Here is a 274,043-nt window from a genome sequence, read left to right as displayed (position 1 = left end):
AAAAATATTTTATGGCTAAAACAAACAAAATTGTGAGACAGTACCGGAGCATCAGAGCCCGCTCCGCCAGACTGCTCAACAGCTTTTTCCCCCAAGCTGTGAGAGCCCTGAACTTAAATCACCCGCCCTCCTCTGAAACCCCACACAAACCCTCTACCTCCTGAAACATGGGCCATCTCCCCTCCTACAACCCCCAAACACTCCCCAGCCTTACCACATCACAGAAAAACTGTCTGAAACATTCTTTTTTTTGTGCAATTCTCCTCTATGCCCACTAGACACTTTTCGCACACACTGCTGTGTGTACATAATCGCGCAAAAGACTCAAATATGTGTTTACATGCTCATGCACTACAAATCATCTTGCACTGTCCCCCAGCCTGCTGCTTGACTTACGATGTTTCTCTTTGCACATGTACAGTATTATATGAAGCATTCATATAGTCTATATATTTTTCCTTTTCAGTCTATGTATAGGTAAACATTTGTATATAGTATATTCATATTCAAAATCTGTCAGTAGGTTAGTTGTGTATAGGTACAGTGTTTATGTGTAACATTTGTATAGTTTGTATTTTGTTTTTAGTTTATGTATAGGTAGACATTTATATATAGTATTTAAAGTCAAAATCTGTCAGTGGGTTAGTTGAAAGTCGTGACATTTGTCAAGTATGGTAACCCATACTCGAAATTGGTGCTCTGCATTTAACCCATCCAAGTGCACACACACAGCAGTGAGAAGTGAACACACTGTGAACACACACCCGGAGCAGTGGGCAGCTATATATCCAGCGCCCGGGGGTTCAGTGCCTTGCTCAAGGGCACTTCAGCCATGGATATTGAGGGTGGAAGAGAGCGCTGTTCATTCACTCCCTCCCACCTACAACTCCTGCCAGCACCGAGACTCGAACCTGCAACCTTCTGGTTACAAACAAAAAACACTAAACACCATACAACACCCACCCCAATAGTTGTGTATACTGTAGGTTTATACTATGGAAGCAGATTAGTCTCAAATATAATTCACGCAAAAAACACGATTCACACATGCGTAGACAATTTCACATGCATGAAACCTAACTCACGTACACACAAAAAAAATTCACGTGCGTGAAAAAAAAAATATATTCACAAAAAAGAAATTCACATGCACAAAATAAAATTATATATTCATAAAATACATTTCATAAATGCAAAACACAATTCGTAGATATACAACTGTGCACAAAAACCTTTGAATGTTTAAAACGTACGAGTGTCTGAATGTACAAATCGTCATTTACTACGAATCCACTCGGATTTGTGTGTGTGTGTTTTTGAGACTTTCCTGGCAGAGCTCTCTTCCCACGTGGGTCTGTTGACTCTTTAGCCAATCAGATGCGAGCTTACCATTCAACCAATCATATCATAAGCCACTGAGAGTGCATTCAAGGAGCACGATTCTGCCCAGCTTTTGCGCAATATGGATTAATTAGAACAGAAATTAAGCCTTTACATCAGTAATCCCATAGACAGTAAAAGAAATGGACACAGCGACCCAATTGGAACTCAACTGAGACAAGTGAAGCCCATTTTTAGCGATTTTTAGCACTTCCATTTCTGACGCGCAGACTCAAACAAAGGAAGCTTCTGCCATTATTGTGACTTCATCTGAACATGTGCAAAACTACTCTCCTTGAATGCACTCTCAGTGGCTTATGATATGAATTGGTTGAATCGCATCTGATTGGCTAAAGAGTACGACAGACCCACGTGGGAAGAGAGCTCTGCCAGGATAGTCTCAAAAACACACACACACAAATCCGAGTGGATTCGTAGTAAATGACGATTTGTACATTTCAGACACTCGTACATTTTAAACATTCAAAGGTTTTTGTGCACAGTTGTATATCTACGAATTGTGTTTTGCATTTGTGAAATGTATTTTATGAATATATAATTTTATTTTGCGCATGTGAATTGCTTTTTTGTGAATATATATTTTTTCACCACGCACGTGAATTTTTTTTGTGTGTACGTGAGTTAGGTTTCATGCATGTGAAATTGTCTACGCATGTGTGAATCGTGTTTTTTGCGTGAATTATATTTGAGACTAATCTGCTTCCATATTATACTGTTTTACTTTATTGTTGTATGTCTGTATTTATGTAGCACCGTGGTCCTGTGAGGCACGACATTTCATTCCACTGTATGTCCACACATGTAGCGGAATGACGATAAAGCTCAACTTGAACTTGAACTTGAAGAGTCAGGTGGAAAATGCAATTGGGATAAAATAATAGCCAATTGTTTTAGCAAATTTTAATTCAGTTTGATTCCATTCTAATAAAAGCCACTTTGCACAATCTAATTAAATATCAGTGGATAAATACTGTCAACCCCATATTTTCTCATTAAATGTCCTGTTTCTCTCAGAAATACGTCATAATACACATGTAAAATGAGTTGCAAAGAGAATTTCACATTCAGGAAATGGCCTAAAGACCAAAAACAACTCTGTCTTATGTGTTGGTATTTATATTGGAAAGGTGGGCTGCTTTCAGCTTTAGGAACAGCCTGAAGAGTCGAGGATCTTTGCTCTTTACTCCTCTCATTGTGCTTTCCATCGCAATTCTCATCAGACCTCAGCGCTATCATTTTCTGTCGCACCCTGGAGGCCGCTCAACCCTGCCTTTCATTGTGTAGGTATCGGAAAAGGGTGTGCATTGTTCAAAGCCGGCAGCATGGTTGTGTATGTAGTACATCCCTACAGATAACCTCTGGCTGCTATCGGCTAAGTGGGATGAATGATACAATTCGTCAGCTCAACAGCACACCGTAAATCACACCTAAACTAGCCTGGTTAAAAAAAAAACACCAGCCAGGAAGTACATGTGTAGTAATTGCTGTTGAGAGCATATTTATACCTAATAATGAATTTAATAAAAACGACTAAATATCAAAACAATTACAATAAGATTCATATATCACTCTGACAGTAATATGGCCATAGATCACTTACAGTAGTTGCAACAAGTTCTATTTGATGGTGTCGCACGGATGGCCCCTGTCCTCCCTGTGGACAGTCGAGGCTCAAACACTTCCGCCCATTGAGATGCCATCCTACACACACGTAGGAGTGTGCTGCTTCTTACAGATTATCGTCTTCCCTCTTCATGCTTATCAGTGAGGCTAAATATACATTATTCTGTTTTTGGGAGCAAGTGTTCAGCCCAATGAGGGGAAGCCACTGAGAGACACATAGGCTATTTCCATAATAAAGATGCTCACAGGAAGTTATGAACTTTGTGATAAAATTCACACCCAGTCTTAATGATTCACTTACATTGTCACTGATGTCATTTTTGGCGATAAACAGGATTTATACAGTGGTAAAAATATTTTTAACATTTTTTTTTTAAAAAATGTATGAATGTTATTGTAAACCATTCTTATTTTTGTATTATCATTTTATTAATATTTAGAATTAGATTTTTGAAAATGTAGTTTCATTTTTAGTAATTTTGTCATGTCTTTTGTTCTTTCTCTCTCTCTCTCTCTCTCTCTCTCTCTCTCTCTCTCTCTATATATATATATATATATATATATATATATATATATAAGTATAGGTTTATTTTTAATTTCAGTTTTAGTTTTTATTTATTACCAGCTTTTTAGTGCTTCAGCTTAAAGTTAGTTGCAGCATTTATGTTTGCTTTAAGTTTATCATTCAGTTTTAGATTTTATTTTATTTTATTTTAATTAACAAATATGTTTTAATAGTTTTAGTTAACTAAAATTGCTCTGTAAACCAAGTAAAATATTCAAATGCATTAAAGTATGTTAAAGCCTTTCTCAGAGCCAGCATCTCTTTCCGAGTCTTTTTTCCATTTTTTTTTTTTTATCCTTAAGTGCACAGGTGTAGTTCATCACAGTCTGAGTTTGCGCAAAGTATTTATTGTTTTATATTTTAAAACTCCAATCCAATCTAAACATTTTAGTGAAATGTTTAGATTGGAAAGAGCATACTGCCATTACTTTTTATTTCTGCCGTATATTTATATAACAGTAGTATAGTGTGTTTCTCGGAAATTGGAGTTTTTGGATTGAATCAGATTAAGTGAGTGATTAATTGACTCGTAAGACTCATAAAGTCATTTATCACCACCTACTGGTAAATGATGCAAAATGTCACAAAACCCCACTGCACTAAGGCAAACTGACAGTCTCTTTTATATTACATTGATACTGATATAGATGAAAAAAAAAAGAAGACAAATCATGCAAACAGTGAAAAGCCCTAGTACTGCATAACATTATAAAAGTCAAAGTGAAAGCTGTCCTTCGATGTTTTGCTTTGCTAAAATCGTAGAACTGTCAGCCCCAATATCCAAAAGGGTCTGGCTGCAGACTTGCACTTGCACTCTCAGACTTGCACTCTCAGACTTGCACTCTCAGACACTTGCACTTCCGGTAGTGACATTAGGCTACTTGCAGTCTTTATTTTATATTTTGTTCTATTTATTTTTTGTTTGAATCTCTCAACATTTTACAACAGCAGCCAGGTGTTGAAGACAAGAAAAAAGAAACTAAATTACGAAGTCACTTGCAATCACCACTTGCACTCTCAGCTACCTGCGACGTCACTTGCAACCAACACAAATCGTGCATGTTGCCAATGGAGACAAGACGCTGTGGTGATTAAACGATTAAAACTAAATTAGTAACATCACGTACAGGGGTCCTGCCAGAAAAAAAAAAAGACCCGCAAATCCGTGGCCACAAAACAGCAGAATATGAATGCAATGCGCAAAGTCTCTCATTAAGCGTTTTCCTCCCGTAGAAAACATAAACACTTAATATGGCTTATTAATGTATTAAGATGCTATTCAAATATCAAATTCAATATAGTTTATTAATATAACGAATAATGTATAAAACATGGCAAAACAGGCGCAAAACATGGCATAATGTGGCGTAATAATAGACTAAGAAGATAAAGAAGAAACTCAATATGCTCCTCTTCATTATTAAAATATACATAAACAATATGTACAGGCAACCAGGTGAGCCCAGAATAAATGCAACATGCAAAGTTTCGCGTTAAGCATTTTTCCATATAGAATAACTGTCTACAGCTCTTTTATTTCTTTGTCTTTGCCCATTAAAGGGATAGTTCACCCAAAAATCAAAATTATGTCATTAATGACTCACCCTCATGTCGTTCCAAACCCGTGAGACCTCCGTTCATCTTCGGAACACAGTATAAGATATTTTAGATTTAGTCTGAGAGCTTTCTGTCCCTCCATTGAGAATGTATGTACGGTATACTGTCCACGTCCAGAAAGGTTATAAAAACATCTTCAAAGTAGTCCATGTGACATCAGAGGGTCCGTTAGAATTTTTTGAAGCATCGAAAATACATTTTGGTCCAAAAATATCAAAAACTATGACTTTATTCAGCATTGACTTCTCTCCCGGGTCTGTTATGAGCGCGTTCACAGCACATCCGGTTCGCGAACGAATCACTCGATGTAACCGGATCTTCTTGAACCAGTTCACCAATTGAACTGTTTGAAACGGTTCGCGTCAACAATAAGCATTAATCCACAAATGACTTAAGCTGTTAACTTTTTTAACATGGCTGACACTCCCTCTGAGTTCAAATAAACCAATATCCCGGAGTAATTCATTTACTCAAACAGTACACTGACTGAACCGAGCCAGATAACGAACGAAACCATTGACTCGTTCTCGAGTCAAGAACCGGTTGCTTCGGTTTTCGGATCACCGGTAGTGATGGGAAGTTCTGTTCTTCTCCGCGAACCGGTTCTTTCGGACAGTTTGATTCAATAAACCGGTTGCCGAAAACGGTTCACCAGTTCTTTTGCGCTAGACGTAATGACTTCATTGGCAATGATTGCCCTTGATTCAAGCCTTCGGTTTACCCGCGCTCATAACATTAGCACAGAATCGGTTCAGAATCAATCACCAAAAGAACCAGTTCGGTTCAGACGCGCTGTGTGTCAGTCTGCTTCACGCATGCGCAGTATCATCAGCTCCTCGGTTCTCGAACCGGACGAGTCCGACAGAAACGGTTCTTGACTCGAGAACGAGTCAATGTTTCGTTCGTTATCTGGCTCGGCTCAGTCAGTGTACTGTTTGAGTAAATGAATTACTCCGGGATATTGGTTTATTTGAACTCAGAGGGAGTGTCAGCCATGTTAAAAAAGTTAACAGCTTAAGTCATTTGTGGATTAATGCTTATTGTTGACGCGAACAGTTTCAAACGATTCAGTTCGATTTGGTGAACTGGTTCAAGAAGATCCGTTTACATCGAGTGATTCGTTCGCGAACCGGATATCACTAAACTGCAGTGTTGTGAACGCGCTCATAACAGACCCGGGAGAGAAGTCAATGCTGAATAAAGTCGTAGTTTTTGATATTTTTGGACCAAAATGTATTTTCGATGCTTCAAAAAATTCTAACGGACCCTCTAATGTCACATGGTCTACTTTGAAGATGTTTTTATTACCTTTCTGGACGTGGACAGTATACCGTACATACATTCTCAATGGAGGGACAGAAAGCTCTCGGACTAAATCTAAAATATCTTATACTGTGTTCCGAAGATGAACGGAGGTCTCACGGGTTTGGAACGACATGAGGGTGAGTCATTAATGACATAATTTTGATTTTTGGGTGAACTATGCCTTTAAGCTATGCGTTTTATTTATAATGATTTTCTACGGGAGGAAATGAAACGCTTAACGAGAGACTCTGTGCATTGCGTTCATATTCTGCTGTTCTGTGGCCGCGGATTTGCGGGTCTTGTCTTTTTCTTGCAGGACCCTGTACGTTACGGTACTAAATTAGTTTTAATCGTTTAATCACCACAGCGTCTTGTCTCCACTGGCAACACATACGATTTGTGTCGATTGCAAGTGATGTCGCAGGTAGCTGAGAGTGCAAGTGACTTCGTAATTTTTTTTCATTTTTCTTGTCTTCACCACCTGGCTACTGTTGTAAAATGATGAGAGATTCAAACAAAAAGTTATCAATAAATAGAACAAAATAAAAAAGACGGATGTCACTAGCGGAAGCGCAAGTGTCTGAGACTGCAAGTCTGAGAATGCAAGTCTGAGAATGCAAGTCTGAGAATGCAAGTGCAAGTCTGCAGCCAGACCCTTCTCCCAATATCTGGTATAATTAGTTTGAATGGCTATTGAAAATGATTGTCAAAAGTAAAATAAATAAAATAAAATAAATAAAACTGTTATGTAAAATGCATATCTGAGATCTGCAAGTGCCTGTGCCAAAAATGCAAGTTAATTACTGAAGTGGATCATTTACTGTGCTATCCCAATGCCCTTCAGCAGCATCTGCTTTGATTCTTTGATGCCAATCAACCGAAATTTACATCTTTAAACAGTGTGCCTTCAGCTTCACAAATTCGTTTTTTTCACCCTTGAAGCAAACTTGTTCTTCATCCTTGCCTCCAATCAATGAAACTAGTAAACCATCTGAGCTCAGTCAATATAAACTTAAAGAGGTAGTAATTAAATGAAATTGAATTGCACAAAGGCAGTTTCTGTAAAGCTGGTACTCACACCGAGCTACCCTTTAATCCAAAACGGGAATCTGAAGATAAAAGGCGGGATCTTTACCTGTTTGTGGTCAGCTGGGTCAAATCGAAGGCTTTCATCAGTGCCTGGTCACAAGTGTTGTACTTCAAACGCCTTGAAGTTAGGCATCGGTTCCCCTCAGATGACCTTCCAATGCTCCTCAGGTCAGCATTAAAGTATGACTCTTAATTGCTTTGGCTGTTGGCACTGTCATTGACAGGCTGTCTGGCTGCCTAACGTCAGAACAAGGGCATCACTATCCGTTTATGTCCGCTTTCATCAATCAGTCTGCGTGGTAGTGATGACAGAAACATGCAGGATGTTGGAATCCAACAAACAAATATACAAATTCAACAAATACAATTTATTTTGTTGTTGTCTGCTCAGAAAAGCTTCCAGGGGAGACCTGGCCAGAAAATACACCAGAAACATATATACAGTATAAATGGTTTAAACTCTTTAGATGTATCTGAATCTATCAGTGTCCTATATGCATCCATAATTAAATGATTTAAACACATTTTCTCTTTGTTTTGAAGGAAAGTTTACAAATGGCAAGATATCTTAAACTTTTCTTGGAAGTGGATTTTTCTAAATCCACTGAGACAGAATTATAATAATGCTCAGATCATAAAGAGAGAGGGATTTGCTTTAAAGGGCTGTATGTTCATTTAATTACTATCCTGTGGCTGGTGAAGGAATGCTCACTTGCACAACACACTTGCGTAACCTGTTTTAGTGTCAGCCCATCAAATGCTCACATTTTCCATTCCAGCATGAGCAAAAACACAGTGCCTGTATAAAAACATCAGAGAGCACAGAGTTCAAACCTTTGACCCACTATAGGGTGTCAATATCTTCTAGGATCAAAAATTGTAATAAAAACAAAGATATAGAGTCAGCTTTTGGTATAATGACTAGTAATTTTGGCTCTTTTTTCCATCTAGAGAGCTTTGTTATATGGTTTTTATCTATGTTTAACATAGCAACACCAGTAATCCCTATGCGTGAGAATAATCCATTTGTTGGTTGTTTTGTTTTAATTAAACAGGGTTAATCTGTTTATCTTCCTCACAAAGCATTCATTTGTTACAAAATATTTCTTTCGAGCATACCTTTGTGTTTTGCAATAATCCATAATAATTCATCTAAAATACGGCTACAGTAAAGTCATGTTGTGTCAGATACAAACAGTAAGTCAGGGCTCCTATTTGATTTTTATCTCTTTGTAATAGGTATAATTACACCGATTTCAGTGGAGGTAGTGAAATATTATTCTTGGAGAGGGCCATAGTGGAGCCAAAAAAAAAAAAAAAACAACAAATTCCCTTACACATGTCTGTTTTTTTTTTTTTGTTTTTTTTTTTTGGTTAAAGATACAAGATGGTATTCTGAATAGAACAGCCTATTACACAATTAAAACATCTGTTATCAAAAGCATTTGCGACATGCTATATTAAATAAAGAAGAGACTCAATCAAGACACTACATGTACTGTAGAACATCCCAAATGAACAACATTTCATCGACAAGAATGACATTTTATACACTTGGATGTAAGAGATGGCTAGCAAAAAAAAAAAAAAAAAAAGCAAAATAAAAATTTTATTTGTTATTGTTATGAATCATAATTTAATAAACAATATGTATTATTAATTGTTATTTAATATAAAATATATAATAATATAATTAACATATTTGATATGATATCTAAAGTATCTCATAGTATTTCTAAACATTAAAAAAAAAATACTTACCTAATTGTCTTTCCCGCCATGCTTAACAGAAACATGGCGGACACTAAATATTACATTTCTGGTCATTAAAATTTGTTTAATGTTACTTGTGTAGACAAAAAGTGTACAATATTTCACTGTTGTGGTGAGGGTGTGCATGACAGCGTGGTCTGCAGAAGAGCAAGGGGCAATTTGAGAGGAATTTGCTCATGAGGAAACCCATCAATAAATGGAGCTCCTTCATTTGAGTCACTGTGTGTGTGTGTGTGTGTGTGTGTGTGTGTGTGTGTGTGTGTGTGTGTGTGTGTGTGTGTGTGTGTGTGTGTGTGTGTGTGTGTTCGTGCAATTGTCATCTTCTCAGGTGCAGTTCTGGAATCAAATCTCAGGCGTTTCATTTATCCAGTGCGGAAGTACAACCAATCTGAGATTATTTGTAAATTGGAGAAGGATTGAGGCATGGGCAGTGTGAAATTGTTATCGTAATGCCTATATGGGCTGATTTTCCTTATCTGTGCTATCCAGCTGGTGTGGAGGTGTCATGAGTAACACACATTTATGCATCATAGATATTTCGCAACACATCTCTTTACCTGTCATAGTAAATCGAGAAAGATGTTTACAGGCATCCATCCAAGACAGGTGACACATTACAGGACATTTCACATCAGGAATAAAAACTGACAAGAATGACATCATAAATCATTCAAAAAAACAAAAACATTTAAGGCAGCTCCAGCTTATGCACATTCTAGAGTAAATGAAAAGATGATGCCTCTATGAAAAATATGATTGACACTTTTAACTGTAAAGCCAAGCATGCATAAGCTTAGATTCTAAACCGTTCTTTGGATAGTTTTGGATAAATGTCTTCCTGGAGTTCTGAATCCGAGTTATTCCACAAAATCCCTGCTTTAGTTAATAAATCTAGAGGCATCTTGGTGGTCTGCAGCAGTTCTTCACCTGACCGTGATCCCGCAGGTCAATGCATCTGTTCACGGAAATATGGTTCAGAGATGAGGCCTTGGTGTGGCCTAATATAGCTTAACATTATGCTGGTGTACTGAAAGCTTGTCATTTAATCAGGCATTGGGTGGATTTGATTCATCATCTCTGGATCTGTGAAGTCAAACTTTTTTTGTCTTTAATCATTTCATCTTCCAATATATCTTCTGCTGGATAGGTTACTTTGATTCCCATGCACATGCACACTCTTATCCTTTCTATCTTTTTAATTATTTTCTATGAATGATTTAATAACTTTTTAGAATTAAAATAAAGGAAAAATGATAACATCACAATTGTCTCTCTGTAGTTCTAAAATGACACTGGGGAAGGACCTCATATGTTTTATTTAAATGAAATAACATGAGGTAACATGCATGAAATAACTAAATAATAAAAATTAACTGACCTCTGAATTTACCATCAGGTCAGTTAAATAAAGATAATGTTTTGCTATTTTTTTTTTTTTTTTTCCATAAGTAGGCACCAAGAGAGAGGAAAAAAATAACAATAACAGAGAAACATTACTGCTTCCATAGTATTTAATAAATGATAAGAGCTTAATGGAATGCAGTTTTCCGACAGCAAATCATCTCAACAATTTTCCTTTCATATCTAATGTTTTTCTATGCACAAAGACACAAGTGAATAATGATTATCTTTTTCCATGTTTCATGGATCTTCTTTATACCCACATTCCATTCCCGTTCTCTCAACTATTCCATCTTTAATTAAGTGAGAAAAATAGATTTTCACTCGCATCTTAAAGCTGAAATCATCCTTGAGTAAATGCATCACAGCTTATAATTATACCACATAGAAATGTAATTTATTTAGTCTGTATCGTTGGGGTGAAATAATAGGAAATGCGCAGAAACTGCTCTATACATGTCCAATTTAAAAAAAAGAAAATCACAGAGCTTTTAAGACATAAAACAATTGTGTTCCCTCATTAGTGTCACAATACAACCGAATAATAATGATAGAGAGCGCTTCATTGGTTTCAAAGATCTCTTTTTAATGCAAGGCCTAATGTAGTTTTACCACTTTAGGAAATGAGTATCATTTAACTTATACAACAGTAAATACGTCATTAGACAAATAAAAATATCCTTTGTTGGGTTCAATAATTGCAACTTACTCATGCGCAATTCATAATACAGGGCATTGTGCTACTGGCTCAACTTAAAAAGAATGCTCAGGTATTGGAACTGATTTCTTTATCTGAGGTAGACAGTATGGAAAAGACAAACAAAAGGCCTTCAGCTTTTACATTTAATATGTTTGGCTTGATTGCATTCTCTGTGCCCTTAATGTAGTTTTATTAATGAGCTTGTGCTAAGCATAATGCCCAAGAGTAACTAAGAAGGGCTTTTATACTGCAGAAATGATGCAAACAGCTTCAGCATGGCTCCTTTGATCCCTATTCAGTGAAATAATTGTAAGTCTGAAGCATGAACTATAAAGGTTGTTTTGGACATTGTCCAAGCTAAATAAATTCAAGGGCTTATTTATATCATCATAGACTCATCCGTTTGAATCTGTCACACAAATATTAATGTAAACAATGTATCAGCACTCTTCATTCCATAATAGATGGTTTGTGCTTTCAACTAGTGGCATGAAACAAAAAGAATGATAGTGCAGTTTACATTTTTTTTATATTTGTAATGTCAAGAATTGAGGAGAAGTGTCTTATCAACTTTGTTTTAAAATCTTTATTTGCACTCGGACAGCTCTGTAATCGATTTGCTTTGTCTATGAGCATCCCTCACAGTCAAATCCATGAATAACAATCCCTAGTGTTCTATAAAACATGTGACCCCAGGTCCCTACACATGTATCTGTAAGCAGTGCATCCATGCATCAGCATATCTGTATGTGAATCAGGCATTGATTTATGGACAAACACAGCCGTGGCAAAACGAGTAGACAAACAGTGTTTTGTTTGTGTTCTCCATGTTATAATGAAAATGTTTTCAACCATAAAGTGTCAGATTGATTGATGGGTGGGTGTATATACATATGTCATGCCCCCCCCATCCCCCCATCTGCGCGATAAGATGTGTTTGTTAGACTGATGGTTAGAAATGTTTGAGAAGTTGAGAAAGCAGAACCATAGCAAATGGCTGTCACGCTGTCAATGACTGGAATGTTCCAGGTGACTTCATACTGTCCAGTAATCACTCTTTGCTTTGGTTTTCTAAAATAAAAAACAATAAATAATACACAAAATTAAATAAAGCTGGACAATTAACAATACTGTAGACCTATAGTAAACTGATTAAAATGATATTTAATAAAATAAGGATTTTTATAGTAAAACAGTACATTCCAGGATAATGAAGGGATTCATTGTGTCTCCTGCAATTTTATATGCATAGGCCTTTATACGACAGCGCTACTGTACTCTTGGCCACTAGAGGGAGCTCCACCAATATACCAAGAGCACCAAGAAGAGATGCGGCCAAAGCCAAATACATCCTTGTGTGAGCTTCGAACAAGTTCGAGAGATGCAAGATCACTGTATCACCTCAAATAAAAGCAGGTGAGGCCACTCAAATTACGAGTCCATTATGATCAGCATATAATACACTGCAAACTCGTGTAGTCAGATAAGCAGACGAACCTCACTATCAAACAAATGACACCTTCAGTTAGTTTCTACTAGGTTGACGATTGTTCAACCTAATGTTTTTATAACAACTTTTTAAAATTTGTATCTTACAATAATAGTTCATTCAAAGGGTATCTCATATCGGGCCGGTGTGAATGTTTACTCCAACCTTTTTTAACACTAGTAAACAAGGGAAAAGTCTGTAATAAAAGTGCGCAATTATTTCGCGCCTGTGTGTGTTTCTTTATATATAATATACATATATTAATTTGTAATATAATTAATTATAATTAATTTAACTTTATTTATTTTTTTAGTTTAAATATCATTTTAAAAACTCTGAATATACATAATAATAAACATTTTCCCCCTTTTCGTAATTAGGCAAAATTTATAATTAGTAAAGAAAGACAGTTACAAAAATTTACTTTTGATAAAACTTTCTGAGGCAAAATTGTTTATCTTTGTGGAAAATTAATAAAATATTCACACAGTAAATACTGAAATGATTTACATCTGTTTCACACTTTGTTGAACAATGAGAAGAAAATAAGATGATAATTGTTTTAATGAAAAAAACAAAAACAAAAAACAGGGACATACAAGTGTCAAAAGTAGAAGAAACGCTGACTTCTCCTTTTCTTATAAATGCATGAGGAAAGATGTGTGTGTTGCTTGGACTCATCTTTTCAGATCTCTGGGAAAGGTCGGAAGTTGGAGGACGTCCCCTGAGAGCAGTGGTTTTGTTATTTTCCGTAAATTGGGTTGTTCCCAGGAAGCGGTGTTCCAAAGCAGGCCATGGAAAATACACCACCTGTTAGGAGTGGTACCACTGAAAGCACACAGGACGATGTCCAGGCATTGACCTGCCAATGAGATATTTTTGGATGTCAGGGCACAATATATATATATATATATATATATATACACACACACACACACACACACATACACATGGCAAATTCGAGATCACCCCGTGATGGTAATGGAATTTTTCTGTATTCCTACTTTGAGGAATTCTGTAACTTGTACATAAATTTATTAAGCATAACTGAATCACACCATCTAAATGACTGGAGTTGCACTGTTTCAGCTGCGCCGCTGTCTCACCTCAGAAAACACAGGGAATGTGGCTACATGAGACTGTGCTTCTTGCATTTGTTCTTTGCAACTGCCCTTATGTCTTGTGCAATCTCTGGCATTGTGGAGCTGTGCTGCCTCCCTATCGGCCTGATCTGTTCGCTTTGAGGGCTCTGATAAGGGGAAGGGTGATTCTCATCTCGCCCAGTCAATGGCCTGCACTGCCTGAGTACAAACACTTTCATTCATACTCTCTTATCTCCACTTAAAGGCCTGAGATGTTGTGAGACACTGACGACTGTGTTCTTTGTCGGATGTGTGGGACAGTTTGGTTTTGCGTCTTTGAGTTATCATTGTACTTGGTTGTATAGAGCTGATGTAATGTGTTGATGTCATTTGTCAGCACACACTTTATTATGAGGCAAATGTCAGGAGTTAAAATGTCACTGCATAAGAAAGGCAAGACGTGGCCTGCATTAGAACGGGCATTTTAGTTTAGTTGAGAAATTTCCTTGTTGAAATGTACTGAATTGTATTAATTAGCAATGAGTTCTTGATTAACCCCTGTTGTCTTTGTTGTTCCCCAGAGGCTGGAGAAAAATTGCTGTTCCGTGATGTTTAGAGAAGTGTCAACCTGTGGATTAAGATGCGAGCCGACAGAATTCTGGCTTACGCGGTCTGCAAGCTCATTCATCCACCACACCTTAAAAGTTGCTTTTGTCAGGTGAGCAATACCAAAACAAGAAATTCTCTCCTGGGCATTTTTTGAAAAAGATGGCAAAACTTCACTGATGCATTACAGTAGCGAGGCACACATTCATGTTGTGACGTGTACATGAGGTGTGGAGATTGCAAACAATTGACAAGGCAAGTGGGATTTAAAAAAATAAAATGAACATCCAGGTTTTTCATCAAATTTTGTCCTTTTTTTACTAGCTTGAAAAGTTTTAAAGATTACCAAACTGCGCTCTGTGTTTTGACATGCAATGTCAAAAGCATTCCTAACATGCATAGTTGCATCAAAGCATAACATGCATTACATTCTATAGGGCTTTATCTTATGTGTGTACGTGTTTAATTTATGTACTGTATATAGCAATTAACTGGAGCTCGTCCAGAAAGTGGAGCATAAATTTTGCAAGTCACAGAAGAACATGTTTCATCCTGATACTAATTATCTAAAGTTAAAATAAAAACTTCAAACAGACACCACGTTGATCTAAACATGTATGACTGATCTTCTCCTGCAGAATATAAAAGAAAATATTATAAAAGATTACTCCCACACATAATTGACAGAAACACACTGAGTCAGTTTTCAAAATATCTTCTTTTTTGTTCCAAAAGAACAGGTTTGGAACAGCATGAGGGTACATTTTTTATTTTATTTTTAGGGATAAAAACTAACCCTATAATTAACCCTCGATTTTCTTTTCAGGCCAAGGATTGTACGGTCGTAACATCTTGAATTTTCCTTAATGATGATGACTGATGAAAGCGGTTTGGTGCAGTGTCTTTGTCCATCTTTGTGTGAAAACCCCTAAGACGTTTTTATTTTTTTAAATACCCTGATTAGTGTGTCTTCATTTGCAGGTGATACGTTAACGAGAGTTCACCAAACCACTAGGGGAATTTCCATCAGCAAAACCTCACAGATACACTCATCTGTGTTTCACATTTTCAACTCTGTCTGATCCAGCGTCTTGTTTATTGTTCCGCAAAGGTTTTTGCGAAATGCTTGCCCAAGGCATGTTATGTGCTCTGAAGACAAACTTCACCTTTTGTGTTAAAAAACTCTGCACATCTTCCATTAGATAGCGCAGAATGTTTCTCAACCAATTGTATTAATTGTGAGGTTATAACACACAATTATTTGCGAAGTGGATATGGAACAACATGTTGTATAATTAGGAAAATAAGTACAATCATGAAAGATTTAAAAGACTTCAAGTTAATTTTTCATGGCCTTGTCAGTCTTAAAACATCATAGTCCATTTCCCTGCTTACATAAACTAATTCACCAAGAAAGTTTGCGACTACAGAGCAGACAAATGTTCTTTGTAAAGTGAACCTGCCAGACGTTGAGATAAATGTAGAGTGGAAGTTAATGGTTGTGTTACACAATTCCTGTTTTCTCCGAGATTGTTGTTTGGCTAATTTCATATATCTCTTGTTGTGCATGGCTTACTCCGCTCAGCTCTGTATCTCTTCAAAGACAGTGTGGTTATTCAATCATTCAATCAAATCCTTACACGAGTTTATACAACATCACATTCAGGCACATTTACACCCTGCACACAAACCATTGAGGTTGATCATTCAGCTTGTGTGAGCTCAAGTAACACAGCCAATTGCATGTAAATTGTTTAATGAAACCTCAAAGATGTGAATGTATCGCAGAGTTACGCGCTCATTGTGCATGGATCGGAATGTATTTTGAAAGGCTTTCACTCAGGCTAATGGTTCAGATTGGGTTTCTCTCTCTCCAATACAAGCTTGGCCCAGAAACCACTAATGGTAGCAGTTTAAACCTTAGACTACTCAGTTGCTGCCCACTTCGAAATGACTAAGTTGGCTGTGCCTGAAAGACAGCATTGTGTGTTTAAAAACTACCACGGTGACAGACAGTAGGACAGGCCTTCGGTAGACTTGTTTGAGGTAGTTTTGACATAGTTATTGCATATTAGTGTTAATTTTTTATGCAATGTTTATTATTATTATCATTATTTTGTGCTAAATTGTCAGATTATAGCTTTTTTTAATTGAACTGAATGCACTATTAAAACACTATTAAGCAATAATAATATTTAAAGTGTAATTTATTTCTGTGATTTCATCAGCTATTACATCTTTAGTGTCACATGATTTTTCGGAAATCCTTCTTATATACTGATTTGGTGCTCGAGAATCATTATTATTATTTTGTTATTTTTAATATTCAAAATAGTGGCACTGCTATATATTTTTATGGAAATCATGTTACTTTTTTAAGGATACTTGGATGAATGGAAAGTTCAAAAGAACAGCATTTATTTGAAACCGGATTCTTTTGTAACAATATAAATGTCTTTAATGTCACTTTTATTAAGTTTAATGGATCCTTACTGAATAAATGTATTAATTTATTTTAAAACTAGTAACTAACCCCAAGCTTTTGACTGGTAGTGCATATTAATATATTGTTATCTTATATATTAGTGTATATTATTATTATAAAAAAATGTATGCTTGGTTATTTTGTTGTTAAAAAGCTATAATATATATATAAAAAACACTATGACACTACTTTTTTATGACGATATATTATTGGCCTGTTATTTATACACATATAAAGATCTGAGGTATTCTTTCAGTATTCCTCTAAGAAATGCTGAATGTTTTGATTGGGGTCCATCTTGCCTCCCAGGATGTAACTCCTCAGTCTGTTTACTATGCGTGAAGCACTGTACCATCCACGTACTGCACAGCCGGTGTGTTTGAAACCAACATGCGGATCATTGAGCCAGCAGTTTCCATGGTTATTTGTGCTTTTGAACCCCAGCCAAATGTGGGAGATGATTTTCAGCTGGGGTCATCAATCCTCCAGTTTCTCCTCTCCAAAAACAGTGCTTTGTGCAGAGGAAAGTGGTTTCTCTCAGTGCATGCTTCACACTTTGACAAGGAATTCCACCAGTGTTTCATTGTAGTTGCATAGTTATCCAACATTTCTGGGAATCTGTCTTATTTACTAGAAATTATTTTAAATCAACAATGCAGAAAGCTACAGCTTTGTGCAATTTGTCAGATTATAAGTGGCCCAATAGTGCATCTTGACACTTAAGCCACATTTAAAATGTATGAATGTCACTGCATTAGATAACAACACAGATAACATAAGCATGCTTTACAAGCACAAAAAATTAGTTTATTAGGTTTTAAATGATAAAGTAATAGATCTACTTTTCAAAATTTGATATACTGTAAGATATACTATTCAACCAGAACTTTTTGGCTGTCAGACATTAGGCATTTCACACTTAGTTAAAGTGATGAACTGCACTTGTGATTACTCTGCTAAGACATCTCTGTGAACTTGACTTAATAGTTCCACTAAAATGTTTGTTCATAAAACATAAAAACGTTAGTTCTGAGAAAAGCTCATATATTGACCGATGCCTCTTTATTTTCTTTTAATCTAATGCATTCATACAGTTTAAACACCAAAATACTTTTTGGAGCTATTGCATATAGTGACTCTTGTGCATCAAAACCAGACTAAAAAACCTAGCAGTCCAAGTCTAAGTCAAGGTTATTGCGTTAGGGGTCATTGCAGAGTGGAATGATGGGGTGCCATCTGACCAGACAACAAAGCCTGCCAATGCTTCCGTTCCATCAGATGTCTTTCGACACGGCCCTAAGACACTCCGCCTCTCATCCCCTTGAAAAGAAGCTTGAGGATTTTTCCCTCTTTTAACCTGAGTGGCAGGCATCTTCGCTCTTCTGTTTACTAAATAAGCCACAGGAGTTCAAGAATCCATTTCATGTAATAGTCATCATCACATCAGGGGAAGATACTTTTTGTCTGGTGTGAGATGACTCATCTTTCACAGAGGGAAACTGAGAGCTAGTCAGTGCAGGTATAATTAGGGAGGTTTGAATGATGAAGGGATTTAAGGTAGAACTAATAAAGCTTCAGTTTTTTTGTGATGTGACCTTTGATAATGAAATTACAAGTGCTAAATCAAAACATTCCTGGGAGCTGAACCTAACAGATCATAAAACTCTCAGTGAATGAAAGGTCACGGACCTCCCTCAGCTTGCTGGACAGGTAACAAATCTATCTTCAGCATGATTTAAAGACCAAAAAAGTTAGGATGCAATCTTAACGGTGCCTCTATACATATTATCATTGTCCTTCTGGAATGTGGTTGGAAAATATAGTTCTGTGTGTTCACAGCGTCAGTTTTGTTCACCAACAAATGACTACATACTTGACTTTACCATTAGTTACAAGCAGAATATCAGAGACAACTGTTGACCAACTGCTTTGCGCACACTTGCACTATTTACTCTCGAGTTCTTGAGCAGGTGGAAAAGTGAGTTCGTATTTACTTTGGCTCTGAGCTTATCAGCAAAGATGGGAACTGTGTTATGAAAGACATATTTGTGGGTGGCCTTTTGCATGTTTGTGTTTTATGTGCTTGCAGACAACTTAAGCCTTTATGTTCAGCACACTGTGGCCGTGTACAAAGAATAAATGTATTTCAAATGTTTTTCGATGATGTGCGATAACATTTTTTGATTGTCATCACTGTGAATATTCTGCACCAGTGTTGGGAAGTCTGATTCATTTAAGTGAATTGTTCACCCAGATGGTTCTTTCAAATGGCTTCTTGCGTTTATTTCTTCGCAGTTTTACTCTGAAATGAAATCTACTTTAGTTCCTTTAGTTGAAAGATCTGCATGTGCAATCGGACATCACTGTTCTTTACACTAGTGTTCAAAAGTCGGTTTATTAGCTATGTTTCCATCCACCTATTTTTATGCGCATTTTGGAATATCGCATTAAAAACGCTGAATGGAAACGCCAAGATGCGCATAAATTCTAAAAATGCGCATAAAAAACTGAGCAGGATAAACTTTTTATCCGATGAAGAAAAAATTTGCATAAACTACAATGGAAACACATTTTCAGAATAAATTCCACCTTGCGCATCAAAAAAAGTCATGTGACTTTGCACAATGGGACGGGATAACTTGACTCCGAGGCGCAAGTAATTGATCATATGAAGATTATTATATTTAGTGGTTTCTCCTACTTTTCTTAGTGATAAGCCTATATGGTGTCAGTTTATCAGGAAGTGACGGTTTTGTTCTCTTTGAGTTGTTGGATATATTGAATTTGAATCTTTGGATGGAAACATAACTATTGATATATTTAAAGAAAAATAATACTATGGTAATACTATAGTAATATTGATTCAAAAGTGATGGTAAAGATGTATGCACTGTTCTATTTCAAATAAAAGCTGATGTTTTGAACAAGCTATTCATCAAAGAATCCTGAAAAATGAAGCATCTGACACTAAAGACCGGAGTAATGGCTACTGAAAATTCAGCTTTAACATAAAAAAAAGATACATTTTAATATATAGAAAGCAATTATTTTAAATTATACCAATATTGCACAACGTTACTGTATTTCTGATCAAATAAATGCAGAGACTTCTTTCCAAAAAAAAATCTTACCGACCCCAAACTTTTGAACAGTAGTGTAAATATTGTAAAGTTGTCCTGTTCACCGATAGCTGTGACTATATAAAGTATCTGCCATGTGATAGCAAAACTGTATATCAAACTCTGCTGGCTGCCACACTTTACCATCAAAAAGTATATGTCATCATACTGCCCAATGCTAATCTGTTGATGATTCTTTAGACCCCTGTAGAAGCTTAGCATGTTTAGGAAAGTTTAGCGTGTTTCGGAATAAAGAAACTCACATTGAATCTTTCAAAAAATCAATTTCCCTACAGGCTGACTTTGTCTAAAATTTGCTCCCTTCTCAAGGTCAGTTCTATGAGATTGTTTAAGTAAAACAGACTGCTTTGTAATTGATACAAAAATATCCTTTACTTTACAGAGGCTCTATAAAAGGGAATTAATTTGGGGATTAAGGAAATCGGAGAAGGGAAGAGAACTACCTCTGGTGAATGCTCTTTAACCCAGACTTTCAGCACCTGACTGGCTACAACAAAGGGTAATGGTGGTGATGACGGATGCTGCTGCTGTCTCTCTGTGTGGCGCACAGTCTGCGCTGCGCCTGTTTTAGTGTCACGGTTCTCAGAGGCTCAGACTGGCTGCTACATTACCCCCAAATCTCAATCAAAGCCCACTGTCAGACCCCAGGCAAACATAGGAGTGTTTCATGTGTTTGTAGTGGTCTGAAAAATTGGTCGGTCATTCCAGTGGATACATAGAGTTATGATTACAGGTGTCAGACTAATGTTTTTCTGTCACACTTCAAAGTGCAATTTATATTTAAAATTTAGTTTCACACATAAATTCACAAGACAGTAAAATGATAATTATCATAATTCGAGAATGCATTAAACTGAATTGATGGGCACATATTATCAATGTTACAATAGTAAAGAATGTGATTAAAAATGTTCCACACATTCTTCGTAATTGTTTACTAAATATGAATTTACTGAAATAAAAAGATTTTATATTATTTCATTTAAATGCATATTTAATAAAGTAGAAATGTAAAAAAAAATAGAAATAAAAATGTTTATAGAAAATCTAATTTAATTTATAAAATCTAAAGTATAATAAAATATAAATAAAATATATACTATTATATATTTTACATATTTGTACTGTATATTTCATGTTTTTTATTATTACTACGACCATTAATAATAATAATTATAATAATAATAACAATGAATTTATTTGATATATTTTAGAGTTATACTTTATATACTATATTTTATTCACACTCTGATAATTCAAAAGGTAATGTTTTAGAAAAGTGTCTTATGCTCACCAAGTAATAACTTCTTTGAAAAAAAAAACAATAAAAAATATTAAAAATTGTATATAATAAGATTTGTAAATAATTATATTTACAAATAAAAAATAAACAACAGAAAACGTTAATTAAAACAAAAACAAAAAAAAAAAAGATAGCATGAACTTAAAATAGAAAGGTTATTTTGTGATTGCAAGTTTAAATTTCCAAACTATGTAACTTATATACTGAGCCGATTCCAAGCATTTGTTATTGTATGGAATCTTCCTCGTGTTACAGCCTGTGCTGCAACACGTCTCATCGGATAGGCACAACTTGCGGCCAATTACAGGAGGAAGCTGTTTCTTCTGCTGGGTGATTTACGCCATGTGCCCCAACCAGGAAAAATGTAGAATATTGCTCTGTTAAATCAACACTGCAGAGTATTGCGGCCCAGGTGATGAATGTTAAAGCAATTTATTGAGCATTAAGACCAGTTCTTATGCCTGCAGCATGCCATTGATACATCCGTTGATGGTAAAGATGAGACTGCGGTATGTGTTTGCAGGTGTAAACAAAGAGTTTTCCGTGCAGAGAGTAACTGTAAGAAATCAGGCCTGTCTGTGTGGCTGCAGGGCGGAACACAAAGCGCAGTGGTGGTAGCCATCATCAACTGAGCAACACTCTAAGCAGCTGGTGACAGATCTGTCGGGATGCATGACCACTTTACACCATGCACTGTGTGTGTATGCATGTGTGGGTCACACGCACACACACAGTGTTTTTACTGGAGACTTCTGCACAATGCACCTGAGGAATTCCACCAGTGTCCAGTGGTAAAAAGCAGCCTTCAAATGTTCGCTCTAAATAACATGCCCTACTTCATCCATTAACATGAGCTGTGGCACGTTCTCTTCACCCATGTTTGCGATTCATACCTCATTAATAAGCACAACATGTTATTTGATCATATAGAGGTGGCTTGGTATTCCTTTGGACCAGGATGGTCTTCAGGAGTGAGATATCATATAGGAATGCCCATATTTAGAGTTAAGGGTTAGGAATTGCTTTGAGGTGAAATAATTTGTTTTCACATTAGCTCATCTCCAGGCTTCATTCCGATCCTCTGACCAATAAAGTGTGCTCAGGTGCATCTTTCATCTTGTGCAGAGGCAGAGAATGTAAAGGTGTTCAGATATCAAAAACTATTAGCCTTTTCATGCTTCACATCAGGTTGGCTCCCAGGTAATGACGCTTTGTGTGATCATCATTTGGAGATGTCTGACTGGAAACTAATTTGATGTGGCTGATGTGTGTTCACAATGAATGCAAATATCCTTTGATGCGCCTTGCTTTGGCAGAGTGAATAAAAGAAATATGACTTCTCTACCAGTTTGTGGTACATACTGACCTATTTACCCAATTGCTTAGGCCATGTTCCCCAACTGGAATTTCACCTGCCTGCTTAAATACGAATGACTGCTGTTGTTGTTTTGTTAAAGAGGTAGTTCACCAAAAATGAAAATTCTGTTATCATTTACTCACACACGTTACTTAAAACCTTATGACCTTCTTTCTTGTGTGGAATGTAAAAGAAGATATTTTTGAAGAATGTTGGTAGCAAACAGTTTTGGTTCCCATTGACTTACCTTGTATAGACAAGTAATACAGTGAAAGTAAATAGGAAGAGAAACAGTTTGGTTACCACCATAATTCAAAATATTTGTGTGTGTGTGTGTGTTGCACAGAAAGAAGAAGATGCAACACTTTACTTAAAGCCTTTATGTATAATGCATTATAAAAGTAGTTTTAATGCAGTAATTATGCCTTGTATGCTCCTTATAAAGCTTTGTACAATCTCATGAATAATTTTAACCCGCAGTTAACACATTATAACACTTATCAATTCATTGTTACACACTAGGCATTTTAAATTTGGCTATAATTATTTATGACAAGATATAATTTATGACAACGCACGTTATGATTATATCCTTTATTATCTGTTTATAAAGCATTATACATAAAGTCTTTAAGTAAAGCATTACCAAAGAAATGCATACATTTGGAATGACATGAGTGTGTCATAGACAAAAGACAATGATTCTGTTCAGTTATTTATTTAATTATGCATTTTTACATTTTTTTTTTTTTTTTTTTTGTGCTCTGTACTAGCACAGTTTAACACACTTTAATCTATCACAGTTTGGGCTGTAAAATCCATATAGAAATAAAAATCCATAACAATCATTTTAAAATTACAGGTTTAAACAGGTGTGCACATTTTTGAAAGTATGCAGTTATGTTATTAAAAATGTGTAATTTTGCACATCCATATTTAATAGGCTATATGAAGTACCTGAATGTTAGTTTATCACGAGATCATTCTATAAACATAATAAAATATCAAAAGAAAAGGTGATAAAGAGAAAAAGAGGTCAGAATATTTGAATAATAATGTGTTGTCCTTCATGGGGGTTTTCCATTGATTAATCCACATCAAAGATGATTGAGTGAGGCAGAAGTCATGGTTCATCACCCCAAGGCAAATCCAAAGCCTGAGTCAGAGCATGTCTGAGAAATGGCAGCCATCAAGTGAAATAGTTTCATAGTGATAAACGTGATTGGTTGAAGTTTTTGACGTACTACCAAAACTGCATGGAAATATTTCTGGTCTAAAGATTGAGGGGACATTTTTTTCTTCTAAATTCCAGTCTACTGGCATGAAACCGATGAATCCATTCCTGATCGTGATTTACCCATTCAATACCACCGCCGCTCCAGGGATAAGTCTCTTTATATAGCACGTGGGCAGAACAATCTCCCACCTTGATTAAAAGCTTCATGTAAAAACATATTAGGCAGTGGAAGTATGACCGCCTGAGGGTGGAGAGGTAGAATTCACTGTTTGCTTTGTGAAGACAAAGAGAAAAAGAGAAGGAGAGGGAGAGGTAATGGAAAGTTCAGTAGCAGGTGAGACTCACCTGAGAAAGCGAGTGACCTGTAGGCCTGTCTGACTGCAGTTGGGGCTGGTGAAGGGAATCTGTTGACAGACACTCAGATATCCCAGGCACTATGGAAAAGATAAAGGCAACATTGTTGTACGGAAGGGGCTGGTTTTAATCTGGGTGAGCTGAAGATCAGTATCATAGCAAGTGGGAGTATTGGGGTTGGCTGTACAGTGCTGGAGAAAGGAAAATCCCTTTGGTGTGTGAGAGATGGAAACATTTGGCTGTTTTTTTCCCCAGGAATGTTTTTGTAATCATGTGCAATGATGAGGACACTGCTCTTTTATACGTCTTTGTTCACACATCCGGTTTGGTTGCCATATTTGAACTTTAAGAATGACTGTCTTTGTTAATTAGAAAGTTATGATATCTGATCCTTTTGTAGACGATATCAGGTGTATCATCACTGGTTGCTCTAGTAATGATGTAAGTGACAGTATGATGCCAAGAAAAAACAGAAATCTAGAAATTTAGCCTGTGTCCAAAACCGCTAACTCGTTCACTCATTGACTACATAGTGAATGTAACATAGTTTGTAATATAATGAAAGCAGATTTTAAAAATGATGTGTAAAATATGTGAAAGAGTGTATCTAGAGAATATTGTGCACTTAGTAAATTTGTCACTTCTGAAATGAAATTGATATTTATACTTAAATATATACAAAAAAAATCTAAGTTTGATTATGTTTTATACCATATATAGATGTGGTATTGCCTTGTGTTTGTAAATGAGTCTTCAGGTGTTTTATGCTATTTAGACTACAAACGAAAAGGATTTAAGTTGGATTTGATAAAAAAAAAAAAAAAAACACTGCCTGTCTGAACAAGGCGCAAGAGACTGAGACTTACAAGCATTCAATTAATCAGTTAGTTCTGTTTAAGATGTGATGCTGACTAAGCCAACATGCCTGTCTAAAAATGCCTTAAAATTATTGTTTATGCTGCTTTTCCCCAGCATATAATTATATACCTGTAGATGCACACTGATTTTGCACTAAGAGTAATTACTAAATCCAGGATGTAAATGGGTAGATGACCATCTGATAAGAGTGAATGAATGAACGTGGTCTAGCAGTGCATCCCTAAGGCCAGGGCATATAGACATTATCCATCCGTCAGGTGATAGTGATCTCGGTTCAAAGAGACACAGACTGCTCTGTCATTAGGTAAGAGGTTATGATCTATAATTAAGGAAATTAAATCAATTAGAATCTCCCTGAAAAGATGGAAAGTTGATGGTGTAATGTTATGTCGATGTGAGATTCGTCACAAGAAGCTGTGAGATGAAGACATGATAATTGCACACATAATAATAATAATATGCACACACAAACACAGAGCCAGTGTGGACAGCGTGCTGAAAATGAATGACATAAACCAGGTGTTGAACTTCCTGAATATAGATATTAAGCAGGGCTGTCAAACACTGTCATTCCCCCCTCTCATTACACTCAAAAACCTGCCACCCTCACACATTCAAAAACATTTACTATCTCAGTCTTGTTAGACAACATTAAACTACAACTGATATGTGATGTAGTTCTGATATTCAATGGGAAATCATGCACTGTTGGAAGGAACTTGATAGCTTTAGATATTAAATAAGCTCAGTTAACTCCTAATTTGCTGCTTATTAATAGTCAGTAAGGTAGTTGTTAAATTTAGGTATTGAATAGGATTAGGGATGTAGATTATGGTCATACAGAATATGTACTTTATAAATACTAATAAACAGCCAATATGTTAATAATAGGCATGCTAATAAGCAACTAGTTAATAGTGAGAATTGGTCTCTATACTAAAGTGTTACCGCTTTAACTGAAAAATTAACATTGTTATATATTATTATTGTTATAATTATGAAATTTTCATTCAAGTAATGTTTTGTACATGTCCATAGACCTCTGACTGAAACCTTGTTATTAGGTGACGTTTTTGGTCCTGTATCTATTTTGCATAATTTCACCTGCTTCTTTTATGGTGCTCTTATCCTCCATGATCAGAGGCTTTAGAAAGTGACAGTTCTTTCATCACTACCTGCAGGAAATGAGTGCCGTCCTGCTACTAACGGCTGTGTGATGAGCTACTGAGCCAGTGTAGCACTTACCCATGATGGGTTTAGACTGCTCAGTAATTTTCCTGTTGTCTGGCCCCATCGCGCTTGTGAAGGCATAATTAGCCTCACACTGAGATTACCTGCAGTTTCCACTGAGAAAACCACAACCCCTCGGCTCAGTATTTGTAGTTGAGTTACCTGTTTGCTGGACTCACTTGTCTCTTCAAATTCCTGTTGAATTTCCCCAAATTCCCAAGAGAAATTCCATATGAGAAAACAGAGCATGATGTGGCCTGGGCAGATATGGAAATAAAAGGAACCCTGGTGGGGTTTTTCTTCACCAGAAACCATTCTATACTTCATGAGTGCAAAGACTGATAGCCAGATATATTGTCAAGAATGATCTTTGATCACAACCTTTGATATTGGAGGACTGCGTGCAATACGGGCATGTATTTTCTAATATTCATGGGTGGTGCTTCACTGTTCACAGCACTCTTAAATCTGATAAATGGCCTGAAATGTGTGACTTGTGTCAGTGCAAACGCTTGACTTATCTATGATGAGGGTGGAAAATAAAATTACGCGACTATTTATACGCAGCCAACAAAATCCTGGTGGAAAACGGAGAGACTAAATATTTTGCTTCAAGGTGTGTTAAGCTAACATCACAACAACACCTAACCTCCCATTTTCCCCCGTGCCTTTTTTCGAAGGGCGCATCTAGAGATAATTGTTCATTCCATGACTTCACACGTCTTTTTTTGGTAGTGTGTAAATATGTTTTGATTGAGACCTTTGATATTTAAAGAGATCACACGTCTACTGAGAAATTTAGTGTGGTGATTAATCAGCCTTAATATAATGACAAAAAACGTTTGATATATGATATAATGACATATTAAAACTCCATGTTCCAGCAGGTTTGCAACAGCCTTAGGTACCTCGTTAAAAAATACAGCCAGACTGAAAGTGTGAATCATCTAGTCACATGGATAATTCACACTAGATGCAGAAACCGGGCTTTGTCACCGCTCTTATCCCCACCGAACCCAGACACCCAGATCTTTAATGTCTTGCTGCAGTAGTAGATTGAGTGTAGCTCTCAGGTATCCAGTTTTCAGGCTTTTACCTCTGCTGTTGATGGACAAACCATACCTGCTGGGAAGTTCAAGCTAGTGCCATTAGTCTTTCAGCATTTAGGACTATTGCTTCGACGCAGCCTATAGCTGAATGCTGCTCCTGTAGTGCTTCGTGTTGACTGCCATGCTTAATTAAGATGTCCTTGTCTGTTAGCAAACATTCCATTGTCTGAGGAGTCTTCCTCTCACTCTTTACAACACTATCAACATCCATGCACCTCCTTGATGTTATCTACGGCCATAGATCTGGGTGACTAATTACTGCACAGGATGTAAAGAATAGATTTTATTGATGTCTAGTTTCAGGCCTGTAATTCATACTTCTTGGGATTCTTGCTTTCCACATCTAGTTATAACACAAAATGTCAAAACTAACTGAAGAGCAAGCTCAAGTCACATACATGTCCACAAGGCAGAAATATTTTCACTGTCAGCGCAAACATATGTCAGCCATCAGACCAATATAACTGTAGTCTGCTCACAAATGTCTGCTGTATACCTGATAAAGAATTGCCCTCAGGTGAAAGCGTTTTTCCTTGTAAACTTCAGAAGCATTTTGAAGTCTTAAAATCCAAAGAATTGTCCAAGAGATTTTCAGATGTTAAAGTACTTTTTTATTCATTGGAATTAATAAAATTGATAGGGAAAAGAAAAAGAACATTTTATCTAGATTATAGATTTCTAAGTCCCAGGTCCTTTATTAGCGAACATAGAAAAATGAAACAATTTAAAAGACATTTAAAAACATTCATAAACTTGGATATGGTCATTTACGCTGCTGTTGAACTGTACCCTTAACGCTCATAATATAAGTGCTAAATAACCTTTCATGCACTCCAAAGGGATATAATTGCTCCTCTGAGGAGCATAGTCGTGTTGCAGCAATTGGCGGTGTGTGTGTGTGTGTGTGTACAGAGCAACCAGGTGACAGTGGAGTGATGACAGGTGTATACACAGCTGTGACAGGTGAGCGTTGGACACTGTACCAGGCGGAAAGCTTTGATTTGGATTGTAAACAACAACCACAGACCACCAAGTTTAACACTTCAAAGGCTTCAAAGTCTTTGTGTTGTGTTGTAAACTCGAACTGTGACGATGTGACAGGCTGCTTTTTGAAAATATGTGTCAAATGGTTTCATGGTCTATTTTATTTAGCAGATTAACTCAATGTGACCAATGCCAATTTTAAACAAGCCATCACATTTATTCTATAGGAAGTGACTGGGAAGCAGTACAATAGAAACCAGAGAAAGCATAATAAATTTGGAAGTATGTCTGGGTGTCTGCCAAAACCTGTAATTGTATCAGCAGAGTCATGAGATCATTAGTTAATGCACACTTTTGAGTTACAGATGTGAAAGTCCAGTAGTTGAATTAGTCAGTCATGTTCCACATGTATTCTCTGTGGAAAGGAAACACATTGCAGATTTACAGACTTGATCATTATGGAAGGGTTGTAGTGTAACATGTTACATGTGCTTTCAGGTGTTTCATTTTAGCAGATTATTTTGTGATTTATGCCTTTGTATTTGCTAGTGCTTTTTATATCCATTTTAAAAAGTGACAATAGTTGTACGTTAAATGGTGCAAAAAGACCACAACAATCAGTAAAAAATAAAAAAAATAAAAAAATAAAAAAAACCATTTAAGAGTGCCTCAATTCAGGAATAGTGCAAACACCAACTTTACATGACCTTTTATTTTGTTCTGTCAGGTGCGTGCCAAATAATAATTAAGAGTGCATACCCTCTGAAGGACGCTATATCTGTCAGCACCACTGACAGAGGCATGCCATGTACATTAATTATCATGTTTATGCCTCCAAAGATCTTCCTGTATGGTTCGTATTAAACTTTAGCTGATATCTTTTGATGTCCCAACATGTCTTTCAGTTCCTGTCTTGATTGCCTGTCTGACAGCATGCTTCCACCTGTTCAAAACAGCAGCAGTTTAAAATTCTGTTTTTAACACATCAAAAGTTAATTTATCATTTATTTACAACCGTTCAGATCTTTTGAGATTCACACATCAAAATGTTAGTTCATAGTTTATTTATGACTATTCAGATTGAATGAATTTAACAGATTCTTATGAATGTGCATCAAGTTTCAGAAAAAGCCTCATGGTGTCTGGGGAGACACAGCCTGCAGATGGCACTCTTGTTCCTGGACCTTAGATGTTGGTGACATGGGAAAGCAGATCATTAAAATATTAAGACATTTAGAAGCGACAACCTAATTTTCTAGCCGAAGCAGAAAGCTGGGTGCACTAATATTGATCTGTTACACTTGAAATGTTCCTCCGCTCTCCACATCACAGATCATGCCTGACTGACTTCCCCACAATCAAATCATTGGCAGAACTAGCAAATCATTTTCAAAGTAAGTACAGTGGTTTAAGTTTAAACTGATATTGATTGAAATAATTATTTTCTCCCATTTCTACATGTATCTGCCTTAAGATTTGCTCTGGCTTGCTTTTGTTTTATCCAAGTCAGATTAGACCGATGTAAGATTTGGGAACAGGTTCACCAAGTACACCACAAGAGCTTGACTTCAAGACTATATAGCAGTTTATGAAAACACAAATTTTTTTTTTTCGCCTTATAAAAACACCATGAATGGTGGAACATGCCGTCAGCCAATTACTTTCAAGTGCCTTGTTTAAACCAAGATCCAGTTATTTTCCCAAAAACAAGCCTGGAGATAGTTTTAGAGCCAGTCCTTACAATTAGTTTATTCACAAAGTGCAAATGATATTTAAAACATTTAAGCCGTCATGTGAACTGTGAAAAGAAACGAGGGTAAGTGAGTAGGATTGGATCAATAGGATCAACTTCATTATAGATTCTAGACTGACAACGAGGCTTTAGACAGCAGGTCACCATCATTGGCCTCCTGCCATTGGAAACGATGGGAGTCTTGACAAATGCAGCAAGCCTTCGCTGTTTGGCTGCAAGCATGTTTCTTTTCTCTCTCTCTCTCTTTCTTTTTGTCTCTCTGACTCGCTCTCTCTCCCACACCCACATAGACCGACGGACACTTACTCTCACACGCCTCCCCTCACCCATCTCAGTGTCAGGATTCAGGGGGTACTCTGTCGCTTTGACCTAATCCGCTTTTCTGCCCAGCTGTGAGGGAAAGTCACCTTTTGATTTGATCACATTTGAATGCAGAGAAGGCCGGAAAGAGGTGACTGTGTGGCACTCCTGGAGATGCTTGACGCAGGCCTGAATGGGAGCTGTTGTAGTTAGGGACAAAAATGTGACAGGCAGCTTTATCACGCTTAGCAAGACTGACCGTCTGAAAATTAGTGCCTCCTTTACATGCATTTAAAAGGGCCTAACCCAACAGAAGCACACGGATAGACATTGAACAGACACTGCTTTGTTGTTCAGCATTTTGACAGTTTTGGGGCTTGGTTGGACTTCTATGATGTTGCTTTTGGGAAGATGATGAGCTCAAAGTGGCCAGTGACAATTTTAAGCAAGGCTTAAAATTGATTATGTCAGTGTTTTTGGATTGGATCAGTCATCCCATAGGACTACAGACCAATTATTTTGCAGTTATTAAATAATTCAGGAAATTTGTTCATAAACGTGAAATTTTAAATTGCATGTGTAAACATAGTCACAAATTGTTCCATAGACATACATACTGTACAAACAATAAAGGTTAGCTGTATAATAGTTACCAAGGAAAGCATTGCTTAATTTGGAAATATGCTGATGCGACTGCCAAAAGGCGTAATTGTATCAGCAGAGTGATGAGATCATGAGTTCATTTACACTTTGTTGAGTTGCAGATGTGAACATTCAGTAGCTGAATTGGTCAGACAAATAACACCATGTCCCTTTTGGAACACACATTGTGGTCTTGGAGACAGTATCTTCTCTGTTATGAAAGGGGTGCAGTGTACTATATTACATGTACTTCCTTTATTTCCTTCTGAATTCTGGTACTTTCCATTTAAAGCTGGCAGTAACATTTAGTTTTTGTTGTGTTTGTACAGCTCTATTGTGAATATTAAGGTGTCTGGATTCTTTTGACCCTTTGCACCCTTCAGGATTGTTATCCAGACAGTCCCAACGACAATCATCAGTGACAACTGAAGATTCACCTATTGTCAAAAGCTAATGACACTAAATACATTAACATTAACAATTTGAGAACAAAGTATAGCAATAATAATAATTTGCACGCTTTGATGTGATATGAGCTAAGCGATCATTAGATTTAATCACCATTGGTAGCGTAATTTATTGTACTGCTTTTTTTCTCAGTTGGTCAGAACAAAAGTGGCAGACTTGTTACTTACATGTTCAGGTGACATTTTCTTGTGAAAATACTTATTTGGGTCATACTTCTAAGACTTAGAATCTGTGATTCCGAAGTACAGTGAATATCGACACCGGTGCAGGGACTGACAGCCACACAAACTCTTCAAACCATTCAGTTGCACTGAGGAGCCATGCTGATGCACAAGCCACATAAAGATGATAAATCCACAAATAACTGCAATTGCAGGTTTCAAACAGAGATGGCGACAAAGAGGCAAACCAGCTTGAAAGCACAAAATAAACATCAATGAACATCAGAAGGTATTTTATTTCAACCGTGGAAAGACGTCAATACATGCCATTTTTCAAGTTTAACTCCACCGAAGTTAATCTACTCTTCTGTCTGATTTGTTTGTTGACAAAATGGTGGATTTGGCGTTATGATTGGTCAGATTGCCTGTCAATCAAGCTCCCTGTGAAGGGGCAATTTTTCACCAGAAACAGCTAGCCCATGTCAGTCTAGCCATGTTATCCCTTGAACATTTAGAAATTTATAAAATCTCTTTGTACAGTGCAGGTTTGTAAGGTTTTAATTTAAATAAAGGTAATGCATTTGCTAAACCAGTTTTTACCATTTATATTGACTCGTCAAGATGTTTTTAATAAAGAACAAATATGTATACCATAACGGGTTGTCACAGCAAAACATAATTTATCTGACAATAATCACAATAAAAGTCAGTTCTGGTTGCTTGCGGAATAAAAATTATGTTCAAAACCACATCATATTTTAGGGCAATCCTAAAGCCATCACCACCCTTACCATCTCCGGCTGGCTGGGATGATAAATGGCTTTAATAAGTCTGTAGCTTCAGGATACACTACAGGGAAGTGAAAGCAAAACAGTTTATGTGTGTTCATGTTTTGGAGATTTACAAATAGTGTTTTTTTAATCATGTGTAGACTAGTCCCAAAGTCTTAGTGACAGACATACAGAAGAAATGATTTCTTCTCATAAATATTTGTCACCGAAGTCATGTTTATAAAATACAGAATGTGCAATGGGATTTATAAATCCCATCCATGTCATATCTGATATTTATTCTATTAATTGCTTCAATCTGAATGTATTCAGGACATATTCTGTACGTTTGTTACATTTTTGTAGCTGTTTTTTTCCTGCTTGCACTTTTTTCTCCTTTCTCCTGACCCTTAAATTAAACAAGTTGTTCTGTTACTACATTTTTATAAACAATCTCTTTATGGATAAACTTTTGTAAATAATCTTGGTTATTATTATCTAACCTTGTAGCAAGGAAATTATTATTATTATTATTATTATGTTTCTTTTTTATTATCAAAGTTGTTCATGATAAAATTATAAAACATAATATAAAAAATAAACATAAAATACAAAAAATAATAATAATAAATCAGGTGACGTTAAATGCAGGTTGATTTGTTGCTAAAAGTTGCTAAATTACATTGATTTAATTGTACGTTGAAGTAATTACATAACCACAATGCAAAATACTCAAATTCATCAAATCAAATCTCTCGTTTTCTAAGCATGAAAAATTATTTGAAATATGTTCATTTGTTTGTAAAAGTAATGGAAACACAAAACACGTTTAGATATATTATGATCAGATTTTATTATTATTTTTATTTAAATACAACATTGAATTCTTGAACATTTACACATTTTTGAACTATTACATTTCTTATTAACTAGTAAAACTACTGTACACATTCTGAACAATTGTATTTTGTAGTTTTGTACTTTTGAGCAGTGTATTGTGGTTAGTTTATATACTTATGAACAGTTACAGGTAGCACAATGTGTAGCATTAATAATTATTATTGAACAATTGCCACTAACAACTTAATTCACATATGATGAGTTGGCACTTCTCTCCAACTCTCTCCAAGCTGATGTGTTTCTTGGCTGGCTAGCTGTTTAATTGTTTCCTCTTTTTGTGTAATTTACAAAGAAAATGTATGCCTTTTTATTGTTTGAGTCACTTTTAAAAATTTGCCAAATGCATTTTAAAAAAAAAAAAAAAAAAAAAAAAAATTTGCTAAATCTAGCAGCACAATTGCTAAGTTGGCAACACTGTACAAACAGGGTGACTGTGAATAGCTAACAGCTATGTAGCCGTTCCTCCAGTAACTGGAGATCAGTGTTCCTGAGGAGCTGCAAATTATTGTGGGTTTTGATCGCACAAGTATCGGCTGACAGCACCATGCCACATTTTATTTCAAAGAGCTCGCTGTGACAATGGCTTCTGGTAATAATAGTATATGTTTCCCCTCCTGGAGAGGCCGTGAATGCTATCTCCCCACACCATCTCATTCCATCTAAGCCTCACACAAACCACTGACATATCACACAAATACCTCCTTTATTAGCTGCCAGTGATTGTTTGCTGAATGGGAGAGTGGCCCCCAGGACCCCAGCAGACATTCCAGCACAGTGTTACACTTACATGACATAAGATGAAGGTATATTTCTATGGAACAGGTCTGTACTGGCTGCTCCTGAATTCTCTTGCCAGGATGAGATCTGAACAGAGATGCTCAGTAAGGGGCAAACTGGTGAATACCATTTTCATCGCTCAATATGTTTATCGGCAGTGCTGGGTATATTACTTACAAATTGTAGTCCGTTACTGATTACAAACTGATGATGGAAATGATAGTTTGTAAGGTAATCTATTGGATTACACATATTAGGTAATGTATTCTGACTACTTTTTGATTACTTTTAGATTAAATTCTTTGTTATCAACATCATGAAGTATTAAACATGGGGAAACAGGGTTTCCCAAACTGGGATGATGAAAACCTTTCCAAATGTATAGGCCTTATGCGTCAGAGAAACAAGTGCTCAGCCTTCCTTTAAAATTTTGTCTCTGAGCTTCTGTTTTTGCAGTAGCTCTGTAGCATTGCTGTTGATGAGTAGCCTAATTAGCTGGTGAAGTGGATTTACTTATTGTAGAGTTAACGAAAATGATTATTTTATGCATTTTAATGTTAGACGCAGATGTCATAACATGTGTCAGTAGACCAGGATGATTTTAAAACAAGTGGTTAATTCATAAATTCATGCAACCTTACCTTCATGCTGTGGAAATACGGAACGAAAGACAAATGACATCGAGCACAGCGCTAAAAGGGGGTGGTGCTACATATGCTCTATAAAAACAGTAGAAGTGTAGAAATTAAAATTTAAGAGAGGAAAAAAGAATTAGTGTGAATCAAATTATGAATAATTCACTGCCATTGTGTATGTAATCTATTAAAAGTAACTGTAATCTGATTAGGATCTTTTTAAAATGTAATCTATTTACAGAAACATACTTTTTGGAATCTGATTATGTAATCAGGTTCTATCTAGCACTGTTTATTGGATTCTACTTTTCTTTATATTAAGGTTAGCACAACAGTCAATGTAACAAGACAAACTAACATATTTTCAACTTAAGATATATTTTTTTAAACAACTGCATTAGGCTCTTCACTAGAAATGGTGAGTAGAATGTCATCTTCTCCCACCATTTAATTCCACATTAGCCAGCCAGTGCAGGAAGAGTTATTTAATTAACATCTCTCTCCTTGTGTCTCCATCTGACATCAGTACAGGCTGCCCAGCTGTGTTTTTCTGAAGAGAGAAGGACAGTCTCCTCTGACCCAGCGCTGAACTGTGGAGGCAGCCAGTGGAGCTTCATGAAGTTCTGTTAATCAACTAACCTTAGCATGCAAAACTGACAAGGAAAATCATATAGCATTATGGGCCAATCACATGGAACACATTCTTGTGTTCATAAACAGTGAAAGGATCAGAATACAGGAATCTCAGGATACATTTTTAAATGCTTCAAATTTGATGTAGCACCAAAAATGCAGCACTTATGGTGCGAGAGGATGAAAAACAGTAAGAGGTGACGCTGCAACCAACGGCATCCATCACATGCATTTAATTTATTAAAAGTAGGACACTGCACTGCACAAAAAATCCTGTAAGCGGTAACAGTTAAATGCAGCATCTACAAAAACAGTTTATATATTTATTTTATTTTAAAGTTATATTCTAAGCACTTTATTCTATAGATGTTTAATATTTGAAGGCCGTTTCCAAGTGGAGATCTAACTGTTCCAGCAAATGGGGAATCAAAGGTTTCAATCTAAATATCAACTTTCCATTCTTGAAGAAGCTGACCAAGCTGTCCAAACAATGATAGTGGGGGACAGTAACGAGCAACATGAGGCAACCCTGGGAAAGGGGAATGCGCCACTTGGAATAGGGGTAGAGGGAAACAGTTTTATTTTCCTTTGCCTCAGAAATATGAACTTGCTTCCCACATCTGTTTGCTTAAACTTGCTCCATTGCCAGGTGCACAGATATACCAGGCCAGGACCATCATGATGATTCTATTGGTTATTCCTGCTTCCTGCTTGCCTTGCTGCTGTTTTGTGATCGTAGCTCTGTGTAGCTTTGTTTTTCTGTAGAATCTCTATATTACTATCACTCTCTGATGTTTAAAATGATAAAATATAACTTAATTCCCACCATATTTCTGATATTATCTATCAATCTAATCTGATTAATTTGATCGTTCACTTTTATTTTAAATCTGCGAGTGCAGTGCACCTGCATTGCGTTAGCACTCGTTAGTTTGTCATTAGCGTTTTCATTCGCGCCTATCGCTGTTTTCTTTCCTCCTCTTCTCTCTCTCGCTACTCTCTCTCTCCGATTTTTACAAGTTCATCAAACAACTGTGGTAAGAATATTTCATCAAGCACGGTTTGTAATGGCTTCTCCTGCTATTGTTATTTGCACTGCTTGCCACATGTATAGTTTATCTATCTCTGTCGGTGATGAGGGATTCACATGTGATAAATGCAGGGAAATAGTTAGGCTGACAGAGAAGATTTCAGAATTAGAGACACGCATCCAAACTTTAATTGAGGACAGTAAGAATGTGAGGGCTCTAGATACGGCTTTGGATGCGTCTAGCTCAGGGAGTCCTGTACATTGTTTGGTTCCGGTAACAGGGCCTTTGTAGCAGGGCAACTGGGTGACTGTGAGGCGGCATAGTCGTGGGTCTAAACACCACTCTTCTGTTCCGATCAAAATATTACACAGGTTCTCCCCACTCAGTGATGCACCCACTGAGAAACCTGATAAAAGTGCTCTAGTTATTGGCGATTCTATTGTACGGAACGTGAAAATAGAGACACCAGCCACCATAATCCAATGTTTACCAGGAGCCAGAGCGCCTGACATCTTAGCAAATTTAAAAGTGCTGGCTAATGCTAAATGTAAATACAGCAAGATTGTTATTCACGCCGGCGCTAATGATGTTCGAATTCGCCAGTCGGAGATCACTAAAAATAACATTAAAGAGGTGTGTGAACTTGCAAGCATGATGTCAGACATTGTAATATGCTCTGGCCCCCTCCCTGCTTACAGTGGTGATGAGATACATAGCAGATTGTCATCACGCAATGGCTGGATGTCTAAGTGGTGCCTGCAGAATAACATAGGTTTCATAGACAATTGGACGAGCTTTTGGGGCAGACCTGCCCTATTGAAAAGAGATGGTCTTCATCCCTCCTGGGGTGGTGCCGCTCTTCTCTCTAGAAATATGGCACATAGTCTTAGAGTTTCTACTTGACTAACTGGGGCCCAGGTCAGGAAGCAGACAGACTGGCTAAACCGACCGTCTGCTAGCCACCTCACGTCACAGAAGTCAGTTAATTTTCAGCACATAGAGACTCTTTAACCTAGATATCACACTATAGAGACTGTGTATGTTCCCCGGGCTAGAAAATACAAAAAACATCCAAACCAATTTAAGAGCAACAATTTAATTGAGGTTCAACAAATAAAAAAAAGATGCAATACGGATAAACAAATGATAAAGCTTGGCTTATTGAATATCAGGTCCCTATCTACGAAAGCACTTTTGTAAATAATATGATCACTGATCATAATCTAGATGCACTCTGTTTGACAGAAACCTGGCTAAAACCTGATGATTACATTATTTTAAATGAGTCTACACGCCAAGATTACTGTTACAAAGATAAACACGAGCCACGTCCAAAAGGTAAAGGGGGAGGTGTTGCTTCAATTTATAACAATGTTTTCAGGATTTCGCAGAGGGCAGGCTTCAAGTATAACTCGTTTGAAGTATTGGTGCTTAATATAACATTATCCAGAGAATCAAATGTTAATGATAAATCCCCTGTGATGTTTGTGCTGGCTACTGTATACAGGCCACCAGGGCACCATACAGACTTTATTAAAGAGTTTGCTGATTTTACATCCGAGTTAGTGCTGGCTGCAGATAAAGTTTTAATTGTTAGTGATTTTAATATCCATGTTGATAATGAAAAAGATGCATTGGGATCAGCATTTCTAGACATTCTGAACTCTATTGGGTTGAGACAACACGTCTCAGGACCTACTCATTGTCGAAATCATACTCTAGATTTAATACTGTCACATGGAATTGATGTTGATGGTGTTGAAATTATGCAGCCAAGCGATGATATCACAGATCATTATTTAGTATTGTGCAAACTTCATATAGCTAAAACTGTAAATTCTACTTCTTGTTACTAGTATGGTAGAACCATCACTTCTACCACAAAAGACTGCTTTGTAAGTAATCTTCATGATGTATCCCAATTCCTTAGCATATCCAAAACCTCAGAACAACTTGATGATGTAACAGAAACTATGGACTCTCTCTTTTCTAGCATTTTAAATACAGTTGCTCCTTTACGCTTAAGGAAGGTTAAGGAAAACAGTCTGACACTGTGGTATAATGAGCACACTCGCACCCTAAAGAGAGCAGCCCGGAAAATGGAGCGCAGCTGGAGGAAAACAAAACTAGAGGTATTTCGTATTGCTTGGAAGGAAAGTAACCTGTCTTACAGAAAAGCATTAAAAACTGCTAAATCTGATTACTGTTCGTCTCTTTTAGAAGAAAACAAACATAACCCCAGGTATTAATTCAATACAGTGGCTAAATTAACGAAAAATAAAGCATCAACAAGTGTTGACATTTCCCAACATCACAGCAGTAATGACTTTATGAACTACTTTACTTCTAAAGTCGATGCTATTAGAGATAAAATTGTAACCATGCAGCCATCAGCTACAGTATCACATCAGACAGTGCACTATACATCCCCCGAGGAACAGTTACACTCATTCTCTACTATAGGAGAGGAAGAATTGTATAAACTTGTTAAATCTTCTAAACCAACAACATGTATGTTAGAGAAGTCATAGATCCTCTTCTGACTATTATTAATTCCTCATTGTTATTAGGATATGTCCCCAAAACCTTCAAACTGGCTGTTATTAAGCCTCTCATCAAAAAACCACAACTTGACACCAAAGAACTAGTTAATTATAGACCGATCTCAAATTTCCCTTTTCTGTCCAAGATACCAGAAAAGTTAGTATCCTTACAATTATATTCCTTCTTAGAGAAAAATGGTATCTGAGAGGATTTCCAGTCAGGATTTAGACCGTATCATAGTACTAAGACTACTCTCCTTAGAGTTACAAATGACCTGCTCTTATCATCTGATCGTGGTTGTATCTCTCTATTAGTGCTATTGGATCTTAGTGCTGCGTTCGACACTATTGACCACACTATTCTTTTGCATAGACTAGAACGCTTTGTTGGCATTAATGGAAGAGCATTAGCATGGTTTAAATCGTACTTATATGACCGCCATCAATTCGTAGCAGTGAATGAAGAGGTATCATATCGTTCACAAGTGCAGTATGGAGTACCTCAAGGCTCAGTAGTAGGGCTGTTACTCTTCACGCTTTACATGTTACCCTTGGGAAATATCATCAGGAAACACGGTGTTAGCTTTCACTGTTATGCCGATGATACTCAGCTCTATATTTCTTCGAGGCCCGGCGAAACATACCAGTTTGAAAAACTAACGGAATGCATAGTCGATATAAATAACTGGATGACGAGTAATTTCTTACTGCTAAATTCTGAAAAAAAAAGGTGTTAATAATAGGACCAAAAAGCTCTGCTCTGCTGCTCTGTCAATTCTTCGTCATCAGTTAGGAACCTAGGTGTGCTATTTGATAGCAACCTTTCCTTAGAAAGCCACGTTTCTAGCATTTGTAAAACTGCATTTTTCCATCTCAAAAATATATCTAAATTACGGCCTATGCTCTCAATGTCAAATGCAGAAATGTTAATCCATGCGTTTATGACCTCAAGGTTAGACTATTGTAATTCTCTATTGGGTGGTTGTTCTGCACGCTTAGTAAACAAGCTCCAGTTAGTCCAAAATGCAGCAGCTAGAGTTCTTACTAGAACAAGGAAGTATGATCATATTAGCCTGGTCCTGTCAACACTGCACTGGCTTCCTATCAAACATCGTATAGATTTTAAAATCTTGCTTATTACTTATAAAGCCCTGAATGGTTTATCACCTCAGTATTTGAACGAGCTCTTGTTACATTATAGTCCTCCACGTCCACTGCATTCTCAAAACTCTGGCAATTTGATAATACCTAGAATATCAAAGTCAACTGCAGGCGGCAGATCCTTGTCCTATTTAGTGCCCAAACTCTGGAATAACCTACCTAACATTGTTAGGGAGGCAGACACACTCTTGCAGTTTAAATCTAGATTAAAGACCCATCTCTTTAACCTGGCTTACACATAACATACTAATACACTTCTAATATCCAAATCCGTTAAAGGATTTTTAGGCTGCATTAATTAGGTAAACCGGAACCGGGAACACTTCCCATAACACCCGATGTACTTGCTACATCGTTAGAAGAATGGCATCTACACTCATATTAGTCTGTTTCTCTCTTATTCCGAGGTCACCGTAGCCACCAGATCCAGTCTGTATGCAGATCAGAGGGTCACTGCAGTCATCTGGATCCAGTATGTATCCACCCCAGATGGTGGATCAGCACCTAGAGAGGACCTCTACAGCCCTGAAAGACAGCGGAGACCAGGACAACTAGAGCCCCAGAGACAGATCCGCTGTAAAGACCTTGTCTCAGACGACCACTGGGACAAGACCATAGGAAACAGATGATTCTTCTGCACAATCTGACTTTGCTGCAGCCTGGAATTGAACTGCTGGTTTCGGCTGGTCAGAGGAGAACTGGCCCCCCGACTGAGCCTGGTTTCTCCCAAGGTTTTTTTCTCCATTCTGTCACCGATGGAGTTTTGGTTCCTTGCCGCTGTCGCCTCTGGCTTGCTTAGTTGCGGACACTTCATTTACAGCGATATCATTAACTTGATTGCAAATTATTGCACATATACTATTTAAACTGAACTGAGCTGCATGATGACGTCACTGAATTCACTGATGAACTGCCTTTAAGTGTCATTTTGCATTATTGACACACTGTTTTCCTAATTAATGTTGTTCAGTTGCTTTGACGCAATCTTTTTTGTTTAAAGCGCTATATAAATAAAGGTGACTTGACTTGACTTGACTTGATTTCACAAAATATCTTTCTAAGAATTCCATAAAGAGGTTAGTTACTTTTGGGGGGTTTCTTTAGTAACACAATTGTATTTACATTCAGTTAATGCTCACAAATATAAGAAACATACAGTGCACAGCTAAAAAGGTTAAGGTCAGCTACTTGATATTGAGCTAAAATCTGCCCATTCATTGTGTCATAGTATCTCTAGTCTGAGCAATTGTATTATAGGACTTCAAAACTGGGTCCGATCCCTTACACTCTCTTTCTTGCTGTGCCAAAATTGTCAGAACATCAAACAGATACGTTGAAAGGTCATTGCCAAGTGTGTCACCTATGCCAAAAATTCAGCTTGTCAGTATTGTTGTTTCCGCTCATTTACCTGATATCCACCAAACGATGTTGGAGACCTTGTGATATACATTACATGCATATAATCTGTCTGTATTCTTGTCTATGGCTGCAATAGTATGAACGCAAAAGGTTGCCACTCCTTGAAATCATGCAGTTGAGCCAAACTCTTTTCCCTGAAGAATCTGCATCTTGTTGCTTGTTCAAACTTGTTTTCTGGAAGGAGCTTGACAGATCTGTGAGTTCATTGAAACAGTACTCAGCTGGTGTTGCCAGTTGAAATTACTAAGCCACGTAGTCAGAGTCATTATGTTATTCACCTCACTTCTTAGTGTCATAAAGGTGACCTCATATTGAACTGGTAGATGGAAGGCAATGGTTTTTATCACTGATCCAGAATCCATATTTGACAATCAATAAATGATCCAAGTGTCCTACATAATGTGGCAGCTTACTTGGAAAAAATGGGGAAAATAAATCTTCTGCTAATGGAAAGAACATCCAAACAGTTTGAAGAGTCACAGAAGTATTATGCAACGATGGAATTTGTCATGTGTACTTGTTCTTGTTTCTCAGTAGACATGCATGATGAGACACATTTCAAGCCATACTTGATGATGCGTTAAGTTCTCAATAAGCCTCGCTCCGAGGTTTTCTTTGTCTTAGTGAGCAAACACTGCAATCATAAGTCTCTTAAGGGATTAAAGGTAGAGACGTTCTTTTGGAAAACATCATTATTGAATTGTCATCCATAAATTGTATAACCTAGGTTATAAAGTTGTGGAACGCACAGTATTGAGACCCTTTAGTCACCAATGTCTAGTATAACCAGAGTCATTACTGTACTATGAAATATGACAAGTCGGAGTTCAGACATATCGAACAAATAAGCCCCAGAGCCAGGTAGGTCACATAACTCAAAGAGGAAAACATTGCTCATGTTTCCTGAGCGCTCTTAAATCTCTGGGGTGTGGTGGTGGTGTGGGGGGGGCGGGTGTACCAAAAAGAGGGCAGCAAAAGTCCCTTGAAGCCCTCTGGGCCTAGAAAGTCTTGGCTTGCCGTACTTATCATGCAGGACTTGGGTTAGACTGGTGCCTTTGGCATTGAAATCAAACACTTGGCTTTGAACTAGGGGGAATTGTAGTTGATTCTTAAATAGCAATTATTGCTTGAATTTGTTAAGAGGAATAATTAAGCTTTTTGCTTTGGGGCATCTCATCTCAAATTATGCTATAAAGTGATCATCTTTAGCTGTATATTTTGTCATAATGCTTTTATTGGAGATGCACTAAATCTGAATACTCATTGGAAAAAGCTAAATCTTGGAATAAGCCAAGAAATGTTACTCTGGAATTTGTATTTTTTGAAAGCAATGTACAGTAACCCTACAAGCATAAAACACCTGAAGTACCGTAGTATAGCTATTGATGTGAATAATGAAGTGATTTCTCTTGCATTTGTCATTGAATACCTTTTACGGCTGACTCAATTGTTAGAAGTGATGCAGAGTTCATCTGTCATCAAACGGTTCAAAATACATGCTTGCAATGGTTTGTGCTGTCACTACAGTCCTAATGTTTTTATTTCTTCTTTCAAGGAGACCATCAAAGATGATTAACTACATTCCTTTCACTAACTGTGCTCTTGTAGAGGTGATGAAAAAGAGTGAATTAATAATTCAAATTTGACCAGTAACGCAAAGTTGACACCTTACCATTTTTCATGCTTCACCCTTGCAACATGGTTTGTATATTTTACACTTATTTCCCCCTCCCACATTCTTATTCTGACACTTTCAATATTATTTTAATGCCTATTTAGACTTATTAAGGTTTATGACACTACTATCTCAAATCTCATTTCCAAATATTAAGAAAGGAAACATTGCAACCGCCCATTTATCTATTCATTTCATATACCACAACCAGCAATCAAACACCTTTAGATCATACAAACATGTACATGAAAGTGATTCACACAAACCCCAATAAAAGCAACCAACATCCTCCTCTGTGAAGAACTTGAGGCACGGAAAGAGCAAATGTTCACTTATCCCTGTGCTTTAGGCCACGGACATGGCTCCTTTACCACCATAATCCTGCTATTATTTCTGTTCCTTTCTCTGAAAATTACAGTTTTCACCGCATTAAGTTGGAACTGCTCCCGTGCTGATGTATTCACAGCCTTCTTAGTCGTTTGGCCTCCAGTGCTCAGGTCGTCTTTGACTGGAGTCATTAACACATTCTTTACACATCTAAAGGGATGAAGTGAAGAAGTGCACTTCAGCCTTTTAATGTACAAACACCTACCTCCACCTGGGCTGTGCGCTTTAAATATCCCACCAATATTGTTGCTCTATATTCCACAAATTGGGTTGAGTTACAAGCTGGCACAGGTCTGGGAACACATTATACATGGAGTGTAATTTTAGACACATGCCACACATGATGAGGAGAGGCCAGCAGGGAGGGAGATCTGTAATTAAGAGCAGTTTGATGGTATTTCCTATAGCAACATGAGCGATCAGCTTCTTTGTAAACCCTCGCGGGACCTCCTGTGTTGTACGCCTCATTCAAAACTCAACACAACCATTGGAATGTGTCTTAAGTGAAAGTCCAAATCCCCTCCACCACCCAAACCTCCAAATAAACATACACAAACACACACACACACTCACACACACAAAATAAAGAGATTATTTTGTATTGAGGACTAGTAATTTCAATACTGGAATATTGTTAACCATATTTACAGGTTTTGGTAAGGCAATTCCTTGACACAATTTCTCTTCAATTTTAGTACACTTCTGATTCACAAAATTAAATGTTTCCTACAGTATGTTAAACGGAATAGTTAGCAATAAAAAAATAAAGTGTTTCCCAAAACCATGGTTTGTCACAAGCTCAGTCATTACCAACATAGTTCAAAGATTCTATTAGGCTTTTCACACTGCACTTAACCCCCGGGTTATCGTCGTTCCCACCGCTTTTTACCCAGGGTTATGAAACCCTGCTCCGGAGCAAGGTTAGCACCGCATTTGCAGTGTTAACCCCGCATTGCGGTGCTAAGTTTGTTCAGTGTGAAAACAAGCGGTGTTTGCTTGTTGCTGCTGGATGCTTGGCAACAGAAAGCCAATCAGAAATTGAGCAGCAAGGTTCATGTCACATCAGTAACAGGAAATGCATGTCACGTAAATAGTAGCCGGTGAGAGAAAAGTAAGAAATGTCAAAAGATGGAAAGCATGTGAAATGGAGTGATGAGGAGATGGTATTATTCTTACAGTTCTTACAAATATGTAAATAAAATTTCTCCATTGATGCATTGTATTATTATACATAAACAGCAAAGTATGTTGTTGCCAGGATTAACAGTTAACCCCAGGTATAGTATGAGCAACGTGATTACAGATAACCCAGGATTCTGTTTATCCGGGGTTTAGGATGACCCAGAGTTAATTTCAAGTGTGAAAAGCCCTTATGTTTCCCAGAACAATAGTTCCAACAATTATTTACAAACAGCATTTTTATGAAGTCAACACTCCACCACTTGTGTGAAGTCAACAGTTCTAATCAACATTTAAACAATGGATGCACAAGCAAGTTCCTATGTTTTTGCGAAAAATTTGTGACTTGCTATTTCTCCATTGATGCATTGTATTATTATACATAAACAGCAAAGTATGTTGTTGCACAGGAAATGCACCTTAGGTTTGGAACAACATGAGGGTGAGCAAATTATATATAAAAAAATAAAGCTGCAAGCAGCACTGAAAGGGCCTTTAAACCTGGGCTCACCACCACCCAGTGGCATTAGGAAGACAGCGAACAGTGAGCAATATGCATTTAAAGTGGTGAATATAGGAGGAATATGTCAGAAGTCATTTACTTGTGCCAAACTTCCTGCTGCCAGCTGGTGGCGCTGTGCCTATAACTGAATATTGGCATATAGATGTCCTCCGGCCAGGACTTATCAAACATGAAGTTTGGTGCAGATTGAACATGCTATGTTTGAGTTAGTGTAAAGCATAACATATCTTGTTGCCAACCAGTGACGCTATGATTATAACTGAATATTGGCCTTTAGATGTCTTCAGGCCAGGACTCTTACCAAACATGTGAAGTTTGGTGCAGATTGGACCATGTTTGTTAAAGTTAGTGCAAAACAAGCCATTTCCTGTTGCCAGCAGGTGGTGCTATGATTATTATGGAATATTGGCCTTTAGATGTGTTCAGGCCAGGACTCTTATCGAACGTGTGAAGTTTGGAGCAGATTGGACATTGTATGTCTGACTTACAACATTCTCTTTTTCCATGGCAAAACATCAAACTTTGTCATGCCGCTACGAATGAAAACTTAAGATCGTCGCAATTTAACATCTCAAAGGCCTTTAGATTAGACTGACCAGTTATAATGTTGATGTAATTAATTCTCTAGGAGGAGTATGTTACAGCGTAAAACATGTCACTTCCTGTTGCCAGCAGATGGCACTTTGTCTATAACTAAATATGTGCATGGGCATGTGTTCAGGACAGGACTCTTATCAAACGTGAAGTTTGGGGAGGATCGGCCATTGTCTACCTGATTTATAACCACTTCCTATTTCATGGCAAAAATCAATGTTTGTCAGGCTGCCACGGACACGCCCTTTTAACGAAAACTCAAGATCTTATAAATACAAAATATGGTAAAAAAGGGGGAAATATTGAAAGAATTGGACTCTCACAAATTTAAAAACCAAATTTGGTACATGTATGTGAAACATAGCTTGAGTGGCACTTTGTTGAATTTTATAGCATTCTCAACACATACACTTTGCCACACCAAATTTTAAAAAGTTTTTCAGATATCACATTTTTACCCTTTCTGGCATGTGTGCAAGGTTTAATGATTTTTCGAGCATGTTTAGGCCCTCAAAAATGTGATTAATTTTGGAGAAGAAGAAGAAGAAACAGCAATTCCAATAGGGTCCATGCACCACCGGTGCTCAGGCTCTAAAAACTATTTTTGTGAGCTATTGATTTATGGAAGAAAAAAAACCCTAAATAATAGTTCTTCACCACTTTGAACTCATGGAAACAATTTCTTAATGACAGATCCTGCTCTAATTTGCATATACAAGCGAGTCCTGTTGCATAATACTTTTTTCTCTCTTATCCATGATCACAGGCTCAACTTTAATCTTCTGTTATTATACCAAACATATAATGTTGTGGTTCCATAGAGGTGAGATATATAGATTGTAACCATCTTTGTCTCATGTGACATGTAAAAAAAAGTCATACAAAGGACTGTGATACTCCGGCACACATACGTAAAATAAAAGTCGTATTATGTTTGAGGAGCAATCTCGAGTCTACACATATATGTTTGCAGTTCTCTTCACAAAGGAAGTCAACAGTAAGACCACTAATCCTTTGTAAAAATACCATGAGTTGCCTTTGTCCCTCAGGCTCCGATACGAAACATAATTTGAGTAGACTTTTCTGTATGTCCTTTTGTCAAGTTCTTCTTGAAATGAAAGGCTATATGACACCCTAATACAGTTTTTTTTCCCCTAATTACTATAGAAATGTATGGATGTGCACCTGTTGAGCAACCGTAGATTGTTTTCTACACTCAATTTTGTGCTGTGCACAAAGAAAAGAATCAAAGAATCCTAATGCACAGTGTCAGATCTGTAATAACCACATCAACAGGATTAGAGTCACTGAAGGATTAGTTGTATGGTCAAGCATTATATACCAGAAGGCTATCTGTAAGACATTAATTATAGCTGATCAAGAAGTAAATAGAAATTAACTGCTTCTGAGAATTCAAATTCTGACAAGCATCACGCAATAACTTTTTATTCACGCATTTGTACGTTTTATGGACCACCTTTATGATACTTTAATGGCGCTTTTGTATATTTAGAATCTCAAAAGATTCATTAATCATAAATTCCAATATCAGAAAGACTAGAAAAACCATCAAATTCTTCAAATGTTTATTATTTTGGATGAACTATTCTATCTGTAATTTCATGCAAGTTTTTGTGCTGCGCTATATAAATGGTTGCTCCACTGGCACTCACACAAACATAAATGAATGGATGCCACTGGCAAATTATAAGTGCGCCAGTGGAACATTTGGAGTGTTGCTCTGTGCCCTGATTTATGTTTGATATCTAAAGAGTAGAATTGGAGTCACCAGTACTTTGAAAGTTTATTCTCAATAATACCGGCTGTGCTGCGTGTATGATTGTGTTGTAACATAATTTTAATGAAAAGTTATTGCTCTATGCATGACTTATGTATTGGGTAAGGGGAGTAATGGCAGTTTTCAGACTTGTTCCATCTTGTGAAAAGTGGGCAGGCATTTATTTAGGCCCAATAAAAGAATGACACACAGCTACTTAGTAACCTACACTGAATTAACAGCTCATCTTAACCAAAATGAAGTCATCTCTTACCTTAAGCTAATCTCACCTCAATGAAGTCACCAGTGTTTCTCACTGATCCTAAAGTGATTTAACCTATTAAAGCATGATATATAATTAAATAAACGGAAATGGAACAGTTTATTAAACCTTTAAACAAAAAAGTTTGCATATGTGTTTTTTGAGTATCATACTTGATACATCAGGCTTTGATGACTTAACATAGGAAAATATGGAGCTAATACTCAAGGAGGAAGAAAACAACTCTCTTATTTAGAAGCCCAAAACAGAGCAAAAATATGCAATTTGATGCAATTGCTTATATTTATGGTCAGAAAGTAAGATGATATTCTAATATTTTGAATTGTAAATCTCTGAGATTTTTTATAATGGTATTGCAGAATGCTTAGATAAATACACATAAATATCAGTTGTCACTCCAAATTATCAGTTGTACCTCCAAATAATATTTCTTAGTAAGATGATATTTAAATGCTTAGTTTTCAGATTAAAGCTCTGTAGTTTTTACTGTGGGGCAAAACATATAATGCAATGGAATACAATGATTGAGATATAAAATAAATATTCTTCAAAAGCCTGATGTGTCATATTTTATATATTTTAACATGATTTTTCTAAAACATGATGCAGGGATAATCAAGTAAACATAAGTTGCTTCAGTCCAGTAAATGTTCATCTTGAAACATTACTAACAATATAAAATGTATTCTTATATACTTTTTAAGAAATCAGTAGAGATTTCACAGCAAAAAGAAATGTGTACCACTACAATTTAAACTTATTTTTGTTGATATACTTCAAGGCTTTTTAACTGCTAAAAACTATAAACTTTTAAACAGATGCAGAAAGCATGTAGCAGAATGTATACAACAGGTTTTTCAGCAAAGTTTTGATTATGTTGATAATTAAGAGGCCTTATACATTTTCATATTATATACAGGATGCTTCAAAGATGAGGTGGCACAGTGGCCATCATGACATCTGAAGTTGACGTAGTTGCTAGGCCAGGAAATTTCTTGTGGACATTACCAGTCTTCTGTGGCCCGTTCCCTGCATCGCTCCAGCAGTAGCTTCAAGTAGACGAGCAGGCAGCTATAAATCAAAGGCTTCTGTTGAATTCCAGGTGTGCACAGGTGCGCCTAAAGTGGCCCATAAAAGTGCATGTTAGCTGGGGAAGTCTCAGTTCACAACCATCACCCTGCTAGACAGGCGTTTGGCAGGGAAACAGCACAGTTTATAGGAAAACATTGCGGGAATCTTAATTAGCCTTTCAATGATAGCCTCTTGGCATGAAGACAGCATGATATTAAACCCAAGTGCAGTCAGATTGAGGGTAAGGTACATAGTCAACGTTCTGCCATCATGCTGAACACCTGGCTTACAGTTTCTCGCAATGCACCCTAACAGGTGGCTAACACGCTCAACTGCACCACGTACGCATTGCGTAAAAGTGGATATTTTGATCCCTGCACATCTGAAATTAAGCAGGCATGATAACATAATGGGGGGCGAAACATTGGCGCGACGACAAGAAAACTCAACTCTGAGACTAAAGTTTTCACAGAGAGTTTCTGTTAATTAAATGGCTTCATTGTGAAGGGAAAGGGAAGGCGTAACGAACGGAGGCAACTAGATGTGGAATTTGTCTCCCCTTAATTGTTCTTCTAACATTTCTTGTCTCCTCCATCTACAAGTGTTAAGCTCTCCGACGTCATTCCATTCAGAATGTGGTAAAGAAGCAGGAGTCTGAGCCAAAGCGAGTAACATCCAAAAGGTTTTTTTCAAAACCACACAATATTGTGATTCAGCTCATGGTGACTGGGTGTCGATGTTACTTTAACCAAGGCTGTTTGGCCAGCTGCCTTTTCACGCTGCTGCCTATTGATGAGTTTTCATCCGATTCTCAAAGGAGCGTTTTGTGGCGATTATTCAAGGGTGATGCTAAGATCTTTTCTAACTTTTGGATTGAAATTCCTCTTGACATCATTCTTCACAATGGCAAAGCCTCTCTTTTTTGCCATCCCTATCGCCTTTAGGGGGGGACAAAATAAATAGCATCCAAGAGTTAGCTGGATTTTGCATAGTTAACATTTCGCTAATGGGCAGGCCTGCTTCTCAGGGAGACTGGACAGCATTTTTGGGGGCCACAGAGGCGTTGTTGTGGTGACGGCACTGGGAAGTGAATGAAGCAGATGTCAGAGTAATCCATCAGCCCTCTTACCCCCCTTTTGCTGGCCCATTGCTGTGACACCCTCCTCGCTGCTACTCATCAATTAAAGCTCTACACCAGCCCTACCATTAACATGCAAGTACTTTCGTTAGCTTCCTCCCTGCCCTGCGGTCATCCATGTAGTAAAAAATGTCAGAACCAGTAGTCGACCATAAGTGCAATGTATGTTTTGACACTTGCTACTGCTTTTTTGGTAATTTGAGTGACTGTCAAGCTAGTGATGACTCTGTTTGGTTGTAAGATGTTAGCCTGAGATATGGTATGGGGATTGTGATGATTCTGACTAACAGGTCATTTAACATATCACATATTTTATTTCACTAACTATATTAAAAACTATAAAATAAATAAAAAAAGTAAACAAAAAAAGTATGCCTTGGAAACTGTTGCGTCCCCCTTAAAAAAATAAAAAATGGTAGAAGCCAAGGAAATATTTATTAACACTGTTGGAAACATAATGCATAACATCTTTTTTTATAATTTTTGATGACACAATAATGAAGTACAATCAATTTGGCAAAACATCTGTTGAAATCACAGATTCTTGAAAAATAATTATTACATCAAGGCCATCCTGCTCTTAAGTTTTTGACAAAGAGCCGAACACAATTTCAGATGTTCTTTGGTAAAAACCCTCAGTCGTTAATTTTTCTCAGTACCAGAGAGTTTTGTCCCAGGATTATTTAACTACAGTTTCCCTTACTGATCCCACATCCAGGACCTTTGTAATGAAAATGCTACGTTTGAAAGTTTTCATGTTCGAATGCCAGTATGATAATGCCGTACTGTAATATGCAATCTTTTTTTCATTATTATGTACTTGGCAACTACATCACCATGAGTGATACTTCATTGAGATGTAGATTACAATAAACTGCTCAAGCTGGTACCGTGACACAATCACACTGTTTCTAGCTTATCTCTCTAATTTCTGTCCAAGACATCGGTAGTGGGTTTTTCCTTTACACAAAATAAATAAATTATAAAAATAATCTCTTACAAAATATATGTCAACACAGGGACAATCTGTCTGGACAACCACATTTGGTCACAACACACAAAATACTACTAGTACTAACTACAGTTGCAGAAAAGAACAAAACTAGCAGCAAAAAGTGTTATATTACCTATCATATATAACATTAATAGAACTGGTTATCTGATCTCAACATTCCACATCAGTAGCAGGTGGGGCATCTGTATTGAGGCTATTCCATTCGAAAAGTGATTTAATTACTGATTCTCTTTCGCTGCCAACAGAGCAAATATTAGCCAAAAGCGAGGGAAGCTTGTGGCCTCTTTAACATAAAGCTTTGTGTCAAATGAGGTCTCAAAGTTTAAGTGGGTAGAATTTAGTTCCCATTCACTTATTTTAATTGGACTATTCCAATTTAAAGACCAATGTTCTTGTGGACCAATGTTAAAAACAGAGTTATTCACTTTGGAAGGAATGAGCCTTCAAACACAATGCCCAATCCCAGTGTGTAATTGTACATAGGAATATATGTGCAAGGGTTGACACTTAAGGAGATGGGAAAATGGAAGCAAAAAGCCTTACAATGATACATTAAAGACAGTAGAGTCTCCTCTTTCAGAGACTTGTAATTACACCTCGAGTACAGTGCACTTGTTTTTGTATTGTGCATTATCGTTGGTTCATCCCTAAGCTAAAGCACATGATGTACAGTGTAAAAGTTAGTCAGTTTATTTCTATACAAAACACAATATTAAACAGGAGAAGAGCTAAATCTAAGCTAGTAAACACAATGAGAAAAATCAGTAGTTTCCTTATTAAATAAATTAACATTAGCCATTTTCTCTAAATAAAAAGTTAAATATCACTGTTGTGTCCATTTACAGTTTTTTATGTTGTAAGATTTGTTATATCAATCACTCAGGCCAACAAAGTTCCTCAGAAAAACCTTCTGTGCTGTCTACGGAGCAGAACACCCTCAATAATCACACCCTGCATCTTTCTCACGGTCTACAGATCAAGCCTTTGCAGGCTACTTCGCTCTGTTGCTCAGTACTGGAACAGAAAGGTGTCTACTGGTACCAACACCGAAGCCCTCAGCAGAACTCTGGAGCAAAGCTGCATGCATTGCACACAATTACTCCGTCTAGACTCCACCAGACCCACAATTTTCCAGTGCAAATGGCTCTTTCCTCTCAATACCTGGAACCCATAACAGTGGCCATCTGGTTGCGTCACCTGTAGACCCTCTACCACATTAGTCACAGGTGTGTATCAATTCCCCAGCAATAAATATTTCATTTGCACGTGTACACTTCTGTCCGTTCACTACAGGTGTTGCACTTGACATAGCAACACCAAAGAAACTTGCAGTTGCACTGCCACACGCGTGAGTACTGGTGCGTGTTATATCCTCGGCCGCAGCACATGAGGTCGCAGCCATTGGCCTGCTGTGCAGTCTTGTTGCAGATCCTGCCCTGGGTTCCCATGCTACCTGTCACGGGATCTGCCTCGCAATAGTTGGGCGACTTCTCGATGTACACCAAATCCGTGTCCATGGGCTTCCGGTATGAGTAAGGCTTTTTAACCTTCAGAAAGGTAGGTCTCTTGTTCCGACTGGCTCGGACCGGTTCCACATGTACAGCGTGGTTATACTTCTCCTTGAGGATGTAACCCAACTGCCGGAACTTTGGGAGAGTGGTCCAGCAAGTCTTGGTGGTGCAGGATCCAGATACACCGTGACATTTACACTCTAAACGCACGTTCTTCTCCAAGACCTGAAGTGGGAGGAAAAATCAACAAGTCAATACCTTTGGGATTGTTTAGGCACCTATGTTCCTTTTAGGAATCTTAGCCTAAGGTAATTATGGAAGTAGACTGTTTGATGACTCATTGTTGATTTAGTTAGTCCAACTGGTGACAAATTTGAAGTGTGCAATCATCCGTTACAAAAGATAGAATTACTGATGCTAAGCGGGGAATGTATGAGGAAGGAAAAGATCTTATTTACGAGAAGGTATGTGGTAGTTTTGGTCGAAAACCCTGTTTAAACATCTTGCATATATTCACATCATCTACAAGGCATATTCCAGCAAACCAAGATCTGGATAGACTAACAATACAGTGGGGATAAGTGAAATCACCCTCGGTGGCATACAGTTACATTTCTGGGAATGGTTTAACAGGTTGAGACAAAGGTTTTTTTAACATTCCAATTTGAAGAATGCAAGGATTGTTAAACTTGCAGTGCTAGACTACCTCATTCCTCTCGCTGAGTAGAGAGCAGGTCTGCAAAACACAGCTTGTGTTCACAGGCTCTCTGAATACTTGTAGGAAACCATTTCATTTGTGTACACAACACACGTCACAAATTGTTGCAAGGGGCAAACTATCAGAGGTTGTCTGTAGGAGTCTCTTGTCTTGTATAAGCAATAAAGCGGAATCTGCACAGGATATGATATAAACACTGACTGAACGATGATCGCAGAGTTCCTACAACAATCAGCCTGTGTGTAGTGTACACAGATAAAGCTCAGGAGTCAGGTTTCAGGTGCCTGTGTGCCTCCCCTTGTTATACCTACGCATGTAAAACCTCACAGGTAAAAACAAAACATTTTGAGCTGTAGTGTAACTGAGGGATTGCTGTATCATTTCTTGTCCTGTGGTTAATTTTCTTGCAAACTAATGTTAAAAGTTAATGCATTTCACATACCTTAGCTGTAGGCTTAGAAATGCACCAGAAATGCACAGAAAAAGCATAGGTTAGCTCAGAATAGATGAATGAATGGGCAAATGTAAGCAGAACTCAGTGAAGCAGAGTGCCTGTTTAGATATGGAAGATATCCGAGGGGTCTGATTGGCATCAGTGGATTGCCTGTTCAGGGCGGTGTAATCTTTGGTGTGGTTGGTTAATGTGTCTTTTCTCTCCCTCTCTTTCTCTTCCTTTCACTCTTTTTCACTTTTGCTATGGGTGGGAGAGGCTTTACCTTGCGTTTTAATTATTTTTTCCTCCCTCTCAGACTTTCAGGAGTCTTTTTGGCAATTGTCTGCAATCTAGGATGCATATCGGGCTTAGTATGTTCATGCTGCTGATTCCTGATAAACCGTAAGCCTCAGGAAAAGTTCACAAAGGAAAGATCCATGCGTCTTAAGTGAGGCCACACCCCTTGCATTTTCCCATTAACCAATCGCAGTCATGTGTTTGGCATGTTGATGCCATTTCCTTAGTTTCATTGAGAACTGCTCAATGAAAAGTGCAAAATTGCATGAATTTGTGAATTGTCAGGACTGATTATACTTGCTATAAAGAGAGGATTGGTGTATGTGAGGCACCAGACACCAGAAGAGTTTTATGAAAAATTTATAAAAGGTTACTGGTCAGGATTATGGTTTTAAAGTCCCAAAAAAATCTCTGTCCAGAGTGCTGAAACATCACACTCTCCAGATTGGCACTGAATGATGAATAGCTTATGAAGGTCAGTCAACTTGCCTGGGCATTCGGTATGCATTTTAATATTATTTTTACAAATACACAAGAAATCTTTTTTTGTTTCCTTTGACTATAAAATCCAGTAGTATCTTTATTGTCTTACCAATTGATCCCAAGTCCACTAGTGAATCACTGTCGCTTTTAAATAGTATCACAATTATTAAAATGAGTTTTGCCATAATCACAAATAGCTGGTCAAGTGCATGCCAAAACTAAATGCATTGCATTGCTACACCTTGTTTTTGTTAATCTTCTACCCACTCCAAAGCAGAGAAAATCCATTTAACAGGGGTTCTCAACCTTGGCCCTTGAGGTCCTCTTTCCTGCAAAAGTTTAGCCCCAACCTTGATCAAACCTGCCTGCCTGTAACTAGTGATCCCGAAGACCTCGATTAGCTTGTTCCTGTGTGTTTGATTAGGGTTGTAGCTAAAATCTTCAAGAAAACTGACCTCAAGTGCCAATTTGAGAACCCCTGCTGTAGGCCTTACAAGAGACACCTGCCAATCCTGCTCCTGAAGGGCGATGTTCCAGCAGTTTAGCTCTAGCCCCAATCAAACACCCTGGACCAGCTAACCAATGTCTTGAGGATCAGTAAAAACCTTCCAGGCAGGTGTGATGGAGCTAAACCCTGCAGGAAAGTTGCCTTCCAGAAGCAGGATTGGACAACCCTGGCAAAATTATGTTTTTATGCATGACATGGTACTTCTTAAAAACAAAAACATGCAAACTGTGCCACATACCTTGCGTCCCACTTCATTGTTATGAAGGTTCATGAGTGTCCTGGCATTCTGCCTGATCTCCCGTGCATCTATAAACACCTTTGAGAAGCTCAGACCATAGCGAATATCAGCTGAACATCCTCCCCACTTCCAGCCCTCCTCTTGGTTGTAGAAGCCCTGCTTCTCCTTGTCACAACCACAGCCGCTCAGCGTACCCTGAGTGCAGGCCGCCGTGATGGCATGGGCGACCCCGGCAGCGATAATGGCGTAGGTGAAGGCTGCTTCCTTACTTCCTGGATTCAAAGGAACATTCTCCGTCAGTACCGCTGACAACAAGATCCAGCAGAGGCAGTTTTAAACCACCCTGCATACCTGACATATCTTGACACTCATAGCAACAGTGAAATGTGTTAGTTGAGTCAAGTGTAGTTCATTTATCATGCACACTTCACACTGATTAACAGTATGCAGTCTCTGGTAGATGGTGTGGTGGCTTACTGAGAAAAACATGATATAAAAATGATCTAGGACCTGACATAGGCAAAACAAACACAGATCAAATACCTGTGATTACTCAAAACACAAATAATTGTCCTTCAGTTGTCATAGAGAGAAAAACAGAAAGACAAATAACTGTTTGCACACAGATGAACAAAGGAAGGAACGGTCCATCTCTTTAATAAGCACAAAGGACAAGGGTTTATTTCAGAGACAATAGAATGCTAGAGATAGAGGGTATGTGTTTAGACTCTAGCCTGGCCACTGTCCCAGCTTCCGTCAGAACGAGGGATCCACCCTGTGAAGATGAACTCCTCAGGCATGCAGTGCCTCCCTGGCCAGAGGACTGCTCTAATTGATTGCCACTGTTAAACAGGGCACTTCCAGGTTAATGGTCTATTTCATTTATAAGGACAAAGATAGGTCTGAAATCCTGCAAAGAGTTATTTCGGGGACTTTTTTGTATGGTGACATCAAGCAACAAATAACTTTCCGAGAGTTCCAAGTTTCCAATTTTCACACGATGTAGGTTGCCTTGGATAAAAGCATTCGCTAAATATAAAAGCTAAAAAAAAAAAGAGACCTATGAGACTGCATGGAAAATCCCTTAAAAATATGATGCATTCATTATTGCTCAGTTATGTTAACATTCCCAGAAATGTACATATCCTTTTCTGGATTAATGAGTCATCATGTATTGACTGTCCTAAGAATCATTTACACACCTGAACCGAAGAAACACTTTAAAAAGTTAACCTTTATAGGCCTCATAAAGACTGATGTCATGAGTTATTACAATTAATATATTTTCTATCTTTTGATCATTTCATGGCAAGAAGTGAAAAACACACACATATGTCAGAGTGTTAACAGACCGGCTCAGCAATTCAGGAATTTTCACCTTCAAGCGATCAAGAGCGGCAGCAACAGTCTTCAGTGGTTTCCTGAAACTAACATTGGTATGTGTTGACCTGCTGATGATAAACATCTTGGAACTCTGCCCATGCAATTTAACAAAGGCCAGTTTGGGGCATCAATTATGTGGAGATTTTTATGAGTTGTTTGGGCTTGTCGCCAAAGGAGTAGGGATGTATCCTGAAGAAAGGAAAATGAAGACTGTATTGACGCAAAATCTTAAAAATTCTCATCAATACTAGAGTAGAATGCTCCTTGTCTTTGTATATCACTTGAGCTATGTTTAGTTAAACCAAGATATTCTGAACACAAACACAGCAGATAAGACTTCCATAAAACATGTGTGTTTTGACATGGGTGTCATTTATTTTCAAGAGAAATCTGAATCAGTGGCATTGCATGATTCTGTGTGAGATGTCTCTTGCCAAAACTGTAAATGCAAGAGGTTAATTTATAAACCTCATACAATGTACTTGTCTGGACTTGAGGCATTAATACTGCTGAAGGAAAACTATTTTTGAGCATACCAGAGGGTGGTTAAGGCAGAGAAGATTTAGGAGGGTTGCACTCAAGCAACATAAAGTAACACAAGCACAAAGATGTTACGCCTTTCGCATATCTGTCCAACTGCTGATTTCCAGCAAGCTATATTTCAATCGGAACTTCATTCACATATACGTTAAAAAGGTGAACGGGTCCATGGGTAGTGGAGACGGCAAAATGTGCAAAAGTGCACCTATAAGTGGAATCCATTGCCGTGTGTGCCAAATGCCGACCTTGGTACCAGGCCCTGAAAATTACTGCACATTACTCAACTTTTTTTTTTTTTGTTTGAGTACGCAAGCCCCTCCCCACAGGATTACCTACCTCTTTTCATCTTCTAACTTCTGCTACTATGAGCATGACTGGTCATATACACCCACTGAAACCAATCCTGTTTGAACGGTTGTCCACTTTATTTAATCCTCCCTATACTGACCATAGACAAAAAGTGTCTGGGTAAATAAAGCAGTTGTGCCGCTTCAGAAATGGAGACCACGGTCTGTCACTCTAGGTCAGCGTCAGCTCTGAGGCGCTTAGATGAGAGCGCACACAACACGAGACCCATAGCAGCTGTCCAAGCAGACAGTATTAAATAATATAATCAGCACCCACAACAGATCCAGGCTGCCATTCAAGTGTAAACGGCTAAGTATGTGCAGCTCCAGAATGAGATGGAAAGAGACGAAAACCTGTGCTTTTTTTTCAGGTGGCGCTTGTCTTTGATGCAGAGGGATAAAATACAGCTTCACCTTCAGCGATAGATACAAGTCTCTACAGATCTAAGCTTCTCCCCTGGGCCTCAACCACACCATCGCAACACTGACTGGATCCTAAAAGTGTACGGCTAAAGGAAAGAGAAGAAATTTCAGATAATATTGTCTTGGAGTTTATTTCCAGCAGAGTTTGGAGATTTGAGCTAGAAATTCCCTGCAGCCACAGGAAAAACCACACAATAATGCCACCTCCTATTTGCTAGTAGGGTCTGAAACTAAAGCAAAGTCCTTCACACCACCATTCATCAATGTGTCGCAGGCTCAATAGCACTGAAGGACTCCTTAACAGGCCTAAGTTTGCCTTAGGAAAATGGATAACATTACCCCGAGTGAAAAACTCACTTAATTACCTATGCTTTGTCTCTCTAAGGTGACATATTGTTACATTTCTTCACAATACTGTACTTTCTTTTAGTCTACTATTCAACCACTGTAACTTATACCCGTGGTAAAGTGAAAACCCTGACTGCCAAATCATTAAAATCTACAGATAAGACAGGATGACTAGAAAAAAAGAATTCTTTTGAGAGGGTGGACTGTTGAGAGAGCTATAAATCCAGCCGCATTGGCACTTGCTCCATGAATGCATGCTGCTGAAACTTACATAACATTGTTACTGTGGCGTGTGAGACTCTAAACATTTGGCTGACATCAAATTTCAAATCATTTCAAATGAGATGTCAGGAACATGACACAATTTAGTGTGATTCCAAAACACATAAGTCTATGCAAAGTTTGTGAAAAAAAATCTTATATTTGCATGAAAGAAGTATTAAAGTAAGAGTGTTCTAGCAGGTGTTTAAAAGTGACCTCCGATTTCAGTGTTAAATAGCACTGTTATGTTCGATGTTAAGATCGTCAGTCAGTCTCTTACAAAAAAAAAAAAAAAAAAAAAAGATATCTAAACATCTCATTTACAAGTGGTGTAAAAACAGCTTTATTGGGGCTATTTCACACCCTCCAGGCCTCGAAAGAAAGTAATTTAGTCAATAGTCATTTATGAATACTGTAACAGTATAAATATAATAATTTGGTAACATACCCACTTTCAACTCTTTTCCAAAGACAGTTCTTTCCCCAAGGGCCGAGCAGTTCCACCTTCCATTTTTGAATTGAAACTGACACTCATTGATTCCCATTTGCGCTCCTTCTCCAATGACAATGATAGCGTCAGGCCGGCTTTGACAGATAGTCCTTTGACGAGGGGCCAAACCAGGAATTTTGTTACAGATAACACTTGCTCCCAATGCAACCACAGAGGAAAAGCCCCTGTAAAGTTTAAAATGAAATGGAATGTTTATGCAAGAAAATAATGAATATTTAAAATACAGTTTTAGAGCAATGGGCCTTGACTAAAATATAATTCATCGTATACATGGATGGTAACAAAACTGAGCACTAAAGCACTTTGGGAGACAAACCAATATACGAATGTCTTATGTGGCTATTATAACTCATAGCATATTTAAACACTGTTCTTAGGGACTTGTCTTTAATAAACAACAAAAAAAGAAGAAAAAATAGATAATCTAGTACTTCAAAGATGGTCAATGACAATACAGAATGTACAAGATGATATAAAGGAGTAATGTTTTTTTTTTTTATCTTGTGCAAAGTTCTAAGAAATGTTTAATGTTGGTTTTTTTTCTACAAAAATCTATTTTAACCATCAATTAAAAAGGACTAAATAACTTTCTTTTGTTTCTTAAACATACATACATATATATATATATATTTATATATATATATATGTGTGTGTGTGTGTGTGTGTGTGTGTGTGTTTGTCTGTAGCCTATTTTTCCCTCCATTTAAGCACCTCAAAAAAGTCTAGAATTAAATACAAAAATTGAAGACGTTCATAATCCATAATATTATTTTTGCATGAATTGCATTATTTCTTTTTAAACAATTGAATAAATCAGGACAAATACAATGACTCATAAACGTGAAGCATTATCATATTTTAGACACAAAAAATAACTACTGGTCTTGTAGATCAGAACTGTGCATTTCACGTAGAGTTTGATATATATTCACAGTATTTTACTAAATGTTATCAAAGTGTCATAATGGCGGTAAAACTGTTCCCGCAATGATTAAATGCTAATTAATATAGACCTGTTTACAACTAAACTGTCTTTTTCATAAATGCAGCAGTGAGTACTTTACAAGTCAAAACAGATAAACACATTTCATTTTACTCTACTTACCCAATCTTCAGATAGATCATCCCCAAACAGAGGAAAATGTGAAAAATCCAGCGCCGTGTTTTCCTGCTCATGTTCAGCCTGTACTTTCTTAATAGACAGTGAAATGATAGTAGTCTCCTGATGGGTAGCCTGACCGGTGGACGTGAGGTTTTATCACAAGCAAAGCAAGTCCTTGGACGGATGCAAAACTCCGTGAAAACTTGACGTGAACACCTGAGCTGATATCCTGTGGGACGTGCGGAGATGAATGTTATACTGCATATGTACAACTTCTGTATCACTTTTACGCGTCTCGATTTACTGGAACTGACTACAACTACCCGCTTTTACATTCACCAGCACACTTTCCAGCAGGTCCTTTATCTGTTAAATCTATCAAGGTGTGTTCTGGAGGAAATTAAACTTTCCGATATTCCTGTATACGTCTGTGCGCTCCTGAAGCCGAGTAGCAGGTTGATAACGCGACTAATGACTTCAAAACACACCGCGAGCACGCGTTCAACCAAACACACATGCATAGAAGTAGCCTACGGTATGTAAGGAGGTAAAATCTGATTTGAGATACGACAGCCGAGTTATAAGCGACAGATCTATACTCTATAGCTATAATACCATGATAAATCTAAGTTAGCTATATTCTCTGTGCGCTCCTTGGCGAAGATCATATCGCAATAACTCCAGGCTCCAGCTTCTTAAACAGAGCTTTTATCTATTTTCCTGCACCCGTTTGCTCCTCCCATGAGAAAACTTGTTCGACTTTAGATTCCCCCCTCACCCACCTCAAGTCCTTAATTGCGAGGCGAGAGATGTGTTCATCTACCCACCTTCCAAAACAAAGATGTCCAAGAACCATGTGTTCTCCGGGACCGAGAACGGGACAATAAATATTAAAACAGAAAAATGAAACACAAACTTTTAAACTCTGTAAGGTTTATAAATATGAATACATGAAATTGAAAGTTAAATGAAAAGTATGACCTTAACAGTAGCTCATATTATCATTCCACATCAACAAATCATGCTACCATCATAATTTATCTTTAAAATAAAGAACAAGTCCTTAAATTAGAAAATGATAATTAAAAGACTTAATTAATTCTTTAGTGTTTTTTTTTATTATAATTACATTTTTACTTTACCTTTGCCAGACACAATATGAAAATGTCAACTATTTTACTATGATTTATGAAAATCGTGAAACCTGGATATTTGAAGATATAAGGTTAGTGGTCAAATGAACCCAGTCATCTCTACTATTAAAGGCATATAGTTGTATTCCAATTTTATATATATATATATATATATATATATACACACACACATATTTAAGTTTAGCTTGAGAAGGCCCAAGACAATTTATTAACTTAATAATATGAATACTAAATATTTATAATTTGTCTGACAGAAATGAAAATGGTTCCTGTTTAGTGAAATGACCCCTTTGTCTATAATACTGCAATTTAACTTTGACATACCAGTTCATATTTTTGTCCATTAGATTTATAAGATCAATGGAGCACTGACAGTCTTAGGTTTTAAGACTGATAAAAATTAATCATGTAAAATCAGTAAATATATTTGAATTGTGCAACCTTTTAAGTATGAAACATCAGACCCACTTAGACTGTGAGGTCAGGTTTTTAAACATTTCACCTAAATGGTCAACTCAGATGAAATGCAAGTATATCTCAACCAAGATAGTGAGGCTGACGATTTAAATATTGCAAATTTAACTTCTAGTTGCTAAGCAACAATCCATCCCAAAAAGACCCACACAGCAATTACATACAGATCCTTCATGCATGCAAAGTTTGGTAAGGTGACACTATAGGGATATAAAAGTATAGTGGACTAATTAGCAACCGAAATATGAGAAATCCAGCATATGCTTAATACAAAATTAAAGCCACTCTCTTATCCTTACTTGGTGGCTGATCATTCATACAGGGGACATGCAGCTGTTATCCTGTCAAGTTCAGCCATGTGTTCAATATATAGAAAATACAAGAGCGCCATCTCCAGGATGAATGCATGATGCTGAGGTGATAAGAACCTCTTTTCACTTGAGCACCATACAATGTTTCTATTAATCAATAGGCATTAAACCAGGAAGCCCTTAATACCAATCATAACTATTATTTCAATCAAAGAAAGCCACAGATAAATTTGCAAATACTTTTATTGTATTTGTGAAAAATTTACTTTAGACAAAAGCAAAAATTAAACCTTGATTTAAAAAAAAAAAAAAAAACAGGAGAAATCACATTATCTAAGATAAATCGGTGTTCATTTGGTGTGTATTTCTGCCCCTCAGGGAAGGCAATAGATTGTATAGTTATCTTCTACACAGGATAAAATCACTACCCTACAACTATACAATCTACTACCTCACACTGCACAAGCACTGCCATCTCTTTTAACAATCAAAAACATTTCAGCTTGCCAGCACATACCGTGACAATGCTATCACTGATATTAAACATCAGGAAATGTAGGAAGATACTCCGTAGCTCCGTTTTCACTTTGAGAAAGACAGTAGGCTGTATAGTTATCTCCCAGTGTGGGTGTGACCCTAAAACTATACAACCTACTACCTCATCCCACAGTGCACATGTTGCCTTCTTTCCACCTTGAAATGAAGTAATGTAACTGGATAGTGACAGAAGTGACCAAACTGTTGTTTTCCGAAGTCCTTTCTGTCCGCCATGTTAGGATTCTCGCCTCGGCATCTACCATATTTCCAAATGAACAGTCACTCTGTGGACAAGAAAAGGTTATTGAATTAAGTTTAGAGATTAAAAAACAAACCGATTGTTCAAAATGCTAAATATTTGCTGCTCCCGTCGCTCATCATCATTAGAAGTTACTGTGAAAGAACGGATTACGGAAAAAGAGACTCTAACAGACGGCTATGGGACTACAAAATGCTCCCTCCAACTGAATCAGACAGCACGGGTAATGCAGCAAAATGGAGGGGCTGGCCAAGTTGCTGGCACCCTCTCAGGCACCAGGAAGCCATGTTGACATTGTGTGTGACTTGGCTACATACTAATATCTCAGTCAAGATTAAATGCCGCCACATTCGGACTTGGGCCCAGTTTGGCTCTGGGATAGATGTCGTCAGTAACAGCAGGCATGCAGGACAAAACCAAAGCACTTAAAGCCCTGTGTTCAGCCATCTTGCTGGTAGCTTGTAGATGCATATCATTCTAAATGTAATTTCGTGTTTCGTAAATTAAAGGAATAGTTCACCCGAAAATTTTTATTTGCTTAATGTACTCACCCTCAGGCTATCCAAGATGGGTTTCTTCACTACAACAGATTTGGAGAAATTTAGCATTACATCACTTGCTCAACAATGGACCCTCTGCAGTGAATGGGTGCCATTGGATTAAGAGGCCAAACAGCTGATAAAAACATCACAATAATCCTCCACTAATGAAAGTAATCCACAAACTGTATGTTTGTAATACATCCCTCAAGACAGCTATAACTTCAAACCATTGCTCATGGCTAAGATATGAATTATCTATCCATAATATATTACATTCTCCAGTGAAAAGGTTGAAAATATGCATGCCTCTGCATATGTGATCACTGTTAATAAGTGAAACCAGTCCAAAACAAATATGTTGGTGCGTTTTGAAGTGAGAGGACAACAGGGGGTGGACCTTTTCACTGGAGGAAGTGTTATTATGCATTATGGCCTGATATTTTTAGCCAGAAGCAACAGTTTAATGTTAAAATGCCTTGATGGATTTGTTTCTTACAAACAGGCATCTTTCTGCTTCACTAGAAATTAATTGATGGACTAGAGTCGTGTGGATTACTGATTAACTGTTTGAACTCTCATTCTGACGGCACCCATTTACTACAGAGGATCCATTGGTAATCAAGTAATGTAACGCTACATTTATCCAAATGTGTTCTGATAATGAAACAAACTCAATTACATCTCCTATAAATTGGGTGAACTATTCCGTTCTTTTTTTAATGTTATGGTTTTACAAAATGCATTCTGATCATTTTTCATGAAGCAATGCATTTGAGTTAATAAAATGTGTTATGATATACATGCATTCAAAATACAAACTTAAGTGTTGGGCCATAGTACATATTTGCAGTTATAAATACACGGTAGTTAAAAAATAATAATAATAAAGTGTTCCCTTCATGATGTTGGTTTGGCACTGACCACCAACATTTTAATAAAGGTTTTTTACCCAGTTGAGTGATTTGTTAACAAACTGGAAAGCATATTGCATTGTACAAATATTTTTGCATGCTGTCAGCAACAATAACGAAATAAGAAGTTTGAATATTATTGTCAACATAATATTGTATATTTTGTGCCATGGGCTGCAGATTCAGCTGCGGTGCAGTACATCCCTTTAGTGCAGGAAACACTGACAACTGAGCTGGTTATTGTAATGAGAGAAAATAGATTCAGGAAACAAGTGGTTAAAGATCCATTCCAAAGATCTGGTAGTGAAACCATTAAATTTGCTTACTTGGTATTTGGCAACACACAAGCCTAATTTACATTTTGGCAGTTCTGCAAGTTCTCCAATCATGCTGCATACTCATCTTTGACAGGGAACGTTTCTGAGGACACCAGTGAATGTGATACTAGCTCCTCAATCTGCATCTGACTATCAGTTAATTGCACTAAATAATAATAAAAATAATAATAGGTGCTGTATTAGTTGAGCTTACTATCAGTTTTTCAATATGGGAACCTTACTTACCTTGCATTCCTTCTCTTAAACCTCATGACACGATACAGAAAAGCAGCAGACACAATTGTACATCTCTATAACTATATATAGTTGAATACAGTTTGCATTTGCAGCTGAAATGTCACTGCTGAGTGTCAAACTGACTTACTTAAGAAATCACACCTCCAGACATTGACCAAAGTCTGTAAATAACTGACACATCCTGGCTGGTGTAAGGTAGTACTAAGCAACTCAAGATATCCTGAAATAATCTAGGTAGATTTATGTAATCTAGCTCACAGTTTACAGTAAGATTCCTCATCCACATGTATTACGATTCCAAAACGTTTACACAAAGAAAAATTAAAGACAGTCCGTCATATCAACTGTTTTCAATCATAATGATAGACTCTTTAGTCTCTTAGTGTGTCCTCTCAAACTCTTTGTATGTTGCTCAAATTTCCCTCGCTTGATTCATAAAAAAATGGCGGTCTCCACTGGCTAGCCTGCTAATACATTTATCGCCCGAATATAACGTTCGTCGGAACAAATACAAACTGCACAATTTTTTTTGACATACACGGCACTATTAAAATCTTCAGAGGACAGCATGTGATCTATTTCGACTCTATTCAGATAGCATGCTAGGATAAGTGTCCCTGACAGACTAGCCAGCAAGCTAGTTTACATATCGCTCTTAAATAATGCAGTTAGCAATGGAAACTTCTTGTAAAGTTTATCGGACGTAAGGAAATATACAAAAATGCACTAGAAAACCGAATCGGTATCCTTGGCAATAAGAAGGGACGGTTTTGAAACACAAACGCTCTATCATACCTTCACTATGTCCTCAATGGAAGCTGAAGGCTAGTTGGCTAATAGCTAATAGCGACGAACACCCGCGGTCTGTGCTGAGACTCCAGGACCCGGATAAACGCGTACAGAGCTGACGATGACGAGGACCTCCCTCTCAGCTTGAGATACAGTATATATACATACTATTGCTCAGCTTCGGTATGTGAGGGAGTCGGTACATTAAATTACATTACATAAAATAAAATATGTAATAACTAACTAAATTAATGCATAAATAAATAAATATGTATTCTGAAAATAAATGTGCAAATTATTTGAAGAAATTATATATTATTTCAATTATTATATAAATTATCATTACATTTTAATTTAATCGTCAAAACAATTAGTGCTTTGTACGGTGTAGAATAGTCTATATGGATATTTATGCAATATTTCATATTAACTGACTGACTGACTGATTGATTGTGCATTTAGCCTCAAAGGCAACAATAGCAGCCTATGGAAATTGTGAGAAAATTTAGCACAAAATTACATCTTGAGGAAGAGAGCAGTACCTATTTACGTTTTCTGTAACTCATTTACTAATTGTTTAATACATAGTTTAGTAAAATATAATGTTGACTATAATTAGAAATGTATATGTGATATACTTTATTTAAATATAATTAGTTGTGATCGATAGTTATTAGAAAAGTGAAGTTGCTGTGTATTCACCAACCAACAGATGGAGCTGTTGATTTGGCTATAAAAAGTCTTGCTCGAAGTTAAAAGCTGCTTATGATGAAAGTATAGACAAGATTTAATATTTTTTTTTTTTTCAAACACTAATATCTAGACTAGGGGCTACTCATCTGGATTAAAAACAGTCGCCGATTTAACCAATCACCAAACACTGAATTTCGCTGAGCAGAGTCATGAACAAAACTGGAATAAAATAGTATGTTAAACTATAAGTGCAAACAGCCCTGAAAGCTGAAAAGTGTACAGTCTGCCATGTGTCAATGTAGCTATATAACCATTCATATATATATATATATATATATATATATATATATATATATATATATATATATATATATATAAAAGGAGATGCAATAAAATAAAATCATCCACTCATGGATCTACAACTTATAAACCCAAGACTTTTTAGCCAGTAGCTTACTGTTATTAAGTGATCAGTATGTGAAAATTAATCAGACTGCCAGTGTATATAGTATGTATAGGGGCAAGAGGATCTTAAAGTAGTAAATATATATTTACCTCTGTTTTCCACCTGACATGTCTATCACCAGTAAAAATAAAAATACTTGATATTCACCCCACAGATAGGCTACTACAAGGCATAAATCATCTCTGAAGACAAGCTGTACGAATATTTTTAGTAAAAGCATAAAGAGAGGGCCATCCTAAAACAAAATAAGCCAGAGATGAACCAGCGATGAACTTCTTCATAGACACAGCAGCATTCTAAAAATAAAGTGTTCTGAAATGATACAAAATAGCACATACCTAAAATCATCTTCATATCTGGCATAACTTTCATTTAGAATATAAAACACCATTTATCATACTATTGTGGATTTATGCACGGAAAAATACTTTCTGACCTAGTAGGACACGAGGCATGGAAAAGGGCACCCTTTTACGCAACTTCAGTTTGTTTGATGCACTTCTGGTAATAATTATGGCTGCAAGGCAGCTCCAGAACAGGCCAAATGAAAAGATCCAGACACACAAGACAAGACAGAGTCTTATAAAGACCGTTCTGCTTTGCAAACATGCTACGCACTTTTAAAACTTTGTTATCTTAACACTTTGGCTACTAAAACTACAGCAGGAAACAGAATGATCAGAATTATTATTTGCAGTGCTTGCTGAATCAGATGACCTCCATCGAATTGATGTTTTCTTTCATGAAATTATGATCCACACACATAAATAAACATGATTTATTAGTTTAATAAAGACACTTGCTTAATGAAGGCAAAGTTGAAGTAGGATGTTAATAAGAAAGTGTGACAAAGGTAACATTCATAATGTTCATTTTATAGACTTGAATGAAAATGTAACAAATAAAAAATATGCAGTGCTTTGGAAAATCCACAAAAAGTCTTTAGGAATCTGACAAGAAAACATTTTGCAGTTCTTCTATAAACATGAATGAATAAACCTATTCTGCTGGCTACATGATACTTACTTAAAAAGACAATGATAACATTTTAGTTGACAAATGAGGTCAGTTTTAACACAGTGTTATCTAGTACTAAAACACCACATGACAAACATATTTGTACATATTCCTTCATATTTGTTCTTTTTAAGTTAAAGAAGCAGCTTAGTTATAAATAATGCCAATAAAAGGCAAAAAGCATCCTGCAAAAGCCTGACTACAGAGCATTATTTTGCTTCATTTTAGCAGGAATTGTATTGATACATTCTCAGATTATGCTGAGGCCATGCTGAGCTATTCCTAATGTAAACTGCATTGCGTTATGAATGAAAGCATTCAGTTGTCCTCTATCGTACCTTAAATACAAACCTTTTACAAATACAAATTGCAAAGGCAATAATCAGCAAATCTGTCAGTTTGCTTCATTCAGTAAAAACGTTAAAGATGAGATGCTGCACAGTGATATTATTTGGTTTAGTAAATAATGAAGTACATCTAATATTATACTATTCACACAGTATTATATGACAAAACATATTTTCATGAGAATCCTCAGTTCGTTAGAGCCAAACAAAAGCATCAAAATAAATACATGACTTACTTATTAATAAATAGTTTCCTAAGTTAGCTAATAAATATTGTGTATCAAAAATAAACTATTAAGAAAAACAAAATAGAAAAATAGCCTAACAAAACCTTGTGGCACATACACGTATGGCAGTAATTATTGTTATCTCAAAAGACAATAAAATACACTTTTTGAATGAGTGGTCAAAAAACAAACAAACAAACAAAAAAAACAAAAAAACAATAGTAAATCTGTTAGCTTGTGTATTTGTGTTTGTTTCTTTTTCAACTATAAAATTACAGTAGACTCCAGATTTCAGTTTCCCACCATCTTGATCAGGGTACATGGGAACAGTGGCAGGTCAGCTCAAGCTCCTCCATTGCTTTTGTTCTCAAATCATGAATGACAGGGATCATGACGTCTTTCAGAGTCTTACAGATAAACTGTCCATTCTCTGAATCTAAGGGAATCTGGATTAGACGAAGATTAGAATCACATAATTAGGATAAATTATCTAAAAAGTACTACAATACCTTACTAGAAGAAGAAAATAAAAAATCTTTTCACCAGTAGTCTGTTGCAAAAATGTTTTGTGGCCATGACTTACCCAAGTGAATGCTTTGATTGTGCGTTCAAAAAAGGCATTCTCAACTTCTTCTGGTATTTTAAGCAAATGAGCAACACAGTCAAGAATACACAGAAGGGTTTGTTTTTGTCCCTAAACAATATAAAAAGACACACAGATGTTTTAGCGTACACATTATCCATTTAGATGGTGAAAAAAGTCACATTTGCAATAAAATATACTCCAAAGCAGTGGTTCTCAACCAGGGGGCTGGGGCCCACGGGGCATCTGCAAACTTCCAGAGGAGGCCCAATAAGTCTTCTTATTAATTATTAGAACTAGGTGATAATACAGTTTGCATTTTGCAATGATACAAGCAATCAAATAGTTGAGATTTAAATAGTTAAAAGTATATATAGCTAGTATATACTATGCTGTATGGAGAAAGGATAAAGTTACAGATAAAGTCTGGCATACCAACTTTAAATAAAGAGGTGTACGATAAAATTTACATTTTGCAACAACAAAATCATGCAGTTGAAATTTGCTTTATGTGGGTGTACTGTATGGAAGCAAAAAAGTTGGATGTTATATATATATATATATATATATATATATATATATATATATATATATATTATATATATAATATATATATATATATATATATATATATATATATTCAACTTCATATATTGAGCTAACATAACATTTCATGCCAATTTGAATTAAAATGCAAAAAGAAGTACAACGGATGTACAAATTAGCTTACATAGGAGGGCTTTCGAATATTGTCTTGAACAAAGAGGAAGGCCTTTGATTCAAAAAGGTGGAGAACCACTGCTATGAAGATATTTTCTCATGTGGTTTGATACCTTGTCCAGTGAATTTAGAGCATGCTGGGGATTGAATCTGTTTCCAGCCAAAGTCTCCACATCCTCTTTTGTGATGACTGGCTCCTTGAGTTGTTCTAGCCAAGACCACATGAGCGTGGAGAGCACCACAGGGTCTCTCTCGGTGCACAACCTCTCCCATGCACCCTCACGGGAGTTCAACTCTGTCTGAGAGGCAGAAACAACTGAAAGTGAATACCCGAGGTTGGAATTGAAGTTCTGAGACTCAATACGTCCAAAAATCTTATAGTATTGCTCCTACCTGCCACATTGAGACTGTGTTCCTGAGGTCATCTCCATCGATGTCCATCGTCAGAACTTTGGCCACAAACAGTCGACGAGTCTCAGGTGGGAGTTCACTTTGAAGAGTCAGAGTAGGAACGTCTGTCAGTTGTTGTGTGACTTCAGAGCTTGTGTTTTCATTAGGGCTGGGGTGACTTTTACCACCTTGACACATGGAAAACATGCTGTCACTGGTCCTCCCTAAAAACCCATAGGACATGCTGCGCTTCGCCTCCTTCAGAGGTACCCGTTTTATGGAGACAGGAGAGCAGGATGCTTGGCCTCCGACTTTTTTGGATTGCACCAGAGAGCTACAGGAACCAGTTAAAGAGCCATGTTTGGGACTGTTGTTGATTTCAGATGTCAACGGGGATGGCAGAAGGTCAGGGGTTTGTGTAGCTAATCTGCTCTGCGACACATAAACCTCTGTAAAGTTTAACCCAGATTTGCTGCCGAGAGCTACCTGCACCCTGGAATCCAGTTTGTGCAAGGCGGAGTCGCTATAGCTAAAACATTTCCTCAAGATGAGCTGAGACTTGTAGGTATTGTCTACCGTTGGCCATCTCCACAGCACATCAAATTCCTGGTCGCTACAGAGTGGACGGTCATGAGGTGGATCACACTGGCTGGGTTGGTCGGGAGAGCGAGGTGAGGATATGGGAATCCCTTTGCCCCTCATCTCCTTCCCTAACTGCTGAAGCGCTTGCAGCGAGACAGTCTTCTCCACTTCCTCTGTGAGGTCCGGGATGTCCAACACCTCCTCTTCCACCGTTTGCCGGTTCTCTGCTATGTCCAGTAGCAACCTGCAGACCAGGTGTACGATCTTTGGCACGTTCTTCATGAGACGTGCTTCATAGCCGTGCAGCAGGTGCCGCTGACGAGTCAGGTACTGCGACAATGTGACCGTGTGAGCTTTGGGCTCGGCACACGAGAATACACTCCGCCCGTGGCACAGGAACTGGGCAAACTCTCGCACACACAACAGTTGGCCACGAGTCTGGATGGAATTTGGACGTTTAGCTCTAACAAACAAAATGGCCTGATCTGCACTCATCCGGGATGTGAATACTAAGAAGCATGCTATTAAGACACCTAAGAGAAGACAAATGTGCATTAAGGGTAGGTAATAATCAGATAGATGTATAAGGATTGAAGCAAATCTATTGCAGTCAAATTATCACAGCAAAAATGTCAAGACAATCAAGATACTGACCTGTTCTGCCAAGTCCGGCATGGCAGTGGACAGACATTTTTCCCTCTTGCATGGCAAATGACATCACCTTCACCATGTCAAGGATAGTAGTCAAGGATGCCACGCCATAGTCCTTCCATCCGAAGTTGTAAAAATAAACTGGAAAAAGTCAAATGTATGTCTCTTAAGATGAAACAAAAAAGCCACTAAAAAGTGCAATTCAAAAAATTCAGTTCAAACAACATACATTTGTTTTGATAGCTATTTTCTTTTGGCACATTTAAGTCCCAAAAGTTGTAAACTGATGTTAAGATTTTTTTTCTCCATCGTGTTTTGGCCTCAAATTGCTTTATTTAGTGATTTTTTGTCTTACCCTTGTCCAAAACCCAGATTTTCAATGTTAAACTACTGTATTAATATTAATCATAAACATGTCTTATTACATGTTTAAAACAATGATAATCAAAGAGTGAAATTAACCATTTCAATATTTGTGTGAAAATTATAGAAATTATATATGTTATTATTACTACACTGGACAATTTTGAAAATGTTTTTTTCTTCTTTTAAAGTTAGTGCACTTGCTTTTTTCAAAAAGACAACTAAGTTATCACTTGTAAACAAAATTTTTATTTTGTGACATGTCCAATCACACTATGTTTCCATCCAAAGTTATGAATTAAACTTGTGCGCAAAATTGCAAGATCGTATAAAGCACCGTTTCCATCCAGCGAGTTAAAGAGAACAAAATTGTCACTTCCTGATTACCTTGCACTAAATATCATGGAGAAAAACTAAATTTGCTGCAGGAGAGAAGATCAGTTATCCTGAGATTGGTATATAATATTTTTTGTATACAACTGTATAGTATTAATGATTGTAATATTAACAATATTATTAATATTACAAGCTTCACGCAGACGAAACGCGTTCATGTTATCTTATTTTTGGAGCCTGCTGTTTAAGAACGCAGTTCTGCGAGTTATAATGAAGCAATTTGGCGAGACTTTGCTCAATCATTTTAGAATTAGCATTAGACCTAGCATTTCAGATGCTGTGAATGAGATTGGTCTGTTGGTTGGTCTAGCTTTATGTTGTCCCATCGCAAATTTACATGTCTTTTTTGATGCACATTAAGGAATTACGCTGTGGCGGCCAATAACTGAAGAAACACTAATATATGTTTATGTGAAACCATACTCTGTCCTTTCTGGATAACTGGTAATATGAATTATATAACACAGAGGATCTCTCATCAGTGCTGACTCTTCCTTAATTTGAGAGACGTTTCATGCATGTTTCGACATGCTGTGCTCTTTGGAAATTGTGCCTTGCATAGTTTCTCAGAAGGTGCTGTCTATATAAGCACAGCACCACTCTCAGGAGATCTTGTTAAGAGCTGCCAATCCCCCTAAGCCTCAAAACCTGAGGAAGCTGGAAGCTGAACAACACCTGCAAGCACAACCACTTCATGTATAGAAAGCAAATCATGTATAAAAGGTTTTTTAGCTTGTCCAACACACTGACAATTTAATGTGATAACGCTAAGGATTTAGTAAGGATTTATCCCAGCCTGATTCCCCTGACTACTGAGAGAGGAAGAGGTGTATGTTTGTGTGTGTGCGTGTGTGATCTACTCACTCCCCGCCTCCATGAAAACCTCTGGGCGATAGGTGAAACCACTCTCTGGCTCCAGAGTGCTGCCGCAGCTGGCATGTTCCCCTGGACGCTGCAGGTTGATTATTGTCTTTAAACCACACCTAGAAGGAAGTAAGATTAAGCATCAGCAAACCCTTCCATGGTGCATCTTGGGAATCAGTTATTGGTAGCTGGCCACTGCATACAACTTACACATGAAACTGTTCGATGACGTTGAATTTTTCAATGATTTCAGTTGAAGGTCTTGCCATGGCTAACAGATTATCAGTTATCCTGTGAACAGAGTATGAATTAGATATCAACAAAATATCTCACTCAATAACATTAATACAAATATTACAAAATAAGACAAAAAGGAAAACAAATGGTTAATATGCACACGAGCAATTGTATATATTTATTGGAGTATCAGTATCAGGCAATATTCATGGAAATAAAAATAAAAAAGTCAAATTAAATAAAATAAAATAATAAACTGATATAATTAATTAATTAATTAAATGTTATGGACTGGCCATGGAAGGACAAGCAGTTTGGAGAATGGATATATATATATATATATATATATATATATAAACAAACAAATATATATTTTTTTTTTTTTTTTTTTTTTTTTTTTTTTTTTTTTTTTTTCAGTATTAAAGGCAATATTCATTGAAAATATGTCCATCTATCCAGGATGGACAAGCGGTTTGGAGAACAGATGAATAATAATTTTTGTTTGTTTGCCATATTAGTATCAAAGGCTATTTTCATGAAAAATAAAGTTAAAATAAAATGTGTTGGACCCGTCATACATCCAGGACAGACTAGCATTTTTTTTATTATTAAATTTAATTAATAGTCTTTTTAAAAATGTCTTGCTCTTAACTAACAATATATCTGAGTTTTGAATTGTTTAGGACTAGTACAATGAATCAATGCTGACTCTGCTAAATATTTGACATGTTCTTTTCAAACAATGCCCACTGTTTGAGAAGAGAGCAAGAAGACAGCTTACCAGGAGGAGTACAGTCCTTTGATGGCTTGTTCTTTGTCGCTCCAGCGAGAGGGGTTTTCATATTTGCACGCTCGACCACCACATGCCATGGAGCACTGCATATGTCCTGGGATGACATGCCTCAAAGTCTCGCCCACCTTGGTGTACTTTGCAGTGGGTACTCTGACATTCACTATAGAGACAGATGAAGAAAAATAAGGATTCAGAATTCAGTCCTCAGTCTAAATAGCTCCAACTTAATCATGACACATTACATCCACAATCTGTGATGTCAGTCTGTGCCTCGGACATGCAAAGTGCCACAATGATCCTTTGCGAAGAAGAATTCAAGACTTCCACAGCTGAGCTGTGCCTCCTCCTCAGGATCTTCAGCAAGGTCTCTGAAGCCGAGTGCCTGTTCATCTTTCGAAAACCCATGAAGATCTCGTCTACAGGGAAGAGCAAGCCCATCTCCCGTCTAATGTACAGATGACACTACATTTAGCACAGCCTGAACAAACCAAGCGCTGACCCCAGAGCAGTGAATCATCACTACACAATCACCGCGCTGCACAAAAGAGGCATGAGAGACCGATACAATCCAACTGGTTCATCAGTTGCACTTGAAGGGGGTCTCCATGGTGACCAAGTCCGAAATCAGTGGGAGGCTGTGCAGAAGCTTGTGTGTGTTCTCGCAGGTGGAAGAGAAACAGGATGATGTGTCTTATGGAAATGAAAAATACAGCTCTGGTTGCGTAACCCTGCATGCATTTCAACATAATAAGACTTGAAAAACACCTTTTCAACTAATGTATTCCATCTGCTATGCTGAATACAAAGATTTTATGTAACTCGGAGCACAAAAACTGAATGCTACATAAAAGAAAAGTGGTTTCCTCATACGTCAGTCGACTCAACATCTGAAGAGGCTTAAGAAAGTTTTTGTTTCCCTGGCTATTAGTGTGTCCTTTCTCACCTAACCTACTTGAATTCAGAGGAAATTAAAAGGAGATACATTATCTCTGTACTTAATGGGGCTAATTGATATGGAATTAATCATTTTAAACAGATTTGGAAAAAGATTACAAAAGATTTTGAAACGTCTGCACAAGTCTAGATAAGTTAATGTAGTCATATTATTACCCATAATAGAAAGATGATAGGTTGTAAACAAAAAGAAGAAAAAAGAGGAAGAATATATATATCAAATTTAACTTGTATAACTAATAACTAGGGCTCCAATAAACACACCTGTTGTTAACTATTTCTCCTCATTCGGTCCTTGTATATCAGAATTTCACCCTAATTATTTTCAATTATTGACTGTGCATTAACCATTAAAAATATTCCCCAGCCACAGGTACAGAAATAGCAGTTTATTACCTGGCTCCATGTCAGTGCTGGACTCTCTGCTGTTAGCTGAACTGCCGGTGGAGTAGGGCAGGTCACTCAACAAACTGACGCCTGCTGCCATGGCCAACACTGAAAGAAGGGAGCAAACATGGTGTCAAAGACTCAGACACAAAACAATGGCAGGGTAAACATAAATGAGGTAGTTGTAAGGCTGGTTGCCAGGGAGTTGTCCCTCCTGGGAGGAAAATGTACAAAGTGTGGTGCAGTGTCACACAGCCAATCTAGTGTCACTGCAAGTGCCGAATAAATATAATGAGCAAGCTCTAGATAAGAACGTATAAATGAACTTTATGCATTTAAAAGAGATCTTGACTATAGCGGATACTAACAATCAAATAACAGATAAATCCTTATGCTGAAAAATAACAAATAAACCATTATGATTTTGTTTTTGCTGCAGAAAAAACTCACATCATCAGGATTTTTACAGGAATTAACCTTAAAAATGAATGAGAGAACTACAGATTTCCGGTTTTAGGAAAAGAGGGATTTTTAAGCGATGGAATTTTTTGTAACCTACTCTATACTTAGTATGTATAAAGAAGCTATGGAAACTTCGATGTGTCGGTTAACCCTACACTCCACTACATATCAAGTGTCAACAGTTGACTACTCACATTACCATTGTGACTGTAATAGCCATTACTTTAATCACAGGTCAGAGTGACAATAACTGTAACCGCCCTGCTCTAAAACAGAGCTATTACTTCTGGATATTCATATTGCTACTTGTCAATATTTTGCTAATTATTTGGGTCTGACAAAGGTAGAATACTACTGTACAAAATTGGGATTTTATTCCTAATCACACTTTCTAAATGTAGTACGAAACCAATAAAAAAATTCCGACTGAATAAGCTTTTTTGCACTACAATCATTATATCTGCACCGTTTACGTCACTGGTTTGCACTCTATCTGCCATGTGCCTTGTGCTGCTTTACTTATCATTATTTTTACACGACCTATTTGTATAGTTGACTTATTCATATACTGTGTCTAACTTGCAATAAATTTCTATAATCCTCAACTGAAAATTCCTCCTACAGCTCTCAATGCTACACTGGAAAAAAAATGAGTGTAAAACAGGTTACTATTTTAGTATTTTTATTCATAATTTTTTTTATATTGAGATATTTTTAAATATCTGATATTCTGAATTAATTGTTATTTTTTATATTTTCCCTTTCTTTTTCATTTTAATTTTATAGTAATTTTGCATGTTTTTTTTTTTTATACATATGTCTACACAGTCTTCATTCATGTTAATTTTATTTTTTTAGTATCAAGATAAACTAAATGAAAATGAGACATGTTGTCTTGGCAGCTAGCTGAAACAAAATAAGTTTAGGTATTTTAAAACTTATTTTATTTCACTTAAAGTTTATTTAATATGCACAAGTGTAGTTGTAACAAAATGATAACAAAAAAACTTTATGATTTTAGTTTTAGCTAACTATAATAAATCTGGTGTAGAAATAAATATTTTTATAGCCCAACAAAACTTGAACAGACCAACAGCCTTCTTCAATCTTTGCTATATCCTTTTTTTTTTGTAACAGTTATATATCTATAAAAATACACTGATTTCAAAACAAGATTGTGTCTTGTTTGACATTTCTTTAAAGTAATTTTTTTATCTTTAACAATAATCAAAGGGGATCAGAACAGTGCTGCTTTAAGTAATGACTATTTGCGTTGGGATTCTGTAGCGATCTTTGGCACATTCAGGATGATGTTAGCAGTCATTTGATACACCATGATTAATTCACACTGTAAAGTGAGAAGACGCATGACAGTGGAGTGGCATTATGAAACTCATTTGCATTGTAACGTACACTTCTCTTTACACACTGATCCAACAGAGACAAAGCAAATCCCCCTCGAGCCATCCAAAAACTCAACCTGACACTAGTCAATCAGTGTGTGCTATTCATCTGATTAGGAATGGATTTTTCCTAATCCTGATCTACCCTTCAATATAAAGAGACAACTTATCTAAGGTGCTTGAGTCTTGTATTGTAAGGTCATTTTTGTTCCTCCGGCCTTAAATCCCATGTGGGATGAAGAAGATTAAGTTAAGTTTGTTCCTTAATCCATTCCTATTTTAGTCCTGCAGTTCAGGTGTTTAAAATCACTGTATTTTAATAAATTAGCATTATGAACATGCTTGCAAACAATATTCCAGCTGTCATCCTTACAAAGGCCGTCAGAGTCCGAGCTTGGGTGAATCCTTGAATGCTGCCCACTGGATTTAATCAAAGGGCGGCGATCACTTTCATCTAAACTTTGAACTGATTTTTCAAAGCCTTTTCAAAACCAACAGAGTTATAAAAAGGACTGTATACTTTATATCAGATTAGTGCTATTGCTAAATTTGCACACTGATTATTATGCATTCATTTTTAACCAGACTACTGACTGGTTTCCATTACCACTATAGCTACTATTCTGATGACTGTGTTGATAAAATGACAACTGTTTATGTAATAAAGCATGAAATTATCATTTAGAGTTAAAGGCTTTAGTTTATTCAGCATGTCTCTTGTTAAGCCACAACCTCTCAGCATACTGTAAATGACAGATTAAATGACTTAATGAATGTGTTTAGTTAGGCTTACATGGCCTTTCAGATACACTGTTACCTCAGCCAATCATAGCACTCGCTGAAGCATTTAGCGAAATCTTGCTGTTGTTGCTGGCTCAGTGTCTGACCCTTCACATGCCCTCTTCCTTAGAAACCACCAAGTACACATGATATTTCTGCAGCTATACTGATCTATGCAGATATCTATCATGGGAAACATTTGACTTGGAGTTTATTTACGTCAATATAAGACATCCAGACTAAACTGCATCATGAATTCCAGCCCAAGGTCAAAGGAGAAATTTGGTTTTGTAATGTATGCTTCCCTGATTACGGAGTGAAGTACATTTTATATGCAACATACAAAAATAAATTCAGATATTATTATCACTATTATTAGTATTATTATTATCATCACAATTGTTGTTTGATGTGTATGACAATGCAATTTTGCTTTGCTTTGTTTTGTTTTTTAAATAAATAACTTTTTTTTTTTACTAATTAAATAAAATAAAAATAAAAAAAATCAATGTTACGACCCTGATCCTTCCCTTTACTTGCTTGACCAGGATGTAAAAATTTGTCCACTTCTTTCTCATCCACTCTTTTATTGCATTTCTAATATAATATAGCTTAAAGATGTTGTTGTAGCTATTATATATATATATATATATATATATATATATATACACACACACACACACACACACACACACACACACACACATATATATATAGTTTTTTTTTTTCACTTTAACAAGTGAGCTTGGACAAACACAATAACAAGAAAATGTACACACACACACACACACAGTATAATATTCTGCACACTATAGGATAAAAGCATCCCATACATACAAATATAACATTGTTATTATGAGGGCACTGACTCTGTAACAGCATGCTTTCAAAAGACTTACCATAAGATAATGTAATACATATTTTCAGTATTTCATCTGTGTTAACTTTTTGCTTTGATCCCAGAAATGAATGTCTAACATTCATTAATTTGCAGTAACATCCATTACAGCTCACGAGAAGGACAATGCAGCTTGTTTTCCCTTTGGCTCTGTAGATTAAGCTTTTGCCCTTATGCGCTTCGTTTCAAAACAAAATCGAGACGCGAAAACACAATAAAGGAGTTTAAAGAGCAAATCACTAGATTAACTAATAGACTGCAAGGTTAATCTCTTGCGGTGCATCTCTCAGCTTTGCTAACCATTAATGCTACTGTGCTAAACGCAAAGGCTAACATTAGGGCTCATGTGTCCGATTGTTACATACCTTGGTCCCTGTATCCGGTATTTGTTAGCTAAAGACCACTGTTTCATTTGGGGTCATGGTGAAATGCAAAAGCGTGGATCAACAACAGACAGTTGTCGAGTGCATTTGTATCAGTTTCGCTGCTCAAGGGGATGTTACATTGTAACAGGTTGGGAGAAACAGAAAATGCCTGTCATTGGCCGATCCATGGTCATGTGATCAAATGAGGGAAATAAAGCACGGATGAAGCGCGGTCACGGTGAGCACATGAGGAAATGGGGCTAAACACTTGAGGAGCAGCACATTTAGACCCTGCTAAGTGTTAATGACACATCTTAATAGTGTACTTGATCTACGTAAACTAAAGAACTGTAGTACTTACAAACACATATCACTGCCATTATAAATAATGAAATCGGTAACACTTTATTTTTAGGTGTCCTAGTTACATGTACTTGCTATTATGATAACAATAAATTATGCATAATAACATGGAAACGTATATACCTCTAACCACATGGTAAGTAGGCCTACATGTTAAGAAATATTACTTAGTACTTAAATGTATAATTACACTGTAACAAGGACACCTTAAAATAAAGGGTAACCATGAAATCATATTTCATCACGAATTACCATTAGCTTATGTATAATAAAGACGGCTAATAAAATAGTGCCCACATATGAACATGCTTCTATTTTTTCTAATTTTATTTTTTTATTAGCTATAAATTGCGATAATAACAATTTAAGGACAAAGCTGAAATTGTTGGACAAAGTTTCAAAATGTTTTAGTATTTGCTATCATATGATTTAATGTCAGAGCTGTGTAAACTCCACATCTGTGTAAAACCTAATGAGCATATTATCCCACATGGTTTGTCAATGCTCCAAATAGCAATTTATTCATCAATGGAAGCAAGAACATCTGACCTTCAGTAAAAGACATTAGTCAGGGCAGCGCAACATTTCATTTTTGACAAGAATGTAAACTAGGCTTTAAGTGATAAAAGTAGCTACAGTGAATTCAATGGACTGTTTTTATACATACTGAGTGTTCAGATGTCAAAGCGTCTACCCGAATAAAAACTTTTAATAGACAAAATTTCAGTAGACAAAAATATTGCATAAAAATGCTTACACAATGCGCGCCTTTGTAAAGACCGCGTTAAATTCATATGGCGTCTAATCTAGTTAAGCTTTATGCCACAAATTTTCTTATGAATTGGTGGCCTGCTTTAAACATTTCAAAATTCTATAATGCTCAGTTATTTTTTTCGCCAAGTTAAATTACATTTGGAATCCCAGATTGTTGTGAACTCCACTGTAAGCATATAATAAGGCATGCCTGATCAGATTAGATGGATGTTTATGATGCTCTGGACTGACCAGGGGGAAGCTGGTGGTGCACATGGTTAAGTACATAGTAGATTAACACACTAAGCCTTTTGCTAAAGTGGTCCCACTTCCCATACTGCACGGTTATGGTTATAGCCCCACTGTTTGATTATGAAGTTTAATACTAGGCTATTTTTTTCTGAACAGTGCAGTGCACACATGCAGCTAGTAAAAGACCACACACATATATATATATATATATATATATATATATATATATATATATATATATATATATATATATATATATATATATATACATAAAGGTTCCAACACAAATAAATACAAAACTCAGAAAATTACATCTGCTTATTGATATACACTGATGCATTGCAATGCAGTATTCACATGATGTCGCCTAGTGGTTGAAATACAGAAGCGTTCCCACCAGAGGCCACTATCTTTAGGTGAATATTAGGAGAAGGGGTTGGATGTTTATAATGACTTCTTTCTTTCTAAGAAAATGTTTTTACAGAAATGTGTCAATATCTTTATTTCTGTGATTGCAAATATGTAAATTCAGTATTTAAGATATAATAATACACAACTAAAAGTAACAATAATAATAAGCCTATAATAGTGAATATCCAGATAATACGCACTTTATGAAAGTAAAATAACATAATTTCGCATGAAGAGACAAAGAAAAATCGAGTGTGATAAAAAAGAAAGAAGAAAAAGACTGGAAAGAAAAAGAAAACATGCATGCTGCTGCATAATTCTGGCGTTAATGTTAATGTCGACGGCGATAGTATTACTAAACAGTTTAAAACAAAGAAAGAAATAACATTTCTGTCAAAAGACTGTAACATGACACAATTCAGTGGTCTATCATATGTCTAAAGGAGAGACTTTACCACCAGAAGTGTCTCACTTTACGATTAAAGATGTTTGGCATTAGCCTATTTATGAACTTTTCAATATGAATTGGAATGCTATGCATAAAATAAACAAAACTTTGCGTAAAAATATTATCTTATATTGAAAGATTACAAACAGTATTTTGATTATGACACTTGAATTGCCATGTTAAATGGATTCACTGTATTTTCAAGAAAAAAAAGTAAACTAAAATTCAAACCAATTTCCTGACGATGGTGAATAACCTATAAATGATTCACCACTGTTTTATCATCGAATTATAACATGGCAAAATAACACGTAAAGAAACTTTTCTATTTTTCAATTACAACATAAGTAATTAAAAAAAAAAAAAAGTGGAAACTGTGTGCAAAGTGCTATGCAATTAAAAGGCCAGTTATTTTATTTTATTTATTTATTTTTTTTAACTACATACTTTATATGTAGCCATCAACGCTAATTATTTACGATATTTTTACGTTCCTCCTATTCTTGCAGGACATTTTTGCGGACGTTTTTTAAGGGCCCCAGTTTCTTAAGTTTACATCTGAAATAAAACTATATCTGTTAATAACCATGATAAATACCTTATTGATGAAGGTGATGTGCCATTCTGTGACAAACTCCTATCTTTAGTTCGGACGTATTCAGATTTATTTTGGCAAGACTTTCGTTTATTTTTTGCAAGTTTAAATTTGATAAAATGTCTCTAATGTAATTTAATTAGAACCTATTTCTTTGTTAAGCTGATAAGCTGTAGACAAGGACGTCGGTGAAACATAGCCTATGCGGTTAATGGGTCAGTACAAATGAAGTTCGAGACTATAAAAAAAAAAATCTTGCAGAAATCAAATGCAAAAAAAAAAAAAAAAAAAAAAAAAAACAGACCTATATGTACAAGACCTACAAAACATTTTAATTTAGAAATGCAAACATCATTAGCCTATAGAAGAAGTGTATCTATTCAAATAATTTTAGTATGAATGGCTTTTTTAAATGTATTTTAGAATAATAATAATATATCCGACCAAACAGCATCTCTGACCAGTTTTAAAACTAAACTTATGCAAATGATCGAAGACGTTTGAAAACTAGTCGCACCTCAAGTGAAATGTTTTGACTGTGTTTTCCCTGTATTTACAGAGGGTGCCCAAGCATGCTGAGGAGGAGGTGTGGCGTTGTGCTAGACCTCCTTAAACTCAGATGTCTATGTTCCTGATTCAGAGCTCAGTCGGTGCGGTAAGAACAGAAACAGGCTGCCCTTACTGGGCGGATCAGACTTCTCACTCCAGCTGCGTGGACGGGACCACACATTTCGGAACTCGCCAACAGAAAAGAAAGCAATTTCACTCGTGTTTGGAACGTTTTAAGATCGAGCATCAATCAGAGACTTCTTTGCGTATTTCAAAGGTTCTCCAAAACCGTGAGGTTGTTTTTTATTTAAATGATCGTATCTAAAAATCTGAATGGACGCCTCGGTGCTTTACAAGGACATCTGAATCCTCAATGTGACCTAAAGGTTTCTACAGGCTTCCAGGAGGTTCGGAGAACATCTGCTACATTTAAACTATAATAATGCAACACCCTTTGGAGATTGGGGCGCACTACTACCCCCCGGATGCCCATCAAGACCAAAGATCTCACAGGTACAGGAGTTTCATGATTGAAGAGATTCTTACAGACCATCCGAATCACAAGGTATCAAGTCCCACTGGAGACCTTCTAAAATTTGGAGTACATGCCCTTTTGTCCGCCAGACCATACCATAACCACTTAGGTAAGTACCGTGACCTTTCAGTCAGACGATACTTTGAGATCCGGCATGGCCAATACCTTAACCTTCTCTTAATACAGGGACATTCAAATTGCACAACCTCTCGATTTGCCTACTCACAGGGAAAAGATTCCACATTGTCTCTGCGGACCAATACAAAACAAATCAGATATCTCAGATCGAAATATATTCAATGCACTGGACCGAGCAAGCTTGTACAAATTGCAAATGCACATTCATTTCAGGCCATACTGCATGCATTTCATGCTTTTTTATTTACACTTTGGGAAAGAGAGTTCTTACCAGCCCGTGCATGAAAAATAATAATAAAAAAAATCACAAAAATAAAAACGTTTTATTTGCCGCCTTAAACTGTAAAATAAAATAATAGTAGTGCAAACGTAACAAACTGATTTGATAAATTTACTGCACTTTCCAACATCTCTGAATGTAAGATGGAGAAAAATTCAGATGAAACTGCAAAAATCGAGCCAAAAAGACTGAAATTATTGTGCCAACGTTGAACGTTTAGAAAAATAAAGATGTTGTAATGGAAACATTTTTACAATGAGGATAAATAATGCAGCTTTTAGTTGACGCTGAAATATTCCAGTATGAAAAATAAGACTGTCCATTTTTAAATGACACTACCCGTTATGGATGTAAAGATGTAAGCATAAAAAAATCCAAGACATGTAATTTAAATAATCATTAGTTTGTTTTGTTATTCGAGATTTTTAGTATATTTCGTAAAACTCCTTATGGATTCAAAAGCATATAATTCAATTGTAGCTAATAGCTACGATGAACCATTATGGATCCATCCAAAGTCTTTTTTTTAACGGACATTAAAATGCCACTTATCAGCAAGTTCAAGTTCCGACTAAATTGTCATGACTAACGCACACACATACAATTGTTTTACTTCCAGTCCTGAAAGCAGACCAGACCAGTATCCTGAAGTTTCCAGTGTCTCCTCTGTCCTGCTCGCTCGGGGCGCCGTTGGGCTCTGCGCTTCTGTCCAGCGCCGCGGGTCTGCAGGTGGGCTCTTCATCCCATCATCTCCCGCTGGACCTCCATCTTCGGGGAAAACTCGACCCTGGAGCTGATGCAGTGAGCAAGACTAAGAAAGGAAGGAGGAGTAGAACTGTGTTCACCGAACTACAGCTGATGGGCTTGGAAAAACGATTTGAGAAACAGAAGTATCTCTCAACTCCTGACAGGTAAACATGCTTTTTAATTTCAGTTAGGCTTTTTTACGTAGCCTATTTAAAACAATGTAAATGTTTGACTTTCCCCCTAATTGTATTATTTTGTTATGAGCGTAATTATGAAGCCACAGCTTACATGCAAAGAACATATTGATGTTGTCTAAGAAATGGCTTAGTCGACATCTTTCTCTTTTAACAGAATAGACCTAGCAGAGTCTCTAGGCCTGAGTCAGCTTCAAGTCAAAACATGGTATCAAAACAGAAGAATGAAATGGAAAAAAATCGTAAGTTATAATTGGCATAAAATTATGATTCAACTGTCATAGGCCTACCTGTGAAAATCTAAACTGATGTGTATCGTTGTTGCTTCGAAGGTGTTGCAAGGAGGAGGACTAGAGTCTCCGACCAAACCCAAGGGCCGTCCAAAAAAGAACTCCATCCCCACCAGCGAGCAGCTGTCGGAGCAGGAGAGGACACGAGAAGCGGACCGCTTATCCGACGGCGGTGCTTCTTCACTTTCTGATGCAAACCAAGAGGAATAAACGAGAACATCCGTGCGAATATGTTTGTCTCCGGGACGCGAACGGGCCTATAATCGGCCTCTTTGGATCAATGTGCACCGATGCCTTTATGTTGGCACTTACAGACCTAACCACTTGGCCTGATTTTATACTACCTATGTTTTGTCTGTCTGTTTGATTACGCCAACTTTTGCGGGCCTTGAAAAGTCATAGTGAACTTTTTCCAGGGACCAGAGCGCTGGTTAGTAGTGAATGGTCTTTTTCTCAGCATTGAAGGCCGTGGTATGAACCTTTTATCGGCATATATTGTGCTTTTTTACGCTTATCATTGGTATTTCAAAAAATATTCCAAAGAAAAAAAAAAATTAAAATGTCAATTTTTCGAAGACAGTTTTACGTTGTGGCAATGTGACCTTTATTTCTAAAATATGGCACCACAAGACACAAATGACAGCAGGAAAGTCACCCATAATAGGTTAATAATAATAATAATAATAATAGGCTAATAATAATAATGATGATAACCACAAATAATGTGAAATCCCTCGTTGCTGGTTTTCGTTTCATATTCATGCTCCATATCTCTGAGGCTCATCGAACGTGAGCTGTGTAATTTTATGCGGAATTGTTTATGGCCTAACTGAGCGTCATCACACCGCGCATTAAACTTATGTTGGCGTGTTTACGCAGTAAAAGTAAATATGTGGTAACACAATATTTTCGAAGAGAGGTTATTTATTTTCACAGAAAGATCCTTTTAATCAAAGACACTGGTTATGGTGCCAAGAAGAAGTGTCTGAAGTAAGCGATTTGCAGTTTGATGATTATAGGCCTGTTCAATTTGCACCACAGTATATGCAAAATGCTAAAATGATCTTTTTTCTGCTGATCACTTTGGAATTGGGCTATTTAGAAAATACGTCTCTTTTCTAGATTTTCTTTAGCCTAGCGTATATTTAACGCCCAGGACCCTTGCCTCATTACTGAAAATAGGCATACTAGATTTTGACACAAACAGTAGGCTAACATTTTATAAATAGCCTAATTGAAAAGTAAGAAAATTAACGAATAGTATTTTGGACTTACATAAGGTTGTTAATGCATATAATTAAATTGTAGGCCTACATTCAAATCGGCCTAATCTTTGATTCATATATTTTCATACGGACTACATTTTTAAATACCGGTGAGGCAGCCGCTACTTTGCTTTGCATTTACAAGATGTAAACAGTTTGTTAATGATGTGGCCTAGTAGTTACTGTAGCTATAAAGTAATAATGCACTCCAGTAAAACAAAGTCCCGTATTTTGCACCTTCTGGACAAAATTATTGATATCACCCATCAGTATCATCCTCCAATAGCTTATAACAATATAATCCGGTTAAATTGAATTATCTGTCATAAACAATGGGTATACATCAGAAATATACATGTTTAAGTGTTGCTTCCAGTGATCTTGTTATGTCATTGGGTCACTGTCTGTAGTCTAAAATGTAAACCCTTACGGACTTAGACTCTCGTGCCATACTACAAACATGTCGCTCTTCTAGAGGACACATATTTTAATAGAATTTTATTGTAACGGAATCACGACCAAGTCATATATTTTTTTTATTTTTCTAAAATACATTTTATCATTTTCATTCTATATTTGACCTACAACAAAATATTGAGCTGGGACATTTTCATTAAGTCCGTGTTCAATTTAATCCAAAAAATAAGAATACAAATAACGTATAGCTGTCAAAGAGCTCATCAGACAATCCTCGAACAGTGAAGGAAATAATTATGAGACATTTTTAATACCAAGTCTCTTTTATGTATAGGCCTGATAGTTTAGTCTGGGTGGACGAAATGATACCCTGCCTGGAATAAAGACAATGCATTAGTACCTTGTGATTTGGTAAAATTAATTTCACATTTTCTTGGTTTCGTTTTACCAATGTGAACTCCAGACAAGGCTATTAATCAAAATCATACATTAATGAAGGAATAACGGTGCGCTGCAGTGCTCAACTATCTTGGTAAATTTGATCCTAATATAGGTTTTCTTGGTCCTGTATAAATTCTGGAGGCTGGAGTTATAATGCCAGGACAGGATCATCATTCAAAAACACACATAAAACAACGGCACTCATCAATAGCCCATATGTGGTTGCGTACAATAACAGTAAAAACATTAATTAGGCTGTATTTAGCCGCGTGGCAAAGCACCATTCTTCTTCTTTTTTTTTCTTTTTTTTTTTCTGAAAATAAGCCACAAACCAGCCCAGAGTCTCCATCCGCCTTTTCCGAAAACTCCTATATTCAAATGACTTATAGGCTATTTTGTCAAAATCTAACAGTCGCCACAACACAGATATTTTTCTTAAACATTGAAATTGAGCTTGTCTATTTATGAGCCACCTGATATTTTCAAGCTCACACACATTTGCACTTGTTGTTGCGCCTGGAATTTCACCAGTAAATCTAATTACATACATTTTGTTTAACTATATTTAAGTGCAAAGTGAAATAACTCTTTTATGTGAAGGCCATATCTATGGAAAAAGTGACAAAGTATGTTACAGGCCTATACATTTACAAATAACGTGGTCACGTTATCTTTTAAGAGAGATATGAGTAGATAGCTTATTATTAAGAATCCAGTTTTATAATTGAGGTTTTTAAAGTATACTTTCCAATTAAATATATGAGGTTATTATAAACATTAGATTTTTTTATAGTGTATTATAGTAGGTTTTACTGTAGTCTTACTTGACGTCGTATGTTTATTTATTTATTTTTTTTATTTATTTTTTTTGGGATGGAGTTCGTCACAACAGCACGTTCGGGACTGTAGCTGTCAGATCCAAATGTGTTAAATTAAGGCCAAAGATTTTGCCTCCAGCGAGTCACCCAACATGAAAAGAATTCACGTAATTTTGTCTAGACGATTAAAGTTATTAAACCTTATTGAGCATAGTAACAAAATAATAATAATAATAATAATAATAATAATAATAATAATAATAATAACCCGTAGACTATGACACGGTTTTTTATTTGTAAAAAATAAAAAGAATCTCAAAATTCATTAATAAAGCAAACACGTAGTAGCTGTTTTAAAACTATCTAAATTTTAAACTTGTAATAAAAAGGAGCATGGAGTAAGCTTACGTGATATTAATAAATCTATTGATATTTTTACACCATCATTTAATAAAGAAACTTACAACATTTATGAAACTAACATGTACACATACAGTTCTTTAAAATAAAATCCTTGCTGTAATATTAGTTTAATAATGGCAGTCACCAAGATATATATGGCTACATTACAGATCTATCGTTGGAGAAAGAAGAGGATGGTGATGAGGAAGAGTGGAAGGCTCTCATTTGAAATCTCCTTTGTTTAAGAAACTTTTTTTTTTTCACTGAACTGTAATAATTATTGCCTGAGAGAATTATTGCCATACATATCTTAAGAGAAATAATCTGTTTAAGTTGCAAATAATGGACTTACAATTTACAAAACAAACAAACAAAAAAAAAAAAAAACTGACTAACTAATACACTGGACACCTAAAGTGACTTTTCCTTCCTTACCTAAAACCAAATACAAAATTACATCTATATCACAAATCATGAATTTTCATCATCACAAGACAAAGTAGCTTTATAACAAACATGCTGCCCTGAACTCAACAGTCTCTCCCCTGAATATCCTCTTTGCTGTATTAAAGGTACCTGCCCAATATACAGGTCTTTCCACAATCAACAGTTATTTCCTTTTGGTGTTTATGACACTAGTTTAACTGGATTATAAAGAAACAAATGCTGGTGGCAGAATCATTAGAGTGAGATGATTCAGAGGACGCCATAGTCTACTGTCACAGACAGATGTTTACTGCTTTATTTACACATTTGTAGCAGTTAAAGAGACTAAACTGTCATGAAAGCACGAGTACCAATCACTCTTGTGGTGCGGAGACTTAAGGAGATATAACCACAGGATGGTCATTTGTTCCACAAGACACTTAATACTGTTATGTGCACAAAGACAACAGTACAAGTTTTAGGAAATAAACCCTGCACAATCCCACACAACTCTTCCTTCCTAATGGGACATTTAATGTTATTTGCAGTCTTTCCAGTGTCATTAGCGTGGATTTCATCTGAAGAAAAGAGATGGGTTTACAATGCAGGTGCTGAAATTTCACTCAGAAGTATTTAGCTCAAGAGCTTGTGGAAAATAAATGCACGCATTGTCGTCTGGATTGAAGGGAATCCATTGCGGATGAAGTCATGGGCAGGAATGCCTAATGCACTCAAGTGAACAAAACCTCATCCCAGAAACAGACTCTCAGCCTGGACTTGATAAACTCCAGGTCTCTTCAATCAAGATCAAGATTTTAAAATGATTGTGCAAAGCTGAAAATATATTTAGCTCCATTGTGTCATCTGCTTAAAACTGCTTAAAAACACAAAATCCCAAACTCTCCATCAGTGTGCATTATCTTCACTAGTGTTTTTGTTTTAAAACGACTGACTGTGCATGCATATCGGCAGGCCCCACAACTTCCTATGTCTCGGTTAAACAGTTTATCCATTTGTCAGTATTCACCCATGTCATAATCAGGTCTTGCTGCAATCATTATGCAGATTAAGAACAGGTGCACACGCACTTCTAGCAACAGCATGTAAGGCCAGCAGTGATGACCATGGCAACTTTCATTACCTGTAATCATGAGTTGTAAAAGGTTGTGTGTTTACAGACTGTGTGATGCCAACTCCAGACGTTCAGCATACGGCTAAATGCTCCACATGTCTTCTCTTTCCTGTCTGGACCTTGTGAAGGCCGAGCATTGGACGGCAATGACTTCCGACATAAATTACAATCAGCAGGAAGAGTCAGCTACGAGGAATCTGGTGATTTGGAACTTCCACGTGAGATGCAATTTAATTATTAAGTGGACCCTGTTGTGGTGGCATGTTCGTGTGCTGATGCAAGAAGTGAGCTAGGATTGGTGGGTGTGGGGTGGAAGACCCCCAGTTTCTGAGATGGGTATTTGTGGAGTCAAAAGGTGCGCACTTAAACAGAACTCCACTTAGGGGCCTAGAAGTTGATCGTCTGCCCAGCCACACACAGGAGAATTCTTCACGATTAAAGCTCCTCTGATTAATCTTACTTATGTGCCAAAACTGCACATGCTGCGTATGATCCCAATTATGCTGAAACTCGATTCAGCATGGAGCAACTCTACGGTCGCCCTGCCTCCTGTCTGTTTTCACTGGACTACGTTTGACGGCATGCTTTAATGTCACACTGTTCAAATTTTAAGTGATAACATCAAACGTGTGTTTTCACACTTTGAACTACCTTTTCATTTATTTAAACCAAACATTATTTAACCAAACTGGGCACTCCAAACTGATATGACTTTGTTTCTTTTTGAAACACACACACAAATTATGAATTGTCCAAATAATGAAAGTCAATGGGTCCAAGAAATTTCAAGCTACAAAAAAGACCATCAAATAGCACTTTCTGATTACATATAATCAGATTGAGTAAACAGTATATAGCCTGAACCCAGAGAACACTCCTATCCCCAAGCTGGGATAAGAATAGATAAGAGTGTGGAGTTGGGGTGGAGGAGGGATGCCAGAGAAACTGTCATGGGACAGAGGTAAGTTGGCTCTATATATTTACTGTCATGCTAATTAAAGGGATATAGTTCACCAAAAAATAAAAATTCCGACGGGATGAGGAGGAGAATTGGAGAATTGTTGAATAAAGTCGTTATTTTTGTTTCTTCGTACACAAAAAGTATTCTTGTAGATTTGTAAAATTAGGACTGAAGCACTGATGTCACATGGACTATTTTACCAATGTGCTTGCTTGGTTTCTGGACCTGGGAACATTTCAGTTGTGCTGCGGTTTATGCAGGGTGAGAAAGCTCTCGGATTTCATGAAAAATATCTTAATTTGTGGTCCGAAGATGAACAAAGGTCTTACGGGTTTGGAACGACATGAGGGTGAGTAATTAATAAAATAAACATCATTCCACCAATAACCACCAAACCAAGTTGATTATGAGAACTTGCTCCACCTGTGCTGAATTACTGAACGCGTTTGTTAATAAAACACATGAAATGAAACCTCTATGGCATAATACATCTCTTCAAGGCAAAATGATCACTTTGTAAGATAATTTTACATGTCAGAATTTAAGCCTTTATTCACTTTTAAATCAAACCAAAACAATGTTAAATGAACCCATTTCCAGTATGGTGCCATGAACCTCAAATGCAAACTAACATCAAACCTCACAGGCTCTCACACAAGGTTTGTATCTGCAAGTTTAAAGGCGGTCACATCACACTTTTTGTTCCTTTGTCTTACAGTCATACGGATGCCAATTCCAGAAACAAGAAACACAAGCTAATGTGTATTTCAATGCATTCAAAAGTTCAAGCTCCGTTAAACTCTAACCTGCCAAATTTGGATCACGTGACCAATAGAGGAACTATAAGTCATTTAGCTAAATTAAAAAAAAAGAGAAACTTTAAATAGGCAGGACTGCAGCATTGCCAGAGAGTTGTGTAGAAGTTTTGCTTTTATTTCCTTTTGGAGCTCGAAATATTTGATTCCCACTGACTTATATAATATGCTAAAACATTCTTCAAAATAATATATATATATATTGTGTTTTACATAAGAAAGTGAGCCATATTAATTCAGAATGACATTAGGGTGGGTCAATTATGTCAGAAGTTGTATTTTGAGTAAACTGTTCTTTTAACTAATACATTTAATGAGTTCACGCATTCTCTGGGAATCGATCCCATGACCTTGGCATTGCTAGAGCCATGCTTTACTAGAATGCTAAGGACACTATTGTTGCTTTTGGTTGTTTCCATGGCAAAATGCACTATGCCCACTGGCTGCATAGCTAAATTACAAAAGTCCTATTCATTAAAAATACATTGTGAAACATTTGCAAAATGTCTAAATAAATGCCTATTGCTATGGCACATTTATCAAAGCACATACTAAAACTCAATTTCTGAAGAATGGCGAGGTGATGACATTTTTACGAGAGAAGAAAATTCAAATATAGAGTGTATACAGTTTAAGGGTCTCTATGCCTCATTACTATACATGCACATTATGACCTATTCATTGGGTTGAATGCTCTGAGCTCCTGGGCGGTGCTGTTCAGATCTCACTTACCGAGCTCAGCGAGCGAGGTGTGAATAAGGTCTCCACTGTTTCTGTTCTTACACGACCACGCCAGCGAGAGGGCACTCTCTCAGAGCCCAGCTTTAAAATAAACACAATTTGTATGTGTCTCAAAGCTTAACAGCCGTAGTTTATAATTCCTAATGACCGAAATGTGCATGCTACTCACCATAATGCTCAAAAGCAGGCTTTATTGCGTCATTGTACAAACAGTACCAAAACACATGTTGTCTTCGCCTCGTCCATTTTCGACTGGTCACATATTATGCAGTCCTGACCTATTCCGTCCACCGCAGCAGTTTCCCTGCAGGAAGTCAACAGAAAATATGTTCTGACATAGCATGAGTGACGAGGAATCATTCTGGAAAATGAAAAAAGAGGGAGATCTAAAATTCATTAAGGAAAAGGTACTTCATTTCCCAGTCTTAATGAAACCCTATCAAAAGTAATATTTCTCCATGTAAGTGCTGAGACGTTCCTAAAGTGCAGCAAATGACTTCTCAAAGACTAATGGGAGAAGGCATTAGAGCACATAAACAAGGACATCATTCCAGCTGTTCGGCTGCCAATTTGATGTTCCTTTTTTAGCCGTGACCCCCTTCCTCCCATCCCCAACCCGTCCATTTATCCTATGAGCACAGTTTGCAGGAAATGTCAGCCCCCTGTGATTGATCTGAGATGGGCGATTCCCTGATTTCATGGTAGTATAAAGAAAGACAGCTGTTGGAAGAAATCAAATTCCAGCAGGAGCTGGAAAGACTTATTTTTCCGTCTTTTATAACGGAGCTATTGGCTCTGACCAGACGAGTAAATAAAAAAAAAAACCGGCCACAGTGTGGCAGGAGGTGACCGAAGCGCTCATTATATAGCAATTATTGTACAAAAAATCTTTCCTCTCAAAATCTAACTTGAAAGTCAATCCCACCTTTTAAAGACTTTTGAGAAGACATGACAAGCAGTGAGGATATGTTTTCTCTGGAACAACAAGATTTTCTGTAACAAGTTCAAGACGTGCACACGGTATATAGCAGAAGGATCTGACCCAGGCTTCTTTCGCGGGGATCCTATAATGCTGTTGTTTTACAGTCTGGCTTCAGAAGCATCTTATACTATGGGGCATTTTCAAATAATGTGTTGTGTATTCTAAATCAATATACAAATACAGAAAGAGAATGACTTTGTAAATACTACAAAAGTGCTAACCAAATCAGGAAAAAAGAGGCTGTTTCACATCTTTTCACTTTCAAAAACATACAAAAATAAAAAGGAAAAACTGTTTATTTGACTGATTTTAATGGAAATTTGATTATATCAGCTGAAATGACTTCCATCTTTGATCTAAGACTAACTAGACTATACATACAAAGTATTTTTAAAAACATTTAAATATATATTTTCTCATTTCTTATTTGAAGACTGATCTGTGATGACTGTAACAATGGATGTTGCCTTTGCAATTGCAAGCTGGACATTACAGAGCTGGGTAATCACACCACTGCTCTGTTATATACAAATATTTATCATATAAAATCATTTTTGGACATCATTTTGAGCAGACATGGATAATGGATAATACCTGTGGTTAGGAGTCAACTGTAAAGGTCAGTCAAGTGTCGTCACATAGCCACTTTTAGACTTAGACATAGACATAGATTTTTAGACATAGACTTTTGACTTGACACACAAAATCTGGTCCTCCTTTAATTTTTTTTTCTAAATTAAAAGCAAAATGTAAACCTAGCTAATAATTATAAAATATAAGAATATTTTATAATTATTAGCTAGGTTTAAATTTTTCTTTTAATTTAGAAAAAATAAATAATCTTAATTTTCAAATGTATAATTTGTAAGTTGTTGATCTATTGGCTGATATTAGATAGCTATCATTCTACATTTTGTAAAAGTCCAAATTTCCAATCATGTAAAGTTTAATACAGCTACAATGGCAGAAAACAAGATTTCTTAGCCTATACTCATTTAACAATTGTAGGCTCACTATATAATAAAAAAAATTGATTATAATATAAATGAAATGTCTATTACTAACTCTTACTTTTTTATTAAACTGACAACAGAACTTTCCCAACTATAGCAAAGTATGAAGAAACAAAATACCTGTGTGCCATGAGTTAAAAAAAAGAGCAATCAAAAGTTTTTCCTCAAAAATATTGCTTTTTAATATGTCTGGGGGAAAAAAGTCACGAAGCTAATGGTTTGATTCAACCATTTTGTTTCCAGTCAGGCATATTAAAAAACCAAATGTGCCCTTCTTTCCGGAAGTTGCATAAACCCAGCCAAACAGAAAGGAACTGGTAAGTTCACTCAACACTTTTTGTATGCAGTATGCATCATATGGTCAGTGAACGGACTGGACATCCATGGGAATGTGGTCTGAAGCGGAGACTAAGTGGAGTGTAACTGCTACAGGCTATATTAAGGGCTTTCAAATCAATCAATCACAGCCATATAATGACAGACGGACTCCATACAAACACTCAAAACAATACAGTTCCACATAAGAGCCTCCAAACCAGGCTGCTCAGCACGCAGTAGAGAGTGGTCTGCACCACACTTCTTTTCACTTTCATCAATTTATAGCCTGAGTATTAGCTATGATTTATGTCTTTTCCTGCCTTTAAAGGTCTGGATCTCATAATATATTACTTAGCTTGCTCTGTTCCTGGTTCTTCAAACCACATAAACATTTTGCAGTAAGAAATGGTCATTGAGCAAAGTGTTATTTTAGTTTTTAGCATTCTAAATAAAGTAGTCAGGGACGACGGGCAGCTGGATGAGAGCACGCTGTGGGTCAGTATGTAACTCTGTGGTTGCGGTCGACAGAACGCCAGTCATTAAGAGGCTGAAATAATGCAATATTGTTTCTCCCTATTCTGCAGTTTCTTGTCAGAGATGTTATCGCATGTCTTTGAATGACTTCAGGACTTCCGGTCATTTTCATTTAGTGAATGCTACGTAATCATAATGGTCTGGAAAATAGTAGCGAGCCTGTCACACTAGTTGTTCTTTGTCACTGTTTATGCGGTAAGATGACGGATAGTTTAAGTTGGGAATAGAAAGTCTTTAACACTGTAATCACTTCTTTCTTTCTCTGCAGTATGTGTACACAACAATCAGTGGATAAAAATGTGGGTTACAAGTCCATTGTTGCAGACATAAGGATTTTTTTTTTATATTTTTTTAGCATCCACATGGGCTGCATTTGTACAGAATACAATGGGGACATTGCGTCATTGACAAAATTGAGTGTAGTCTTTTAATGTAATTTACACACACACACACACACACACACACACACACACACACACACACACACACAATAGTATTACATAATGTGAGATCAAATAGAGTGAGTAAAGTCCTGTGAGAGGAGATAGTGTTGCAAAAGTCCAATTATAAAATTTATGTATTATTTATTTATTTGTTAATAATACAGTAAAAAATATTAATATTGTGAAATATTATTACAATTTAAAATAACTGCTTTCTGTTTTGATGTATTTAAAAATGTTTTTGTGGGATTTTCAGAAGCCATTACTTCAGTGTCACGTGATTTCAGAAATCATTCTAATATTTGCTGATTTGCTGCTCAAGAAACATTCTCCATTGTCAATATTAAAAACAGCTGTGCTGCTTAGTATTTTTTTTTTTTTTTGTGGAAACTATGATACATTTTTTTTTTTTTTTGTGGATTATTTGATGAATAGAGATGCATTTGAAATAGAATGTTCATACTGTCACTTTTTTTATCAATTTAATGTAGTCTTGCTGAATTAAAGTATTAAGTTTTTTTGCTGGTCATACTGATGATGGATAGTTTAAGTTCAAAATTGAAAGTCTTTAACGCTGTAATCAGTTTTTTTCCCCATAACGTGTACACAGTAATCAGTGGATACAATGTAGGTTATTTCATTGTGGTAGATGTGGAAAAAAAAAAAAATTCTATTATAAATAATACTTGCATCAGAAAGAATGCTTTTTTTATTACAGCCTGATTAACAAGAAGTAATAGGTGATTCACAGCATATTGTGGTCAATCCTTCTTATTGAGTCACATTCAGACAGCTGTGAAGTCCTGCTAATGTTAGCCGAGCCAACAGCTGACTAATTCTGTGAAATTAAATAACATTCAAATTCATTTATGTAATTTGCAAAGGCGTATTAATGTTTATGGAATTATCAATGGAGCCAAATATTCCAGATTGAAAATGCTAATGGATAACGAAACCCTTCTCTCTCTCTCTCTCTCTCTCTCTCACACACACACACACACACACCACACACACACACACACACACACAAAAAGGCTGAGCCATGTGACTGATGAATATTACTCCATCAAGCAGAGTGTAACAACGCCAAAAGGCTGAGCCAATCGATCTGTCGGTTAGAATGATCAAGGCTGTTTATATGACGCTGCAATGGACAAATACAGCCAGTTAGACACAGTTTACACCCATAAACAGCTGTTTTGCATCAGGTACGTGGTTTAGTCGGCCGTTAAGGGCAGCTTAAATGACCCCAATCAGGGAATGACAGAATATTTGCCAAAAAAAGCCGCTTTCGGTTATTGAAGCTTCAATTTTAAACTCCTACATTTTCCGTGAAACTTTACAGTGCACAGCGTGTTTTGCAGGAAAGATGAATGAGAACGATTCCAAGGAAAATACCAAACAAGCTTTCAAGTGTGAGTCAAAAATGGAAAAATTTGTAGAGACAGCAAAGGCGATTTTATAAAGCCCACCCAGTCCATACTCTTACATTCATCCTTTTAAGACTCATTCAGTTATTGCTAATTGGGTATTAATGTGCCAAAAAAATCTAAAAACGAAATAACATGGGATTTGCCAAGAAAATCTCAGAGGAACACGTCTCACGATTCAGCACGGAGAGCCGCACTGGAGCTGGCAAGAGATTTATGACATGTTAACATGGTCGACGACAGGGCAGTCCGCGCCAAGGCATCCCATTGCACGTGCATTAAGGAGCCGGGTCCCTTAAACATGCTGATCAAAATATTAACACTAAGAGTAAACATGAGCCTTTTATCTGACACTGATTTACATTTCAAAGACCTTAATCCAAGAGCGAGCCAGTGGTTCCCTCATTATCCTCAACCTTTACCTCACACTTCTCTGCGATGCACACAGGTGGATGCACTACTCTGGGTGACTCTTGTGTTTATGTTATCTTTTCATAAGCTTTACTTGAAATTTGTCAAACTGCATCATTGTTTAACTATGTGCCAGTCAAACGCAGGCGTGCCAGATGGTTGCCTCTCCCCTAACCTTGCCCTTGGCAGTTTCAGTCATACCGAATTTTAAGAGTGAAGTCAGGTCCATTGACTTGCTTTTTCACACCCTTTTTTCATTTGCTTCTGCCCCAGTCTGCCAGAGGAAAGGTGTAACGCCATTCACGAAGCTGTCGGGACGACTAATATAAAATGGACAGATGGAAAAAAGCGCTCTCAAGTAGATGCACATAAGTTATGACTGTTAAAAAAGTATAATTGCTGAATTGTTTAACATAGTGTTTTCTCATAGGGGTCAAAGTTATGGAAACTGTTAATGACATACTGCACTGAAACCAAGACGATGGAAAGTCAGAGAAATTTGTCACCATTTCATTAAGAGACATAGAGGACCTACCGCAGATGTGTGTGCTTTCAGAAGGGTTGTGATATGTTCCACAAAAAGGTGTTGACATAATGCAGCTATACACCCTAAATGTTCTGTATTGGCTTTTCCACAAAGAACCTTTAACATCCATGGAACAATTCCATTGCACAAAAGGTTCTTCAGATTATTAAAATGTCATTCACACTAAGAAAAATGGTTCTTTGTAAGAACTGTTCGCTGAAAGATTTTTCAAAATGGTTCTTCCATGGCATCACTATGAAAAGCCCCTTTTAGAACCTTAATTTTTAAGAGTGAACAAATTTAGAGAATAAAAGTTCATGTTTTTGTAGGAATGAAATGCAATTGACCAAAAAAACAAAAAACAAAAAAAAAAAACATGTACTGAAGGCGTTTTACCAGATGAGAGTAGGAGTCAAGAATGTGTTAATGTGTTTAAGACAATCAAATGAAGATTAAGCCTGATAGCAATTGCAGATCTTTGTATTGACAAGTGGAAAAAAGTCTCCAAAATAATATTTACAGCAGGCGAGTATCTTTTTACTACATGGTATCATAGCTGCATTTGATTCTTTTCTTTTTCTTCTTTTTTGAGTGGGTCTTTCACCTTGTGCTAGTCAAAAAGTAACAAATGAGGTCTTGGCTGATCCATTTTCTGAGTGTGCTGGCCGTGAACACGGACTGTGGCTGGATGTCATGAGTGAAGGTCCAGATGGTCCTATCAGTGTCTCTGCTTCAAATCTAAACAGGTTGACATTTTGCAGGTGCTGGAAAACACTGGGATCAAGCGCAACTTCCTTCATGGAGACAAAGGTCAAGGCCTCCCAACATTACGTCTGATCAGTCCCATCATTCTCTGTAAGTTCTCCGAGCGTGGCATGATACTGAGGACCCAGTGCTTGATAATATGCAGTTGCAGCTAGAGACTCTGATTGATCACTGACTTAAAAGAACTTTTGTGTATAATTCAACTCCCCACTTCAACATGGCTGGGTATTTTCTTTTTCCCTAACAGGGTGGTTCCTACAAAAAACTAAGCATAATCATCAGTACCAAAATAAACCAATAAAATAAATATTCCATTAAATTACATATAAAAAAATAAATATAAATGTGTTTAAATCTAAAAAACTAAAATACATAAATATTATGAGATATATATATATATATATATATATATACACACATTGTATATACTGTATATATAAAGATAAATAGATAATAATAGTATGTTGCCTGTTGATAAGTCTTTTAACCATAAATCATCTTCACATCAAATGGAACTAGAGCACAGAGAGGGGACTTTGCCTCCTCCTCAACGTCCCCCACACCGCAGTGATGCAGCCCCTCCTTTCAGAGGTACAGAGGTGAAGTAACAGCAATTGCATGCGCTGGAGTGCTGAAAGGCTCAACCTCTGCGCCCTTCTTCTGTCACGCTGAAATTAATAACCGTTGATTTGTATTTAATGCTCAATTTCCTCTCTATTATTACAGGCAGTATAGCGATGGGCTTGCTTTGAGACAGAATTCACACGACAGCCTTTCTCTTTTCCTCTCTCTTTTCTTTCACCCACTCTGGCTTTTTTTCTGCAGCATGCCAAATGGTTTTGCACAAATGTTGCATGCATGTCAAACAACATCTCATTACGGAGTCACTTTTGGGGCTGTTAGTGCGTGCATGGAAAAATGGGAGAGTGTGTTTTGGGTTTAGTGTTCAGACTTTAAAACAGGAATGAAATATGTCCCTTACACTGCTCAAAATGACGTTCAGTTGAGAGGAGTGTGAACATTTTGGATGATATCTTAGGCTTTGTGCCCACAGTGGAGGGGACGTCATGGGCATTGTGTCTCAGGCCAACAAAACAAAGAGAATCATTACAAGAGTCATTTCAAAAGCTGACTGAAATACAAAGCAATGTTGTTTTATGGAGAGACATGTCCTAATTTTTCTTTGGATGCTCACAGAGTTAATGTTTATTCAAATTGGGTGAAACATCACACCTCAAACTATTAAAGGGCCATTCAAGTTTCGTTCTGCATCATGTACTTTAGTTGGATTTTTATGGTGTCATTTGTCAAACTTCATACCTTTCAGTAACACATTTGTCAAAATTTATCAAAGTCAAAATGAAAAAAGATTTCAAACATGTAGTCCTACTACTCGTGCTAAAGAAAACAGGGGAAAATGACACATTGTTTAATCAAGCATAACGTATTAAAGTGATGTTGACTGTGATACAGCATTACAAAAACCACTGAGAATTTGGAAAACCCCGTCATTCATCTTTTAGCCATTATGTAAATTCAGATGTGTTTATTTTTATTTAGATATATTTAAATAGCCAAGCAGTAAACCACACTTTAATATCTGGCATAGATCCTATTTGATTATTGTCTTGTCTTACTAATGGTTTAACGGATAGCATTCAGAAGACTATTCACAAGTTCATCCTATACTCATTGACTTCTGAGTAATCAGTGACTCAGGTCTTTTAAAAACAAGCAGAGCATGATAAACCAGTCATGACTTATTTGTATTCACAATTTTAAACCACAAAAGGGTTAAGTCATGAGCTACCATCATTTGCCTTTGTGTAAGGCACGTAACCTGAGGTTGCTTCTACAGTAGACTGTCCCTGCAGTACAAATCTTCTTTCTACATTAGGTTGTACATTAAGGGTAATCTTGAAGATGTACAAAATATTTTTAGAGCTTTCGAGAATGTTTCATAGACCTTTAGCTCTTTGATAAGTTTACAGTTTAACACATGTATACTCTGTATTTTTCTCCATGTTCTCATTGCAAAAATACATCAGATATTTATTTTATAGAGTAAATTAGCTGACATCATACATCTTTTTGAAATAATCATGTACTATAATAAAGAAATATAATAGATTATTTGAGTATATTATAAAATGCATATTTTTATTTATGCATTAATTATAATATATAGTTAAATAATATTAATACAATAATTTGTTAAATAATTTGTTTTTAAAAAATATGTATTTCCAGTGTATATCATTTTTATTGGATATTTAATTTAAATAATCTGCACCATGACTGACATTGTTACTTCCTTATATAGTAAAAAAATATATTTAAAAATACATTTATTTCATACTAAGTATAGTTTAAACATAATCTATATACTGACACGTTGCTCAATATATAAAAATCATAATTAAACTTCATTTAGAGTATCACTTGTGCACATTTCTTAATATTAATCCTTAAAGGTGTTTTAATATCACTGTTGATATATGATCTTTAAATAATATAGGTCTTTAAAGATATTTAAAGTGGACCTAAAGTATACTTGCAATAGTACTACTTTAGCACAATCAAATATATTTCAGTATATCTTTAGTTGGATTTCTGCACTACTTCCGCACAAAGTGCATTAAGCACAAAATTAGTTTTTCCAATTTAGCAGACATTATGTATACCAGTTTAGTATAGTAAAATTACAATTGCAGGTTTTTTTTTTTTATTAAGCACATAAATATGTAAATGTATTTGTGGTACACTTAGCATGAAATAAATGTATTTCAAATACATTTTAGTATATTTATTTTTCACTAGGGCTGCTGTGCATTCCATATCTTCACACTTAAGATACCCAGTATTAAAGCAAATATACTTTTTTTTTTTAAACAAATAGGAAAATAGGAAAGAGGATGTTATATACTATAAAAATATTATAGTATGGGTTGCTTGCTGATGAAGTGGCTTTGCAGGACCATGAATAATAATAATAATAACAATAATGTTTGTTTTTTTCCTGTGTAATTATAATTTCCTGTGTACACCCTAGAACTGTACATTTATGCCATATGGACATCTCTGATAACAAATTACTCTTAATTGTAAATATCAAATTTCTTTACAGCTCCTTTGAAAAGTGTTATACAAATAAATGTGAAGTGAATTGAATTATGCCATTCAATGAGCCACATCATGTCAAAAAAAAAATAAAAAAAATACTGACTACTTGCTCTTCGAACAACATATTTTCACACTTAAATCATGCCCTAAATTTGAAGCTATTGTAAAGAGAAAAAGACATATTTTATGCCTCAGTCATCTTTTTGTAGCACACTGCAAGCGCTGGTAAATATTATGAATAGCATGAACTGAAGTGGCAAATGATATTAGAGTTGCCATTCAAAGGCCTTTCTCTCAGCCTCTAAAACCCATATGCCCTCTTCCTCAACTCATGCCCTGACTTTAACAGCCTAATTAAATCCTCTCAAGTGCATTCCTATTCAATATTTCTTTCTTTATTCCCTGTACCTGTTAACACCTGACACATTACGGCAATTCCCAACTGTCACTATAATTCTCTCATCTTGTAGCCTGGCCATTTTAATTACACCACAAACAAATGCTTTGTTTGTCTTTCATTAACATCAGATCAGTCATCTGGCCACGATTCGCCCGTGAACCGATGCACTAAAGCATGTTCCATCTTATCCTTTCCTGTTTGAGAAAATTTCTGTGGCATTCCAGAGTGACAGGCCCTGGGATGCAGATTGGGACTTTTCATTATTCCTCTTGTCAGGTTCCCCACCTGTGGCAGTCACAACACAGTCTATCCTCCCTCCATTTCCCTGACAAAATGCTCCCTTTTGTTTTGACAGATGATCCTCAAAACAGCTGCTGCGAGTGAACGAGTTAACATCAGTGAGGAAGAAAAACAGACAAGCAAAAGCCATCTCATAAAGACTGTTGAAAAACTGACTGGCACAGTTATAGCATAATCCATTAAGAGCTCCAAAATAAAAGGTGATGCAAGCCAGTTTGTCAACGAGTGTCTAAATGGCTTGTGGTGAACAGTGATGTAATTGTATAAGCTGCAGAGTATGTGTGAGTGATAGACCTATGCCTTGACTTGTAGTTCTGGAAAAGTGGTTTGCATTGAGAAATACATAATTCATTGCATACAAAAACAAAAAAACAACAAAGATATACAGAAAATACTGTGGTAATGGTACCAACTTTTCAAAAAATTGCTTTTTGGGGTGGCGGTGATGTTGGGGGAACTATTTTTAAACCGTAGCTTGTAATAAAATAATGTAATTTAACAACAGTCATACAGCATTATTATTGGTAACTAAAATATTTTTTTGTAAATAAAGCTAAAATGAAAAAAAACTACTACTAAAACTACTACTAAAATTACTAAAAATAAAATAAAAATAATGTAAAGTTTTGGAAAAAAAAAACAATAAAAATGACAACAGAAAAAACAAAATTTATACTTAAAGGAAAATTTAAATGAAACCTGAAAATATATATATAAAAAAATAAGCTAGTTCAGAATCGTAATAAATACTATAATTGTATATTAATAATATTAGACACTTAAGGTAGCTGATTGAAATCTAAGCAATAATTACTGGCACAAAACAATATGGCACAATGAGGGTTGCACCATTAGACAACTATAAAAAAAAAATAAACTAAACTAAAACTAAACTAAAAACACTGTGATAAACAGTAATTTAACTAAATATTTTTCTACAAAAAAAAAAAAAAAAAAAAAAAGGACTTGATAAATAACTTGTTTCAATAAATCTTTCCAATCTAGACTTAAATAACTCTCTGAACGAACCAATAAATTTAACTTCCCAAAGCTATACATGAGAGAGAGTAAGTACACATTTTGGGAGAGCATTTTTGATTATTACCTTAGTTTGCTCTGGTTGCAAATCCGTGCATGCAATACAATAACAAATACAGCAATGTAGCATTTATGCTACACCACCAGTCATTGGAAAGAGCAGCTTGTTACTAGAAAAGCTATGCTATTTTTAAAAGAACTGAGCTACTCTCACACTACTGAAAAAAAGAAGCTAGCAGCATTGCTTTTAGTTAGTTACTCTCCGAAGCTGGCGATGTGTGCATTGTGAACTGTATGATGACTCTAATTGCAGGGATGTTGCAATAGTACAAGACATCTGGAAAGGGCATTATGCAACAATCTGCTTCCTGCCCAAGAGGACAGGAGCTTTTCTAAATTGAAGCATATACTTGACAGGATATCATGCGGCAAATGACAGTACTTTCCTAAATGATGTGTTCCATTACACAGTGATGGGGCTAAACGCCTCTTGGCAAATAAGAGTGTCGTGTGAGAGTAATTTTAGAAACTGCACTAATAGCGGTTCTTGCCTTTGATAGCTGTTAGGCAAATGCCAATGTCATTCCAAATCCCTCAAGATTCTAAAATTTGATGATTAGTTTCCTTTTACACAACCCAAGTCATAACCTGCTTGTGTCAGATTAAGGTAACCAGGAAATGGAATAAATATTACAGAGTGCTTTCTGTTAAAGGTGCTCTCTTATACTCTCTGAGTTGGTACATCTGATCTTTTAAATAAGTAATTACTTACTGACCATTAAAAAAAATATGTTCTATGTTGTATGAATGTAAAACAGTGTCAGATGCACACCTTGCCGGAAATAGTAAGTCAACTGGGGACATTTTGCTTACTGTTTTATGAATACTGTGAATTCAGACATAGTAGTCTGTTCACATAGTGTTTTATACAGTAGAGAAGTATGCCATTTCGGATGCGGCCTAAATGTATTTTAATACATTTATTAAAATAATTGCATGGGTAACTAAATATGGTAGCTTTAGCATAATGCTGCATTCATGCCGCTATAAACGATTACCACATCGACTACTGCAACATAAACAAAGCATTACTGAGTGCACCCTTAAAAATAATAATAAAAAAAGTTATAGGCACAGCTTTAAATGAAGTCCAAAAACATTTCACTGTATTCTCACTCTGTCTGTCGGATCTAAGAATCTCTTAAGTCCTTAAGGCTCTGAAGAGCCACTTCATGTTTGTTTAGTCGCACAGTCACAATGTAGAGATTCGTAGGGGCTTATAGAGAGGGTGGACTGCAGAGCCACGGAGAGCAACATGTGAAGGTCATCAGTCACATGCAAAAGTCCATCTAAGAGGAACTTACCAAGTGCAAAAAACATGAAAGTAGTAAGCCAAACCGAAAGGGACTCTCCAGTTAAACCATGCCAACAATCGCAGTCTTAATTTGTGCAATATTCAAACCATGGCCATGTTTTAGGAGTGTTCTCAGTTGAGATGAGCCAAACTATCAAAACAAATGTAACCACTCCTTCATTAGGTGAGGTCTCTAACATAGTGTTGTTTGAGCAGAGTGGTTACGAGGGTACATTGAGCTTTGTTGCTGGAGTGACATGACCTTTTGTTGACCCTCTCTCACAGAGGATACAGTGATTAAGTAATCACCTGTGTACACAACCTTTCCTCACCTTTCCTTCCAGGCACTCTGTCAGAGCTGAAGGGATGACACACAGCCTGCTTTCAAACACCCCCTTGGCCTTCTCCATTGGAAACGGATTAACACCGCCGACGAATGCTGATGGCAAAAATGTCTTTAGTGCTTTTAGGTTTCAACTGTGCGTGCAGGAAATGGTGAAGAGTTAAGCTGTTAATGCACCACGGTACATCATTCCGATTAAAATAAATGCTTTATTGTACTTCAGCGCTCCACTGTTTGCCTTGCACACTATTGATAATGAAAAACCTCTCTGTTCCATATGGTAACCCTCGTTCCCTGAAGGAGGGAACGGAGACGTCACGTCGGTGACCGACGAATTGGGATCTCGCTCTGAGAGACCAATCCACTTCGAGTGTAAACTAAAAGAGGCCAATGCACATTGGTATGCATTTATTGCATCCAGCTGCAGCTGATCACAGCGTGAGCATAAAGAGGCAGCAGGTGCATTGCATACCAGGTTTCGCTGAGGAGCTGAGCCGGTAACCCGGTCGCTCAGCGGTGGTACAGCTGCTGTGGCGACGGGACGAGACATCTCTGTTCCCTCCTTCAGGAAACGAGGGTTACCAAATGGAACCGAGACATTCCCTTTTAGTCGGACACTCTTAGCATCACATCCCGTCCGCTGGGAAAACACAGGTTCTGAGGCTATACTGTGGACTTTACACATATGGGGTCCATTTAGGTCTCATATATGGAACCCAGCCTTCTACAGGTTCTCAAGGATTCATCGGGAAACAGGCATGGCGCTGGACGTTACGCCGTGTCTGGCTGCCGAAGGGATGGTGGAGCTCAACAGGGTCTACAGTATGGACACTCTGGAGTAGTTTTAGCAAGCCAACACTAAACGGGGCCTCTCAGTGTCACTACCCATTTGAGGTGAGAACACAGGAGGATACTGGCCCCACATGAAGGCTATAGAATCTGTCAGCAAGGCACCACAAGCTAGCGCCCAGGAGGATACAACACTTCTGTACTCCCACAACTAATCCCGAGACTGTGCTAGTATGAGCCAATCATCGAGATAGTTAAGGATGCAAACACCTTGCTATATGTGGGGAACAAGAGCTGCCTTTGAGACTTTCATGAAGACACAGGGAGACAGGGACAGTCCGAAAGGCAGGACCTTGTACTGATATGCCCATCCTTGGAACACAAAAACCGCAGAAATGGTCTGTGGCATGGAAGGATCGACACATAAAAGTATGTGCCCTTCAGGTCGATCGCTGCAAACCAATCTCGAGGACTGACGCACCCGAAGATGCGTTCTTCTTGGACAGTAACTAATGAAGGGCCCAGTTCAAGACACACAGGTCTAAGATTGGCCGTAACCCACAGCCTTTCTTGGGTACAATGAAATAAGGGCTGTAAAACCCTGTCCTCATATCGGCTGGAGGGACTGGCTCTATCGCATCCTTAGCCAGCAGGACTGTGTTCTCCGCACACAAGACAGGCGCAATGACTGCCTTCTCTGTAGTAAAGTGGATGCCGCTTTACTTGGGGGGAAGACAGATGAACTAAATCACATAGCCGAGGCTGGTGGTCCGCAGAAGCCAGCGAGACGGGCTGGGTAGCGCTAGCCAGGCACCCAGAATCCATGCAAGTGTGACCAACAAAACCACCGCCATACCCACAGTGGGGCAGCAAGGTGGAACAGAGGGACCCAACTCGGGAAGCTTGTGAGCGGACCGGAGACGGGTCTGATTGTGCGGGGCAATGCTTACCTGGTTCCACAGGTTGGCAGAGGGTGCGTGAGTAGGGCCTTTGTTAACACGTTGCTTATGAGGCAAGCACGTGCTGGTCCAAACGGACAACACAGCAACCGTTGCGTACATTAACTGGCAAGGTGATCTGCCCACCACGTCCTTCTTTGGAGTCAGAAGGTTCTGAGATCACTTCATGCCATTCACATCCCGGGCCTGCTCAACCGTGGTGGAGTGGTGACTCTCGAACCGCCCGCTGCTGCCGGCTGGCTAAGGAGGAGGATGAGTGAGGTCTGGTGTTGGCCCATTCGCAACTCTCCGCGCCCTCCTGGGACCCAGAGATAGAGAAAACTGCTCTTTTGTTGAGAATTTGGCTACCATCAACTGTAAAGCCGACAGCGGGGTAAAACAAAATAAAAGATTCTCCACCCGGCCCATCTCCTGAAGAGCAGATCCCTCCATCTCTGGGTCGCCTGTCTCAAGGCCGCTTGCTCTTCTGCTTGCCGCCAGGTTTGACGAGGGCCTGGAAGGGCGGGGCCGGCTCCAAAATGCTGCTTGGCTGGAGGCTGCTGCGGATGCTGCGCGGGTTAGGGGGCAGACGCAGGGGGTGAGCAGACTGGGGCGCTGTGGCCGGCAGACATGTGGAGGCAGCAGCTGCCCGCCAGAGCAGGATGTGTCGGATCTTCTCCATCTGCTTCTGTGCAGCCGAGAACTGCTGTGCAAAGCTCTCAACTGTGTCACTGAAGAGGCCGGTCTGGGACACAGGGGTGTTTAGGAATTGTACCTTGTCGGTGTCCCTTATGTCAGCCAGAAACAGCCAGAGATGGTGTTCCTGGACATCGCATGACCCAGAGAACTCACAGTGACCTTCATCGTTCAGAGTGCAAGGTCAGTAGCGGTTCGGAGCTCTTTCAGAACTTCCGAATTGTGACCATCCTCGTGCAGGTCCTTCAGTGCCTTGGCCTGGTGCACCTGCAGTAATGCCATAGTGACACAATTGCATCGCTACCGACTGCTCCACCGAGGGGGATCGCTGAATACCCCTTCGCTGCACCACCGTCAAGGGTGGTGAGGGAGGAGGAACCAGCAGGCTGGTTTCTGGCAGTAAAAGGTGCCATCCATGACCTGGTGAGCTTCTCATGCACTTCCAGGAAGAAAGGCACCAGGGCGGGGCACTGAGAACCAGCACGGGCCACCCCAAGAAACCCATCATCCAGCCTGGAAGGCTCGGGATGCGGTGGAGGTTTCCACTCGAGCCCTACCTTCTTGGCGGCCCAGGAAAGCATAGCTCTCATCTCTGGATCCGATTCAGGCATTGCCACTGTCCCGGAAGGCGGCAGCACAGCCAAATCTTTCTCAGAGAGCTCTCCCTGCGATGCAGTGATCGACATCTGGTCATCGGGAGGGGCCCCGCAGGGAACCGCTGGTAAGCTCTTTGAAGAGTGCCCAGCGCGTTCCATTGGCTGCCCGACTGGATGGGAGGTGCTGGAGGAGTATTGGGCCCCCTAGAGTTGGTTCCCTGAGGGGGTTGCCACCACTGTGACCCTCAAACCTCCCGTGCTACTGCCGGAAGTAGTTCTCGCCTGGAAGCCGCCAGGACGAGCCTTAGATTGCGGCAGAGGCAACATAACTCCGCCCCCTTGGAGGTAGCGAAGCCTGGTCCACAGCTCCGAGATGGTCATCTTACCGCATCTTCCCTCAGTGTGTTTAATGCCCAGACACGTGAGGCAGCGATCATGACCATCACCCAGCGCCAGGTAATGACCGCATCCAGAAATGCATGGGTGAAACGGCATCTTTAAAAAGATGGTCCATCGTCTTTACAAAGACACACCTGTGTAACTATTTAAGAGAAAATTGCTCTTTCAGGGAAATGCTCTTTTAGTGCTGAGGCGCACAGGGGAAATGGCCGCTTGCAGCACAACAGGGGGGTAGTGCAGCCTGAAGTGCACAAACCTGCTCGACACAGAACGACCACCGCTGAAGCGCCATACAGCCAACACCAGAAGGTTCCAAGAGCATGTTGAACTCATAGCTCACTTGAAGACACTTGGATGGAGCAGAACGATGTTATCGCTCAGCTCCGAAGCAAAAAGCTGGTATGCATTGCACCTGCTGCCTCTTTATGCTCACACTGTGATCAGCTGCAGCTGGATGCAATAATTGCATGCCAATGTGCATTGGCTCGTTTAGTTTACACTCAAAGTGGATTGGTCTCTCAGAGCGAGATCCCAATTCGTCGGTCACCGACGTGATGTCGAGAGTTACCGACTGAAAGGTAACCCACATTAAAATACATGACAAGTATTTAGCTGGTTTGTGTGTGTTTAGAAGGCTAGACAGAAGGAAATACTAGGTTACTGATGGTGCCAAAATTATGTAAAAATGATTACATTTTACACTTACAGTCAGAAGTAGAAACACCCACTAGACACACACCTACTTTTTCCCACATTTTAGAATAAAGTCAACAAATTTATTAAATATCACAAATGAAAGTATGGGAAGTATGTACTGAATTTTTAGCAGTCATTACTTTACTCTTCTGTGTCACATGATCCTTCATTTATCTTTCTAACATGTTGATTTGCTGCTCAAAAAACAAATGTATTTTTTATTATTTTGAAAACAGCTGTCCTGTTCAATATTTTTGTAAAAACATTTAGGCTATACATTTATTTCAGGATTTTTTTTGATTATTTGAAAGTTCAAAAGAACAATTTATTTGAACTATTTGAAAAAAATGAAATTATTTGATTTTTTTTAACATTATACTGTCAAAAAAAAAAAAAAAAAAAAGAAAAGAAAAAAGAGAGAGAAAAAGTGTGAATAAAAATAACTCTTTCCAACCCCAAACTTTTGAATGGCAGAGTGCATATTCAGTATATACAGAAGTAATTTAAAGCATTTAAGCCTGAAACATAATTTCTGTCAAGTGTGTCCAATTTTTGGACTGGTAATGTACATATAGGTATATAATTGAAATCTTTTTTTTTTTTTTTGTGACCACAAAAAAGCTTTTATTTTTGTGAACAAAATCCACAGAACATACTGTACATCGCATTAGAAAAAGGGATACTTTCCTTTGGGAAAAATGGTACAGAGGACATATTTTCCATTTATTAGGTCATTTACAGTGCCCAGCTTATTTTTTTACTCTGTGTCCATTTGGCAGTAAAAACAGTCATAAGGCCAACAGCAAATGACGTGTCCTTGTCGAGGTTACAAACATTATTTGAACTGCGGTGTCTAGGGAGGTCATTACAGTCATGCTCATTTAATTGTGGGCTCTGTATGTCACTTTTTGCACACTGTAAATCCAACATTACCAGCTTTCTCAAACTTGCTCTATTACATCAGATTTAAAACCATTTAAGTCAGTTTTTTCAATATGCCACGTGCAATTAGGATATTCGACAGATCCAACTGTGTGATTGGCTTCATCTACCGTTCGTGTCAAGGGCCATTTTTTTACGATTATCTCAAAAATACAGCACAATTTAGGCCTAATAAAAGTCCAGCTGTAACTCCCGTGTGTTGGACTGTGACTCTTTTCATTTCAACAAGCGCTTTGATGGATGCTAGTTTAAATTTCTTTAACGCTGGAAATGAGCTTTCGTTCTCGTTGCATCAGTTGCAAAGTCACTATTGTGTCGTCTCTGGCCCAAAAGAAAACATTATCACAGTGCGCTTGCTGGTTCACCTTTACTGCACCTCTACCTCGCCACCTCCCAACGAGCTGCCAAACTAATACAAAGAGTGCAGCAGTTCGACAGGTCTGCCTCTGTAGCCTGATACGGCACAGGCTTGTCCGAGCTCTCCCAATTGATTCAGTGGCACGCTCCTTGTTTAAAAAGGAGCATGACGCTGGGGGGGTAAGAAGACTTTTAGTTCATTCATTAATCACAGAAGTAAACAGCCCATCCAGTGACACCTGGTGAGGTTAATGCTCGGGACCCTGGAGTAATCACCACCTCCCCCACGCACCGACTCACAGAGCCACTCACATGAAAGCTTGTGATTGTAGAGGAAATGGGAATTAGCAGAAACATTTTGGAAAGGCGGTCTCCAGTCCGTTTGGTAGCGAAGGATGGATTGGCGGGAAAAACGGAGAGGCTGCAGGCTGATTGGAGAGTTCCCTTGAGAGGAGAGGCAGGGGGCCAAAGGTCGAGCCTACACCAAATTAGTAGTGTCTGTTATTCGAAACCAAAATAAAGCAGGAGCAGAAGTAAGCGATTTCCCCCCCTCCAATGTTGGAGTGCTTTCTGGGCTCTTTCTTGAAAATTACCAAGAGGCCACATCGCAATTAGTGGTTTGTTTCTTTTAGACTGAAATATGGCCATAATTCATAGCTTTCAAATCATTTCATTGGAAAGATGTATTGGCTTGCTGGGCTGAAGAAGTAATTGTAACACATGATATGGCAATTTGTTACCCAGGCAGCAAGTACACAAGGTATTTGCATAGCTTCGCATAAAATGTGGGAGAGCATATAATTTGTTTCCAGTATGGTGTGTAACAAAAAACGGCCTGCGAAAGTTATTACACCTCTTTCATTAAAGAAGTATGAGGCACTAAACTTTGCTATACAGCTCGGCTTGTAATGGCTCCAGTTAGTGTCTCAAGTGTCAAAATATGCTTGGACTTACAGTACATTTCCAGGTTTTTCCTGTACCTAACCGAACTTGACCACCAGCCAACTGAAAGCCAAGGTCGCCCGATATTTTGCTGGAATATACAAACACAATCTGCTGTTTAGAGCCTGTTTGGGACATCGACCATGAAAAATTACTCTCACGTGCGAATGATAAATGTTGAAATGCACAGCGTGCCAGGGCTTTGTTTAACTGAGATTTTAAGGGCTAATCCATTTGACATGAATCATTAAGTTCTCGATGCAATAATTACAGTGTCCACGTAACATTCCAAAAGCGTGTTTCGATTCACAACAGCCTTGCCTTTCCAGTGAGAAACCAGAGCATCCGCTTTTCCAAAGCATGAATAAGGATTCCTGCTCCAATGTTGCCTGTTTCTCATTATGGGTTGTAGTGTAACATAGGAATAAAACATAGAGCATGTTTCCATTTCTATTACATATTAATCTTCACTTTGAGAGCAATCAATCCATTAATTAACCATTTCAAATTGGATTGGAAATGCAGAGCCCTGTAAGCAATGAAATCATCTCTTTGAAAGATTTGGCAGCGTTGCCTATGCTGCACATCTGCCTGCTGCATCCTGAGCAGTGATAAATAGCAAACTACACTTAACGTCCACAAAAGAAATTCACTGAGGGTTTTTATGTGAAAGTTTATAAGTGCTCGGCAATAAATGAAGCCGCAGGAGCACTTTAAATGACAGAAGAAGTGGATTTAAACATCTGCTCAGCAATACGGATTCCTGAATGCGGTGGAATGAGGACTGCTCGCTCAACTAACACAGTCATTTCGGTATGGCTGGATCTGGCCTAGTCAATGAAGACTACACATTCATAAGAGTTACATTACAGGAATTACATTAGCGGCATGTAATAGAAACTAATTTACACTTTAAACCTGCGCTGTGTCTGGCAGCTGTAAGATGTTTGAAGAAAGAATGTTTTGCCAAGAGCTCCTGGCAAAAATGACTGTACTCCGGAATTATTTTAAAATGTTTAACAGCACAGGAAGTTCATGCCGTAAATAAACCTGAGGGTTGGTGTGAATGAATACAGCTCAATTAAGACAAAAATAAAACATTTAAAGTGGTAACACATAACACATTAAGTATCATGACAACGGGCAGCAATTCTTTACAGCATTTATTAATCAAGGTGAATATGAAAATGTTGTTGATTCTTGTTTCTTCATAATAAATAAAAATAATGCATAAAAAAATATTAGTACATGCATAAATTAACATTCTGTAAAAGTACTGTTTGTTGTTAGTTATGACCCATTATATCTAATGTTAAGTAATCAAACTTTATTGTAAAGTGTATTTGGGAGCTAGTTTGTTTAAATAGTTTTCTGTCTAAATAATTCATTTCAAACCTAGAAAAATTATGAAATTATGACAAACACTAGGGCTAGGCTGAAATAATTATTCAGGAATAATCTCATGATTTTTGTCAGCTTTTTTTAAGGAAATCAAATTAAATATCATGCATAAATTTTGTTGATACAGTATGTGTGGATTTGAGTCGTATGACCTGTGGGTGATATTTCATACTAGTTGAGCCTCGATGCTAATTAAATTCCACCACACCAAGACTGCAAATGACTCCTGTTAAATGTCCCATCTGGATTTAATTTATAGATAAATTTGCCATTGGGTCTCTCTCAGAGAATGTTTCTCAAAGACTGTCCTCTGAACTGTCAAAACTTAGACTTAATTTAGTAATTAGAGAAGCTCATGTGTCTTTTAAAAGACAGATGAAGCTACTCAGTGAGCCTGTTTTTCGCCCACAGTATTAACTGTTTTAATCAAAAGTGAATCACTGTAATAATTATGCCTTAAATAAAATTAATTATAATGCTTAGTGATACTATGGGAATGGAAATCATCTCTGACGGGTGTTACGAAAAATAATACTATGAAAAATCTTGTTGAGCACTGCTGTAGAGGGACTAAACTTACTGACAGAACCACAACAGCAAGTACAATGTCACTCACACTTGCTTTATCCACCCTAAAGAACAAGAAAACAGCTCTAAAAAGGTGTTGAGATGAGGAATCGCAGGTACCACGATAAATTATGTACTAAAAAACAAAGCCAAATATATTGCAGGCCAATAAGTTTCCACAGCATTGTTAATCCAGATTCATTGTCATTGTTTATTTCATTCCATAACATGGAACAGATTTCGTAAGAGGTGATTTATTTCAATTTGTATGAAAAGTATGCTAAAGCTGTTTTTTTTTTTACTGACTTGATGGGAATGCTATTGAGGTATATTTGCTATATTCACATGGGGAAAATATCTGAATCGATGAGAATGTAATTTTGCTTGACTCTTTGTCCTTTTGTGACTCTGAAGGCCGTAACCTCTCCTTGTCCTCCAGTATTTCTCTCTATTCGAGAAAATCACTGATGGCATCGCTACTCACAGATGAGGTTAAAACAGTTAGCCAGCTATCTGCCTGGCTCATTGAAGAAAGCATACTAACCTTGTACGCTGAATTAGCAAAGGGTTTCTGCATCGATAATCATCAATCTTCCATGGCAGCGGGTGCCTTCGGTGCAGGTCAGAGGCTGCCATGTGCAATCAAGAATGAGCTGGAAGTCTTTGGGGTGCTTGGAGAGACTCTTACCAATCCCAGATGAGAGCTTTACTTTGCCTCGAATTAGCTCATGAGTGTGTTTCCAGCACACAGCACGCACCTGCAGGGACAAAGGATAGACCGCAAGTTTTATTAGGAAACAGAGCAGAACTTGTTGATCAGAAAGCAACTATTTTACACAAAGCCTTTTTCAAACACATTTTCTCAACACCATGAAGGTGACACAATGCTTAATCACCAGCACCACTGACACGTTCTTGTCTAAACTCTGAGCTAAAGATAAAACACAAGCTATTGAGCTTCAAAAAACATGTACAGTGAGGTAATTATTTAGAAAGTATATAATGTAACTAATGAGGCAGTTAAAAAGGTAAAAAAAAAAAAAAAAAAAAAAAAACACATCGCACCTCACCTTTTGAAAACCGAAGCAGCTTATCTTACCATACCTTAAATGGTCTAAAAATGCCATGGAAAGGTTGTAGAAACTTCAGTCATGGTAAATTAAGCATTCTGACAATCACAAAAGACTTCATGTCTGACTTTAAACATCTGCATGCTCCTCAGCTCAAGTTTTCTCATGTGTTTGAAAAGATAAATAAGTCAGAACATGTTAGATGTTAAGGAAAAGTGAACAAAAAAAAAATAAACTAATTATGCTGTTGTCGTACCTTAATAATATGTCGATGTCTAGGCCTAATTGGTTATTTTCTTTTGATCTAATGTTATCAGTGTAGTGTGTCAGTAAGCCTTGATTTGATTTTGTTTTGTCAGTTAAACGTGTTCCAGACCACGGCGTGTTAATCTGATATAGTAGTTGCATTTTCCGCTTAACTTTTAATCAGTTTTTTAAAAGATAAAAATAATAATAAAAATAAAAGATTTTTTTAATAATACCAATTTCATTTTTACATTTTAATAATACTATCGTAAATTATGTTTAATCGCTTTACTACTATTTCTCCTAGCTCATACTTTAAGGAAATTTACAGAAACATTTAAAAAAAAAAGAAGCAAAAATTCACAAACATTTCTGCCAACTGTCTATATTCTCTTGTGTTTTATCACCCTCTTTCTGAGTAAGTGACCTGCAGAACTGAATAGTTTTGAAAGTTCTGTTTCTACACGTCAAGAGCAACAGAAATGGATCTGTGACCCCCTAACCTCAATAACATTGTACAATAAAGTCATTTTGGTAGGAAATATGTAGCTGAAATGCAATTAGATCCTTATACATCATCTCCAGAGTAGGTTTATCTAAGGGGAGGACAGGGCTTTTCAAACTGCACTCTTGCTGTGGAAATGTCTTCCAAGGGCTGACACCGTGCAGTCAAATAAAGAAAGATGGTGCTTGTGTGGAGCAAATGGCCCATGACCAAGCTTAAACACCAACTGTGGCATAAAACGAGTTGATAAATGTTTCATAAATCTCTCAGACAGAAAACTCAGTGATGTTTCATTCATATTTCACACTTTTTTTCAACCTCGAACACCAAATAGCTGGTTGTTAGCTGACCTGCGCGCCAATTAAAGTAGTTATTGGACATGTGTACTAAAGCCTTTGTGTGCAGTGGCTCTTTCAGAAAGAGTAATTACTCCAGTTCAGGTGTGATCTGGAAAGCATTTGATTAACAAGCTCGATCCCATCCACTGGAATGAGAGTTACCCTCTGATGCCATGTTCTCTTCGTCATTCAAAAGCTTTTCTATGGGCTAACCCAAAGGGAATGAAATGCAAACATGCAATTAGAGGGGCAGCGAAGGAATGAACAACACAGAATAAAACAACCCACATTAAAAAAAGAAAAAAAGAAATGATTGTAGTACGCAGCAATGCCAGAGGTTATGGTTTTCCCAGGCAATACATCATGCTATTTTGATAAAGAGTTGACACTGATTTTCAGTGGAAAGGTTTTTGTTGTGGTTTCATACAAGGTTTTATCAGAACTACTATGGACTGTGCGGAATTAATCAACTAGATCAGAGCGCTCGCGATGCCAACAAAAAGGAAAACGCTTCATTATCAAGCGAGGTTGCGCTTCTCATAAAAGTCCAATCACATTCACAGAAACTTCAACTGAGTCACAGCATACAGACTTGCCAAGTCGAACTTTCTCAGTGGGTGGTCCTTCCTTTGCTTGATGTGGAAACTGAATTAGCACAAAGCCAGCTTCGCCCTCGATCTGGAAACATTTTCTACCTTCCAGAACGCGCTTAATATAGAGACGTAATAAAACACCTTCGGCCTCTGGCGTGTTGTTTTACCAAATAACATCTAACTGGCCATTACTCCCCATTAAGGCTAATGGTTAGACTAATTATGATAATTCCATAAAAGGTGCTGTGTTTAGCCCAAACTGTGGACGAACATTAACTTAATGACTATGGCTGACCTCTCTTGAATGCTGCCGGAGTGCATGTCTCTGATAGGCTATTAGTCACTAGCATTTTGCATTATCCTGTTTATGTAAAAGCCCCCAAAGAGCTATACAGTCATAATCGTCTAGAGGGTTATCAGATTGTTGCCAATATCTGTTTCAAAATACAAATGAGGTGGATTTGCCCTCTGAGCTGCAGATCTAGCGATTTCGAGTGATGCTTGAAGAAAAAAAGAAAGGAATATTTACCATGTGTCAACTTGTGTCGTTGTAAATGGCAGACTAAATAGGTGTTAGATAAGACGTTCCAACCTACCTCTTTCACTGGAGATTACGACGGAAATCCCCTCCACACCCTCAGAGTGGAATCAATACTGGAATGTCAAACACTAAGACGGCCTAGTCATGGATACCTTCATGTGAAATGACTTGTCTTCCCAAAGAGACAACCGTCGGATTCCGCAGGGTATGTTTTGTCTTATTGCCGAGGCAATGGACACACCGCAGCTCATGAAAGAATGCATTAGGGCTGCTTAAATATTTTTCTTTGCCACTTTCCCTGCAAATTCTTCGAGATCCTTTCAGCAATCAGGAAGATTTCCGTAAAAATGTTGTCATTCTGCCTCGGCTAAACGCTGGAGTCGTGGCACTCTGCGGTATTCTGTTTTCATAAGTATCGGCTGTTAAAAGTCAGGGCACAATATTAATTGTATATACGAGCCGCTGGCAGGCATGCATTGCTGCTGATTAACACTGGGTCTGGAACCAAAGCTGTTGTCCCAGGTGCGCTGTGTTTAGAAAGGGACTGTGTCCAAAATGAAATACTTTGCAGAGGAAGTCCATCACAGCCCGTGCACTGGCAAGCCAGACCACATTTAACCACTTTTGGTGTGCCTCCGCTTCCTCAATTGCATTGTTAAAAGAAGATTTTTGGAAGACCGATCAAGGCCAAAAGAAGATTAAGCCAGATATTCAGCGAGGGGTTTTCCTGCCCTGAAATATTCGTATTGTACAGGCCAAAACACTCAGAATGTCATTAAGAATATATAAGAATTATACGCGAGTTAGTTTCAGTCTTCTAATCTGATATGTTTAGTTAGTACAACAGCCCCAGGATGCTTTACTGTTTGTATCACTTCGATTGCATCTAGACTAGACAGCAGTGCAGTGTGATTTTGTTATCTCTCATTGCTTTCAGCTGCATGTAAGGAATAGGAAATAATAATAATAATAATAATAAAAAACAGATCACACTGTAAAAGAAAAAATTAATTTATTAATCTTAACTCATCTTTTTTTGCCAGATTTTTTCTTGTTTTAAGCATTAACAACTTCAAATCCAGTGGAAAAACTCTGTTTAGTAAGGACAAATATAGCTGTACTAAAAAATATCTTGATATCTTTTATTTAGATTTCTAACCAGAAAAAGGGCCTGCAATGCTTGATGCTTTGGCTTCCTTTGGAACCATTTTCATTTTAAGATTTTTTTTAAACTAATTTGCTGAATTTTGTCTAAAATGCAAAGTACTCAATGTTAACTAATTTAAATGCTGTTTAAATGCAATATTTCATGCCTAATCATGTTGTTGTACTGAATATTCGGTACCTCAGCACACTTCCTTGTGTGGAATTGCTTCTTTTAAAGGGGTCATATGATGCGATTTCAATATTTCCTTTCTCTTTGGAGTGTTACAAGCTCTTGGTGAATAAAGAAGATCTGTGAAGTTGCAAAGACTAAAGTCTCAAATCCAAAGAGGTATTCTTTATATAAGTTCACAGCCCCCTAAATTTAACATTTACATTTAATCCCCTTTTAAAAAGCGACTCGTTCTAACACGCCCCCAACATCTCTACGTCACTATGTGGGAAGATTTGCATAACACCGCCCAGATGTCCATGCAAAGAAAGAAGGCGTACCTTTTATTCTCATTGTAGTATTGTTGTTGCCGCCGCCGCCATGTCGTATAGACGCTGTGTGTTTCACTGTGAAAGCGAAGCTACTTTGTTTGGCCTTCCAAAAGAGGACGATATCCGCTTCGTCATGCCTGGAGCTGATCCGTGCTGGTCACTGAGGAAATACATCATCTTTGCACTGTGGATCGCAGGATCGGCTTACACCATGGACGAAGCGGAGTCCAGCCTGGGGTCACCACATGTGGTTGCTGCAAGCCCAACGTATGCTCCTTTGTAGAATCTGCCTGCCGCACCGTTCTCAAGCTGCCTGCCTCTGCTCACTCAAGCCAGCCTCTTCTCACTCTAGGCCTCTGGCCTTTGCTCACTCAAGGCCTGCGGTGTGTGACGCTGTTTCATTGAGAAAGCGAAACTACTTTGTTTGGCCTTCCAAAAGAGGACATGACTAGAAATCATGTTTGTATCATGTTTATAATGAGTTTTAATGTTTATGTCTCGTCGCTCCGGCCGGACAGGGCATCACAATATGTTTAGGGGCGTAACATTTCCGTCACACACTTGAAGCATTCGGCCAATCACAACACACTGGATAGCTGGCCAATCACAGCACACCTCGCTTTTCAGAGTGATGAGCCTTGTGAAAATCGACGTGTTTCAGAAGGCGGGGCATAGCAAAGAAGCAATAATGTACAGTATGCGGAAAATAATGTGTTTTTTGAACGTTAAACTGCATAAACACATTTCATTACACCAAATACACAAAATAATGTTCTTTTTAGCAGCATCATATGACCCCTTTAATATGCATCTCAGCTTAGCTTTTTGGTTAATTCAAGGATACATAAAACTTTTAACATAGCTGGCGACCAACCAGGAACACTAACATAATAAGCATTATTGCTAATGACTGTGTCTAAGACTTTCGGGCCGCGCCACTGCTCGGTTGCACCATGTGCTGTCTCTGCCTTCAGCAGAGCTGCCAAGATCATGGTAAATGGTGTTGATTAGAACAACGCTGGTACTCTGAGCCAAAGCAGCTGCTTTGATTCTGACTGATTGCTGGACGTAGGGAATTAAATGAAGTATTCACTTGTCAGGGATTGTTTGGCTGACTACATATGTACTACATTATTACTTTTTTTTAAGCTTCACATCATATCCTTACGGATGTCTAAAGTAATTTTGGCTGTCCAAGTCCAGCGTGTGGGAGTCCCGATGTTGCTCACTTTCTTGATAAGGCATTATACTTTGCTGACAACCATAAAGCTAGATTATATGACAGCTGTCTGGTTGGTTTGGGAAGTATCTCTGTGAAAAAAGAAAAAGATAAATAATTATATTAATAAAAAGAATAATAAACATATATATATATACACACACACACACACACACACACACACACACACACACACACATTACATTACATTAGCATAATTACATAACTTAATTACAAAATAAATGTAACTGTAATCAGTTACAGATACTTAGGAAAAAAATGTGCAATTAAATACAGTTACTTATAAAAATGTTTACAATTATGAAGGGGGTTACATCTGAATATTTTTACAAAAACTTACCCACATTCAAAAACAATTTAATTATCAACCACAAATCTCCTAACATAAAACAAGAGACAACTCAAAACAACTTAACAAACAAAAAAATCCAAACACTTATTCAATAACTGTTTTATTTCTTTATGTATGCACTTTATTTTTTAAGAATAACGTTTTTTACCCAAGGCATTGTTAGATGCTACTGTTTTCTGTCATGCAATGATTTTATTTAAAAAACAATATCATAGCTATTAAACTATTTCTTATTATGATATTAAATCTATATTCAACCTCAGAATGATATCAAAGTAAAAGGCAGTGCTAATGTCTTGTGGTGGCTGTGCTTTAAAATTAAATTATTATAATCTTAATTCAAGTAATGAAGGATTTTGAAAGTCCGACAGTAATCAGTGTTGAGTACTATTGTTCACCCTGCCTGGTTTAAATGTTTCAAATGATTAACAGTTAAAAACATTAATTAGAAATTGAGAAAAGTAATCAAATGTAATCAGTTACATTACTTTAATAAAGTAATTGAAATAGTTATTCTACGTAATCTGTAATCTATTACATTTCCAAAGTAACCTTCCTAACACTACATATATATATTACACACACACACACATAATATTAACCAAATTACTTTTCTCTTGGATGGAAAAGGAGTACAATATTTGGACATGTGTCATTGAAAAATGCAACTTGGATTCCAACCGTGAGAAGATTTTGTTTAAATTTTCCTTTTTTTAATGACAGTTTTCATATTCTTGTTCATTTTCTCACATTGCTGGTATCTCATCTTTAACCTCTCCTCACAGTCCTAGGTTTAAACTAAAGTTTGAGGGCAAAGGACCGTGACAACCACAACTTGCGGTTAATGAATTTACATGCTTATATCTGACTTCATTAGTCCTTAAAGAGGGCATCTGCAGCTCTTTCCAATCAAATGGACTGTATATTCAGTGTCAGGTTGCTTGATGAAGTGCCAGGGAGTTCTGGCTGTCAGTCTAGGAACTGCAACACATTATTACTTCAGCAGTACCGCACATAGAGTAATTAATGTCCATACATGCTCCTGTTTCCTCCCGTCTCCTGGCCCCACGCTCCACTGTTGAAACACAAATGACTCTCTAAGGGGTCACAGACGTGTTTTTACAAACTACCTTTCCTCTCTTGGTACAGTTTCATTTACATGTCATCTGCAGAGATGGACACCACCAACAATAAGAATGTCCATTTATATAAGAGGTCTTGATGAGCCAGTAACAATTATATTTGGAACATAAAGTTTATACAAAAGAAAATTGAGCAAAGTGCAAGTACATGCACATACAAGAGTATAATAATCAGGTTCTTTAACAGGAATATAAAGTCTATTGTTTTATTTACACGCCCAGACAATTTTGAAATTTAGCCAACACTCTTTGAAATAATTGCAGTCGCTACTGTGTCATAAAAACGTATAACTTAATAATAGAATTAAGCTTGAAGTACACAGAGGCCAATGTTAAACTCAAAATGCCTAAGCAGAAACAGAAAATGCTCTAAAATAAAACTGTAAACAGGTGAAAGTCTATAATATGAATTCACATTTCATGTGGTATAGGATTATTAAAGGTGAGTAGTGTCATCAGACAATATGAATCTTTCAATAATTGTAAAAAATATATATTTAAAGTAAAATGCAATTAATTGATTAAAATCTACCCTCATCCAAACCTTAATATTCACAGTTCTGACAAATAGACTCTGGATTGCTCTAAATGCCTTTTGAATGTAGATTATACACTGAATAAACATTTCTGAAGGTCTAAAAGAGGCCATCACATTTATAAATGTTAGTTAAATAATCACGGATACATAATGTGCTACAGTATGTTATGTATAGAAAGTCTATAGGCTACAGTAAATAGTTATTGTATCCTGTTATGGGTTAAAATAACAAGAAACTATCTTCAGTACATGTTCTAGTGAAAACATTTCCATACGGAACATAAAGGATGAGTTCCATGTATCAGTGTCAACAAATGTGATCAATTTGCCTACAAAGAGCAAAGCGAAGCTTTTCCTAAAGAGTCAGAGTAGGCTGAGGTTTTAAGAAAAAGGGTGCTGTGTGCAGTAACCTGAGCATAGATGTGTATTGCATGTGTGTGTGGGTGTACGCTGAGGGGAAGGAGCACATCTGAGAGCAATCCCCTCATGTGACAAAATGCAGACATAACAGTCTGCATCGACACTTGTTACCAGCACATAAACACTTGCCTTAGAGAGATTGAGTCGAGAGAGGGCCTGCAGCAGCTGAATGGGGCTAGCGCAGATCTGCTATTTATCAACCCCTAATTAACTGTTAATTTGCCAACCTTTAGGTTCAAGCATGTGACCAATTTATCACACCCAACAAACAGACTCTCCAACTCTCCCAAGGGGTGGTCGACAAGACAGCCTATGCTAACACTCTAGATCCAAGTCTATTAGGTCTTCCAATATATAATGAAAGATGAAAAAATGCAGAGAGCTGCTGAAATGCTGAAAGCCACCACCACTGCCAATAAATAAATAACCTAAAATAAAAATTAAAGGACGCCAGTTGGATTCTTAGATTTGACACAAACTTGAGCACAAAATATTGTGTATATAAAATGTGCACTGTCAAAAAAAAAAGAAAAAGATACTTCATACACCTATATACACATCTTCTGAATAGTTTTACGTTAGTACCAGAGATAAATTTAAGCCGTTATTTATGATAATCAATGACATTCAATTTAATATTTCTTTCCACCAAAACCTGCCTTTACAATGTAAAAAAAAGTGATTTAACAAGGGGTAAAACAGAATCAGTTTTCACATGTGTAGCAACCAACGAGAAATTTTTCGGATTTTAGAGACACAAACAAAACAAATCAATTCTCTAGATGTGAATGCGGGTTAGGCACAAGGGTGAGTAAATAATAACAGCATTATATTTGTGGGTGAACTATTCAGGCGAACTAAATCTCTGTTTTGTTTCCATACATTTTGAATTAAATAGTGTCTGAACATTAAAATGGCATCTGATTTTTCACGGGCAAGATGACTGACAGCAAAATATTTACGCTATTATTGGGCTATAGAACACATTCACCACTATGCCTGTTAAAAGATTATTATAAAACATGAACACATTACAGTTAGCGTAATTATCATAATAACGCTAATCTGAGGATACAAAGGATCTTCATCTATACCATGAATAGATGTGACTTTGCAGCAGTACATGCTGCCAACTTTTAGATTCAATTTGTCACACCCAACAAATGCACTCTCCACCTTTCCCTGGGGACAGTGGAGGTGACTAAAGAAGTGTTAACGAAGACATCACAGGCAGTACACAAGCATATGGAGTTCTTTATAACACACTGGTGACAGCACCCGTCAATGGAAAGGTGGAAGTGCACACAAAAACATCTTTGTTGAGAGATGTGTTATTCTATCCTTGAGTTTGAGTGGGTCGTGTCTATTAAGGCAGACATCACTAACAACTCATAGACAAATCACGCTATTAGCGTGTCGCATCGAGTGGAATTACAGATGAAAAGCACTGATGGGAATTAATCTGTGACGAGCCATGATGAATGAAATGAAACTGAGTTTTCATCAAGCAATGTTTGTGCACATAAAACCATTCTGGCAAGGCTAATGAAGGAGAACACGTTCTGGGATGGCTCAAATGTGATGCGAAGACAAAAGAAAGTTTGTTTAGACTGTATGTTCCAGCACATGTTACAGATCTAATCAAATAGTAGCTGTAAGACATCTAACTATCTATCTATCTATCTATCTATCTATCTATCTATCTATCTATCTATCTATCTATCTATCTATCTATCTATCTATCTATCTATCTATCTATCTATCTATCTATATCTCTCTCTCTCTCTCTCTCTCTCTCTCTCTCTATATATATATATATATATATATAAATACATACACACACACAGTATAAATATTTCAGCATGTTTAGTGAGGCACCATGCTTTTCTTAATTTTGACATTTCACCTGAACATCATAAGCTGTACATCAAAACAGGATAACTGATCAAATTTCTGTTACATAATCTCCTTCCCTCTCTATTTGAAAAAAGTTTTTCAGAGTTGTAAATAAAAGAAAGATAATAGTTTTACAAGAAACTACTATTTTAGTTTTTCTCTTTAAAAAAACAGGTTTAATTAATTGTGTTACTTGCCATTTCTTTTCTATTATGTGTAAAAAAAAATTACTAGCAATTTCTGAGTAAAAATTGTTTCACCATTTTAAGTGTATTTGAGAAACTAAAAGTATATAAATGTTTTTAAAGTGAAGAAGGTAAAGATGGCCCTCAGAAATAGTGCAAAAGTTAATAATTTTAGTTAATTTAATACTTGCATTCATGCACATTTCAAATATCTTTATTATTCATGATAATTGAACAGAATTTAGTAATCTGAATTATAGTCATTGTTACTTTATCATGATATCCCTTCTCTGTTTAAACAAATGTAACAGATGTATTTCACTGGCTGATTTTTGGTTATTAAAGCTTATTCAGTCTGAGTGAACCAAATTTAAGCAAAGTTTTGGAGAGAATATTTGATTTTAGAGATTTCAATACTTATTATTGCATTAAATAATAACTAATGTATTTTAAGTGTGTATATTTTTGCACTATTAAATGTTGATTATTTTGTATTTATTTATTTTTTAGAAACACACCCAAACAGCATGTTGCAAAAAAGGTTCAACCTGTACATATCTACAGGTTAATCATGTCAAAAACAAAAAAACAACCATAATTTAGTGATTTAGTGTTTGCATGCAGTTGTTGGCAGTATTGGGGGAGGGTGTGACTACAGATAAAGAAATAATAAATGCACAGTCCCACAGCAATTAGGATCACTCAAGCATCCAGCTAGAAGCTCAATGCCAAATTGGGTAGTTCTGCTGCAATTGCACTTCCTAGAGAAATTATCATAGGCACTTTTGAGAAAGGACAGACTGTTTACAAAGAGTCAAGGCTTAGTTTGTGGGGTACATCAGCATTCTGCATACACACACACACACACACACACTCAATCTTACCAGAGAATGTCATATAGTTGGGTTTGGCAATTTAAGTTAAGTAATGACATGCTAGAAGCCAATGCGTGTTTGCAGTATAAAAATGGGACTCGTGTTATTAAGCCAGTGACAACTGTCCTCTGTGTAAGTGAATTTGACTGCAGTCGTAACAGAAAACCTGTAAACGCAAATATGCTACTGGCCGCTCGTTCTCGGTGTGGCTCGCATACGGTGGGATTAAAGGCGAATATTTAAGGTTGATGAAATACTGCTGCAGTGTGTTCTCCGGGCAGCTGCGTTTTCCCCAGGCTGCTCTCGGTCAGTCTAATGCACTCTGATGGTCCCACCAGAGTATTTCCTTACACACTCGCCCGGCCGGCCAGCTCTTGATCAGAAGCAGAGCTCGGGGTGACCAGTCATCCACCCCCCAGCCTGGCGCACGTGCGTCCGTGTGTGGGGCTCCGCTTGTGAGAGCTTTAGCGTAATGACATCCCGCTGAGAAGAAACCTGCGGCTGAAGCGGATCACCGCGTGCAATCAAGCGCTCGAGACCGTGTCATTGCTCTGCTCAGACTGCCTGGTAACAACATTTTTACAGTTATTCCCAACTTTCGCTGAGCCAGAGTTGTTGTTCGCTCACAACAGAGTGCAGTTTCGTTTGGGGCCACTAGTGGCGCTGTAATATTACGCACTTTACGTTACTACTAGTTGCTGTAGCTATTTGATGAGGTACTTCTTTACTGTTAATTAACTAATGCTGTTGGCATTTTTATGTGGCCTATGTGTTGAACTCACAGTACCACAATGTAGTGAAAATTTTTCTTTTCTGTGAGCCCCGGTTGAGGGTGTGTCAGTGGAAAATATGGCGGATGCAGCATCATAATTTGTTTAATTTATCACTAAACTAGCTAAGTGGAATGTAGAAAATACATTGCACAACTAGGATTGAACCAAGGACGATCCACCTTATTTTTTACCGTAAGAGCGGCCATTAGTAAATTTTATAGTTCTGGCTTCCGGTGTAATTTTCTTCCAGCTATTTTTAGCCAGCCCATTTTGCCGCTTGATATTGCAAACTGGTGTGTCATAGTGTCATGGTGTGTCTTATTTTAATGTATAATTATGAACACACAGGTTTGTAGTGCAAAGAGTTTTGCCATTTATTTCACTTTGTTATTCTCGTTATTTCCCTATACAGCAGCTAAGGAACCGGAAGTCTCGCACATTCACAGAAAACAGCTTACTTCCGTGTTAAAAAAAATAAGGTAGAAAAGTTATGAAAAAAGCAAAAACAAACCCATTCAAAAAATTTATAAACATTTTTTTTTTCATCAACTTATATTAAGCTGGCTAACAGCTTGTATATTTAAGTTGACTAAACCTAAGAATTCAAGGTAGCATGAACACTTAGGCTATACGCTTACACTTAACACTTACTGAAACAACAGGTTTCTACACAGGACTGTTCAGCCTCACTTTGAACGTATTCTAACTTTATCAACCTCACCAATAATTAAGTTTTGTATAACTGATATATTTAATAATAAAATGTATCTGTATCATTCTATAACCATAAATTGACAAAAGATAAACAATAGGCAAAAAAGTACTGCTTCCGGCAATCCTGAAATGCTAATTTTCGTAAATGGAAGACATCAGCGATACGATTGACTAATATGGCGGTCATACCATATACCTGCATATTTTTTAAAACATAGCTACTTTGTTATGAGTTTTTCATCAAAACAGTACATATAGTATTCACACTCAGACAAAGATTATGATTTGCTGGTAAAAGGAAGGTCACATTCTAGAGAGTATTTAATTGTATAAAAAAATGTATAAGCCCCTGAGTGCAAGATAATTCATAAATATTTTTGTAGTCTGTTTTTTTTTTTATTTTTTTTTTTGCTCAAGTATTCTAAAGTTGACCCTGTATGATCAAAGCTAACAAAAATGGTTAAATGCCACAAAAAAGAAACTCTGCTGAAACCTGAGCCAGTCTGATGATTTTTCATAAGAATGAGTGGAAACATAAGCTAGACCTTATCTGAGATATCTACAGTGTTTTGTCATAAATGCACAACTTAATCTCAAATAGTTTGACACATCATTGGACTTTCAAAAAGACCAGCAGGCCTACTGTCATGGAAAAAGCTAGAACTTAAATGGTTTGTGCCAGATGCAGGAAAAACACTATTCAATCAAAGCACTTTAATTTGAATGATTCTGGTTTCCTCAACAGTCTGGAACACACACTTTGAAACCAAAGAAACTGAACATAAACATGCTTCCCAGGTAGAAAAACATGGCACTAAGTTTTCCCTCTTTGTCTTCCTGACACCCCACCCACTCACACACACAAACACATATACACACACACACACTAAAGCTTGTGTGCTCTGCGAGGTGTTGTGTTATGAGCCAGAACACTGGGCTGTGTGAGCATACCATGGTTCTGGGTACTAGTCTGGACACTGTGCAGGCTCTAGACTGGTCGCTATTATCACAGCTGCGAGTTGCTGGGGAAATTTGTATGCAATTCACCTGAATTAGAATCACTCAGGCGGCTTGCAGCACTAGTTCCCCTCAGAACACAGCCTAATTGTTTGTTTATTTTAAAGGTTTTGCTTCTAGCAAATCATTCCTTATCTGTCATTGCCTTATTGTCCCACTGGGTCACCCAAAGGAAGAGAGCAAAAGAGGTCGGGTGAGAGATGGAGAGATAGGCAGATACCTGTTGCTTCACTTGTTCATTGATCACTACTTTTTATGTTTCCGAATTTATATAAACTCATAAAGGCGTTTCAAAAGAAGATCTTGAAATTTTCCTTAGTATTTTTGCCTTTTTGCCATATCAAACATTTTTAAATTAAGATAGATTTATTTGAGAAGCAAAATGACGACTTTTATATAAAAAAAAAAAAAAAAAAAAAAATCAAACTGAGTTTATGCTTAAAACAAGAACAAATATCTAATGGGTTAAGAAAAATGAATTTGAAGGGGAAATGTATATTTTCTTACCCTATTATAACAAGTTTTTTTTCTTGTTTTAAGCATAAACACATCATTTTGACACATTTTTCAGGAAACAAGCCTTCATATCATATGTCATTTTGATTCTCAAGTAAATTTAGGAATATTTAGATGTTTGTATTGGAAAAAACAAAAAAAAAAATAGTATTATTTTATTTATTTATTTATTTTGCAGTGCACTCAAAAAGGCCTGATGGCAGATAGAAAACAATAAAGGTAAATGTCCATTAACAAATCTATGATCCTAGCCTAAGATATTTCATTTTGAAATGATTTACATTTCCCTCATAATGAGACATTTGATATTTCCAGTGACATAACATCCACAAAAAAAACAAAACACATAAAAAAAATGTGTATATACACAAAACAAAACAATTAATTGATTACAGCAGTGCTCTACAAAATAGTATATTTTGAAAGTGACTCGTCTATATAACAGCATAGCAAATGGTCCCTGACATCATAATTGCCGGGCGTAATGGCCTCTGCAGATGTCTGTCAACTCACTCTCTGGTGTAAAATGGTAAGGAATTCGAGCGGAGTGGCTGTTTTGTTCTCTGCCGATGTTTCTAAGAGCCATGACCACGCTAAAAGAGCAGAAAGTCCACTCCGAATCTGCCTGTCACGGCAGACTGCTTCTGTGTCCTATCTGCTACCACTTACTCAAACATGCAACAAATTTGCTTTTAATTGCAGGGATTCTGCTCTGCTTGTAAATAGTTTTGCTTTGACAGTTCATTTATTTTGTGTGATTGCTGCCATCTATTTATAGTTTTAATTCAGGGGGAATGCATTGCATATGAATTCTTTGTGTCATCTATGCCCTGCTCAAAGACAAAAACACATGAATTATTATTGCCTGGTGGGGAAGTGTTTATTTATTCATAGACCCTAAAATTGTGCTTCATCCACGCTTGGCAAAACAGATGGCATTTCCTACTCCATGGATTTAACAAATGAAATGGTGGAGTTCAGGATATAGCCTATATAGTTGATTAAAAAGGCCTACTATATTTAAACAACTGCATCAACTATCCTATATATTTAATGCAGATTTAAACAAAAAGTCTAAAATATTTTTCAGAATTTCATAAATGTAAACGTCTTTATAAGTTAGGCATAACTGGTATGATTTTATACAAGTTGCTATTTCTTTGATATTTTTTTCGTGTTGCCTTTTACATTTTAGCTGCTTCATAAATTGTTTGATAAAGTTTTGCTGAAAAGTTCAGGATTTTAACAGTACCCTAATTTCTACTGTGATAACTTACCCCCAATAGTGCAAGTGTCCCGCTAAAGCAGAAATCATTTTTTTTTTTGACGGTGGAAATGTTCAATAGCTTTTTGCAGTCAAGACTCTTAAGAACGTATCTGTACATAAACTATTAAAAAATAAACCTACCTTATAAAATATTTACTGGAGTAAAAAGTGACAACTAGCCCCCGGGTCCCCATAATGTTCAGAGCGCATTTGTTTGTGAAAGCGCATTGGCCGCCACAGAATTGCCGTAACAGCAGCTTATTTACTGGGCACTAGAGGGCAGATGTTCCGCAGTGTTCCTACAGGTGTTGTTGTTGTCATCCAGTGTTTGACCACCGCAGACGGTAATTAGCGGCTCAGCCCTTCACGCTGAGCGCGATAGCATCAATTGGTGACGATGCGCCCTTATCCATTTTCCCGCCATCAGCAGTCACGGTCCATTTCCGCTGCACAAACGCCCGCGGATGTTTTCCTGATTAAAGCGGCAGATAGAGCGCGTGTGGGCGGGATGAGCCGAGTCAAGTGCAGCCTGTCACTGAGGATGCGGGGTAAGCGTTGAAATGATATTTACACTGCGAAACAGAATGGATTTGTATCCAGTTTACCAGAGCCGAATACTTTACTGAAATAAATATATACAGTAAATAATGCTGACGACATTAAGTAGGCCTATTAAAAAGGGATTTCCTCTCAAAGATATGTATCAAATAAACGCAAATAAACTATTTTACGTGTTTTCTTACGTTTTATGTTTCAGATTTTCAAAACTTTTAATACTTCTATATTTGTCTTATTAAAAATAGTCGTTTAGAAATGTATTAGGCATACTTAGCCTACCTAAACTATGTACAGTAAATGATTGTAAAAGAATGCTGTTGTTACAATCTAACGTTACCTCATTACAAGATTCGGATGTAACACTAATAGAAACGGTTGTGCATGTTGTACATTTATTCCATCCTCCATCACCTCAACTAGTTTTATTTTGGAATATTTTTATTCAGAATAGTATATATAGGGCACACATTATTTCAAAAAATCAAATGCAGCTGGAAACAAATGCAGAAATACATAAAACATAGCTACTCTAATAAATTGTTATTAGATGAGATATCCTTCTAAACAAGATAACCTTCTTATTCAGCCATTTAACATCCATAAACATGATCACATCATAATTCATATACAATTTTATTTTGATTTTATTCAAATTTAGATGTCATACCCCAATATCAGCTTAATTTACCAAGTGTATATATTTAAACATATAATTATGGTTGAATTACAGTGTACTGGACTGGTGACGTTATTCTCACCACAGAATCAGCTCTTTAAAACCACCTTCAGTGTCTGTAAAAAATTTTTTTGCATAAACATATTTAAATATGATGATAAGTAAATTGTTCTGTTAAATCTGTCTAATCAAGCAGTTCAAATACATTTTAAGTCTCTCTGGATATTGCCTCCACAGAATGTAAAATCTGTAAAGAATAAGATGTGTAATGTTGGCTTTGTGTTATGTTGTGAAAGCACCCGAGCCAGACACAAGAGGCTAAACCAGCTGCTGTTTCCGCTAACTCTCCAATTTTGTTTAAAGAAAAAACTCAACAATTATTTACACTTCAGAAAGCCAAAGGTCAGGCAAGAGAGTTTGGAACATGAGCACCTTGCATGTGCTGCATGCTCAAAGGTGGAGAATGTGACATGAGTGATTTTTGCCATACACTCTTTTGGTGTTAATTGAGATCTGACCTGGGTAAGGGTTCACTATTAGCTGCAAAATCAGATATGCAACACACACAGACCTTGGTTGTTCGGATTAGCAACATTTCTACTTTATATGAATAACTTTTAAGGCTTTTTTGTTGTTGCTGTTGTTGTCATCCAGCATACCACTGATAAATAAAATACCACTGATAAATAAAAATCACATCTCTCAGACAGAATCAAATTCCTCTAAAAACAGATGCCTGTCTTCTTGTCAGAACTTCAAAACTCATCTGAAACAGAACGCCTGTCAGAGCTCTGATAATTATTTAGATATGCTGCATACTTGTGGTGAGCAGGCTGAAATGCTCCCTTTTAAACACTTCACTTTAAACTGACCAAAATTGAGCAAAGAATAATCCCTGTCAGTTGTAGTGGTCTGCCTCACATCAGCTTGGAAAAGCTTTAATACGACCGTGCCACATTCATTTCTGTAACGTAAACGAACTCGATTCATTCTCCCATAGCCTGAAAGTGCAACTTCACTGAATTTAACTGAGGCATTACACCCGGCGGGCATGTGACCACATAATTTCTCCCTAAAATGCCCCACACTTCCTCTCTGTGTTATCATGCCTCTCAATGAGACACGTGAAAGCCTCGGCCGTTCTGAGGCCAGAGCACTGAACTCTGGAGCTGTTTGCACTGATTGGGCTTTTTTCAAATGAGGCCATGGTCTATATCAGGCCTGTTTGATGACTTAACAAGCCTGTTAATATTCGAAGGAAATGCTGGGGGTCACAGAGCTCGCAGCCGTCTGACCTTCAGGGTTCAGAGGGCAGAGAACCAAGGGGTGGCACATGGCAGAAAGAGCACCCTAATGATTTAGATATCTGTTACACACTCAGCAGAAAGCCAATCTCCTCTTATTAACCGTCTGGCCTGAGAGAGTCAAACCTCTGTCTGCTAAATAATAAACCAACTTTGTGGAGAGTGGGGCCAATTTAAAAAAAGTGCATCTGAATCGGCATCACCTAAATAACGGATAATGAAAGACACTAGACCACCATCGGTGTGTGGTACTATGACGATTCATATTCGTTCTCTTTTAAGGCTTATAGTTGGTATACAGTAGGTGGTGGAGGGAATGTCAAATATTATGGAAGATTATAGGACACGTTTGTTTATTTGCCTTGCGCTCAAAGCACTCTTGCACTTCAGAGTTAAGGAGGGTGCTCAGCCTTTGTGGCTTCTGACAATGAGGGCTGTCATAGAAGCCTCTCTGTTCAGCTGGATTAAGTGAGCATTTGCTAAAGTTTGTCTTAAAACAGCCCATCTTAGTTGGCGATGCATGGAGTGGTGCTCAGTTTCATCTAAATAATTTTGTGCACATGAGTACAAAACCATGTCCTTGGAAAACACTTTCAAAAGCAATTTCCGTCTTTATACTACTGCATGTAAACAGAGTAATTGTATTTGGGGAAACTCCCAGCGCCAGCTGAACGCAATCCTTGCACAAGGTTTTTTTTTTTTTTTTTTTTTTTTTTTTTTTTTTTTTTTTGCAGGGGCAGAATGGGATTACAATTTTAATTTCATGTATGATTATGATGTTGAAAATGATAAGCAGAATGTGTATCTTATTAGATCTTGGGACAGACATCATTGTGTTGAAAATATAAATATAATGCTATGGACTTTTTTGATAAGTGGAAATGTACGATCCACTAAATACTAGCTTTTTAAATTAACTCGAGGGTCAAACCGTTGTTATTTGGGGACGCTGACTCTACTCTTAAGTTACAGCCCAAGTGTTTCCTTATGGTCATTGGGGTTGCTTACATAGAAAATGGCTGGTTTCATATGTATGGTAAAAGACCAGATGTTTGTATTTGCGAGACTCAACCCTAAATTTGTTGCATCTGGCGCTGGGCTTCTCTGTTTATGCCGAACTGAAAGGTTGCGATTATAGATGTTTATTCACGTCACAAGGATTTGATCACACTACAGTGTGAAACACTTCACAACCGCTCATGTGAATGGGGGTCACAGAGAGTTTAAAGACCTGATGGGAAAAGCTTATTGGCTAATGGAGGCATAGATATGCCCATTCATAAAGTTCTGGCACAAAGTCGGCAACATTTTCAACTTTCTTTTCAAGTATCTTTTGCAGGTGGAATATTCCACTCTGTGTGACCCACTTATTTAATCAGTTCTGGTACCCACACTTATGAGCTCATAGGTAGTTCAGCAGCTTTAAAATATCTCAGTATGTCAGCTCATTTAGTTTTGTGTCATCAGTGGTTATTGTACAGCAAGGGTCTTCAACCTTTTTCAAGCCAAAGTTTCTTAGTCACTTGTTGGATACAGAGACAGAGCAAGGAATACCTATATGTATTTCATAAAAGTTGCAGTTTAATCCCGACCTAAAAAAAACACGCATATAATCACACACACACACACACACACACACACACACACACACACACACACACACACACACACACACACACACACACACACACACACACACACACATCGTTAAAAAGTTTGGGGTTAGTATGTTTTTGTTTTTTGTTGGAAAAAATGCTAACATGGTCATGAAGGTTGCATTATTAAATGGCAATATTGTGAAACATATTGCAATTTTAAAATATTTAAAAATGTAATTTATTCCTGAGATGGCACAGCTGAATTTTCCAATCTTTAGTATCACATAATCCTTAGAAATCATTCTAATATGCTGATTTGTTGCTCGAAGGGATGTAACGATTCACTTTTCTGACAATTTTTTTTTTTTAAAAAAAATGACATTTAAGAAAAATTATAAATAACAAGGTGTTCTTTTATTATTGTTCGGACAAAGTGCTGCACATTTCTGTGTAAAATTTAAATATGCCAAATAACTAAACTTAATTGAAATTTTAAAACAAACCCCAAATTAAATAAATAAAAAAAAATCTTCATATAAACAAACTAAGGCCATACCTGTGCTGTTTCCATTTAAAAATAGTTTTTAAAAAGCAGTTTTTTAATCTAAATTAGATTGTATAATTTTGAAATTGAAAGCAAAAACAGAAAGGTCTGACTTTAGCTTTGTGGAACTATACTACATAAAACATCTGTGCACAAAACAAAAACAGCAGACGAGCTGAATGAGAACGCAAATTCACTTTCTGACAGCAGGTGGCTTATTGAACAGCATCAATATACTGTTTCCTTGGTTGCCGCCGTAAACAAAGCAGCACTTCCCTTATGAACACTACATTAATATGCATTATACAGAGGCAAGATGAAGAGAAAATACCATTTAAGCTTTTCTGAAGACACTCAGATTCGCTAAACTGCCTAGTGTGCGTCTAAATGTCACACCCCTCACCTCAGGGGCATGTGCTCCGGTTGTATTGTAAACATTGGCGTCGTCAATATTGCTTATCAATTTGAGCCCGAATGAGATGCAGAGGATATTAGTAAAGAGGATTGCACAGAACCTGTGAAAGCTCGGCTCTTAATGGTATGTTTTTGTTTGTTGTTGTCTCATACTTTTATGTACGTTGTTATTTGTAAATGCTACTGCTTATGTTAGCTTTTAATATACGGTTTTATCCTGGTTAAAGCTTTAATGCAGCACGGCAACCGCATGTGTCCATGTTTAACGCTTCTCATAGCTATGTGAAAAATATCTGTCGGTCTATACACATAAAGTGTATAATTGTAACAGTTTAATTAGAGCTGATGACCGGGGGCTTTATTTATAAAGCATAATAATAATAAATGCATGACAACGCTCATATTTGTAAAAACTGGCTTTGATGTGGAGGTGATCTTTGTCATGTTAATGACATTATTTAAAAGTCATTTACAAGGCAGAGAGCTGAAACCATTAATTTGCACGCAAGTTCAAAAACATTTGCGTTTCATAGATTTTACATCTGAAGGAGACGCGTATGTGCGTTTTCTGCGCATACGTCCATTTTATGAATCAAATGTACGCATATTTGAGATTTGATCGTAAGATTAATTTTAGGATGGTTTCTGCACAACATTTTGTAAGGCCCAGAGTGAGAGAGAGATGCAGAGCGTGTGCAGAGCAGGGGACAGGAGGAACAGGATTAAGAACTGCTGCTTTAGAACATTGATTTTGAAACTTGTGAATCCATTAGAATACAGAATCGTGATTCATATATGAGTAGATTTTTCGTGCAACCCTAGTTTTGACGGCATGGCAACAGCTCTTCCTCTTCTCTAAAGCAGCACAGCATGGTTATGCCCCTTTGTTGCATGTTCCTGGGGGCGGGGTTTATCAGGGTTGGTGATGTTGTAGTCCCTAGGAGCTATTTTTGTAGGCATTAAACTGCCATGATTTTAAAAGACGATATCTCCGTTTGCATTGAACTTTCAGCGTTGTGACTTTGCAGATATTGTTTATGCTTAAACAACAGCATTATACACTAACGTTAAAAAAATTAAAATGCAACCACCCCTTTAACAATGTTGAAAACAGCTTAATTTTTTTCCCCATTTTTTTTGTAGAAACCACAATCCTTTTTTTGATTCTTTGATGAATAAAAGGTTCATTATTTATTTTCAATTAAAATCTTATGTAACAACATAAATGTCTTTCCTGTCACTTCTGATCAACCTTTGATCAATTTAATGTGTCCTTGTACTTTGTACCAAAGTATTAATCTCTTTTTAAAAAATTCTTACTGAATGGTAAGACACATGCACATAGAACAAAAAGTCCCTAAAGGATTTCTTCAGGGGCATCAATGGGATCTTGCTCCCCTCTGTACAATCTTCTTGAACCATGAGGAATGTAACTGAGGCTGAAGACCACCAATAATCCACAGCAGTGCCTGCATCACTGTTAGGCCACACAAAGACATGAATTACTCAAACATTCCAATGCAATTAAAGCATCTTCTGCATGGCACGTTTCACTGAACCACTGGGGGCTTGTTAATAAGACCGCAGGGCTTTTACTGAAATCATAGTGAGAGGCGGGCGACCGTTCACATCTGTGACCGCTACGCTGCATATGATCGTCATGAGATAAGCTCAAATATGACACTCAACAGATTCCACCTGGACTCCCCTGATACTACAATTATGAAACCACTTGCCCTCCTTAAAGGCACCTATAATTAATTCCTAACAGACTCAGAAACGATTTCAAGTCCAGTGACAGTGCTGTAAAACAGGTACAGAAAGGGAAAATGCTATATAAAATAAGAGGACAAAAAGACTGTCTCCTAAGTGTTAAGAGGTTTGTACCTAAATAAGCACAAAAAATCATATAAATAGCATCAAATAATAATATATCAAATGATGACATCAAATAATTATTTGACTACCTGTACTGTTTCATCAGAAACATTACAATATTAACTGACAAAGCAATGAATTTAAATTTGTTTCTTTTTCTCAATGCAGCCAACATGCCTGTTCGAGTGTTTTTTCTCTGAGATTTTTTGGCGAGGGGAATGTCCTGCATTGCTTAAGCCATCTGCTGTCCACAAGCTGAACAATAACACACACTCTGAGGACATCGGACAGATGTCTCTGTGGATGAAGAATACATTTTAAATGTAAGTACTGCCTTCTTCATATCTGCAAATCTAACAGGACATTTGGAAATACTACCAGCCAAACGCAATTAATTCATGTTTTCTATGATTACAAGTTAGTTTTGTAAAAAAATACTAATAATAGTAATTAAATATAAATGTGAATTTATTTACAAGTAAAATTTTATTTCACTTTGGACCAGATATCAAAGAAACAATTCTGTAATCTATGCAAAGTTTCATAATTTGATGAATTTACTTCTATTCTAAAATGTTAATAGTAGTAGTAATAAAAACAAAAACATAAAAAAACAAATAAAAAATTAACACGTATGCTTGTCCAAACTTTTGACTGTCAGTGTTTTAAGATTTATTGAAATACATGGTAAATAAATCACTGCTTATTTATTAATCGGTTTAAACAGTATTGATATCAACAGTATAAAGATATTTGGCCACAGAACCCATGAATGAAAATGTAAGGGTTCGCTTTTAATGTTCTATTTTATATAAATTCAGTTATTTTTTGAATATTATATTAAATTAAAGAGCTTAACCACCTGTCTTCTTCCAAATCAGTCATACTAAATCTTTCTGAAATGGCACTGCTTTTTCTGATGTTAACTAACTGCTAAAACAATGTTTGCTAAACACTGCTGTGCACAGACAAACAAACTGGTGGCAGGAACAAGTTAGGCCTGATATACGGGCCTCTTCTGCAATTCCTCTCCGAGATAAACATCATTAATACGCTACAAAGTACTTAGGGGGGACATGGGTGCTACTTTGCTGGGGGGTTTGGTTTACCGTGAAGCAATGAGCTGTGGCGTTTTCTGCGCTGCGTGTGATACGTGGCAGATGTCGATGACAAAATCAGCATTTTCATGTTGAGTGGAACCCTGCCACATACTCCAACAATAACAAATACCTACTCAAATATGGTTTTATCCTAAATTATTTGAAATGTATGTCATGCCGTTAAGATTTATGTGGGATCGTGTGTAACGTTGAAGACCAAAGGAAAGAAATAAAGGAAAAAGTAAACATAAAAAATATGAAATTGGTTGAGGCCACATTTTTACAGTAATTGTTTGCTTATGGACAATTGTTTTTGAACTAGGCTAACATTTTTCTGTATTTCCTCTCCAAATGAGCTCCAAAAAGACCATCAATGACAAAACTGTCTTTTGTTTATACAGCAATTATCGTACTGCACATTCTGGAGCATAAACTCACAGAAATTACATTTATTTTGATCTGTAAAAATCCTAACTGATGTCAGAAGTCGAGCAGATGTACCTGCCAACCCTTTCCGCAACAGACATATTTTCTGGGACGTCTATCTCCATCTGGTGGCTCACTGCATGTTCAATCCTTGTAAACGAGAACAATTGGAAGCCACTAGAAAATAAAGAAAAAAACACAGATAGACAATTTACACACAGAGCTAAAGGCATCATGAGTGTAGTGCAATATTATTCTACACATGTCCTCTTACACATATGCACTGTGTGTCAAATAAATATATTAGAACTACACGACAGAGTCCGGCAACACGAATAGAGTATTAACAGTGTTGACCTTGGCTTGGTTCATGTTAATGATTTGGCCGGAGCCGCCGGCTGGACTCGCTGGTGTTTTGGCTTTAGCTGTGTATTAATGAACATGTGAACACAAAAAGTGCGGCTTGGCTCCCAGTGGACAATGTGGTTCTAAATGGGGGGACTGTGTGCGAGTCGAGAGTTTCTCCAGGGCATCAGACCTGAATGGTACAGTAGCATGAGCCCATTTAAAAGTAATTACCACAGCATGTTCCAGAGAACATGTGGAGCCCTGCCATTCCATATGAATGCTGGAAGAACATGTTACCAAAACGGACTGTTAAGGAATGGGAACAGACTTAAATACATAACAAGCGTCGCATTTAGAAAAATAAATTATGCATGGGACAATGAAGCCTTATACAAAAGGTTAAAAATAAACAGCAAAAAAGAAAGACATTTGTAGAAACACATGACATAGATAGATGTTCATTTAAAACGCATTCGGGAAAACGAGTCAGAAAAACAGAGTGCACTACTACAAATGTATCATTCACTGCCATGAAACAGTGGATGCATTTAATTGTTTGAACATATAAAAATAAACCACAACAAAGCAACACACATTTTGTACAAATAAAAACCTGAAATAGTTCAAATGACAAAGATTCTGTTTCGAATCGGAAAGGTGGATACAAGATTTACATCGGTAACTAAAACACCGCAATTTATGAGCACAGTAAACCTGGTTAAGAATGTACATACTCTATTACCAAAATAAAACTCATGGCATGATGAAAATAGCTGCTTAATAATAATAACAATAGTAATGTAACATTTTGTATTGATGAGCAGTTGCACTTGATTTGATAAAAACAATAAAGACGTTTTGCTAAGACAAAAAAAAAAATGAACTATTGCCCAATGTTAATGATAAAAGTGTCCTAAGGGGCACACAAACTGATAAAAATTTAAAACAAAACCTCTTAAGAATTATACAAGTATAAAAGGCTACAAACATTAATAAATTACATCACTGACACAGAAAACACTTCACAAGGTGCTAGTAAAATAACTTTAAAATCCATCAGGGGTATTTTAGCTCAAATGTCAGGCTGGTCGTAGAAACTTTGTTGACTTTTTTTTTTCCTTCTCCCCCATCATAAATGAATCATAATACACATGGTTTTCTGCATGTAAGGCCATATGAGAATAAATGTTACACTGTTTATTTTGTTCTCCAGGCAACACCTTTTGTCTAATGTAACAGAATGAAATGAAAACAAAACCATGGTTAAAAAAGTTCAGCTATTATGTATCTAACAAAAAATAAAATAAAAGGTAATGACTATTTCTATATATTTTTTATATATATTTGTCTGTAATTAGCAAAAACTAGTAAAAATGTATAATGAAGTATTAAGGAAAAAAGGATACAAAAAGTAGTCATTTAAAAAGCTATATACAGGCTACATTCTACATACTGTACTGTGAAGCAATATAAATGCATATTTCATTCTAGGGTAATTGGTGCTGCCTGTGAAACAAACAGAAGAGAGAAAGTATCCCCATGTAGTGAAATGGCGTGGATGAGGCTTATCATCAGTGCTAGAGATCCCATTCATGTAGTGTTTTCGTCATTTTTGGCGAGTGTTCTGTAACCGTAATAAGAGCTACGTTGTCAAACAATAAAAAAAAATAGTATGACATAAAACTGATTGTAGTATCAATGTCTAAAAACAACAGAAAAATATATAAATAAGATTTTAAAAGACGTGCTAAGAATTCCTTTTATTTCATGTGATATGATGATTTGCTAAACCAAGAGGGGGAAAATAAGATATTTGAAAAATATGGTTTGTTATTGATATGCATGTTTAACAATTTGTCAAAATACGCACTGACATTTTCCCCCCTTTATTTGTAGAAAAAAAGCTGTTGTTTTATAATAGCTGTGAAGATATACAATGTCACTAAAAATATGAGTTCATATTTGTGCTTCACTGAAGTTTTGTAAGTGCCTTAGGGATTAAAACTACCTATGACGTGTACAATTATATTAGGTCAATAAATATTATCTGCGATAGTGCTTAGCGAACAGAAAAGTACTTTTTCAGTTGTCCCGTGTAGGTAATGCGTATAAAAATCCTTTTTTGCTTAAGGATTAAGGAAAGTAAATTCCAAAAGGGGGATATTAAAATCAGCCACCAGTTACTGTGAAAATCGTCATGTCTTCAGTAATACTTGTTAAAAAATAAAAGAGACAATGATAAGCCACATCCAAAAAGCAAAAATGAATTTCTTGTTTGCAACCTTCCACCACAACCCTTTCCCCTCATCAAAACAATGCATGCAACTGGAATACATGCAAGGGATACTTTCTTTATCTTGGAATGACTGCTATGTACTGTATCTTATAATATATTAGCAACCCCTGATAAACTGATAGCCGTAGTAAAACAAGACCAATTCTTCTTACAAAATATTAATAGCAGGTATTCTGTACATTTTTAATATCTGAAAGTTATAAAGTAAAAGAAGAGGCAAAAACCTATCTGAGCTATTTTCTTCTTAGAAATTGAAAACTTATGGGATCCTGTTCACATTCCTGTCCGTTTCAGTCCTTATGCTCTCATCCCGGCTTGTCGAGGGAGGGAGGGATCAGTCCACGGGTCCATAAACATCAGGAGAAAGTCTGAGTCACCCATTGTCCATGTTACAGCAGAAGCTTGCCGTTACGATGAATCTTTAAGATTTTTCCAAGTCTCTGTTTGGCCGTTGCCATTCCTTTCTTTAGCCGCTTGGCTGTGGGCGAGACGAAGCAAAATGGTTAGCATATGCAACAACAACTTTGCAACTCTGTGATCACGGCAATACATTATTAAGCCACAGCTGTGTCAATAAATTATTAAAGATCCCGAAATTGCAACTCTCATATTGGCCAGTGCAGCATAAACAAACCTTTAAACATGAATCGATACTCATCACAGAAGAACTTATTTATGTTTTGACCAAAATCACCTTTGGCGTCTGTCGAGTTCCCACGTTCGACTTTTGCCGGCGGGACAGATGAGGTGATCTGAGATGACGATGATGACGAAGGCCGTCTCTGGCTGAGGAAGACTCCGGGGGCCATGGGTTGCAAGCTGCCGGCGGTCTTGCTCGTTCCAGTGCTGTACTCATGGTCGCCCAGGTTGGTCTCAGAGTCCGGGGTGGGTTCTGGAGAGCTGCTGTCCTGAGAGAGTTTTTGAGGCTCCTCTACAGCCACGGGCTTCTTTTTGGTACTCTTTTTCTTCTTCTTGATCTTCTGCTCCTCCTGTAACAAGAACAAGTTAGTAGTGCCATTTAGCTAAGTCTTAGTCTTACAGATGTTTCTATTAAAAAATTGAAGCTATTAGAAAGGATTCAGAATTTCTTGGTATTGATCTTTTTTACTGGAATGACACTCGAGCTGCATGAGCTCCACAAGTGTGTGTAAAACCTGAAGATCATGTTCTTCACAAGCTTGTCTTGTGCTTTAAGACACAAAGGAATTCACATGGTCAATGCCACAAATTTGTGACCATAAACAGTGCAAGATGTTAAATATCTCTTCATTGTACATTAAAATTATACAAACTATATGTCCAGGATAATATGTGGTCTCAGGCATTTGGACTGTAAATGAGTGGCATGGTGCAATGCAATGATTCCAAATGCAACATCCACAAAATTGTAAATAAATTAATTGTTTTACACAGTATTTACTAGGGCTATACGATTGGGGGGAAAATGCCAATGTAATTACTCTGGCAGATTTAATTAGATTAGGTTTGCTGTGCTTGTCTGTAAGGCTGCAGAATTAGGCCAACATTTTGTGATTATCAACATGATTTTTTATTATTTTTATAATTAAAAATTATTATTATTAATATGATTTTATTCTGACTATTATAATATTATATTTCTATTACTAACTAAAATTCTTCAAATTAAAATAATTCCTATTCTAATATTTCACTGTAATATAAAAAAAATTGTATTTCAGAAAAAATATAGTACAACTGTAAAATTACAATACTAATACTAGCTGTCTTTCTTCATTTTCAAATTTTAATCCAATTTAGCTTTTATTTTGGTGGAAAAACCACAGCTTCTCATTTGCTGATAACAGTAAGTGTATAACGCTTTTTAGTACAACCTTGAGAAGATGGTTGATATATATTCCCAAATACATGTTAAAAGCGAACCAAGCTCAGAGCAGATGCAGAAATGGAGTTTGTGTGGATCATGAGCTGCATGCATGGAAATGAACACGGTGCAGCAATTCACTTTGAAACACACACCACATGTATTTATGTAATTAATTAAATCACACTAAGCTATATTGCGATTTTAGTTTTATCTATATTAACTGTACATCCCTAGAATGTAGTTCATTTAAAAATAGAAACATAATATAATGCATTAACCTGATGAGACAATTTAGCCGCCGCAGCTGCCAGTCCTGTCTCTATGGACGCCACACGTGCCCCCTCCCGAGCTGGTCTCTCCTGTCGTGGTACAGTGGGCCCAACTCGTGCTGCAACATTATGAATAAAATCCCATGTGATTCAATTTACATTATAGTCAGATTCCCACCTGAAACTGTAAACTTTGCACTACCTGTTGGACTATATGGAGTGTCATCTGTATTTTTTCTTTTTTTCGATCTCGATTTGAAAATGGGACTGTCCTCCTCAGATTCCAGAGATGGATAAACTGGAAAAAACAAACAAACAAAAACATATTTTCATTTAATGCCATATCAGCATCTAAGGCTATACATGCATGGCAATTAATATAGAGTAATAAGAGTAACACATTTAAAATAATCATAATAACAACAATACTTCAATAGTTTATCAATATTATCTTTATAAGCAAACAAAACAAAAATAAATAAATGAAAATGCATGGAAATTCTAATAGCTAATTCTAAAGATGCCACCATTTTCATTCCTTTTGGAAGGTCTTCTCTTTTTTAAAATGCTATATGTATGGTTTAAAGTCGCTAGAGAAAGCAATGTAAATGTGCATCGTCGAAGCACATTCGTTTTAAACATATAGCTTTACACGAGAAAGCACCCTGTTTTTGCACTCCATAAACTACAGTGCTAAGTATTTTCTCATTGGACAGGATGTTAGCGTGACACAGATGTACGGCAGCTGTTCCTTGCCCTGCCTCAGCCTGCATGCACCTAGCTTCTTTGAACTCAACTACTCAGGAACACGCAATTTCCAACAATTAAATTATCAAGACAAAGAAAAAAAAATGTTTACAGAAAGGAGGAATGCCTGTGTGTTTCATAAAACTCTCTCTTAGTGTGAGTCGGAACGGGAATGTGCGTGCTAGTAATGACTAATTAGGGTATCAGATCAAAAAGCATTTAAAACAACAGTTTAAAACTCATGCTAATGGATTATTAACAGGCTACTAATGGTCTTGCTGTTCTTGGAATGGGTTCACAAAAGCTATAAAAGAGACCACTCAGAAGGGGGGATTGAAAAGTTCTAGCGGAGAGTAAACACGCCTGTCACTTTGCCGTGAATGAGAACCCTTAAGTCAAAATCAAACTCTAATCAGAACATTGATAGAGCAGATTTACACTGTTTGGCTTTGCTCTAAGGGCACCTGGGCAATTCCAAGTCATCATGAAACATCCTTGACAAATTGTCTCAGAGGAACTAATTGGTCTTGATAATAGTGCAAACAAGCTATCCAAGATGAAGGTATGAGAGAATTGCAATCTGTTCTCCAAATGGGTTCTTAAAGGGATAGTTCAGCCAAAAACGAAAAAATGTCATCATTTACTCACCCTCAAGCCATTCCAAACCTTTTTTTCTTCTGAATGTCTGGGTCCAACTTAATTTTATGGACAACAAAAACACTTTTTCGAAATATCTTTTGGATTCCTCAGAGGAAACAAAGTCAACTTTGTGTGAACTGTCGCTGTATGCAGAGTAAAAGAATAAGTTTGAAGAACTTACCGTAATCAGAATCCCTAAAGCAAGCTTCCAGGTGGTCCTGGTCATCGTCGAACATGTCCAAACTGTCCACGCTGCTGCTCTTTTGCGTCTTCTTGGGCAAGCGTTTGGCCGGTCGCTTGCTGTTACCTGCTCCGGCCACGCTGCTCTGCTTCTTGCTGGCTGTGCTGCTGTGCGAGTTGTTCTTTGCTTGGCTATTGCTCCAGGACGTTTGCAGACAAGACTCTGATGACTGCAGGTTAGCCATGGACAACATGCCCTGGATGGCCTCCTGTGTGCTGGGGGATGCAGGTGGCTGACTGTAAGTCCATCAATGAGAAATACACAACACACACGTACATTACTCCGAGTGTCAGTGGCAATGAGAAGCGATTCGAATTTTAGGTAGTGAGTTGGGTGATGGAAAGCAACGAGATTGGAGATGCACACTTAAAGGTGAAGTGTGTAATTTCTGCACCACTAGTGAGTCAGACAGATTTCCCAGACAAATTGTCCCAAACAGACAACATTGGCTGGGTTGGTGGTCTAAAAATCAAAATCATGAAAAGCTCTTTGTGACTAAAGCAGTATATCCATGCCAAATTATAAAAACCTCATGAATAATGAATTCATCGTGGGAAAAAATGTGTTTCCACTGTAGTTACGGTTCACGTCTTCAATCACTTAATAAACGCAAAAAAAAAAAAAAACTATGTGCATTATTAAATTTCTGTTTGCATCTTGGTATAAATTAAATAAAATTTAAATGAAAATTCGAAATGTTGCCTTTGCAACTTAACTAAAATAAAATTAAATACAAAGCACATAAAATTACTTAAACTTAAAATTAAAAGTGAAAATATAAAAGCTTATTCAAAAAATTAATAAATACTATAATAATATATAACTAATACTAAAATAACACTGGTGATGTCCCAAAAATGTGCAGAAAAATAGGATGAAAACTCATTTTGCACTTTCAAGTAAAAAAAATAGTTTACATACTGTATAGTCAAAACAGTAAAAAACATGTATAAAATATTTAAATATTACACATATAATAGTATAATATTTTAATATTGAAAACATTACACACATCACCTTTAAACCACCATAAAAATGTTTGATGTCATTTCCACTGCAGCTGAGGTATGGCATTGTTGTCTGGACTTAAATCCAAAGCAACCGTTTCATTGCTAATTACATTTAATGGATGGGCCTGGCAAACTAACATGACAATCCAAGTTAAGATTCAACACAAGGTATGCCTGCATCATCTATAATGTCTCTACTCTCATTCAACCAAAACTGAATGCACAAGCCAGAACTTCTCTTACAATCACATCTGCTAAATCTGCACATCTCACTCTCGCTTTTCTAACTTACCTGTCACTAAACGTTCATTTCCTGTTAATCATCATATGAATCTCTTCATATACCGTAGATCTTTTCGTGTCAGAAGAAGATTCTGCCGTGTGAACTGAGAAGACTATTGTGTTCACATCTGCTTTTGAGCTTGAGGTAACCAGCAGAAAACACAGATTTAGCCTGTGCAGATTACCACCTATTAAGTGATTAACCAGTGAAGTGGAACAATGAGTCAAAAGCTCGTTTAATGTGGTCGCAACTGACTGGAGGCATTTCCTCCCCACAATCCTGCAGTCATATGTCAGGTTTAAAAGCACAAAAAAATAATTTGAGAAATTAACATATTTTAGCCATGTTTTCGTTCTCATTTTGTGTTGAGCTGATTTGCAGCTTTCAGCGCAGTGCAAATAGACCATCAAAAATGTGCCCAAAACAGCAAACAGTAAAACGAAGAGGAATGGCCTGAAGCTTTTGCTGTATTTGACAAATTAATAGTGCAGAGGGATTAAACAAATAATGCCAGCACATGTAAACCGCTTATAAAGAACCATTACTTTCGCCATGGTTCGACAGATGAAGAAATGCCTGTGCTCGATGTGTTTACAGTCAGTGTGAAGTATAAGAACTAACAGTTAAGCTAGAAATATGACGTGTTTCAGTTCTTTAAGGGTCAGGAACATGCTTTATCATAAATTGTATGTTCCCTATGGCCCTCTGCCAAAGACAAATCATATCCATACTCTGTCACATTAACTAAGGATGTGCAAAACTGACCAATCGATGGATTGTCTAAACAACTAGTTGCTTAAGGAAGCCTTGTATAATTCACTAGTTTAGGGTCACGTACATCAGATAGTAGTCACGATTTTTCACACAAGACACATTCTTGTTCAAAAACAGTTGGGTGGAGCAAAACAGCACGGAACAGAATGCCATGTATTTTTAAACTGTTTTAACTTGAAACAAACACAGTTGGGTGCAGCGCAAGGGCCTACGATGTCTGTCTACATGTGTATATGCATTTAAAACATTTTAAAATTATAAGCTTAAATGCGAAATTGACAGAAGTTCAAATCAATAAATATATGGGCTAAATTTTTAGAACACTTTATTGCACAAAATCTACACAATCACTGAACGCTATGGATTATGAAATGTAATATTAAAGACAATGCTGTAATAGAAGGAATGAATTGCTCAGAAACCGTTGACCATTCGGATAGTGTCAGCATGCCAAAGTATACCAAGCTAAAATTCACAGAACTTTAAAGTTCTGCTGCTAAAAATACCAAAACAAATCTAAAATAACAATAAATAAGTAAATAACCTATTAAGATCCTTTCACGCACATATGGAAAACAGTCATGTGTGTACCTGTTGTTGCTGTAGTCAATGCCGCCCACTTGTTTGCTGGCCTGCAAGAGATCCAGAATCCCAGCTGAACTGCCTCCTTTATTCTTAGACACCTTGGAGTTACGACCTTTGACCTCTGTCTTGGCCTCTGTGTCTATGTGGAGAGATTCTTCATCTGATGAATCTGGACTCTGAAATAACAAAAGTAAAAACACACTCCGTTTCACATAAGCTGGTAAATGTTTTGCCTTAGCAAAATACTAATATACCCTGACCTAAGCACACATATTTCGCATAGGCATTATCAAAAATAGACATGATTTTTCTTAGGTTTGTGGTTTTTTATTGGTATATCCTGTAAGCCCTAAAATAGTTTGCCTGTGGGCCTCTGTCGTGATTAACTTTATCACTCTCATTTGATTCAGTCCACAGCTATTTCCTTCATCAGTTTTGAGGTGATATTTGGCTCAGTCTTGCAGCTTGCTCTCTTTGATTTGTGCCGTATGTTGGTTTAAGTCAGAACATAATGGGTGAATTATTACAAGCCGAGAACATCGGCGCTACGATGTTTTAAATGCATCCAGAAGGAATTAATCAGCTACTTCATGAAATAAAGATTGGAGATTTAGATTCTGTCCTAATTTCTTCCTGTTTACTGTCAATCAGCCTTTTAATGTTATCACCACTGTCTGATTAAAGAGAAATATGATTGATGTTCTGTTAAATAACACTGGACCAGCTATCTAAATAGAGTTTATGCTCACCTTCATGTCCGACTGTTGTAGCTTTGGCTTTTTCGCTGGCTGAATGGGCTCTTTGATGTTTGATAAAACTGTAAATAACATCAGATGTTCAGCATTATTCTCACATAGCATGAGATGAAAGTTAAAAGACAAGTGTATCTCTTATCGGCAGGCCAACATGGAATCAGTGGTAGCAGATTTCCACGAAATCTGAATGGCTGTAACAAATTTCTACATATGCATCAGCCAGGGAGCAAAATTAACACTGCCAAATACAAGCAAAAACTGTCATTAAATTAAATGCACAGGACAATAACTGCAACTTTAACATGACTAGGATTAACTAGGATTTTTTATTCTTTTTTTTACTACGTGGTAACACGTTAAATATGTGTTTGTGACCCTGGACCACAAAACCAGTCTTAAGTCGCTGGGGTATATTTGTAGCAATAGGCAAAAATACATTGTATGGGTCAAAATGATTGATTTTTCTTTTATGCCAAAAATCATTAAGATATTAAGGAAATATTATGTTCCATGAAGATATTTTGTAAATTTCCTACCGTAAATATATTAAAACTGAATTTTTGATTAGTAATAAGTATTGCTAAGAACTTCATTTGGACAACTTTAAGGGCGATTTTCTCAATATTATGATTTTTTTGCACCCTCAGATTTCAGATATTCAAATAGTTCTATCTTGGCCAAATATTATCCTAACCCAACAAACCATACATTAGTTGAAAGCTTATTTATTCATCTTTCAGATGACGTATAAATCTCACTTTTTAAAAATTGACCCTTATGACTGGTTTTGTGGTCCAGTGTCACATTTAATATATTTTTAAAATAATAAAAACAGGATCATGTCCCATAAGATTTATTCATGACCAGTAAAATTTTTACTTAATTCACTCGTAATTGGCAGATTTAATTTTGGGCCCTTGCTCCGCCACCTTTGTGTTTGTTTATTAAATCTTCTTGATTATACTTGCAGATACCAATAACTCTATAGTACTGTTTAATACTCATTTCTGTAGACTTTTGCCTAAAATCAGTGTAAAAAAATGAAACAGAAGGCTGCAGATTCCATCTGGGCCTGATTATAAAGTCTATAATAATTTTTGCTCTTAAATGATGTTTTATTTAATCAAAAAATCACCCCGGCCCAGATCGCATATCATGAAACCTTACAGGAAAAGTCTCTCTTGACTGCGTTCTTTTTCCTCCTGATTGGGAATTCGTCAATCTTAAGCTCCCCCTCATCAGAGACATACTCATACTCGTCTCTCACAGGCTTGGGTTTTTCTTCCTTTATGTTCTGTATTGAGCCAAAAACACTTGAATTGGTCTGGGTCTTGAGCATCTTTGATCTGAGAAAGCCAGATGAAAAGAACATTAGTTGGATGGTCAGAAGAGACAATCTGGTGCTCAAAATTAGGGCTGTCAACTGAATTCAAATATTTCTAAATTATTAGTATAATGAAATCATTTGTATTAAAATCAATAAATGTAGGAAATGTCAGAATTAACTTCAATACAACTGCACTTACCCTAACAACTTCTTATTCGACAATGAAAATGCAAATTTATTGTCTTTATGGCTGAGAAGACTTTTGTCAAATTTGTGCTCTTCTTCCATTTTCAATAACGAATCGGGTTTGCTATTCTGAAAGATGAAAAGAAACACCAAACGACAATCAGTGCTTTGAAACTCTTTCCGTCTCACACATTTCACAGGTCTTCGCTGTCAGCCACGTCCACTGTGATCAGACGTCAAAGACTGAAGCCATTGCGGCTGATGACCTTCAAGACTATCTAGCAGAGACTCCTCTCCATCTGCAAATGTTTGGCAAGCGGCAAAGGAGCGCTCGGATCAGGAGACTTGGAGCAACTACAATCATTTCTGGGCTGTCTGGCATTGAATTTTCCTCCTTGAACGAAAGCCCTATAATGCCTTCCGTTCACCAGAATTAAGCTTTTCCTACAAAAGCCATCCCATGTTATCCAACAATAATGACACAACACACTCATTTTTAGAGCAGAAAGGAAGGCATATGTAAATACTTAGCTGGCATGTTGGGGATATGACATAGCATTATAGCATTAGGTAAACTCTGAGCCTGGGTAAAGGGTTCTGCTGATTTGATGAGCCGAGAACAGAGAAAGTGACTGAGCCGCAGTTATTTCTACTGATTGCTTTGATCTGAAACGTGTAAATCAATTCTGAATGATCCCAAAGCCCTATGTGCTACTTTCAGCTTGTTGGGGTTTGATATCATCTGCATGGATTTTCAAAGCTTCGCTCTAGCACTGATCTATGTTGCAGTGGAGGAAATCATTACCACCCAGATTTATTTATTACAGTTGTTTCCTTATATTGTAAACTTAACAAACTTACCTTATATTTCCATTTGGCCTCCGTCTTGTTCTTATTATGCTCTCGAATCATCTTAAACTTATCAACGTCGTTCGGTTTACTCATCTCCCTCTCCATAATACTCATCCCAGTCTTTAGCAGCTGTGTAATGTGAGAGACAAGAAAAGTTGGACATTATAAATGGATTAAAGTGCACATCGAGAGTTCTAAAGCAGGCGGATATATTCACCATATATTCACAATGATTCTGCTAGTGCAGCATCATTATATATTGTTCATTTTCAGTTTATTTCAGTAAACTGATTCAAAACTGTTACTGGAAGTTAGCCATTTCTAACGTTGGCAAAAATTTATAATTCTTGCTTTTGAACTTCCTATTTATCGAAGAATCCTTAAAATATATCAGTTTTCAAAACTGATAATAATAAGCTGTTTCTTGAGCACCAAATTAGCATATTAGAATGATTTCTGAAGGATCATTTGACTTTGAAGACTGGAGTAATATAAAACTATAAAATATAATGTAAAATATAAAACAGTTATTTTAAATTGCAACTATATTTCACAATTTCACTGTTTTACTGTGATCAAATAATGCAAATAACCTTTGAACAGTATTTTTTTAAACAAATTTTTTTACTGCATTTTACTTATTGTATTGAGTTTTTTGTGAAAATGCACCCTTTCAAGTAATTTCAAATACATAAATATATATAGAATATCATAAGGCTGAAAAAAACTTTACTTTTTTGGGCTGGTCCATCTTGTTCAGGATGTCCTTTGCATGGGATTCAAGAGCTGCCAGACTGGAGGGCTTTTTCTCAGGTAAAATACTTTCTTTCGCTTTCTTAGCTTTCTTTTTGCCACCTTCTTTTATTTTGGGTTCCTTCGGTGGTTTGGGTGCCTTGGGCATTTTGGGTGGCTTTGTGGCTTTCTTCCTGGCTGGCTTATCTCTTGGATTGTAGAAAATATCAGCAGAAATAACTCTCTCTTCTGGTTCTGATGGAGCAGACGGGGGTTCCTCGGCCGGGGGCTTCGAGTTGCTGGGTTCATTCTTTATGGCTTTTGTTGCATTCTGAGTCAAAGACATAGTGGAGAAGTTGTCAAAAAAATACTGATTCTGACAATAGTTACTTCAACACGTACAAAAACATTCTACATAATAAAAAGCAAGATCATATCTGAATAAATAAGAGTAAAGACAAGTCTCCAACGACTTTGCAACATCTCACCTCTGAAATCCGAATCTCTTTGGCAAGGTCTTTAATAAGCTGTGTTGGCTTCATGTTTTCTGGAAGCTCATCCTCATGTTCTAAAAGAGCCTTTGGAAAAAGACAAAAGCAAGAGTCATAGTCAAGTTACATTATTTAAATCAGCAAAACTAGTACAGCAAAACTAGCAAGATGTACCTGTTTTTTAGTCCACGATCTGAATGCTCCGTTGACAATTTTGGCACCGTGTACCAAGTAAGGAGGTGGCTGTTTGTTTGCCTTATGTAAACCTGCAAAATGATCAGGAAATTTTGCATCAGAGTCCATTATTCCCATCTGGATCCAAACACTCATCTAGTGGTGTATAAGTAACATAGAAAGGTCTGTTTTCTAAATAGGCAAATTGGTGAAAGGTCCAACTTTCCTTAAATCATTAGCAGCAATGCAGAAGACCGCGGTCGCCCTGTCAGAAACACTCAGAGCATGAAACAAACTGAAAGAAGTGGGGAAACATTACACCAGAAATAAAAATGGACTACATTTTCAACCGAACCCATTACTGTTTAATAACAAAGGCCATTCATATATCAAACTGATTACTTCAATCCAGAGCAGCCCAAAAACAGTCGTGTGCCTTTTTGGAGCACTGGCTCTCAACATTGATTACATTGGACTGGATACACAGTCACTACAGGAAATATATTCCACACTGCATTTAAATTAATAACATGAACATAAAGTGAAAGTTGAAACAGTGAAATGAGAAGAGAAGCAATAGAGCTGGCGGTGGCCCAGTCGGCCTGCTGGGCCAGGGGCCAAGGACTTTTTTCCCTGTACCTGAGAGCTGAACCCTTGAAAAGATGACCTTGAAAGCCGATTCCCCCCTCTGAACATCAGATAGCTTGGAGACCAACTGCGGTCCTTTTTGCAATGTGCGCTCTACAGCAATCTGGCAAAATTAAGTAACGTGACGGGGTAAAATGGTGGAAATATAAACACGCAGTCCAAGGCCAGATGAGGGGAGTTTAAACACCAGGTTGTAATGGAGCAAGTGATTCTGCCTTTTGAAGCTAATCATCTGTGAACTCCACGATGCACTGATCTAATGACTGCAATAATATGCCGCTATCCAGACCCTCGTCATCTGCTCAGCAGACCCCTTCCAAGATCACGCACAAAGCGAGGGAGAAGGAAGCCATTTGAGTCTACCTTATGACATTAGATCTTTTTATTTCCAGTCCCAAAGTTCACTATTATGGATAAATCTTGTGCTGTGCAGGATGGAAAAAGGCAATTTTTGAAAGCAAAACCTTTGAAGCCACTTCAGGGGAGTCACACATGGGAGCTTTGCTGTGAATGATTTAACTTTGCAATAACGTAAATGGTTGTCGTGAAGTTGACACGTTGCACTTTTTTACATTCAGTTTGGTGAAACTACAAAACGAACTTGGGCAACGAACTAACCCTAACCCTAACTAAAATAAATATATTTATTTTTAATACTTTATATTAATTGCTCACCTTTAAACCTCTCCAGGTAGTATTTCCCCACGTACCAACATGCTGTTTCGAAGTTTGGAAATGGAGTGAGGCTGGCAACTTTGAGTCTTTTTTCCACCTCATATGCCCTGAGTGGAGAAGCAAAGAGAGGATTACTGAAAAGTGTGCCTTGAGAGGAAATCGTGGTCTCACACATGTGAAAAATGCACTTCAGAAGGCAAAAGCATATGCTTTTGACTTCCCCTCTTTTTTTCCCTTGCTACAGAGGCTTGGAAGTGCCAAGAATAGAACAGGGAATGTTTGATGCTTGAGCGCTACAATTGCATCACCGTCCACCAGTTGTCATTGCATGGCAAACTACATGGAATAACTTTAAAATGGCCTTTATAATTCCATCTAATAATCACAGTACACATCCACCCCACCATACTTAATATATTTGCAGTTCTATATATGTATGCATAGTTTAAACAACACCCTGATACTACTGCTAATCTAACAACGCATCAAATGCAACATTTCTCTCACTTTGATGCATTGAGCAGATCACTGACCTCATTTGCATCTCCACACTCATACTGTGGACAAAATGCCCAGAGAAGGCTAAGCAGTCTACAGGAGTCAGTATTGCATTAATCCAACCTGCCATTAAATAAAAAACAAGGCAATGTTGTTATCTAAGAATGAAGTCCATGAAGTCATTTAAAAGTAGAAATGATTAAAAATAATCTCACCTGATGGAATGAAAAGAGTTTGCCCTTGTTTCAGTGTGCACTTGTAACACTTGTCCACTTGATCAGCAAAAAACATCTCGCTGTGGTTGGAGGAGGACCTCCAGCGCTCGTATAGAGAAAGGTTGGCAGAAGTGGGTTTGATCAAAAAGAAGATTTTCTCTCCCTTTACAACACACAGATGAAATCCAAAGTTCAACATCCACTATGCAACAGTATTCAATGCAGTGCTTGGTCAATCAAAATCAAGTATTCAAGAGAACAATGTAATACAGTCAATCTTATGTACTAAATTGACAATATAGATGAGTTACTCATCAAATTACGACTTTTGATTTACTTTAAACCATATTAATAACTGATGAATTCCTTAATCAATAAATTACCTACTTTAAATTATTCAAGAATACAACACTTCCTTAAGTAAAATCACGGTAAGCGTTAAGAATAAAAAAAATACATTTCATAAATAAATACAAATTTGAAATACTTTTCATTGTGACATTGTGATATAACGTAGGAGTCACCTTAAGTACATGATACCACACAGAGGCACCTCCACACTCAATGTGGAAGTCTGTGTAGCTGTCTTTCACACATATGAGACAGTATTTGGACACTTTGGGCTTCCCCAACAATGCATCGTCAGGCCAGTAATTTTCCACCCAGGACAACTTCCGAACTATTTGCGGACTCTCAACAATACTGGCCATTCTAGAGACATAAAAAGAAGGATAGTAAATATTCCTGTTACCAAACCAAATGAATGACAGACCTTAATATATACTAACATCCAGAGTGTGTATTGTACTTTAATTTACATGTTTTCATTATTACTTAGGAAAAAAAACTGAAGAAATGTTTAACAGAGAAAGAAAAAAAGGCTAAATGCCTTTTAAGTTGCTAATATTTATGTTAATAATGACCGTGTGTGTTAGTGTATTTGCTGTATCGAAATTGCTACCAAAAATGTGAAATTTCACTGGCATTTGTATAGAGCATCTTCACAACCCTATCTGGCTTTGTACAGGACTGCTTACCTTGTGTCTGAAAACTCTAGGTTGATCACATTTAATACTTTCTTTCTGTTTGTGCTGTAGTAATAATCAACAAATTCTTTTAACTTCATCTGGCTGTGTGTCTGTTTGGTTACATCCACAACATCCACAAGAACGTCAGGTCCTTTGAACGAGAAAAGTTAAAAATCAATTAGAACATAAACATATTGCACATACAGATATACTTCCATACTGATCATCGGAACATTGGTTTTATTATACCTCATAAAACACTTACCAACATAGTTTTCCACATCACTGATGTAGAACGTGGGCGCAGGCATAGCCATCCCCAGCCCATCTTTCTTCTGGATGAGAATTGGCTCATTGAATCCATTCTCCTCAAGGTAGTCCAACGTCATCTGACTTCCAGACAGCTTGACCACCACATCTTCTGAACTGCAGTGGAAAGCAAACCGTCAGCATGTTACCTACAGTCACCTACACAGTTTCTCCAATACATCATACTGGATCTTCATCAGTTCGCATGTCTGGTGGAAAAGTTCAGAGCCTGAGCAAAGCTGATCATGGAGCGCCATCTACTGGACACATCTAAATGAACTGAAGGACTTGGACTTTATCAGGAGCGCTGGCCCTTTAAATTCATCACTGGCATGATCTTCACAAAGGTGTACTGTACCTGGGGAATGTCCTGCTGCGCAGCTCTTTTATGAACACCTGACTGCCGTTTTGAACCGGTCTGACGTCTCCACTTTGCCCCGTGTCATGCTTATTCCAGCTCTTTTTCTTTTTTACTGTTAAAATTGTACACAGATGAAACCAGCCAATTTAAAATCAGACACCATGAACACAATATACTTAAGTCTTACTTAATGAAGCAAAAATAATAATAAAAACGTTTGCAAGCTGCAGTAGCAAAAGCATAAATATATGAGTGTGTACAGAAGATAAGAACATTTTAAGCATCAACATAATGGTTTGGTTTGTAACCAAAACTGTGTCATTTTAAAGTGAATTATTTTCATAAATCTAAATTCAGTTGGAGGTCTTTAATGGGATAAGTCTGCTTTAGTTGTAAATCAATTTTATCCATTTTCTAAAGCTTGTTTACATTTATTAAATTGTTGGATTGATACAATAAATTAAGACCCTCATCTTTTGTTTGTTTGTACAAAAATATAATTCCGAAAATTATGATTAATTAAAATATAAATTAAATTGCATCCAAACAAAGAAAGAAACAAATACAATAAACCAGTAACATTATAGAATGTTATTATAACTGTTTTATATTTTATTATATTTTAAAATGTAATTTACTCCTGCAATAGCAAAGCTGAATATTTAGCATCATTACTCCAGTGTCCAGTTTCACATGATCATTCAGAAATCATTCTAATATGCTGATTTGGTGATCAGGGAACCTATTATTGTCAATGTTGAAAACATTTGTGCTGCTTAATGTTATATATTTATGGTAGTATGTGTGTGTGTGTATGTGTATACAGTGGTGGCCAAAATTATTAGAACACTAGTATTTTCACCAGCTAAAAATGGTTATTCGGTATAAAAGTCGGTTATTTCTATCTTTTGCTGTAGTGTGTCAGTAAGAAATATCATTCATTCATTTTGCCATTAATTGTAATAATCCAGTGAGATTTTGTTTGCACATGGAGTCTGAAAACAGCCAGTGCTCCACACAGAGATCTGATCTCATCATCATCCAGTCTGTCTGGAATGACAAGAACTAAGACTAAATCCAGAAGAATTGTGTCAACGTCTCCAAAACGCTTCAAGAGACCTATATATGAATAATGAATTATATATAAACAATGAATTAACTTGAGCTGAATAGCAACACTTTTGCCTTTTATAGAGCTGCATATATATGAACTGAACACATTTCATAATTGATGAATCAACACTGAGCTGACACCTAATTCATTCACAGTATAAATGAAAGATACTTACAGGTGGATTTGCCGTGGGTCTTTTCACAGTTAGGACAGTGATAGATGTCAATATCTGGTGCTTCATCTTCATCCACTCCCACACAGCTGTAACACAGCAAACAGCATATCAGCACTGTGTTACGGCAAATAAAATCTGGTTAATCATGGTTCTGTAAAACATATCTGCCATATACTGTGCCTACATAAGTACTTAAGGATCTGGGTCTAATAGAATCATACTCCAATGACAGCCATTCAAAATCAGCCATGGATTCTGAGGAAATATTCCCAATGGGAATGTTAACAGATGGCTTTCTCCAAACATTATGGACATTCTCTTGTGGACAAGTCTCTCCCACATCTACCCACTGCTATTTTCCAGGCCATGGCTGCCCATTAGAGAGGCCCTAGTGGTCTGCTTTGTTTGGCAGGCTCAGGCCACATGTCCTGAGGTTTTGGAGGTCAGAGGCCCCAGGAAACTGTCCTGGTCCATAATCCAGTTGGGATAGTGAGTTTCCGATGATGCACAGTGTTCATTATAATAATAATAATAATTTATTACATTAATATAGTGCTTTTCTGGGTACTCAAAGCACTTTACATGGAAGGGGGAATCTCCTCAAACACCATCAGTGTGCAGACATCGAAGGACATCCTGGGATTTTTAACAACCACAGAGAGTCAGGACCTCGGTTTAACATCTCATACGAAGGACGGTGCCTTTTACAGTATAGTGTCCGCGTCACTATACTGGGGCATTAGGACCCACACAGACTGCAGGGTGAGCACCCCCAACTGTAAACACTAACACCTCTTCCAGCAGTAAACTAGTTTTCCCAGGAGGTCTCCCATCCAGGTACTGACCAGGCTCAACCCTGCTTAGCTTCAGTAGGCAACCAGTCTTAAGCTACAGGGTGATATATTCTGCTGGTATACTCCAAATATGGCATTTAGTCTGATGGCCAACAAGCTCAACATTCCTCCACCTGGCTTCAGAGTCTACCACATGCCTTCTGGCAAAACTACAACTGAGACGTCATGTGACATTTTTAACAGTGGCTTTCTCTTCACCACTGTCCCATAAAGCTGTTGAAGCACCCAAGTAACAGTGGTTGAATCAGCAGTCACTTCAGAGCTGTCAGTGGTCACTTAGTGGCCCTTGACTTCACACAAGTGATCTTCGTTTAACTATTTGTGTCTTGAAAATCCAACCGAGTGCACTAACGTCATATAAGAGGGACAGTCCACCCAACAATCATCATTTACTCACCGTCAGGTTGTTCCAACCCTGTTCTTTCTCCTGTGTAACACTAAAGAAGATACTGTGAAGAAGTTGTGGTTCCCATTCAACTCAATTGTATTATCAAAAAAAATAAAAAATAATAATAAATAACTAAACAGAAGTCAATAGGAAACAAAACAAACCAACATTCTTTAAAATATCCTATTTTGTGTCATATAGGCTTGGAACAGCATGAGGGTGAGAAAGTGAGGAGAGAAATGAGAATTCTCATTTTCATATTTTTATTATTTCACATCTGTTTTTTATTGACATTACAAGTCTGATCAGTAGCAAAAATAAAAAACAAAAACATTTCAGTGGTGTAAATGAGGCAAACATGGAAAAATCTCCAAGAAGCTCAAACCTTTTTATAGACACTGTATGCATTTTTGTCACCCCATCTGCAGAGCAAATGTTCTCCCTATAATAATAATAATATAAACCCTATAACGCATTCCTGCCATTAGGAGGAGCTGTTCACGGGTCATGATAAATAAATACTGAATCGGGAGTGTCCATTATGGCTCTCCTCCAGTGTGGTATAATTACTACGTGCAGTCATATGAATATCACACATGCTGTCCACTCAGATGGTGGGTGGTGTCAGCACCCTTGAAAAACAGCAAAAGTGAAAGGAGCCAAGTCTCACTGAGTCTCAGTACAACAAAGAGTGCATGTGGGTGTGAAGGGTCAAACCGCCCACTCGTGCATCAGGATTAGCAGAGAAATACACATCTTTCCTCAGCTAATCCTTATCATGAGCATCTGCATGCTGCCATTAAGAGGCCAATCCCTTTTCGAATTAAAGGAGCAGTTTACCCAAAATTTAATATTGATCAGTTATTCACCATTATCTAATTCCTGCCCCTTAAAAAAAATCTAATTTTGTATTCCACATTTAAAAAAAAAAGTATTTAATGTACACATGTAACATGTTTTTGATAGTAGTCTCATTGTTTGCATAAAAATATGATATAGGAAATTAAATAAATGTGAAAATTAAATAATTGAAAATTAAAAAATACAGTAAAAGCATATTTTGAAATGATTACAATGAAAAAAAAAAACTAATATAGTTTAAAAAGGCATAACGTTACTCCTGTGATGGCAAAATGTGATGTGAAGCTGAATTTGCCATTTTTACTGTTAAACAACACAAAAGTAGAATTTTTGAAGAATGTTCATGCAACAATAATTTATAACAACCACAGTGGTCAAGATCCAAATAGCACCAAAAACATTAGAAAATAATATGTATGTGCTTTATTACTTGTGAAGTAAACTGTGAAGGTTCTACACAAAATCTCTTTTTTTTTAACAACAGAAAGGTGAGTAAATAATGAGAGAATATTAATTTTTGTGTGAACAGTTCCTTTAAGACTGAATAGACAAAGCTTTCTCTCTGTCAAATTACATTCAATACAACATGTCTCATTGTGCAACCACCTGCAATGGATCCGCAGCAGAGCACATGATGATGATGCTTATTTACGTGGCCATTTTGTATGTTAAGTGTCAACAGTCCTGAGAGAAAGTCTCAAAAACACTAAGAAAGCATCTTCTTAAAAGCAGCAACTACACCTTCAATACCTCAGTGCAGTTCTTGTACTCTATTTCATGCCTGGATGCCAAGAAAGTAACCTGATCAACAGTGTAATGACAACTAGACTCCTAGAGTAGAGTCACATCGGTCAAAAGTCAAGAAAATTCAGAGGAAAAAAATAACTGGAAGGCCATTCAACAAAATGAATCAGGCATGAGGCCGTCCCTGGAAGAACATGTGACTGGATTTTCACTCTGAGACAATGTAAATACGTACTGTCATGACAGACAGAAAAAATCATACCAAATACAAAGAAAAAACACCTGTTATTACAGTTTTGGTTATTTGCAGTACAAGAGATTTGATCAGTAAAAAGAACAACAACAACAAAGCATTAAGGAATGTACCATGATATTATGGCAACTCTAAATGATTCTCCATGTGAAGTCGTCCTCAAGGCAGGTGCAATTAGTGAGTTATTATAACTTATTTAATAAACTTGCACAATATGCCAAAGCTGCTCTGTCACAGACTAGCTATTATCGTTAATGGGACAAATCTCATTTAGGATCTGATGCGCCACTTGTAGCTGGCAGCCTGCCCTGTGAAAGACGGGAATGATGTCATTCACTACCACCTGAGGAGTCGAGAGCACACACCCACAACCACAACCACTGGCATGTGTTTCAGTGTGTGTGTGTGTGTGTGTGTGTGTGTGTGTGTTTCAGACAGCAGTGTTAAAAAGCGTCTTCATTTCTGTTCGCCTGCTAGTAAGCTTGTAGAAATCATTATATCAATATGTTTAACTCTTGATGGAAATTTATGCAGATCATAGAGGAACCTTTTGGAACTGATTAAACATTTATGAAACCTATATAAATACTAGGACTGTTATATGATTAATTCAGGCATCAACAGGGAGATGTAATATTGTGGAAGTGGAACTAGTTATTAATATCTTTGGTGATGATGCTCATCTGATCAGTTTAAAAAAAGTTGTTTCTAAAAGTAAAAAATCATGAAGTAACCTTGTAGTTAAGCTTTAGGTCCCATGGCTGCAAAGAGGTGAAAGTGAGTTAAAAAGTGAGGTTACCGAGTTCACATACCGTGAAACTTTATAGGGTTCCCACACTTTTTGACCTATACATTTCTATGGATTTTCTTTTAGCTTTCCAGTAATCTGTGGTAAGTATTTTTAAAACCATTTGGATTCACGATTTGAAGATTCCTGAAAAGAAGAAGATATAATTATGGCTTGTAAACATGTTGACTCTTCATAATTTAAACCCAAGCACTGAAATATAGTCATACACCCATTTAGCCAATGAAATATGGTGTAGAGCAAAAAATGAAATAAAAATAAATGTATATTCATTATATGAATTTCTTTTTTCAGGCCTGGAAAACACAACTTTAACAAGTTCCAGATTTTCTGTAATTCTGGGAACCCTGATCCTAAGTTACTTACAGAGGTTCTTCCTACATATGGCCAGCTGGAAATAACTTTGAATGAAAGAAATGACAATTCAAAAGTATTAGCCAGGCCAAAGAAAAATAAAAAAATAGAACAGCTTATCTGTTGAGTTCTGTGCAATAGATTTACAAGCAGTCAAGTGTGTTTAATGAAGCTGAGTGTATTACACTCCTATCATCATCAAATTAACCAAAACATTTAATAAACAAATACACAAAGTGCGGGAGAAGTGTATGATTGTGAATGACAGGCATTCCAGTACTATGAAATCTGCTGAGCTTTCTGTGCATTTCTGCGGGTGCAGATTCTGTATTTCTATCTATCTCTATGAATGCTGCAATCGAAACCTTTCACGGTTCAGTGAAGCAGTCAGATCTGTAAAATTAAACTTAAATATTCATACATATCTTTTAGAAGTGTGACCAGTTTAATTCAGCTAATTCTTATAAACATCACTATATTTTCCATAGAGAAACTATTATAAAGCACATTAAGTTAGCTAAATACCTAAATGCTATAGATAACATGATTTATTTTGAAGCAGTGAGATTATTTTAAAGCTAGCAAGCATAAAAAGAAGAACCAAACTAACGGCATTGGCAGATATTGTACTAAATTATAAAGATACTGTACACAAATGTTGCACTAGTGAATGCTTAGTAAATAATAACTACTATCATGAACATTCGACTGCACTATTGCAATGTCAAAGTTACAGACCGTACTAAAAAGATTAAAATATTTTTCAGATAAGACTCCTGTCATAAACAGCTTAATAACGAATTTTCTGTTAACATCAGCGTGTATACACTTTTAAGCCATAACTAGTTTCTCTCCTCATCTGAGCCATACCCTCTTAATAGAGGTCACAGAGGTTTAAAATCACTGAGGGGGGTAAAGCTCAGTCACTCCAACAGAAACAATCACATCAGTGTCATTTCAAACAATTTCTACACATTTGAATATGCAGTTGACCGCATATTCGGTCTGACAACGAGCCTGAATGGCGTCATGTCGTTAGATTCTTGAATGGAACGTTTGAAGAGTAACAATAACTCGGCTCATTAAAGGGTTAAAATTAAACGCGCGTAAAAGTATCAGTCAGTGAACTGGAACGCTTGTTCTTTGTTTACATTGAAGAAACAGAATTTGAAACATTTTCAAATTTCGCTCTCCCTCAGCAAACAAAACAATCAGCGAGGGAAATTTAAGATGAATTCGGAAAATAACAGACTACAGATCGACTCCCATTATTGGATCGAGCTAAACTCGTTTGCTCCGATACTACATGCTGCTGTCAGTGATGCTTCACAGTAATACACGGCAAATAAATCTGAACTTACTGGTTTTGATTATGATGAATGGTTAGATGTCATTCGTGTTAAAAATGTGCAGAGCAGCTCTGAATCTGCAATGTCTGGCTCATATGCAGTCTATTATTCTTCCCGCAGACACCAGAAAGGACAAGGACAGTTTTTATACAGTTCAAAGCAGCCTAAAGCACTGATGTAGGAGCAAATCTGGACGAACAGGGCGCATAAAGGAAGGTAAAATGTGTAAAAGAAAAGCCATTCGTGTTCGCAGACACCCACGGCTCACTACTACGACAACGTCCAGTCTGAGACGCGACCAAAGCGTGCGATGCACGCAGATCGAGCCCACATCGTGGAAAATACATCGAAATTGCTTTACCATTAAGCAAATCTTTTGTACCGTTCACAAAAATGTGTCAACCGAGCCAGCTAAATATAACTCCGCCTTCTTCTTCAAGCGGCCCTCGCTTTTCAGAGCAATACAAAATGTGCGCACGCGAGCAAAACGCTTCCATCCAAACCCACACTTAAATACTTGAACGAAATATTGCGGTTACCTGCCGTGAAACCAGTCTTTGCAGGCGTCGCATTCGATCATAAACTGGGTTACGTCGTAAGGTAATCTGCAGATGCAATAGACGGGTACAGTCGCCATGTTAGATCAATTCACAACAACAGCCGGAGAGATGGATGGGGGCAGCAGGAACCTCCCGAAACACAAACTACAGCGATATGAAGAGCCGCGGAGCTGCTCCTACGTCCATTCGAACGTTCCCCCGATCCGACGTTACAATGTTGCGATGTTAAAATGTTTCCCGCGCTGCATTGACGTGTGCATGCCCCCTGGTGACTATACGAGCGCCGAGACTTTCATAAAGCCCAAGAAAATGCATCCTTTCATTGTAATATTGTTACGTCAGTCTACAAGACGGGCAAAATCGCCTCGGTCATGCTGGTCCAGATGAATGGAGTTTGTTAAACGCTGCGGCTGCTTCTCAGGGGTTCCCGGGACGATAGAAAGACGAAAATCCACCGCCAGGGATCTCCAGCCAACCGTCGAACCAGCTGCAGCAGAGTCTTATGACACGTTAATAATATCTCACGCAGTTATGGCACAGAAGTGAAAGGAATATAAAAACAGAGGGTTAGTTCAAATTTTGACAAGCTCCTCATTTTAATTTGCAGCTAGATATCATTATTAATGACTAGTTATTAAGCATGCATTAAGTTAAAAAATGTAATGCATGCATACATACATCCATATATATGTGTGTGTGTGTGCGTGTGTGTGTAACAATCAACTTGAATGAACTTGAAAATGAATCAATGTCCACTGTGACTAGGCTATAGGGCCGAAAAGGGTGAAAATGGAAACATTACTTTGAATAACTTTAGATTTGTGGCACAATTTAATCAAAAGTTAGAACCATTTTTAAGAACGTGTCCAGTTGAAGTCAAAAGTTTACATACACCTTGCTAATGCTTTTAAATGTTAATTACTTTACCAAAATAAGAGGGATCATATAAAATGCATGTTATTGTTTATATAGTACTGACCTGAATAAGATATTTCACATAAAAGACGTTTATATATAGTCCACAAGAGAAAATAATAGTTGAATTTATAAAAATGACCATTGTCATTATTAATACGGTGTGCTTACCTGAATGATCCACAGCTGTGTTTTTTTGTTTAGTGATAGTTGTTCGTGAAACCCTTGTTTGTCCTGAAGTTAAACTGCCTGCTGTTCTTCAGAATAATCCTTCAGGTTTAGTGGTAGACCGATACTGATTTTTTTGACGGCCGATGCCGATATCTTGGAAAGCAAGGGGGCCGATAGCCGATATTTTTTTTTTATTAATATTTAAGAAATTTGAAATCATTTGACAATGTATTAAAAATGTGTAAAATAAACATACTTTAGATGACAAACTATTTTTAACAAATAAATTAATATTTAATAAAAATATAATTAAAAAGGAAGTAAACACTGTAACCAACAGGGCACTCAGTATACTGGGAAGTTTGTGTGCATTGGGAATCATATTTTTCAAATAAAGCCAAGGTAACACTTATTTTACACACAGCACACAGAGAATGACATGAATATGACAGTGGGCAAATGCATAAAGCACAGAATAATTTGAAATCACAAGTTTAAAGTTTAAAGCATTCAGTTCACACAGACAGACAGTCACACAGAGATTTAACAGCTGGACTCGACTAAGTTTGCAAGGTTAGTGAAATTAAATGTTCATAAGCCATTCTAAGATTTGTTTGAATGATATAAACGCATATTTGCTTAATGTTGACATCAAACGAGAAATTATTATAATGTTTGCCTTTCTATTACTAATAATATAAAAGCAATCGTTAGAATACTTTCTGTATACATTAATTCCTTTAACTGTTCTGTCTGATTATTAGACAGACCTCTATCCATATTAGACAGAACTGTTGCTAAGAATATGAGCACTCTGTGCTCAGGCACTGTCAAAATAAAAGTCCCTCCTCGAGCACATCGGCCAAGCAGAAAAACTTACCAGCCGATGCCGATATTTGAAAAACGCCAAATATCGGCCGACAACAATTGAGGTCTCACAAATTCTTTGTTTTTCAGCATTTTTGTGTATTTGAACCCTTTCGGGCAATGACTGTATGATTTTGAGATCCATCTTTTCACAATGAGTACAACTAAGGGACTCATATGCAACCATTACAGAAGGTTCAAATGCTCACTGACGCTCCAGAAGGAAAAACGATGCATTAAGAGCCAGAGGGTGAAAAATTTTGAACAGAATGAAGATGTGTATATATTTCTCATTGGCCTAAATATCATATTTTCATTTAGTACTGCCCTTCAGAGGCTGCAGAAGATAGTTATATATTTCCCAGAAAACAAAATAAGTTAAATTTACCCTGATCTCAAATTCAAAAGGTTTTCACCCCCGGCTCTTCATGCATAATTTTTCTTTCTGGGGCATCAGTGAGTGTTTGAAACACCTTGATTCTGCAAGGTGTATGTAAAATTTTTACTTCAACTGTATGTGTTTGTGTGTGTGTGTATATATATATAGTTAGATGAATATTAAAATCAAATTTGGTCAGCTGTGTTCACACAGTTCAGTTACAACTTGAAACGTAAGTGCAAATTTGACCTGTTGGTGGTGCTACTGTAGATGGTCTGAGATAGAGATTTGCGGTAGTGTTTGAACTTCCACCTCTCAGTGTGCTAAATGTCAACTTTTTATGGTTCTCAGGGCTGCCAAAGTCAAACTTAGAGAAAGAGGAAGAAACCAAGCTAAAATAGGCATTTGGTTTGCAGAATACAAAAAAAGGTCAGTAATTATATATATTATTTTCATTATAAAAATATTTACTATGTTTTTGATTTATACAGGGTTTTTCCAGGTTTTGCAAAGGTAAGACTTGATATTTTTTAAGACTCTTTAAGACCAAGTAAAGACAACACATCGATATGATCTCTAAATGTAAGTGTCCTGTATTAGCAATGCTTCAAAGTTTGTAAATACAACTTCCAATGTGATCAAAAAAAAAAAAAATGTTGCGCTGTATTTTTGTTTTCTAGTGCAAATGTCTAAAGAGTCATAAATCAAGATACATTCACAAGTCTTGTTTTATGAGAAATTGATCAAAAAGTGAGTTTATAATTACAACAAGAACAAATATCTGCCAGTGGGCTTTAGATAAATCAACTCAATTCAAAGGGAAAAAAAGTTTTCATACCCCATTGATAGATGTTTCTTCTTGTTTTAAGCATAAGCTCACATAATTGTTTTCAGTTTCTCCAAACCAAGACATCAGATGTTCAATTTGCATCTGAAGTAAATGTATCTTGATTTAAGGACGCTAATATATCTGTACAGGAAAAAAATAAAAATAAAAAATCCAACAACACAAACACTGTTTTGCATGCAAAAATGTAGTGCACTGACTTTATGAGTTTAGGCCTTAAATTAAGACTCAAGACCATTTTGAAATGTGCAGAAACCCTGTTATTGAACATTACTGTTTTCATGGAGCTTTTACTAAACATCATGACTTGACAGATTATTCTCCAGCAGGGGGCCGAAAACATCCCCATGCTGTTGTAAAGCTGTCCTTCTGTGATAGCATGGGAAAAAGGCATGTGCAACCTGTAGTAGAATTTGAGGAAAGTTTGAGATGACAAGCCATCAACCCTTAAAAACACGCATATACAAAACAAATTATTCTAAAAGAATAAAGACTTTTATTAAGCATTGTAAGCTGCATTCAATTTCCTTCAAATACATCACACCACAAACTATCCACAATCACTCAAACCCAACAGTAGTTCATTCTTTTACAAGCCATAAGTTAGGAAAAACTCTGATCAACTTACATCAAGGTAACCTACTTTGACTTGCGGCAGGGGACTGAGGGGAATACACCATATTTCTGATCACTAATGTGCAATGAAAAGCATCAGGATTAGATGGAGAAGTAATGATTCTCATTTAGAAGTACGTTTATAAATTCTGAAAACATTAAAGTAAACATCAAAATGATTACAAGTGTACTTGGTTAGGCTAAATTCTCAAATGGGAGGGTCGAACGTTTTGCAAAACTTGTTCCGAGCTAAGAAAAGGGGGGGGGGTTAAGATCGAAGCCATTTTTTTTTAATGAATTTTTTTTCAGAGATGGTTTGCTAGTATGAATGCGGAAAACAGCAACAGAGAACAATAATGTATACAGTGATGAGTACACCAGGATTAACAATATTTAAAGTGGCTAGATAATGTTGGAGTAAATACAACAGAGGTCAATAAATCACAGAAATAATAAATTTAAGGTTAGCGCAAATCATTTACCGACTAACCGTTAACACCTTTTATAGGATTATTACTGATTATCAGCTTTTTAAAATTTTGCAGATGGGCACGGTTTTTGTAATGAAGGAAGAAATAGGACAACATGCATTATAACTACACACCATTTTGTTTTTGTTTTTTTCTTTTAATCGTGAGCCATGCAGAAAGTTTAGCGGAGACAGTTGTACTAATGTGCTACGTTTGATTCAACAAACCACTGATGCATGGCATTTTCTGACACGGAAAGAGACATTGGTGTTTTTCAAGAGTGAATTTGCGACTCGTGAGATTTGTCTAACCATTTCTTGACATTACCTATAATCGCTAATGTATGACATATTGAAATCATCAGAACTTAAGATGCAGCAGTAATACTAGTTACTCAATGTCAAAACAACCGCACGTTTAAAACACAAGTAAACTCACAGTGATGACGCGTTCTTGGTTTTGTATTTTTCAAATCGTGAGTTTTACGTTTTCAAACAATAAAAAAGCATTTACTGTGACAATACAAACTCTGTTACAATGGCAAATATATATATGGTACTTGAATCTCAACTTACTAAAACTTAAAGACTAGCAAATGTAAATCGGTATTTCAGTTTCTGCATTTCATCGAGAAAGTAAAATAATTTCATGTGACCAGTTTTGAACACGTAATATCGTTGACAAGGGAGAACACCGTCTTTTATCATTAAACTGGTACGATTCTCTATATGACTTGTATATCTATGTTTTACCGAGAGGATTCCTCATCATTACTTTGTGGTTTTAACTCGCTGACGTCGAAGATGGATTTAAAAAATTTGTAAGTCCTCATTTAACGCTTTCGGAGAGGAAAGAATGTACACCAACTGTAGGTCTTCCATCCTTCCAGATATTCCTTAACACGTAACCTTCCATCAACCTTCACCCTCTCTATAAAAATAGGTTTACTCTTCTGTTTTTAAGACAGCGGCGCCCAGAGCTTCATCTCTGCAGCCCTCGCCATCTTCATTTAGTGCATTTAAAAGAGGATTAGTATTGCACATTTTAGATTCGTTGCTAAAGGCACTTTCTGGTTGGTTTGTAGCCATGCTTTCCCCTTCGTTCCCATTGAGCTGGTCTGCCTCTTTAACCTCCACCAAGCCGTTCTCTTCTGCTGTGGACCCTTCTAAGGGCAGATGCGGTGTCACCAACTTCAGCTTCTTTCTGTCTTTTATCACTTCATTGGTTGAGGCAACATATGCAGGCTTGCTCTGTCAAAATTAATTTTGCAACATTTTTTACTGTCAGTATCTATCAATCCGATCAAAAATTATGCCACCACTGACCACACACTGCATTTTAATAACATAATCATAAAATCCAGGACATGTGACCCCTAGAATTGATAAACTATGATTCAAAAGTTTGTGGTCAGTAAGATTTTTTTTATGGTTTTTAAACAAGTATCTTATGCTCACCAAGGCTGCATTTATTTGATCAAATATACAGTAATACTATGAAACAATTTAAAATAACTGATTTCTATTTTAGTATCTTTTAAAACAATTTGTTTCTGTGATGGCATGAATTGAATTTTTTAGCAGCTATTACTCCAAACTTTTGAACATCGGCATATGTATTCTTGTTATTTTAAAATGTAGGAAACAATAAGATTCACCTGGTATGTTCCCTGACTCTTGAACCCTCTAGTGTGGTATTTGGTTCCTCGGCCAAAGGTCCTTATAACAGGAGTAGAAATCACACCTCTTGGATGACTGTTCAAAGAAAAGCAATCAATTTAAATTATCAGAGGAAAAAAAAACAGTGAGTGAGCAAGTAAGTAAATTTAGAACACAGAAGGGCTAAGAGAAGCATTACTAAGAGTAAATATAAAGTATTAAACATGATATTACAGGACAGACAATTACAAACATGTCAATGCAAGAATTTATCTAGAAAAACAGGCAGTAAAAATGATTGAAAATGTAATGCTTACCCTCTGGTTGGTCCACCAACTGACACCAACTGTATGGGAAACGAGGCTCTTCCTCTTCCACGACGACTACCAGCCCATTGACCCACCACTGTGCCTGCAATCTCAAGCTTACCACCCTGTGAGGGGATGGCTTGAAGCCCCACTTGAGAGGAATGAAATGAACATAACTTTAATAACTCTTAAGAAACGCCATCCTTAAAAGTCCAATCAAACAGGTTTAGCTGCTTCAGCTAATCACATTTAAGAGAGGAATGTATTTTGAGCAAGATCTTCGCAAAGAATAGGGGTGTGCGATATTGACAAAAAAAATATATCTCGAAATTTACTGGGATTTTATCGATAACCATAATTAGACAATATTTTGCTAAGTGTGTTATTGTGCTAATATCATAAGAACTACCGTGAACAGCTGACTCGTAAAGTTTTTGATATTCTTCATATTCTGTGTGGTGGTACTGTAAGTTCAACTTCACACTGATAGAAATTAATCTTTTCCAATAAGTTTTAATTGGTTTTTACACTATATGGCCATTTTTACCTTTATAAAGCCTTTTTTTATTTTATTTTTTTTATATAAAAGTGTATTATCTTTTGAATCAAAATTTTACATTTAATCAGTGAATTAGAATAATAAAACATTTTGGGTGTTACCAAGCAAATGAAATCAGTATTAAAATTAACCTTTGCTATGCAGAGGAAACACAGAATCTGCATCTGAAGTGGCATTTAGATGTATTTACACACTGTTTAATGCAGGACATTAATATTTTAACCTGCAGTCACAAATGCATAAAAAATGTTTTGATAAATTAAACATAAAACGTTGAATACTGATATTTGAAATTATTTAAAAAATGAAAAGATACTTTAAATGTGAAATTAAAACTGCCAGTAGGTGGCAGCAAGCCACTGTTAATAAGTGAGTCATTGCAATTGAACCAAAACGGTTGATTAATTCAGGAACGAAACACCTCCATGTTGCTCAGAGACAAAACAGTGTTGTGGCTGTGTTTGGAATTATTTTTGTTGTCGAAATGGCGCAAAAACCGGCAATATGGTGTCTAAAACACAAGTCTCTTAATTAACTTAAAAAAAAAAAAAAATCAAATCACATTTGTAATTATGGAGAAAAAAAAACGGCACTCTTCATGTGAAATTGATTAACTATATGAAGTGGTATTAATATATAAATCTTCTGACCCCATATCCTGAATTTGTGATTATTCTAAATGTATTTTTATAGACTGAATCATGCAGTGAAAGAATGCACTCTAAATGCGCACTAGTCTTAACTTAACGTTAATGCGTGAAATGCACTCTTTGGGTATTTTAAAGTGCCCCTATTATAGGTTATGAAAGGTTCATATTGTGGTTTTGGGAGTCCCTAACACTTTCATTGTCTTATAATGTGCGTTTATTTTTACCTTACTTGCTCAACGACTCCCAGACGATTCTCTCAACAATTCTATTTTTCCAAACCCCTCCTTAGTGTGACGCTACTGTGCAGTGATTGGTCCGATTGGTCTCATTTTCATTTCATCTTGCCTGTAATGCCTGATAAAGCAGTGTTTGTGAGCGCAGTGCTGCTTTGTGTACAGCCACTACTGGTGAAACAGCTATTTTACCGCTCCAAAAGCGGCACCTAGTGGCAAAAAATGAATTTACATTTTCATTCAACTAACACGAAAAGACCAACAAGTGGGCGGGAAATATGCTAATGTTTCATGTTGACCTCAACATAAAAAGGCTTGGGATTCATTTTAAAAACGACAATGACTCTTTCTTTTGAGAGACAATACCTTTATACACGGTGCACGATTTAAAACTTTGCAGGATGCTTTCATTCACTTAGAGCTGTGTTACACACTGCATGAAAGGTAATTTTCAAAAATCCATAACAGGGGCACTTTAAATGGTTTTTGCAAAATACTCGATAATGTCAAATCGCACATCGTTAAAACAATTATTACGATATTATCGCAAATGATATATATTGCACACCCCTAGCAAAGAATCAATTGACCAAGTTCACAAAACCACTTGTTTCTCACTTTTACAACCTAGCAGTAAACATGGTATTAACATGTTACTTCTAAAAGAGGATTATTTTGTTTTAAACATTTTCACAACTAAACTACGAAATTATCAACTACTAACGAAAAGCTGTTTGGTGTTTCACTTATGTTCGCCAATTACTCTAACAATCATTCTTACCAGGCATGCCCCTGCCTCTACCCTGCAGTGGGGGCAGAGGAGGTGGAGGGTAGAAGGTGCTGTTGGGGGGGTAGAAAGGCATTGCGTGTGGAGGTGGAGGGGGGAATGCGAACTGCTGGGGTGGCCGAGAGAAGTTCAGACCCTCCAGGATACTCTGACGCATCTTCTCCACCTTGGCAACTAGTTCAGTCTGGGGATCACAAGGAGATACATGTACATTTTATCTCTGTTAGATTGCAAACCCAGATTTAAAAGTACAATTTCTATCTTATATATAAAGCTATCAACAAATTCAACACTGTGGATTAATGGTTAACAGTTGAGTAAATATTACAGTATATACTGGGCAAAGCAATAATTTACAATGAGTTACAGCACCATAAACGAAAGTGCACTAAAGACTAAAAGCTCAACAAGTAGCATTTCGCCTCCAAATACATCTTTGTTAAACATTTAAAAGCAGAACATGTATATTTGTTATTTGCTAAAATAATTAAATATTTATTATTGTAGATTTCTTTTGGATTCTGTTTTTGCAAAAATCAAATGTGTGAGAGCACCTCTTGCCAAGGTCTTTTAATATATAATATGCCTAATATAGCTGTATTTTATTTACAAAGAAGTATAAATGTATTTTATATATACTGTATACACTACAGTTCAAAAGTTTGGGGTTGGTAAGATTGAATGTTTTTGAAAGAAATCTCTTATTCTTACTAGGGCTGAATTTATTTGATCAAAGAAACAGTAAAAGGTAATATTGTGAAAGTTTTATATTTTAATATATTTTAAAATGTATTTTTTTTTTCTCCTGTGATGCAAAGCTGAATTTTCAGCAATCATTACTCCAGTCTTCAATGTAACATGATCCTTCAGATTGTAATATGCTGATTTGTTGCTCAAGGAACATCTCTTATTGTCGTCGGTGTTAAAAACATTTGCCGTTTAATATTTTTGTGGAAACCATGATACATGTACTTCAGGATCCTAAAGAACAGCATTCATTTAAAAATAAATAAAATACATTACACATTTTATAAATTAAATCTTTACTGTCACTTTTGAATAATTTCATGTGTCCTTGCTGAATAAAAGTATTCATTTCTTGACCTTAAACATTTGAACAGTAGTACTAGTAATAGTAGTAGTAATATGATTTGCCATAAACAAAATTTACAGAGTTTGCTTTTACCCTTTAAAAAGAAACTAAATGCATGAAAATGGTACAATTCAAAAAATATTAATAATTATTATTGACCTGGAATTACTAAATCTATTGACAGCCCTGCTTGAATTTCTTCAGCCACCCAAGGTTGTTTATTTGTTGCCTTAGGTATCAGTATCAATAATGAAGTACCAAAGTCTGCTAGTGTACCAAAGCCAAAATTGGTCTCAATCTCAAAATAAAAGGACCAGAGGCTGGTAGTGTACTGAAGCTATAATTGGTTTCAATCCATCCCTATCACACAGTTCTATCATCAATCTTTTCTGCTGTAGTATTCAATCTGGTGTGTCAGTTTGAGGTCTGCGTTAAATCATTCTGTAATGGCTTTGAGACTCTTATGCATGTAAATAAAAGCAGTGGTGCTGTGCCGATTGTACCTGACCATCACAGAGGTCAATGAGTGGGGCCTTGTTCCTGCTGGCCCGGATGAGTTTACTCTGTAGCAGCTTGCCGTCAAAATACATCCACGGACAGCAGTGTTCCCAGGGAATGGGCTGCCCGCACACGTCATTGGCAAACAGCGCCATATCCACGCCGCTCATAAAAAGAGCAGCCAGCTGAACGCCGCGTGGATCCAGGTTATCAATCTGGTGGCGACAGATGCAGTGACAGTCAAACAAAGCTCTTAAGGTTAAATAAGCAGCTACATGTTAAACCACCCAGCAGATTACAACCCCCTCCCCCTCAGCCAAAGCACAAAGCAAGCAAGAACAATCTATCCATACATGTAGACTAATGCATGAACCACTCCAGCCAATTCAGCCATTGAGAGCAACCAGCAATTGCAGCAGCGAAGCAAAAAGCACGTACAGATTGACAGAACTGACAGACATGGACAGCCACGACACAGCACAGACTGCTGTGTGGATGGTTTACATGTTTTTATAAGTTCACAGCCACAGTGACTGAAATGCACAGAAAAAAGCAGCTCAGCTAGCTAAGTAAACCATCTACACAAAGAGACTACATTCCTAGCACTCAGGTTGCTCAAATGCCATGTATTTTCCCGCAAAGCGACTATCAAATGAAAACAAGCTTTTACAAAGCATTAAGGCCAATCAGCCTGGCAAGTGTTCTTAAAAAGTAAGAAGTATCCAGAAAAATACCTAAAACCCCACTTTTTGAAACAAGAGGCTTATTGCTTTAAATACATTAATATACAAACATAACTTTACCAGATTATTAAATAAACTGGAAAGAAATGTGAGCCATTCACACCAAATCTGAACCAAAAACACCATTCACAAGCTTTAAAACAAATATTTGATCTATTAACTCCTTAACAGAATATTTATTTAATAATTTAATTTCATATTTTAAATGAAATGAAAATCTTCAGAGGCTCAAAACATTTTTTAGTTTGGATACCAAAAAATTAATTCAGGTATCCAAACTTAAAACAATTATATAAAGTCATTCTGATTATAGTAAACTTTACTTTCTTTACTGTTATCATACTGGCCAAATAGCTTTGCATACTAACAACTGTTTGCAGATATTTCAAATTTTCGTGGTTCATGTTCATTTGACAAAAAATATTTATCATTATTATTAATTTTTTTTAGAGAATGACAAATTTGTCGGCAGATTCTGATCGAGTAATTTTGTGCACAACTTTTTGCGAGTATTTTTGTTCATGATGTTTAGTCACATATGCCTTGATGTGAATGGGAAGGTGGGTTTGTGGGTATTCTCTGGACTCTCCTCATGCATCATTCTCCACATAAATCACCTTCAGGTCCTGCAGCTGGTCAGGCTCATAAAGTTTAGGAGAAAGTGCTTGAGCTAGGAAAGCGTCAAGTTCGTTACGACGCAAAATTCTTACTCCTGGCCATTGTAACATAAACCTGAAGTAAAACACAAAGGAGTGAAACAACAAGAGCTGAAATCTGATACTGAAGGCCCTTTCTGCAATTGTAATTCTAGGAAAGCTTTTAACAATATTCCACAATGTTTTTCATGTCTTAAATTGTTTCGATTCTCACCGTAGCACGCAACACAGCACCATAAGAGGTGTGGAGACATTGGCAGGGTTCAGCATAGCTGGAGTGTCCGACCTCATGCAGGCCAAGAAAGCCCTCATCCTCCGGTTCTTGTCCTCCACTGCCTTGCCCAGCCAGAGTTTCTTCAGGTTTGGGCAGGTCCACTCACGGAAGGGAAGAGCTTCCACCAGTTCAGGGGTGTGTGGAGATTTGCCTTTGTAAGCAGCCCATTCTTTTATTATCACTGTTGGATCTACAAAGACAGATCGAAAAAGCTTAATTGTGGAATTTACCATTGACATTGAAAAAAAAAAAAAAAAAAACATTCCCTCATTAAATTATTGAGAGTAAATCAACAAAAGTTGACATTATAATAGAAATATTTTTTGGGAAATATCCAAGTCTTCAGATTGGTGGATCATGGGTAGTTTTTTCTCCACTGTCGTGTAGTAATAGTATATGTTGCTTAACTCCCAAGCTCATAGTAGATCTGCCTCGAAAGGTTCAACTAAAATTTCTTTCATGAAAAAAAAAATGAATGAAATGTTTAATTCTAAATAACAATGTTTAGCTCTTATATTTTCATATCTTGTATTCTAATTTCCAGTGAGGGAAAAAAAAAAGAATGTCAACATTAACAGCTAATATTAGTTTTTGAATTATGCTAATTATTGAAATTAATTTGCCCAGTTACAGCCTAGAATGACAAGCTAATGTCAACACTCAAGTGCACTCTCTGAATTATTAAATCAGCCATCAAGGAGAATTTAGGCACACAGAGAACTGTTACAGTTTTCCTTATTAGTGATACTTGTTTAAAAATTTGGATTGTTCCAATTTAGCTGAGTAGCTCACAATCGGGGAGGTGATTTCTCCTCATGGCGAGTCTCTCTGCCTTCTTTTTGGCCTCGGCCAGGCTGAAGAGCACCCCGTAAACATACTGACGTACTGGCCGGTACAGCTGCACTGCAGAGGGCAGGTCTTTGTTAGCTTCATCCTCTATGGTGACAGATAACTTTATCTCACCCTGCAAAAAATAACCATCAAACATCGTCAACCATAAGAGTTTATCAAGGAGTGGTTTCAAAGTTACAGCTGAGTTGCTAGTAACTAAAAGCTGACCTTGGTAAGAACATGGTAAATATATGGGTACATGAGGCCCTTTTTGTGTCTGTGCTCAGCGACTCGTAGCACCTCTGCTGCCACCACTGGTAAAGGGGGAGTGGTAATATCCATGTGATTTCTTGTTGGCATAGAAAGGAGGGATGGAATTTGGGCATTGACCCCTACGTGACCTTTCCCCTCTAGGCTTTGGTTTACAGGAGAGGTCACAGAAGGATCAGACTGTAAGAGAAATAAAAAAATGCAAATGGATATAACATTATTGTATCAAGCTTGTCTATCAAGTTATCTTTTAACCAGCATATAATATTTTAACACATAGAGCTAAAAAGTCGACTCACTTTATTTTGGTCCCCATGGTCTCCTTCTGGGATGTTGTCCATCTGGTTTCTCTGTTTGTCCCATCCCTTATGGTCACTTACGTGGCTACATTTCAGAATGAAATGGATGCACCAATATTAAAATTCACCCAGATACAAAAAAAAAAAAAAAACCCTGAGTGGGGGGTGGGGGTGAGTTGGGGGGTGAGTACCATGTGAAAATAGGGGAAACAAGCATATACTTTTTTCTATTGGTAAAATATCCACTATATCCAAAATACCAACCTATAGGCTGCATTTATTTGATCAAAAATACACTAAAACAGTAACACTGTCAAATATTATTACGATTTAAAATAATATTTTACACATTTTATTCCTGTGATGGCAAAGCTGGATTTTCAGCAGCCATTACTCCATTCTTCAGTGTCACATGATCCTTCAGAAATAATTCTAATATGCTGATTCTGTGTTCAAGAAACATTTCTTATCATCAACATTGAACACAATCATGCTGCTGAATATTTTTGTAAAAACCATGATGGGTTTCTCAGGATTGTTTGATGAATAGAAAGTTCAAAAGAACAGTATTTCTTTTAAACAAATCTTTTGTGATGTAAACGTCTTTACTTGATCAATTTAATATGTTTATCCATACATTTTATTTATTGTACATCCATCTTACTAATATGAAAAAAAAAGCATCAGAGTTTAATGTCTATGTCTGCAGAGATTGGTTAGGCAAACTTGTATAAATGTATTTATGACCTTGTAGAACATCTCAGTCAGTACAGCAAACAACACTTTCTGCAGCAAAAACCAGTTGCAGTAAGCATCAAAACAATAACTCTACCTACAAAACTGTCTGTACACACAAAACTTATGACTAGAAGAAAGCCTTTTTGAAAAGTCAACATATCCCACATACATCCTCTTGTTCTCGCTTACTCACTTGGCAGTGGAGCCTGTGTTTTCTTCATTCTCGGAGGACGAGGATGTGGACGAGGTGATGAAGAAGGCTGGGTCTGTGTGGTTGGAGTTGCTGCCGTGAGCCGAGTTGATGGGGGACAACCTCTCGTAGAGCGGCGTGTGCTGCTTCCCGTCATTAGGAATGTTGCTGTAGCTGTTCTGTTCTAGGAGCCCTTTAGCTGACGGGTCCGCCTCATGGACAGGCTCGGCCAATGGAGGGCCGGGATAGCCATGCTGGGAGAATGAACAGAAACATGTATGTGTCAGTCTGATGGGTAAGCGTGAGTCATTCAGGATGGACCATAATGGTGAAATGGTACTGACCCCAGGTTTGCCTGGAATGTTAAGCATCTGCAGTGCTGCTGGCAATCCCATCTGATTTGGTCTGACTGTGGGCATACAAATGTAAAAAAAGAATCTTGTTCAATCTCTGGTTCAAAAAACTGAAAAAAAAAAGCCCTAACTGAGATTCTCGTTATACCGCATGTCCACCCACCGTGGAAACTGACCTTGATGCATTCAAAATGTGTGTAGGCACAGAGATGCAGTGACAAACAGCCCGCATCCATACCATTCTAACAACACCAGAACATTTAAATCATGCAAAATCATTCAGTCTGTCTGAATTCGATTAAAGACTATTACAGTTCTACATAACAACCACTATAATTTGTCAAACATGCTCTCACTGATTGGAAGATGCCGAATTTAATTCTTCTCTTATCCCATAATGTTCAACTGACACCCTTTCAATGAACCTGTTGAAAGTTTTCAGGCGAGCTACAGAGAGTTTTTTCCAGACTAGCAGCTCTCTGTGCGAGAGTCCTTTCTAAAGAAGCCCATTTGTATGCACAGGGCACAGAGGCCATTCCAAGTGCACACAAGGTCTGAGGCAAGTGGGAAAATTTCTCACATTACTGTGAGGGCTGAGACAGAGAGACGGTTAAGAAAGAGACAGAGCGTGCCTCTAAAACCTGGCCTCGAACACAGACAGGAAAATACAACACCAGGCGAGCATTAGTACACTTGTCCTGCTCCAAGAAATTAACCAGAACGAACCAACAGGAACAGATGTCTTTCTGTCAGAGAGAGAAAATCAAAAACAATGACAATCTTACCTAAATAAGGGCGAAAGTGAGGGGGCTTGCTGGCGTTGGCGTAATACTCCACTGCTTTTTTGAAACGGACAACTTTGTCATCAGTTCGAGACTAGAATGCAAAGCCACAGAATTAGCACATATTGTCCACAATTCTTGGTAGTTGATAGTTCCCCCCCAAAAATGACCATTTTGTCATCCTTTACTCACCCAAATGTTGTTCTAAATGTATAAGACTTTATTTTGTGGAACACACAAGTGTATTTAGTGTATTTTGCCCATCCACTAAAAGTCAGTGGTGTCCAATTTGTTTTGGACAAACAAAATTGACTTTTATTGTATGGACAAAATAGCTGAATTGTTCTTCTACTGCGTCTTGTACAAGAAAAAGAAAATCATGAAAATGATGACATGAGGGTAGGGCTGCACAATTTGAGGGAGAAAAAAAGAATTTTAGAATTTTGAAGAATTTATTTTTTTCTAATAAAATTTGTGAATGTGGTTTTTTTTTACATATTTTAAAGCTCCAGGTTTGCTTTGCTTGTTTGTAGAGCTGCTCAATGTTGGCCCAAAATTTTGCAATTATATAACCAATATGATTGCAAAATAAATAATAAAAACAAAATAATAACAGTATACAAAATAAGAAATATCCGTTCTTCTTTTCACAGCGATTGCTCGTCGCCCCACGTTTTTCGCTCGTTATTTGCATAAAGTCGAGGAATGCCCAAACTTTTTGACACTCTCAGCCACTCTCAACACTTTCTCCACACCGCTTTCAATCCCATAATGCACCGCGCAAGCGTTTAAGCTCAACCTCCATAGGAATTCATTGAAAATGCTCGCTCCATTTCGCTCGCTACATGACAGTGGAAACTCACTGTTACTTTAATCCAGTGCTTGCAGCGCAGCAAACTGGCATGTCATGCCAAACCGTCGATCAAACATCCCAAATCGATTATTGGCCGATAATGATCGGTAGCCGATCAATTGGAGCACGCCTACTGACAACAGTTTTTAAGCGCTTCTAATTAAAAGTTTGGGATGATGGTTGGTGCACGTTGCATTTGACAAAAGCATTATCAATTAATCGCAACATGAAAATTTTTATATATATATTAGGAATGGGCATTTTTGCCAATTTCTCATTTCGATCATCGATAGGATAGGTTTCAAAAAGAAGTACTAGAGTACTTGAAAAATATGACATGAAAACCTATGAAAACATGAACATATGACTAGAACACTGTTACATTATGATTATGATGCAGCAATGTTATTAAAAAAGAAGCATCTAAAAAGAATAGCTGCCTGAGGAGAGGCTCAAGAGTGACTTTATGCCAATAAACCGAAGCCTGTTCTATGACACATCCTATGATATTAATCAGATAACTTAGAGAGAGAGAGAACTCCCTCCATGATGCGCTTTCATGACAGGGTGCTGCAAGGAAAGCAGATAGAATTTACTATAGATTTCACATTCTATAAAGTTCCAATTCTAATGCTATGTTTATGAAATGCCAATATATATATATATAGAGAGAGAAAGAGAGAGAGAGAGAGAGAGAAATTAAAATCACAGCCTTTCCGATTTGATAATCACACTTATATATCGCGATTTTGTTTTTATTCCAATTAATTATGCAGCCCTACATGGGGTTGAGTAAATGATGACAGAATTTTCAGTTTTGGGGTGATGTATCCTGTTAAATGTGCTACAGTTGTGTGTTATCTTACCTGGGAGTGCTTGAATATATCTTTAGCAATAGCTTCCAGGTCATGGACATCTTGTAGGTTGCGGACATAGTCTGCCACGGCTCTTATGACAACATCACATGGAGGAAGAACGAGTTGGTGGGCACGGACCTGCATCAGAGAAAACAACCCATCACACCCCCAGCAAAAGCTCCTTCTGCTTAAAATGTGATGGGCATCATAGGAGTACATATCTGACTGGGTACTATCCGACAAGTTTACAAAAACACATTAGGTTTATCTGCTTAACTGACAATGCATATCATAAACTGCCACTTAGAGGCTTTTTATACAACTACAGCCAACTAAACACACAAACACACACATATGCTAAAATGAACTGAGTGATAGCAACAAAAAGTAAAGAAGCACACATAGAACTGTAAGTCAGGTGTTAAAATGGAGTGTATATCCCACTCGATCCTCGCTCACAGTGAATCAATAAAGCCATCTGTCAAGCAACACAGACACTAAGAGAAGATAACAGAAGGTTACACATGAAGCCATTCCTCAGCTCAACTCTTTCTTTTATAATCGCAGTGCTCAACTGTTTGGCCGAAATGCAAAGACAGAGTATTTAAAACCAAAAGGCTACATGTTGAGGACAATGCTGAAGTGATTTTGCATGGTCCTGATTAGTTATTTGCCAGTCCCCATTTCAATCTGGTTGTCAAGGAAACTGGTCACAGCAGCTTGTAACTGCAGGAATCTAATGAGAACTGAAGTCTTATATTTGCACCCTTTCAACATGTATTAGGTCAATGTAGAAAACCTTGAAGTATTTGAATTATTATACACAACACATTTATTTCCACTGTGTGATGCATTTACAAGTAAAAAGGAATATTCAACTGGAATACCAGAATGGAGCCAGACTGAATGCATGTTTGCAAAACGGTTCTTGAATAGCTATTTGCCTATTCAGTGCTAGGTATTATAAAAACAGGTAAATTGCATTTTTTTTTTTTTATAAAGTAGCTTTACCTTCAAGGATGCTAAAGGGTGCTCAGGGCCAAGTAAACTCCAGTGAAAGGCAGCCAAGTCTTCATCAGGCAGTATGTGATTCCCTATAAAAATATAATTTAGTTTTTTAAGCATGTATTGCAGAAGTTTGTGAAACTATTGATAAGATCTGAGCCATTCTTCTAATGCATTAGTAAATCAAGACAGTCAAGAAAGTTTGAATTTCATTAGAATTAATTATAATTACCTTAAAATAAAAAATACAAATTAATATAGTTAAAATAAATCCATTCACAAATGGCTTGCACATCATTTTACTTGCCTTATCTTACATGCACAAAGTTTGGGGTCAGTTAATGTTATTAATGTTTTTGAAATAGGTCTCTTATTCTCACCAAGGCTGCTTTTATTTGATCTAAAAAATAAATAAATACTTAAATAATTCAGCAGTAAAAACTGTAACGTTGTGAAATATTATTACAATTTAAAAATAACTTGCTGCTTAAGAAACATTCCGTATTATTATTAATGTTGAAAACAATCGCATTGCTTAGTGTTTTTGTGGAAACCATGATTTTTGAAAAAAAAACATTTGTAACTATGTACATAACACTTTCAATCAACTTAGAACAACCTTGCTGAATAAAATATTAATTTCTTAACGTAATGACCCCAAACTTTGCATAGCACAAAGACAAATTATTTTGTCTTCAGAAAAACATGCACAGCTCAATCATTCACAATATGACTAAACATGCATTAGGCAAATAGGGCCAATGTAGATGTCCTTTTGACTTGACAACTGATAGGCAATCCTACAAACCTACCTAAAAGTGAAGCAAAAATGACAAAACGATTTGGATTGAGATTAAGTTGCTTGGCAACTTCGTGCATCAGGTATTGGCTGGTGGTGAGGCTTTTGCCATTGCGGCTGAGTTTGAGAGCATGGGCACTGAAGTAGTACGGGATGTTGCACAGGGCGTAATCAGAATCATAGGCAACCAGGCCATGGAACCCATTTTCTTTAAATAAGGCAATCACTTCCTGGTGATGATCCTCGATGGTCTGGACAACCTGAATGAGGAAGCAATTACAAGAAGGCTCATTAGAAAACAAATTTACATTGATGAGATTGACTACTGCAGGATTTCACGGATTTCCATGAAAGGATGTGATTTCTAATTGTATCATATCTGTCAAATGCTTTAATCGATTAGCGCTATTTGAATGAATCAATAAAGAGATGATTCTTTTTAAAACTATACATCGAGCAAGAGGATGTTCACTGGGCTTTAACTGATAGGAAACGAGGCTTGACTCGTAAACAAATTCATTTTTAAATCAATCATATTTCATTCATATTCTGCCCCACATTTCATAGATTCTCAATTGATCCAATGTTTTTGAGTACAGGAGATAAGTAGAAAAAAATACTAGTAGTATAAATATCAATAATTTAAACACTCATGCTAAAAGTCCTCTGAAAAATTAACTAAATAAATAAATGCAAATAAAAGCACTCATGGGCAAGAATCTCATAAGTCAAAAACAGGGCCAATAAATTTAGACACAGCCTGTACGGCTACTAAATCTCAGCAGCAGGGAGCATGCAACCAATCTCAGAGCAGTGCTTACTATTCTTGTGTCACAAGAGCGTGACACATCAGCCAATCACAGCAGAGCAGAGGTGGCACTTCCTGTTGCCAGCACAACCTAGTACTACATGGCTTCATTTCAGCATTCATACATAAATGCATGTTTTTATTCTATTCTGAGAGGTTTGTATTTGGTTGTTACTGTATAAGGTTATTAAATTGATGACAGATGTGGCACCTTTAATTATTGTTGAAGATCCAGGAATTTTTAAAAATATTTTTTGTTATTATTTACACAATAATTACTTAATACTGTATGCTTGATTTTTAAATGTTTTGTTTTTATATTTATTCACCTTTAATCAGTTTATTTTGTTGATTCTTCTGTAATATCATTGTAAAATAAAGGTGTTAAAATGTTAAGTATTTTAGATTTGCATGCACTGTTAGCTGCATTAAAATATTTGACATTAAAAGACAGGCACAGTTTTGAATTTGCTTTTAAACATTTCTAAAACACCATCTCATATACTAACATGACAGTTACATCCTGTACTGCTGACATCTCTGTGTTCCCCAAATGCCTGTGGAAATGAGATCTGATCAGATACCAGCAGCATGGCATACAGATTTCTGCCCAAGATCTGTCTCACCCAACCAAAGCATTTATGTTCCAACACGTTGGATCCCTGCTTAAGAAAAGCATCTTAAACCAGCCTGAGCTGATTTGCTGGTCTGTGTGTTGGTTACACACACATCCTACTGGTTTCAGGTGGGTTTGGGGAACTTTTAAGCTTGGCAAGTCTGTGAGACCAGCCTAAACCAGCTGCTGATCTTGGTTTTAACATGTCTGTTTACATGAATAATGCTACATGAAAACCAGGCTAGGTCTTGATTCAAATCTGAAGAAAACAGTTGCACAGACAGCTTTGATTAGCTAGTCTGGTCTAACTAACTACTGGTTTCTGATGGGTTTGGGGAATTTTTCATCTTGGTCAGGCTGTGAGACCAGCTTAAACCAACTAAGACAAGCAAACCATCTTAAGCTGTTTTGTTCGTCTAGATACATAAGAAAGCCGTCTAGGACACCTGCTAGCTGACAACCTACTGTCTTTTAAGACGAGCACTTCACTTGTTCTGGGTCTGGTTCTGCTAAGCTAATGGCTGCATATGTCAAAAACACAGCGAGCATCTGTCGCTACTCACCCCGATGTGGAACCTGAGGAGCGCCAGGCGGATGCAGTGGGCCATACACACCGGGGGCAGGAACCAGACCTTGGGCGGTGGGGTACCCTTGTTCTGGACGTGGCTGATGATCTGCTGGGCGGTCTGCCTCTCGTTCACCTGTCGCTTGACCCACTCGTGGAGACGGCCTTTCTCCAGGGCGCCATTGAAGCACACTAGCAGCTCGATGTTGCCGTTGAAACAGGCTTTGGCGAGGGCGGCGAGGTACCCGAGCATGTGGTTCCACTGGCCCCCGCTCACCCAGTCGGTGTAGAAGCCGCCGTAGAGCCGGTGCAGACAGTTCTCGGCGTCCACTAGCAGCCGGAGCGGAGTTTGAGGGGGTCTCTGCCGGCCGCCGCCGACCAGACTCCCGCGGGCGAGTTTCTGGAGCTCCACCGGCACCACGGCATTGGGGCAGTGCTTCTCTATGTATTCCTGAAAACCCTGCACACCCATGACTGTTGTTGTACAATATGATATCTACTGTTATTTCGGGTTGAGTAAGAACGTAAAATTGTCTGGAGGAAATGGAGAGAGAGTTGCAAGCAAGCAGCCTCTCCCGAATGCTGAAAACCGGACTGAAGAATATTACGGCGGATGTGGAAGGTGATCAATCGAAAATCAGTCAAATCGGAGATGCATCTGTAGTTTTTGGTGAGTTGTTTTTTGGTTCATGGCTGCTAGCCGCCATGTGCACCCTTATGGAGCCATGTCTGTGGTCTGGATGTATCTGGTGTGCAGGGGAAAGAGAGGAGCGCAGAGACGCAGGGCACGTACAGTCACACCGAGGAGGAGTCTGGAGTTCAGTGGGCGCGGTTCGCTGGGAGAACTGTTGCATGTTATGATACTCTCACTATCATAAAATGACTCATAACTGTTTTAAAAATATTTATTTCTCAAAACCATTTTAAAGTTAGCTAGTAAAACTAGAATTAGCAACTTCTATATTCTTCCATTTAAGTACTGGACATTTTAGTCGTGTAATTGTGAAATTTCTAAATAACTATTAACTTTCTTTTAACGTTCTAAGTAAGGATCCATTGTTATTAGTTAATGGTTTTAAAATTAATAGCTTTTTAATACTTGGGGTCCATCTGTTGGTTGCTGGTCTGGTTGGGTACAGTAAAACTAAATGTTTTCCAAGTTTCAGTCCATAGAGGACGCCAGTGGGTTATTTATATTTGACATTAGAATTCAACAGTTATCATTAACAGACAATTTTGCACATTCATGATCAGATATTTGATCTAACACATCTAGTAATTCTTATGTTGTTATATCTTCTTTTATGTTCCACAGGAGAAAGACAGTTATACTTTATTTCTTTTGTGTGAACTATCCCTTTAACTACTATGCTATCACATAAGACATAAACAGTCTTATAAACAGTCAAAAAACTGTTGATAATTAACATTTTATTTGTGTCTAGAAGAAATATTTTCACAGACATAATTATATGTGAAAAAAACAGAATTCTATATTCTCACAGTGTGTGAATATTGAAAACTAGAACACTGACAAATTATACAAAAAAATGAACATTCATTGTATTGAGGAAATATTTACATTTTGCTCAAACACTGAATTTTCAGACACATAATATAGTCATCTACATACATTTTGTCTATTTATTACGACCAAAAATCTTTATACAGTGTCGGGCATTATAAAAGTGCAATATGAGGTTTGGCAGAATGAGAACACCACAAAGAATAAGACTAATAGATGCCCAGATCATGTTTAAGACTGTTACTGTATTGCTGTTTTTAAAAAGAGCAGTTTATCCAAAAATTAACATTCTATGACAGAATTTCCATTTTTGGGTGAACTGTTACTTTAACATCTGCACAGCAACTAGCACGTTTTCTGCTTTGTCTTCATGTGTTTACATGCACAATGACACAGAGATCGCATAATAACCCAACAACGACATACTGTAAGTCCATGCAAACACTTCAAACAATGTTCTTTTATCGGATATATACATTTTTTAACTGTGACAGCCAAACCTGATTGCAACAGACTTTTAATATCTATATGTAAACACCTTAACTGGTATTTGCACACACCATGTTGTTATTTGAGGTTATAATTAAAAGTTTTCCCTTTGTAACCTTTAACACTGCCTCCTCATCCAGACTAACAGGTTGAACAAAAAAAGGAGCTTGTTTTAAGGGTGGCTAGTTTACACTCACATACAAATCACACAAATTGAGATATTTCACAAATACCATGTTGTCTTCACCAGACCACCTCCACACGATAAACTGGGCAAACAGATGGCAAACTGCTGCTCAGTCGTCCAGTGATACTCTGAAGTGTTGTGCCTTTTGAGCCAGCTCTCTGGCAATGTCCTGCACCTCCTGGAGAGCCAGTTTGTCAGGGAAGTTCAAAGCTGCCTTCTTGGTCACCATGGCCAGTTGCTTGAGATGGGCACACAGCTGATTGCTCATAGACAACATTTCCCTGCTGGCCTCTCGATTTTTAGCTTCACTACACAGAGTGTTCACGAGTCTTTGGCCCACCATGATGACCAGCTTGCTGTGGGAGATGAACGTTTCAGGGGGCTGTCCATCATTCAGGCTACTTATAAACACGGTGATGGCCTTCTGAATAGCTCCAAAATACAGCCGGCAGTGGTCAGAGATGGGGGTCTGGAGTGGACTGCAGGGGTTAATGGACTGTGATTTGGAAACCTTTTGAAGACACAATGAGTAATAAAATGATTAGAGTGTCAAATCAATGAGTTAATGCAATACAGTGAGCTTTTTTTAAAAAAATTTTTTTACCTGTTTTTTCAAGCTATCACCATTCTTCTTCGATTTAAAACTGCTTTTTGCTGGCTTTGGTTGTTGGTCGAACTCTGTCTTTGTCTGTTGAAAAGCAATAGTATTGGTTAAAACAGTATTATTGTTCATGTCTTGCATAATTTACTAAACATTACACAACCAGTCAAAAGTCTGGAGTCAGAAATGAATGAATACTTAATTCTTAAGCAACAAAACATCATATTGATCAAATGTAACTGTAAAGACATTTATAATGTTATAAAAAAAAATATTTTTCAAATGGTAATCATAAGAAATGTTTCTTAAGCAGCAAACCAGCACATTATAATGATTTCTGAAGGATCATGTGATACTGAATTCAGCTTTGCATTACACAGGAATATTTTTAATAGTGCTGTCAAACAATTAATCGCATTATGTTTACATAATATATGAGTGTGTACTGTGTATAGGTATTATGTATATATAAATACAAACACATGCATTTATATATTTAAGAAAAATATGTTTATATATAAAATATTTATATATAATATAAAATACAATAATATAAATTTATAAATGTATATACGTGTAAATATTTTCAAAATATATACTAAATGTGTGTGTTTATATATACATAATAAATAAACGCAGTAGGCATACATATATTATGTAAACAAAAACTTTTATTTTGGACGCGATTCATCGTTTGACGGCACTAATTTTCAAATATATTAAAACATATTACAGTTCTTTTAAATTGTAACAACATTTCTCAATATTATTGTTAATGGATAAAATAAATGCAACCTAGGGGAGCATAAGAACTTTTTTCCAAAAACATTTTAAAAAGTATTACCAACCCCCAACTTTTGAATGGTTGTGTATACAGATAATACTAATTAATGCTTATAAAAATGCACATGCAAGGATACAAGATATACCAGTACCATATCATTTATCACTGCAGATATTAGAGATTAAAACAATAATATTTTCTCAAACATGCATGTTAATTTCTTCTATTTTTACATTTAGATTAACTTTGCCGTCATTAACACGTCAAAAAAAAATTAATAATACTAAAAAATTTAATATTTATAAATATTTCATATTTATAAATGCACTTTTCCGCATTTAAACTATTTAAATTTTTGTTAGCATCTTATTTTTCATTTTCCAATTTATTAAGATTTAATATTGAATTTAAATGTTTAACATGATCAATTGCCTGTTGTATAAAGGCATGTGGGTTAAAACCTTTAATTGTCTGAAGAAGAGCCTGCATGATCAAAACCTATGTAATAGTCTGTTATTAAATTTTTGTATTTTTGGAGCACAGGTGTGCAGACTTTTTCTATATTCATGAACATTTAATATCAACCATTTATCAGTAATAGGTCATAACATGAAAAGAATTATGGTGTGATTTGCCTACCTGAAGTTGTACATAGTCACTTTCATCTATTCCTGAGTCTACCATTGGTTCACTTTTTCTGTGACTTCTCCTTTCAGACGGGCGTATATTCTCCACCACTTCTGGTTCCTTAGCCCGGACTCTGAAAAGAAGCTTTCCATTTGCATTCAGGATGGATACCAGCCTCTTCACATCCTCTGGTATGGTTCGAGCCACCATAACAAAGCGCTCCAAGTCGTCAGGCGTCTGTGGCTGGCTGTCATCCTGAGCTAGCGTATCTAGTAGCCAGCCCAGATCTCGCAGAGTCCTTGCAGCCTGCTGAAGGATCAAGCCCGAGTCTTCAACGATGGAGAGCTGCTTCAGAAGCCTGGTCCGCAGGTTGAGGTCTGTCAGTCGCTGTGCGTTACCTCTGACATCCAAGGCGAAGTTCAAGAAGCAGGTGACAGAGTCAGTCACGTCTTCCGTGGCCATGTGGATCTGATGGAGGTGCTGACTCAGATGCTCTTTGGTTCTCCACTGGCTGCTGACGAACAGCATAAGCTTGGGCACAGATTGGCACACTGCTTCTTGCAGCTCAAGCAACCTGTTGCTGGCTTCCTCCTGTGAAAGTGTGACCTCACGCAAGGGCTCAGGTTCAGGAGAACTCAGCATGAAAGAGTCGCATGAGCTCCTGGAAGAACTGGAAGCTGTGGAGGAGGTGGACACTGTTGAGCTCCTCTGGTGGTCTTTGTTGTCCTCATCGTCCCTTCTAATCGTCTCATCCACAGGCTGCCTGGACACTGTTCTGCCCCTCAAGGGCCAACGGTGATGTTGGTCATACATGGGTCCAGGTTTATCACTGTACTCAAGAGATTCATGGGTCTTTTTAGAGTCTGTTTCAGGAGGGCTTTGCTTTCTGGGTAACACTACAGGGCTCTCTGTTTGTTTAAGGCAAGGTGGGACATCGTAGATGCATGAATTTGTTGCATTCCCAGTATCTGTACAAGACTGCACCACTGCAGTGCTCGGTTTAGGGATGTCATAGAGGGGCTGGATGGGGCCATGCCTGTTTTCAGGCCAGCTGTGATTTGGCAAAGTGTCATAAAGCGGCTTGTTTGAATTCATAGTTTTGGGTTCACATCCTTGTTTTTGGGGGAAAACAGGCACGTCATAAATCCATTCAGACTTACAGGGTTTTGGCATGGTAGTATAATCACATAGAGGCTTTTTAATATCCTCACTGATGGAGGGCACTGGGACGTCATAATTGGGGTCTTGGGAAGTCATTGGGGGTAATATGGCGACCTAAAAAAGAAGCAAATAAATAGCATATTTCACTTAGAAATAGTTCACAAATTGATTCGATTCAGCTTCTGTACTGAATCAGAGTTCCATTAGTGAAGACAGTTTTAATGTGTTTGTATGAGTTGCTGTAGCGTTACCATGCTTACTTTTTTCTTGGTTGCAGTCGCACATCTCGCACTGTGCAACAGTTCATATCTATTATGAAAGTCTGTGTTTGATGTCACTGATGTATTCCCTTCCAAATGCTGCAGTGTAGATGACTTTAAAAGAAAAGTTACACAATTCATGATGCTTAGTTTGATAAATATCATTTGCAGATTATTTCACAATCTTCTCAGTCTTTTCACTGAATAATCAAAAATGACTAGTGCAAGAGTTTTTAAACTTTTCAATGCCAAGGACCCCCATTTGTTTTTTATTTATGCTGTGTATTTAAACTGATCAAACAATGTCTGTCAATAAAATAAATAGTGCATAAGTACAAATTTATTCTATAATCATTGATCATTTCTACATTGTGCTTCTGTTTAGCTCTTTTTTTCTCTCTCTCAGTTTTTCTGCAGGCCCTCTTGCAGACCTCTAGGTGTCCCATGACCTCAACTGTAAACCCCTGGGCTACTGAACAACCCAAAAACAAACAAACAAAAACTCAAGAGGACTTACTCTGAACAAGGAGGGTTTTTTCACCAGGCTTGGGACATCATATATTTCTGTACCAACTCTGGCTGTTAAAGTCTGAAAAGATAAAAAGTGTAAGTATAGACACTATACTAAACAAGCAAAAATTGGAATAATCTAGATGACAACATGGCCCACTTCTTAAAGTGACACAGGATCCTTTAAAGTGCTGTACACTTTACTGTGTGCCTGCCCAATTAACCCGGTTTTCTAATTGAAGCCATGCTACACATAAGCTGCTACCGTAAACATTTCTTCCTAAAGCTGGAGGGGAAATGGGCAACATGTGAACCCAGCTACTTCACCTATTACACAGTAACTTGCACAGACACTTCCCCCCCCCCCCCTCCTATCTCCAACCCCCCCCAACGGGTCCCCAGCCATAGATCTTCTGGTTGTAGTTAGTGGTGTCTGAATTCTGTCTTTGCTACTCTTTTACAAGCTCATAAAGCCCCTGTGCTGCATACCTGTCCCCACAGAGAGAGGCCCCTGGTCCCCATCTGTGAACTCTTTGCCAGCAGGGGTTTCTGAGACATTGCTCATTGTTAGCCTCAGTTGAACATATAGTCTACTGAATCACCTACACATTCAGTTCTCCCTTTTATATTTTGGAATGACTAGCTATTGACATTTCATGGAATATTTAGTGAATCACGTGTAAAGGTCCAATAACTTTACAGTCCACAGCAATGGACAAAAACATAGTTCATTATAAGCGCTGTTAATATGTTGTCTGCCACTTTAAATACTTGAGTCAAATGTATTCTGATTGGCTGTCAATGTTTTTTAAATAACTAAATAAATCCAATCCGATTCCGGATTCTTAAAGTTCTGTTTATATGAACCCTACACTTTGCAATCCAATTCATATATATTTTAAATGTATGTACGCATATGCAGCACAGCACTGTACATTACATGCCAGGTATTTTAAAATCTGATAGGTATTTTTGAAACCTGAATCTGAATAGTCAGATTATGAATAATCTGAATTTTTTTCCTGTTGATCAGATGATTTGAGGTCTGCACCACCTGTTTCAATCCAATTGAAAAATGAATTCGGATCAAGTTTAGTTGGATTTATTTAGGTGTTTACATGAAGGCATCTCAATCTGATTGAGCCATCAATCTGATTATCAACAGATTATTTGGGTGCAGAAAAAAACAGCTACTGATGGAAAATGTGCTGTTGCTCCAGTGAGAGACTTACGTCATGAGAAGGCCTGGTTCCTTCTAGATCCAATTGTGTCGTGTGCTTATCTTGTGAAGAGGCAGCTTGAGGGGGCACTTTATATATTGTACTCATTTCTTCATAAATCGGAATCACTGGTGGCCTGCTAGCTTTTGGAGTCTGATAGATGTTCTGTTGGCAGTGGTTGCTCGAGTAGTCCCTCTCTGTACCCAAGTTCATACAATGTTTCTCAGCCTCTGCTGAGGAAAGCGGAGCCAGGCGGTTTGCTGGTGCCAGGCCCTGACGTCCATGAAGAGCACACTTCCACCAGCCGGTGCTCTCAGCCACGTTCTTCTCCAGCACAATGATGATGTCACCCTTGCTAAAGGCCAGTTCATCCTCGGTTTCGGCTGTGTTGTCATAAAGAGCTTTGGCAAACAGCTTCTGAAGGAAACAGAAGACAGAAGATGTGAGAGAAGGCTCTCTAAAGACAGCTACTGGTTAGAAGAAGACACGTAATGACAATGACACACAATGAAGGATCACCATGGATGGCAGGGGTTTCTTGGGATTGGATTTTAACAAACAATGGCCTTGTGTGACATGGATAATGGGCCTTTGTGTAACTAGGCACATCTTCGTATCTTTGCTGAAAGAATCCCTGTGACCTTGTTTCCTAGATGTCCTCTGAGACTTTTTTTTCTTTGTATTATTAAAATATACTGCCATTATCATGGTATACTGTAAGCTCTGATAATGTGGTTTTGTTCTGTCTATAAATACAAAAGTTTGGGGTACATATTTTTTTAAGAAAAATAATATTTTTATTCAGCAAGAACACATTAAAATTGATCAAAAGTGACAGTAAATAGGTTAAATGTTACAGAAGATCATCAGTAAAATGTCTCGCACACCAAAAAAGCATTTCTGAAGGATCATGTGACACTGTAGACTGGAGTAATAACTGCTGAATATTCAGCTTTGCCATCACAGGAATAAATACATCTTAAAATATATTAAAATAGTAAACAGTTATTTTAAATTGTAATAGTATTTCACAATATTACTGTTAATACTATATTTTTGATTAAATAAATTCAGCCTTGGTGAGCATAAGATACTTTTTTTTTTTTTTTAATATATTAAAAAAAAATGTACAGAACCCAAGAATACATCTGTGTGTTTGTGTAAAAATAAAACATGAATGACCAAAAGATTTCCTGAACCTTGTTTGATTGCATTCATTTTTTGCACGTTTTTGTAATATTGAGTACTATAACTGAGAATGTGGATGTCCAGAGACAGGTGAATGGATGAAATGGCTTCCTCTATGCTTGGTTTTCACTTCCTCCAACAGTATTCTTTAGAAAATTCTGGTCTAGACTGTTTAACAGTGGGAAACATTGTGAACAATGAATCCATTCAAATAAAGTTTGTCTGTGAATCGACAGTAGTTCCGGGGTTTGATGCTCAGGTGCTTCAGTTGTCTGTACGGTTGTTTATAACAGGCCCTCAGACACACAAACCCATGCACCTGTAAATCATACAGTAAATAAGAGATTTGATGCGGGTGACATCTGGAGAGCCTCTCATTCAGCACACATTACCACACACACATGCACACACACACGCTTCTACTATGTGCACACGTCCCTTTAAACCCATTCCATGTGCTCACAAATTCCTCAGCAGCAACAGTGCACATGCTTAAAATTAAACGGCACTGGAGCATAATAGAAGAATACTTTTCATGAACATGAACTGTTAGTGATCAGAAATCTGTTTATCAGTCACTTAGCCTTATTCTCAGTTAAATAAAAAAAATACATACATACAACATAAAGCAAAGCAAAACCAATGAAACTGTCAAAGTTTATAAGCAGTTTTTCATTAAATGTAAAGTCATGCAAATCTGATTACACAATATTGTCCGAATACACTCAATCTTTCCTCTTTTTTTAAACTACAGTATGTGACATTTACCATGCTGTGTGTAAAAACATTTCATTTGGGCACAATATATGCATGAATGTTTTGTTAAAGTTAGTTGCTTCAATGAATTCAGTAAAACATGTATTATTTGATTTGTCTAAATCAACTCTAAATCACCTAACCCTAACCCTGTATATACAGTATATAGGCCTCTATATATATATAGATATAGGGAACAAATAATTTATTTTATTATATATATTTCTGAGTAAAATATTCAAAATAATATACAAACAGTATTTTAGAAATTATTCTATTATAAATCTTATTCTATTATAAATCTTAATACATTTAATCCAATCCTTTTAATTCACACATTAAAAAAGTGAAAAGTGAAAAATATTTACAGGTGCTGTAAACAGACATTGATTTTCATTTACCAGAATATTCCTTAAAAAAAAAAAAAAAAAAAAAAAAAAAAAAAAAAAAATTTGGTGGGTTGTGACTGACTCACAACCCCACCTAAGACTTAAATATAACTACTAAATTGAAGAGCTGTCTGCAGAAACAGGTGATCACCAGCTCTTCAATGTAATTTGCACATGTGTGCATGTGTATTCATGTGTGTGCAGTAGCTGATGTTCAGCCCCCCCACTCCATATCCTCTTCCCCGACACGCCAGCCTTCCTTCCTCAAAGCTCCACTCTCCGCTGATAAGAGACGGATGCAAGCGCTGCCTTAAATGGCTCATGGACGGGTCCTCTGTGACAAAGCCTCTATTCAGCCCACATGGCTGACATACTGAGCATCAGTTCCGCTCTCAAGTCCTCCAGTCGATTGCAACGCGGGCTCTGGTTAATGCACGCTGACCACAACAAACCGCAGACCCTCCTACAATGATCCACACAGACCAAAGCACACCAGGGCCAGTCCCAGCATGCTTTGTGTGTGCATGAGAACTTTGTGTGTGTTGCAAAAGAGGGCACCAACCCGAGCTGCACCTAGCTTACTTTAATAGTAGACATGGCATGAGGTGGTTTTGCTAGCATACAAAATAATAGGATATGAATTTCTTGTGGTTTAGGGCCATTTCAGTTGTTTGTTTTATATAGCACAATGCTAACTACAACAGAAAAACAGCAGAGTTTTCAGAACGTATACAATAACACAATATGCCTAATATGGATAGAAAAGAATCACTGAATTTACACTGAAAAGAGTACTTGTAATACAATGAATGTATCAGACTCGTGATTTTGTGTGTGCCTTCCTGTGTTTCCTTATTTGGTCATGTTCCTTTTCTTGTTTAGTTTGATTATGATTCCTGTCACCTGTGTGGAGGATGGCCTCGGAACCCGTAAGCGTCCCCAAGTATATTTTTTTTGGGGGGGGTGTAGTAGGGCTCCAGCCGTAGAGGCTACTCTGCTATGGCCCCCTGAACTGCCTGCACCACCATAGCCTCTGTGTTCCCTACTCCGCCATGGCACCCAGAGCTGTCGGCTCCGCCATGGTTCCCAGAAAGGGAGGCCTTCCGTCTAGTAACCCTGCTCTTAGAGGTCTCCAGAGCGCCCTCCCCATTGGATGTTGTACGGCACCGGACGTGCCTTCCTGGAGTGGGGAGTAATGTCAGACTCTGGTTTGTGATTTTTATGCGTTTTGCTTATGTGCCTTCCTGTGTTTCCTTATTTGGTCATGTTCCTTTTCTCGTTTAGTTTGATTATGATTCCTGTCACTTGTGCTTATTAATTATCCCTGGTAATAAGTCTGTGCTTTTGCATTTTGTCTCTGTCGGGTTTACTGATTGTTATGTTGATGTGTTCCCTGCTGTTTCCAGTGTTAATGTTCCCTGGATTAAAGACTGTGTTAGTATATTCCTCATCTCCTCGCTCCTCAGTTCCTGTTATGTGTTGTGACACTGAATTTCAATTATTGATTTTATGTACTTTTTTTTTTTTTTTTTTTTAAATTGGGTTACTGAATATGCAGAAACAACCACACTGAAAAATGGTTTACGATTTACTTTGAAACAATTTTCATTCAGAAATGGTCAATTTTACTGGATACGAAGAAGCATAAAGTAACACATAGAATTTAACATGACTTTTTTTTTTTTTTTTTTTTTTTTTTTTTTTTTGGAAGTGTACTCCAATACAACTTAAAATAAGTAAATGTGTGTGTGTGTATATATACATATAGGCAATATATATGTATATATTTTACAGTATATAAGTATGTATTTTGTAGGTTGGTAGGTCAAAACTCTATTTGAGACGTATATTAACACTGGCTCAACCAATGGTGTGAGTTTGGGGCGGGGCTATCCGTTTGCCCCAGCTAATGGAAGATGGTAGACTTTTCAAGAAAAGCATTATTTTTGCAATTCTGCTTTGTGAGTCTGGTAGCACATAAATTATGGTATGTTTTCACACTTATTAACATATTTCTGCAAAAAAAAAAAAAATGGTTGGAACACTGTTCACTACAGATAAACAGTCCAACCAGCAACATTTGGTGCTCAAATACTCTGTGCTGAAATGGTGTGACTAGTGAATTTGCCCCTGGTCTGTACAAACACACACGTGTCTTAAAGGAAGATTGCTGAGTGTGTAAAAGTTTGCGTTTGGAGTATGCGCGTGTGTACAGTGAGAGAGGAGGTCAAATTCAGCTGGGATTCCAGCACACGCCTGCTTGTGCAGATCAGACTGGGACAGCTGGCCTCAGCTCTCAAGAAGCAGCTGTCTCTCTCCTTCATGTCTCTCTCTCTGCACATACGGGATGAAAACTGTGATATGCCATTCTGTGCTTTCACATGATAATTTCTAGATTTTAAGCATTTTATCAATATAAAATGTATTGCACGATTCACTAGAATACCTTAGGAGCAATTTTTTTGAATTAAAAATATATCTTTTATATATTTTGGTGACTATCAGGCTTTCAAAAACATGAAAAAATTGAATAAAATTAAGATTCATTACTTCAGAGAACTACATATATTCCTATGAACAAGTGTAGTTGTTAAGTGTCGGAAAAGTGATCCATAAGTGTAAGCTTTTACAGTAAGAATGTGTTCACACTTCTGCAAAATGTGTATTTAGTGTGTAAAAGAGCTTCCCATTCACTTTAACCCTTCAACCTAACCATGAAAGTACAAAACCCCAGTGTCAGCACTCCTCAGCAGAGGATTCTATGTACAAGGCAAAAAGGCTTGCTATGCAAAGAATGACAAAAACACAGACGTCAGATCTTTTCATCATTAGCACTTTCTAATAAAATTTTCATGAACCCACAAAAGAAAAACATTTTTGTCCATACAATGATAGTCACTGAGTTCCAAAACAACCTTGGCCCTCATTGCAGCGTATGGACAAAACCACACAGAAACTGCACTTTTCCCACAATTTCCACTTTTTGTACTCTAAAGAAAGAAAGTAAGTAAACTATCCCTTTAATTGGATAACTGCACACATATTTGAGATGGCAGAGAAGCTGTTGATGAGACAAAGTGTTCCATATTTCCAAAGGAAGAATATTTTTGGAGTGAGAGGATTGCTTTGACATAAATATTTATAGCGTGCTCACAGGGACACTGGCTCAGGCAATGAGCATCTCTCTTCACAGGGACAGGAAACTGCCTTGTTAAGATGATATATTAGACTTTCCCACACTGAGTGAGTGCACGAGTATGCACCGATGTAGGCCATCTGAGATGTGCTTCATGCAAATAGTGTACCCAAGAAAAATTCCACTTGCTTTCCAACCCCATCTCATAGTTTAAAGGCTTTTTAGAAGTGACAACTTTATCCCACTCTCTCCCATGCACTGGAGAGTAGTTAACAAGAAGCAACTCAACTATTTGTTCTTTTGGTGTAGTGAGCCAAAATACAGACAATATAGCAGGTATAGACGATAAAAAAAATAAAAAAAACATAGCCATTAGGTCTGGTTTACTTTGCAGCTTACTGAATTGAAGAACTGACAGCAAGGACTTTCTGACCAATATGCCCATTTTTTTAATGTGACGTGATTACTGGATTACTGTGATGTTTTTATCAGCTGTTTGAACTTTCGTTCTGATGGAACCCATTCAGGATCCAACACCCACCCACTGTATAAAAATTGTCCAACTTAAACTTCTTTGGTATTTCCTGTGTCACAACAATGATGATATCATACACAGACCTCTTGTTTCTTAGAGATGACTTCCTGGGACCCATTGATTCTCATGGCTCTGTTTACTTTTTTCCTTCATTTTTCCAGGGAGGATATAGGAGATAATAATGACTGAATGATGTTTAGATATGCTATACGAGTAAGTGTAATCATCCCATCAGTAGCTACAAGTTCCCCTTTTAGAAATGTGAGTGTTTTGAAATGGATGCACCACAGGAAATGTAATGCATCTATGCAATACAACGATTAGACAATTGAATGTAAAGACAAGCAGCAGATTATGCTAGATGATTATGATATATTGCAAATAAAGGCTGAGGGTTTATGAAGCCTAACGAAGAGACTATTTTGCAGACTATACATACTATATTTCCTGACCCTTCATGTCTTCTACTTGTATGCATACATTGTTACCACATTTTGACGTCTTCCTATAGCAGAGTGTTTGTAGATTTTTTCCGCCTAATTCATCAAGTACGTTTTAGTTGTTACAATAAATTTAGTTACAGATGTAAACATACATTTTAAAACGCTTCTATATTTAACATGTAATAAATACAGTGAGATATAACATAAAAAATGTAACCTTATAACATCTATTTTTTTGTTCAATGAGTTCTGATCGAAGGAAACAGAAAACAGAAGTTCTCCAAAGATAAGTCTACTCCCTATGTCTTGTTAGAAGTGTGGGTGAGCGGAACCAGGCCAGTCTGTGGGTGTGAATTTGTCACTAATATGTCACACCACATCGCAGATGATTAAAATACTTGATGTAAGGAGGATCACAGAAATGGGCAAAAGGTCAAATGTCAAAGAAACTTGTATGTAGCAAAAATTAAAGGTTTTTCTTTTTGGAAAATTCACAAGGATCCATTTAGTTGATCTAAAGTGGCAGTAAAGACATGTCACAAACGATTTCAAGATTCCAAAGAGATGCTGTTCATCAAATGATTAAAGAAACTGTATCCATCAACAAAGAATCCTGAATCCTAAAGTGACCAATTAGATCACTAGAGAGTATCGAGGCTTATATTTCAGCATTTGTTGATCTACAGGTATACAAACCACATCAATATGTCAAAGCAGATCAGGAGTAAGTACAGTAGATCACTCATTTAGACATAAGCTTTTCTGCACTCTATCCTAAAATCAATTCCTGTCCGGACCAATCTAGTCAACTGAACCCAGCTGGATATAGAAATAGACATAATATATCAATCTTGATACATCACATTGGTTAAACATATAAATATTTTGTCACATGTGATGTGCAATATCTGATCTGACTGGCTTTGGAATTATAAGCAAAGACATATAAAGGTGTAAACCACAGCCAAGGTTTTGGTTGTGACAAATAAAGTTCAGCAGTTCATTAGCATCAGATAACCACAGAAACATTTACTCATATAGAGATGGGACTTGAAAAGTAAAAAAGCTAATGTGCATCTATAATAATTAAAGTTTCCTGTAACCTCGCCAATCCAACTCAACCCTAGTTCCAAAAGAAGAGAGCATGTTAACGGCAGCCATAAAGTGCCATTCTCTTCCTCTCACTCTCAGGGTTAGCTGTATCATGTTACAAAGCACCTGCAAATTTAGTCTATACGAGGCTCAGGCGGTGAGGGCAAGGGTTAGAGCTGACACCACATCTGAATGGTAAAATCCCTGCAGTTGGTTGTCAGCAAACAAAAAAACAACAACAAATAAAACTATTGTTCAAGAGAAACGGTTCCTTTTTGAAACACTGACAGCAGGCTAGTATGGCTTCCTCTGAGAAATCACTTAATGTTACTAGTTCATTCAGGGTCTGAAGATGCACCTAAAGAAATGTAAAGTTAATTTAGAATGAACAATACTGACCTCCATCTCCGAGATATGAATCTTATGATCAGTCAGTTCATAAATCCCATTCAAAAGTCCATGTAGAACTGACAAACACAGTAAAGCATCTGTACTTCTGTTTGCTATATTTCTGTTCTCTGGTCTTCTTGTTGCTCTGTGTCACACACACACATTGCCCGAATAAACCCAGTCTCCAGACACTTCACAATAAGAGGTGGGGAGTGCAGCATTCACTCATGACATGTGTCTTGCTCTCAAACACGTCAGCCAATCCGAATCCCCTTTAACAACTGCTGCCGCACCTCCTCCAACTTCTATGAAACTGTGAGAGAATATCTGTGCAACTGATTTTAAAAAGCAGAAGTTAGCCTGAGTGTAGGTTCTTTTCCAAAAGAAAGACACTGTCTTTTCAGTATTATTATTACATTACTTCCACTATTTATTTCACAAATCTATTTTAATTTTCTCATTCTCACACAAGCTGATTTACTGTTTCAATGGGACAGATTCTTCAGTGGACAAACTTTGTTGTCAGGACAACAGATGGAGCCCCTGTAAAGGGCTGGTGGGGGTGGGATACCAATGATATACAACAGGGTTTCTCAACTTGTGGGTCATGACCAAAAAATGGGTCACAGCTCTGTTTCGATTAGGTTGTGGAGAGCTCTGAAAAAATAATGGTAGATGCAAATAATAAAATACAAATAATATAATAACTGTGTGTCATTTTTGTTGTCAAATCACTCCATCACACTCTACACCATTATGAAGCTAATTCATTCACCTGATACTTAAAAGTAACACAAAGTACAATAAAATATTACTAACGCTACTTTTAAAATGGGTTTGGGAATAAACTATTATTAGTGTTACCCGCAATGTTTTTTATTTTATTATTCATATATATATATATATATATATATATATATATATATATATATATATATATATATATATATATATATATATATGAATAATAAAATAAAAAACATTGCGGGTTTTGGCTGCAAAATGATTAGCTTAATTACCAGTTTTGGCTGCAAAATGATTAGCTTAATTACCGATCATGAAATCATTGAGACATTTAGAAGCTACCATATGTCATTTCTGAGTCTATGTCATGTACATTTGGATCATCCCATGAAGTTCATGGAAATATTAATAAACATCCATGTTAAAGGAAATTTAGTATGAAAATCAAACACGTCTTTACCGTATGTCTTTAAAACATCAAATAATAATATATATATGCTTTATATATTTTTTGTTTATATTTTTAAATATAGGCATTGAGAAGCCATGAGATATGGCTGTAATGCATATTGGCAAGAGGCACAATATTTATTCTAAAAGTTATCCTAAAAGTTGCGAGGCAATGCAGTCTAAAGTACAAAGGCAGCGCTCTGAAATAGAGCATTGAAGTTACACATTTTAACGTGATGAGTTTTTGCCCTTAGCCAAAACTATTTGCTCTGGAAAAAATAACAGATTAATGAGACCAAAGACTACCCACTAGATTTAGTGGCAAATTCCAGAAGATCTGGCCGAGATGAGACGGCTCTCGGCGGGTTTATGAGCGCTGAATAGCCGCTGACGTCTTGAAGCTCGCATCTACAAATATATATATATATATATATATATATATATATATATATATATATATATACACACACACACACACACGCGCACACACATACATATATATGTATGTATATATATATATATATATATATATATATGTATGTGTGTGTGTGTATTCAAATATATTTATATCATCTATATAATCTTAATGCTATAATTTCCAGTTGCGGTCTGGTAGAAGCTGTGTATATTCTGGACAAACATTACAACTCTGTAATTACTTGTTCCACCTTTAGGTGTGTAAACCTTTCTTTTGTGAAGCCAATGAGCTCATCTGACCTTCCCTGAAACCAAACGAATAAATACGGATCTGTTGCACAGTAAACACACTAGCCACACTTGCTGTGAATGTGGCTTTGTACTAGCACTATTAAGAGCCTGACCAGTGCAAGAAAAGGAGGATCTTGAAACAGTATGAGGAATTACCCTTCTGCGTCAAATATTTAGACAAACTCCAGGGAATTTAGCCTTGAAAAAGAGGGGAAAACCATATTTATAGATGTTACAAATTCATCATCACCTTGACATTTGACATTACTGAAGAAACTCCAAAAATACTAGCACAGATTTTAAATGTACACAAGTTACGTTCCACCGCACTGTGACTACTTATGCAGTGTTCAACTGTTTGAATTGCAGTTTGTAGCAATTGCAGATCAGGTTTTAAGCAACTGTCCACCACACACATTAACATATGAGGATGTTGCTGAGTCACATGTCTGAATCTACAGGGGATTCTACAGAACAACTCTGCAAGCAGTGTTTGGTTGCAGTGTCTGTAAATGACTAATGTGTCATTTTGTCTATATGCGGCTGTGCTGGTGGCCACTGTTTCCTTTCAGTACATCTCTTTCTGTGAGAGCTTTGCTTCAACCATTAGCCACAAATAATAATAGAAAAACAAAAAAACAGATGAAACAAAACCCACACTGAATTTACAAATGAAGTTGTTGAGAAGCATCTAACCTGCAATCTGCAAAACTGATTGCAGGATAGATGCTTTTCAACAAACCAAACGAAGACTGCAAAAAGCTTTGAGGAAGGAAATACTGATGATCATTTTGATAAATGCAAAGGCATTATGGGTAGTCAAAAAGCCCACTTTCAAATCTCTATAGCTAGGTCCTAAATACTGTTCTGGCTCATTCTTTAATTGTATAATATTGCTGAAAAGTTTGGGGTTAGTTTGATTTTTTTTTTTTTTTTTTTTTTTTACTTTAATTTGGAAAGGATGCATTTATAATAACACTAAATATTTTAAATAAATATCTGAATGATTTCTGAAGGATCATGTGATACTGAAGACTGGAGTAATGACGCTGAAAATTCTTAAAATATATTCAAATTCAAAATACTTATTTTAAATAGTAACAATATTTTACAACAAAAAGTTTTTAACGTATTTTATAATCAAATAAAATTTTTCCTCAGAAGAAAAACTTTCCCAAACTTTTTAATGGCAGTATAAGTCTAGCGGGTTTTTTACTCTCAGAATTTTCTCATGGTTGAATGGTTTTCAAAACGAGTTACACCACAAAGTTGAATGCTTGGGGTCAGGAGTTTGTTCAAATCCTTAACCCAAAGTTTGCTCAACAGCAAGCTGCACAATGATTCCGTGCCATTCAAAAACTGAAAAAAAAAAAAAAAAAATCGAATGGCACAAGAAACAATTCTCCCAGAGTCTTTTAATATAAAACAAAGAGCACAGTACACAAATCGAAATGGAAAAGATGACATTCTAGGCACTTGCCATGACAGAATAGTACTCATCTACTTGTTATCAGATACACAAATAACACAAAAAAAAAAAAAGTTTCTAGCTTGTCTCTAGCTGCGAGTATAATATCAATGCAACTTCACAGCTGACAGTTTTGATGTTATTAAATGGTAACATCAGTAAAGTTCTAAAACTCTGAAAACGATGGATCTCAGATGATTCGTAAAACAGCACCACCCAAATATAATACAAAGGTACTGCAGTCATAAGTTCTCTGATGCTTTGAAAAATGGTTTTGTGTGTTAAATGATGCACATGCTTGGCAAACAAGGCTGCGAACTCATAAACAGTGTGGAAATTTCTGTGTTTGTGAGTTGCTGATACAAGAAGCACACACTCCTAGTCAGTGGTAGTGCGGCGATACCAGAAGCGTGCTCTGAAGTCGTCGCTGCAGGTCATGAAGCCGGGGTTGGTGGGTGAGTGTACGATACAGCGCACAATATTATTGTGGCCTAATGAGAGCAGGTTTTTCCTCTCGGCCGTGCGTGAATCCCAGCAGCACAAGCTGATGGTTCTCTCGTCCGGCAGCAGCACATAGTCCTCCGTGTGGTTGAAAACACCCTGAGTGCGGTGTGTTTGTCGCCCACTGAGACCTGCACCTGCGTGACAGGAAACATAGTGAGGGTAAGCTGGCAGCAGAGTGTGCGAGCCGCAATGAAAAACACCGGACAGGTGGCGTGATTAGAGCAATTTTCTTGTTAACTGGGCTACACTGGTTACGATATATGTTTTAGAATAAATCAGTTCATAAGAGTCATTTGCCCAGAAATCAGACAAATAAAAAGAACGTTTCTTGCTATTATGTTGCAGTACACTGACTTTTTTTGGATAACATTTAATACTGACCACAAACATTAACATCTTAAGTAAAAAATTCAGCAGCGACAGAACAGAAAAGATTTTAGGAATCAGTATCGAGACTGCTTAAAAAATAAAATGCACACCTTTTTCCTCAATCAGCATTCTTCATCTAGCCTGGGTAATCTATTCTAAACCTACCCATAATTCTCCATTTTACCTGTGTACTTGACCAAAGTCCGGCCTGTAGAAATCTCCCAGAGTTTAGCAACAGAATCCTTCCCGCAGGACAGAACATACTTGGAGTTCTTGGAGAAAACAGCCGAGCAGACCTCAGCGCCGTCGTGGGCTTTCTCAAAGGTGGTCACACACCGGTTCGACACCCCGTCCCACAACTTGATGCTGCCGTCTTTGCTACAGGTGACGTAGCTGTTAGCGCTGGGATTGTAACAGACTCCGCAGATGGTGTCTGTGTGCTGGTCCAGAGGGTTGCAGGACACAAAACACTGGAAAGTGTTAACGTCATAAAGACGCAAGGTTGGGTGTTGTGTGCCGACTAGCAAGAAATCTCCGGATGGATGGAAGGAGATGGAGCGCAACATTTCAGCTTCCTGTAGAAAATGAAAGGGAGAAACATTCCATGCGTACACCTCCAATAAATGAAGGACCACAAAACTCAAATTGACCTTTTCAAACTAATTTAGAGGCATGATTTAGCTTGATTTTATACCTGTATGTGCTTGAAGGCTCTTTTTGCAGATGGCTTTGAATAGTCAAAGAGTTTGAGGGTGTAATCACGAGAGCCAGAGGCTAAGATCTGTTCGGTCGGGTGAAAAGCAAGGCATGTGACCTCATCCACATGATCATACAAGGTTCTGATTACAGGGTGGTTCTCCATGTTCTGCTGGGCCGTTTCGTTCATCATCACCTAAATCGAAAACAGAATTACACAGTCAGGTTGTCCAACTGGAATAAACTACATAATATTAAAGCCACCATGAAACTGATTTTTTTATTCTGAATTGTGCAGTGCATCCAAGTTAAACATTATCACCAAAAAAAAAACGTTGCAGAGGTGTGGGTGCAAATTTTGTACAAAATAAAAATACAGCTGAATGCAATGTTCACAATAAGATCTATAACATGCCTTTAGAAAAGAGATAAGGTGACTTGAAAATCAACTCATCCAGGCACTCACCTCAAGAGGCATGGCGCTTTTGGCCAGCATGCGCTCAGTGTCCAGGATCTTAATGGAGGCGTCAGCGGAGCCCGTGGCTATGAGCTGCCCATCGCGGCTGTAGGTGGCCACACGGCACGGACCCTTATGAGACGTCACATAGCAGGTCTCATACTCTGATGCTTCTGGGGACATGGTTTGCACATCTGCATCAAATTCCAGGTCGATGGCCACACCAGGCGCCACGGTGTCCGAACGGCCAATGGCATACTGTACCGCACTGTCATCATTCTCCATTCCTATGAAATCAGATTAAAGTACTTTTCTGGCTTCTTCGATAAACATTTCTTCAGCCCAACAAAGTTGCCCAAGTTTCTTTTAAAATGATTGATATTTGTGAGCTAGTAAATAATAAGCATACAGATTGTACTTCACCCAAATGCTCTTTTTGTCATCGCTTTGAAGAAAAAAGAATTGTGTACGTTGCAAAGTGTTTTGAATTGACTTTTGGTAAGAGGAATTCATCCCTAAGCTGTGTAAAACAGCAAAATGTTTGTGCTAATTGTTTGAAAATAGACCCTTTTCACATTAAGTTTAGAATTATTTTATTACTATTCCTTGCAAAAATTCTTTAATGGGGAGACACTGCAAGCAAAAACACTGTTTTTTTCATGCACCTGTCCTGGCAAGTTTAAGAAGTTAAAGTTTTTTTTCAGACTAGTGGAAAGAAAACATCCAAAAGACACTGTTTAGTGTTTCTTTTTATAGCACTTTATCTATTTGTGTCAATAGATTTCAATTACAATACATATTTTTAAAGGCGTTTTTCTCAAACTGAGTTTTTTTCTCCTACACGGAGCCATAAATCTCCACTTCAGTATTTTTATTCCTGTCTGTATCCTGAAGGTTTTTACACTGTCTGTATCCTGAAGGTTTTTACAGAGGGATTTGTTCATACATAATTTGCTTGATTACATACAATCAACTGAGTAAGTAAGGCGATAACATTTTTTTTTTTTTTACCCTATTCACTTGCAGTAACTCGCCTTAAAGGGATAGTTCACCCAAAAATGAAAATACTGTCATTAATTACTCAGCCTCATGTTGTTCAAAATCTGTAAAGCCTTTGTTCATCTTTGGAACACAAATTAAGATATTTATGATGCATTCCGTGAGCTCTCTGTTTATGCTTTGATCTGAACGTAAACACCGTTTCCTCGAACATACGTTGCATACGCTGTTCACGTATTTGATACTTTACAAAATGGTGCTATAGGGTGACGCGGAGACGAAATGTTGAAAAAAATCATTATTTTTGTTTTCTTTGCGCACAAAAAGTATTATTGTAGCTTCGTAAATTTTCGGTTGAACCACTGATGTCAGATGGATAATTTTAACTATCTCCTTGCTATGTTTCTGAGCCTTGATCATAGTAGGATCCTTGCTGTCTGTGGGAGGGACAGAGAGCTCTCGGAATTCATCAGAAATATCTTAATTCGTGTTCCGAAGATGAACAAAGGCCTTACAGGTTTGACACATCATGAGGGCGAGTAATTAATGACAGAATTTAAATTTTTGGGTTAACTGTCCCTTTAAAGAACTCTTATTCAGTTGCTTGTTAAAATCTTTTATGATGTAATACTTATGCTTTAGTGTAAGAGTAAAGAGTAAATGTATTCTTTATTGCAAAGAAAAAAAGTAGATGAAAGTAGTTATTAGGCACTTGTTTAGTTAAGTAAAAATAAGTGATCGAGTCATACCTGTCTTGGCCAGCTGCATGAGCTGCTCTGATGGAGACACCACACTCTGGGGCTTCACCTCACTGATCAGGCTGTTGGCGATAGCGGTGTAGCCGTCATACAGCAGCTGGCTGATGATCAGCTTGTAGAGGTGCTGTCTGTCCTTCAGTGTGGGTTTGGGCCGGAACATCTTTGCTGCTTGATCTCTGCAAGTGAACGAAGAAAGACAGAAACGCTCAGACTGCAGGTAACGTTAGGTTTGTGTTTGGAAAGCTGTCTATCCAGACAAAACGTTCTATGATACTCAAAATGTTTTCCAGGCAAGTTAGGCAACTTAGACTCAAAACAGACCCTTTGTTATTCATTCTAGTGCATTGTTATCGCAAATCTGTGCGTGATACGGATTTCGACATATCATTTTAAATATGGTTTGTGTCTGTTTTGAAATAAAGGTAACGTTAAAAGTAATCAACAATTAGTATATAAACGGCGCTTCATTCATTACAAGTTGCATATAAATAACGACTTACCAATTCAACACTTCAGTAGCTGCGCGCACACGCTTTGTACGTCTGACGTCACCACGTACGCATATACGGTGGAGTTGTGGGAATAAACCAGACACATTAAAAGTCTCCGGCTAATTTAAAGTAAAAGTCCCTAACTGGCTGTTTCCGTTAACTTGATGTTAATAAAATAGCTTACATTAAGTAATGCTAAGCAATTTTATTAGTTAATTAGGAAAACAATAAATAAAATATATGGTCTCCTTTTATGGATCACTTGCCTCCAGACGTGAGAAATATTTTTCTGTGTGATTCTCTACAGGTTGTGACTGTTTAACAATATTAATACTTATAGGATGGTGTTTTTTTTTTTTTAACCTTAAAAAAAAAAAAATCTTTTCCTCTTAAAACTTTTTATTTATTTATTTTGGATTTGTTTATTTGTTATTGTTCATGAGTTACTTTTGTAGTCAATTTGATGTAAAATTCATGTCACAATATCTTAAAAGATTTGCTGTTAACTGATTGTATTTCTGGAAAGCAAATTGCACGTTTATCATGTTAATATTGAATAAATATGTCATAAAAAAGAAAAGAAAGCGAAAACATACAAACAACAATAAATAAAGCAAATAAGATATCCCAAAGAATATATTTCATATTATATATAAACATATTCATATAAATATATTTGAACTGCTTTTTTTATTATACTATGTATTCAAGGACACATAATTAGATGTTTAGAATTAAATAATGGTGAAAGACTAATAAACGTGTAATTTATAAGTAGTTCTGCAGCCTTAAACACTCAAGATCTAAATTAACTAATATTATATGAAATTAAAAGTTTCTTGACATACTTTTCATATTATATGTATTATTATATATGCATATATAATATAAGAATTACTCAATCTTTAGTAAAAAGGGACAAATTAAACAATGTTGTCAAAAATTAGGTTAAAAAAATCAATTCAATTAAAAAAAACATCAGCAAACAATCTGGCGTATTAGCACAATCCTGTAAATTTCCCTCCAAAGACAAACAGCACACCATCGGGGTCATTTTTAAATCTTATTTTTCTCTTTAATGTATTTACAAGCTTAACATTTCCTCTGTAGTTCTTCATTACAAGTACACTGAGCAATCCTGGCAATTTTCTGACTTGCATTAGTGTTTGCACTTCACCTTTAATGCATACAGGTGAGGTATTTGATGATGATGTCTGAATTTTTATTCCATTCAGGATGCATATTCATTTTTACTGTGTTTCCCATGTTATTCAGAAAGTCAGTTGAGCAAAAGCCAAAGCAGAAGAACCAGTGGCAGGTGTTTCTCAAAACAGTCTTAACCTTCAGCAACATTAGCCAATCCTGGACCAGCTCCCACCTCGAGCCAAAAATGCATTTTTCTTTTTTATTTCTGAGGAAACATTTTATTTGTTTTGAAGTGAATCACATGAATCCAGGGAGGCTGCTGACACATTTAAACAAAATTAATATAATTGTTATGATACATGTTTATTCTGTTATTTCTATCAATGTTCTTTTTTGCCTGCAAATGTTAAATAGAACTCCATACTTGCAGTCTCTTAAAAAAATAATAAATTAAAGAGTTCAGAACCTATCTTAAGTCTCTTCTTTTAAAAGTAACAAAAGAAAAAAAAAGTCAAACTTTAAAAGAAAAATATTTTCTATATATATATGATACAAGTATTTAGTGTTCCCTCCGTTTCGGAGAGAGTTCCAGCTCAAGTTGGCCAGCGTTTCAAAGTTCCTTTAGTTTGAATGCATTTTTGTATTTGTGTCAGTAGGGGGCGTCTGGGCGTCGGCCACCTGCTTATGTCAATTATCCTCAGACTCCTCCTCTGCCTCACGTAACCAGGTGAAGAAAGCAGTGACTGACTTCAGCGCTACGCCTTTTCCCTGCTGTTCCGCTGGGTCTTTACTCGTTTCCCATTGATAGAAAGCGTCCTCCGAAATAACGTCCTCGTCATAAAGACAGTCGAAAAACATTCGGAGTAAATCTGCAAAAAGAAGTAGATCAACATGACAATCCTAGAAGTCATTCGTTTAGTTTGGCATCTTTATTTGCATCTGTTACATACTGGGTGGTTGATCCAGGGCCACAATCAAAGACTGAAGAGCGTAAAGTGCTTGCAGCTGCCGCTCGGTGTCCGAGTTAAGGTACTTATGTAATATAGGCAGGCGTCTCTGGATGATAGCAGTGTCCACTCTGCAGGATGGGCTTTCATCTGGAGAAGAAAAAGATGAAAGTAATTGGTAAAGGGAAGATGGAGATGAAGCCGTTATATAAAAGGCCCAAGAGCAAGTAGTTTGCTCACCTTTAACTGCTGCTTTACAAACAGCTGTCATTAAAGCTCTCAAAAATGGAGAGGAACTCATTTGAGATTCGTCCAAATTAGCCTGAAAAGAAAAGCAGCTTTCTTGAACACAGTTTGGCTTTGCAGAACTGCTTGATCCATATAAGAGAGGTCCATGGAATCGGTCTCACCTCGACCCAGTCGAAGATCTGTTCATCACTAGCCATGTCTTCCAGCAGAAGGTGCTCCAACTGTTTAAAGAGCTCCTCAGGACTGAGGCCGGGTTTAGCTGTGGCCTGGGACACAGGGGAGACGTCTGACACAGTAAACTCTAACTTCTGGAAAAAGAGGAACAAGACAGAACTAGTTGATTTTTTTCGTACAGTTCTAGAAGTTGCTTTAAAGTAGGTTTGGTTTTTGGAAATTTGAAAACAGCTGAACTACTGTCATAAAAAATGTACTTCATTTATAAATGTTGCTTTGTCTAGTCAGTGGAAATTTGTATCTGGGAAGGGTGTTTAGACTACATTCTCACCTGTTGTGAGATAAAGGTTGGAAGATTTTCTCCCTCAGGCAGGAAGTCGGCCCAGTTCAGCCCAGACTCTCTCCACAAATCTCCAACTTTCCTATGGCTCTGTAGCACAACCAGACGAATATAAACACACAAACTCGCAGAACCAAAAACAATACACAAAGCTACTTTACTGAATACTGTTACAGTCATAGAGGTGTCTATGCATGAAAAGCATCACGCAGGAGCACTAAACACAGATGTCAACTAGATAAAGATGATGTCAATGCTCCAAACACCATGTCAACAAAAGTTAAGCTTACCATTTGTTTGCATAGTAGGTGCAGTATTTCAGAAAGTAAGATGGCAGCTCTTCCCACAGGGAGTAGCGGTTTACTTAACTCACTGCAGAAACAAAACAAATCTCCATTAGATGCTAAACTGAATCACTATGACAGCTGGAGCCTGCAAGGACCCGGAATGACTGCAGCTACTGTGCACTGCCAAACTGTTAAAGCCCCAGAAGTCATAGACCCAATACAATGGCATGTTTCCAAAAAGAGAAGTTATTTCTTTTATTTTTTAGTACTGAATTCTGTAGTCCATCTTATTCAGATTACCAGTCTCAAATAACAAGATAATATCCATATCGACTTTGTCAAAAAAAATGGACAAAACTGTAACATTTCTGACTGCACAACCTGCTTTGGATGTAGTCCACCCTTCGATGACATATTCTTGTCTACGAAAGTTGTGTGTGTTGTTCTAAACTGATTTTTTACATAAACTATTGAAAAATATGGTACAAGGTTCTTCTAGCGTAATAGTGACAGGGTAGCTGAGGATGCTTTTTGATTAGATGTTAAAAAAATGTATTAACAAACAAATGACGGCTCAGTTACTACCATTCTGCCTGCTTTAAAGATTTCATTTATTTTAATGAACAAGTAAATAGCCCGTGAGAGAGAGAGATATGGAGAAATATAATGTAGAGATTCAGTAGCGAAGTTATTTTATTAATATAAGTTGTACGACATCGTTGTTTTATAATATGAATAATATCTTGACCTTGTACTGGAGCGTTAACAGTACATGCATTTCTTAAAACGTCCTTTGAAAGGAGATTCCACCCCAAAAGAACATCCATCTATTAATCAACAACAACATATCATAGGTTTTTAGGGTTGGAATGTCCTTGTAATCACAAATTACACAAAAGCACCAAACAGAATTCATAAGACGTTTCTTTTTCAGTGTGGAATCCTGACCTGAACAGCTCTCTCATACTGATTCCTCCCTCTCTCAGCAAAGGACTGAGCAGCTCAGCCAGGTAAAGCCAAATGAAGGGAACATCTATGGCCATATCATCAGCCTGCTCCAGCATCTCTGAAAACCTACAGAGCCAAGAGACAGGGACAAACCACAGTGCTTTACTGCCACAGTAAGAAAGTAAATACATTTGATATTAATGTGTGTGTGCTTACCCTTTGTAGAGTTGGGAATGGGGTATGATGCCCTTCTGAATGAGCTGATAGTACAGCAGTCCCATGTGCTCTCTGGCTTTCTGGCTGCGCTCCAGTGTGCACTCCAGACCCATGCGCACAAACACAAACAGCAGAGAGGGCTGATCCATCTCCATTACACACTGCACTGCCTCCTGCACACATGAACAGACACAGCACACATTCAAATGGTTTACAGCACTGACAAACAATCACACAGCAGATATTCAAAGTTACTTTACACATCCTTAATCAAACACAATAATGAAAAGATGTATGATGTCAGGCACACACATATTACAATGAAAATGAGATTTTCTAAATACATCAAGGTGAAGAAATGAAAAAGGCCATATTGACATTAAAAAAATACATTTATGACTGCGCAAGCCTTTTATAATATATTCTTGTCTATAAAAGTTGTGTTGTTTTAAACTGAATTTTTACATAAATGATTGAAAAATATGGTAAAATGTTCTTGTAGCGTAATAGTGACAAGGAAGCTGATGAGAATGCATGTTGTACTTTTTTATTAAATGTTCAAAAATATTATTTAAACACAGTGTTCTTTTAGAATCACTGAGATACTATAATAGTTTTTATTAATATTTTGAATATTTTAAGGCACACCTATCTGTGAATCATCCCACTTTACCTTCACAAATTAAAGCTGTTATTGATGTTTGCAGTGCACTATAATGTTCATTTTTGATCTTTTCTAAGTTCAAATGAGCAGCATTTATTTGAAACACAATTATATTATAACATAAATGTATTTACTGTCACTTTTGATTAATTTAATAAATCCATGCTAAAAGTTAACTGCTTCTTTCAACAACAACAACAAAAAAAAATAAAACAATAAAATTCGTAGTTACCCCAAACTCTTGAACAGTAGTTTTTTTTTTCATTGTAAATGTTGGGAGTTTTTGTTACTTGTGGGTTGGTGTTAGGCTCCTGTGATGTACCTTGTAGTCATTAATGTGCAGAAACTCATCAATGATGGATTTGGACTTCCGCTCGACCTCCTCTTCAGACAGGATGGGCTTCTCTGAAACACCAGCGACCTGCAGCGTCTCAGATTTCACTGCAGTGAAACAGAAGCTCAGTATTTAGAATATACTGTATATGTTAAGTACACAAGAAATGGAAAATGCAGCTTTAATGTATGTGTGTTCACTAGTTCCTTCCTCACATGTCTCCGTGGCTCTGTTGTTCTCTATTTCACATTTCTCCTCTGAGATGCTGGCTTTGCGAGTTGTGTGGTGTGAGTCAGGTCCCTCCCTCCATGTCTCCTGAGGGGCCACGTTGTCTGTTAGCTCCTTTGCGCTGCTACCTCGGCTGAAGGGCCCCGGTCGTGACGGCCCCAAACTCACCGGCTTTTCACTGCGTTCACGACCGGTGCTCCCTCGACTGGCAGAGACATACAAAATAAGACAAATGAAAAGATGGCTAACTTTTATACATTTAAACTCTACATTTGTATCTCATCTGTTGGGTACCTTCCCAGTGGGCGTCTGGAATCGGAATCAGAGCTTTGGGCTGGAGGTGGGCTGGGCTGAGACGTGGACGACTGTAGTGCTGAATAACGGTTCAGGGTGCTACTGGCAGAGCGTGTTAACTCTGGAAATATGGGAATGTAAAGTGTACATATATGTTATATGTAAAACAGTAATCTAAACTTTACTGAATGAGCAGTCATGAATCTTTTCTGGAGATTCCTCACCAGAGTCACTAGCTTTGGCTCCTCCACTGCTGCCCTTTATCCAGTTGATCTGAGCCCGCGGACCCAGCTGGATCTTTTCATCGATTTGAGGCTGAAGTGGGAGATTGTTTGAGGTTCAGAGGTCATAGAGGGTACGAGAGTATTACTAGCTCATCACTACATCACAGATGCTAAAATGACTCATCATTGATCGTTAAAGCACATGGCAGTGTCAACCTGCACTTAACAATTGTGATTATAATCAGCAGGTGGCAGTGTTACCTCAATCCACTCTACCCTCTGATTCACATTCAAAAATGGGGTTTATGTGTAAAATATGAAGCGTTTGTGCATTAACCATTTTTTCACCTTGGAGATCTTGGGGATCTTTGTGGGGTCGATGGTCCTGCTGTTCTTAGTAGTGGGCACAGTGTTCCACGTCTCCTCCCTCTGCGAGCGCTGATCTCTCTGATCTATAACCAAAGACACAGGGCAGGGTTACTTTACAAAAGATCACCACTAGCCTATAATAGCCACCAAACACTGAAATCAGAAATGGCAAGGGTTTTATTACACGTTTAAAGCAGGGGTTCTCAAACAGGGGCCCAGGACTCACTAAGAGGCCTCAGCACAATTCCAAGCATATTTCTTTTTTAAACTTGATTTTTTAATGATGTCAGCTTTTCAATCTTAATTCCAAGCATATTTCTTATTTTCATATGTTACCTCAATAACTGGACATCTAAGGGAATTAAAAAAAAGGGAATTTTTGCAAGTGACCATGAAAATTACTAAGATATCAAAAAAGTTTGATCAGTTTTAAAACGATACATTTCTATTTTATACATAACTAATTTCTAGTTGTGTCAAGCTCTACAACACTTTAACAGTTAGAAATTGCTGAGAAATTGCTAATAATAATAATAATAATCACATGATCACAAACTAGCACAAAATTCAGTTCTTGAAACTTTGAAATATAGTTCACCCAAAAATTGGATTTCTGTCATGATTTACTCACAAGCTGTCATATTCCTTACTCTTTTAGATCAGATTTTTTTTCATTTGAAATAATAAGAAAACTGTCAAGTTACTGTCACATAAACAAACCCAAAAGCACAATTAAACCTGGTTAACCATTAATGTGCTCTCCTCTCCAAACATGTTCCCATTAATGTTTTGATGTCTTCATGCCTCATCTCTGAGAACTTCAATTGTGGTTTTGTCCTCTGGGTGGCGCTGTAGTTGGTCTGCTATAGCTAGAGAAACACACTAAAATGCTGTGAGGTAGTGCTGTGGATCTCACCTGGCCTCCTCTTTATGTCCTTAGACAGAAGCTGCTGATGAACCTTCCTCTGTTCTTCCTGTTCCTCTAGCTTGGCCTCTTTATGGATCTGCTCTATGGTTTTAGGACCCTGGTCTGCTCTCCGGGACACCCAGTTATGCTGGATAATATAAATAATCAGAGAGAAATCAGATATCTGTGATTAATGGATCTGGGAATACATTACAATTACCTCGAAACTATATAAAACAACAAACTATTCAGATTTATTTTTAAAGCTGGGTACAATAAAGGCTTCACAATGTGGAAAGAAGTATCCCTCCTCTTTTTGTTTCTTCTCTCGCACACATTTTTATCACTCAAAGGCTAAAACAAAAACTGAGGAATGCAGGGGAGAGACACCGAGCTAAACTATGCCACTTGCAAACAGATATGAATTTAATGTCATGTCCAAATGTTATGACCTTGCTGATGCTATATTTATCCTGTGGCTGTTTCTGGGCCATTGAGTTCAGTCTTCCTGTTTCTGATTACTAGTTTAAACGTATATTTTTACATTTATAAAATCCATATCTTAAATTAAAATGATATAAATTATAATCTATAAATCATTATAAATTAAAATGATTTTTTTTATTAAATACTTTATATTAAAACTTGAAATGTTATATGCATTTTAAAATTATCTAAAATACTATTTTTTGAGATTAACACTTTTTTTAAATCAAGAATACATTAAATTGATAAAAATTGTAATAATTCACCATATTACTCCTTTTACTGTACTGTACCACTAGAATTTTTATTTATTTATTTTTTTAAATAAAAAGGCACTCTTGGTGAGCAAAGAAGAGGTTTTCTTTTAAAAACAACATTTTACTGGCCGCAAAATCACAAATACAATTTGCAATAATTATAAAAGAAACCCCAAGTAAGTAAATTCAGAATACTTTTGTGACTCATAAGGCACTATAGATTATGTAAATTAAATAAAAAAATAAGGGAGCAAAAACACCACACAGATGTTTTTGCTTTTCCCTGTTACTTGTATCAAAACCAGGCCTTTCTGTACGCTCTCTCAACACACACATACAAACAAACACAATCACAATCCCCCATGGCACTTACCAGTCTCAGATCTATCACATCCTGTAGCATGAACCGTATCCGTGACGATGTCTTGCGCTCTTTGACAATTTTCTCCATCTGGTTGAAGTACTGGTCCATACGGGGCTATTCAAGGACACAGAGCAGCGAGTGATGAAAAACATATCAGTTGAATATCAAACACTAAGTTCATGTGTCCATGTCGATCACAAAATCTCTGCAAAATGACTGATTATAAATGAAGACAGACAGCGATGTGTGATCATGTAACACAGATCTTCCTGTACCCTTCCATTATGGGAGCCATCGTAAATCTAAAAGTAATGTTTGAGGTCAAGAACTCCTCCGAAATCAATAAGGTCAATAAATGCAGAACCTATTTCCCGACCTGACTCCCTGCGAGCTGAAAAATGCCTGAAGTTCCTGCCGCAAGGTCAGCAAGAAAGAAAGGAAGGATACAGAAAACATCTACCCTCTTGCCTAATACTTTGCTCCAGGGTTTATGGGCGTCTGTTGGGCCCAGCTGGAACACATTTAGACTGTGTGTGTACAGTGCTCAATTATATTTACCCCCATGCCTGAATATTCCTCATTCTTTTGCTTTGCATTGCATCATATTTAAATGACATTTTCCAGGCTTAGTCCATTGTACAGCTTGAATGCCATTTCAATGAAGTACTTCAAATAACAAAGCCATTTCAACATCTTTACGATCAGATTAAAGATGAAAATCTCAAAGCTACCACAGTCATGCCATGACAATAAGGAGCTGCGCTGGGAAAATTTCATTTACTGCATGCTATTTAGAAGATGCTTACTACAACATAATGCATCTAAGATGACAGTCACAGCACCAACTGCAGAGATCTCTTTGGACGAGAAGGTCTTGTTTTGAACTATTTTCCTACAATACACAAACAAAACAATTAGAACCTGCCCTTCCTCTTTGAGCATCACAGTTAACACCTTACAGCATGATCTCTAGTGGCCTGCTGAGCGCTGCCTTCCCAGAGTACTGGACTGATTTATTAGAAGCCTATTTTATCAGACAAACAAACAGCAGAGGCATGCTGAAGGAATGCCAAGTAAACAACAGTGATTATGTGGTTAGTTAAGAATTCATCTAAAAATTCAGCTTTTGTGCTAAATAAAGATCCAATCCTTATATACTGCAGTCTCAGCCTCACACAGACCGCCTGTCTGATGCATATCGCACACAAAAATGGCGAAAAGCTTTCTGAAAATGTCAAGCTCTACTCTGATTGGCTGAATTTATGCAAGATTTTATTAGTCCAGTTGGTGAAGGTGAAACCAATTACAGGATTTGCCAATGTTTGCAAGGTTCTGGCATTGAATTGTTCCAGGATATCCAATAATTCTCTTTGAGTAACTTAACTTTGAGGAAGCACATCTGCACATGATTTATGAAATACCTTCCTGTTAAAAAAAAATCTGTTTGAAATTGACGTTTTGCCAAACTTTGACCAATATTTACCAGCCATACTGTGAATATTTCTTGACAATGTTAAAGGGATACTCCACCCCAAAATAAAAAATTTGTCATTAATCACTTACCCCCATGTTGTTCCAAACCCGTAAAAGCTTTGTTCGTCTTTAGAACACAATTTAAGATATTTTGGATGAAAACCAGGAGACTTGCGACTGTCCCACAGACTGCCAAATAAGTAACAGTGTCAAGGTCCAGGAAAGTATGAAAAGTATCGTCAAAATAGTCCATCTGCCATCAGTGATTCAACCGTAATGTTATGAAGTGACGACAATATATTTTTTAGGCTAATAAAACAAAAATAATGACTTTATTCAACAATTTGTCTCCTCTGTGTCACTCCACATCAGCTTAGCACCATTTTGGCGAATCTGAGCTATACGCATACTGCGTACGCTGTTCTGTGTCAGCCGCGCCACAAGGATACTGGGAATAGGATGGACTATTCTGACGATGCTTTTCATACTTTTCTGGACCTTGACAGTGTATTTTACTTGAGAGTCTAAGGGACAGTCACAAGCCTGCCGGTTTTCATGCAAAATATCTTAAATTGTGTTCCGAAGACGAACAAAGCTTTTACGGGTTTGGAACGACATGGGGGTAAGTGATTGATGACAAAATTTTCATTTTGGGGTGAAGTATCCCTTTAAGCGGTTTCATATAAAACTTAATCTTTAGCATCCTAGATAAATTGCAATTTTTTTCCACTAAGGTACAAGTCATTACAAGATGTGCAGGTCACAGAAAATGTTTTCTTTACTAGATGGCTTGTATGTCTTTAATTTAAACTGAATTGTCACTTACATCAGGGAGGGTTACACTATAACTCTAACAATTTGACCTTAACCATGCATTATATTGCAATTCCTCACAAATCAACCCTATGTCATGGCAAAAAAGAATTTTTAATCTCATTTGGTGCTTTACGAGTGTTAATTTCAGACCCTACTTACTAGTTCCCTTCCTGTCTCAGAGGGAAGTTCTTCAGCAGTTTGCTTAGCGGACCATACTTTTTCCATTAGTGAGGTGAGTTTTTACAGTGCTTCTAGTTTCCATAGTGGTCATATAAGGTGATTTAAATAAAATGCAAAATATTCTATGCCTTTCCAATTTCCCTTTCCAAGGGATTTTCACCACTGATCTTGTGAAATACGAATCAATACGGCTCCAGAATGTAAAATAACAAACTGTTGGGCAAGTTACCTTGGCTTTCTCAAAGTCAAGGTCTTTGCCGATGGTAGTGAGGAGTCTGCAGAGGCATTCTAAGCTCTCGTCGTCGTGGTTTTTTAGTAGTTTCACCACACAGTCATGCATGATGGGCTCTGTCAGCATCTTGAGCTTGAACAGCTCACCGATGAATTTGATATTTCCCGTGGAGCGACGCCGAGCCTTGTCCTTCGCCTCCTCTAGCTCCTCCTGCAGTCTTTCCCTTTCTGTGGGCTACAAAAAAAAAGAGTTGCACATAAATCCAATAATGCTTTCAATAATGCCTTTTAAAGGGGTCATGAACTGAGAAATCAAAATTCCCTTGATCTTTGAACATATAAGAGGTCACTATACTAAAAAAAAAAAACATTCTGTAAGTTTCAGAACTCAAAGTATTGACCAATACTGAATCCCCGATATTGGAATCCGTATCAGAGGTGAAAAAGGCAGATCGGAGCATACCAAGTGAATATTGTTCATAGATATTGCTTCTATTGTCATAATTTGGATAAAAGCGTCTGTTAAATGGCTAAATGTAAAAGGCCATTACAGACAGAAAGTCAAAAAGACTTCTAAGACAAGCAAGTCTAAATTAATTCTTGATAATCATTATTAAATAATTACTGATGTGGCAGAGTCCAGTTCCTTTTGTTTTCTCTCAAGTACGACGTCGTCCACTTTGTCCCTCTCGAATTCCTTCTGACAGCGGTTCAATAGCAGCTTCCGGAAGTTAACCGTGGTATTAGGTTTATCAGCTGTGGGCACTTTTAGCTACAATTGGATCACAAGAGGAAGAAATTCCCATGACATACTTAAGAATGAATAATACGAGGCAAATTAACGCAAACATGGAAATTTCACAACCGTGCAATGCCAAAGTGTACGAAACGTACCGTAGCCAGGCAGCGACACATGTTGGCATAGGCCGCAGAGAAGCTGGGCTCATCTATAGCCTTCTCAAACACAAGGTCGATGACTCCCTTCAGCCTCTCCTCTGTGTTGATGGTGAGATCCGTCACCTGCTTCATCAGCTGATGGAACATCTGAGGCGTGAGCTTGTTCAAAATGCTACGAACTCTTCGGAACAACTCCTGAAATGCCAGAAAAACAACTGATTTCCAACACATTGCAGTTCAAAATCAAAAACAACCTTCAGATAAAATAAACATGCTTTCGCTTAAAGTGACAAATCGAGACTTCAAGGATGTGAGAACGGCAAATAAAACCCTTGTGCCTGACAATAACAAAAGCCACCATATGTGACAACAATCTAATTCAATCTCAAGTGTGCGTCTCTTGACGTCTTGAGTGCTTCTTTTACTGTGAATGTTTCAAACATTTATGCATAATAGTAATAAAAAAGCAGAAATCCACACCTGGGTTCTCAGGGCCTCTGGGTCATCCATCGCACTCTCTCTCTTCATCCCAGGTTTCCAGGCATTCTCTGCCTTCTTGAGCTGAACGTCATCAATAACAGAAACGTTTACGATGATCTTGCGTGGTTGAAGTCGCCGCACGTTTATAAGCTTTGGATAAAGTATACAGATACAAAAAAAGAGTGTTACGATGTAAAATGGAGGTAAAATCCGGGTGAATCTCACATATGAATCAAAAGAAAAAAATAAGATGATATGTTTTATAAAATTATGCACATTTCACCACCAAATTCACATTACAGTAATATATGTGGATGTTTTACTTTTTGAGTCATTTCATGTTTTTACTGTGAAATAATATTAGAAAATAGGGGAGAAACAGTTTTTTAAAACAAATTAAAAGCAGTAATATTAAAATAAAAATTTTGACAATTTTGTTGTTCATAGTAATGATTTTTGCATTAACGCAGTAATGAGAATTTAGAGGAGTAATGTGGTTAATTGTTATGAAAATAATGTCATAAGGCAAAAAAAAAAAAAAAACTTAATGGCCCCAAAAAAGGCTTAATTTACTTTGTGCAAAATACAATTACTTATATCTCACCCCAAAATCTGAAGAAAGAAAGTAATGTTTCTATGATTAAGCTATTTGTTCTCCCAAATATCTTAATCATACTTGAATGGGTTGATGATCAAGATGTTTTTGTGTGAGAACACCTTAGCTGTTTTTGGTATTCTTGTCTGTAATGGAGTATATGATTTATAAAAACTCACTGGAGCACCATGTCCTCCTGGCATCTGCCTGCTGAAGTCAGCAAAAGCGGGAGTGAAGTCCTGGGGAGTGCCCCTGGAAATCAACCTGGGGTCCACAGACCTCAGCGGCAGCTTGTTTTGGTTCATCTGAAACAGATGAGATCATTTCCAAGAGTTATCCAGCAGGAGGCGCGGTGAGAAATAGAGCTGTGACATGAATGAAACACCAGATCTCCCTCCCCTCCTGCTTATGCTGATCTTGGACTAGCTGAACCTATTTGTATCTTTATCAAAACCAGTATGAGAGAAACGGGTTTGAGACCAGCCTTCCCTTGCCCTACAGCACTGAGGGGAAACAGTATTTGCCATGGAGACCAGCTCCATTTGTTATTTATATATATCAACAACATGTTTAATGATTTACGCTCCAGTCAGCTTGTGACGGAGGGAACAAGAACAGGCAGAAACAGATGTGAGCGAGTACACATGCAAAGTAAAATCTAGGAACTGAAATGGGAAACTGAAAGTATTGCGTGTACGTTCAGAACAACAGAAACCAGTGTTGTCAGAAACAGTAACTGAGAAAGTATATATCAATGACAATGACAAACTCACTGTATCAACAGATTAGACTGAAGTTTAAAAGTTTGCATTGAACAGGGGCGGGGCATTTATTTTCTAACGTCTTTAGGCTAAATGATGCCTACTGCCAAGTATGACATAACCGTAATGCAATTTTAATGGAAACAGGACATCAAGGGAGTTTCATGGCTAAAGAGTGCAGCTCAGCTCAAGTTTAGAAGTCAAGGGAACATACTTGTATTACTGTACTTTACATGTTTTAAGCAGCATTAGACTAAAAATGTCCTGTTTTCCAGTTTTTTAGGGAAGTAGGCAAAGAATGAGTTTTTGGCTTTGAAAAAGGTTTGGATCACCCTGTTAACCTGAGCAGTCAGGTTACAGGATTTCACATTGTACAATATGGGTTAAGATTTACCTTGCATATTTATGAGGTTAATAACACTGATTAGACATGTATGGCATGTTTTCAAAAATCTTATGCTCCCCAAAGCTGCATTTATTGGATCAAAAATACAGTAAAACACCAATATTATAAAAATTTAAAATAACTATTTTCTATTTTATTATGTATTTTAAAACGTAATTTATTCCTGTGATTGCAAAGCTGAATTTTCAGCAGCCATTACTTAGTGTCACACGATCCTAAATATGTTTCATATATGACACAGTAATACTATTATTTATCAAATGCACATTGTGTGTATGTCTACAAATTCCAAGAAACAGTCAGACAGCTGAATTCCAGAAGGAATCCAACTCTTCTGACAACATAAGAAATAACAACAACAAAAACCACCTTGTCTAGCACCACATCGCTGATTTGAGGCAGTCCCTCTGGCTTCTGCACACAGGCCGGCATGAACTGAAAACCCAACAGGAAGTCCCGGTCATACTGTCTCTTTCCATTAGACTGCACAAGACCTGGGGTGGAAAAAGCACAGCAATAGTAGGCCAGCTATATTATGCAATTTATCAACAAAAACAGTATACGATTGTAAAGTGCTTTTGGTGATGCAAACAATAACAAAACTCTTAAAGGGATAGTTCACTCAAAAATGAAAATTCTGCCATTAATTACTCATCCTCGTGTCATTCCAACTCCATAAGACCTTTGTTCATCTTCAGAACACAAATTAAGATATTTTTGATGCATTCCGAGAGCTCTCTGACCCTCCTTATGACCCTCCCAAGGATCCTTAGACGATCAAGGTTCAGAAACGTAGCAAGGATCCATGTGACATCACTGGTTCAACAATAATTTTACGAAGCTACGAAAATACAAATACAAATAAAAATAACAACTTTATTCAACAATTCGTCTTCTCCACATCACCCTGGTGCCAATTTGGAGAGCATCACATACATAAACAACATATGCTGTTCTGTGTAAGCAGCAATGTATGCGGATATGCTGTTTACGTTATTTCCGCTTTGATCTGAATGTAAACAACATATCCACGTACATACGTCACTTACGTATGTGATATAGACGAATTGTTGAATATAGTCATTATTTTTGTTTTCTTTGCACACAAAAAGTATTCTCATAGCTTCGTCTATGCAGGGTCAGAAAGCTCTCGGATTTCATCAAAAATATCTTAATTTGTGTTCTGAAGATGAACGAAGTTCTTACGGATTTGGAACGACATGAGGGTGAGTAATTTAAGGGATAGTTCACCAAAAAATGAAAATTCAGTGTTGTAAACCAGTGTTCTTACACGTGTTCAATTCAGTGTTCAATTCAGTGTTGTTAAATTAACTTCTAAATTATAAAATTTCTAGCCTATTTGTTGTTGAAATATATTCATTTACACAGTGGCTATCACAACGTTTCATAACAGATTTATTTAAACGTGCATTAAATAATTAAGACATCACCAACAGGTAAATCAAAAAAAAAATACTATTCACTACACTTTATAGCACACTACGAGCTGTGGACACTTCATTTCTCTAGCGAACAAACAAGCTGTGGACACTGATGACTTGCCTGAGGTAAATGAAATGCTACGTGACGTTTTGTTTACGAGCTGTTTTACTGACATCTTTCCGTGGTTAAAACAATGATTGAGTGATTGCATGAGTCAAGAGATGTTCATTCATGTTTATTTCACGTTAAAAGGCGTTTATATAGCGATCTGTCTCGCCACATCAAAAAGCGCCAAAATGGCATGTATTGTTTGAATTTTCTGAAAAAATGGTCAGAATTTGAAAGATCAGAAGTAACAATATATTAAACTGGAAGTTTCTGATCAAGTTCCACTCGTGCAGTGGTTAAAACGATGCTGTAGCCTATTTGTTCGGTACACACAAAACCTTTGGTACAAATACATGTACCGTTACACCCCTAATCTTCACCTAAATGAAAAGATCAGACCTTCATTTAGTTCCTGTGGGAAGTCTTACCTTCCTGCATGAGTGGAGTAGGTGAACACATGGACCCCCTGCTGTCCCCGAGTGTAACGCCACTGTCAGTGCTCTCTGTCTCCACCCCATTCCTGAAAGGCTCTGTTTCAGTCTCATCATTCTCCTCTGAGAGCTTCTCCTGGTGCTCAGGCACTGTAAAGGGGCTGCTGTAGGGCCCTAAGGTTGCTTGTAAGACCATCTCATCACCAGCAGAGCTGTCCTTTGAGGTCTCCTCCTAATGTGAAGCGAAGAAAAGCAGCATTACACAAGGGCCTGGAGGTGTTATGGGAGATGAATGACTGCATAGTGGTTTGTGCAATGATAATAATATCATTAGTTTGTTTTGTTACGTGGAGGGATTTTGCATTTCTCCCTTTTCCAACATCCCAATATCCCTTTTCCACCATCAGGGTACCATTATTTTAACGTAACAATAGAGTGAAAACCACAGAAAACTAAACGGGAAAGACAGAAATATCCACTAAATTAAAAATTTGTCTTTTCAATTTAGTTTCCAGTGGTGTTCACTATTATTGTTAGTTAAATTTATTCATACTTTTTTCCACAGTCTGTTCATTTAGATTTTATTTTACAGGTTTTATTTTATTATTTAATATTATTAAAAACATTACATTTTCACATTTTCATGTTTAATGCAGAAGGACTGTAAAGGTTTAATTAGGTTTGTTTTTTTTGTAGGCCTTTTTTATGAACCCAAAAATCAAAATAAATAAGTAATAATAATAAAATAAAATAAAAATAATTTAAAAAATACAAAAACAGTTTAGATGTTTTGAGCCATGAAAATCCAAAACAAAACATCTAAAATTATTTTATTTTGAGTTTTTCCCAGGTACTGTATGTTATTTTTATCTTAAGTAATAAAAATGCTTTCATTTACTTTTTTTGTTAAGAATAATAGCCTATCTCACCTCATTTTCCCTCGTTTCCACCATGAGAACATCTTCATTTGGTTTCTTCCAAGACTTTGGTACAACAGAAACAGCTGAGCTATGACAAAAAGGACAATACAATTAGCAACTATTAATTTTGCCTGATTTCTAACACAAATCATGTCAAGAACAAATACCTGAGGGTATGAACTTTCTAGAGTTGTTCTGAGTTTGTGATTCTGAAGCATCCTGAACCTTTATTTGGACATTGTCTGAGGACTTGTTTTGCTCTGGCACCTCAAGGACAACTGGCTGCACAAGTGGTCCCAAACCAGGTGGTGGTCCAAGGACAGTAGTGGTGCAGGAGGTGCTTGAAGAGGCCTGTATGGTTGGGATCAAGGGCACATGTACAGCTAGAGAAGGGAGGTGCTTTGTCTGGAGCTCCTCCAAGGCCACTGGAACTTCCTGACTGGACTCCTCTGTGGATGACGTACCCTGGGTTGGCAGCTGAACCTCGTGGGACAATGATATCTCTAGGGGTTCCTGGACCTCAGGTTCTTCGTAGCTTGATAAAGGAGATGGAGACTCGGCAAGGCCATTTACCACTTTGAGGGACGTTGTGGGCGAAGCAGAAAGTCTGAGAGAAGTTTCACCAATAGAGTCCCCACCAGAATTAACCAGATGCGTCTGAGCCTTGGTAGCTGAAGTAGAAATAAATTCCGGTTCCCCTGCAGCAGTTGGTTTAATGCATCCACTTGAAGGATGAGAGGGAACATCAGAGGCAATTTCTGGAGAAGAAGAGGTTAATAATGGAAGACTTGGGGCATCTCCTTTCTTTAAAGTGGAATCTGAAGGCCTAGGCCCAGGAGATACAGGCTTTATAGGACCAGACTCCATTTTTGGCCTGTCATCTATAAAGGTCAAGTGCAAAGAGAGGGTCAAAACATTAATAAAAGGTATGACCTTAAGAGACAAATGTTATCAATAAAAGTGGGTTGGGTCTGGAGTTTTACCCAAACTAGGTTTGGCATCCACTGGTGCAGGGCTCTCTGAGTGTCTCTGAGGTGGGTTGATACATGTTGTTTGTTCAGGGGTCTGACAGTTGCTTGGCTATTTTAGGGTGAAAGAGAGAAAGAAAAATGCAGACACATCAGTCATCCAACTTTGATTATCGGCATAAAGCCTAGCTCACAGCCTAGCTTATTCTGGCCCAGAATAAGTCTGGGAAGATATGATAATGATAAATTACTATGCATAGTACTACCATGGCAATATAATGTTTTTGAACATCTATCATGGAAACATTTTTTTGGCAAGAATCATTGTAATACCATGTTTTTTTTTTAACATGGTACCATTGTAACTGCACATTTTTAATATGCACAATTGTAATACAATGTTTTAGGAAAAGGGAATCTCCTGTTTTTTTGGACAGGTACCATGGTAATGCCATGTTTTTCAGGAATGATAATTTCATGTTTTTGTGGGCATGTATTGTGGTAAAACCACGTTTTTGGACATGATAAGCATGTTTCTTTGGCCAGATACCATGATATTGCCATGTTTTAGTACATGATAAGGGTGCATTTTTTTGAACAGGTACCATATTAATACACTGTCTTAACAGAATACAATACAATGAACAGAATACAATTTGATGTTTTACATGGACAGGTACCATGATAATACCATGCTTTTTGGAAATGGTAATCTCAGATCTTTTTTGACAAGTAACATGGCAATACCATATTTTTTTGGACATAAACCTTGGTACTACCATTGCATTTTGCAATCTAAAAATTGAGAAAATCACCTTTAAAGCTGTCTAAATGAAGTCCTTAGCAATGCATATTACTAATAAAAAAATACATTTTGATATTTATGGTAGAAAATTTACAAAATCTCTTCATGGAACATGATCTTCACTTAATATCCTAATGACTTTTGGCATAAAAGAAAAATCGATCACTTTGACCCATACAGTGTATTTTTGGCTATTGCTACAAATACACCCATGCTACTTATGACTGCTTTTGTGGTCAAGGGTCACATACAGGTGCATCTCAATAAATTAGAATGTCGTGGAAAAGTTCATTTATTTCAGTAATTCAATTCAAATTGTGAAACTTGTATATTAAATAAATTAAATGCACACAAACTGAAGTAGTTTAAGTCTTTGGTTCTTTTAATTATGATGATTTTGGCTCACATTTAACAAAAAACCCACCAGTTCACTATCTCAACAAATTAAAATACTTCATCAGACCAATAAAAAATGAATTGTTGGTCTTCTACAAAGTATGTTCATTTATTGTACATGTACACAATACTTGGTAGGGGCTCCTTTTGCTTTAATTACTGCCTCAGTTCGGCGTGGCATGGAGGTGATCAGTTTGTGGCACTGCTGAGGTGGTATGGAAGCATAGGTTTCTTTGACAGTGGCCTTCAGCTCATCTGCATTTTTTGGTCTCGTTTCTCATTTTCCTCTTGACAATAACCCATAGATTCTCTATGGGGTTCAGGTCTGGTGAGTGTGGGCAGGGGCCAAATCCTGCTGGAAAATGAAATCAGCATCTTCAAAAAGCTGGTCAACAGAAGGAAGCATGAAGTGCTCCAAAATTTCTTGGTAAACGGGTGAAGTGACTTTGGTTTTCAAAAAACACAATGGACCAACACCAGCAGATGACATTGCACCCCAAATCATCACAGACTGTGGAAACTTAACACTTGACTTCAAGCAACTTGGGCTATGAGCTTCTCCACCCTTCCTTCAGACTCTAGGACCTTGGTTTCCAAATGAAATACAAAACTTGCTCTCATCTGAAAAGAGGACTTTGGACCATTGGACAACAGTTCAGTTCTTCTTCTTCTTAGCCCAGGTAAGACACCTCTGACGTTGTCTGTAGTTCAGGAGTGGCTTAACAAGAGGAATACGACAACTGTAGCCAAATTCCTTGGCACGTCTGTATGCCTTGACCCCAGCCTCAGTCCATTCCTTGTGAAGTTCACTCAAATTCTTAAATCGATTTTGCTTGACAATCCTCATAAGGCTGCGGTTCTCTTGGTTGGTTGTGCATCTTTTTCTTCCACACTTTTTCTTTCCACTCAACTTTCTGTTAACATGCTTGGATACAGCACTCTGTGAACAGCCAGCTTCTTTGGCAATGAATGTTTGTGGCTTACCCTCCTTGTGAAGGGTGTCTTCTGGACAACTGTCAGATCAGCAGTTTTCCCCATGATTTTGTAGCCTAGTGAACCAAACTGAGAGACCATTTTGAAGGTTCGGGAAACCTTTGCAGGTGTTTTGAGTTGATTAGCTGATTGACATGTCACCATATTCTAATTTGTTGAGATAGTGAATTGGTGGGTTTTTGTTAAATGTGAGCCAAAATCATCACAATTAAAAGAACCAAAGACTTAAACTATTTCAGTCTGTGTGCACTGAATTTATTTCATACACGAGTTCACAATTTGAGTTGAATTACTGAAATAAAATATTTCCACAACATTCTAATTTAATGAGATGCACCTGTATATGGTAATCCTTCAATGCCATGGTGTATACATTTAAGGTGCCATATTATATTTTTGTAAAAGTCATTAGCGCTGGTTAAGGTCAAGAGCAGCCACTGTCATTCACACTTCTGCTGAAACATTTTGCTGCTTGTTGACACACTTTATCGATTCCCTTTTTTTTGGGATTGTCCATAGACCAAAATATACATAAACATATAATGGTGCAGCCAACAGCCTAACGCTCTCAGTGTGTTCATAAGGATTAGATTGGGGGCAGACTGTGTGAGATGGAACTAATCCATGCACACCCTGTGTGCCAGAGAGATAGAGAGAGAGAGAGAGAGAGAGAGAGAGAGAGAGAGAGAGCAGTGGGTGGCTATACATGTCTGGAAAAATAGCATTAGACAGGTAAGCTTAAAACAGCTGAGCCAAGGACCCAATGGAAATGAGTAGTGAGAGCTTAAAATGGTGCTAATTATTAAAGACGTGTTAAACACTCACATGACGCATGAACTTGTGTTAAATGCATTAAGCACTGCACTCCACTGAAGTAAATAATTACTTCAAGTATAAATAACTGAAAAAGAACAAATTCTGGCACCTGATAAATCACTTTCCTTAGAAATGACTTGTAATTTTAGCTCAAACTACACCTGCCCCTGTTTGAAGTGATGCCATTTTGTGGAGGCAATGGACAATATGTATTTCTTGCCTGTGGAGGGGTGGGTGTGGAGGACAGGTGTCCTGTGGGTGGGGTTGGTGTCGAGGAGGGCTTTCCTACAGGTGGGGTTAAGGTGGAGGCCGGATGCCCTGCAGGAGGAGTAGGATTCCGGCTTCCAAACATAATTTCCTCTGTGATGTCTTTTCCACCCTGGTTGGGGTCTCGGATCCGAATCTGGGAGAACAATAGCGCAAAACAACAAATAACTCACTAAAGCATCCGGGTCGGTCACAGTTCCCTAGAAGGCTGTCAGAAGTACCAGTACTTCAGTACCAACTATATTTTAAGTCACTGTTTGCTGAAAACATTCCCCTTTACATTCCTTTATTAAATGACAGTTCAAAAGTTTGAGGTCAGTAAAAAAAAAAAAGTGATTATTATTATTATTTTTTTTCTTAAGCATCAAATCAGTGTGATTTAGAATGACTTCTGAAGAATAAAGTAATGGCTGCTCTATTCCATTACATGAATAAATGAAATTTTAGAAATATTAAATGGAAAACAGTTACTTTAAATTGTAATAATATTGCAAACATTACTGTTTTACTGTATTTTTTTTTTATCATTTTTGAGACTTCTTTCAAAAATATTAAAACATTTTACCCAACTTTTAAACCCCAATACTAGTTACTTCCCACGATTTATTTTAAAATGTATGTGGCATTTTGCAGGAGGCTGGGTGATTTCTAACTGGCTTAATTCTCACTTTGGCGTGGGATAAAACACTTCGGCTATGCCAACCTCCCAGCATGCAACAAAACCACCATATCAAATAGTCTGATCCAAATATGTCAGGAGTTGCATGGCACACAAATTGACTACATTCTGGGCCAAAATCAATACTTACTCTTCATCTTAAATTCAAAAAATGTAATTGACTAGGATGACATAATTACACAAAAAGCCAAGGCCAATACCAGGGTAAAACGAATACTTGATGAATATCACTTTTAATCTTGGGTCTGCCAGCCAGAACCGTTGGGATTAAATCAAAGCCTTATCAGTCTAAAATGAACTGAAAACTAAGTGGATCCCTCTGCGTTTCTAAAACGAGGCAGAGTGTTTCAGGTACTCACTGGTTTCTTTTCACGCTTGGTTGGTGGAGGTGGCAGTGGTGCAGGCACTATGATGGGTGGAGAGGGAGGGTACACTGTCTGGCCAGCGTAATATGGCGGCCCGGCAGCTGTTGTTGGAAACGAATGGAAAAAAGTGAGTCACGTCGCTGTGTGAGCTGCTTTCACATGAGATCTAAACAGCCTGGGAGTGAATCGCTTTCTGGAAACGGGGTCATTTCTCAGTCAGTTAATCAGACACACACTGAAACTACCTGGAGCTAACATAAACCAGCTGGGTGTGATGCAAGCACGCTCACACTGAAATGTGCACTATAGAGAGGCCTGTACTTGCCATAAGGAGCAGGGTATTCCCCAGGGCCGGGTCCTGGATAGAAGGTTCCAGACCCTGGCGGCTGGACGGCATATTGCTGCGGGGGTCCCACGTAAGGTGCACTATGACGATACTGAGAGAAGAGGTGGAGCATTTCATTGAAATATACATTTATAAATGTGTACGACTGCATGAAAATATATTTATTCCTATTCTTTGAGCTTCAATTATATTCATTTCTACTATAAAAAATACTTAATACTTAATATATATGTTTGTATATAAACATTTAATATAAATATATTTAATGAATATTTCATTAATTAAACATTTATTACAAATTCCTTAATTATGCTGCATATTAACATTTTGTCACATTTACTATAAAATATTTCATATATAATAATTTTACATATGTAATATAAAAATACAACTATAAACCATACAAATTCTAATATACAAATCTTAATAAGTCACAATACCATACAATAAAATTAAACTAATTTCTGCCATAAAAAGACAGCAAATGATCAGTTGTGTTAAACATCCCCTTCAGGTTTTATTTATAAATAAATTAAATAATGAAACGGATAAAATGGCAAAATAAATCTCTTAAATTAAAAATTCCATGATATTTCAGGTTTTTTCCATCAATGTGGGAACCCTGAAATTATTTTGTGTATACAATCCATATTTGGTGATTTCACAGTAACAGGTTTACTGACTCTTTACCTGAGGAATGTAATATTGGTGTGTCTGGGTAGGAAAGGGCATATGCGTCATAGTCATCATGATGGCCTGGTTGGGGGGATAAACCGTCGCCGTTGGGGTCTGTGAGCCCGGCCGAATGGAGGGGCTGTTGCTAGGAAGGGCAGGCCGTGCTGGCTGTAACTGAGTCCTGTGGAGGAACTGAGGAGGAAGTCAAAGAAATGAGAGTTAAGCAGAAACAGAGAGAGAGGAGAAACAAGTCAGTTCACCTCAGGACATTCTCCTGTGTCTGTCAGGCAGTGTATTCAAATCATGAGGCATTTGAATTTGCAGTTAATTGACAATCTGATATTCAGACATTGGAACAGCAGTGATCATACATGCTAGATGAATTATATCAATTCTGCTCATCAAACAGACACAATGAAACAAACATAAGCACACACACACACACACAAAGCAGCCTGGAGAAATGAGCAGTATTCTCATTCTCCGCTGTAACAGGGTGGTGGCACAGCTTTGGCACAACGGTTTATTCATCGGGAGAATACTGCATGCCTGCTGGAGGAGTCGTCCCCTCCCCCATCACTTCCTCCCCCGCTTTCCCTCTATTTGTCGCCCTCTCTCTCACGCCGCACAGCAAATATTACCTCAGCGAACCCAGTCAGTGGTCGCTAGCAGCCGGGCAGCACTGGAGCAAGAGGTGAACTCTCTCTCTCTCTACCTGATTCTACACATAATATAAGCACACACCATATGTAGTTTTTGTCATAGGATTAATAAAATCTGAATGTCTGTCTGTCTGTGTGCTTGATTTTTCCAACAAGAGAAATTTTCAATCCCTTAAAATGTTTGTAAGAAAAAAACATTATAGTTTTATTGTGCCTATTTACTTGTTTTTTTTGTGTGTGTGTGTGGAATGAATACATTAAAACAATTATTTTGGGCTTACTCAGACTTTAATATTATTATTAATATTATTCTTATGTCTTGCTTTAGCATACTATTAGTCAGCACAGTAAAACGCTCTCTGAGAAATGTCATTTCTTACTTCCTTCTATTTAAAGCCAAATCCATCAATGCAGCATAATGTACAAATTTTCCACCTTTAATAATAAATGTCATTGCACCTACTGTCAAAACTTCAGGTTGCCTGTTGTGAGCAATGTTCAAGTTTATTTGAAAGCCCTAGTGGAGAAATTAAAGGACATTATTTTCTGTAGTCTACTGCAGATTTTTGGTGCACTACTCACTCCTGGGTGTCTGTCATAACAGATAGATGATTGCTTTAGTAAATAATTCCAATAGAAAACAGGTTCAACAAAATGCTGGATTCCATTAAAAAAAATCCATCACACTAAAACCTTGATTATTATAGCAATGCTCAGAAGCTTATTCCATCCAATTCCATTCCTCTTTTTCAGGATTTTAAATAAAAAAATAATATTAGGTGCCAGTATTATAATTAAAAATAATAATTTTCTATATTTTCTGAATATACAGTCATGGCCAAAAGTTTTGGCAGTGACATAAATTTTGTGTTTTGCAAAGTTTGCAGCTTAAGCGGTTGTGGTTTTCATTCACTTTGTTTCTAGATTATTGTGTTGAGTTATCAGATGCATTTAAAATAATTGCTAAAAGCTACATTGGCCAAAAAAAACAACTAAAAAAACTAATAAAAAAACAAAAAAACAAAACAAAAACATTTTTATTGTTTTTTGAGCCTGACACAAAATGACCAGCTAACATTAACTGACTAATCATATCAGCAGCACATGTGAAAGTGTGATTTAGTACTAGTCAGGTAAAATCACTATCATACTAATTAGATTGTAAGAGGAGACTGATTGCTATTAAAGGAGGGAAGAAGCGCTTCCAATCATTGTTAGCAATGGTTACCTCCAAAGAAACACGTGCAGCCATCATCGCTTTGCATCAGAATGGCCTCACATGCAAGGAAATTGCTACAAAGAATATTGCACCTGAAAGAACCATTTACTGGATCATCAAGAGCTTCAAGGAGAGAGGTTCGACTGCAGTGAAGAAGTCTTCAGGATGTCCCAGAGTGTCCAGCAAGCGCCAGGACCGTCTCCTCCTGAGGAGTCAGCTACAGAATTGTGTCTCCAGCAGTGCAGAGCTTGCTCAGGAATGGCAGCAGGTTGGTGTGAGAGCATCTGCATGCACCGTGAGGCCAAGACTTTTGGACAACAACCTGGTCTCAAGAAGGGTAGCAAAGAAGCCACTTCTCTCCAAGAAAAGCATCAAGGACAGACTGAAATTCTGCAGGAAGTACAAGGATTGGACAGCAGAAGACTGGTGCAAAGTTATTTTCTCTGATGAAGCTTCCTTTCGACTGCTTGGGACATCTGGAAAATCGATTGTTTGTAAAAGAAAAGGTGAACGCTACCATGAGTCCTGTGTTGTGTCAGCAGTAAAGCTTCCTGAGACCATCCATATGTTTCTTTTCAACCAAGGGAGTGGGCTCTCTCATAATTCTGCCCAAAAACACTGTCATGAATAAAAAATGGTATAAAAGCGACTTTGGTGATGATCCGTGCATTTTCACAAAGCAAGAGTGATAAAGAAGTGGCTCGAAGATCATTACATTGAAATTTTGGATCCATGGCCAGGCAACTCCCCAGATATCAATCCCTCAAAAGGCAACTGGACAAGCAGAAGCCCACAAATTGTGATCAACTCCAAGAACTAATAAGGCAAGAATGGATCGTCATCAGTCAGGATTTGGCCCAGAAGCTAATATCCAGCAGGCCAGAGCGAATTGCAGAGGTTATGAAGTTATAATAAAATTAGGTTATGAAGGGTCAACACTGTAAATATTGACTCAGTATATATTTTTTGCCAATAAAAGCCTTTAAAATTCATGATATGCTGATCATTGTTTTTCATTATACCATAGAAACATTTGGAAAAATAATCTACAAATACTGAAGCAGCAAACTTTGCAAAACAAAATTTGTCACTCCAAAAACTTTTGGCAATGACTGTATTTTCTATTTAATATATTTAATATTAATATTTAATTATATATTATATATATTTAATTTATTTAAGTGTAATTTATTCTTGTGTTTGTGAAGTTGAATTTTCAGTAGCCATTACTCCAGTCTTTAGTGTCACATCCATCCTTCAGAAATCACAAATCTGATGCTCAACAAATTTTTTCTATCTGTGTTGAAAACAGTTCTACTGTCTAATAATTTTGTGGATACATTTTCACAATTTGCCACCGCTTCCAAGGCAAAAGGTTTTTTTCAGTTCTCCCTTAGACAACATCCAACCTAATCAAATGGCTCAGGTACAGTATACCCGAAAACATCCAACAACATGGCTCAGAATAATCCAAGTCTATCATTAAACAAGCCTCGGAGAGATTTCCCAAAGCCACAAGTGTGTGTAGGGACCAGAACAATAAACGCAGCAGACGCCCTTTGAAGGGTGGCTGAAAAGTGATTTAACACCACAGAACAGATCCGCTCATGTCTGAAAGTAGAGCAGAGACTGTGCTCAGAGTGTCCGTCCTCCAATAAAAATGATGTCTTGAGTCGTGCTCATTATGTGACTAACAAAAAGCTCAGGAAGAATTGGATGAGTTGATTTTGTTAAATACACAGAAAATAAAAGACTGACCCAAGCTGGGTTTCACTATGTACCCTATAAAGTGATGTGGTTAAGGGACTAGACTGGCATGCTTCACTGTAAATGGATGCACTATGTGTGAGATCGTGTACTAGGGTGGCATGTTATGGCAACTCACACTTAGTAGCTGAAAAGAAGCTCTGACACTAAAACAACTTGCTGAGAGAAACAGCTCTCTAATTAAATCTACGGCATATGAGGACAGTACGCTCTGTTTGCATAAGGACAAAAGGAAACAACGGATTCAGCAAAAAAATGAGCAGAGAAGCCAAGTAAAGATGGTTAATAGCTGAACAAATGCTCAGAAAAAGATGTGGGAAAGTTCAGTTACAATCATCCCAAAAGTTACATTTATTTTTGTGACTTCAAAATCAAATTAAACCAAAAATGTACTTACATTTTTTATACAGAACCTGTCCTCATAAAACACCTAGAATAAATTGAATTTTGCTACCAAAATGAGCATTTAACTCACCGTGGTTTTTATTGAATAAAAATTAAATACAGGTAAAACTAAAACTATACATCTCAGGTTTATAGACCTTTGGGTCAAAGGTGAAGACAGAGACCTGACAGAGGAAACAAGAAAGAAAAGAAACAGAAACAGAAGACCACCGCTGGAGAACAAACATTGCTTGTGTGTGTGTAATGGGTGATTTCCTTTCACTGTGACTCATACAGGCCGACAGGGGATCGAGCGCAGCCTGGGGCAAAGACCACTCTGTGCTAAACTACTGTCGCAATGCCATACAAGTGTGTGTGGTAGAGAGAGATATTGTGTGTGTGTGTTTGTGTGGAAATGCCAGCGAGGGATGGAAGCGGAGACTTGGTGTCTGTGTGTTTGTAAGGGATAAAGATAGAATGAATGCATGTATCTGAATGGCAGAAAGAGAGAGAAAGAGGGCATGAGTGACTGAAAGAAAAAGGGCATGAGAGATTGTAGAAATAGTCCATGTAAAATCAGTGGATTTTTGTCAGTCTTCCGTTTCAATACCACGCATGCGTGTGATGCTGCTGACGCAGGAGAGATGGCGTTCTGACATAGAACTTGGATGCACTGCGCCTTGTTTGCAAGCAGAGGAACATACACACATACGCCATGGTACTCTCATGAACACACATCAAAGACTGACATGGAGAAATTGTTGAAAAAAATTGTTATTGTTAAAAGTATTCTCGTAGCTTCATAATGTTATGATTGAACCTCTAATGTCACATGGACAATTTTAACAATGTCCTTACTACCTTTCTGGGCCTTGAACATGGTAATTGCATTGCTGTCTATATAGGGTCAGAAAGCTTTCGGATTTCATCAAAAAGATGTCCATTTGTGTTCCGAAAATGAACAAAAGTCTTGTGGGTTTTGAACAACATGGGGTTGAGTAATTAATGACAGAATTTTCATTTTTGGGTGAACTATCCCTTTAACAAGGCTAAGGGTGGATTATTTGATCAACAGTAAAACAGAAATATTGTGAAATTGTATTATGATTTAAAATAACTGTTCTATGTGAATATATTTTAAAATATAATTATTGCTGTGATGGCAAAGCTGAATTGTCAGCATCTTTCCTCCAGTCTTCAGAAATCATTCTGATATGCTGGTTTGCCACTCAAGAAACATTTATTATTATCAGTGTTTCAAACAGTTGTGCTGCTTAATTTTTTTTTCTTTGATAAATAGAAAGTTCAAAAGAAAAGCATTTTTTTTAACAATATAAAGTCTTTATTGTAACTTTTGATCACTTTAATGCATCCTTACTAAACAAAAGTATTTATTTATTTTAAACAAGTCACTGAATTAAAATATATTCAATATATATCTATATATTAAAAGTAATATATAAATATATTTTATCTCAAGTGCTTTCATTATGCACCACAGAGGCTCTGACCTATATGTTCTTCATTTCTCTTCCTCTGACCAACATTCAACACCGGCCAACTATTTCAGCCTCTGCTCTATGTGTGTGTGTGTGTGTGTGTGTGTGTCACTCCCTTTCCACTCTCTCCTATTTCTGTTTGTTTTCTAATGGCCTGTAGGCATCAGTTTTACCCAGTCTGCATTGGAAGCGAGCTGGGACTTGCCACAGCCACAAGGGAGAAATGAAACCTTAACTCAGCTCTTTTAACATCAGCATAGATGTCAAAGCTTCTTTCACTGCTGCACATTACATGGTCAAGTGCTGTTCCATAAGGTGAACCCTTCACAGACCTCTGTACATTATTATGCTTTTTGCTTTATTTCCCCTCTAAACAAAAGTATTAAGGCAGCAATACATGAAACATATCACACACAGAAGTGATTTTCTGATTCTGAACCCAGTGCATAATCTGCATGACAAAAATCCATGATTTTGTCTGCGAAAATTCACCAAAAAAAAAATAGTAAAAGTGACAGCACCTTTACACTAGATAGTGGTGCATTTACAACTGCTCGGCAAAATTTCACAGACAAAATCCGGTCATCTCAATAGGAATCCACATTATCAGGAGTTTTGTGTGAGGGTGAAAAAGTTGGTCACACGAATCGGTCACGTTCACTAATAGAAATCTGCTTGATTTGAAAGTGACTTCTGTGAGCTTCATTAATTGCTACACTTGACAATGAACAATGGAGCTCTTGCAGCAATCTCGCCAAAAGTTTGCTAATGTGACCACACCCTAAGGCTTTCCTTATAGTTTGTGTCAGTATCGTACTGCAAATCTTGTTGTTTCCGGTAATTTTAATTCTGGTGCAAATAAATTTAAGCCACTGGAAATAGAGAGATGTGTGGCAGGTTGGGGCAGAAAGTCACAGAACTTTCCTTTGCTTGTGGATGCAAAACGCATAAACAAATCATTAGCAACAAATGACAAACAAGTTTCTCCTTGTAATGAATATCTGGAACACACACACTCATGCATGTACGGACAAGTGTAAAGCTGCCCAAAGCAACTTCAATTCTAATGATCTTAATGGCCTCTGAATGCATTTGGTTAAGACTGACAAAAGTCCAATTGTTCTAAACAGGTACAACAATGTTTCTGCTCAGGAAAGTAACACACTTCAGTTTTTCATTTAATAAAAGATGACAAGCATTAGCAATCAGCATCAGTCTTCATCGCACATCTGCTCATCAGATAACATGAATACAAAGCATCATCATTTAGACGCTCCTTCAGAAAAGACAAGAAATGGATGAGTCAGAGGAGATACTTCTAATGTCTGGTTCTCAAGGACGGGGAGCCCGTTAAACAGTCGAGCTAACACATGAATATGTAATATGAATACATCTCTAGTCATAAAGGTTCATAAAGCTGAAGAGAGTCATTTCTGCACCACAAGCATCACTAAACTCAACTCACTGGTTGAGCTTTTACTTAGGAGTATTTGTAGTAAACTGAATACAGTAGGTGTCGTTATATGCAAGTATTGAAAATAATGTCTTTATATTACACATACAATAATATCATAAATTATAAATGGCTAAAAAAGAGAAGCTTCTTAAGAAGTGTCTGATAGGTCTTTGGGATTTACCTGATGGTGGGTCGGCCGAGGCCCCGTCACAAACTAATAGAGATGGCAGCATGTTTTAAGGTCATCAGGAGCAGGAAAGGAAGAGAAAGAATGGTGAGACAGAGAGGATAACAGATGATTCACCTTGAACAACTTTGCATTTCCATTACAAATTAAACAAGAGCAGCAAGAGCAGATTCAGGCACTTAAAGGATAAGTTCACTTATCAGGAACAACCTCAACAACAACCACACTCCTAATTTTTTAGCTTTTTTTAATATATTAATGAGGCAAGCCAAATTATGTGTGGTATCTTTCAAAAGTTTGGTGTAAGTATGAATTTTTAAAGGAATGAATATTTTATAATGTTGCAAAAGATTTAAATTTCAAATAAAAGCTTTACGTTATATTGATCAAAGAATGATGAAAAAATGTATCACGGTTTCCACAAAAATACTGAGCAGCAAAACTGTTTTCAACATTGATAATAAAAAGAAGTGTTTCTTGAGCAGCAAACCAGCATATTAAAATTATTTAAGAAAGATCAAAATATTTTTGATGAAATCCAAAAGCTTTATGACTCTGCATATACAGCAATGCAACTGCATGTTCAAGGCCATGCAGAAACGTAAATCTCTACATGTGCGTGCTTTCACATGGAGCAGCATTTACTACACAGAGCCGTTGTTCACTGACAAGCTGCGCAAAACCACAATGATATTTTGTGCATGTTTTCGCAGCTTGTCAGTGAACAACGGCTCTGTGTAGTAAATGTTGCTCCACGTGAGATTTACCACTGATTACAGAACCAGCTTTACTGATGAGATGTGCATTAAATATCGTGCCAATATTTATTGTGCATCCCTAGTAGAAAGGACATTGTTAAAAAATTATTTTGGTTTTCTTTGCACAAAAAAGTGCAGTGCTTACCGGCCGATTTTGTGGCTGTACGTTCATTGGCTGCGTCTGTGGTGAGTACACCAAAGGGGCGGAGCCTGCATTCTGAGCTGGGTTGTATGGAGGCTAAGGAGTGAATCATAGACAGCGAAAAGGTTAGGCAACTTCCTTTTGAAGCATGAAATATAGTTTCCATTCACAGCACATGATACAAAATAGCAAGAGCTCATCATTATCGGAGTGTGTACATACTGACTTCATTTCTTTGTCAGAGGAAACCCAGATAAATACATTAACCTCCAATCAATCCACAGCAACATAGTTTATATAAAAGTTTCTGTGGAGTGTGTATATATCTGTCCAATGTGTGTGTGTGTGTGTGTGTGTGAAAGTCGTGGGATCATTACAGCACCTGTGTCGGCTGGAAACACTATTTATAAAATAGCGACAGTGTTCCTTCAGGCTGGTGGTAACCATGGTGAGGAGAGCAGAGCAAAAATCACTCATAACACAAAACCACAGCACTCTGTATTGCGAGTGTGTGTGTGCCAAAACATCAGCCATTTAAATGTAGTACACAAGTCTAAATGTCACAGTTAATTCAGACCCAACAAAGGCAAAGAACTTAACTCATGTCTTGTACGAAATAAGGTGAGCCAAAAAAACATGGCAACACCAAAATAATGAGTTCTCCTCTGTCTTAAAAGACAAAATATCAGGTGAATAAGCATAAAATTGTGTAGACTGTTGTGTAGGGTGTTGGTACTCACCCCTCCACCTGTCTCCCAGCCTTTTAGGAAGCGGTACGAGGGGGCGGCAGGGACCGATACCTGAGAGAGGGCTGGGGACGTGGCATGGCCTGGAGGGGTGCCTGCCAAACTAGGGTGAGTTTTGCTGAGGTCGTGACCTGGGTATGGAGGACCAGGGTGTCTGGATACCTGTGGAAGGACCACAAACAACATTTACACAAAGCTCCTTTCAGTTATACATAATGTTGTATATTCCCCTGGTCGGTACTTTATTCTTTATTGTTTCCATTTGCATATTTTATATTGTTTTATTTAAATATAACACATTTCTTAAAAAAAACAAAAAAAAATAATTTCGAAAGTAACATTTATGGTACAATAAAATTTTAATTTCAAATAAATGGTGAAGTTTCTAGTTTATTTCACAATAAAACATTTTTTTACTGTATTTCTTATCAAATATATGCAGCCTTAGTGAGTAAAAGAGATTTTTTTCAAAAACATTTTAAAAATCTTGCCAATCCCAGACTTCTGAAAGACAGTGGGCATATAAATAAAAATGTATAATTTATTAATTTATATAACAAATATTTTAATTTGGGGAATGTGAGCAATGTTAAATATATTTTAAATATCTTATAAAGGTTTTTGGAAAGGTTAAGTTTGTATCTGTTCTATTGATAAATGGTCTTTTTCAGGTCAACTACACTTACGGCACAGCAGTCTGAGGAATATCTTGCTGTGCAAATTATTTCAAGCTAGTTAAACTGTCAACATGTATATAGCTAGCCCAGACAGACATATATATCAACTGCTTATACTAATAATGACAAAAGAACCTATGTACAATAGGACCACACACTTTCACATATTCGCTTAAAGTATGTTTCTGGCCTTAGGACTTGTCTATGTATATACATTACAGGGATGTGTGATGACTGTAAGTGCACATGTGTGTGTGATCACTCACACTGTAGACCGCCGTCACCCCAGAGTGGGCGGGAAACATGCGATCATCTAGTGATAGCGCTGCTCGAGGAATCCTGGAAAGGGTAAAGTTAGAGAAAATCTTGCTAATGGGTTTAAAATGTCAATTTTAGAAGCCAAGAAGGTCACAAAACAAAATATTAGCCACAAGCAAAACATCCAGCGTTGTGTTTAATAATGGCAAACATTCAGTTCATTCAGCAATAATGGTGCACTCTTTCACACCAATTAATATTACTGTCAATTCCCTCCAGCGACTTCGAGAAAGTTAACGCAAACACATTTTCTCCCTGCCTTCCTCAAAATGTCCAATTCAGTTTTTCAGTAGACCCCGTTCCTCCACAGGCCAGGAAGATGCCAGACAGAAATCCTGACATGGAATTTCAAATATGTGAGAAGCGGATCAGTGCCCTGCCCAATGTGTGTTCTAACACATTAAACAAATGGCACATGTTAAAATAATTCCTCAGCAAAATCCAAATACTGTTACTGACCCACCAAAAATGTCCCATCTAAAGTTTATGCACCTCTTTACATATGTTGTTCCATTCCAAGAAAGTTATAACAGATACGTTCTAACCTGCAGTACAGTAAGTTGCAGGTGGTGAGAAAGACATGGGAAACTACAATCTGTATGAAGTCATCATGGTTTTACTGGCAATTAAATGTTGAGCAACATTTACACATCACTCATCTGGTCTTCCCTAAAGGAAGTCTTCCAGCAGGGTGAAAGTTCATAATGAACGCTGCATTGTCATACCTGCCTGAGGCGTTCTGTGACACGAATGAGGGTTGCTCAGACATACAGTCATAGTCACAGATAGCTACAAAGATGGATGGATGTGACAGAAAAAAAGAGAAAGAAAATATCAAGAACCGGCTCCGGCGGTTACAATATCTTTGTCTATAAGTGAGAGATGAGCAGATCACATGGTTTCGGGGAAAGTGGAGGAGGTCTGGCTTCATGCACTCATGGACACTTTTTAGTCTTTCGGTGAAACCCTGCCTTCCGATTTGCGCTCTCTTTCCCATTCTCCCCCCTTCTACCTCTTTGGCCTTCTGCCAACCTAAACTCTGAGGGAAAAAAGGGGGGGATGGGGGAAGTAAGAGCTGGGAAAAAACAGGCAGGAAGAGAGGTATAATGTGTGACGAGAGGTTTTCCTTCATTTGGAACAACCCAAAACGAGTACGTGAATGTAGACTTGCATCTAGGGAATCTGACTTTGGAAACCTATGTTCCAGGTCATCCTCCTAACCCAAGTTCAGAGAGGTGCACCTGAGGAATGCGGCTTGGGAGAAGGCCCACAAGGCTATTTGATCAGGTTAAAACTGACAGCTGACACTCGTGAAGCTCTGGCAGGACACAAGGCATGACTTACTGGAATTATAGGCTGATTTGATTCCTGTGTTCACAGTTCGGCACTCCATTGCATAACCAAATCCCTTTGCATGGTCATGGAAGTGTTTTGATAGCACGACACGCAAGTGTGTGCACACAGGTGTGAAGAAGCAAAGAAGGAATTTCCCCATTTTCCAAAAGCGAAAGGTTAGGTGAAACAACATGCACGGAACAATTCAAAACAAACACAATCTATCCAGTAAAGCTCCATTATTCTTATGGCCAAAATGGGAACATCAACTCAATTAAGGGGAAGCAAGTCCATTTAGGTGAATTACGATTGTACATTGGACTTCTAAAAAGAGCAACCCACTAAAAATGAGTAATATTGCCAAGACACATTTATTTTCAAAGAGTAAACTGGGTTTTTGAAACACTGAGACAGTTGTTATTAAGCATCACTAAAATATCCTATTAGTGTTAAAGTCTCTAGAGAGTGATGGTCCTTTGCTCTCTAAACATTAGCTCTTTAATTATTACTGACAGCAGAATGAATACATGGGAAAGCAAAGGATGAGATGGCAAAATGTGTAGCCTTAAACTTTCATAGTAGATTACTGCAAATCCAATTAAGCACCATATGGAGTGACAGACAGAAGGGAACTGTGGAAGGAAGGAGCGAACGAAAGAAAAAAAGAAAAAGAAAGAAAGAACGAAAGAAAGAAAGAACGAAAGAAAGAAAGAAAAAGAAATTGAGGAAAAGGAAGGAATGGAGGAGGAAACAACAACAGTAAAAGAAACAGGGAAGGGAAAAAAATGGAAAGAAGGGTTAAATGACTGAAGGAAGAAAAGCATGAAAGGAGCAAAAACAGCGGAAGGTAGAATGATTAAAAAAGGAAATAAAAAAAGGAAGGAAGGAAGGAAGGAGGGACAAGGGAAGAAAAAAAGAGAAGTTAGATATACCAGAAGTAGATTGTCTACGTGGCAGACAGAGGGTCTACAGCTGAGGAAGGGAGAGAAAAAGAGAGAGAAATCTCAAGAGATTTATCCCTTGCTAACTTGAACCTCAGGTCAGAATGTGCTATAAAGGCATGTTCTATTACCACATCTCATGTTATGGCCAAGATATACACATACATTTATACACATATACATATATGTATGCAATGTATGTAATGCACTCTTAGAGGAATATGGTCACTGAGCATATGTGACCCTGGACCACAAAACCAGTCGTAAGTCGCACAGGTATATTTGTAGCAGTAGCCAACACTACACTGTATGAGTCAAAATGATTGATTTTTCTTTAATGCCAAAACTCACTATGATATTAAGTAAAGAACATGTTACATGAAGATATTTTGTAAATTTCCTATCGTAAATTTATCAAAACTTAATTTTTAATTAGTAATATGCATTGCTAAGGGCTAATTTGGACAACTTTAAAGGCGATTTTCTCAATATCTGATCCTTATGACTGGTTTTGTGCTCCAGGGTCACATATGTAAAATTCATTAAATGCAGTTCATGTATACTGTACATACTGCATCAAGACTATGGCCATCAACAACTCTGACAGTTGAGAAACAGAAACCTAAAGGTAAAATGTCATCGTTTGTTGCTTAATTTGCAGACAACTATACATAATACATTAGTAGTTGTCCCCAAAATCAGAAACACTGCAGTTTTATGGTGCTATGAAAACACTGTTTTGTGTTTGACTATCCTGACCAGCAACAATGGCTTAACCAATGGCGTGAGTTTGGGGCGGGGTTATCCGTTTGCCTAACCAATAGCAGATGGAGTGTTTAGATTTTTTTCAGTTCTGTGTGGTAACATCTGTTAGTGCACAAACAAACACTGCACCTTACTGTTAACATGAAATCAAAATGAAACCATCACAATCCCACTTCACACTAAAAGCAATCTCTTCACAATTCATTTGCTAAAAAAAAAAAAAGTTTTTAAATTGATTCCAACGAAATTGTTCTCCTGTGTTATTATTATCATTATATTTGAGGTGTAAACTCCACCAAAGACTATAGAATACCCAAAACGTGTAACTCGTATAGTTTTGAATGGGGAAAAATACAACGATCAATATGGCCACTCCATTGAACGAAGCCCTGCCTTCTAAGCAAAAGAGACAATCCCTAATCGGTAAAGTCAGTGCGTCACTGCAGCTGCCGTTATTAGTCCCGGTTGCTATAGAAACAGTCAGCGTTCTTGAGATGTGCGCTCAGGACTGCGCATGTGCAATAGGCTGATCTAGCCTGAGAAATAAGCTTTTTAATGGTTTTTGAGCAAAATAAACAACATTTATGATACAGTTGTTGTCAGATTTTATTGGTGATTTCAAATATGAAATTTGATGTTTCCCCACTCAAAGAGATGCACTTGCATCCCCGAGAGGCATTTCAAAGATGGCCGTTGAGTGACACTACTTGCCTTAAAGGGATACTCCATCCCAAAATTAAAATTTTGTCATTATTCACTTACCTCCTTGTCGTTCCAAACCCGTAAAAGCTTAGTTCGTCTTCGGAACACAATCTAAGATATTTTGGATGAAAACCGGTAGGCTTGAGACTGTCCCATAGACTGCCAAATAAATAACAGTGTCAAGGTCCAGAAAAGTATGAAAAGCATCATCAGAATAGTCCATCTGCCATCTGTGATTCAATCGTAACGTTATGAAGTGACGAGAATACTTTTTGTACATGAAGAAAACAAAAATAACAACTTTATTCAACAATTCCTCTCCTCTGTGTCTCTCCAAATCAGCGTAGCACCATTTTGGCAAATCTGAGCAGTACGCAGGCAGTGTACACTCTCCTGTGTCAGCCACGCCACAAGGATACTTTTTTACGTGTATTTACTCTTTGGTTTGAAAGAAAACAGAGCAACAGCGCAGTGCAGCTGATACAGAAGAGCGTACGTCGCCTGCGTACTGCTCAGAATTGGCAAAATGGTGCTACACTGATTTGGAGAGACACAGAGGAGAGGAATTGTTGAATGAAGTCGTTATTTTTGTTTTCTTCATGTAAAAAAAGTATTCTTTTCGCTTCATAACGTTACGGTTGAATCACTGATGGCAGATGGAGTATTGTGATGATGCTTTTCATACTTTTCTGGACCTTGACATTGTTACTTACTTGCCAGTCTATGGGACAGTCTCAAGCCTCCCGGTTTTCATCCAAAATATCTTAAATTGTGTTCTGAATACGAACAAAGTTTTTACTGGTTCGGAACGACATGGGGTAAGTGATTAATGACAAAATTTTCATTTTGCGGTGGAGTAACCCTTTAAACGGTCTTTGACTCCACTATTATCATAGAATTAGAACAGCTGTTAATGCTTTAAGTATCATTCTTGGTGTGAATTGGCCTTTACTGTGAATGACTGATGAAAAGTTTATCTTCATAATCTTTCACTAAAATAATAACTTGATCCACAGTAAGAAAGTAATTTTTAAAAAAAAATTTTTTTTTAAATGAATTCTTTTATTCAGCAAGGATGCATTAAATTGGTTAAAAGTAAAAGTAAAGACCTTTAAAATGTTATAAAAGATTTATATTTCAAATAAATGCTGTTCTTTTTAACTTTTCCACAAAACTATTAAGCAGCACAATTGTTTTCAACACTGATAATAATAAATGTTCTTTGAGGACCAAATCAGCAAATCATTTCTGAAGGCTCATGTGACACTGATAACTATACATTTATTCAAAATGTATTAAAATAGAAAATAATTGTAACGATATTTCACAATATTACTGATTTTACTGTTCTCTGATTAAATAAATGCAGCCTTGCTGAGCATAAGGAACTACTTAAAAAAATTATAATTAAATATCTTACTAACCCCAAACATTTGACCAGTTGCGCATGTAATTTCGACATCAAGTGGAAATGCAAAAAATGTGTTGAAACAGGTTTCCCAGTAGTCCCGCCCCCAAACTCATGCCATTGGCTGAGCCAGAAACTAACATGTCAAATTGCTCAATGTAATGTTTTAAGCATCACAGAGCCAGCCAAAGCTCACTACAAACAGCTTACTTGTGGTCATCTCTACGCATTAAACTGAGATCAAATAAATGAAAATTACCCACGTCACTTTCAAGAACGAGTGTTCCTTATCCCTCCTTGTTTAGCATTTACCTGATAGGCATTCAGGGCTGATTGTGTGCAAGGGAGATGAAAAGGGGAAAAGCAGGTGACAAGATGTGCTGGAACTATGAAAGGGGCTGCGTTGAGAGGTTTGGGGTTGCGGCAGGCGGTGTGTGTGTGTGTGAGAGACTCTCTGTGACCTAGGCGATTGTTGGCAGGCGGTGGGAAGTCTCACACTCTGAATGCTAAGCAGCGCTGCCATTGTCTGAGGGGTGCAGCGCCAGTCGCATATGTTACCCGTCGCTCTGGCAACCACTCCCTCCAACACCCCATCCCCCCTCCGCCTTACACATAAGCTCTCGACGCAGCATCATCACCAAAGGCATGTTCCACGAGTAGGAATCCCATCCGCTAGGTCGATTTTCTCTGTTAGATGAAGCAATACAGTGACTCCTTCGCACAGGAAGGGGTTGTAATTGCGATTTATGCAATCATGAAATCTCTACAACTGGAAGACAGTGATATGCATCAAGTGATGTAGTCATTGCCATCCGACATAAGTGTAACCATGTGTGCACACAATGGTTCATTTTTATGGCCACATGTGGTTTGTGGTCGATGTCGCTCACCGCTGAACGGCCTGAGCTGATATACTACGATTTCTAATTACAAAGCAATAATGACTCTTTGTGGGAGATATAAAAGCTTTGTCATAGAGAACTACAATCTGAAACTGATTGGAAAGATCTCAACAAAGCTGAGATCACCGGGTGATACACATGGCACGATATGCCAATGTAATCAATGAAAAATTAAAAGTTTGAAAAACACTCTGCTTAAACAGTCTGGACTTTCTACAGGGCAGGGAAACAAAAGCAATTAAAACAATCAGTTTAAAGAAAACCAGGTCTAAAACGTTTTAAGTAAAATAGTAAAAATACATCTATTTTACTATTTCTGTTTAATATAATTAGGGTTGGGATATATATTGAATATTCGCAATATTATCTCGACGACTTTGGTGAGGATATAAAATTAGTGATGAATTTTGTCATGTTAAAAGTTTATTTTTCTGAACATAGTAAGCAAAGTTTACACCTTTCTCATCTCACGAGTATGAGATGCACACGTGCATATTTTTGTGCGCACTCTGTGAAGAGCATCAAAGGTATCTATTTACAGCTTGTTTTTGAAGTGGTACGCATTTTAGCCAATCACAAATACGCAAGTCGAGCACATGAACACAATGGCCAATCAGAGGTGTTTAAGTTAGAATTTGTTCTTGTTTCAGCTTTTGTTCAGTTCAAGCTCTGTATGCTTGCGAATACTTTTTTTTATAAACAACAAAGTGAGAACACAATGCAAAAAAGTGATTTATTGCAAAAATATTATTATACATATATATATATTGAATGTGTCCAAATTTGGGGGGAAATAATGAGAATTTTTTTTTTTTTATTATATTTTTAATTGTATTATATCATTAACATGACAATTTGAGAATACATTTTTAATTCCAGAAATAAAGTTTCTGGTGTTTTTCATAGCATTAGACAATGACTGGACCTGACAAAACTTTGATTATATTATCCAGCATGATTTTAGAACATCTTGAGCTTTACTGGAAGCAATAATAATTTCTGCAATATTTGCATTTTCTCTAATTAACGCCAGAATTTTTCTTATGTGATTAGTAAGATTACATTTTAAATATTTCTACTTCTATTTTATCTAATTGATTTGTTCTACAATTAATTACAATTTCGAAAACTTTATTTCCAGGTTTAAATTTGATTGACGTCTCAGGCTTTTGGACCCCACTGCAAGTCTTTACTATTAAATGAATAACTCACATAAAAAAGAGCCAAAGGAGTCACTATGCCACATAATGCTATTGAGGAAAAGCTAAATCAGTGCATGCAAAAGACAAACAAATGATGACATCCTGAGCAGTTATCACACATGCACACCCAGAGTTACAAAAATAATCAAAGATAGATAAAGTGAGTGAAGAGTGGTAGATTTCCCTATTGATTGATTGATATGCTAAGGAAACAGGATGTCATCCGTGCTTTGAATGAGACATTCACTTTTCAGAAAACAAATAGCTTTCAGTTTCACTCTACTAAATACTGCCAGATTTGACAGATGTGCACAAATTCAGTAAAGACTTTCATAATAAGAACAAAAACAGTTGAAAAATTCCTTAAAATATATATGTGTTTGGCAGAATACATAAAGTCATACAGGTGTACTGACATAAGGGGGAGTAAACAATGACAGAATGTTCATTTTTGGGTGAACTATCCCTTAAACCTGTTTGAAAACCATTATTTGTGCAGTTCTGTTTGGGCTACACTTAGTTGCGCAAAAACTACATACTTCACCTTTAAATGTACCTCAGCAAATCATGGCTCAGACTTGCAGAATGACAGAAATTTTCAAAGAGCTCAAGAGGGTGACCCAGATTTTCAGTACGCCTATTGCTCAATTACTTAACTTGACTGTGTCTAAACAGCCTTTACTTGACTGATTGCCTCACATCAAATCATACATTTAGCCTGAACCACACTAGTGAGCAATGCTTTCTAGAATGACATAGCATCATATTCTTTTGTATGTAAAAGGTGATAAAGCAAATCAGCTTCAAATACAAGCAGTTATATCCAAATATGAAAAAATAACAATAATGTACTCAAGCCACATTTAATGTATGAATGTCTTAGGCTAGATAACAAGATCAGCATGTATAAACAAATAACACTAGACTTTCTCTAAACTAACCTCTTTTCTGAGCCATTTTTTGCAACTAATTTTAACCAGCTTGTCCCAAAGTGATAGTAGCACGCACATATATGAAGTCAATGTCCCTCAGGTTCACACAGGTGCTCTAACATAACCACAGGTGTAGCGGTTAGATGTAGTCGGATAGATAAACACAGGAAAAAAAATCTGTTAAACTCACACTCAAAATGGATCATATCTCCAGAAAGTAATATTTTATAAACTTGCAGTTGAGCATATTTGACTCAAGCCAACATGTAGCCATTCATACCACCATAGCAACTTCCAATTCCTGCCCTAGCAACCAGAAACTACACCCTAGCAACTGTACAAATGCCATTCATGGGTCTCTCAAAGGCCATATCTCACAAGTTCCTTAGAAAAAGCCTTTGATCATAAACCTACAAAATGCAGCAGGTAACTAATACAAACGTGCACAGACTGTGAGTGATCTGAAACTGTAACAGACCCTGGGCACAAAGCTGGGATTGTCGAGTTCCATTAACAAAGCAAGTACCAAGAGGAACAGCAAACAACAACAAGATACCAAATAAACCCTTAGATGTAATCGATGCACACCCCTGACCACCCTCGTAATGGTTTTTATATTAATACGAAGTAATGCCATCTTAGATTAGTACGTTCATTTCATTGTCATAATCAGGTAAACAAGTCAGGTGATATGATCACAAAGCGAAATCCCCATCCGTTTCCCCATTGATCTGTGCTGTGGGACACAAGGGGCTTTGTTATGAAGGATACTGGGTAGGCGGCACGGCTGACGGCGGAGGAGCGCTCTGGGCTCCCGGTGGTAACGACACGGAGGTCAGCGCTGCGCGGAGTTGCGTTGGCGGTGCCGGTCCGGTAACGTGTCCACTAACAGCGACAGCGGCCGGTTTCGGGACCACTTTCGGTGGCAAACTCATTGCAGAAATTTAAACCAAAACAAACAATACGTAGCTGAAAACGATGCACGTTCCAACAATATCTGGCCGTTTCTTCTCTCTACGAAGGCCGGAACGTGTGTATACCCTTATGCCATGGATTTCATTCAGAGCTGGCTTTTAGTACCAAAAATGTCATTTTATCTTTGAAGTCGGGGGTTGTAGCTGCTCTGTGCATGGGGACGGTAGGGGGGTTGTATCCCCCTCCAGCCACCCTGGATCTCCCCGCTCGAATTGTTCTTCTCCGCTTCCTCAGATGGCCGTCTCCCGGTTTGTTTGCTCCGCTTTACGTAGTAGCATCACATTAGCGAGTCGCATTATATGAATTTCTCATAAAGATGGGAGACTTCGTTCAACATGGCGTTGTTGCGGCTGCTTCCAGCAGTCCGGCTGGACGGACGGCTCGGTAAACCTCGGGTGAGTTCGGAGATGCTCGGGTTCACCTTACGCCACTTCGTATTGATGGGAAGTCCAACACACTTCCAGGAATCGGTTCTTTTGAACAGTTCCCATCAAAGATGCGGTTCGTAAAACGATTCGGTGTTTTTTTTTTTTTAACGTCGAGACGTAATTGCCACCTCACGTTGTCCCTGACGGAGAGCTTAAAAGTTTATTTGATCTTTTACACCCGATTTTATTCTTTAATTATTTTTATATTATTGTATATTGTGATTATTAAGAACGGAAATGAAGGTATACTGTTAATGTTTATGCAATGAAAAGATGCTCATTAAAACTAGTCATTTAGAACCATGCATTTTTAATAAACAGTACTAAACTTCACAAACATGTGACCACAAAACCAGTCATAAGGGTCCATTTCTTTTTGAAATTGAGATTAATATATAATCTGAAAGATGAATAAATAAGCTTTCTTTGCTTCTGGTCGACGATACAAAGTATTGAGCACCAGAAATGCCAGGCACAGGAAAGGTTTCTTCCCTCATGCAATCCATCTCATGAACACTTGACAATAAACGTGGAACACACAACACTATTATACATTTACACATGCATACTTATTTTCATTTCCAATTTGCACCTAACATACCTGAACATAATAAATTGTTTATTTTGTATATTGTTTTTTTTTTTATATTTTGCACATTGTCTATTTTGTATATTATTCTTTATTATTATTATTATTATCTCGTCTTGTCATTCTGTTGCACTGTGGAGCTTCTCTGTCACTATAACAAATTCCTCGTATGTGTAAACATCTGGCAATAAAGCTCATTCTGATTCTGAGTCTGATTTTTTATTGCTGTATGGTTTGTTAGGATCGGACAATATCTGGCTGAGATATGAACTATATGAATATCTGGAATCTGAGGGTGCAAAAAAAAAAAAAAATCTAAATATTGAGAAAATCGCCTTTACAGTTGTCCAAATGAAGTTCTTAGCAATACATAACTAAAAAAAAAAAAAAAAAAAAAAATCAAGGTTTGATATATTTACGGTAGGAAATTTACAAAATATCTTCATGGAGCATGATCTTTACTTAATATCCTAATGATTTTTGGCATAAAAGAAAAATCGATAATTTTGACCCATACAATGTATTGTTGGCTATTGCTACAAATACACTTGTGCTACTTGTGAATGGTTTTGTGGTCAGAGGTCACATTTCCTGAATGAAAAATAAATATGCAACTATTTGTTTTTAAAAACAACAATATATTTATTCATTATGTATGTTGCTAAAACTGTAAAACCGTCAAGCCATAAACATATTTCCAGTATATTTTATGTGTTATTTCCACAGTCAATGGTTATTTCAGTTCTTAAGAGTCGGTGAGTTGTTGACTCGGGAATCACGATTCAGTTCGATCTGTGATCGAATCGTTCAGGCCGGTTTTGTGAACCGGTTCATTGACAAGATCTAAAAAGAACGATTCGTTTAAGAATCGCACATCGCAATCAGGGGGCAAGGAAGTCGACCGGAAGTTGAAGTCGGCTGCGTGCCGCCATCTTGTAGCAGAACTTCACTTGCGTTAGCATCCCATTGACTCCCATTCATTTTTGCGTCACTTTGACAGCGAAGAACTTTACATCTGAGGCGTTTAAAGACTTCATTTGTCCATTATTTATTTCTAAAGATACACGACAATGTATAAAGGGCTCTATTACCTTCTATGTTACATTATGACCCCGTAGAAACAGTTTTTGTAAAAATAGGCTAACGATTGCGTCATAACCACTCGACTCTCTGTCGCACAGTAGAGAAATTACCGTACAGACAGGAGGAGAAGCTCGCAGGCAATCGGGGAGACGTCAAGAGATATGGCATACTGGTGTTATTTTTAAAATACTATACAAAATAATTAACCAGAATACTTACTCCTGCTCACTCACGCCAAAGAACTCCCCGCTCAAACTCGCCGTCTCTGCAAGATTAACGATGGCAGTTTGCACGCACAGCTACTAGAAGGTTTACATCTGTCAGACAGGTTGCTGATGTCATCAAGTTTAGTTTGAGTCTGCGCGTCAGAAACGGAAGTTCTAAAAAATCGCTAAAAACGGGCTTCACTTGTCTCAATTGAGTTCCAATGGGGTCGCTGTGTCCATTTCTTTTACTGTCTATGATCGCAATATGCCAGTGAACGTGACGTCATAAAGGCAGTCGCCACATGCCTGCACTGTTTCACACAATGAATGGCATCTCCGTTACATTTCAAGCCATTCATAATCAGTGTAAGAGACGAATGAGTCATAATACGCAATGTATTATGACTAAATATAAAACTGCAGTTTCACCTTTTTAAAAGGGGTCCCGCCCAAATGTTGGTTACAGTAGAAAGACTAGGCTACTTCAAATGTTACTAACGTTTGAGAAAGGTTCGAATAAAATAGAATATATACGTTTGCCTATGATGTGAAGTATGTATTTTTGGGTTAGATGGTAGGAGCATAATAATAAGAACATTAGGTTGCGTTTTGATTTGGCATTTCTGATGCCATTAATATATGTGAATGTGGCGACATCTACCGGTCATATTTCCAACCGCAAAATTACTGCTGAATCAGTCATCAATGAAAATGACAGCGATGGCAATTTGTTAACATCAGTTAATGAACTAACAATAAAAGATATAAATATTAACTCTTGTAATGTGCTGAAAAACGTATACATATTTTAATGTTCCCAGTCAAAAATGACAAGCCTTTTAAAAAAATTGCTTGTAAATTTGTCATTATTCTTTATTATAAACAAATCCAAATACAGGGATTGGATTTCTTTTTGGAACTGACTGATCGTTGGCCTCGGTGTTCTGCACATCAGTTTTTGAGTGGAAAAATAAATTTATATAATATTCACTTGACTGAGATGAATAAGATCTCAGTCAGTGAGGCTGAGAAATCATTTTTAAAATCAAACACAAAACCTGTGTTAACTGAAAGAAAACATGTTGATAAATGATTGAATCCAACATTTGGCAATGTAATAGCATTATGAGAAATTTACACAATTTTTTATAGGCCGGCCATTTTTGACCAAAAGTTTAACAAGGTGGTGTTAACATCGTTTATTAATGTTCACCAATGTTAACAAATGAAACCTTATTGTGAAGTGTTATCTATAATTCCTATTTATTTTGAGGGCAGAAGGGCAGTTTGAATCTGTGTGTAATAAAAAAAAAAATTCCCAGCAATTCCCACATTTGCATAGTTTTAAAGGCATTTTCTTGTTTAGTGGTCCAACTACATATTATTCATTACTATATCTATTTTTCTTTTGACATTAAGTGACATTGTGAGATTGATCAAATCTAATTATTTGCCTGAATTCAAGTTCATATTGTACAGGCAAATTCAACAAATAAGATGTGATGGAACAGTCTTATAAAACTTGTCAATCTATGTATTAAAGTTATCTAACAATATTGCACAATAATGTGTTGTGCAAGAATTGGCAAACATTACAGACAAGAAGAAAAAAAAAAAAAACACCAACAATGTAATACAGAGAACATAAATATTATTTCCAATTAGAAAAATAAAAGCCTTTGCTCAAAAGGCACATATTCAAAGAAAACATTTGCAGAAAGGAGAATTCCTTCTCTCATTATATTTAACCACTAACTTCCAGTGTTTTGAATGTTTGTAAAAACAAAACTCCATTATATAGACTTCCTTGGAGTCCCTATTTACACCAATTCCCCATTAAGAGGCAAGTAATAGCTGGAAAATTTGTAGTCCACTATAAATCCACCAGCTTTTTGGCAGTCTAGATTAGGCAACCTGAGATGGATGTTTGGGATTTTTGAGCGATAACAGCTCCAGGTTCGGTCCCCCATGTATGAGTCACTGTCACCACAGCTCACACTTCTGTTTGGGGTTCATGGGTGAGTCTGCCTTGCAGCCAAAGTGTGTAGAGAACTCATGGGAATTGGAGATGGTGCCAATGACCCGGAAACGTGATGGACTGTGGGGGTCAGTAATTACGCCCTCGTGAGAGCTTTCAGGTGTCCGAACTGAGCACCACACCTACAAAAAAGGAAACAAAGGGTTTTGTTAGACGATAATAGGACAAAACTAGATTATTACATTTTTGAAGAAGTGGTGAGTGGTGCTTGTCTTTGCAAAAGTCATTACCCTGATTTTATGGTTTTGTGGAATTTAGTATCAATTTTTTAATTTTAATTTGTTTACATTTTACAGTTTTTATTTCTATCTTATCTTTCAGTTTAGTCTTAATTTTGTTAGTTTACACTCCATCAATGTTAGTTTTTTTTTTTCTAGTTTCAGTTATTTATGTTTTAGTATTTTAGGGCTGGAAAGGTTATTGACTAACTGGTATCAGTTAAAAATGTGGTACATTTCTTGGTACAGTCTAGTTATTGCTATCTCGTTGGATTTTTATGTTTAACACTGGCAGGTTGTAAAGGTTTGAAGTATTATAATATACAATATAAACAAATAAATACTTAATGTTTTTTTTTAAAGTTTTTTTTTAGATAGTTTGAGTCATGAAAATGTATTTTAGTTTAAATATATTTTAACTTTTTTTCCAGTTATTTTTTATGATGTATCTATTTGTTTATTTATTTTGTTTTTTTAATAGTTAACAATCAAGTTAGTGTAATCTTAATTTCTTTTTGCTATACAGTGTATCCAAAAATAAAATAAAATAAAATCTTTAAAAAAAAAAACTTACAAGACAGTTTGTGTAAAATTATTTTAATTTAAATGTATTTTAGACTTTTCCCCCAGCTATTTATTAATTTGTTATACAGATAACAGTCTAGTTATTTCAATCTAGTTGCAATTTTATCTTTATCACAAGTCTGAAATTTTATAATACACAATGTATCAAAAACTACAATTAAATATTTTTTTGGCTAAAAAAAAAGTAGTTTTTTTTTTATAGATAGTTTAAGTTATGAAAATGTATTTTAGTTTAAATGTATTTTAGAATATTTTATGTTTTCATTAATAAAACAGCTCACTCTTAAGCCACAATGAAAATCAGGTTCCTATAGTAGGAGTTCCATTTTTAAAATATCAGGATTTTTATTATTACAATTATTATTTTTCCAAGTAATAGTATAACCACACCTCTCTTCAACAATCCACATCCAAGGTAAATGATAAAATCAAGTAATAATGATTCTTGCATTAGCAAAGATCAAAAACACAGGCAAATAACAGACACCTTTCATTTGCAAAGGTTGTGACCAGTAAAATCCTTTAAAACAAGTCAAAAACAAGTAAGCAAATACTGGCACAAACCTGAGCAAATCCCACAAAAAACAGCTGATGATTGGTCATTCCAAGGGCAGGCAGAGTGGCCTCCTCACCATTCTTCTCGATCCAGTTTATATAGGCCTGCAAAGCAAGTGTGAAAACATTAGTCCGCTAATAATTCTGCATGCTACAGCGCTCGCTGGGATCCTAAATAAACAGAACCCTCGTGTCAATGGTTATTTTCTTCTCCATCAGAGGTTAACACAAGGTCTTCTCTGGCCATATGCTTTGCGCATCTGCTCAGTAACCTATGACTTTTCAACCAACGGAAAGAATCCGAGTTGCTGGAGGTAGAGCGGCCCATTCCGAGCCACCTGTTGCACTGCGAGGCTTTCCAGCGAGATGGGATCACGACGGCCCCAAAGCTATCAAAGCCGCCAATGAGAAAAATATAGAGATCGTTATGCCTTTCGTATCAGATTCTCACACGTCATTCGCCGTAGCTGTTTTCATGTTATGGAAAGTAACCACTGGTGTCTCATCTCTTTATAACTCGCTGATGAACCAAACAATTCTGTTGATTGAATTAGATCCATTTAAATTCTAGTTCCAGCCAAGTCTTGTTCCACAACAGGATCTTCACAAACCTTATAAGCTGCTCTTAGGCCTCCATTGTCAGCAATATTTTCTCCCAAAGTGTGTTTCCCGTTTAGAGGTTCTTTATTTATACTGTAGTTGCTGTACTGCTCCACCATGCACTGGGTCTGGTGTTTAAAAGCCTCCACTGAAGAATTTTGCCACCACTGACGCAAATTCCCATCCTTATCATACTCTCTTCCTGTAGGACATATTTAAAACCATTTTAAAACACACATATATTGGTAAATGTTCACATACACATTACAGTTTTCTGTAATACAAGCTGATGTGTTTTAACATATTCATAGTTACAAATGATAAAGGACGATACAATTATTTATATTATACTGTACATGAGAATTTTTTTATTAAATGCATGTATCAATATTTAATTTAATTGGTAAAATGTAATAATTAATAAAAATAACATGATCGAAGTATTAAAATATAAAGGTAAATTAATTATTGAATCAGTGGCAGTGTGGCACATTTGATTTTTTGTTGAATAAATCTTGTATACTGGAGATCTAACAATCCGAAATAATATAAAGTAATGATTTAGAGAGAATAACATTGTTACCTTGATCGTCAAAGGCATGGGTGAGCTCATGCCCCATAACCACACCTATACCACCGAAATTCATTGCTCTAGAAAACAAAAAAGACATAATATGATGAGCTCAGTGATATAACACTATTACAGGACAGGTTTTGTTAGTGGGAGCCTCTTACTTTGGCCAAGCATGGTTATAAAAAGGAGCCTGGAGAATGCCTGCTGGAAGTACCATCTCATTCTTTGTGGGGTTGTAGTAGGCATTAACTGTAGGTGGAGTCATACTCCATCTGTACACAGACAGAAAAACACTGATCAGTGGTGTACACATTAACTGAATAAGTTGTGTCATCATTTATTCACCCTCAAACCTGCATGACTTTCTGTATGATACTTTGGAAAATGACTCTGGGTCTGATGTTGTTTTGTGTTCTTTTGTATTCCACAGAAAAACAAAGTCAACAGGTTTGGAATGACATGAGGGTGAGTAAATGACTGACTAAAGCACAAAACAAAAACTATTACAAATTGTTTTCGGTAACTGAAATGAAATGGAAATATTAGATGAATAATAAGCTTTAAAAAACTGACTCCTTGCAACTAACTAAAATAAGTTTAAGTGCTAAAATTACTAAAACAGCTAATAACAAAGTAGAAAAATCAAAGCCGATTCAAAATATGAAACAATTCTTTAGTATGGTATTTTCAGTTTTGAGTGAACTATCCCTTTAAGAGGTGTGTGTCAGCATCATCTTGTGTGTGAGCTGAACTGATACTCACTGATCTCTATTGGGGACTTTTCTCAGCTGGTTAGCGGTCACTCGTGCAGAGAAGTTGTAATAATTCATGACGTTTTGAAAGTAAAGATCTGAAACAACATCAAACTGAAATACAGTTTAGAGGCAAGATGTCAGTTCGGGCTTTCTGCAACATCAAACCACATTATTTTCCATGAACCAAAAGCAAACAGAAATTAAGAAAATGTATACATACGTCATTAAACACCTTGTCCAGCTCTTTGGGGTTCATAATAAACTTTGGATAACCAACCATGTTGTATAATGCATCTGCCTGAACAAGAATAAGAAAATGAACACTTCATTACTTTAACGCCAGGTGGCATTAAAGAGAATAAATAAGCATAAAAACCTTTATATAGTTCTGTTGCTTAATGGGATTTTTTTTTTTTGCCAATTTTTAAATAAACAACAATAAAGCTAATACATATTAGGAGAGGTCTGAGATTTTAGCTAGGTGTTGATTTCAGCAAGATCCATCCCTGCAGGTGACAGCAGTGAAAAACATCATGTGGGATTGTGCTCTTGGTTCTCACCTTTTCTTTGGCTGCTTTTTTTGTCTCGGGATCCATCCAGCTGACAGTCTTCAGGCTGTCTTCAAAGGCCCATTTGATCTCGGAGACCATATCTTCAACCTGACAAACATTTCAGTTGAGAATATAGTGTAAAGGCCTGGAGGAAAAGATGGGGATGGTGTGCAAAACATCATAAGACACTCACAAAAGCTTTGCTGTCTTCGGAAAAAGTAGCTTTGACAAAGAGTGCCCCGAGAGCAAAGCCCAGAGCGCTGTCTGTGTCGCTGGCGCAAAGTTTCCAGCGTGGCATGCAGCTCTGGAAAACACAAAACTGATATATTAACAACTAATATCCTCATTTGCACCAAAGTCTTCTCAAGGTGATATTTCATAAACAATTTACAGGTCTGAAATTCTGCAGATACATACAGTCTAGTTTCCATCTGTACACCACAGGAATTATTAGTGCTTGAGGAAATGATCAGAAATAACTTGTTTAAGACATACATTTGCATGTAACAAGCTAAACAGAAGGGTTTTTCCCTCTTTATCAGAAAAACAAGAGATTTCATTGTTCTCTTGAAGGTTGCTTGAGTATGACGCCCAGAGACGGGCAGCAACAGGACTCGTCACCCATTCCACTTCCCATCTCAGAAACTGAGGCACTAGAGATAACAGCTAATAGCTCCTAATGCAAGACTATGACGGCAAAACAAAGTTTTAGTTTATTAAGGAAATGAGTCATTAAGTGAAAATAAAAATTCTGTCATCACTTACTTTCATTAAACCTGACTTTAAACTTTTGAACAGTAGTGTAAATATTTTCCCCATAAGACCACAAAAAGAAACAAGATGTTTTATTTTCTATGCAGTGAAAGTCAATAGTGACTCTCTCTCTCTCTCTAGTCAACCGAATTCATGTTATAGTAACTATAAAGGGATAGTTTACCCAAAAAAGAAAACCCTGTCATAATTCTACTTTTGTATTCTGTAGAAGAAAGTAAGTCATACAGGTCTGGAATGACAAGAGTAAATAATGACAGAAGATGTGAAGATTATCAATGAATAATGGCTTAATTTAGCTATTTTAAGCTGTCATGTGACTTCAAAAGTCTCGGAATCCAGCACAGATATTGCTATACTTTTACAATATTTTTGGGTTTTGACAGCTCCTTGTCACCATTCACTTAGAGAAAGCAGAGTCAACGTTCTGCTTAACATTTATGTTCCTCAGAAGAAAGTCATTAAGGTTTGGAACAACATGAGGGTGTGTAAATGTTTCATTTTTGGACTATCACTTTCAATGCAATAATAAAAGCTACACCCACAATAACATACCAAACTGTGCTGAAGGTGACCGCTGTTAAGGTTCCTCTCTCTATCTCTTATCATTACCCATCACACATGGTCCAAGGCTCTTTGGTTTGTTATTTCAGCCTGACCCCAGCGGAAAGTGAGGCCGGGGCGACAGGATCTCCTCCTGATAAGAGTCTGAATAACCGGGCTCCCTGCAGAACAACACACTCCCTCTCCATACACACCACTAATACCATTTCATCTGAATGAAGTCAGAGAGGGAGGAGTAGAAGAGAGAAGACGAGGGCAACAAATCGCTTCCCTCTCATGCTGACTAAGCACACTGACTATTTTAATAACTAGTTAATTTTGTTTTAATATAAAATGATTTCTGCACCAAATGATCCTTGTAAGAGGAAGAATCAGTGTAGAGTAGTAGTTCACCCCCCAAAATGTAAAACATTTAGTCATCATTTACTTAGCCCAAATGTTTCTAATCCTGTATTATTTTTAGACTACCATTCAAAAGTTTACATGGGGTCAGTGAGATTTTTAATTAATTTCTCTTTAATTTACTAAGACTGCATTTTTAAATACAGATGTTTGAAAAATACAGATTTTTGATTCTCACTAAGACTGCATTCATGTGATCAAAAATACAGTAATACAGTAGTGTATAGCTCTTATATCTCATATTTTCAAACTTGACAGTTAGTCATGTGACAACAACCAAGCGCTTGGATTCCAAGTCAAACCTGACATAGATGACATAAGATTTTTTTAATTGAATGGCTTCATAATACGGAGAATTGAATAATGAATAATTGAGAATAATGGCAAAATGTGTATCCATTTCTCAAATTTTATTTCACAAAGCTATCGTATGACTTCAGAAGACTTGGAATATAGTGCACAAGTCATATGGACCACTTATATGATACTTGTATGGTGCTTTTTGTAACTTGCCAGTATCACTCTGCATAAAGTCAAACGTCAATTTATCAAATAAACAGTTTTAAAAAAATACATATATACATACATATATATAAATATATATATATATGTGTGTGTGTGTGTGTGTGTGTGTGTGTGTGTGTGTGTGTGTGTGTGTGTGTGTGTGTAGATAGACAGACAGACAGATAGATGAGGGAGGGGGTGAACTATTTCTTTGACTGTGAAAGTTTTACATTGGCAATAAAGACTAAAAACATGACTCGTTCAGAGGCAGCAGTGCCTTGGGCTGACAGACAGCAGCTTTGATCTTCATTTCTCACCTTCTTGGTGCCATACATGACTTCAAGGAAGCGCTGCTCTGCATCTTGGAACCTCTGGTCTAAGATGGACACCATTTTCCGCACCACTTTCATGATCATGTAGTTATTCAATACGCTGGGGAAGACACATTAGCTTTGATCTTAGCTAACAGACAATACAGGTCAGTTACATAGACTGGCCTAAAAAACAACACAATTCTAGATAATGTTGGCTTACCTCTTGTTGGTGTTTCTGATGAGTTCTGAGACTCTCTGGAGATATTCTTTAGCGTACACAACCACGGGTTCAGAGTCATTTAGAGCAACAGGGGCGAACACTGCAGAGAGGAAAGGCATCCAATCTACTGCAGGAGCCAATGTCTACAGCACAGACACAAACACATGACTGATATCTCATATCAAATGCAACATGACAATTAATGAAAAAATACTTTTTATGTCTCCAGCAAAGGAAACATAACTGCATGTTCTGAAAAATGTATTCTCTTTTTACTAAATCACAATATATTAGATGTATCTCTCATTGAAGGAAACATTTAAATGAGTGGTTCTCAACTGGTTTTGTTTTAAGCCCCAGTTTTGAGTCTGTATAATTTTTATTTAAAGAAAACTTCATTCAGCAAGGATGCATTAAACTCATCAAAAATGACAGCAAATACTTTGTTACAAAAATCTATTTCAAATAAATACTGAATTCTATTCAACAAAGAAAAAAACGGCATATTAGAATCATTTCTGAATAATGTGACACTGAAGACAGGAGTTATAGTTGAATTTGCTGAAAATTCAGCTTTGCAATCACTAGAATAAATTACAATAAAAAACTTGCAATAATATTTCACTGTTTTTACTGTATTTTTTATCAAATGTTTAAGGACAGTAGCACAGTAACCGAGCAGTACTCACAGCTAACTCTTTGGCTTGAATTTTATGGTAAATTTTCATCTCGTCACGTCGCTCTTCCTGAGGGACTGTGATGTTTGCCAGGGCTGTTTCAAAGTCTATGATCTCCTGCATCATCTTCTGAGAGGTCTCCTCTGAGCCGCCCAAAAGCATTCCAAGCTCCACCAAGAAGTTCAAGTATGCTTTTAAATACTGACAAAAGAATAAGAACACAAGCTTTAGACAACAGCAGAACATTTCCCACGTTCATAAACAACAAAGTTTACCTTTTCATTGGCTGTCTTATTGAGATAGTATTCCCTAGAGGGAAGTCCCAATCCTGACTGGTCCACCTGTGGAAAGAGAGGAATCAGAGCATCAGCTGCGTTTCCATTATCACTCCACAAGCTAAGCTACAGTGGCATGCATCAAGATATAAAGCCTGTTATAATATATTCTGACAGCCATCATAAAACAAAATATGATATCTAAAACAGTGCAGCAGAGGTTCCCCTTGACATTTAAGAATTGTGTTAAAAAAATATAACTATAAGTGTTCCCACCTGGATGATGTTGCTGTTGGAGCTTTTTGAGTCTGTGCTGACAAAAACAGTGAAAAAGGGGGAGGTCCGGAAGTTGGCTGACACGGTCCGTAAAACCTCCTGGAAGTTATCTTTCTCCCACGGGCCGTTCAAGCCCCAACCTCCTGTCTGGAAAAACAATCTTTCATTATTAAGAATTATATCCCAGAAGAAGAGTAAAAGCAGGTTTTCATTAGTGCCAATATATTTACAACAGATCTTTGGAGTTTCATATTATTAAATAAGGTTTGTGCGTGCATCTCAGGTCACCTGATTGATGAGATCCTGAAGTGGTTTTGCTCCGAGTGCTTCAATTTTAATCTCGTTCATACAGGCTTGGTAATACCACTGGGCTTTTTGTTCCGCTTTGCTCAGGCTCTTCATGCTGGTATTCTCTGAATTTAACAAATGAAGAAAAGTTCAATGACAAGAACCTTCATGAATCCTCAAAGCAAAGTGAAACAAGCCTATGAGTTAGTAGAAGCCTTTCAAGATGCAACATCATTACTGCTTTATTTGTACAGTAGGCTCTAAAAGTCTGAGACCTCATTGAAAATACGGTTCTAAATGAAATATATGATTCAAAATCAAAAATAAAAGGACGCAAGTCATTTCAGACACAGAGCAAGTTATTTACTAAACGATTACACATCGTTACGTAAATTGTAAAAAAATATACGTAAATCGCAAAAAAACAAAAAACATATCAAATTATATTAAATTATATTAAATCAAATTATAATTATATTTAAAAAGAAATTTAATTAAAAATAATTGAGAATGTTGTGGATACATAATTAATTTTTCATATTTTTTTTTAATAAAATATACAAATATTACCTAATAAGTTCTTCATGATGGCCATGTTGTGTTCCCACAGGTTGCTGAAAGGACCCCAGCGGGACTTGCCTTCAGGTAACGGGTTTTTCCTCATCCATCCCCCGCATGCAAAGTTGTAGAAATCCTGGCAGGGGTCCACTGACCGATCAAGAGCCCCCAAGACCGTACTTGCAACACTAACACAAGGCTCTGACAGGCACATTCCCGGATGTGCTGTTAAAACAATATATGTATATAAATATACTGCTGCATCCATTACAATAGAAGATTTTATATAACTGCCAAAACAAATAAGAAAGTCTTCCCGATGTTTCTTTCACTCTACACTATACACTATATGATCATCATAAATGGGTAAGGTGCGCTGCATACTGCATTCAAGCTGCACCTTGTAAATATGCTCTGAACATCTCTTTGAGGAAGATCCCAGGACATGAACCCATCTAGAACTATTCACTTATCAAGGGTTGATGCCAAAATCTGGTTTCTGAGAAAAGAACTGTATTTTTTCCGAATCCAGATCAAATGAAGAGGCCACACGGTGTCTTTTGCAGTGACCCGTGGAGAGCCATCGATTAAACCCAAGAGACTGTGTTTTCGCTTCACTGAATACTAACTGTCAAAAATTGAAAACTGAAAAGTCATTAACACATCTGGGTGATATGTGAGCTGTTATGGCAAATATTTATGTCTGCATAACAACAGTCATTTGCATTTTTATATTTTAATCTGTGAAAAGATATTCTCAGACATGTTAAGAAAACTTAATTTACAAGTACGTATGTCTTTGTGTTCATTTTGGCCTGGAGGCTTTGAGGCTAGGCATGATTCCATTGATTGAGGCTATGCAAGGATTACATTTAATATTGGAAATAATTGGGATTAAAGGGCACTGTTTTTATTCAGCTTGTGGATGCAGAGAGAAAAGATTTACTGTAAGCTCTTCTAAGAAAAACATTTGGCCCAAAAGATGTATCCCTAGCTCCTAATCTGAAGAGATAAGGCCAAGAAATTGGAGGCCTGAGGGAGGCTAAGGAAACTGGAGGTAAACAGTCTGACACAAAGTCGTTGTTCTTTCATACAACGATTTGTCATGGTTGGGCAACAGTGGATGCCTGAATAGCAGGAAGTGGCATTCAGTTCAGTCTGCAATAATAACTCTTGAGCTGCAATAAAAGTGAGTCAAGGGAGGTCCAGAGCATATACAGTCATAACTAAAAAAAAAAAAAAAAAAAAAAAAAAAAAAAAGTATATACTATCTTAAATATAACAGGAAGGACTATGAGCAAATCCTGATTTAATTCAGGCATTTAAACTTTAATTCAGGTATTTAAGATGGAAGGATAGTACAGAAAGTATGTTTTTTCCAAATAATTTGTTTGTGTATTATATATATACACACACACACACACACACACACATATATATATAAAATATAAACCTTAGTATGTACTATTATATCTACTAATGTAAAATCATGTTACAATAAAGATATAATATATTACATAACTTTATTAAATAATTTATATACATATTTTATTATATTAGTTATTCATTTAATAATACATTTAAATTTACAATTCTATACACACATACATGTATAAATATATGTAAAAGCTAATTAGAAAGTAAGTACTGTTATTTAAAATTAGTACATACTAACTGACATACTAACATACTAGATTTATTTTGAGTTTTGAACACAAACCATAACCATAAACATTCATGCTAACAACACATGTGAATGTAATATTTGCACCATCAACTCACATTTTTTATAGTGCAGACCCAAAGTCATGATGCAAATGAACAGAGCCACAGACAGAGCACACACGACGACCACTAGCTTCCTCTCAACATGGGTTTTTTCTGCCCAGCACCGGAGTCCCAGACCACGCTGCAGCCCCACCTGACAATCACATTATGAGAAAATAAGGGTTAAGTTATTACAAAATAAGGGTTAAGACTGAAATCAATATCCCTGCAAATGAGCAATGTTACATAGATGACGCAAATGACACTGAAACATACTCCAAAGGGGTGATCTTTGGCAAAGAACTGGTCCTTGAGGGTAAAATGTGTATTTTGTGCTTCTTAAAGAAAGTGACACCTTTAACATTTTGTATAACACTGTGCAGGTTTTATATTATATTGCATGGGAAAATGATACATGATCGTGTCCAACAACAATATTAAACTTTGGTGGGACCCAACACTATTGTCTTTCTGCTCCAGTTCTTACAGATCAAATTCCCACTTCAAATAAAGAATGAAAGGATGACCCCCCAAAAAAAAATAAAAAAAGATTTTTGCTGAATACTTCATGTGAGTCATTTAACGAAACTAAGAGTTTAACATTTCTGTATTTAAATCCTATCTGGAACAGCGGACTGTTCACTTTCATTGTAAGTGTGTTCCTGTAAGCACAATTATTTTCTTTGGTAATCAATAGCATATCGCAAATGCCGTATTGGTATTGAATCCGGAACATTCATTTAAGAAATATGGGCATCAAATTAAGCATTAAATCCTTAGGAAAGAAGCTTACCCATAACAGCACAGTACTAAACTTCCTACTTTCTAGGAAAGGCTCTCTTCTAGGAAACACTGCCAATGCTCAAGTCTGTTCTGCCAAACACATTGCTATTCAAACCTAACCACTGGAAAGAAATATTCAAAATTAGATACCTCCTATGCAAATAGCTCCCATGCAAAATTATCTGGACCATCAAATTATATCCACATACACACATTCAAAAGTTTGGGGTCAGTACAATTTTTTTTTAAAGTTGCCCACCAAGGCTGCATTCATTTGTTCAAAAACTACAGAAAAAAACAGTACTATTGTGAAAACAACTGTAATACATGTTAAGATGTAATTTATTCTTGTAATGTATTACCATTACTGCAGTCTAGTCACATGATACTTCAGAAATCTTACTTGGTTCTTAAGAAACATGTATTACTATCCCTGCAAAACTGTATCCCTGCACTATTATTATAAATGTTGAAAACACCAATAATGCTTAATATTTTTGAGGAAACTGTGGTAAATTCAAAAAAACATTTATTTGAAATAGAAATACTTTGTAAATCCCTTTACTGTCACTTTTGTTCAATTTAATGAATAAAAAACTCCAAACAAACCTTGAGCTTGAAACTTTTCCTCTGATTGATTCTTTATTGGTTTAGATTCTGTAAATAAGGCTTGTGGATTTCATAACTGATCAGCTCTTCACAGAAGAGGTGCAAGAGAAACTAAATAAATGATCTTAAGTCAAGTCCTACCGAGCCAACAGAGTTTGCTTTTAGTCACTTTAAGTGGCCAGCTGTCCAGATGTGCAATTACTCGGGCCTTGTTTGGATGCATGCAGTGTAACTGTGTTAGTATGTGATGTGTGGCTTCAGTAAGCCTTAATGCCTAACTCAGGTCTCTCAAGGGTCAAAGAGAGCAGAGGGAGAAAGTAAAACAGACCATGAGATGGTTTCAATAAAGAAACCCAAAAAAAACAATAAACAAACCAACCCATAAAAAAAAAAAAAAAAAAACTTTTTTTTAGGAGCGGTTAAAAGATAATGAAATTCTGGTTCTCACTAACAAAAATGAAAAAGACTTCACACTAATATGGAGGGAGAACAAGAACATATCTGGACATCTACTTGGTTACCTTCAAAATGAACAAGCGAAATATTCAGTAATATTTCTTGCGAGGTACAGCAGAACAGCTACAAACATTAGTGCTGCAAATTTTTTTAAAATGGCATCCATATACATGAGCTTACTGAATAGAGCAGATATTGATGAATAATTGTCATTTGTGAGATTTTAATGAAAATAGTTTTTTTGTTTTTTTAATGCAAACACTTTTATAACAAAAAGAGAAAGACAGTCAAAAATGTTTATTCAGGTAATCTAAAAATATGTCATGTGGTAACATCTAAAGTAAAGGTAGAGTAGGTGATTTCAGAGATGCTAGCAATAGCAAGCTAGCTTTGAAAGCATAAGGTCCTACCCTCCCTGCAAATCACTCTTCAAAGCCACGCCTCCTCCAAAACACATATTCGACAAATATCCGGCCTGTTTAACTTGGTCAAGTGCAATTTATTACTTCTAAATCTTCATGCACATTATTTTACCTGTGCTTTAAAACTCATTAGGATCTAACAAACAAAAACAACAGCATCTGGTGATGCAAAAATTTAAAAGCAAAAATGCAGCTAGCATTCGTTTTGACTTCAAAAAATCAATTATGTACTTATGAGAAGTAAACAGAAGTGTCAGGCATACAAACAGAACAAACACTTCTGGGTAAAAAAACAAAGCTTCAACAGAACGAGGTAAGAGTTAGGCTACATTCAGTAGTGCTAACACACGGCGGATGTTTGACAGGAAAACCATGAGGAAGTAACTTGAGACACTGCTCTTGTCTTCCACTGGAATCACTTAAGATTTGTTGTTTTTGAAGAGTTTGGTTTAAAAATGATCACTAGCTCAATGAATAGTCTCGTATGTCAGTACACATACATCAAGAAACATAAGTTATAAAAATAGTTTAACAAACCTGCATGGTAGAGGTGTGGTAGATCCCATCGGAGCCGGTGTCCAACAGCTCCTCTTCATCCAGTGTGGCTCGTTTGTATGTTGACATCTGATATGTTAAATGAAGAACAGATTCCCTCAGTGATTCCATAATTAAACCAAATTTTCTAAGTGTTTCAGCAGCTTTTGGGAACCCTGGGAATGCTTGTCCTCCCGAGTTCCATCAGGAGAAGATTGTGAAGCTAGTTTTCCCCAAGGACTAGAGAAAACTCTCGGCTCAGCGTGTCTTGTGCTGGGTGATCTCTGTGTGAATGGGGTTTCCTCTTCCAGCCCCCCTTCACCTCACCCCAAGCCAAATTTCCAACCCCCCAACGTCAGCTACACCTAGGAAATAAGCTCCAAAGCATGGTTAGCTCGATCTTCACAACAAACATGTGTTGGGAGATTTCAAAGCGCTTTCTTTAGTGCAGCACTCCTATTTAGCAATCCTAAACAAATGATTCCTGGGAAGCTTGAACAACTTCCAGTCTGCGACAACACTAGCGTCAGTAAAAAGGCAGGAACTTGTGAAAAACAGGAAGGAGACCTGATGAACATACGTGAGGGAGAATGAGGGTGTGTGAGTATACGCATGTAAGAGAGAGAATGTGTGCATTCCACAATGGGCTTTCATTTAGAACTGGGAGGGAACGGTTAGAGGTGAGTTTCCGCCCTCTCATTCCTACCAATAGGACATTACAAGGCAGAGGGCGGGGCTTGTACAAGGCCACTCCCATATCATGTTTTTCAGTTGCCAGATTAGAATACAGTCACAATACAGTACAACAGACAGTATTGCTTAACATACACGTGCATTGATTTTTTTATTAAATTTCACACATTAATATTTGATGATAAAAATTTGCACATGAAGATTTGACAAAACACACACACAAACATATAAATTCATAATTTTTATATTAATGATGGAAACTAATATAAATGATTATACATTAAATAAATAAAATTTAAAACAGTAATTTGTTTAATGTAATAAAACTAGTATTTTAAATATATCTGAATGTATTTTTTAAATATGCAATAATGTCTTTGCTTCCTCTTCTTCATTCCAGTGACATTTAATCTTTATTTTGGGGCTTTTTGTATTATCAATTTATGATGAATTCACAGAAAAATTTAATAATTAAAAAGAGAGCGAGAGATATCTGACAGCCCAAAAAAAAATCATTATGTAACTTAGTGTTTTTTGTAAAAGTTTATGTCATTTATTTTTGTCATCTGGCTGCAAGAAAGACCAATTATCTTGAGTCTTGTCAAAGCCAGGCATCTATCATAAGGCCTCTGTGGCATCTGAACAGCAGACAAATATGTTCACTTTAAGCCAAACCCCACATTAGTCAAGCACATAAAACACAATTCAGACATGACAAAATATATTAACCACAAAATGACCAGTCCAAACATGTTCACACCCAGAGCTGCACAGTTAGCATATTGAACAGAATTTTTTTGGCCAGACGCACTTCTCACGACCTCAGAGGGGTAAAGTCCTGTCATTTGATGACCCTAAAAGGGTGGGAGAGTAACAAATGAGGGTATTGACAGAAAGACAAAAATTTCTTCCAACTTGGAAAGCACAAGTCCCTTTGGCATCTACTAAAAACATTTTATGAGCCTAATTTATGGTGTCATTTGGAAATGATGAGACAGATATTATGAGTGTGTGTAATAATACGCACACACACACACACACACACACACACACACACACACACACACACACACACACACACAGTAAGAGGCTTCAAGATTTTTTTCTCAGTGTCAGCCTACTTTAAGATACTTCAGATACTTATTTTTTAATTTTCACAAGTATGAAAATTAAGTTACGTGAAAATCTTTTCTTAAAAAAGAATAATTAAATAAAATCAAGTAAAATACACACACAGCATCTGTACTTTCAAAGAACAATATAAAAATAAAATAAAAACATAATTGTGCTATTTTATTGCAAGAAAAAAAATAATAAAAGAAATGTAACCAATATAAAAGGTAACACCATTTTGCACAGGATTAATTAGTTTTAGATTAGATTTTTGGTTTGTATAATTGATAAATGTATATATTTACCATTAATTAAAGAAAAATAATAGTTTGATCATTTTTCTTACAATAAAGTTGGTAAAAATATTTGAATGGTTGAGGTGGATAAAAAACATTCAATGCTAGAATTTTAGAGAAATAGAGAAAATAAACTAGAATTATACAGCATATTTTTCTTCCACTTGGTTGTGCAGTAAAAAGGATCCATATGATGTCACATCCTGGGTTTTATGGGATGTCCCATTACTTTAATAGGGGGAAAAATCATGTGGTAACAGGTAAGGAACGGGACACAAATTTATCTTTACACACATTCTTCATATTCATAGTAAATGCACTTATGGTCTTCAGGCATAATTCTATCCAAAGCCAGACTCATAGACACTTTCCTGGCAGGTCTGCCCGAGCAGATGTGCAGTCAAGTAGATGCCAACAGCATGTCAGCAACGACAATGGACTCTTCCCTTTACTTCGCTTTCCAGTGACATGACTCATTGAAAGTTTGGCTGGAGGCTCAGAGACCTGCCTGTATCCGGTCTAGGGCTTTGGCTTGAGGGCCATCTCAACCATCTGTCTACCCCAGATCGAAGCGAGGCGCAGGTGTACAGTGCCAAAGTGCTGATTCTATCAACAGTGAGGATGGATTCATTGCCTCTTTCCCATAGCCTATACCTGCTTTAGTATTTACTAAAGGCTGATCTGGGATCATTTCTAACGTTTTCCATCCTCATAAAGAAAAAGGAAGTTTAAATACAATACAATGCAAAATATGCCAAGATTCCTAGACCAAGTCTCAAATGCTACCTTTCAGCAAGGCAGTAAACCACAGCTATGAGTCAGAAATACACCACTGATCCTGTGAACCATCCAATTGTTTAAGGCACGAAAGCATTTCCCTGGTATGACTAAAGCATTTGGTTGCCACTGTGCTAATATGTGAAAGCGAATGCACACTATTTGCGGATATGTGTGTGTGAGAGAGAAAGCACATTTCATTCCACACCTGAGTCAGAGACTCTGTGACTTGGATATGGCCTAATTCCTGTTAATGTGCCACTTTTTAACAAATACCTTTGGTCTAAATCATCCAATGCCAATCTAAGCATTAACGTTCAGGTTTTGATTTTTATTCCAGTTAGAAGAAGCACCTAAATAAAGAAGCACGTTTGATACTTGATAACTCTGACACATGATCTTCCAGTTTCGTCACGCATTACTTGGGGTCATTCCCTGGTGGTAAGAGTAATATTATCATACACCCCGTTAATACTTTCAGTAGTTTGAGAGCAAGGGTTTCATTTACATGCTGAGATTACACTCAGATCAGACACTTAAAGTGTTTTTACACAGCCAAGTTAAGGCTGCTCCATGCCTGCTCAAAATTCAATGTCAAAAGACATAATATAAAAGCCAGACTAAATTATGCCTCATCTCACCAACTTTAGGCCCCAGTTATACAGTATATAGTTTTGATTGTTGTACAAATGCATTTCTGCCACCTCTGAGCACAAATGTGACTGCACATAAATCTGTGTAAATGCCACCTTTGCTGAGTAAATCTGACATACGATATTGGAGACTGTAGATTTAAATCAAAATATATGATAGGAAATGATGTAAAGCAGGTTTGACCTCTTTAACAATACATTTACATGTTCACTGTTCTCTGATACTGGTTAATGACATGCAGGTAAACTTTAAAACATTTCATCTTAATTTAGTAAGGGTTTTATTTTGATTGGTTTTATTTTAAAATTATTTGATCATTTAAATAAATAATAGCCTTTCATCAATTCATGAAACAACAACCTGCAGTTCCCTCGCCAAAAGGTCAGCGCAAAAGAGTTAGTTCACCCAAAAATGAAAAATCTGTCATCATTTACTTACTCTGAAGAAGATATTTTGAGAAATGTCTTAAGTGTATATATATATATGTATATATATATATATATATATAAATTTATATATATATATATATATATATATATATTTTTTTTTTTTTTTTCATACAGTGGAAGTCAACAAGAACGAAAATGCTTCGGTTACCAACATTCTTCAAAGTATCTTCTTTTGTGTTCCTCAGAAAAAAAGAAAGTCGTACAGGTTAGGACATGACATGAGGGTGGCAAATATTGACATCATTTTCATTTTTAGGTGAACTATCTCTTAGGAGTCTGGGATTAAGAAGATGGAAATCCGCAGAGGAGACGACGAACAACAACATGCTGATCTCCGCTCTGGAACACATGACAATGAAGTCTCATGATAACGACAAAGGTCACAACTTCTGGCGTCAGAGATTCCCCGGCGCAGTCTTCCTCTCTAGTATTACACTAGAGATAAAAACTGAAACCATCGGACAACTTAATCTCTTGAGGAAATTGTGCAAGACATTGCTAATCATGATGTCAAAACACATTGTACTCAGTGTCTGGTTTAGGCCAAAAAGCTTTTTGGAAACCATGCTTGCTGTCACTTGATTAACAGTAAATATATATTTAATATAAACACTTAAAAGTCTATTATACATGACAAAATAAGATCCATTTAATAAATAATAAAATAAAAATTAATTTTACAAAAAAGTATACTAAACGCGTGTCTGTCCTTGATACAAACATTAGCTAAGGCTTATAAGCATTCTTGGCAATATGTATATAAACATTAGGCTACATGAACATTAAACTTAATATTTTTATTTGAAGCACACAAGACTGAAGGAGTCACAAGCCAGACTATGTTTACAGCCTTGTTTTTGGTCAGCATGTACAGCTGTGACTTTGTTGCCGTAGGTACGGAGCCCAGGAGGTCACCTGTAGGAGAAAAAAAAACAATCCGTGCTGACGGTTTTGCAATCTGTCCCCTCAGTTTAAACCGTACCCACGAATTCTTAAATTGTTCCCTTGGTTTAACAAATCATGCCCACGGATTAATAAACCATACCCACATATTCAGAATCCATTCCCTCGGATTTGTAAACTGTACTCACAGATGCATGCAGCAAGCTCATAGGTAGCCTACGTGATAACACACTGTTTTATTGAATATTATTATGTGGAATAGGCCTACAGCAAAGTGTCTTAAGTGATTCTCTATCAAGTGTAGTACGAGGTGGAATACAACAATTTAATAAGAAAGATGTGCATCAAAATCTTGTTTAATTTGTGATAATCTTAGCACTTAATTATTATTTTATAATAAACCAGGCATTATGACTGACTCCGGAGTAATTTGTTCCTCTTTTGTAAGTCGTTTTGGATAAAAGCTTCTTATGCATAACCTGCATAATAATATATAATAATAAAAATAATAGCTATTTTTATTATTATTATTTTAATTTATAGGCTAAATAAATTAGTGCACTTAAGACAGTAAAATGATTGTCTTAAATAAAAATCAATGCTTTATTTTTAAATGACCTTTTACAGTTTTGGAAATGTGTTTGTGTACTATTCTTTCTTAACATGAAGACTTATTTTGGTGATTTTATTATAAGCTTTTTCCCCCAGAGTTAGATGCATGCTTCACTGTTAATGTTAGTATTAAATAATTAGGCCTAATATAACATTGCATTCAGTTAGAGAGCAAAGGAATGACAATAACCACATTATTTGGTTTGTATTGCTTTTTACCCTCTCTCGAAACTCTACGTTTATTTTAGGATATAAAACACAGGGGTCTGAATCTTGTCCGGTGATTAATGTAAAATAAACGTTAAAAAAGGAGACTATTTTTGAGTGCGGATAATGGTCTCATAGGCTACTGTGAAAAATAATGTTTAATAAACACAAATGAATGTGCCGGTAGGGGTGGGGCCAAAAAACTGTGAGTTTACAAATCCGAGGGAACGTGCACACGGATTATTAATTTGTGGGTACGGATTTAAAAACCGAAGGTACGGTTTACAAAATCTGAGCGCACGGATTGGAAATTCCTGGGTACGGGTTATTACTCTGTCGGCACGATTTGTTAAACCGAGGGAACGGTTTAAGAATTCGTGTGTACGGTTTACAAACTGAAGGGACGGATTGCACAACCGTCGCCACGGATTGCATTTTTTTCTCCTACAGGTGACCTCCCGGGCTCCGTACTATAATGAGTAAAGACTCATGATGAATTCTAGGTAATAAGTAACCTCTGATCAAACTAACGCAGCACACGGAACTGACTTAATTAGTTCAGTTCCATTTTCGCAGTAACTTGGATTGAAGTATTAGAACGAATATAAGTGCAACCAGTGAGTGTTTATTTAAGAGTAGTTAAATAAACAGGTTTACGTTTCACCAGATGAATTCACGCGCATTTAAGCACGTTGCCTAAAACTATAATGTAGAGACAGAAATACGAAACTGTGTAGCCTACTGATATATTAAGTTACATTTATAGAGCTGTATCTGCAAATTATAGGCTACAACACACCGTGAGCAGTGCAGTAACATGCCATCAATTGTTATTTTCACAAACAAGTAAAGGTCCGTGTCCTTACCATATGTAGCTACTATTAGTCTCTCTCTCTTTCTCTTTTCTAGGCAGCTGTCCACTTTCCTTTTATAATCTCGATTTTGCAAACTAGTATCCCCCTCTTGACTCGACAGACACACCGTGCACACGAGCGTACACAGTTTAACTGCTAGGAACCCGTCAGAATTATACTAGTAACTTCAGTCAACCAATCATATTCCAAAGCAGTTTCCCACTTTCAACTTCTGACCAATTGTATTTCAACTGTGGGCGGGACATTGGTGACAGCTCAATACTGATACAGAAAGAAATTGTATGATTTTATATGAACTTCATATCATATAGCGCCACAACTGCATACCCAATATTTTGTTTAAATTATAATAATATTTTGAATATGGACATAAACTGCTGTGGCAGATTCTGTTCTCATTAAAAACTGTGTATTAAAAGTATTTTAAAGACGTGTTGTTGTTAGAGAAAATAGACCTAGCCTATATGGAAAATTCACAGCTTTAATAGTAGACTGGCCATATACCTTCGTTTAGAGCAGGGGTGTGGAATGATCCTGGAGGGTCAACCCTTTAGCTCCAACTCTGAAAAAAAAAAAAAA

At 37.0% G+C, this 274,043-nt stretch overlaps 9 protein-coding genes and 5 long non-coding RNA genes across 19 annotated transcripts; 4 read left to right on the top strand and 10 right to left on the bottom strand.

The window, feature by feature from the left end:
• Nucleotides 1–12,774: 12,774 nt before the first annotated feature.
• On the top strand, nucleotides 12,775–21,139 carry LOC109095409. Its single transcript, XR_006155823.1, has 3 exons — nucleotides 12,775–12,890; nucleotides 14,627–14,763; nucleotides 20,659–21,139. It is a non-coding gene; the product is annotated as an uncharacterized LOC109095409 (long non-coding RNA).
• Nucleotides 21,140–50,965: 29,826 nt separating this feature from the next.
• Nucleotides 50,966–61,582, bottom strand: LOC109095408 (protein Wnt-7a). Its single transcript, XM_042734051.1, has 4 exons — nucleotides 60,671–61,582; nucleotides 59,503–59,729; nucleotides 55,753–56,024; nucleotides 50,966–53,300 (listed from the first exon to the last, which is right to left on the bottom strand). Exons 1-4 carry the CDS (start codon nucleotides 60,739–60,741, stop codon nucleotides 52,821–52,823), a joined length of 1,050 nt encoding a protein of 349 aa, XP_042589985.1. The 5' UTR covers nucleotides 60,742–61,582; the 3' UTR covers nucleotides 50,966–52,820.
• Nucleotides 61,583–62,831: 1,249 nt separating this feature from the next.
• Nucleotides 62,832–66,340, bottom strand: LOC122138908. Its single transcript, XR_006155882.1, has 2 exons — nucleotides 66,226–66,340; nucleotides 62,832–63,427 (listed from the first exon to the last, which is right to left on the bottom strand). It is a non-coding gene; the product is annotated as an uncharacterized LOC122138908 (long non-coding RNA).
• A 1,806-nt stretch (nucleotides 66,341–68,146) lies between these two features.
• LOC109095410 (protein tyrosine phosphatase domain-containing protein 1-like) lies at nucleotides 68,147–79,966 on the bottom strand. Of its 2 annotated transcripts, XM_042734049.1 has the most exons (9): nucleotides 79,798–79,966; nucleotides 75,899–75,997; nucleotides 74,537–74,708; nucleotides 73,729–73,809; nucleotides 71,899–73,637; nucleotides 70,666–71,777; nucleotides 70,386–70,571; nucleotides 69,553–69,663; nucleotides 68,147–69,415 (listed from the first exon to the last, which is right to left on the bottom strand). In XM_042734049.1, exons 5-9 carry the CDS (start codon nucleotides 71,972–71,974, stop codon nucleotides 69,281–69,283), a joined length of 1,620 nt encoding a protein of 539 aa, XP_042589983.1. In that variant the 5' UTR covers nucleotides 71,975–73,637; nucleotides 73,729–73,809; nucleotides 74,537–74,708; nucleotides 75,899–75,997; nucleotides 79,798–79,966; the 3' UTR covers nucleotides 68,147–69,280. The 2 variants fall into 2 exon arrangements, with proteins under 2 accessions (XP_042589983.1, XP_042589984.1); XM_042734050.1 differs by lacking the exons at nucleotides 75,899–75,997; nucleotides 79,798–79,966 and adding an exon at nucleotides 74,791–75,869.
• Nucleotides 79,967–83,234: 3,268 nt separating this feature from the next.
• Nucleotides 83,235–88,469, top strand: barx1 (BARX homeobox 1). The gene is made up of 4 exons (XM_042734048.1): nucleotides 83,235–83,812; nucleotides 84,741–85,032; nucleotides 85,220–85,304; nucleotides 85,395–88,469. The coding sequence occupies exons 1-4, from the start codon at nucleotides 83,611–83,613 to the stop codon at nucleotides 85,560–85,562; spliced, it is 747 nt and encodes a 248-aa protein (XP_042589982.1). The 5' UTR covers nucleotides 83,235–83,610; the 3' UTR covers nucleotides 85,563–88,469.
• A 3,330-nt stretch (nucleotides 88,470–91,799) lies between these two features.
• LOC122138907 lies at nucleotides 91,800–118,181 on the bottom strand. The gene is made up of 4 exons (XR_006155881.1): nucleotides 117,422–118,181; nucleotides 114,618–114,831; nucleotides 92,940–93,074; nucleotides 91,800–92,851 (listed from the first exon to the last, which is right to left on the bottom strand). It is a non-coding gene; the product is annotated as an uncharacterized LOC122138907 (long non-coding RNA).
• An 11,884-nt stretch (nucleotides 118,182–130,065) lies between these two features.
• LOC109095424 lies at nucleotides 130,066–150,620 on the top strand. The gene is made up of 3 exons (XR_002018750.2): nucleotides 130,066–130,496; nucleotides 137,089–137,243; nucleotides 149,953–150,620. It is a non-coding gene; the product is annotated as an uncharacterized LOC109095424 (long non-coding RNA).
• On the bottom strand, nucleotides 139,303–163,664 carry phf2 (PHD finger protein 2). 2 transcript variants are annotated; one of them, XM_042734046.1, is made up of 22 exons: nucleotides 163,175–163,664; nucleotides 157,025–157,110; nucleotides 155,733–155,847; nucleotides 155,331–155,491; nucleotides 155,075–155,216; nucleotides 154,562–154,748; nucleotides 154,038–154,200; nucleotides 153,858–153,945; nucleotides 153,325–153,431; nucleotides 152,002–152,093; nucleotides 151,825–151,914; nucleotides 151,338–151,667; nucleotides 150,614–150,733; nucleotides 149,766–149,881; nucleotides 149,407–149,585; nucleotides 148,234–148,301; nucleotides 147,491–147,660; nucleotides 144,773–145,068; nucleotides 143,408–143,503; nucleotides 143,215–143,324; nucleotides 141,785–142,079; nucleotides 139,303–141,568 (listed from the first exon to the last, which is right to left on the bottom strand). In XM_042734046.1, exons 1-22 carry the CDS (start codon nucleotides 163,270–163,272, stop codon nucleotides 141,480–141,482), a joined length of 3,198 nt encoding a protein of 1,065 aa, XP_042589980.1. In that variant the 5' UTR covers nucleotides 163,273–163,664; the 3' UTR covers nucleotides 139,303–141,479. The 2 variants fall into 2 exon arrangements, with proteins under 2 accessions (XP_042589980.1, XP_042589981.1); XM_042734047.1 differs by having other exon boundaries at nucleotides 144,773–145,047.
• LOC122138906 lies at nucleotides 163,624–166,882 on the top strand. The gene is made up of 2 exons (XR_006155880.1): nucleotides 163,624–163,761; nucleotides 165,879–166,882. It is a non-coding gene; the product is annotated as an uncharacterized LOC122138906 (long non-coding RNA).
• Nucleotides 166,848–184,643, bottom strand: LOC109050306 (constitutive coactivator of PPAR-gamma-like protein 1). Of its 3 annotated transcripts, XM_042734044.1 has the most exons (17): nucleotides 183,883–184,642; nucleotides 181,909–182,155; nucleotides 181,103–181,185; nucleotides 180,101–180,229; nucleotides 178,385–178,475; nucleotides 177,591–177,655; nucleotides 177,250–177,500; nucleotides 176,319–176,403; nucleotides 175,978–176,199; nucleotides 175,711–175,882; nucleotides 174,859–175,108; nucleotides 174,606–174,720; nucleotides 173,251–173,460; nucleotides 171,649–171,838; nucleotides 169,435–169,576; nucleotides 169,117–169,213; nucleotides 166,848–168,709 (listed from the first exon to the last, which is right to left on the bottom strand). In XM_042734044.1, exons 1-17 carry the CDS (start codon nucleotides 184,354–184,356, stop codon nucleotides 168,404–168,406), a joined length of 3,129 nt encoding a protein of 1,042 aa, XP_042589978.1. In that variant the 5' UTR covers nucleotides 184,357–184,642; the 3' UTR covers nucleotides 166,848–168,403. The 3 variants fall into 3 exon arrangements, with proteins under 3 accessions (XP_042589978.1, XP_042589977.1, XP_042589979.1); XM_042734043.1 differs by having other exon boundaries at nucleotides 177,250–177,655; nucleotides 183,883–184,643; XM_042734045.1 differs by lacking the exons at nucleotides 166,848–168,709; nucleotides 169,117–169,213; nucleotides 169,435–169,576; nucleotides 171,649–171,838; nucleotides 174,606–174,720 and having other exon boundaries at nucleotides 173,267–173,460.
• Nucleotides 184,644–185,295: 652 nt separating this feature from the next.
• cass4 (Cas scaffold protein family member 4) lies at nucleotides 185,296–199,383 on the bottom strand. 2 transcript variants are annotated; one of them, XM_019067620.2, is made up of 7 exons: nucleotides 199,187–199,383; nucleotides 191,261–191,662; nucleotides 190,036–190,107; nucleotides 189,519–189,632; nucleotides 188,110–189,372; nucleotides 186,690–186,773; nucleotides 185,296–186,596 (listed from the first exon to the last, which is right to left on the bottom strand). In XM_019067620.2, the coding sequence occupies exons 1-7, from the start codon at nucleotides 199,190–199,192 to the stop codon at nucleotides 186,195–186,197; spliced, it is 2,343 nt and encodes a 780-aa protein (XP_018923165.2). In that variant the 5' UTR covers nucleotides 199,193–199,383; the 3' UTR covers nucleotides 185,296–186,194. The 2 variants fall into 2 exon arrangements, with proteins under 2 accessions (XP_018923165.2, XP_018923164.2); XM_019067619.2 differs by having other exon boundaries at nucleotides 191,261–191,665; nucleotides 199,187–199,382.
• Nucleotides 199,384–202,476: 3,093 nt separating this feature from the next.
• On the bottom strand, nucleotides 202,477–206,986 carry LOC109049958 (cleavage stimulation factor subunit 1-like). The gene is made up of 6 exons (XM_042734042.1): nucleotides 206,831–206,986; nucleotides 206,322–206,506; nucleotides 204,583–204,860; nucleotides 204,115–204,312; nucleotides 203,605–203,995; nucleotides 202,477–203,185 (listed from the first exon to the last, which is right to left on the bottom strand). Exons 2-6 carry the CDS (start codon nucleotides 206,488–206,490, stop codon nucleotides 202,926–202,928), a joined length of 1,296 nt encoding a protein of 431 aa, XP_042589976.1. The 5' UTR covers nucleotides 206,491–206,506; nucleotides 206,831–206,986; the 3' UTR covers nucleotides 202,477–202,925.
• An 885-nt stretch (nucleotides 206,987–207,871) lies between these two features.
• LOC109050304 (eukaryotic translation initiation factor 4 gamma 3-like) lies at nucleotides 207,872–249,727 on the bottom strand. The gene is made up of 34 exons (XM_042734041.1): nucleotides 249,080–249,727; nucleotides 240,070–240,142; nucleotides 239,121–239,288; nucleotides 238,384–238,476; nucleotides 237,475–237,507; nucleotides 230,322–230,498; nucleotides 229,611–229,722; nucleotides 229,280–229,386; nucleotides 228,195–228,386; nucleotides 224,980–225,076; nucleotides 224,164–224,877; nucleotides 224,006–224,079; nucleotides 223,074–223,308; nucleotides 221,464–221,588; nucleotides 220,107–220,232; nucleotides 219,333–219,482; nucleotides 218,850–219,047; nucleotides 218,581–218,727; nucleotides 217,954–218,190; nucleotides 215,265–215,369; nucleotides 214,158–214,296; nucleotides 213,221–213,324; nucleotides 212,873–212,963; nucleotides 212,649–212,769; nucleotides 212,342–212,559; nucleotides 212,115–212,233; nucleotides 211,129–211,301; nucleotides 210,913–211,038; nucleotides 209,968–210,049; nucleotides 209,669–209,767; nucleotides 209,325–209,471; nucleotides 209,155–209,236; nucleotides 208,918–209,064; nucleotides 207,872–208,836 (listed from the first exon to the last, which is right to left on the bottom strand). The coding sequence occupies exons 1-34, from the start codon at nucleotides 249,241–249,243 to the stop codon at nucleotides 208,655–208,657; spliced, it is 5,157 nt and encodes a 1,718-aa protein (XP_042589975.1). The 5' UTR covers nucleotides 249,244–249,727; the 3' UTR covers nucleotides 207,872–208,654.
• Nucleotides 249,728–253,223: 3,496 nt separating this feature from the next.
• Nucleotides 253,224–273,598, bottom strand: LOC109085798 (endothelin-converting enzyme 1-like). The gene is made up of 19 exons (XM_042734040.1): nucleotides 273,456–273,598; nucleotides 266,889–267,452; nucleotides 264,097–264,235; nucleotides 262,327–262,539; nucleotides 261,757–261,881; nucleotides 261,469–261,615; nucleotides 261,193–261,258; nucleotides 260,930–261,118; nucleotides 260,241–260,383; nucleotides 260,024–260,138; nucleotides 257,659–257,769; nucleotides 257,475–257,573; nucleotides 257,135–257,212; nucleotides 256,922–257,025; nucleotides 256,321–256,431; nucleotides 256,169–256,236; nucleotides 255,597–255,787; nucleotides 254,995–255,090; nucleotides 253,224–253,749 (listed from the first exon to the last, which is right to left on the bottom strand). Exons 2-19 carry the CDS (start codon nucleotides 267,015–267,017, stop codon nucleotides 253,573–253,575), a joined length of 2,301 nt encoding a protein of 766 aa, XP_042589974.1. The 5' UTR covers nucleotides 267,018–267,452; nucleotides 273,456–273,598; the 3' UTR covers nucleotides 253,224–253,572.
• Nucleotides 273,599–274,043: the final 445 nt, after the last annotated feature.

Source organism: Cyprinus carpio, chromosome B11 (genome assembly GCF_018340385.1).
Source record: "Cyprinus carpio isolate SPL01 chromosome B11, ASM1834038v1, whole genome shotgun sequence".
In the NCBI taxonomy this organism is placed as follows: domain Eukaryota; kingdom Metazoa; phylum Chordata; class Actinopteri; order Cypriniformes; family Cyprinidae; genus Cyprinus; species Cyprinus carpio.
The sequence above is the reverse complement of the archived record's forward strand: the minus strand, read 5'-3'. Positions and strand labels throughout refer to the sequence as shown.

What these genes read in the sequence shown, in the direction of transcription:
- LOC109095408 (XM_042734051.1), bottom strand. Translation starts at nt 60,741, where the DNA reads ATGAGCAGGAAAACACGGCGCTGGATTTTTCACATTTTCCTCTGTTTG. An exon ending in ATGATCTATCTGAAGATTGG is followed by an intron (nt 59,730 to 60,670) that starts GTAAGTAGAGTA and finishes TAAACTTTACAG; the next exon opens with GGGCTTTTCCTCTGTGGTTG. An exon ending in TGGAAAAGAGTTGAAAGTGG is followed by an intron (nt 56,025 to 59,502) that starts GTATGTTACCAA and finishes CTTTGAATCCAG; the next exon opens with GAAGTAAGGAAGCAGCCTTC.
- LOC109095410 (XM_042734049.1), bottom strand. Translation starts at nt 71,974, where the DNA reads ATGGTGAAGGTGATGTCATTTGCCATGCAAGAGGGAAAAATGTCTGTC. An exon ending in TGCCGGACTTGGCAGAACAG is followed by an intron (nt 71,778 to 71,898) that starts GTCAGTATCTTG and finishes GTCTTCTCTTAG; the next exon opens with GTGTCTTAATAGCATGCTTC. An exon ending in CTCTAAATTCACTGGACAAG is followed by an intron (nt 69,664 to 70,385) that starts GTATCAAACCAC and finishes TATATTGTTTAG; the next exon opens with GGACAAAAACAAACCCTTCT.
- barx1 (XM_042734048.1), top strand. Translation starts at nt 83,611, where the DNA reads ATGCAACACCCTTTGGAGATTGGGGCGCACTACTACCCCCCGGATGCC. An exon ending in TATCTCTCAACTCCTGACAG is followed by an intron (nt 85,033 to 85,219) that starts GTAAACATGCTT and finishes CTCTTTTAACAG; the next exon opens with AATAGACCTAGCAGAGTCTC. An exon ending in GAATGAAATGGAAAAAAATC is followed by an intron (nt 85,305 to 85,394) that starts GTAAGTTATAAT and finishes GTTGCTTCGAAG; the next exon opens with GTGTTGCAAGGAGGAGGACT.
- phf2 (XM_042734046.1), bottom strand. Translation starts at nt 163,272, where the DNA reads ATGGCGACTGTACCCGTCTATTGCATCTGCAGATTACCTTACGACGTA. An exon ending in GATCGTGGACTAAAAAACAG is followed by an intron (nt 151,915 to 152,001) that starts GTACATCTTGCT and finishes CTTTTTCCAAAG; the next exon opens with GCTCTTTTAGAACATGAGGA. An exon ending in AGATGGACCAGCCCAAAAAA is followed by an intron (nt 150,734 to 151,337) that starts GTAAAGTTTTTT and finishes CACATTACACAG; the next exon opens with CTGCTAAAGACTGGGATGAG.
- LOC109050306 (XM_042734043.1), bottom strand. Translation starts at nt 184,356, where the DNA reads ATGGGTGTGCAGGGTTTTCAGGAATACATAGAGAAGCACTGCCCCAAT. An exon ending in ACCCTTTAGCATCCTTGAAG is followed by an intron (nt 180,230 to 181,102) that starts GTAAAGCTACTT and finishes TCTCTGATGCAG; the next exon opens with GTCCGTGCCCACCAACTCGT. An exon ending in GAGAAATCACCTCCCCGATT is followed by an intron (nt 175,109 to 175,710) that starts GTGAGCTACTCA and finishes CTGTCTTTGTAG; the next exon opens with ATCCAACAGTGATAATAAAA.
- cass4 (XM_019067619.2), bottom strand. An exon ending in AAAAACCCTCCTTGTTCAGA is followed by an intron (nt 189,633 to 190,035) that starts GTAAGTCCTCTT and finishes TTTCTTTTAAAG; the next exon opens with TCATCTACACTGCAGCATTT. An exon ending in GTGATAGCTTGAAAAAACAG is followed by an intron (nt 186,597 to 186,689) that starts GTAAAAAAATTT and finishes TGTCTTCAAAAG; the next exon opens with GTTTCCAAATCACAGTCCAT.
- LOC109049958 (XM_042734042.1), bottom strand. Translation starts at nt 206,490, where the DNA reads ATGTTCCGGCCCAAACCCACACTGAAGGACAGACAGCACCTCTACAAG. An exon ending in CATGCAGCTGGCCAAGACAG is followed by an intron (nt 204,861 to 206,321) that starts GTATGACTCGAT and finishes CTGATTTCATAG; the next exon opens with GAATGGAGAATGATGACAGT. An exon ending in AAAGCGCCATGCCTCTTGAG is followed by an intron (nt 204,313 to 204,582) that starts GTGAGTGCCTGG and finishes TTTTCGATTTAG; the next exon opens with GTGATGATGAACGAAACGGC.
- LOC109050304 (XM_042734041.1), bottom strand. Translation starts at nt 249,243, where the DNA reads ATGAGTTTGCCACCGAAAGTGGTCCCGAAACCGGCCGCTGTCGCTGTT. An exon ending in ATGTGATAGATCTGAGACTG is followed by an intron (nt 214,297 to 215,264) that starts GTAAGTGCCATG and finishes TATATTATCCAG; the next exon opens with CATAACTGGGTGTCCCGGAG. An exon ending in ACCTACTATGCAAACAAATG is followed by an intron (nt 209,768 to 209,967) that starts GTAAGCTTAACT and finishes GTTGTGCTACAG; the next exon opens with AGCCATAGGAAAGTTGGAGA.
- LOC109085798 (XM_042734040.1), bottom strand. Translation starts at nt 267,017, where the DNA reads ATGGAATCACTGAGGGAATCTGTTCTTCATTTAACATATCAGATGTCA. An exon ending in ATCAGAAACACCAACAAGAG is followed by an intron (nt 260,139 to 260,240) that starts GTAAGCCAACAT and finishes TGTCTTCCCCAG; the next exon opens with CGTATTGAATAACTACATGA. An exon ending in TCATGTATGGCACCAAGAAG is followed by an intron (nt 257,770 to 260,023) that starts GTGAGAAATGAA and finishes TGTGTTTTCCAG; the next exon opens with AGCTGCATGCCACGCTGGAA.